This window comes from Pongo pygmaeus, chromosome 10 (genome assembly GCF_028885625.2).
Source record: "Pongo pygmaeus isolate AG05252 chromosome 10, NHGRI_mPonPyg2-v2.0_pri, whole genome shotgun sequence".
NCBI lineage: Eukaryota > Metazoa > Chordata > Mammalia > Primates > Hominidae > Pongo > Pongo pygmaeus.
Window position 1 is genome coordinate 8,521,557 of NC_072383.2, and position 249,442 is coordinate 8,770,998.

A 249,442-nucleotide genomic window follows, 5' to 3' on the forward strand; every position below is an offset into this window, starting at 1 on the left:
ATCTGCCTCATGATGCAAAGTGGAGGGTTTGACTTCCGGGAGGACAAAGTCATTTTCTCCTCTGAGAAAGCCTCCTACATAGTTGCCTTGTGATTTTCTAGGAATAAGAGGGCAGGGAGTGAGGCCTCATGAGTCTGGGCTTTCAGCTGAGGTCGAGAGAGAAGACAGGGATGGTAACCAGAAAATTTAGAGTGGATGTAGTAACCTCCAGAACTCATTGCTGTCAACTCAACCTGGGCATCATGACAAGCAGAGAAGTGGATTCTTTAATAACAATAATAAAAAAATTCAACCCCCCCACCCCCAAATACCAGATATTTAGATTATTTTGGATAATATTTTTACACCACTGACTAAAATTCTTTCCAACAAAATATGAGGTCTATTATATGTGCCACATTTGTAAGGACATAGTTATCTCAAGTATAGAAATGATGTGGAAAGAAAGGGGAGTGAGACAGAGTAAGGAAAATTTATTCCATTTTCCAGTATTAGAGCCTAACACAATCATTATCTCAAGATTATGAGGTATTTTCTCTGGAAATTTTTTAACTTTCTCTTGAAATTTTTGTTGGAAATTTTTTCTAGAAAATTTTGTTTCTCAGTCTGTCAATGTCCAGATATCTCAATAATGAAGATATTAATACCCACATTCACAGCATTGTTATTTTTTTGTTAACCATTACTCAAAATTATATTTGTCCAAGACCTTCAGAAAACGTTATGCCTGGCTCAGGAGAAAGCACATGACGTTGATAGTTAATATCTAATACACCAACAGACCACAAATTTTAAGCTTCCAACATTTTTACTTGAATTATGCTCATGTATTTTCTAGAGCTTTGAAAGAACACGGTAACAAATAATAGACAACAGCTTAGTCCCTTCCCCTCACTTAGAGATCTTAGCAGAGGAAGTACAAATGAAAAAAAACACATCTTCCTGTGTCACTAGAGTTACAAGTGAAGAGGGACAACATGGTAAATTTTGGAAGGTTCATGAATTTTGAAGTCAGACTTTCTGCATCCAGGCTATGCCATCTAATTTGTTTTTCTCATTAATCCTCTCTTTCTTCACCTACAAAAATAATGATAAAACATTTTTCATGACCTTAGTAAAGTGAACAAGATTAAAATAACCAAAGTACATATACAACCACGTCAAGAACGTCCTGATAGGGTGCACTGGGAAGAGCACACAATCTCTGGCATCCTTCCCAGTGGCGCTTGAGCTGAATCTATTGATGAGAAAACCTCAAACAAACCCATATTGAGGGGCATTCTGCAAAATAACTGATGAGCACCTTTCAAAAGTGTCAGAGTCACAAAGACAAGGAAGAGCTAAGGAACCATCACAGGTTGGAAGAGACGAAGGAGACAGGACAACTAAATCCAAAGTGCAATCCTGGATTGGATCCTGAAGCTGAGAAATGATGACAAAATTGGTGACATTCAAAAAAAGTTCTATATTTACTAGGAGTATCATACAAAGGATAATTCCTTCATTTATTTTATTATTATGTACAATATGTAAAATATTATTTTATTATTATATACGATATTAACATAAGGGAAAACTGCATAAAAGGCAGAAGGGAAGTCTGTGCTATTTTTGCAACTCTTTTATAACTCTAAAGTTATCTTTTTTAAAAAGCTTATTGTGAAGACTTTTAAAATAAAATATTCTGGGAAATCTGCGGTTTGATTTTTAATTTTGCTGCTCTTCATAGGCTCAGTTTGTTACATCAGTGAGCCTGAAAGTCTATTTTGTTTGCAGGAACTTGTCAGAGTTACTTTTTACTTCTTTTTAACTTTTCTAATTTATTCAGCCTCTTGGGCCAGGCAATTATTTGAACTGCCAGAGGTGTTGATCTTGTTGACAATCCAAAAACAGAATACAAATCCATGGCTCAGAACTTTTCTAAAGTATCAGTTTTAATAAGGGCGTTAACCAGCCCCTGGAGGTTTGCATGCTTCCAAACATATTTTTCACCTATTGCCTCGGTACTAATTGAAGGCAGGTGCACAGCCAGAGGCCATTAACTTCTCAAGGACTGTAATTTCTGTTTGAGAGTGAAAGGAGACAAAAGTAATACCAATATTAATGAATGAACTCAAACTTTTTATCATAGCAATAAAAACAATATTGCCTTTAGGAGATGCCAAGTTTGGCATCTGGTCTCAGTGGGGTGTTAGGAGACCTGTTGCTCAGCACAATCAGAAAGCTGCTAAAGTTTGTTAGAGTAGCACCTGCTCCCTGTCACTGTTCTTCTGGTCCACATCTGATGCTTCAACCAAGACCCTCAATCATACCGTGTCCATTTGTTTGCCAGGCACCCTCTAGCACCGCCTCTGGTGGATCACCACAGTTAGCTCACCTTAAGAGATAACTGTTTCTTGTTACTATGTAACATCTGTCCTTCCTACTAACCTAACTCTACCTCCATGACCTCATGAGGCACGATTTTGTTAGAAATTAATGAAGACTTCCTTTTATATTTTCAGCCATTATATTTTAGAGAAGTCTTTCAGACCAAGAGAAGTGGATTAATGGCAGGATTAAATTCACTCTGACAGGTGGGTTGAGGCAACCCCACCCAGAAATTTTTTATTCTGCGGATGTCTACCCCAGGAATGCAAGAATTTGAATGTCATATATTTATAAGGTTGTCATTGATTACCTGAAGATGAGCCTATATTTATAAGGTTGTCATTGATTACCTGAAGATGAGCCTATATTTATAAGGTTGTCATTGATTACCTGAAGATGAGCCTATATTTATAAGGTTGTCATTGATTACCTGAAGATGAGCCTAATGACTTACCTGCTGAGCGGACCTTCCGAAATGTTTTGTTCAGTAAACATAAAGTTAAGTAGATTTTGCATAATTTATAATTACTCAGAAATCCAAGGATTTGATTTTAGTTGTTAATATTGCCCAGATATTCCTAATTTATGTTTTTCAGTACTTAAAAAATAGAGGACCAGATGTTTTAAGATAAATTATCTAATAAGTAACCAAGACACGCAGTTCTGCGGAGAGTTTCTGGACTTTTTAGACCCTTAGAAAACTGAGTGCAATATACTCCAAAGGTTATAATTATAGATAAATAAGAAAACTTTTGTTCATCAGGTTTGAACTCATCACTTTAATAATAATATAAATATAAAATAAAATATAAAATAAATATAAAATAAAAAATAACTGATTTGGCCAGGTGTGATGGCTCACGCCTGTAATCCCAGCACTTTGAGAGGCCGAGGTGGGTGGGTCACCTGAGGTCAGGAGTTCGAGACCAGCCTGGCCAACATGGTGAAACTTCAACTCTACTAAAAATACAAAAATTAGCCAGACATGGTGGTGGGCACCTGTAATCCTGGCTACTTGGGAGACTGAGGCCGGAGAATTGCTTTAAACTGGGAGGCGGAGGTTGCAGTGAGCCGAGATCGCATCATTGCACTGCAGCCTGGGCAACAAGAGTGAAATCCCATCTCAAAAAAAAAAAAGAATAACTAATTTAACCTAATCACACATTTAATTTGTGGTCCAGATATAGCTAGAATCCATAACTCTAGATGGTCAAGTGTGCTTTCCACCGTAGTGTGCTATTTTTTTTTAACCAATAAAATAGTTTTATGAAATGAACTAATCAGAGCCTGAAGCTCAAGACAATGGTCTGAGGTCCTGGAGTCTGAGTCATAGATCAGGAATTTGCTGAGCAAGCAACCTAAATAGTGAGATAAAGAAAATTCAGAAATTAAATTGAGTGAATAGACCAACGCTGATGACTGATAGAGAAAGCTGCCCTGTTTCTTCCCTCAGTGGGTATTTTTGGGGACCATCTGCTACAGCAATGTGGCGGCCCCCATAGAGGCAGAGTAAGTATAACAGGTGCCTCGCCTGAGCAGGCAGGTGCCTGAGCAGGAGGAGTAAGGCCTTCAGCACATCTCCACAGATGGGGACAAGTCCCTGCAAAAACACTTTCTTTGAGCCTAATGACCTACCTGCATCATTAGGCAGCATATGGCATCATCTCCTGCCGCTGAGTCATAGCCGCTTGGGTCCATGGAGTCTGCAGGGCGGTGCAGGAATGTGGCTGGCTACACAAAGAAGGAGTACATTAATGTTGCTGGATTTGGAGATCTATTTATTAAATGCTCACTTGTTTCAGAGTATTTTGTCACTTGATGAGGAAAGACTATTATGACAAATAATGAAAATTATTTATTAGAACTTACTCTGTGATAAGCACTCTTCAAAACACTCTACAGATAGTGGCATACACGGTTGGCCTATGCAAGAACCTTTTCATTTCTATTTCTTCTTTGTTAGCACAGACTCCCTTCTAAGAAAGAGGCTAAAAAGGCCACGTACATCCATTCATAGCCTCCTTTGTATGAATGGCCATGTGACCCAGCACATCGTAAGAATTAGCACTCACACTTAACATTTGTTTGGCACTGTTCTAAGTGCTCTGTCACATATATACATGCATATCAATGTATCAATCTTCATTCATACCAATCTTCATGTATCAATCTTCAATGTAATCCATCTTCAATGTAATCAATCTTCATACCAATTCTTGATGTAGATACTATTATTCCCATTTTATAAGTGAAAAATTAACATATAGTGAGGCTTAAGTAACTTGCCCTGGTCACATAGTCAGTGGTGGAGCCGGGATTCTATTTCAGACAATGCAGCTCTAGAATCCCAGCTTGGAGCTAGCACAATGTTGACGCTCAGAAAGGAGACAAAAGGGGAAGATCTGTTGGTAGGAATTCTGGAAAAGGATTTTCTCTCCGCCCAAAACAGAAAGAGGTAAGGGAAGGCTGCTGTCCTCCTTACTTCCTGGTTTTTAAGACTGAAGCATTGCAGGCGTGACACTTGAGGCCGCAGCATCCTGCAACCATGTGCGTGGCAGTGCTCAGGACACAGGGCGAGGTTACAGTGGAAAGATTTGAAGCACTTGGATTCATTTGACATCAACGAACCACCCATCAAACTCTTAGGCCATCTTATACTAACACAATGTGAGATAAATGTTAACCGCTTTTTAACATTTATTTTTAAAGCCAATTTGGTTAGCTATTCTGTTTTCTGCAGGTAAAATTAGTTAAGAGATAATCTTCTGTTATTTCATTTAATCCAAAACCCAACCTCATAAAAAATGTATTTTTGTTATCCTTGTTTTACAAATAAGGGAGCTGAGGTCGAGAGTTTAATTTATGCAGCTGTTGATTGGCAAAGCCAGGATCCGAATAAAAACAGTCTTTAACCAGCATGCTATGCTGCTTTCTGTCAATGTCTTCATTCAAAGACCACCAGGAACACACCTGTATTTAAACAAGTTGTGTTTATTTCTTTTTGCAGTGAGGGAAAATACATGCCATGGAGGACCTTGTGGTGCTTCATAAGAGGGTGTTAGAAATAATTTATTATAGTATTTGGGCCGATGTTAGGTAGTTTTGGAGAGGGTTTGAGCAAGCAGGGCTTTGTTCTGGATTGGATGCTGTGATGGTTAATATTATGTGTCAACTTGAGTGAATTACATGCCCAGACAGCTGGTAAACATTATTTTTGGTGTGTCTGTGAGGGTGTTTCTGGAGGAGATTACCTTTTCAATCAGTAGACTGAGTGGAGAAGATTACCCTCACCAATGTGGGTGGGCATCATCCAATCTGCTGAGGGCCCAGGTAGAGCAAAAAGGTGGAAAAAGGAGGAATTTACTCTCTCTCTTTCTCCTTGAGCTGGGGCATCCAGCTTCTCCTGGCCTTGGAGCTTTGATTTCTTGGGCCTTTAGACTTGGAGACTTACATTAGCCTTCTTCTACCTCCCAGCCCTGGGGTTCTCAGGCCTTTAGCCTTGGACTGAGAGTACAGCATCAGCTCCCCTTGTTCTTAGGCCTTCAAACACAGGCTGAATCACACCCCTGGCTTTCCTCATTCTTCAGCTTGCTGATGGCAGCTGATGGGACTTTTCAGCCTCCATAATTATGTGAGTCAATTCCCCTAAAAAGTTTCCTTTTCTATATCTCTTTATATTCTATTGACTCTGCTTCTCTGGAGGGCTTTGACTAATGCAGATGCTGACAGGAAATGAGACTAAATCTACCATAGAGTATCTTAATAAATCTTCTCTAGAAGGAAGAAAAACTACAAGAAGTCTGAAGCTTTATTTGGTAAAGAAACAACACTAACCCATAGTAGTCAGAATAGGAAGATGTGTGGTCATTTTGGTGGTTTGAAAAGTGTTTATGCTTTTCTGCTTTTATTGTGTGTTCATGATTGCGAAATAGTCTGTTTTTATCTTGTTCCTTGTCTGAAGTTGGCGTTCTGTGAAATTTTTCTGCTGTACAGAACAAGGTCATGGGCAGGTCCTCTGAGTGTCAGGTTAGCTCCCAGATGTCAAGGGATGCTTTTTTTCTTTCTTGTTTATCCATTTTCAGAAACTGAAGTTTTTTTCCTAAGGTGAGTTTTTTAAATACCATTATAAAATGTTTTAAAATTTTGTTTTGCATTGGTACTTTTAATACATTTAGCAAACATCTTCCTAACAATGATATTCATTTTCATACTTTCTTAATCCGAATATACTGAAAATAATTTGAGATTTCTTAATCACTTAGGGTCATTGTTATAAAAGATGTTTTCTGAACACAGTTTAGAAATACAGTGCAATGGATACTAACATGTATATGATTGCTTTTTCCTTGAGTATTTAATTCCAGACTGAGATAGTTGTATATTTTGATTTCTCACTATTATCGGCCTTCTTTTCACTGATGTCACTTTTTGGTTTTTATATTTTTTTCCCTTCAACCTCTTTAGACCTGCTGTATCTAATCCACTGTGAACATGAAAACTGTAAGGCCAGTTACATCTAAATTTAACATTATGCTTGATTAGAGACCATAGACAAAGTTCATGGAGTTTGTAAGATTAAAAACAGTTATGAAGTTGGAGCATGATACTGTAGGTAATGGATCCACTTTAAGAAATTTCTGTTTGAGACGCAGTGGCTCATGCCTGTAATCCCAGCTCTTTGGGAGGCTGAGGTGGGCAGATCATGAGGTCAGGAGATCGAGATCATCCTGGCTAAAACAGTGAAACCCCTTCTCTACTAAAAATACAAAAAATTAGCCGGGTGTGGTGGTGGGCGCCTGTAGTCCCAGCTACTCAGGAGGCTGAGGCAGGAGAATGGCGTGAACCTGGGAGGCGGAGCTTGCAGTGAGCCAAGATCGCACCACTGCACTCCAGCCTGGGCAACAGAGTGAGACTCCATCTCAAAAAAAAAAAAAAAGGAATTTCTGTTTGAGACCAGGTGCGGTGGCTCACACCTGCAATCCCAGCATTTGGGGAGGCTGAGGCAGGCAGATCACTTGAGATCGAGAGTTCGAGACCAGCCTGCCCAACATGGTGAACCCCATCTCTACTAAAAATACAAAAATTAGCTGGGCCTGGTGGCGCATGCCTGTAATCCCAGCTACCCTGGAGGCTGAGCCATGAGAATCACTTGAACCCAGGAGGCGGAGGTTGCAGTGAGCCGAGATTGTGCCACTGCACTCCAGTCTGGGTGACAGAGCAAGACTCCAACAACAACAACAAAAAAAATATATATATATATGAAAAAATATGTATGTGAAAAAATCCCCTCAAAGTTAGAAGACAGTCTCTCACATGAGCTGATATGTTTCCTTATATTATACAAGAAGAACAATGTAAAGCATTATTTTTAAAAAATTATCATATGTTTTGGTTTCGAAGAAGCTGAGAGCTAAATTTTATAGAAATCTGTACCTTGGCCAGGCACGGTGGCTCACACCTGTAATCCTAGCACTTTGGGATGCCAAGGCGGGTGGATCACCTGAGGTCAGGAGTTCGAGACCAGCCTGGCCAACATGGCGAAACCCCTCTCTACTAAAAATACAAAAATTAGCCAGGTGTGGTAGCGCATGTCTGTAATCCCAGCTACTCAGGAGGCTGAGGAAGGAGAATCGCTTGAACCCGGAAGGTGGAGGTTGCAGTGGGCCAAGATCGCACCGCTGCACTCCAGCCTCCTGCCTGTCTCACTCTGTTGCCCAGGCTGGAGTGCAGTGGCATGATCTCAGCTCACTGCAACCTCCGCCTCCTGGGTTCAAGCGATTCTTGTGCCTCAGCCTACCTAGTAGCTAGGATTACAGGCGTGTGCCACGGCTAATTTTTTTTTTTTTAGTAGAGATGATGTTTCACCATGTTGGTCAGGCTGATCTGGAACTCCTGGCCTCAAGTGATTCTCCCACCTTGGCTTCCCAAAGTGCTGGGATTACAGGCGTGAGCCACCTCACCTGGCCTCATGTCCACTGTTGTTATCAAGCTTATTTCTCCAGTATTCCATCATTCCATAGCTCTATTTTTTACTAATCCACTAGACTCGCTTTCTTCACCTTTATATTGCCAGCCCCTACGTTAATGGCTAATGTAAGACCTACCTGTCTACAGCAATCACTTAATAAATGATGAAAAGGGAATTATTTAGAATTATTAAAAGCAATGTGAGACGGTACAAGGAGCACTGTCTATATGTCAGAAAGCCTAAAAATTTTCATACTTCTGTCACTTCAACACTGTAACCCTGGACAAATACATTAACTTGACTAAGCTTTAATTTCCTCCACTATCAAATCAAGATGATATGTGGCTTAAGGAGAAAGAAACTTGAATGCCAGAAACTCTTATTTCTCTCTGTAGTATTGATGATCTATTAAAGTGGAACAAATTATACCAGCACTTAGTGGCTTACACAAGGCACATTTAATTATCTCACAGTTTCTGTGGATCAGGAGTTTGCAAGTAGGTTACCTTGGTGCTCAGGTCTCTCATTTGGTTTCAGTCAGGCTGTCTGCAGGGGTTTGTTCTTCTGAAGGCTGGGCTCATGTCAGAGGATCTGTTTCCAAGATGGCACACTCACATGGCTGTGGGCAGGAGGATTCAGTTCCTTGCTGTGTAGGCCTCTCCATAGGATACTTGTGTGTCATCACACATCAAGTATTTGCTTAAATATTCATGCAACCTCCTTAGAAGAAGATAGCCATTAAAAAAAAAAAAACAGTAACAATAGCACGTAACATTGGTTTCCTGTGGGAAGGGCCACTCACTGGTTGTCTAGAGACAGTGGAAACAACTTAACCCTGACTATTCTTCTTCAATTTCTTTACGCTTGCTTTTCCTCTACTTGTCTTTAAATGATGATATTCTCTAGAGTGTATCTGTGGCTTTATCTCATAATATACACTTACAATAGGAATTCTCATATATACCTCTGTATTACAACCACCTTTATGTTGACATCTTCTAAATCTGCATGTTTAATTGGGCCTCTCTCCTAAGAAAATTATATTGAATTCCCTAAAAACATCTGCAAGCATGAAGGCAGAAGCAATTCAAACTCAATTTTTAAAAAGTAGATTTTTTTTTTTTTTTGAGAGAGAGAGAGGGAGCCTTGCTCTGTCTCCCAGGCTGGAGTGCAGTAGTGTGATCTCGGCTCACTGCAACCTCCACCTCCCTGGTTCAAGCGATTCTCGGATTACAGGTGGCTCACTCCTGTAATTCCAGCCTCCTAGTAGCTGGGACTACAGGCGTGTACCACCACACCCAGCTAATTTTTGCATTTTTAGTAGAGACAGGGTTTCTCCATGTTGGCCAAGCTGGTCTTGAACTCCTAGTCTCAAGTGATCCACCCGCCTTGGCCTCCCAAAGTGCTGGGATTAAAGGCGAGAGCCACCGCGCCCAGCCTAAAAGGAGATATTCTTGATTTTGTAAAATGACTCCAGTATTTACCCAGTCACTCAAACCAAAGAACAGATGCCTAGAAATCTCACTCTTCTTTTCACATCCTGCCTTTCCTCCACTGTAGGACAGGCAAGAAATGATATCAGGATAAGATAGTAGATATACAGAGAAGGGGATGGAATCCAGAGAGTTATTAGGATGTAAAAGTAGGGAAGATAATGAATCGAACATAGGGGTTGCAGGAGAAGAATGGGATTACAGTTGGCTCACTCCAGTAATTCCAGCACTTTGCGAGGCTGAGGCTAGTGGATCACTTGTGGTCAGGAGTTCGAGACCAGCCTGGCCAACGTCGTGAAACTCCATCTCTAACAAAAATACAAAAAAATTAGTCAGGTGTGGTGATGCATGCCTGTAATACCAGCTACTCGGGAGGCTGAGGCAGAAGAATCGCTTGAGTCCGGGAGGCGGAGGTTGCAGCGAGCCGAGATCGCACCACTGCACTCCAGCCTGGGTGACAAAGCTAGACTCCATCTCAAAAAAAAAAAAAAAAAAGAAAAGAAACTTTAAGAAGTTGTCGGCCATGCACAATGGCTCACTCCCGTAATCCCGGAGGATTGCTTGAATCTAGAAGTTCCAGACCAGCCTTGGAAGGATCACTTGAGCCTGGGAATTTGAGACCACTAGCCTGGACAACATAGTGAGACTCTGTCTACAAAACATTTTTTAAAAATTAGCCAACTGTGGTGGCGTATGCCTGTAGTCTCAGCTACTTGAGATCCTGAGGCAAGAGGATCACTTGAGCCCCAGAGTTTGAGGCTGCAGTGATCCCTGATCATGCCACTGTACTCCAGACTGGATGACAGAACAAACCCTGTCTCAAAATAAATAAATAAATGAATAATAAATAAATAAATACACTTATTCATCTCCATCTCCAGCTACTTGGGGCGGGGATAGTGAGTTGACAAGATAAATAGAGCAGATTTTGTTTGTTTGTTTGAGACAGAGCCTTGCTCTGTCGTCCAGGCTGGAGTCCAGTGGTGCAATCTCAGCTCACTGCAACCTCTGCCTGCTGGGTTCAAGCAATTCTCCTGCTTCAGCCTCCCGAGTAGCTGGGATTACAGGCATGTGCCCAGCTAATTTTTGCATTTTTAGTAAAGACGGAGTTTCACCATATTAGCCAGGCTGGTCTCAAACCCCTAACCTCAAGTGATCCACCTGCCTTGGCCTCCCAAAGTGCTGAGATTACTGCACCTGGCCTAGAGCAGATTTACTATACTGTAGAGTTATAAGAGCCCATTTGGGATTTTGGTTATAAGTTTATGGTGGTCATAGTTTGTATTTTTTTTTTAAGAGATGGATCTCACTCTGTTGCCCAGGGTGGAGTGCAGTGATGCAATCATAGCTTACTGCAGCCTCAACCCCTCAAGGGATCCTCTTGCCTCAGCTCCTAAGTAGATGGGGCCACAGACATGCACCTGGCTAATTTTTTGTTGTTGTTGTTGTCCAGGCTGGGTCTCAAACTCCTATCCTCAAGCAATCCTCCTGTGTTGGCTTCCAAAGTGTTAGGATTACAGGAGTGAGCCTATAGTGGTTATAATTTTATAGACTCTGATCTATTGTGTGACTGTCATTAGTGCTCAGCTGCTCAGGTGCAGGCATGGAGAATACTGATGGTTAGGGCTAACCAGGTTTAGAATTTTGGCAGGTGGAATCAATGTAAAGACTGACAGGAAAGCAGCTTCGGGTAGGAAGGAGTCTCTGAGCCGGATAAGAAGGAAAATGGAGAAAGGTGGGTTGGGAAAAGCCAGAAAGGTAATGAAGCCGCCTTCTTGATAAGGTCATCATATAAGTGGAGTGTGTGTGCTTAAACAAACAAGCTAAAAAATAGTATGTTATTAGAGGCTGGGCATGGTGTCTCACACCTGTAATCCCAACACTTTGGGAGGTTGAGGCAGGCAGATCACGAGGTCAGGAGTTCAAGACCATCCTGGCTAACATGGTGAAACCCCGTCTCTACTAAAAATACAAAAAATTAGCCGGGCACAATGGCACACACCTGTAATCCCAGCTACTCGGGAGGCTGAGGCAGGAGAATCACTTGAACCCAGGAAGCGGAAGTTGCAGTGAGCCAAGATCATGCCACTGCACTCCAGCCTGGGAAACAGAGCAAGACTCCGTCTCAAAAAAAAAAAGTATGTTATTGTCAGACACAGGACGGATTAACTATTTTGAAAGCAAAGTAGTTACAATTGATAACAATGCAAGTGTATGACCAAGGGAGTCCCAGCTGAGGTAGAGGAGAAACACAGAAGTGAGGAGGCCAAGTAACTAAAAGGTAAGCCCCATCATTGGTCTTCTGTTACAGAATTTTTTGTGTGTTCTACATGTTTCTTCTATCAGATGAACTTTAGAATAATTTTGTGGGGTTCCTAAGATCTATTAGAATTTTCAAACTGTCACTAATGGAACTTTAAAAACCAGATAAAAAAGATCATCTTCCCTCTATTCTCCAGGTATGTGTTACTCACATGGGTCCTTTTCTATTGTTTTGTTTTGTGGTTTTTTTGAGAGTCTTGCTGTCGCCCAGGCTGGAGTGCAGTGGTGCGATCACAGTTCACCGTGGCCTCGACCTCCTGGGCTCAAGTGATCCTCCCACCTCAGCCTCCTGAGTAGCTAGGACCACAGGAGTGCACCACCACACCCAGCTAATTAAAAAAAAAATGGTTTTTTAGAGACAGGGTCTCCCCCATGTTGTCCAGAATGTTCTTGAACTCCTGGGCTCAAACAATCTGCCTGCCTCAGCCTCCCAAAGTGCTGGGATTACAGGGGTGAGCCACTGTGCCTGGCACATATGTTCTTTTCTTCTCTGCCAAGTTTCTCAAAAATAATAGTGTATACTCTTTAGTCTATGTCCTTATCTTCTGCTCCTCACTCCTTTGGAAATCCTTTGCTAAGGACACTCATGGGTTCTTTTCTATCATTATCTTCCTTTACCTATTTGTAGCATCCACGTGTTTGACCACACTATTCTTCTTTTCTTTATTTTATTTTATTTTTTGAGATGGAGTTTCACTCCTGTTGCCCAGGCTGGAGTGCAATAGCGCGATCTCAGCTCACTGCAACCTCCGCCTCCTAAGTTAAAAAGATTCTCCTGCCTCAGCCTCCCAAGTAGCTGGGATTACAGGCATGCACCACTATGCCCTGCTAATTTTGTATTTTTAGTAGAGACAGGGTTTCACTATGTTGGCCAGGCTGGTCTTGAATTCCTAACCTCAGGTGATCCGCCTGCCTTGACCTCCCAAAGTGCTGGGATTACAGACATGAGCCACCGCACCTGGCCCACATTATTCTTAAAACTCCTTGACATGCATAACATATATTGTCCTCTATATTGTCTTCTTATTTTTCTTCTCTAGGCTTCTTTTACTCTGTCCAGCCCTAAATAGAGATGTTTTACAAGGTTATCATCTGTTAATAATTCATTCATTCAACAGATAGAGTAAAAACAGTCTTTTCTAGGAACTGAGAATATGGAAGGGAAAAAAAGCAAACCCTATCTTTGCTTTCTTGGTGCTTAAATATTAGTTTACTCATAAATACACTTCCCAGGAGAGTTCATTTATTTTCACAACTTCAACCTATAATCAGGAGTAACAGTCATAATCTATTTAACAACTGATATCATCCAAGCACCAACTAAATCAGAACAGGATATCAACCAAATAGACAACCAGTCTGGTCACACTCTGTTGTACTGGCTGAATATCAGCCCACCCTATAAAACATCAATATTATGAATAATATGATGACATCTCTGAGTGCAGATCGGAGCCACAGGGCTGCTCAGATTCTAGCTCTGTGGCATCCTGCTTGTGTGACCTTGGGCAGTTACTTCACCTGTCTGTGTACCAGTTGTTTTCCTCTACAAAATGAGCATAATAAAGTAACTCATCATCAGGGTTGTTATGAAAATCGAATGAGATAGTACATGTGAAGCATTTAGAACTGCTTGGCATATTATAAGTATTCAATAAATGATCGCTATTATTATTTATTATTCCAGAGCTATGTCTCTAATCCTGACTATCTTTTTCTTCCTGAGCAGCAAAGTTATAGATTGTTTATTTCTCCAAATATACCCTAAGTGCTTATTCCTGCAAGGAACTCTCAGTATAATTAGTGGAGGTAGACTTCTAAACAAACAGGAACAATAAATTTTACATATACTTGATTATATGTACTGAGTCAGATGGCAGAAATAATAAAAACAGAAAACACATATAGGGTCCTCATCATGTACCAGGTACTAAGTGTTCGTATGTGTGAACTCGTATGATCTTAACAGCTGCCCCACCAAGCAAGTACTAGTATTATCCTCACTTTATAAATCAGAAAACCGAGGCACAGAAGGTTCGAGTGATTTGACCAAGGGAACATAGCTACTAAGTTTTAAGCCACTCTGCCTCCAGAGCTTACGTTTCTTGTCACCCACTGTACCGTCTCACCAAAGAGGAAGCAGTCTTTTGTGACAGAGCATTTCTTACAACTTTCTTTACATATCACATCTATTTTTTTTCGGATTTTACAATTCAAAATATCCCCTGGAGGAAACAAGCTGTGGACTCCTATTCTGCCAGTTAATGTAAAGTAATGCATCCTTTCTATACTTGGAATCGACACCCTAGTGGTGACTTGTTTTCTGATTTACTATTTTTAAACATCTGATCCTCCATCATGAAAGATATATTTCTCACTTTAAATTATAAAACGAATTTTCTGGAACAAAATAAGCTCTTTGAGCTTGAACAGTCCTCCTTCCTTGCCTAATTACTAAAGAGAAACAAATACGATAGGAGACAGAGACAGATGAAGTGGAGTCATTTCCTGAATACCTACCTCGTCCCCAGGACTCACGGCAAGTGAACACACAGATGTGCACATCTGTGTACAGACTTGGATGCTGGACTTTGATCTGCCTGTAGAAATTCTATACTTCCTACAGACTATAATAAGAAGAGTGCTACTTCTGTGTCCAGTGTCAAGGATAATCACTTAGCTTTACTGAGACCCTGTACTTGCTGAAAACTGGCATCTTCTGAAACTGGCCAAGGCAGTGTTTCTCAAATTTAGGTTCTTAAATTCTCAGAGTACACTACAACCTTTCATACACTGGTTCATCTGGAATCACTGTTTCATAACTGATAGTTGCCAATGTTCAGGGAAGCCTGAATGACAGCGCTGGCACGGTGTCAAAGAAAGATTCGTGGTAGCTTCATAAAATTAAAACTGTGGGACAGGCCGGGCGCGGTGGCTCACGCCTGTAATCCCAGCACTTTGGGAGGCCGAGATGGGCGGATCACGAGGTCAAGAGATCGAGACCATCCTGGTTAATACGGTGAAACCCCGTCTCTACTAAAAATACAAAAAAATTAGCCGGGTGTGGTGGCAGGCACCTGTAGTCCCAGCTACTCGGGAGGCTGAGGCAGGAGAATGGCGTGAACCTGGGAGGCAGAGCTTGCAGTGAGCCAAGATCATGCCACTGCACTCCAGCCTGGGTGACAGAGTGAGACTCCGTCTCAAAAAAAAAAAAAAGAAAAAAAACTATGGGACAACTGAGGCATCCTGGGATGTAAGATGGAATTTTAAGCTAAAGTTTCCATTGCTGTATAAGTTACTGCCATATTTATTATGTGGTACATATTTATGAAATCTCATCTTTGTGTGAATCAGTGTGACACATCTTACTAGAAATAGTCACTGAAACCTTCTTAGGAAAAAATAAGTGTGGGGGTTTGTAATACAAGTAGATGATCACCACAGGTTCCTTCTAATTTTATTATTTTCTCATTGATTTTTTTCCCCTAAGACTGGTTCAACTTCATAGATCTTTGTTAATGTTTTTGCAAACTTCTGTAATTCATGGATTTCAATGTACTCTATCTCTTTTGGCTTAACTTCATATCCAGATCTCATCTATGGTAAAGGATACATGAAGCCTCTGCAGGATTTCAATTAGAAGGAAAAAGAAACCAAATTTCATGGACCATGACAACTTTAAAACCCCAGGGGCAGATTTGATGTTATTAGCAATCAAAGGTGGTTACTTCTGCTGTGCAGATTTCATGGTCCAAAGATTACAACAGCTTGCTATGCATCAAGCTAGCGAGTCTTTGTGCCTATCTCCCTGATGACGTGTGACTTCAGACAAGTTCCCAAGGTGGCCCCCTCACTACGGTCAACACCTGCTGATCCTGGTAATCACACCTTCCCCAGGCTTCTCAAGCAAAGGGATGGGACAGCTCCTGAGCTGTTGCTAGCCCCAGGATACTTCACTCTTTCTTTTTGGCTCCTTTAAGCTTCAGTTTTGCAAACATTGTTTTATTAAACACCTCTCAAGTTTCCTAGGTAAAGTGTGCCATCTGTTCCTGCCAGGATTCTGACTGTTTTTATGAAATCAACAGGAGGTACATCCTTACTTTCCCCAGATTTTGCAGGCATTGGTAATATTTGGTGATTGTCTTTATGGGCCAGGATGTGGATGCATGAGTTATTATTGTTTACAGAACTAGCAATAAAGCAGACATGAATACCTAAATAGACTAGAAGGTAAGCACATCTCTTGCACACTCAACTACAGTATGCAAGTACCCAGAACCTGTCTTTGGGTCACGTGCCCTTCCCACTGCATCAAGTATTAGACACGGCCAAGAACTCAGAGGAAGGCCAGTACTTCAAGTATCTACTCTTTTTTTCATCTTTACTGGGGCCGGATGCTGGTTTGTGGACTAGAAGAGCCAGGAAGGGCATATCTGAATGGAGAGGGATTGTTGGAGAGGAAATCTAAGGAGTTCATTACTTCCATCACTTTAGGTAGCTTTAAAAAAGAGAGAAAATAGGCCGGGCGGGGTGGCTCACGCCTGTAATCCCAGCACTTTGGAAGGCCGAGAGGGTAGATCACCTGAGGTCAGGAGTTTGAGACCAGCCTGGCCAACGTGGTGAAATCCCACCTCTACTAAAAATATAAAAATTAGCCGGGCATAGTGGCATGTGCCTGTAGTCCCAGCTACTTGGGAGGCTGAGGCAGGAGAACTGCTTGAACCTGGGAGGCGGAGGTGGCAGTGAGCCGAGATAGCACCACTGCACTCCAGCCTGGGCAACAGAATAAGACTCTGTCTCAAAAAAAAAACAACAAAAAAAGCAAATCAGTCAACACATTTGGCTTAGATTGTCTCTTGGTGCTTGATGCTTTCACTTTATGCTACAATTTATCAAGTATACTGAGTATCTTATAAAATTTGGTGGATGGCCGGGTGTGGTGGCTCACGCCTGTAATCCCAGCACTTTGGGAGGCCGAGGCAGGTGGATCACTTGAGGTCAGGAGTTCGAGACCAGCCTGACCAACATGGTAAAACCCCGTCTCTACTAAAAATACAAAAATTAGCCCAGCGTGGTGGCGAGCGCCTGTAATCACAGCTACTCTGCAGGCTGAGGCAGGAGAATTACTTGAACCCAGGAGGCGGAAGTTGCAGTGAGCCGAGATTGCGCCACTGCACTCCAGCCTGGGGAACAAGAGTGAAACTCCGTCTCAAAAAAAAAAAAAAAAAAATTAGTGGATAGTTTGCAGCTCTTGCTGTGCTTGTGACAGAGGTATGAGCCAGTTGCTTAGGATAAAGCCAGAGCTTCTACACCATGGCATATTCTTGGTAGACAAGTGAATTACTCTACGGGATTTCTGAAGGCAAGATTGGTGGACCAATCATATTCTCTGACAGATTAATTACATATATTTTCTCCCAGCTTCTGATTGGCCATTAAGTAGAGGATTTGAACAGTGATTTTTGTAACGATGATATGAAATGAAAGCTTGGGCCCAGGCACAGTGGTTCATGCCTGTAATCCCAGCACTTTGGGAGGCCAAGGCGAAAGGATTGCTTGAGGCCAAGAGTTCAAGACCAGCCTGGGCAACATAGCGAAACCCTGTCTCTAAAGAAAATAATAATAGTAAGAGCTATGCCAGGCGCAGTGGCTCACACCTGTAATCCCAGCACTTTGGGAGGCTGAGGTGGGCAGATCACTTGAGGTCAGGAGTTCAAGACCAGCCTGGCCAACATGGTGAAACCCCATCTCTACTAAAAATACAAAAATTAGCCAGGCATGGTGGCAGACACCTGTAATCCTAGCTACTAGGAAGGCTGAGGCATGAGAATCACTTGAGCCCAGGAGACGGAGGTTTCAGTGAGCAGAGATCGTGCCAATGCACTTTAGCCGGTGCAACAGAGCAAGACTCTGTCTCAAATAATAATAATAATAATAATAAAGAGCCATATAAGAGATTATACAACTGGGTGATATAGTTTGGATATAAGCCCTCCACCCAAATCTCATGTTGAATTGTAATCCCCACTATTGGAGGTGGGGTCTGGTGGGAGGTGATTGGATCATGTGGATGGATTTCTCGTGATGGTTTAACACCATCTCCTTGGTGTTGTCCTCACAATAGGGAGTGACTTCTCATGAGACCTGGCTGTTTAAAACTGTGGCACCTCAGTCTCTTTCTCTTGCTCCTGCTCCCACTATGTGAGACACCTGCTCCCCCTTCACCTTTCACCATGATTGTAACCTTCCTGAGGCCTCCCCAGAAGCAGATGCCTGTGTCATGCTTCCTGTACAGCCTGCAGAACCATAAGCCAATTAAACCTCTTTTCTTTTTAAATTACTCAGGCTCAGGTATTTCTTTCTTTCCTTTCTTTTCTTTCTTTTTTTTTTTTTTGAGACAAGATCTCACTCTGTCACCCAGGCTGGAGTGCAGTGGTGCCATCATGGCTCATTGCAACCTCAACCTCGACCTCCTGGGCTCAGGTGATCCCCCACCTTAGCCTCCCGAGTAGCTGGGACTACAGGTATGCACCGCCACACCTGGCTAACTTTTTGTTGTTTTTTTTATTGAGACATGGTCTCACTACATTGCCCAGGCTGGTCTTGAACTCCTTGGCTCAAGCAGTGTGCCTGCCTCGGCCTCCCCAAGTGCTGGGGTTACAGGTGTGAGCTGCCATGTTTGGCAAGTATTTCTTTAGAGCAATGTAAGATCAGCCTAATAGATCAGGTAAACAGTAGGGATAAAATAAGCTACAGTCTTAAAGTAATAAGGAACATTACACCTTACTGAATATCCAAATCCCTGAGTATGTAAATGTTTGTACAATTTCTTAGTCATATCCGAAGTTACATTTCGATGGAATCATATGCTTCCTATTAATATCCTCAACCCACAGAGTAATCATTTTTGCCAACTTCAGTGAATGTTTACACAGTATATCACTTCAAGGCAGTTTTTTTTTAATAAAGAAACAGAAGTTACTTCCTACATGATGAAAAAATAAATAACAACAGAGCCATGCTGAAATATAGATTCTGGACAGTCAGCTGGGCTTACTCACTAGCTAAGTGATGTTTTCCTTTACACCAGTCTTAAAATAAAGTTCAAGCAGTCCTCTAGGGAAATAATGAAACCAGAAAATGTGGCTAAGCGTGGTGGCTCACGCCTGTAATCCCAGCACTTGGGGAGGCCGAGGTGGGAGGATTGCTTGAGCCCAGGAGTCTGAAATCTGTCTGGGCAACATGGTGAAACCCTGTCTGTGCAAAAAATACAAAAAATGAGCTGGGTGTGGTGGCACGCATCTCTAGTCCCACTTACTCGGGAGGCTGAGCTGGGAGAATCACCTGAGCCTAGGAGATCAAGGTTGCAGTGAGCTATAATTGTACTACTGCACTCCAGCCTGGGCAACAGAGGGAGACCCTATCTCAAATAAAACAAACAAACAACAAAACCCCAGAAAATGTTAAACCTTAGAATGATTAAGAATCTGCTATAGGGATGGGCATGGTGGTTCATACCTGTAGTCCCTACTACTTAGGAGGCTGAGGCAGGAGGATTGCTCAAGACCAGGAGTTTGAGACCAGTCTGGGCAACATAATGATATACCCATCTCTAAAACACAACAAAAAAATTAGCCAAGCACAGTGGCTTCCCCCTTGAGTCCCAACTACTCAGGAGGCTGAGGCAGGAGGATTGCTTGAGCCCAAGAATTCGAGGCTGCAGTGAGGTATGATCACACCACTGCACTCTAGCCTGGGCAATGGAGCAACACTATGTTGCTTAAAAAAAAAAAAAAGAAAGAAAGAAAGAAAGAAAAGAAAAAGACTGCTACATGTATCTGATAAAACAAGGACTATAATCAGGGGTTAAAGGGAATACCCAGTGTAGTGTATAGCCCAGGTGATGGTGAAGGTATCTTTCACCAACTAGACATGCTCATGTCCTTGGGAAAGAGGTGAGTTTAAGACAAAATCACTAGTGATGGATCAAGGTGATGGCAAAACAATTTCAAGACCTACAGGCCTTCGATGGTCCTTCTTTTGGGAGTGTTTTGTATTCTTTGCTGGGATGATTAGTCTGGTGAGTTCACAAGAGAAGTCAGAGGAGAGGTTTAAGAAAAGTTTATTATACTAGATCCTAGAGACATAGAGGCATGGCATAGCATGCAGTGCCACATGGAAAACACCGGGGTGGTCAGGATGCTGAAGACAGGAGCAAGCGAAGGTTTAGGACAGAGCGTTTCTTGCAGTTTTGGGAAAGGGAAGAGGTAAGACAGAGTGGGGTAAGTTTAGGATTGGCTAATTAGATATCTAGTCTCTAGATATCCCGGCACTAGATACCAGGCAACTAGGAACCACGCCTATAATCTAGAGTACACCTAGAGTATACTAGATACGCGGTTCCTGGCATCTAGTGCTGGGATGATTACTGCAGAGAAATAGTGCCTCCTGGGGCTTATGAACCAGATAGAGGAGGTTTGGTTCTCGACTGATTACTCTGTATATTAAAGATGTGCTCCTGGCTGAGACTGCTATCTCTAAGAATTGGCTGGCCCTAGAGAGACAGTCTCCACTTAGCCAGAAAGACTTTTTAACGTGTTAAAACATCATAATTTTTTTTGTTTTTGAGACAGAGTGTCGCTCTGTTGCCCAGGCTGGAGTGCAGTGGCGCAATCCCGGCTTACTGCAACCTCCACCTCCTGGGTTCAAGCAATTCTCCTGCCTCAGCCTCCCGAGTAGCTGGGATTACAGGTGCCTGCCACCACACCCGCCTAATTTTTGTATTTTTAGTAGAGACGGGGTTTCACCATGTTGGCCAGGCTGGTCTCGAACTTCTGACCTCAGGTGATCTGCCTACCTCAGCCTTCCAAAGTGCTGGGATTACAGGCGTGAGCCACCTCACCTGGCTGATATACATAAAATTTTATATGTGTATACACACACACACTACAGAAGGCCCTCCTATGCATCATATCAATTGCCCATATTCATATGCAACATTATTCTTTATTTTTATTTTTTTGAGATGGAATCTCACTCTATTGCCCAGGCTGGAGTGCGGTGGCACGATCTTAGCTCACTGCAACCTCCGCCTCTGTTCAAGAGATTCTCCTGCTTCAGCCTCCTGAGCAGCTGGGACTACATACAGGCTTGTGCCATCAATCCCAGCTACTTTTTCTATTTTTAGTAGAGACAGGGTTTCACTATGTTGGCCAGGCTTGTCTTGAACTCCTGAGTTCAAGTGTTCCAGCCACCTCGGCCTCCCAAAGTGCAGGGATTACAGGCATGAGACACCACACCCAGCCTGCAAAATAAATTTATATATATGGCCAGGCCCTGTGGCTCACACCTGTAATTCTAGCACCTTGGGAGACTGAAGCAGGAGGATCACTTAAGGCCAGGAGTTTGAGACCAACCTGGGCAACACAATGAGACCTCATCTCCAAAAAAAAAAAAAAAAAAAAAAAAAATTAAAAACAAAAAACTAATATATGGCAAAACTGCAATCACTTTTGCACCAAACTAATACTTCCCCTTCAAAAAATTATTTTAGATTAGCCAGGCATGGGGGCATGGGGTTGTAGTCCCAGCAACTTGAGAATTAAGTCAGGAGGCTTCCTTGAGCCCAGGAGTTTAAGGCCGTAGTGTGCTATAAGCTCCAGGAAGCCACCTTTGAACCTTTAAGCTGATTTGAGATGATATCCTCCATGTGCTTTCTATGCATGCTGGTGTCAAATTTTGTGTTTGAAATTGGGTATTGTTGGTTCTCCTTCCTCTAGGAGCATTTTTAAAGGGAAAGGCTGTGTTTCACTAACTCTGCAGCACCAGCACCTACAATGGGGTTCAACAAACAGCAGGTGCTCAAAAGATATGTGATACAGAAATGAATGATCTCCCTCTGCTTGAGGAAGGTATGGCCAATCTAGCCAGTCACAGTCACCAGAAAGTGAGATTAAATTCTGTAGCCTTTGTGCTATAGAGTTCTGTTCCTACCCAAAGCAACAACTTTATCAGAAACTGTAGGGCTGAGCTAAGCCTGAGTAGAGGAAAACCAACATGCACATTTCAGGAATAAACATGGAAATTCAGTGTAGAACAAGAGCTGGGCATGGTGGCTTGTGCCTGTAATCCCAGCACTTTGGCAGGCCAAGGTTGGCGGATTGTTTGAGTTCAGGAGTTCAAGACCAGCCTGGGCAACGTGGTGAAATCCTGTCTCTACAAAAAAATGCAAAAATTAGCTTGGCATGGTGGCTCGTGCCTGTAGTCTCAGCTACTTGGGAGGCTGAGGTGGGAAGCCTTGAGCCCGGGAGGTGGAGATTGCAGTAAGCTGAGATCATGCCATGACACTCCAGCCTGGGTGACAGAGCCAGGTCCTTTCTCAAAAACAAAAGTCTAGAACAACAGAGACTAGAATTAAGGTATTTCCATGAGACTAGAGTTTAGAATACAGACCTAGCAGAGGTCATCAGAGCATAGATAGGACAGAAATAAGGCAAAAGTGTCCTGGGGTGATGGCGAGAAACATAAGCTGGTATTTGGACTTTGAGTTTAAGTGCTGTTAGGTACATGTTTGTGAGTCATACTGGCTTATGGGACCAGGGACAGGAGAGACAGCCAGTTAGGCAAGGAATTACAGCCACTGGGTAAGACCCAGGCTCAGATGCGATATGTTCTTTGAGTACAACTGTTAACAAGGAGCAAAGCTCCAGTCAGTGTAGAAAATGGTGGTCGGCTTTTAATTCACTTTCCTTTTGCAACTTTCATATCTAGTCATTCACTTCTTCAAGTTAATTCTTCATAAACTGTTTTATAGCTGTCATTCTAATTCTCACTACTACCACCTTAGTATCAACATTCTTCATTGTGAAAAGATGAGTAGAGACGATAATATTGACTCTCTTTGGGGAATTTGAGGGGAAAAAAATGCCCAGTAGCCATAGGATTAAGAATATAAAATAGAAAGTGAAGAAAGGGGCAGGTATGATGGGTTGTATGCAAGTTAAAATCTTATAGAAAAGAAACTGAGTAAGTCAGGAATTCAGCTGACAAGGGAGGTGAGCAGAGGGAACCCTTAGAGAGAAAAGGAGATATTCAGAGACAGAGGCCGTGTGGTCCCTGAAAAACAGACAGAAAAAGTAGCCAATCACTACAGCCATCTCAGTTATTCAATCCAACACAAATGCAGGTGTTGCTCTGAGGTATTTTGTAGATATGTCTAAAGTCCATAATCCATTGATTTTACGTATGGAAGATGATTCTAGATCATTGGGTGTGCTTGATTGAATTAGTTGAAAGAAGTTAAGAACAGAACTGAGGCTTCCCTGAAGAAGAAATTCCACCTACAGAATATAGCATTGTTCATGTACTAGAGTTCCATCCTGCCCTTCTTGACAGCCTCCCCTGCAGATTTGAGACTTCCCTTACCATCCCCCATAACCACCTATGCCAATATAGGTCCACCTACAGTCCTCTTTCTCCCGTTTAACCCTGACTGTTAAACTCTTTTCTACAGATTGCTCAACCCTCACAAAATGTTTTGTAAGTCATTGTTGGAACAAGGACTTGAGCGCTTGAGGCCATCCTATCCAGGCTGATCCCATTGCTGTGGAATGTTACAGCACAGGGGTCCTACAGATGTAGCTTTATGATCACTGTCCCAGGCTATTACATGTGGAAGGACAGTTTTTAGACACTCAGAGAACCATGCCATCTCCTCTGCTAGATTTCAATTTTACTGAAATCTTCTTAACTCCTTAAAGCTGTGAAATATTCTATAGGGTAATGAGAAAATGCTGGAGAATATAGAATAATGAAATTTATATTGCTTCCTAAGTTTAAAATAGTATTTCTTTTCTTTAATTTTAATTATTAAAGATATCCATTGCTTCTTTCTCTCATCTACTCTGTCTTCCTGGAGATAACCACAGCTAATAGGTTGGAGTTTCTCTTTAGCCCTTTTGCTAAGCATATGTATATATGTATGTGTATGTTTGAAAAGAAGGCTATATGTGTCGGTATGTGTTATCTATCTACACACCCACATACACATGTTAAAACATAAATGAGATCAAGCTATGCAAATTATTTGTCCAGTTTTTTTTTTTTTTTTTTTTTTTTTTGTGAGACAGGCTGTCACTGTGTTACCCAGGCTGAGTACAGTGGCCCAATCACAGCTCAGCTCATTGCAGCCTCAATTTCTCAGGCTAAGGTAATCCTCCTCCATCAGCCTGAGTAGCTAGGACTACAAGCACATGTCAGCACACCCGGCTACTTTTTTTGTTTTTTTAAGACAGAGTCTCACTCTGTTGCCCAGGCTGGAGGTCTGTGGTGAGATCTTGGCTCACAGCAACCTCCGCCTCTCGGGTTCAAGCCATTCTCATGCCTCAGCCTCCTGAGTAGTTGGGATTATAGGCACCCATCACCAAACCTAGCTAATTTTTGTATTTTTAGTAGAGACAGAGTTTCACCATGTTGGCCAGGCTGTTCTTAAACTCCAGACCTCAAGTGATCCTCCCGCCTCAGCCTCCCAAAGGGCTGATATTACAGGCATGAGTCACTGCATCTGGCTGAATCTGATCTTTTAGATGTTGGCATTTTAAGATGAAAAATTTGGCTGATCCAAAGGTAGCAAGTTACCTCAATTGACTGTTCACAGTTACAGATGAAACTCCTTGTTCTATTCTTTCCCTACCTTCCCACTGCTGCACTTGACTAGTCTTTAAAAAGAAGTCCTTAAAATGGGCCAGGCTTGGTGGCTCACGCCTGTAATCCCAGCACTTTGGGAGGCTGAAGTGGGAGGATCACCTAAGGTCAGGAGTTCGAGACCAGCCTGGCCAACATGGTGAAACCCTCTCTCTACTAAAAATACAAAAATTAGCCAGGCATGCTGGTGGGTGCCTGTAATCCCAGCTACTCGGGAGGCTGAGGCAGGATGATCGCTTGAACCCAGGAGGTGGAGGTTGCAGTGAACCTAGATTGTGCCATTGCACTCCATCCTGGGCATCGAGAGCAAAACTCCGTCTCAAAAAATAAAATAAAATGAACAAAAATGATGAAAGATCTGAGAAAATTTGATTAGATCTGTTAACATCATTGAGATATTTAGGATATTTAAGAAAACTTGTTTTGCCATTTTGTAGGTTTAATTTATTAGATTTACTTGCAAATCTGCCATGTAAAGCATTTAAGCTGGTTAAAAGAGTTTATGTTAATATGCACAATGTAATTTAAAACATTAAAAGTAGTGTAAGCTGGGTGCTGTTGTGCGTGCCTGTAGTTCCTGCTACTGGGGGAGCTGTGGCAGGAGGATCACTTGAGCCTAGTGGTTTGAGTCCAGCCTGGGCAACATAGCAAGACTCCAGGAAAGGAAAGGAAAGGAAAGGAAAGGAAACGAGAGGGGAGGGGAGGGGAGGGGAGGGGAGGGGAGGGGAAGGGAGGGGAAGGGAGGGGAAGGGAAGGGAAGGGAAGGGAAGGGAGAAAGGAGGGAGGGAGGGAAGGAAGGAAGGAAGGAAGGAAGGAAATAGTGTAATCAAATTTGCCAATAGGATTTTTTAGCCAGATGTGGCAGCTCAGGCCCGTAATCCCAGTGTTCTGGGAGGCTGAGGCAAGAGGATCCTTTCAGGCCAGGAGTTTGAGACCAGCTTGGCCAACATAGCAAGTGTCCATCTCTACAAATAATATTTTATTTATTTTATTATTTTTTAATTAATTAATTTTTTTTTCTATATAGAGACGAGGTGTCACTGTGTTGCCCAGGCTGGCCTCAAACTTCTGGGCTCAAGTGATCCTCCCGCCTCGGCCTCCCAAAGTGCTGGGATTATAGGCGTGCACCACAGTGCCTGGCCCTCTACAAATTATTTATTTACTTATTTACTTATTTTGAGACAGGGGCTCGCTCTGTCACTGGGGCTGGAGTGCAGTGGTGCGACCTCGGCTCACTGCAACCTCTGCCTCCTAGGCTCAAGTGCTCCTCCCATCTCAGCCTCCCCAGTAGCTGGCAATACAGATGCGTGCCACCACGCCTGGCTAATTTTTTGTGTTTCTAGTAGAGATGGGGTTTTACCATGTTGCCCAGGCTGGTCTCGAACTCCTGAGCTCAAGCCATCCTCCCGCCTTGGCCTCCCAAAGTGCTGGGATTACAGGCATGAGCCACTACGCCCGGCCTCTACAAATAATATTTTTTAAAAAAGTAGTCGGGAATGGTGGTATATGCTTGTAGTCCCAGCTACTTGAAAGATTGAGGTAGGAGGATTGCTTGACCCTAGGAGTTTGGGACTGCACAGTGAGCTGTGATCATACCATTGCATTCTAGCCTTGGTGATATAATGCCGGATCTGTCCCACAGACACTGGCCGAGCGACGGATGAAAGGAATACTCAGACACAGGTATGCAGTGTAAGAGCCGCTAGGGGACTGCTGGCGGAGTAAGCAGTCTCGAGCAGCTGGAGCTGCTTGCATTTATTTAATACAAACATAATGCGAAAGCCTGGAGCAAACACAATCTACAGGTGATTAACATTATTGTTCCCCCTTACCTAGGGCAGTCACTTGGGGTTGGCCAAAGATGGTTTCTGGGCAACATGGGTAAACAAGCCTATTTAAATAAATTCCCCTATACTTCCTTATACCTATTTCTTGCCCTCTGCCTCAGGGAAAGGGAACAGCTGCCTCCAGCTTATTCTCCCCAGAAGCTTTGCAGAGCCTTCTGACCTTTCAAAAGGCCTGCTTCTTTCCCTATAGCTTCTTCCGTCACTCTGACCTATCCTCCACAACAAAGCAAGATTCAGTCTCAAAAAAAATAATAATTCTGTTTTTAAAAATATAATCTCTATCTTGGGTTGCTCCAATATTAAAGAACAAGTGAAATTGGTTGTCATTTAATGCAAAAAATTAGATTTGTAAGTCATATAACACAATTTTTAAGTTTGAAATAGGACCGGGCATGGTGGCTCACACCTGTAATCCCAGCACTTTGGGAGGCCAAGGCAGGTGGATCACTTGAGGTCAGGAGTTCGAGACCAGCCTAGCCAACATGGCAAAACCCTGTGTCTACCAAAAATACAAAAATTAGCCAGGCGTGGTGGTGCATGCCTGTAATCCCAGCTACTCAGGAGGCAAGAGAATTGCTTGACCAGTGGGGAGGCAGAGGTTGCAGTGAGCCAGGATCATGCCACTGCACTCCAGCCTGAGCAACAGAGCAAGCCTCCATCTCAAAAAAGAAAAAAAAAAAAAAGTTTGAAATAAAGGCTTAAAATTCCAAAATACGATGAATAATGCTTTCTGTGATGAAAAGTTTTTTTTGCTTTTTTTTTGGGTTTTTTTTTTTGTTTTTTTTGAGATGGAATTTCGCTCTTGTTGCCCAGGCTGGAGTGCAGTGGCACGATCTTGGCTCACTACAACCTCCGCCTCCTGGGTTCAAGCGATTTTCCTGCCTCGACCTCCCAAGTAGCTGGGATTACAGGCGCCCGCCACCAAGCGCAGCTAATTTTTGTATTTTTAGTAGAGACACGGTTTCACCATATTGGCCAGGCTGGTCTCGAACTCCTGACCTCAGGTGATGCACCCACCTCGGCCTCCCATAGTGCTGGGATTACAGGTGTGAGCCACTGTGTCTGGCTGCCAACTTTCATTTTAAAACTTCATGTAATATTTTATCCATGTACATGGATTTCCAAAGCTTATTGAAGGCAGAGACTTTTTTTAATTAAAAGTTTTCTTCATATATCTTCATGATGTCACAATGCTATGCACATAGTAGAGTTAATCAGCAAATATTTGGAAGAATAAATAAATAATTAACAAACTTTTCTCATGAAATCTTAAAAATAATTATTGTCGGCTGGGCACGGTGGCTCATGCCTGTAATCCCAGCACTTTAGGAGGCCAAGGTGGGTGGATCACTTGAGATCAGGAGTTTGAGACCAGCCCGGCCAACATGGCTAAACCCCATCTCTATGAAAAATACAAAAAATTAGCCGGTCGTTGTGGTACATGCCTGTAGTTCTAGCTACTCAGGAGGCTGAGGCAGGAGAATCACTTGAACCCAGGAGGCAGAAGTTGCAGTGAGCTGAGAACACACCACTGCACTCCAGCCTGAGCGACAGAGCAAGACTCTGTCTCAAAAAATAATAATAGTAATAATAGTCATTGTCTCTATTACAAAGTAATTCTCAGGAATGTATAAGAAATAGTGAACATTATAGGCTATTGCAATAGACTAAGCAAAAGTTAATGATGGCTTGAACTAAAGTGTGTCAACGGCTTCCAGCCAAAAGGCACCAGGAGCACACCTAGAGTTGAACTAATTGGGTCTATTGCTGCAGTGAGGGGAGAGCACACATCATGGGGAGACATGAGCTATGAGTTGTCTCAGTAAGAGGGTGTTAGAAAGAACGAATAATAGAAGTTGGACTTTGGTGAGTGTATAGAGCACCCTTCATGTAACTAACTCCAGCCGGGTGTAGTGGCTCATGCCTGTAATCCCAGCACTTTGGGAGGCCAAGGCAGGAGGATCACTGGAAGTCAGAAGTTTGAGACCAGCCTGGCCAATATGCAGAAACCCCGTCTCTACTGAAAAAAAAAAAAAAAAAAAATTAGCTGGGTGTGGTGGTGCGTGCCTGTAATCCCAGCTACTCAGGAGGCTGAGGCAGGAGAATCGCTTGAACCCAGAAGCCAGATGTTGCAGTGAGCAGAGATCACGCCATTGCACTCCAACAGAGCGAGACTCCATCTCAAAAAAAAAAAAAAAAAACAAAAAGACGTAACTAACTCCATCTTATTAAAAAAGATGCCATTTTACGTTTCATAGGGCACTTTGCCAATAAGAATAACATGTTTCGTTTAATAAATAAATTTTTTTAAAAGGCTGCATACAACCAGATAAAAACACAAACACACTCTTCCACTATCAGTTCTCACCAAATACTCTATAAATATGAAAAAGATTAGGCCTTCAACAACTCAAAACAGCTATCCTAAGTGACACTTTCTTGCAGTTACTCATGATAAAAACCTGGCATCTGCCACCAAAGGCTCTACCACCTCCCAGTTTTCCTTACATGACCAGCAAACCACCCACCCCAGACCCGGACTCCTTTTATCATCCTTTTATCATCTTCACTCCCACTAAACTAGTTCACGAACCCTTTCTCCTAGCTCTCTCTCTCTTTTTTAATGTTAAATGTTACTTTGTTTATTGTAAAATAGTTAACCTGTAATATTTACATATTAATTTAATATACTATAATAATATATGGTTTACAATATTGACTGACTTATAAAGTGACTTGAGCCCATGTCTCTGCGGCTCTGACTACCAAAGAAACAAAAAGTACTTTAAAAAAACGGCCTCCTTAAGAACTCCATATAATCTATAACTTTTGTGATTAAAACAACATCGATAAAATCCTAACATTGTAAAAACACACAAACATACACAGACTTGGTTATTTCTAACCTTACACCACTCATGACAGTCGGGTGATTTGCAGGGAGGGTCAAATAAAATGAAGATTTGCTCTGGATTTAGATGTTGTTAGGGAATCGGGTCAATTCTGTAATTGGGGATGTGAATAGATATTATCTCAGGAAGGGCAGATTAGAACAAGGATACAGCTGTAATTGGTAAAGACGTAGCAGTCACTTGTCCTGGCCTAGGCCATTTCTGCTTCCCTGCGCTTGGTCCTAACAGAGTAGTCTGGCAGGACACACAGCAATCTCCCTCTCAGTTTAGGAGGGCCATCTCCTAAGAATAGGGCTGGCAGGAAAGGACAATTTAAGATTAAAAAAGAAAAAAGAAAATGTAGCAGTCATTCATTTTTAGCCAAGAGAGGGATGTTTGATATTTTGTGGGTGGCGCAGTGAACTTGTTTGTTTGTTCGTTTTCTGTATTTAGACAAAATTATGAAGAGGCTTTGCTTTCTCTTATTTTATCATAGTCTTAGAGTAACTTTTTCTGAGGTTGGGAGACTGTTATGTCCAATAGGAAAATAATTTGTCTTAGCTGTGAGTATCAAGCCAGCTTTCAACCGTCAGGGGCTGCTTTCTTTTCATCTTTCTCAGGGGATAGTAGAGGAGATAGAGAAACTTAAATTCAAGAGATAGCTAGAAAACAAGATTTATAAAACTAGCCATTGGGGCAGAGGGTGAGGTCAGGGGTAATTTCTAAGTTTCTGGCTTGCAAACAGAAAGGATGGCAGTGCCATTCATGGGGACAGCATCAGCTTTCTATTATTGTCTAATTTAATACTTACCAAAAATAATGATAATATTATTATTATTTTGGGATAGGATCTCACTCTGTCATCCAGGCTAGTGTGCAGTGGTGCGATCTTGGCTCACTGTAACCTCTGCCCCCTGGGCTCAAGCAATCCACCCACCTGAGCCCTCCTGAGTAGCTGGGACTACAAGTGCACGCTACCAAGCCCAGCTAATTTTTGTAATTTTTGTACAGATGAGGTTTTGCTTTGTTGCCCAGGTTGGTCTCAAACTCCTGGGCTCAAGCGGTCCACCCTCCTCAGCCTCCCAAAGTGCTGACATACAGGCAAGAGCCAAAGATACGTGAAATGTTAATATTAATGGGCCCATTTTACAGACAGGAAAGAAATTAAGGCTTTACAGAGATTAAATAGCTAACCCATTGTCACATGGAACCAGAACTCTAATTTAGGTTTGCTTGACTTCGAAGTCATACTGACAGGCCCGGCACGGTGGCTCACTCCTGTAATACCAGCACTTTGGGAGGCCGAGGCAGGCAGATCACTTGAGGCCAAGAGTTTGAGACCAGCCTGGCCAACATTGTGAAACCCTGTCTCTACTAAAAATACAAAAATTAGCCAGGTGTGGTGGCACATACCTGTAATTTAAGCTACTCAGGAGTCTGAGGCACAAGAATCACTTGAGCCCAGGAGGCAGAGGTTGCAGTGAGCCAAGATCATGCCACTGTACTCCAGCCTAGGCGACAGAGTAAGACTCTATCTCAAAAAAAAAAAAGTCATACTGACTTAAAAAAATGTATATAATTCTACTATCTAATTCCAGGCTATTTTCATCACCCTCAAAAGAAAAATCTCATACCCATTAAGTAGACACTCCTCATTTCCCCCTCCCTCTAGTCCATGAAAACCACAGATCTTTCAGTCTCTATGGATTTTCCTATTCTGGACATTTTATATAAGTGGAATCATACAATGAGTGACTTTTTGTGTCTAAATTCTTTCACATAGCACAGTGTTTGCAAGGTTTATCCATGTTGTAGCATGCATCAGCACTTCATTTTTATGGCTGAATAAAATTCCATTGTATAGATATACCACCTTTTGTTTATTTATTCATTAGTTGATAGTGTGTCTACTTTTTGGCCATTATGAATATGCTTTTTTGAACATTCCTGTACAAGTTTTTGTTTGAACACATGTCTCTAATTCTCTTTGATATATACCCAGGAGTAGAGTTGCTCGGTCATATGGTAATTCTATGTTTAACTTTAGAGGAACTGCCACACTGTTTTCCACAACTGCTGCACCATTTTATATTTTCACCAGCCAATGTATGAGGGTTCCAATTTCTACAGTACTCGTTATCGGGTTTTTTTTTTTTGTTTCTTTGTTTATAGCCACCCTAGTGGGTATAAAATAGTATTTCATTGTGGTTTTAATTTGCATGTCCCTAGTGACTAATGATATTGAGCATCTTTTCATGTGCTTATTGGCCATTTGTAAATATTTGAAGAAATGTCTACTTTAAGTCTTTTAAGTGGCCATTTGGCCATTTTTAAATGAGGTTGTCTTTTGTTGTTGAATTATAAGAGTTTTCTTCTCTCTCTCTTTTTTTTTTTTTTTGAGACAGAATCTTGCTCTGTCACCCAGGATAGAGTGCAGTGGTGTGAACATGGCTCACTGTGGCCTTGGCTTGCTGGGCTCAACAGATCATCTGCCTCTGCCTTCCATGTGTCTGGCACCACAGGCTCACAGCACCCTGTCTAGCTAATTTATTTAAATTGTTTGTAGAGATTGGGTCTCACCATGTTTCCCAGGCTAGTCTTGAACTCCTGGGCTCAAGCAATCCTCCCTCCTCAGCCTCCCAAAGTTCTGGGATTACAGACGTTAGCCACCGTGTCCAACCTAAGAGTTCTTTATATGTTCTAGATACTAGACTCTTGAGCAGAAAAAATACACAAACTGTTTTTCCCTCTGTTCTCATACCACAGCAACAATCAACACAGAACACTTCTGTAATCAATGCAAGCTATCTATTCTGCAGCAGGCACAAGCTGGGTATCCTCTAGTTCAATTCAGACACTATCTACCTGGACATAGTTTCAGATCCCACAAGTTGAGGGTTCAGTCCCACAAGATCATCCCCACCCTCCCACCAGTCACAAGTCCAGGCCTCTGGAACTTCTGACCAGTTACTTCAAGTTGGGGTTCCCATGAACTTTGTTGGGTTTGATTAATTCATTAGGACTGCCCACAGAACTCAGGGAAATACTTATGTTTATTGGTTTATTACAAAGGATAATGACACAAATAAACAGCCAGATGAAGAGATACATAGGCCAAGGTCTGGAAGGGTCCTGAGCACAGAAACTTCTATCCCCCCCAAGTTCTGGTATGGCACCCTCCCAGGACACAGATGAGTTTGGATTTTTTTTGTTTTTGTTTTTGTATTTTTCTGTAGACCTGCACTGTAGACATGGGTGAGTTTTTGTTTACCTTCTTGTGTTTAGCTCTCTGAAAGCTCCCTAAACCCTGTCCTCTTGGGCTTTATGGAGACTTCATTGGATAGGCATAACTGAAGCGTGGACAACCATGTAAAACTGTGATTAGAAAAAAGGGTATGATCAAGGCCAGCCACAGTGGCTCACGCCTGTAATCCCAGCACTTTGGGAGGCCGAGGTGGGCAGATCACCCGAGGTCAGGAGTTCGAGACCAGCCTAACCAATTTGGTGAATCCCCGTCTGTACTAAAAATACAAAAATTAGGCAGGCCTGGTGGCAGGCGCTTGTAGTCCCAGCTACTCGGAAGGCTGAGGCAGCAGAATTGCTTGAGCCCAGGAGGTGGAGGTTGTAGTGAGCCGAGACCGCGCCACTGCGCTCCAGCCTGGGCGACAGAGCTAGACTCTGTCTCAAAAAAAAGAAAGAAAAAAAGATATGATCTAATGCTGATAGACTGGGGAAACCCAGCAAGGTGTGTCTGTTCAGATTCTTCTTGGCCTCTCTGTGCAGCATTCCTTCACCCAGGACATGGGTAGGACCCTGTCTGGAATGAGGGTCTCGTGATCTACAATCCAACAAGATAGGTCAGTTTTTTGTTTGTTTATTTTTTGTTTTTGAGACAGCCTCAAGAGTAGCTGGGGCTACAGATGTGTGCTACCTTGCCTGGCTAAGTTTTGTAGAGGTGGGGTCTCACTGTGTTGCCCAGGCTGGTCTTGAACTTCAAGGCTCAGGACACCTGCCCGCCTCGGCCTCCCATAATGCTGGGATTACAGGTGTAAGCCATCATGCCCAGTCAGATTATTTCTTTATAGCCAGTGCTTATATGGAAAGGAGGGGGAATTAGGGTAATATTTTTAGGTTTTTTGACTGGTTTGGGGGAAAGGAGGTGCTGGTTTCTTTGACCACCTTGTGGAAGAGAGATTCTAGCTTGTATGGATGGCCTCAGGGAAGAATGAGGGGCCAGAGACAGGAGGGCTGGAGAAGGTCAGAGAGTTTTGCTTCTGAGGCCTAAATCATCCAACCTTATAACAAATGACTGTAACAATGGTGAGGGGGGTTATAAGCCAGGAACTACGGACAAAAACCAATATATATGTATATCATAATATCACAACCCTTATGAGATATATGATTTGCAAGTGTTTTCTCCCACTTCTGTGGGTTGTCTTTTCACTTTCTTACTAAGTGTCCTTTGATAGACAAAGATTTTTAATTTCGATGAAGTCCAACTTATTTATTTTTGTCTTTGGTTGCTTGTGCTTTTGGTGTCATAATTAAGAAGCTGTTGCCTAATCTAAAGTCATAAAAATTTTTACCTATGTTTCTCTCTAAGGTTTATAATTTAGGCTCTAATATTTAGGTATTTGATGAATTTTTAGTTAATTTTTATATATGGTGTGTAGTAGAGACTCAAATTCATTCCTTTGCACATAATATCCAGTTAGCTCAGCACCATTTGTTGAGAAGATCATTTTTTCTCCATTGAATGGTCCTTACACCCTTGTGAGAAATCAGTTGACTACAGATGTATGGGATAACTTCTGGACTCTCAAGTTTATTCCATCATACTGATTTTTTGTTTTAACTTCATATAAATCACTTTTGTATTATTTTATTTGGTATTTTATCTTCAAAACTTCCAAAATGATTTATCATTTATTTAATTGATTGAAAATGAGCCAGAAGCAAATTTGCTGTCGTAAAAGTTTACTAAAAATCAAGAGAAATGGCTTCATAGCACCATTACTGCAATGTTACGATTACATGCATTGTTATTCGAATCATTTCTAAAGTTATAAATTTATGAAGCTTTGAGAATCCATTTCAATATATCAGAAAAGGAAATCATGTTAATAAAAATATCATTAGACACAAAATAATATAAAATATAAATGAATACATGAAGTAACAATTTTTAACTCTTTTACAAACTTATGTACAATAAGATTAAAATAAGACAGTTGTGCATACAAGTTTTCCTGTGGATCTGTTCATCTTCAATGCAAGGGTTGCTAGGTAATAACTGCACAGGGATATGGTTATTCTGAATATTTTTCTCACTATCAAAGACAGTTGTTAGGGACAAACAGATACCAATAGAGACAAATAGGGATCCTTTATTGGCTCCTTACATTTTGTTGGATAAAGCACAATTTTCTTGCAATGCTTCCCCATCCTTCTCTCCCAAATATTGTTCTCTTTCTCTCTCTCTCTCTCTTTTTTTTTTTTTTTTTTTTCTGAGACAGAGTCTTGCTGTTGTCGCCCAGGCTGGAGTGCAACGGCACGATCTCGGCTCACTGCAACCTCCACCTCCTGGGTTCAAGCGATTCTCCTGCCTCAGCCTCCCAAGTAGCTGGGATTACAGGTGCCTGCTACCATGCCTGGCTAATTTTTGTATTTTTAGTACAGACGGAGTTTTGCCATGTTGGCCAGGCTGGTCTCAAACTCCTGACCACAGGTGATCTGCCTGGCTCGGCCTCCCAAAGTGCTGGGATTACAGGCATTAGCCACCACGCCTGGCCCTCTCTCTCTCTCTTTTTTTTTTTTTTTTTTAAGAGACAGGGTCTTGCTATGTTGCCCAGGCTGGCCTTGAACACCTGTGTTCAAGCCATCCTCCCTCCTCAACCTCCCAAGCAGCTGGAACTATAAGCATGTGCCACGGTTCGCAGCTTTATCATTTTGTTTTGTCACAACTCTCTTATATAGTTAATATACCTTTGGGAGAAGCATCACACACATACAAAAAGTAGCAAACCTTGACCTGATTGGCATTTCTGAGATGAAGAGACCCACGCGAGCCAATAGATTTTCCTCTTCCCAACATTCAAGCAACTTCCTTCCAATTGTTTGCTAATTATGATATGTGAAGTTTGTGGGTGTTTCTAAATTAGGGACTTCCTTAAAAGAGTTTGTGTTTCCAGAAGATTTGCTACTTCAGACATCAACCCATTATTAGGGTGTCTTGTTCACAGTCCTCCTGCCCATTTTAAGATCCTTTATTAAAATAGCTTGAAGGTGACCATGCATGGTCTATACCTCCATCCCCACCCATAACAATCTTCTTTTGTACAAACATAAAAACATGCTTCTGCTGATTAAAACATATAGCACATGATTGGATATTAATGCTTTGGAGAGATGGTTTGGGGTCACAATCACCCAGATACTCTCATTAGGAGGTCCTATAGATCATGGCCTGATGGAAGAGTTTGTGTTACTTGAAAGTAAACATCAAGGGAAAAGAATAGAAAAATCTATCACTAACACCATTGTTAACTCAAATGAATCAAATAATAAAGGATGTTGATATAAAAACATTTGATCCTCTCACCATGCTTTTTAGGATCTACCTTCTGCTCTCATCCTGCCTAAAAGTCATAGAAAAACATTGACACTTTAGGATGCTCCCAGGTCCTGCAGTTCTGTTATTCCCAATAGGGACAATGTTGCATTCAAAACTGCACCAATTGCAGCATGTCCCTGGCCAGGCCTGTGTTCCTTCTCTATTTTCAAGACATAGATCTTTTTAAAGAGTCGTATATAAATATTTTTTTCTCTAAACTCTAAGAAAATGAGAGTTGAAGAAGAAAAACAGAGAAGACTTGAAGGACTTTTTTATCCACTGTCTTCAGCAGAGCTATTTCATCGTGTGTGACATTCCTGGAAGTTGCTATCAAAGTCCCAAAGTACGAAATGCGTCTCGTAAGTCATCAACCTCATACAGGGGCTGTAGAGAAAGAGAGAGGCAAACTGAGTGAATGGCTTCAAAACTGGGTTGGGTGTTGGTGGGGCCGGAGAGGCTTCTAACCTGAGTGGATGGCTTTGTAACATTTTGGAAGAAAGTAAATTGGGAAACAGTTTTTTTGGGTTTTTTTGTTTGTTTGTTTGTTTAAAAAAAAAAGGAGAAAAGAATTCTGACCAGGAAGGAAACGCAACCCTGGGGAGAGACAGAAATTTAAAGATGTGAAACAACAAAAGAAAGAAAAGGGAGGGAAAAGGAACCTTAGCAGAGGGCTCTGAATGGTGAAACAGCAGAAGAAAAGGCTGTGTGGAGGAGAAATAAAGATTTCATCAGATGAAAACTGAGAGTGATTAAACAATAAGAAAATATAAGAAATATACAAAACTCCAAAAAAGATTATAGAGAAAGACAGAAAATTTAAAAAGCAAGGAAGCCCCTTACCAAAAGGATGCGCCGAAGCTGTCTGGAGAGACGAACTGAATTTTCATGCAGCCCTTCCCAGGCTTTGAAAGTTCTTTCATGGTTTTCTACAAAAGTATTCCAGCAGTAAAAATAATCTTAAAAAAAAAAAAAAAAGGAAAGAAAAAAAGGCGGGGATATGGGAGTAGAAGATACTTCAGGTTCCAAATCGAGGGGAAAGACAGCAACCCTGGCCCCATTTTCTCATTTCCTCGGGCCCTTGTCTCTGAGCCATTCACTCTTTTCTCTGCTTCTAATCTTTAATTTCGGCTCCAAAGGTGAACCAGAATCGCCGCCCACTTCTTCCCCTCGAGCTTCCCCACTAACTCATTCATTTTGCATCGCAATCCCGAATGCGGGCTGCTGCACTGCGCCTGCGCGGAAGGCCCTTTCGCACCTTTGAAGGTCATGATGGCTATTTGCACCCCGGCGCGGTGCAGCCGCCGCAGCCCCTCGGGCTCAGCCTTGCGGTCCTCGCAGAAGTAGAGGCGCGCGGTGAAGATCCTCAGACTGAGGTTGGGGTTCCCTCGCAGAAAGTCGGCCACATGTCGGGCACAGTCGTAGCAGGGGCTCCAGGAGGTGAACCAGGTGACGCGGTAGCAGCGGCCAGGGTCTAGGTCCCAGTCCGAGATGTAGCGGAGGAAGAGCAATTCCACGTGGCAGCCGTTCTGGGGAGACAGAGAGGACCACGCTGAAATTCACTGACTTTTATTGCGGCTCTGGTAGCCTTAGTCATTGTCTCCTACAGTGATCTTTGGGGATGCTTGCAGCTATTGTCCTTGTGTTACAGAGAGACTAAGCAACTTGCTCAAAAGAGTACACCAGTAGGTAGAGCTGAACCCTTGGCAGCACGAGTCCTGCAGAGTGAAGGAAAGCTATGGGTTTTTGTGGAATGAGGAAGATGAAGTGCGCTGAGTTGGGAGGAAGCAGCGTCACACTACCTCACCGAAGATTTAATTTGTGTTTATGAAGTTGCTTTTTGCACCCTTTGAGAAGGAAAATGGCTAGAAGTGCCTGTTGATGTAACATTGTGGAAATATACCTGGACCACTAGGTGGAGGCAGGACAGTTTATGAGGACCATTTGGGAGGATCTGAAAAGGGGAAACGGATTTTGGTAAAGCAGACAGATGGGTGTTGTAATAGAAGTAATAGGCACTGCGATGAGAAGTAAATGGAAGTGCTTGATAAAATCAAAGACTTCTGAAATAGAATGTGTCATGTCACCAAATAGGAAGGAGATTGGGATGTACTCAATACAAATGTAGGCAAAGAAAATTGCATGGCAATATAACCATCAAACAATGAGCCAGACGATGACCTTCCACCCCATGGATGCTTCCCTGAGATTCCACCAAGCCCAGATGTCACAGCGTGTTAAGGGAGAGGAGATACTCGTGGGCAGAAGTTTATGTAAACCCATCTGGATTTTGGTGAAGAAGTCTCTTGGAAATGTAATTCTTTCGGGTAGCCGAAAGATCAATTTAATTAATCAATCAGCCGAGGCCTCTCTGAGTTTTCTGGGGATCACCATGTTGAATGTATTCACTGGCCTACAACCCATGTGAGTAGGAGGGAAAAGAAATCATTTGGAAAACAGAATTGAGCCACTGTTAATTTTTTCCCAAATTCTTCTTCCTTAATTTTCAAAAATGCTTAAGACACAATTTGTTTTTCACATTTAAAATTTTTGCTTGAACAAGCTGATAATATTCTCCCATATAAAAATGCTTTTAGCTTAATTAATCTCAAAGGCAATTCAGATGCTGAGGAAAGCGGGTAAACAGTTTGGGAGCAGTTGTTCTTGGCACTGAAGGAAGGAGTGGCATTAGGGTGCCCAGCATTACCGGGGAGGAATTAAATCACATATTTTGGGCCATGTCTAATATGGGTGCATGGACATGGAAAAAGAAAGAAAAAAAGGATTTGAGGAATGTAATAGAGACACGAATGCCAAAAAAGGATGGAAGTAATACCTTCAGCAGGTGGCTCTAAAAGCACTCACAGTTGACCATTAAACTGCTTGCAAAGCCGACTTTAATTGATACCTTATTGCGAAGATGACCAAAGTCCAGTGAAAAGGATGTAGCACTGTCCCGCCTCTTCACTACATAGCACAGGTAGGTCTCATGCCGACCCTTAGCCCAGCGGACATTTTTGAAGTTGTAAAGAAATTTCCTCCGGTTCATCAAGAGGCTGTGGGTGAGAGGAGGGAGAGAAAATGCAAGAGTACAGTTTATTATCTGGTCACTCTGGATTTTCCTTCAGCTTTTTAAAGAGGTCATTACTTGGGCTAAACCAAAGAAAATGCTCTGGCTTCCTCTGCTGGCTGCCTGAGCCCTACTGAGCCCGGCTGAGCCTGGAATCCATCATAAACTCCTTTTCCTGCTTATATTTAAGGCCAATTGAGAGATACTCATCAAGGACCCCAAACCCTTACCCACAAGATGGTCACCTCCTGCCACTGTCTTCTAGATGCTGATGCCTTGGAATTACAATTAAATTTGTTCTTCAACAAGAAAACAAAACAAAAAATAAACTTGTTCCTCAGTCCCATAATTATATTTTCAGATTTCCCCTCCAGTCTTTACCTAAGTGTCCAATTTGTACCTCAAACTCAAAATGATCAAAACAATATTCCTCAACTGCCGCCTGTCCTAAACTGCCTCTCCTCCTGACTTTGCCACTTCAGGTAAGCAGGCTAGCAGCCTGGAACCATCCTTGACTCATTTCTTCTTCCTCAGTTCTCATATTTAATTAATCATCTAAATGTGTTGATTCAAACCCCCCAATATTTCTTGAATTTGTACCTTCCCTGTTTGCTGTTCTCTGCTTTGGTCCAAGCCCTCATCTTCTTCCTCCTTATCTGTTGTGCTGGCCTTTTAACTGGTCTGTCTGCCTCCCGTCCCTCCAAAATAACATTCCCCACACTGTCACCGCCATGATCTCACAAAAACCCACGTGCACCGTGCCATTCCCATGCTGAAGATCCCCTGATGGTTCTCTTCTGCCCGCAGAATAAACTCCAAACTCTTTAACGTGGTGTTTAGGCCACTTTTTACAGTTGGACCTTGATCTAAATTTCTTTTTTTAATTAATTAATTTTTTTTTTTTGAGATATGGTCTCACTTTGTCGCCCAGGCTGAAGTACACTGGCGTGATCTCGGCTTACTGTAGCCTCAACCTCCCAGGCTCAGGCAAATCTTCCAGGCTTAGTGGATCCTCCTGCCTCAGCCTCCTGAGTAGCTGGGATTACAGGTGCCCACCATCATGCCCAGGTAATGTTTGTATTTTTAATAGAGACGGAGTTTCACCATCTTGGCCAGGCTGGCCTTGAACTCCTGACCTCAGGTGTTCTGCCCGCCTCGGCTTCCCAAAGTGCTGGGATTACAGGTGTGAGCCACTGCACTGGCCTATTTTTTAATGTATAAGAGCAATACCGGGCTGGGCACAGTGGCTCACACCTGTTTTTTAATGTATAAGAGCAATACTTGGCCGGGCGCAGTGGCCCACACCTGTAATCCCAGCACTTTGGGAGGCCGAGGCAGGTGGATCCTCTGAGGTCAGGAGTTCGAGACCAGCCTGGCCAACATGGTGAAACCCCATCTCTATTAAAAATACAAACATTAGCCGAGTGTGGTGGTGGGCGCCTATAATCCCATCTACCCGGGAGGCTGAGGCGACAGATTTGCTTGAACCCAGCAGGTGGGGGTTGCAGTGAGCTACGGTCACGCCATTCCACTCCAGCATGGGCAACAAGACCAAAACTCCATCTCAAAAAAAAAAAAAAAAGAAAGAAAGAAAGAGTAATACTTGATCATTGTCAAACTTGAATACTATGGAAAAATAGAAGAGCTCTAAATTTTAAAATATTAAAGATTTTTAAAATCTCGAATATCATAGTGTCTAATAATAATAATTAGATCTAGTGTCTAATGACAATGACTGTTAAGATTCTTGTGTTTATTCCTCTAGTCTTTCTACAGGCACATATTTACATGATTTGGATTATACTGATTGCATGTGTGATTTTGTACTCTGCTGCTTTCTTAACTAGGCAAAATAATCTAAATATCTTGCTATGTTGTTCCCACATAATGACTGATTTCTCCTCCTCTTTGTTTTCTGGCTCCTAGCATAGTGTCTTGTATATCATAAGCACTAACTTGAACAGCATTTGTGGAAATACTCTGGTAACCCAAGTTTCCGTAAAGAAATCAAGAGTCCCCATTGCAGCTGCAAACAGCAAGGCAAGCTGTACAGTGTGGTTGATATGAAAGCACAGGTGATGGCTGGATTTTGTCCCTAGTCTTTTCCAGAAATGCATTTATCCAATTTGTGGAGCTAGTGCTGTCACCTAATGGTGTGGGGCAGAAGTGCAGAGAATTTGCAAAGTAAAGTGCTCAGGAATTTGAATAACGTTTGCTGGCAAGAGAATTGAAACTTTTCTTACTCATTATTTTTTCTTACATTGAGGTATAATTTACATACAGTAAACTTCACCCATTTAAGATGCATAATTCTACGAATATTTTTGGATGTAAACACCCCAAACTGCTACCGCAGTCAGGATACAGAACCTGAATCACCACCCTCACCCCACCAGAGCTTCTTCCTCCCCCTTTGCAGTCTTTCCCTTCCCCACAGGACAACCACTGATTTGCTTTCTTTTTTTCCCCTTTTTGTGGAAAATGGAGTTTCACTGTGTTGCCCAGGCTGGTCTTGAACTCCTGAGTTCTAGCAGTCCTCCCACGTGGCCTCTCAAAGTGCTGGGATTACAGGTGTGAGCCACTGTGCCTGCCCTGATTTGCTTTCTGTAACTATAAGTTACTTTCATTTTCCAGAATTTCATATAGCATACATTATCTCCTCCTTCATGTCTGACTCTTTCATTTAGCGTCAAGACTTTGGGATTCATCCCCAAGTAGCTTCTTCCTTTGTACTACAGGGTGGTATTCCATTGCATGGATATAGCACATTTTGCTTATTTGTTCACTTGTTGATGGATATTTGGATAGTCTCTACTTCGGGGTTTTGTGAATAAAGGTACTATGAACATTCATGTACCAGTCTTTGTGTGGATATACATTGAGAATTGATATTTTAATAATGTAGTGCAGGTGATAGACCCTGACTTTAAAAGTTAAATACCAAAATATCAGCCTAACTAAGTAGATCATCTAGGACAACAGCTTTTTGTAGTTGTTTCCATTTATTTTTAATTTTTCTTATTATTTTTTTTGAGGCAAGGTCTAGTCCTGTCACCCAGGCTGGAGTACAGTGGCGCAAGCACTGCTCAGTGCAGCCTTGACCTCCTGGGATGCAACGATTCTCCTGCCTCAGCCCCCTAGTAGCTGGGACCACAGGCACATGCCACCATGCCCAGCTAATTTTTGTTATAGAAACAGGGTTTTGCCATGTTGCTCAGGCTGGTCTTGAACTCCTGGGCTCAAGCGATCCACCCACCTCAGCCTCCCAAAGTGCTGGGATTACAGGCATGAGCCACCTCACCCGGCTGTCTGTTCCAGTTTAAATGTCTCCCCTCACATACATGAAGCTTATTGGAAAGCACTTTAAACCTTAAGCAGCAAACTAGATTTATTACCAGTATACACATTATATAAGGTAAAAATTAGCCACATTGTTTTAAAATTAAAAATGCATATTTTAATCTAGATGGATACTAGGCCAGATGCAGTGACTCATGACTGTATCCCAACACCTGGGGAGGCCAAGGCAGGAGGATTGCTTGAGCCCAGGAGTTCAAGACTGCAGAAAGCTACGATTGCACCACTGCACTCCAGCCTGGGTAACAGGGTAAGATTGTCTTTTAAAAAATAAAAAACATGAAAAACATAAAATGAATACTAAAAAAGATCCAATAATAATTAGCTTTATTTTAAAAGGATAATAATTTTTATGGTAATTACCACAGTACCAACCACCATTACTATTAAACTATATTAGCATATAATAACCCTTCATATATATAAGCTCAACACATAATAGGTGCTTAATAAGTGCAGAAGAAAAAGAAAAGAAATTCTCTCTTTGAGGCCCAGTGTTAAACAGATTAAGCATCATCTCTTACCAATAAATCCCTTTTATATTTAACTTACCCTCCTGGGCTGTGTAGATGAGAAAGGCAGAGGAATCTACATCTTCTTACATGCACCTTGGTTGGTGGGGTGTGTGTGTGTGTGTGTGTGTGTGTGTGTGTGTGTGGAGAGAGAGAGAGAGCCTTATCATAAGGAAGAAAAAGTGTCCTGGAAGTATAGATAAGAAGGATGTGGCATAGACAAAGGACTTTGGGTGGATTTTTGGGTCCTACTCTACATGAAAATACAATAGGCCTACACTGTTTCTGTCACATGTTACCAGTCAGAGTGAAATGAATTGCGTGAACCTGACCTGCTAGTTAATTTGTTGATCCATTACTTCCCTTCTCTGGTTAGGGGCCTGTTTCCAGCTCCCTGTTCTCGTCATTTCTGTCCTGGGTAGGAAGGACCTTGCCGAGGGAGTGTTTCAAGCCTGCAGGCTGACAGCTGCTCTGGACAGCTGTGCTCCCTGAGGCAGAACCCTAGCTGCATCCCCAGCCGTGCGAACCAGAAACAAGCGGGTTAAAAATAATCCTAACCAAGTCATTTTGCCATCACTAATGAGCTCTACAGATACTGTCCTCCTTAATGATGATATATTTCCCTTTTGTCCTGTTGAATTTCATCTTTTCTCCTTTTCTGTCTTTCTCTGAATTTCAACTGCTGATTTTACCTTTGCTTTGCATTTTACTTTGAACAAGTATTTCCAATGGACCCTTCACAAGGACCTATAGCTCAGACTTGTTTTCAAAATCTCAGTGTAAACTGAGGCGACATTTGACATTGTCTGACCTCAAGAAAATTTTCTGAAGAACATTAAATCCTCCATTAAAAATCTTTATTTTGTATATTGGATGTGATGGCTCATGTCTATAATTCCAGCACTTTAGGAGGCCCAGGCAGGAGGATTGCTTGAGGCCAGGACTTGGAGACCAGCCTGGGCTGGTCTAAGACCCTGTCTCTACAAAAAAACATATTTTTAAAAAATCTTTATTCTGTAATGTAAGTTCTTTATAAAGGAATTAAATTGAGGTAAAGTATAAGGATTAGGTATTATTCTCATACATTCATAGTAATCATAAATGTAGGAACAGAATAAGTTCTATGATAATAGCTTATCAAAAACTGCACATAAAGACATTGTGAGGACCTTAACCAAATTCACACCTAAGAGGTAAGTTAAGCTGTGTCTGAACAAATGGAAAGATTAATTAATAGTAAAAGTGCCATTAACTGCCTAACAATTGGGCCTTTAACATTAAATAACTTGCTTGAATGAATTTTTCTCCTTATAATGGATGCAATCATAGTGACTTTCAAGAAATTAATTTAGAATGTTTGGCATTTCTAAAATTACAAATTTTCTTACTATAGCTAAATTATTTCAGTAACGTCTCCCTAGGAAAGTGTGTCTTCAAGTTGTTTTATTGTTGAATATTTACAAAACTATTACAAAAATTAACACTACCATTTTTAGTACAGTACTGCTATTACCTTTTCATGATTTGAGTCTCTAAAGATTTGCTATGTTAATATTATTGCCATAAATTAGTTTCAACCATGGTACAAATCTCAAGACGAATCAGTACATTGTACACACTACTTCTTTTGCCACATGAAAAAGAGAGAAATCGAGAGAAGTCTGAAACAGAAAGAATTGGGCTGACAGCATTTAAGATCTGAATAGAAGAAAAGGAGACAGATCAAAAAAATATATATGCATATTGATCAAGCTGATCTTATCAGCCAGACAGTTATATGAGAGAAAGGGATAGCTACCAGTCTCATTACTCAGATTTGCTCTGAGAGGAAGGCCAGTGCAATCACCCACGAGGAGACTGCCTCTTTACCTGTCCATAGTGGTGTCCAGAGTGTCTTCTTGGCTCCCTGCAAGTCTCAGGCCAGGAAAATCTTGCTTCAATTAATGACGGTTCTCTGTCTCAGTCTGACAGTGCATTGGCCCTTCACATTCAAATTTGGGCTTGCTCTTTTGGGCTCCTCCCCTGACAGCATCACCCCCACCAGGTACCCCAACGGCCTTGCTCCTGATTTGGATCCAGTGAAGATGGGTGGGTGGGGCTGTCATAGGCAGAGTCACACAGGTTAAACGATTGAGGGCAGCTCTGCTTAATGTTTAGGTTCCTTTAGGGCTGCTGCTCTGAAAGTCCAGTCCATGCTCCATAGCTAGCAAAGATCAGGAGGCAGTAACAGTAGACACTTAAATTATAATCATGATAACACAAAATAAAAGCACAGTGATAATAGTAATATTTATGTAAATACCTTAAAGAGCATTTAAATAGCTTCTTGTGTTATTGTGTTAAAGAGCACTTAGAAAGCCTCTAATTCCCCCATATTCCCACAATGTCTCTGAACCTCAGTACAGACAGACACTAACAGCTCCTACTTTGCAGTTAAGCAAATGAACTCAGTTATATAGAATTTAGAACACAAAAACTTTGCCTCGCAAACCATGGATTTTTTTCTTGCTGATTGCATTACAAGAATTGCTTGAAGACTAGATATTTACACCAAAGAGTGATTTTTGCATGAGCCATCTTTTTTAGAAAAAAAAAAAAAAAAATCCTTAATTTGGAGTCAGAAGCAGCAGCAGTCCCCCAAAATACAAAAATGCTTATTTCACCAGACATCAGTGTCTAATTGGCTGCACTGAATTTGGAAAACAGGCTAAGATCTTCAAATAAAAGACTTTAATTTTGTGCTCTCATAGAACTTGGTCTATTAAAGATTTTATTTCTCTCTCCTACTGTAGCCCATATGCATTCTATTTATTCACTGAGTAGATACTTAATGCCTACTGTTAATGGAAACTATGCCAAGTGCTAGGGATGCAATGGTAAGCAATGCAGCTAGGGTCTCTGCTCTCTTCCTGCCTCAAGGCTTTGATACCATCTAAACCTTGATGATTTTCAGATCAATAGCCCTAGCTTGGACCATGTATTCATCTGTTCTCACACTGCTAGTAAAGACATGCCTGAGACGGGGTAATTTATAAAGGAAAGAGGTTTGATTGACTCACAGTTCCACATGGCTGGGGAGGCCTCACAATCATGGCAGAAGAGCAAGGGACATCTTAGGTGGTGGCAGGCAAGAGAGAGCTCATGCAGGGGAAATCCCTTTATAAAACCATCAGATCTTGTGAGACTTATTCAGTATCATGAGAACAGCATGGGAAAGACCCACCCCCATGGTTCAACTGCCTCCCCCTGGGTCCCTCCCATGACGTGTGGGAATTGTGGGAACTACAATTCAAGATGAGATTTGGGTGGGAACACAGGAAAATCTGTCAGACCGCTTCTTTAAACTTAAGACAAGTGTGTCCAACTTCCCTCTCAGAATCTCCATTTGGATGTCTGAGCACCTCCAGCCTGTCTAAAACAGAACCCCTGTTCTCTGCCTTACCTGCTCTTCTTGCCATCTTTCCCATCTCAATAAACAGCAGTATTCTGTTTTTGCTTGGCAAAAACTGGGCAGAGTGTCTCTCAGCTCCTCTCTTTCTTTTAAATTCCATGCACACTCCATTAGCAAATCCTGTTATCTCTGCTTCCAGAATATATCCACAAACTGACCACTTCTCACTACCTCCAGGTCCAAGCTACCTGGATTATTGCATTTTGCTTCCCAACTGGCCTTCCTGCCTCCCCCTTCTTCGATTACAGTCTGTTCTCCACATAGCAACTAGAGTATTCATTCTGGAACTTTAAGGTCATGTCACTCCCCTGTCATAACCCTCCATGGCTTCCCATTCTCTCAGTATGGGCCAGCAGCCTGAGATGGCCCACAAGCCCCGCTACCATCTGCTTTGCTTCACCCCTCTGGCTGCATCTCCCTCCATTCTCTCCCTTGCTCACGCAAAGAGCGCACACTCCTTCCTCTGCCCTTGAGGTCCCTCTGCTGAAATGTTATTTTTTGTGTATGGCTGTGGCTTACACCATCATATATTTTATGTCCTTATTCAAATACTCTCTGGTATTTGAGATTTGTCCTAGTCACCATATCTAAAATGTCAACAAAATCTCACCATTATGACACTCCCTTGCCTCCATCCCCTAAATTATTTTTCTCTTTAGCACTTATCACTCAAAATACACTCCTAAGTAAACTAAAGACAAGTAAAATAATCTGTTTAAATTATTTTTTAATTAGCCATGAGATTCAAAATAATAATTATAATTATTTCTAATAATTATATAATAATAATTATTATTATTTTGAGGCAGGGTCTCTCTCTGTCAGCCAGACTGGACTACAGTGACATGGACATGGCTCACTGCAGGCCTTGACATCCTGGGCTCAAATGACACTCCTGCCTCTGCCTCCCGAGGAGCTGAGACTACAGGAATGTGCCACCACACCCAGCTCATTTTTGTATTTTTCTTTAGAGACGAGGCCTTTCCATGTTGACCAGGCTGGTGTCAAACTCCTGGGGTCAAGTGATCTGCCCGCATCAGCCTTCCAAAGTGCTGGGATTACAGGCGTGAGCCACTGCGCCTGGCCTTGTCTAAATTATTATTGCTGAAAAAATTCCTCAGGGCACCAGCAAGATAGGAGACAGTAGTTGCCTTTGGCACTCTCAGTTTTATACGACAGTTGGACGAGGAGCAGAATGGAGACTCCAAATCCATCTGCAGCGTCCACTGGAAGGTGCAGGCATTTGAAATCTAATCCCTTTAAGTTATATCCTCAGATGTGAATTGGGCTTTTATCATATTTTCACCCATTTGTCAAGAGAATAACACACAGGTACACACAATTGGGTTGTTTTATTGTTTTAAATAAAAATGGCATATATTTAAGGTGCATAACATGGTGTTTTGATATCTGTAATGAAATGATTGCTACAGTCAAGCTAATTAACTTATCCATCTCCTCATATAGTAACCTTGTATGGGTATGTGTGTGTGGTAACCGCAACTGAAATCTACTGTCTTAGAAAATTTCCAGTATACAATTTTTTTTTTTTTTTTTTTTTTGAGACAGAGTCTCACTCTGTTGCCTAGGCTGGTGTGCAGTGGCACGATCTTGGCTCACTGCAGCCTTGACCTCCTGGGCTCAAACAATCTTCCCACCTCAGCCTCCTGAGTAGCTGGGACCACAGCTGCACGCTACCACACTGGGCTAATTTTTTTTTTGTTTTTTTGTACAGGCAGGATCTCACTATGTTGCTCAGTTGGGTCTTGAACTCCTGGGCTCAAACAATCCTCGTATCTCAGCCAAAGTGCTGTGATTACAGGTGTGAGCCACTGTGCCTGGCCCAATATAATATTTTTTAACTGTAGTCATCATGCTGTACAATAGAGCTCTAGACTTATTAATCCTGTATAACTGCAACTTTGTACAATTTGAGCAACATCTTCCCATTTTCCCTACCTCCCCATGCCTGCTAACCACCATTTTACTTTCTTTCTTTTTTTTTTTTTTTTTTGAGATGGAGTCTCACTCTGTTGCCCAGGCTGGAGTGTAATGATGTGATCTCAGCTCACTGCAACCTCCACCTCCTGGGTTCAAACGATTCTCCTGCCTCAGCCTCCCAGTTAGCTGGAATTCCAAGCATGCGCCACCACACCCGGCTAATTTTTGTATTTTTAGTAGAGACGTGGGTTTCACCATGTTGGCCAGGCTGGTCTCGAACTTCTGACCTCAAGTGATCCACCCACCTCCGCCTCCCAAAGTGCTGAGATTACAGGCGTGAGCCACTGTGGCTGGCTCACCATTTTGTTTTCTGCTTCTATGTATTCAACTTTTTAAGATTCCACATATAAGTGAGATTATGCAGTATTTTTCTTTCTGTGTCTGACTTATTTCACCAAGCATAATGTCCTCCAGATTTATCCATGTTGTTGCAAATGGCAAGATCTCCTTTCTTAAGGCAGAATGATATTCTTATTCTGATATACATATATATACATGCCACATTTTCTTGATCCATTCATCTGTCGACAGACACTTAGGTTGTCTCCATATCTTGGCTATTGTGAATAGCGCAGCAGTGGACATGGGAGTTATCTCTTCAAGGCACTGATTTCGTTTTCTTTGGGTATTTACCCAGAAGCAGGATTGCTCAATATGGTAGTTCTGTATTAAAATTTTTGAGGATCATATAGTAGTTCTAGTTTTAGTTTTTTTTGGAGAAACCTCCATACTGTTCCCTATAATGGCTATGCCAATTTACATTCCCACAAACAGTGTACAAAGGTTCCTTTTGCTCCACATTCTCACCAATACTTGTTTTCTTTTGTCTTTCCGGTAATAGCCATTCTAACAGTTGTGAGGTTATGAGATAGGAAAAAATAAAAATGTAAAATGCAAACCCAATAGTATATAATAGGGGCGAGGCGAGGTGACTCACGCCTGTAATCCCTGCATTTTGGAAGGCCGAGGCAGGCAGATCACCTGAGGTCAGGAGTTCGAGATCAGCCTGGCCAACATGGTGAAACCCCATCTCTACTAAAAAAAAAAAAAAATACAAAAATTAGCCAGGTATGGTGGCAGGCAACTGTAATCCCAGCCACTTGGGAGGCTGAGGCAGGAGAATTGCTTGAACCCGGGAGGCGGAGTTTGCAGTGAGCAGAGATGGAGCCACTACACTCCAGCCTGGGCAACAGAGCGAGACTCCGTGTTTAAAAAAAAAAAAAAAAAAAAAATTATATAATAGGAAATAGGAAAAGCCGACGATTTTTTCTTCCACATTCACACACCATTCAGCACAGCCCTTCTGACACTAGATGTGTGCCAGTCTTTTCCCATACACCAAGCAGTTTTCCAGTGGACATCAACTGGGTGTTCTATAATTTAATTCAATTCTGACACTGTTCACCTGGAGATAGCATCAGACCTCACAGATTGTGGGTAAATCCCACAAGACGGCCCCCACTTCAGATGCCAATCTCAAATTTCAGGTTGTGACCTGTACTTCTGATCAACCAGCTTAGGGGTTCCCACAACCCATGCCTTGGGTTCCATTAATTTGCTAAGTCGGCTTAGCAAACTCGGGGAAACACTTACTTAACTTTTACCAGTTTATTATGCTAATGAAGGATATAATAAAGCATACAGGCCAGGTGTGGTGGCTCATGCCTGTAATCCCAGCACTCCGGAAGGCCAAGGTGGGCAGATCACTTCAGGCCAGGAGTTTGAGACCAGCCTGGCCAGCATGATGAAACTTCCATCTCTACTAAAAAAATACAAGAATTAGTTGGGCATGGTGGCTCACACCTATAGTCCCAGCTACTCAGGATGCTGAAGCATGAGAATCGCTTGAACTCAGGAGGCAGAGGTTGCAGTAGCTGAGATCGCACCACTGCACTCCAGCCTGGGTGACAGAGCGAGATTCTGTCTCAAAAAAAAAAAAAAAAAAAAAAAAAGATACATATGAACAGCCAGATGAAAGTACAAAGGGTAAGAACTGGAGGGGTCTGAGCACAGAAGCTTCTGTCCCCTGGAGTTGGGGTGTGCCACCCTCCTGCTACACAGATATATTTACCAACTCAGAAGTTCTTTGAACTCCATGCTTCAGGGATTTTTATGGAGACTTGATCATGTAGGCACGATTAGTTATTTACTCTATTCCCAGCCCCTCTCTTCTCTCGGGAGAATGGGGAGTGGGGCCAAAAATTCCAAGCTTCTCGTCATGACTTGGTCTTTCTGGGGACTGGCACCCCTCCTAGAGCCTAGCAGGAGTCATCTCATTAGAACAAAACAAACTCCTGTCATCTAGAAATTCCAAGCTATTCAAAAGCTCTGTGTCAGATGCTCTTATCACTCAGGAAATTCTCAGGGCTTTAGGAACTCTGTGCCAGGAACCAGGGGCAGAGACCAAATATATATTATTCTTATTATTTCACAGAGATGATATCTCATCGTGATTTTGATTTGTATTTCCCTCATGATTACTGTGTTAAGCACATTTTCATACACTTGTTGGACAATTGTATGTCTTCTTTTGAGAAATGTCTATTCAGGTCCTTTGTCCATTTTTAATTGGGTTATTTATGTAAGAATAAATATGATTTAAAAGCTGTTCATGGACCAGGCGCCGTGGCTCATGCCTGTAATCTCAGCACTTTGGGAGGCTGAGGTGGGCAGATCACTTGAGGTCAGGAGTTCGAGATCAGCCTGGCCAACATGGTAAAACCTCGTCTCTGCTAAACATACAAAAATTAGCTGGGTGTGGTGGCACGTACCTGTAATCCCAGCTACTCGAGAGGCTGAGGCAGAATTGCTTGAACCCAGGAGGCGGAGGTTGCGGTATGCTGAGATCACACCATTATACTCCAGCCTGGGTGACAAGAGTGAAACTCCATCTCAAAAAAATTTTAAAAAGCTGTTGGAACCCCAGAAACACTGTAAGCCTTGAGAGATGTGGCTGTGATCTGAGTCACATATGGATGCAACATCTGCTTCTCAAGTTATAGACTAACCCACTTCCTTATTTTTCTTGTCCTGTATAGTAATTAGAGAAAATTAAATGACGTCAAGGACAAAAACCTCCTGCCTTGTTAATTAATGACCCTTATCATAGATTAACTTCTCCTTTGTCATCTTGCTTTGCCTAAACCAGATGACAGAAAACATATGACTATTACACCCTCTGCAAAAGACGCTATATGTACCCTTCTCAAAAAGAAACACTGCCTATAATCAATCAAATTGTTATAACTATGCACCAACCTTGTATGAAAAATGTTGTAATTGTGCATAAACTCCTGTGTCTCTGCCTATATAAATGATACTTTAACTTCCCTAGTTCAGAACACTGACTCCATTTCCTTGGAGTTGGTGTTTCTGAATGGACTATCTTCAAACTTTGTTCTTGAATAAACTTTATTTAAATTAGATTCTGATCCTTTTGATTATTTTAGATTGACATTTTTTTTGGTACTAAGTTGTATGAATTCCTTATATATTTTGGATATTAAACCCCTGCCTACCTTTTTTTTTTTCGTTTTTGAAACAGGGTCTCTCTCTGTCGCCCAGGCTGGAGTCCAGTGATGCAATCACAGCTCACTGCAGCCTTGACCTCCCAGGCTCAAGCAATCCTCCTTCCTCAGCCTCCTGAGTAGCTGGGACTACAGACACAAGCCACCATGCCCAGATGATTTTTATACTTTTTTTGTAGGAATAGAGGCCTCACTTTGTTGCCCAGGCTGACCTTAAACTCCTTGGCTGAAGTGATCCTCCTGCCTCAGCTTCCCAAAGTGCTGAGATTATATGGCATTAGCCACTGCACCTGGCCAGACATTAACCCCTTCATCAGACATATGATTGGCAAATATTTTCTTCTAACCTATAGATTGCCTTTTCATTTTGATGTTTGTTTTCTTTGCTGTGCAGAAGCTTTTCAGTTTGATTTAGTCTTACTTTTTATTTATGCTTTTGTTGCCTATTCTTTTGGTGTCATAGCCAAAAACATCATTGCCAAGGCCAATGGCAAGAAGCTGCCCATTCCTACTCCCATTTTCTTTTAATAGTTTTACGGTTTCAGGCCTTATTTAAGTCCTTAATCCATTTTAGTTGATTTTTGTGTATGCTGTAAGATAAGGGTCCAATTTCATTCTTTTGCATGTGGATATCCAGTTTTCCTAACACAATTTATTGAAGAGACTATCCTTTCCCCACTGTGTATTCTTGGTGCCCCTGTTGGAAATTAGTTGACTTGCGGGGTGTGGTGGCTTACGTCTGTATTTCCAACACTTTGGGAGGCTGAGGTGGGTGGATCACTTGAGGTCAGGAGTTCAAGACCAGCTTGGCCAACATGGTGAAACCCCATCTCTACTAAAAATACAAAAATTAGTCAGGTGTGGTGGCTCATGCCTGTAATCCCAGCTACTTGGGAGACTGAGGCAGGAGAATCACTTGAACCTGAGAGGTGGAGGTTGCAGTGAGCTGAGATCATGCCACTGCACTCCAGACCAGGCAACAGAGACTCTGTCTCAAACACATACACACACACACACAAAGAAAATTAGTTGACTTTGTATGCTGGAGTTTATTAGGGAGTTTTCTATTCTCTTAGTCTACATGTCTGTTTTTATGCCAGTACCATACAGTTTTGACTACCATAGTTTTGTGCTATAATTTGAAATCAGAAAGTATGCTGCCTGTAACTTTGTCCTTCTTTCTCAAGATTGATTTGTGTATTCAGGGTCTTTTGTTCCATACAAATTTTAGAATTGTTTATTTCTTTGAAAAATGGAATTTTGATGGGAATTGTGTTTAATCATTTAATCTCTATGTCCCTTTATTTAGTATAAACTTTTTTTTTTTTTTGAAGGAGTGGAGTGCAGGCTGGAGTGCAGTGGCATGATCATGGCTCACTACAGCCTCGATTTCCCAGGCTCAGGTGATCCTCCCACCTCAGCCTCCTGAGTAGCTGGGTATGTGCCACCATGCCCAGTTAATTTTTGTATTTTTTGTAGAGATGGGGTTTTGCCATGTTGCTCAGGCTGGTCTCGAACTCCTGGGCTCATATGATCTGTCTGCCTTGGCCTCCCAAAGTGGTGCGATTATAGGTGTGAGCCACTGTGCCAGACCAATATAGACATTTTAACAATATTAACTCTTCTTATCCATGAACGCAGGATATCTTTCTACTTATTTGTTGTCTTCTTCAACTTCTTTCATCAATGTTTTATAAGTTTCAGTGTATATATCTCTTACTGCCTTGGTTAAGTTTATTCTTAACTATTGTATTCTTTTTGATGCTATCATAAATGAAATTATTTTCTTGATTTCCTTTTCAGGTAGATATTTGTTCTTGTAAATAAATGCAACTACTTTTTGTATGTTGGTTTTTTAATCTGGAAACTTTACTGAATTTATTAGTTCTAATCGTTTTTTGTGTGTGGACTCCTTAGTTTTCTACATACAGAATTATGTCATCTACAAAGAGAAATAATTTTACTTCTTCCTCTCAAATTTGGATGCCTCTTATTTTTCTTGTGTGATTGTTCTTGCTAGCACTTCCAGCACTGTGTTGAACAGAAGTGGCAACAGTGGGCATCCTTGTCTTGTACCAGATCTTAGAGGAAAAGTTTTCAGCTTTTCCTTTAATTTTGATGTCAGCTGTGTGCTTTTCATAAATGGCTGTTATTGTGCTGAGGAATTTCCTTCTATACCTATTTTGATGAGTTTTTTTTTCTGCCATGAATGAGTGTTGAAGTTTGTCAAATGCTTCTGCATCTCTTGACATGATCATGTGGTTTTTAATATGACATAGCACATTGATTGATTTGTATGTGTTAAACCACTCCAAAGGATAAATCCCACTTAGTCATGGTGTAGAATCTTTTTGATGTGTTGTTGAATTTGGTTTGTTACTATTTTATTGAGGATTTTTGTATCTATCACATACGTCTTTTTCCTTTTTTTTCTTTTTTTTTTTTCTTTTTGAAACAGAGTCTTGCTCTGTCACCCAGGCTGGAGTGCAATGGCGGAATCTCAGCTCACTGCAACCTCCGCCTCCTGGGTTCAAGCAATTCTCCTGCCTCAGCCTCCTGAGTAGCTGGGATTACAGGTGCCCACCACCATGCCAGGCCAATTTTTGTATTTTAGTAGAGATGAGGTTTCACCATGTTAGTCAGGCTGTTCTCAAACTCCTGACCTCAGGTGATCTGCCCACTTCGACTTCTCAAAGTGCTAGGATAACAAGGCGTGAGCCACCGCGCCCGGCCTATCACATATTTCTTAATGGCAGCTCCTTTAAACACACACACTCACATCCTTACTGAAACTGAAATTATTTTTTAAAGCCCAATAGTTTCCCTGTCAAGGGCCCTCTTTTTTCCTGCTCAGCCTCTGACTGGGGAGTGATCCCATTCTCTATACAAAAAGTCATTATCCAGCAAGTTCAGCCAACAGCTAGAAAGCAGAAAAGCTGGGACTGAGATTTGAAAGCATCAGCCTTACTCCAAAGCCCATGCAATACTGTCAAGCTGGTAAAATCAATCCTATAGACCTTAATCTATTTGACCATATCAATTTAGAACTCTTCATCAGAGCTACAGAGAACAATCCCCCTGCCACTGCCACATAACTGTATCATTTAGAATTGGTATATGTCAGGCAAACTCAATAAATGGCTTATGCAAGAAAGACTTTGTCTTCCACCCAAAAATGTAGACAGTTGACTTAGCAAGTATTAAATCTAAATCTAATTGAAACATGGACCTGTACTTCTTTGGAGCTCCTTGCTTTATCAAAAGAGGCTCTGTTGGCAGAATTATCTGTGGATATTTGTTTATTCTATTTTATAAAATGTATTTGATATGATGTTGGCAAAACCTAACAAACACAACACAAAATACAGTCTACATTCATGTATAATGTCTCTTTCTGTTTTGAAAATCTTTTCAGTGTATAGACTGCAAAAAAGGTTCTCTCTAACATATATCAATCAGTTTTAGATATTCAGCATTTGAAAATGAAGTTCCTGGAGAGAAACAAATATTCTGTTTGTTTTGATGTTCTACTCCTTTGGGGGCAATTTAAAAAAGTGATTTTATGATGAATTTATAAAGATTACCTTTGAAAGCTGAAATTCATTCATCTGATTAATATTTATTAAAGGCCTATTATGAGACAGCATAAGGGGAACATCAAAGGTGAATACTGGTGTGCATTATAGTTCTTCAAGCAGTTTATAATGTTGTTAAAGGCTTTAAAAATAGACATAATACTTAAAGGCAAGTGTGGTGGCTCATGCCTATAATCCCAGCACTTTGGGAGACCGAGGCAGGCAGATTACCTGAGGTCAGGAGTTTGAGACCAGCCCGGCCAACATGATGAAACCTAGTCTCTACTAAAAACACAAAAATTAGCCAGGTGTGGTAGTGCATGCCTGTAATCACGATTACTCAGGAGGATGAGGCAGCAGAATCCTTTGAACCCGGGAGGCAGAAGTTGCAGTGAGCCGAGAGTGCGCCATGGCACTCCAGCCTGGGTGACAGAGCGAGATTCTGCCAAAAAAAGAAAAAAAAAAAGACAAAATACTTAAATGACTGACGATATTAAAATAAATAGCTATAAAAGACAAATCTAAAAATTACTGAATCATGACATCTCAAAGTTGAAGGAACTTTAGGTTTCTCTAGCCCTATGCTTTTCAAAATGGGACATGCATTTCTGGAGAGATGCTTATTTTTTGAGGGTGCAGCAATCAATGAAGGATAAGTCGAAGCCACAGGATGGATATGCCGTGCTTTCCTGGAACCTAAAGGTTTCCCAAAAATTAGAGGAAAACATTATTTGTATTTAAAAAGTTATTTGGAGAAGAATGTAATATGCACATTAATTTCCTTATACTTATGTCTTTTCCCCCACTTTTTTTTTTTTCTTTTTTTGAGACAGAATCTCACTCTGCCACCCAGGCTGGAGTGCAGTGGTACAATCTTGGCTCACTGCAACCACCATCTCCCAGGCTATCCCACTTCAGCCTTTCAAGTAGCTGGGACCACAGGCACCCGCCACCACACCTGGCTAATTTTTGTATTTTTTGTAAAGATGGGGTTATGCCACATTGTCCAGGCTGGTCTCGAACTCCTGGACTCAAGACATCCGCCTGACTGGGCCTCCCAAAGTGCTCAGGTTACAAATGTGAGCTACTGCACCCGGCCTTTCTTTTCCCCATATTATCTTCTGGTCTCATGAGAAAAGGAAAAGGCCTCAAGACATGGAAGACTTCAACAATTTTTATTTTCCCCTGTCTGCAAAGTAAACCCACATGTGGCAGGCCTACCAGTGTGGTTGCTAATCTAGCATCATGAAACTTTTAAAGATAAAACATGGATTCCAAGTAAGTTGAGTGATTTGCAATTATACCCTCAGATGCTCAGCATTTCTTAGTTTACTCTTCTTTATAGACAGTTTAATGGGGAAAAAACTGAGAAACAATGATTCTCTAATGCTCTGTAAAAAGCATGAATTCTTGCTAAAACTTTCCAAATTGTGGTCTCCTACTTTTTTTTTTTTTTTTTTAATTTTAGACAAGTTCTTGCTTTGTTGCTTTGTTGCCCAGGCTGGAGTGCAGTGGCACAATCTCAGCTCACTGCAGCCTCAACCTCCTGGGCTCAAATGATCCTCCCACCTCAGCCTCCCGAGTAGCTAGGACTACAAGCATGTGCCACCACTCTCGGCTAATTTTTAAATTTTTTATAGTGACAGGATTTCACTATGTTGCCCAGGCTAGTCTTGCACTCCTGGGCTCAGGCAATCCTCCCGCCTCAGCCTCCCAAAATGCTGGGATTACAGGCATGAGCCACTGCAGCTGGCCTCTCTTATGCTCTTGTACAAACCCAGTATAGTTGGCCGTCTACGTCCATGAGTTCTGCAGGCTTGGATTGAAAATAATTGAAAAACAAACAAACAAAATAACAATTAAAAATAATATGAATTTTAAAAACAATATGGTATAGCAACTATTTACATACCATTTACACTGTATTAGGTATTATAAGTAGTCTAGAGATGACTGAAAGTATACGGGAGTATGTGTGTAGGTTATATGCAAATACTATGCCATTTTATATAAAGGACTTGAGCATCCTCGGATTTTGGTATCTGAGGAGGGTCCTGGAACCAATCAATCCCTCGTGGTTCCCAAAGCACAGCTGTACGAGGATATGCATCATCCACTTGGTGGCATGAGTTCAGAGGAAGAAGAAAATCATGGTAGATAGAAGCTATAATAACCAAAATAATTGAAATAATCAAAAGCTTCATGATAGGCAGTGCTTGACTGAGACTTTGATGAATAGATAGGATTTGAACATTTATTTATCATTTGAATAATAAAATGCATAGAAAATATTTGACTATTCATTTATCTTCATTGATGATGGGGCAGAGAATTCTGGGAAGAGAGAATAGTGTAATGAAACCAGCATGGTCTTTGAAGACAGAGAGACTCGGGCCCAATATCTGTCCCTTTTTTTTTTCTTTGAGACGGGGTCTCACCCTGTCACCTAGGCTGGAGTGCACTGGTGCAATCATAGGTCACTGCACACTCCAGCTCCTCAAGCAATCCTCCTACCTCAACCTCCTGAGTAGCTGGGACTACCAACATGTGCCACCACACCCAGCTCATTTTTGTAGTTTTTGTAGAGACAAGGTTTCGCCATGTTTGCCCAAGCTAGTCTCAAACTCCTGGGTTTAATTAATCTGCCTGCCTTGGCCTCCCAAAGTGCTGGGATTACAGGAGTAAGCCACTGCGCCCAGCAGATCTGGCGCTTTCACTTAGGAAATGCATGGCATTGGGAAAGAATTCCTTCCTCACAAAGTCATCCTGATGCTTTTCTTAGCTACTGTGTGTGAATATGAAAGCATGGCATCTGGGATATGTAAAATATGCTTAATAAAATTTCTCATCTCTCCAGGTGACAGGAACACCATAAGCTTGTTGTCCTCACAACCTTGCTGTTCCTGTCGTCTTCTCTCCAGGCGACAGGAACAGCAGGGTTGTGAGGACTTGCTTCTGATATTTTAGCAACAGTTTGAGCTCAGTCTGGTTTGAGTGAAGGCTCATAGTAAAGCTATGATTACATAAAATTGAGATGTTATTCATATTTTACATAATCTTCTTAAGGAAAACTCTAATAAAATCCAGAGTTAACTAATTTACATGTAACTATAAAGTTCTTTATGTTAAGGAAACATGATTTGTCCAGCATAAGAAAATACTTTATTTCTTAGAAAGCAATATTCCTTGTTCACCTTGCTTCTTCTAAGGGAAGAAAAATTATATCTCTTATAATTACAGAATCATTTTCTGTTTGGGGGATTTGGAGTTAGTGAGACTAAAAAACAATTGTGTGGGGTTTCATTCAGCTATTAGTTATTTTCCTTACTAACTACTGTCTCCTCTCACCAACTTCTATTGAAAAACCACAGCAAAACCTGGCTAGTTCATTTTTAACAAAAATAACATGACTTGGAAATTGTGCTGCTGGTGCACATCTGGACCTCACCACTTAATCCTCACCATGAGAAGCACAAGGTGAGGTTTCATTATGGCCACTGTGTGAAGCTAAAATGGGGACTTCCCCTGGGAGTCTCCAGGGTGTACATTCCTGTGTCTGAGGCCAGCGTGCTCCGGCAGAGACTCCCCAGGCCACTATTTTTGGACACCAGCTAGATTGTTCAATATGATACTTTGCTGTTTTTAAAAAGAGCCCAAAAAGGAGTCTGTGTGGGTGAAAGTGTGATTTTTGGAGTGCTTCTACTTCTGCATTCCCCGATTTTTGTTTTTCTCAGTTTACTGCCAGCCATATTATAGAACTTCTCTGGGGTATGAAGAAGTTGAGTGACAGGCCTTTATGCATATACAGGAATTACTCATTCAACTTCTGCTGTGCAGCTGCCCAGGACTCTTCAAGGATGAGAGAACAGTAAACAAGAATGTATCAAAAATCTAGGACTGGGCAAAGGGCTAAAACAAAAGAATTATTTTTAATGGGAAAATGAACTAAGGAACCTTCTCCGATCATGCACATATAAGACATAGAGTAGTGGGAAAAGTTAGGTTTTGTAATCTAGCACGTAGAGATTTGAATTCTGTCTCCACCATTTCCTATCCATCCTCCTGCTCCGTATTTCTTTGAATGTGTTACCTAATGTCACATGTTTCAGTTCTTCCATGTATAAAATGCGATCAAATAATAGTGATAATGGCTAATGTTTATTGTGTACTTACTTTATGGAAGATTCTGTGCTAAGCACATTGCATATAGTATCTCATTTAAATCCAAGAGGTAGGAACTATTATTATTCCTATGTTCAGGCATAAATACTGAGGTGGCTTAGAGGTGAAACAAGTATTTTGCAGGATAGCTAAAGATATCATAGGCCAGGCATGGAGGCTCACGACTGTAATCCCAGCACTTTGGGAAGCTGAGGCTGGTGGATCACTTGAGGTCAGGAGCTTGAGATCAGCCTGGGCTACATAGTGAGATCCTGTCTTGAAAAAAATAATAATAATAACATAAACAAGTGTCTCAGCATGTTGCACAGAAGTTACTCTATAAATAATAACTTTTTATAAAATATTATCTTACAATAACTGCCATATTTAATAATGGTATATTAGAAGACGAGATATTTCAACACCACACATCTACAACCATTTGATCTTTGACAAACCTGAGAAAAACAAGCAATGGGGAAAGGATTCCCTATTTAATAAATGGTGCTGGGAAAACTGGCTAGCCATATGCAGAAAACAGAAAACTGGACCCCTTCCTTACCTCTTATACAAAAATTAACTCAAGATGGATTAAATACTTACATGTAAAACCCAAAACCATAAAAACTCTAGAAGAAAACCTAGGCAATACCATTCAGGACATAGGGATGGGCAAAGACTTCATGACTAAAACACCAAAAGCAATTGCAACAAAAGCCAAAATTGATAAATGGGATCTAATTAAACTAAAGAGCTTCTGCACAGCAAAAGAAACTCATCAGAGTGAACAGGCAACCTACAGAATGGGAGAAAAATTTTGCAATCTAACCATCTGACAAAGATCTAATATCCAGAATCTACAAGGAGCTTAAACAAATTTACAAGAAAAAAACAAACAACCCCAACAAAAAGTAGGCAAAGGATATGAACAGACACTTCTCAAAAGAAGACATTCATGTGGCCAACAAACATATGAAGAAAAGCTCAGCATCACTGGTCATTAGAGAAATCCAAATAAAAACCAAAATGAGATACTATCTCATGCCAGTTAGAATGGTGATTATTAAGTCAGGAAACAACAGATGCTGGCGAGGCTGTGGAGAAATAGGAACACTTTTACACTGTTGGTGGGAGTGTAAATTAGTTGAACCATTGTGGAGGACGGTGTGACAATTCCTCAAGGATCTAGAACCAGAAATACCACTTGACCCAGCAATCCCATTACTGGGTATACACCCAAAGGGTTATAAATCATTCTACTATAAAGACACATGCACATGTATGTTTATTGCAGCACTATTGACAATAGCAAAGACTTGGAACCAACCCAAATGCCCATCAATGATAGACTGGATAAAGAAAATGTGGCACATTTACGCCATGGAATACTATGCAGCCATAAAAAAGAATGAATTCATGTCTTTTGCAGGAACATGGATGAAGCTGGAAGCCATCATTCTCACCAAACACAGGAACAGAAAACCAAACACCACATGTTCTCACTCGTAAGTGGGAGTTGCACAATGAGAACACATGGACACAGGGAGGGGAACGTCACACACTGGGGCCTGTTGGGGGATGAGGGGCAAGGGGACAGAGAGCATTAGGACAAATACCTAATGCATGCAGGGCTTAAAACCTAGAAGACGGGTTGATGGGTGCAGCAAACCACCATGGCACATGTATACCTATGCAACAAACCTGCACGTTCTGCACATATATCCCAGAACTCAAAGTAAAATTAAAAAAAAAAAAAAGAATAACCAAAATTTCGTCTTTCTACTTCAAAGCTTCCCTTAAAAAAACATAGAAGATGAGATATTTCAAAAATATAAGTTGTCACCATCAACAAGTTATCTGCACCCATAGTTCAAAGTTTTCTGATTGGTTATGAAATATGAGTAGATTTATGGTTCCCACATTTTGGTGTGAGTGAATGAGTGCATAAAATTGCAGATTCTACAAATTTTGATTTCATGCGTCCCAGGGCTCTGCCTTTCTGAAAAACATGCCAATAATTCATTCCAAAGCTGGTGGTCAGTTTGGAGCCAAACTTTGATAAATATTGGCCTAGAAGATCTCCAAAGTCTCATCCAGCTCTAAAATGACAATATATATATTTTTAAACTGTCATGGGGTTATGGGGAAAAGGAGGGCACTTTTCAACAAATTGAAACGCCAGGGAAAATTAGAGGTGCTCCAAATCACACGGAACTCTTCACAGGATTTTTTTTCTCTTTGTGGGTAGATACATTCCAAAGACCAAATTCCATATTAGTTGTTTGCTCAGAGATGCAATGTAAAGACTGATATGATTCCAAAGACTAGTAGAATAAATCTTGACCCAATTAGCTCTAAAATGGATGAGGGACAGTTCCTAAGGAAATTATAGCATATTAGAAACAACATGTTATCTGTAGAATAGCCATTCTCATCTCTAAAGATATTTCTTTCTAGAGAGTCTCGAAGTCCTGGAACCATGTTGGTAAATTCTTCCTCCTTTGTTCTCTTTTTCTTTTAGGGTTTGCACGGATGATTGCCTTTCTACTAATCAAATCACAACCCCTCTTGATTTCATTAAAATCAGTGTCCTTAATGAGATTTGAGAAGCAAACGAATTGACATCAGCAGCTCCAAATTCTTTTTTTTTTTTTTTTTTTTTTCAGACAGAGTCTCGCTTTGTTGCCCAGGCTGGAGTGCAGTGGCGCGATCTCGGCTCACTGCACGCCATTCTCCTGCCTCAGCCTCCCGAGTAGCTGGGACTACAGGCACCCGCCACCACGCCCGGCTAATTTTTTCTATTTTTTAGTTGAGACAGGGTTTCACCGTGTTAGCCAGGATCGTCTCGATCTCCTGACCTCGTGATCTGCCTGCCTCCGCCTCCCAAAGTGCTGGGATTACAGGAGTGAGCCACCGCGCCCAGCCAGCAGCTCCAAATTCTTTAGTTCACACTGCAGCCGTTTCCCCCTCCCCACAACCCCTCACCCTTTTTACCCACCCATCACCGATCCACACACTCCCCGCCCCCATCCACACATTGGCTAAAATTACCAATCAATGAGGGCTTTTTCACTTGTTACCAGAGGAGGAAAGGAAGAGTCAACCATCTCAGTATGGTTAGAAAACAACGCTACTAACTCACTTAGTACATGCCAGCACTTTGGGTAATTTATTCAGCCTGCCCCTACCTCCGTGCATTCAGCTTACTTTAGACCTCCATCCATAGGTTCCCTAAAGGAGGTATGGCTACAGCAAAAAATAAGTAAAATCAAAATTCTCCTATTGAGACAATTTTCCTGGATGTGCTCTGTAATTAGTTATTTACGGTCCATGCAAATAATCCTAAAATCTTGATTAAGACAGACTAGAAGGTCACATTGTACATGATTTCATTTATATGGAAGTATTTAATTTATATGAAAATATATCCAGGATAGGTAAATCCCTAGAGGCAGAAAGCAGACTGGTAGTTGCGCAGGGGCTGGAGAGGACACTAGGGAGTGGCTACTTAAGGAATGTGAAGTTTTCTTTTGGGGATAGGAAAAAGTTTTGAAAATAGAGGTGGTAGTTACACAAGTCTGTATGTACTAAACGCCACTCAAGTGTACACTTTAAAATGCTTAATATTGTGTTTTTTCAATTTCACCTCAATTTTTAAAAATCCTGATTGAGAGGAAAAGTCCTCCGCCCAGCCGGCCCCGCTAAAGTGCTCTCCACTGCTGTCCTCTTCAGCTCAACATGGTGGCCTACCGGACGATTGGCATCCTCAGCCGCTTCTGTGACTTCAGGATCCTCTGATCCCAAGGTTATACATGCCGCAATTTTACAGTCTTCTGCTTCGCTGACCAGAACCCACATTAACTATGGAGTCAAAGGGGATGTGGCAGTTATTTGAATTAAATCTCCCAATTCAAAGGTAAATACACTGAATAAAGAGCTGCATTCAGAGTTCACAGAAGTTATGAATGAAGTCTGGGCTACTAATCAAATCACAAGTGCCGTCCTTATCTCATCAAAGCCAGGCTGCTTTATTGCAGGTGCTGATATCAGTATGTTAGCCACTTGCAAGACCCCTCAAGAAGTAACACAGATATCACAAGAAGCACGGAGAACATTTGAGAAACTTGAAAAGGCCACAAAGCCTGTTATAGCTTCCGTCAGTGGATCCTGCCTGGGGGGAAGGCTTCAGCTTGCCATTTCATGCCAATACAGAATAGCAACAAAAGATGGAAAAACAATATTAGGTGCCCCTGAAGTCTTGCTGGGGATCTTACCAGGAGCAGGAGGCACACAAAGGCTGCCCAAAATGGTGGGTGTGCCTGCTGCTTTTGTCATGATGCTGACTAGTAGAAACATTCGTACAGATAGGGCAAAGAAAATGGGACTGGTTGACCAATTGGTAGAACCCCTGGGACCAGGACTAAAACCTGCAGAGGAATGGACAATCGAATACCTAGAAGAAGTTGCAATAACTTTTGCCAAAGGACTAGCTGATAAGAAGATCTCTCCAAAGAGAGTCAAGGGATTGGTGGAAAAATTGACAGTGTACACCATGACTATTCCATTTGTCAGGCAACAGGTATACAAAAAATGGAAGAAAAAGTGCAAAAGGAGACTAACGGCCTTTATCCTGCACCTCTGAAAATAATTGACGTGGTAAAGACTGAAATTGAGTGAGGGAGTGATGCTGGTTATCTCTCTGAATCTCAGAAATTTGGAGACCTTGCCATGACCAGTGAATCAAAGGCCTTGATGGGACTCTACCGTGGTCAGGTCTTGTGCAAGAAGAATCAATTTGGAGCACCACAGAAGGATGCTAAGCGTCTGGCTATTCTTGGTGAAGGGCTGAAGGGAGCAGGCATCACCTAAGTCTCTGTGGATAAGAGGCTAAAGACTATACTTAAAGATGCCACACTCACTAGGCTAGGCCAAAGACAGCAACGAGTGTTCAAAGGATTGAATGATAAAGTGAAGAAGAAAGCTCTAACATCATTTGAAAGGGATTCCATCTTCAGCAACTTGACTGGGTGTGGGGAAAAGAGAGATCAGACTGTTACTGTGTCTATGTAGAAAGAAGTAGACATAAGAGACTCCATTTTGTTCTGTACTAAGAAAAATTCTTCTGCCTTGAGATGCTGTTAATCTGTAACACTACCCCCAACCCTGTGATCGCAGAAACAAGTGCTGTGTTGACTCAAGGTTTAATGGATTTAGGGCTATGCAGGATATGCTTTGTTAAACAAATGCTTGAAGGCAGCATGCTTATTAAAAGTCATCACCACTCCCTAATCTCAAGTACCCAGGGGCACAAAACACTGTGGAAGGCCGCAGGGACCTCTGCCTAGGAAAGCCAGGTATTGTCCAAGGTTTCTCCCCATGTGATAGTCTGAAATATGGCCTTGTGGGAAGGGAAAGACCTGACCATCCCCCAGCCCGACACCCGTAAAGGGTCTGTGCTGAGGAGGATTAGTAAAAGAGGAAGGCCTCTTTGCAGTTGAGATAAGAGGAAGGCATCTGTCTCCTGCTCATCCCTGGGCAATGGAATGTCTTGGTGTAAAACCCGATAGTATATTCCATCTACTGAGATAGGAGAAAACTGCCTTAGGGCTGGAGATGAGACATGCTGGCGTCAATACTGCTCTTTAATGCATTGAGATGTTTATGTATATGCACATCAAAGCACAGCACCTTTTTCTTTACCCTGTTTATGATGCAGAGACATTTGCTCACATGTTTTCTTGCTGACCCTCTCCCCACTATTACCCTATTGTCCTGCCACATCCCCCTCTCCGAGATGGTAGAGATAATGATCAATAAATACTGAGGGAACTCAGAGACCGGTGCAGGCGCCGGTCCCCTGGGCCCACTTTTCTTTCTCTATACTTTGTCTCTGTGTCTCTTTCTTTTCTCAGTCTCTCGTCCCACCTGACGAGAAACACCCACAGGTGTGGAGGGGCAGGCCACCCCTTCAACTGGGCAGCTTGATTAGCAATGTTTTAAAGGTGGACATGGTGATTGAAGCTGTGTTTGAGGACCTTAGTCTTAAGCACAGAGTGCTAAAGGAAGTAGAAGCAGTGATTCCAGATCACTGTGTCTTTGCCAGTAACACATCTGCTTTCCCAATCAGTGAAACTGCTGCTGTCAGCAAAAGACCTGAGAAGGTGATTGGCATGAACTACTTCTCTCCCATGCACAAGATGCAGCTGCTGGAGATGATCACAACCGAGAAAACTTCCAAAGACACCCAGTGCTTCAGCTGTAGCAGTCAGTCTCAAGCAGGGGAAGGTCATCACTGTGGTTAAGGATGGACCTGGCTTCTATACCACCAGGTGTCTTGCACCCATGATGTCTGAAGTCATCCGAATCCTCCAGGAAGGAGTGGACCTGGAGAAGCTGGACTCCCTGACCACAAGCTTCGGCTTTCCTTTGGGTGCTGCCACACTGGTGGATGAAGTTGGCGTGGATGTAGCGAAACATGTGGCGGAAGATCTGCGCAAAGCCCTTGGGGAGCGGTTTGGAGGTGGAAACCCAGAACTGCTGACACAGATGGTGTCCAAGGGCTTCCTAAGTCGCAAGTCTGGGAAGGGCTTTTACATCTATCAGGAGGGTGTGAAGAGTAAGAATTTGAATTCTGACGTGGATAGTATCTTAGTGAGTCTAAAGATGCCTCCTAAGTCTGAAGTCTCCCCAGGTGAAGACATCCAGTTCCGCCTAGTGACAAGATTTGTGAATGAGGCAGTCATGTGTCTGCAAGAGGGGATCTTGGCCATACCTGCAGAGGGAGACATCGCAGCTGTCTTTGGGCTCGGCTTCCCGCCTTGTTTTGGAGGGCCTTTCTGCTTTGTGGATCTGTATGGCGCCCAGAAGATAGTGGACCGGCTCAAGAAGTATGAGGCTGCCTATGGAAAACAGTTCACTCCATGCTAGCTGCTAGCTGACCATGCTAACAGCCCTAACAAGAAGTTCTACCAGTGAGCAGGTCTCATGCTTCGCTCAGTCAGTGCACTAATCCCAGCTGTGGGCAGTGCTGGTTTTCCAACAGAGTGGCGTCTAGACTTATCAGAGTAACCAGAAGGAAGACAAACCCTGGCATTGGGTTTGCTCCCTGATTAAAGTGCCTTCAGCCAAGACCATCTCTCCCTCCTGGTGCAGTCTGACTGTGAATTAGAGTTTGCACTTCCTATTGGAAGGTGGAACCCGCTGTGCTCATTGTATAAGCCCCGAGACCTAGAGTGGCAGCCAAGAGCCATCTGGAGCCATCTCTGCCTGTTCCTCCCAGGAGGCCAGTGTGGCCAGGGGTGGTGAGGGCAATTCTGCACCCAGCCAAACACATAACAGTAAAAACCAAACTCTGTATCAGCATCTCTGCCTCTCTGCCTGGTTGTTCCTTTTTCTACTGTCTTTGTCCTTCTGGTTTAAATGCCTCCTTCGAAAAGCAAGCTGGAAGAAAGCCCTGTGCTTTGGGAGTAAGAATGTTTGTGCAGAATTCTAGGCAGCTCCTTAGGGAGGGACTGTGATGAGAGAAAGTGGGACCTGGTGGGCTCAAAACCACACACACCTGCCTGTGTAGATGCTTTGCCTGGGCTTCTGCTCACCATGGTGTACCAGGATATTAAAGCTCTTTCTCCAGAAGAAAAAAAAAAACAAAAACGGATTAAACTCAGAGACTTCTAGGGACTGAATAGCCAGAAAAAAGAAACAAGCAATGACTGGGCTATTCTCTCTTTAGGGATGTTATTAGTTTGTACAATCAGAAGAGAAAGTCCATAAATAAGGGGTGCAAAGATGACAAGTGCTCTGAGACCGAGGAGAAGAAAGAATAGATATGGGAATGGGAGGAAAGAGCCCAGGATATCAGTGGAAAGTTCACTTGGCCAAAACTAGGCAGCAGATGTGTAGAGGGGAACTAAAGGCGGTGAGCAGATGTATGCTTTCCCTGAACAGGAGGACACATGATAAATTTATAGTATAATTTAAAGCATTACTTTATTTTTTATTATCAAAAATGATAAAAACCTGAAAAGAAAACAAGAAAATGTATGTCATTGTAGGAGGCAAAAGGTGTTATTAAAAGCAGAAAGAAACAACTTGAGCAATAAAGAGGTGACTCTAGGCCAGGTGCGGTGGCTCACACCTGTAATCCCAGCCCTTTGGGAGGCTGAGGCGGGCAGATCATGAGGTCAGGATTTCAAGACCAGCCTGACCAACATGGTGAAACCCCTTCTCTACTAAAAATACAAAAATTAGCTGGGCGTGGTAGTGCACACCTATAATCCCAGCTACTCAGGAGGCTGAGGCAGGAGAATTGCTTGAACCCGGGAGGCAGAGGTTGCAGTGAGCCGTGATTGTGCCATTGCACTCCAGCCTGGGTGACAGAGCATCTCAAAAAAAAAAAAAAAAAAAAAAGTGACTCGAGTATCTTCAAATGCAGAGGCCACGTGTTAGTTAACTTTGCATCCCAGCACTGCCCTGGGCACTTGGTGTTCAAAAGTTGTTTTTTGACTAAAGGATAATGACTCACATTTACATAGGGCCTATGTGCCGGTGCTACTCTAAACCACTTAATTCATTTAATCTCGCGGTAGCCTTAAGGGTTTTGTATCGCTGATCTCTTTTACAGATGAGAAAACTGAGGCATAGAATGGTTTGAATCATAATGGTGGGGTGGAGACTAAAGTAACTCCATCTTGGCTGCGAAAACACCATGTTGACTTCTGATTAACCCCCAGTTCCAGTAATACCTCTAAGATCTCTACTTTATCTACTGTTAAGAACACATATTTACCATAAGTCTAGCCCCTAGATTAAAACAACCTTGACGTTATCATAAACAGGCACTTACTATGCATCCTGCCCTTAAGCAAATTATAGGCTATGATTCGGGTAGCATTCTTGCCTTTCCCTGAGGGGTGGCCTTCAATTGTCCTACACATCCCTTCTGAAGCACGGATACCCTTTCCCTATGGTATGTAAGCCCTGGGTCTGGGTTGGGGTAACAGCAAGGGGATCCACCATCTTGCAGATGCCTGGGACATGGCTTCTGCTTTTAAGTTCTTATTAAATGCTTTTTTTTTGCTGAGAAACTGGGCATGTCTGCCTCTTTATCTGGCCTTTCAGCTCCCTCAGCCTTTGGGGGTAGGTTTGCATAGGCCTCCTCACCGTAGAAGAGATGGAGTCGGGATTTGCACCCATATAGTCTAGCTCCAGTGTGTGCCTGACACATAGGCTATCCTTCCTGAAGGAGTCAGTCAAAGAAATCAGGATAAAGAGAAAGACTGATGAGCCAGTAAACACACTGATTCTCTACGCTTCCGAGAAGAGGAAAAATCAGAACCTCTTTGGCCTTTTCCAGGTTCTTGTTTCTGGTCAGATTCATAGCTAACAGCCATTGGCTGAATCTCCACAGAATTCCTGGGGAATGTATGTGATGTGTGAAAACAAAAGAGACACCTGTGCTCTGCCTCGACTTGTTTGTTTTTTTGTTTGTTTGTTTGCTTGTGAGACAAGGCTCTCACACCTTTTGTTGCCCAGGGTGGCCTTGAACTCCTGGGCTCAAGGAGTCTTCCTGCTTCAGCCTGTGGAGTAGCTGGGATTATAGGCAGGAGCCGCCACACTAAGTATCTCTGCCTCAACTCTGAATAAGAGAGCACTTCACATCCAGTGGACATGAAAGCATTCTGCACCTTGAGGTAAGCAAGAAAACAAATAAGCAGGGCCATAGCCTCTAGTTCTAGTTTCCAAAATAAATAAAATCTTCAAGTCTCCTCCATAAGTTACTGACTCTGTCATGCAAACAACTGCATCTCTGACTTTGCCAATGGCAATCTCTGAAGGTGGGTAATAATCTTTGAGGATATGAGAACCATATACAAAAAAAAAAAAATCGGATAGGTTGTGGTGGCTTATGCCTGTAATCCCAGCACTTTGGGAGGCCGAGGCAGGAGGATCACTTGAGGCCAGGAGTGCGAGATCAGCCTGGCCAAAATAACAAAACCCCAAAATACAAAAACAATTAGCTGGGCGTGGCAGTGCACACCTGTAATCCCAGCTATTCAGGAGGCTGAAGCGTAAGAATCCCTTGAACCTGGGAGGCAGAGGTTGCAGTGAGCCAAGATCACACCACTGCACCCCAGCCTGGGCAACAGAGTAAGACTCTGTCTCAGAAAATTAAAAAATTAAAAAAAAAAAATCCCACCATGAACAGATAAACAGTAAGTCTAGTGACTTTGGGAATCTCATTTGTTTCTCTTTCAGTAGGTTGTATTTTTTATTCCAGTTTTTCTAAGGTGTAGCCTCCCAAACAAACCTTTGGCAAGCAAGTAAACTATTCCTTTGTCTTGGAGTCTTCCTTTTGCAACTGAATTAACTTTTTAGACCTTTTAGAAGTTTTAGAGTTTTAGAGTTCAGGCATGGTTCTGCTGCACCAAAACTGTGTGAACTTGGTCAGGTCTTATGAAACCTTTTTCTCTGTCGGAAAAATATTAATAATAATACTTCTGCTTCCCACCACACGGGGAATATGATGTTTGTTTAAAAAAAAAGCACAGAACACTTTATTAAAAAGTTGTTGTTATTGTTGTTGTTGTTTTAGTCTATTTTCTGTTATTGAGTCTATCACCAACTGAGTAATTTATAAAGAAAAGAAATTTATTTCTCACAGTTCTGGAGGCTGAGAAGTCCAAGAACATGGTGCCATCATCTGATGAGAGTCATCCCATGGTGAAAGGACAGAAAGTGCAAGCAAACTGGTGAGGCAGAGAGAAGAGATCGGGCAAAACTCCCTTTTATTGTAAACCCAGTCTCATGATAACTAACCTACCCCTGCAATAACAGCAGCAGTAATCCATTTATGATGGATTTGCCATCACCTAATCACCTCTTTTCTTTTCTTTTTTTTTTTTGAGATGGAGTCTCGCTCTGTCACCCAGGCTGGAGTGCAGTGGTACGATCTCAGCTCACTGCAACCTCTGCCTCCCAGGTTCAAGCAGTTCTCATGGCTCAGCCTCCTGAGTAGCTGGGATTACAGGCACCTGCCACCACACCTAGCTAATTTTTGTATTTTCAGTAGAGACGGGGTTTCACCACATTGGCTGGAGTTGGCTGGTCTTGAACTCCTTACCTCAAGTGATCTTCCTGCCTCAGCCTCCCAAAGTGTCGGGATTACAGATGTGAGCCACTGCTCCCAGCCCTAATCATTTCTTCTTCTTCTTCTTCTTTTTTTTTTTTTTTTTAAGATAGAGTTTCGCTCTTGTCGCCCAGGGTGGAGTGCAATGGCACAATCGTGACTCACTGCAGCCTCCACCTCCTGTGTTCAAGCAATTCTCCTGCCTCAGCCTCCCAAGTAGCTGGAATATAGGCACCCACCCCTACGCCTGGCTAATTTTTTGTATTTTTAGTAGAGACGGGGTTTCGGCATGTTGGCCAGATTGGTCTCGATCTCCTGACCTCAGGTTATTCCCCCGCCTCGGCCTCCCAAAGTGCTGGGATTACAGCATGCCTGGCCCCTAATCACCTCTTAAAGACCCCACATCAATTAAAACTCAACATGAGTTTGGGAGGGGACAAACATTCAAACCATAACAATAGTGTCCCAGAGTTCCAAAGACCAAATTTGGAATAATTCCACTTTTAAAAAAGTTTTACTTTTAAAAAATTGTTTTACAGACAGGATCTCACTCTGTTACCCAGGCTGTTGTACAGTGATACCACCATAGCTCACTGTAACCTTGGCCTTGTGGGCTCAAGCAATCCTCCTGCCTCAGCATCCCCAGTAGCTGGGACTACAGGGGCAGCTACCATGCCTGGCCAGTATTTTAATTTTTTGTAGAGACAGTCTTGCTATGTTTCTCAGGCTAGTCTTGAACTCCTGCCTTGGTCTCCCAAAGCGTTGGGATTACAGATGTGAGCTACCAAGTCTGGCCAAAAAAAATTTTTTAATTAAATTTAAATTAGGACCAGGAACAGTGGCTCATGCTTGTGATCTCAACACGTTGGGAGGCCGAGGTGGGAGAATCACTTGAGGCTGGGAGTTCAAGACCAGTCTGCGCAACATAGCCAGACCCCCATCTGTATGAGAAAAAAAAAAAAAAAAAAGGTAAATTTAAACACACTTTAAACAGTAGAGAAACTAGTATTTGTGGTATTGCACATTTTTTGCAAGTTTTCTACTCATTGGCTAGCCAGCAAGGTTCATCTCATTTTGTTACAAGGGAAAGAATGGAAAAGCCAACCTACTCAAAAACAGTTTAACAGAAACCAATCAGCTTAAGTAGAAAAAAAAAATCCTATAGTCTTATTATATACTTAATAGTCTTACTAAATCTTTGAACACATAATCTTGTTAATTCACAGAACCACCCTTAAGGCAGGTATGTTGCCACCAATTTACAGCTGAGAAGCTACTTGCTTAGCATCACACCACTAGTGAGTGCCAAGTCTGGACTGGCACTGAAACAAATACCAATTATTTGAAATTAAAATGAACAGGATGATATAAGTGTCACTTTTATTGTACCTAGAACCATGTTGATTTGGGGATCTAGACATCCCATATATCAATGATGTAATAATTTTTTTTTAGTTTCTACATGACAAGAGAGAAATTACTGCTACTACGTCCACCTGATTTTTGTGTTTCTAGTAGAGATGGGGTTTCGCCATGTTGGCCAGGCTGGTTTCAAACTTCTGACCTCAGGTGATCTGCCTGCCTCGGCCTCCCAAAGTGCTGGGATTACAGGTGGGAGCCGCCGCGCCTGGCCTGCTTATTTGTGTTACTACTACTTCATTCCCCTTTCCCCTAAAATCTCATCCATTTTCAAGAATAGATGGATTTATAGAGGTAATTTTATACAAATGGAAGAAATGTTTCTGTGTACAATTCTCATTACCTTTCATTATAACTCCTTGTGTTTGATCATTTGGGACAGAACCACATATTAGGAAATGGTATACAATGATGCAGTTGATACCTTAACACCCATCAGTTTCTTCAATATAATACAGATTACTTTCTATAAAATGAATTTCCTTATACTTGCTCAAAATTTATCTATTCTGGTTTGGTTTGGGGTTTTTGTTTGTTTGTTTGGTGGAGGAGGGAAGACGAGGTGAATCTCCCACAAATTTATGAGATCATCTTGAATCCCTATGGATTGTTACATAAATTTAACCAAACACTCCATAAATCTACACAGTACAGATGTATAGCCAGGTAAGTACCCAGGAGAAAGGAAAAGGGAGAGGAAAGGGAACAATACCAGAGGTAGAGAAAAGAACTGCAAGACCCAAGGGTTAGGAATAAACTAGAACCTTACTCTAAGTGATTGGGCAAGTTGAAAAATAACACCAAATCATTATCAGCTATTAAAAAAAAAATGAGAGTTTGAGGTAAAGTGAAGTTCGATTTGTCAACAGGAAGCTGTGGGCTCTGCACCTCTATTTATATAAACATTTGCTTTTTCCATCTTGGGTTCTGCCCAGAATTTGTCGTCTGACTGCTGCTTCTGGGTCTGCTTGACTGGTTTTTAGAGAAAAAAAGAAAGAAAGAAAGAAAGAAAACAAAACTGTGGCCACCTGTTCCTCTCCTTACCACAGTCTTAACAAGTCACTTTCCCTGATGTTTGGTTGGTGAAAATGCTCAAAGATACAAGGGCTTCCGTTTTTATCAGAGTATTGCTTTATTAAGTAAGGCCTCCCTGAGCTGACAAAACTACAAGGACAGTCCTGTCTCTGCTCCACTGTGCTCCTGATGTCTTTCTGTTTTACCCTAAGTTTCCAGATGCCCCAGGACCCCTTCCCCACTTCTCAAATTCCCTTTGAATTTGGAATTTGACAGTTTCCATCTTTTAGCTTCCTGGCTCCCCCACCCTGGTGTCAGCCTGTTGTCACTCTCTCATCTGGCTATCCCCTGGTCTGGTGCTCTTCCATCTTTGTTCCCACTTCTTTTAGGATTCTTTTCCTTCTTCATTGTGTTACAGCTGCTTCAGTACAAAAGGAAGAGGGATCTTAGAGGTTGTTTGTGCCTTCTCACCAGGTGTAAAGTGGTTAGTTAAACATCTAACTTTGGCCACAAGTACCCTGAAGCAGAGAAGGGAGGAGCTTGTGTCTAGCAATATATACTGCCGTATATGTCATCAAAGTAAGACTCAGAAGTTGGGAAACCAGCTGCGGTTTGCACTCTCTGCCATGAGTCAAAACAATACTGAGTGTGCATAGAACTGTATTTAGTGAGTAGAAGACACATTCGAATTTCCAGAATATGTTCATTTGAGGAGAAAGTAGAATTTTCTTGAATCGTAAGCATGGAATATGGAAAGAGCCTCAGAGTAGAATCAACTCAATTAGAGAAGGGAAAATAAAAGTGAATCTTTATGAATAGGTAGATGAGGCTGCTATCTATTCAGGATGCCAGGAGGGCATTCAATATCTAATGATATTTTTACCAAATTCCTTAATTCTAACATTAAAGATCCATTATTTTGGTTTAAAAAATGGCTTTTCATTGAAAGCCCTTGCTTAGCAAGGTTGTCATTTGGGCTCACCAGGAAAAAAAAACATATTAACACCTTAATGAGTAAAAACTTTCTTGTGAATCTTCTTTTATTTTTTGAGACGGAGTTTCACTGTTGTTGCCCAGGCTGGCGTGCAGTGGCACGATCTTGGCTCATTGCAACCTCCACCTCCCTGATTCAAGTGATTCTCTTGCCTCAGCCTCCCGAGTAGCTGGGATTACAGGCACCTGCCACCATGCCTGGGTAATTTTTTTGTATCTTTCTTAGAGACAGAGTTTTATCATGTTGGCCAGGCTGGTCTCAAACTCCTGACCTCAGGTGATCCACCCGCCTTGGCCTCCCAAAGTGCTGGGATTACAGGCGTGAGCCACCGCCCCCGAACCTGAATCTTCTTCTTCTTCAAAACAAAGACAACGAGTAAAAGGTTTCCAAATTCTTGGAAACAAGATTATCAGGGACCTGAGATGGGATAGGGGTAAACAACAACAACAACTAAGGGAGGTAATGGAATTTCTGCCAGTGGGGAGGGGAGGGAGCTAAGTAGCTGGGACCGAAAACAACCACCTGAAACTTGAGCTGGGACCTTTCTCAGGGGAAAGTCAGAGGGGAAATAAGACTTTATAAGGATGTGGAAAGAAAGCATCGAAAGCAGGTTAGAAATTTGTTTTACATAGTAAGAAGACTTTAAAAGTGTAGAGAACATAAGAACAATGAGAAATGGCAGCATACAGGAATTTGATCATGTAGAAGAGGAGTATAGCATGAAACTTCACCGAGCAAGACCGTCAGACTTGCAGGGCACAGAAAAGAAAAAGGGGACCACATTTGGAGGAGTATAAATACATTTGGAGTGTTGGGGAACTGATGGTAAAGTTATGGAGTGAAGGAAAGAATAGAGGATAGCAGAAGAGAGACATTTGAGCAATATATATCTATATATACATATATATACATATATATATACATATTTTTTTTTGGGACAGTCTTGCACTGTCGCACAGGCTGGAGTACAGTGGCGTGATCTCGGCTCACTGCAACCTCCGCCTCCTAGGTTCAAGCAATTCTCCTGCCTCAGTCTCCCAAGTAGCTGGGATTACAGGCACCCGCCACCATGCCTGGTTAATTTTTGTATTTTTAGTAGAGACGGGGTTTCACCATGTTAGCCAGGCTGGTCTCGAGCTCCTGACCTCAGGTGATCCACCCACCTCAGCCTCCAAAAGTGCTGGGATTACAGGTGTGAGCCACCACGCTCGGCCGATACACATTTTTTAAAGTGGAATCAAAGTTCATAAATTCAGGTCTTTTTTGTAAACATAGAAGAGAAAAATAACCAGAACAAAAGACATTTTATTTTGAGAAATAAATTGGAAAAAAATATTTTCAAATGTTTAATTTGCAGTATACATAATACTGGAATTGAAATGCTGTCTGATGGAAATGTTGCAATGTGGAGTAGGAGGGTGAAGTTCGTGAAGATATTCTTAAAATGAATCTTGGAAACTCTGTGCCTATGAGGTTTCTCTAAAGTGGCTAAAATATGCATTTAATATATCTGTCTAAATGAGTACATTTAATTCTAGAGACTGTAAGGAGTGGAGATTATATGCTTTGGGGCTTTTTGTAGCATTTCTTCTTAATCAGTTGTACAGATCCCATTAAAGTAAATTGTTTCTTAACAGCAAGAATCTGATCATTTAGTTTTCTCAGCAATATAAAAGGAATACAACCTCCATTGTCATATGTAACTTGTTGTCTCCTAGCTCCTATTTGAATTACATTGGCTTTTATAGAAAGTTACTGAGTTATTCAGACAGAAGGATTCATGATATATAATTTGTCATTTGTTATAATGGGATTTTGTTCTATTCCATTGTGGACTGCTATCCTCACCTAGGATAAAGCAGATATAGTTGCTGTGAATCAGACTGTATCTAAACTTCAAGAAATATGAATAATGCATTTAAATCCAGAGAATCATAGAATTAAAGGATATCTTAGAACTAAGAATATATATAATATATATATATATTTCTTAAGATGGACTTTTGCTTTTGTCACCCAGGCCGGAATGCAATGGCGCCATCTCGGCTCACTGCAACCTCCACCTCCCAGGTTCAATTGATTCTCCTGCCTCAGCCTCCCGAGTTGCTGGGATTACAGGCACGTGCCACCACGCCCAGCTAATTTTTGTATTTTTAGTAGAGACAGGGTTTCACCATGTTGGCCAGGCTCGTCTCAAATTTCTGACCTCAAGTGATCCACCCGCCTCAGCTTCCCAAAGTGCTGGGATTACAGGCATGAGCCACTGCGCCCAGCAGTACTAAGATAAATTTAACCTTCTCATTTTAAAGATGAGGAAATTAAACCAGGACCTAATGAAGGAAAATGACTTATCCAAGGCTACGTGGTTACTGCTAGAGCCAGAATAAGAATGTGGGTTGTCTGAATACTGTGTTTCTTTCACTCTTTCATATTAACTATTAGGCAAACTTTCTGTCTGCCTATTAAAATTCAAGTCTGAATGCCCTTCTTAGGCCCCAATCAGGGTATTCCAAAAGCCATGTGCACAATAATTCCACCGTGCGCTTGTTAAGTTGTGGAGATGAACGAAGCAGCAACTCAAGGAAATGTCAGCCAATAGTATGATTTCACATTAAGTTGTCTAATTTGCTTTGTGGTGGTGGGTTAACCCCAGTACTACCCATAAACGAATCAGTAAATGGGACTTATTTTCCAACCTTACTTCCCGACTGGACAACTGCATGAAAAATTGGATAGGGAATTATGAGTCCAAGTTCTATAGCTGACATAGACCTCATGCTTTAGCCCCAGCCTCTGAGCTTAGCAGAAGACATTTTGGGTCCTTATATATTGCTAGTAGGATTGTATAATTCTTGACTGCGTTGCAGAATCTTACAGGACTACAAAAGTTACCATGATGTGTCTTATAAGGAAGACTTGCCAGGCAAATTTTCGGGCAAGCCAGCAAAATAGTTAAAGTAAGAGTAAAGAGGAACATGTGAATGATGGGGATTTGGTCTAGGAAAATATTGTGAGGAAAATAAACGAAGTTCTATGGTTAGCCCAAATAGACAAAGATAGCCTCTTCAACCCTAAGATCTATATCAGACAGATTCAATAGTAAAGATTATTAGCCTAGAGTTTAGTCTCCCTTGAAATTGTACATAGAATGTTTGTATATAAGCCATATAGTCATCATCTATTCACTGTGTCTATCATATTGAGAAGCAGCAAAATTATGCAATAATATAGACTTTGTATTTTAAGTGCTAAAAAACAAGATAAATGTTATCAGTTTGGGTGAAAAATTAGAGAGTAGGGGTAAAAGCTGGACATTGCAAAAGGATTGGTTTAAGAAATACTGTCTAAGGGTTAGCTGTCAATGGTTGGAGAAGAAGGAGATCCTCCTTCCTCTCACCCATATATTTTTTCTTCTTTCCTCTTTTTCAATGATCACAGACCATTGGGTCTCTGCAAATCCACATTTTCACAGGGAGGAAGTCGGAAGTAATTGGAGCGACGGAGTCTCCTAGGGGGCAGACCAGCCATCTGACGGCAAAGTTCATCTAGAAGAGAAGCAGAACATCATGGGAAGAGAATGCAGGAAGATAACAAAGGCTCTTGTTTTAAGGGATAGAGAAGACTTTTCAGTGTGGTGTAGTGAAAAGGTTGGAGAGAAAAAGATCTGGGTTTTAACCAGCTCCGCCACTTACTTAGTTATTTGCCACTTCCTAGAAAGTTTCTTAAATTTTATAAACCTCACTATCCCTTTCTTTAAAATGAGAATTAAAATACCTACCTCAACAGTATATTTCTGAGTATTAAAATGAAATCATGTATGCAAAGTACCTAGCACAGGTGACCAGTAAATGTTAGTTTCCTTTATATATCCAGCTGCCAATTCTTCTAATCATGGATCTATTAAATAGAAAAATGAGGTCCAATCATTCAGTATACATTTACGTGCTTACTATGGGTAAACAGCTAACTTTAGTAAGTCCCTTGAGATACTTGAAAGTGCCTAGAGTCCCAAATACCCATCCTCAATCTCAAGGTGCTTCCCTTGCAGGTGGCTTGCACAAAGCCAATGGGGGCACATAGCAAGTTTCCTTCTGCGAAGTTAACTACAGCTCTTACTCAGGAACTCAGCACAAAGCGGGCTGCTGAGTCAGAAATGGCTTTGTCTGTGGTGTTTTCACCAACCACAGCCATCATTCGGGGCTGGCCATGGGGAAGGTGAGAGTATCTTTGTTTCCACCATGTATGGTCTATAACTACACATTTTGGGCCCTCGTAATTGCCCCTATAACATCTTTCTACCTTCTTCTACCTGAAATGTCACAGTAAGAAATGTACATTGTTCCTGGAATTGGTGAACTATTTATAACATAGCTGATTTCTAAATGTCCCATCTATTTGTTATTTATAGGCCCTATCCAAACCTTACTGTCTCCATTAGTGCATGTGCATGTGTATGTTTTATTTTTAGTTATGAACATGGCTGCGGACTAGCAGAGTCTATTATCTGTAATGGCTGACTTGAAATTTTCCCTAGAACCCCAGTGAATGATCTTTAAAATAGCCAGAGTGTCAGAAAGCTCTCTAAATAGGAGACACTGTGGGGTTACAATCTAGTAGAACAGGGATCTAGGGGTACTTTTCTTAGGGTTATGTTTGTATATCAAGCATACTGCTTTATGTAGATTGTTTATTTGAGATAATTTCCAGCAGGAGCTGATGGAATCTAAAGGGGTAGCCTAAAGCCCTCCTCCAATACCAGACTTTGGATATAGTAATATCATGTCCCTATTTACCCTTCTCATAACTGCTTCTCTCCATTAAACATCCAGACATCATCTTACCTTTCATAGCTTCGTGTTCCTTACAGACAAGACGAGAGCAGATCTCCTTGTTGACGATGTACATACGTCGTAAACTGCAGACGTCCCAATGTCATAGGCAAGGAAGGAGATGGAAGAAAGCCTTGAGAGGAGAACTAACCTGGGTCTGGGATGCCTCTTCAACTCTCATATTCCCCACTTTCCCTATCTGCTCTTCCCCAACTGGATTTCCTTAAGTATTTCAGACTTTTGCCCCCCACTGGAAAATAGGGGACGGAATGGTATTAATTACTCTTCTATTTTTAAAATTTTATTTCAATAGTTTTTGGTGTACAGGTGGTTTTTGGTTGCATGGATAAGTTCTTTAGTGGTGATTTCTGAGATTTTGGTGCACCCGTCACCCAAGCAGTGTACACTGTACTCAATGTGTAGCCTTTATCCCTCATTCCTCTCCAACCCTTTCCCCTGAGTCCCCAAAGTCCATTATATCATTCTTATGATTTTGCCCCCTCATAGCTTAGCTCCCACTTATAAGCGAGAACATACAATATTTGGTTTTTCATTGTTTAGTTACTTCATTTAGAATAACGGCCTCCAGCTCTATCCAAGTTGTTGCAAAGGCTATTGTTTTAGTTATTCTTCTTAGTGACACTTTGCACACTCTACCTAGAGTCAGGCTTAATATTCCTCCACACTATTTTCTACTATTTTAGAGCTGGGCCATTTTCTTCAGTCTCCTTCTATCAGGTAATAAATTGAGCATGCCAGTGTTTCCCTCATGATCCTTCTTCCTCCAGCCCTCACCTTCATTTCCCTTCTAAGTTCTATTACTCTGCCTGTTCTTTGTACACCTCAGCCCAGACTCCAGGTTCTAGTTGGTACATTCAGAAATAGCTAGGAGGGTTGTGCTAAAAACTTTGGCCCCATCAAAGTTTGCAATTCCATAGTGGGTGCTCATTAAATAGTTACCAACACAAAAACACTACCATGGAAGATGCTTTTTGGGCATTCTGGGATCCCTTACCTGGTGAAGCATAACTGATGAATGCATTGTTTAACTGGCCGATGCACAGAGTAGAGCCTTGTGCAAGTAAATTTCTCATCCCAGCACTCTGAAGAAGCCCAATACAAAAAATAAGCAGGTCCGAATAGGAGCAGCATAAACGAAGGATTGAAGGAATTGGGAAGGATAGATAGAGTAGGAAAAAAATACAGAGTAATCTCTGCAGAGAATCATTATAAATTGGGATACATCCTTTCTGCCCACCAAAAACACAGCAAGAGGAAATTGACTAAATGAAGTTTTGGCGCTTCCTTATTTGGAAGTAGAAGTGGATAAAATAATCTCTGAGAGCACTTCTAGGAATAAAGTCTTTCTAGGATTATCCATTATAAAATATAAAATAGGCTGGGCGCGGTGGCTCACGCCTGTAATTCCAGCGCTTTGTGGGGACGAGGTGGGCACATCACCTGAAGTCAGGAATTCGAGACCAGCCTGGCCAACAAGGTAAAACCCCGTCTCTACTAAAAATACAAAAATCAGCCAGGAGTGGTGGCAGGTGCCTGTAATCTCAGCTACTTGGGAGGCTGAGGCGGAAGAATCACTTGAACCTGGAAGGCGGAGGTTGCAGTGAGCCAAGATCACGCCACTGCACTCCAGCCTGGGTGACAGAGTGAGACTCTATCTCAGAAAAATAAAATAAAATAAAATAGTAAAATAAAATAGAAATGCTGATAATCCTATTCTGAAAAAATAAGATTTCTTAGGCAGGTTTCTATTTCTCTGTTCCAGTAGTTTTCAACCCTAGCTATATATCAGAATTATCAGTACATTAGGAAACGCAATTTTAACCATGACCTCTGTGGTAATATGGAGTCCTTGAAGTTAAATTGATTTCACTTCCCAATCCACTAACCACCACATAACGTGCAAGGGTACTTTAGGGAGAGGGCTATTTGGGGACCATGCAACATTTGTTCCATTCTTTCCCCTTGACTTTTATGACAGGTGCTCATTTTTTTAAAAAAAAAGAGTAAGGGAGTGAAGAACACTAATACTCTTTGAGAAATAATTGGAAGTAAACTAGAAGATGTGCCAAATACCCTCCAAAGAACAAGGAGGTAAGGAATCCACAGGAAGAAAAAAGGCTTAAGAAGAAGACATGCAAGCAACAATCATACCTGCAGTGGTATTTTTTTCACTGAGGGAGGCTGAAAGGCAGAAATTTTATTCCATTATTACCAGTTCTAGAAGTTACTACTTCTGTAACTGCCACACTGCCTCACTTAGGACCTGCTTGGAGTGCCCATAAATAGGGAGCAAATGAATTAATAACTCTTAGCAACTTCTAAAACAAAACCCTTATTGAGCTGATTTGCTCCACAAAATTGAAGAGATTAGGAGGTAGGATGGGATTTTTTTCCTTTCTCCTTTCCTTTCTAAAGAGTTGAGAAATTCATTGTATTGTGATTATCTCTGTATTGTTGACAAGAAGCAAATTTAGTAGGAACACAAGGCAAAGAGTTACATGCCCAGAGGAGCTTCTTCCTAGAGCTAAGTAGAGAAAAGATTATTATCCTGTACAAGCTCTTCCTTATAAGGGAAAATTTATTTTCTGTAGGTCATCGTAAATTCTTTTGATAGAAGCTGTTGGGTAAAGAATAATAAGGGTCGGCTGAGCACAATGGCTCACACCTGTAATCCCAGCACTTTGGGAGGCCAAGGCAGGTAGATTATTTGAGGTCAGGAGTTTGAGACCAGCTTGGCCAACGTGGTGAAACCCCCTCTCTACTGAAAATACAAAATTTGGTTGGGTGTAGTGATGTGCGCCTGTAATCCCAGCTACTCAGGAGGCTGAGGCAGGAGAATCACTTGAACCTGGGAGGCAGAGGCTGCAGTGAGCCAAGATCGTACCATTGCACTCCAGCCTAGGTGACAGAGGGAGACTCCATCTCAAAAAAAAATAAAAATAAAAAAAGAATAATGAGGGACTTCCTAACCTAGGGGGAAATTTAACATGGGCCTTATTCACAGAATGAAGAACAAGTCAAGGAGTTAGATGAATAGACTAGTCAGGGGAGTTACTAGGGAAAATGTCACTGGAAGTGTTGCAAATAGAATACTAGGACCTGTGTTATGAGATCTCATCTATCCCATGGTTTCAAGGCAGGTCTATATGCTGATAATTCCCAAACCTGTATTTCCAACCTCATCTCTCTCCTAAACTCCAGACCTATAAATCCAACTGCCTTTTTATGGAAGAGTTCTTGAACATTTCAAAGATCTTTCACATTCAATGTATCTCCAACAGACTTAATTATCTTTCCCTTCACTAATTCTAGTTGTTACTCAGTGAATGAGACCACCATTCACCCAATAGCCACATCTAGAAAACCGGATGTCATGGCTGGGTGTGGTGGCTCATGCCTGTAATCCCAGCACTTTGGGAGGCCAGGGTAGTTGGATCACCTGAGGTCAGGAGCTCAAGACCAGCCTGGCCAACATGTTGAAACCCCATCTTCACTAAAAATACAAAAAAATTAGCCAGGCTTGGTGGTGGGCGCCTGTAATCCCAGCTACTTGGGAGGCTGAAGCAGAACTGCTTGAACCCAGGAGGCGGAGGTTTCAGTGAGCCAAGATCGCGCTATTGCACTCCAGCCTGGGCAACAAGACCAAGACTCCGTGTCAAAAAAAAAAAAAAAAAGAAAAAAGAAAAAGAAAACTGAATGTCTTCTCAATAATCCCCTCTGCCTTATAGCTCACATTTAATTCTCACTATCTCTATCTTGATTCAGGGCAGCATCTTTTATTGGGAACACTGCAACAGTGGCCCTGCTGGTTTTCCCGGTTCCAGGAGATTGATCGTGGTCAAATCAGTTTTCCACACTGCCCTGGGAGTACAGTAGGGGGTTTGGAGGTGGGGTGTGATCCTTCCAATGCACAAATCTAATTATAATCTTACCTTGCATAAACGTCTCTCTGGTTGGTTTTCGTGTCCACCCTACACATTTTGATTTATATTGTTTTCCTCACGTAAAAGCTCTTCTCTCTTCTATTAACTTAGTTCACTTCTACTTGTCTTTCAGGAAGCAGCTTAGTCAAATGTGCCCTCCAGAAAAAACCTTTTCTCACCCCCAGCACTGAACCTAGTCAAGAACTCTTTCTGTGTCTTCCATAGCTTCTCTTGCTTATCCTGATTATCGAATTTTGTGAAACTGAATAAAGTTATCTGTTTATTTGTCTATCTTGTATATTACACAAAAGATGTCTAGTAGAAGAAAATCAGTTTTGTTCACTTTTATATCCTTGGCACCTAGTAGCAAGTTTTCAATAATGTTTTGTTAAAAAATAATCTAGCCGCCTATAATCCCAGTACTTTGGGAGGCCGAGGCAGGTGGATCACCTGAGGTCAAGAGTTCAAGACCTGCCTGGCCAACATGGCGAAACCCCATCTCTACTAAAACTACAAAAAATTAGCCAGGCATGGTGGTAGGTGCCTATAATTCCAGTTACTGGAATTATAGGCTGAGAAAGGAAAATCTCTTGAACCCAGGAGGCGGAGGCTGCAGTGAGCCGAGATCATGCCATTGCACTGCAGCCTGGACGACAAGAGCAAGACTCTGTCTCAAAAAAAAAAAAAAAAAAAAATCAGTCGAAGCATTACTTCTTCTACCCTTTATCCTCCAAAACGTGTTTATACTTTTATCTTGCCTTTACCCATCAAGTCTTGAAACTTCGAGAGAAAGATTAGCACAGTTCCTGTTTGTCAGGTGTTCAACAATGTCATTAATTTGAATTGAACTACTGGAAATATGTGCTCCATAAACTGTCATCCTATCTTTTTAGGATCCTTCAGCAGCTGCACACTATCCAGAATGGGCTCCGGGAAAAGCCTAGAATGGCCCTGATGACATGGGGGTCCCAGATCTGAACTCACCCAAGTCATCTGTGGAAGGTGCAATATCAGCCAAAACAGCCAAAACTGAAAAGGCACAAAACAGCAGGTATGAGGAGGGCTTCAAATTGCAAACACAAGGCAGAGTAAGAAAAGGGAGAATGGAGATACCGTGACAGGTGAAAGACTATGTTTGGCTTTGTGTTTTATGTATAAGGGAATAGAATTAATTGAAATAATTATAAATTTTTTGTAAGACTATTAGTCCTGGGTGGGGTGCAGTGGCTCGCACCTGTAATCTCAGAATTTTGGGAGGCTGAGGCAGTTGGATCACTTGAGGTCAGGAGTTCAAGACCAGCCTGGCCAATATAGTGAAACCCCATCTCTACTAAAAATACAGAAATTAGCGTGGTGGCTGGTGCCTGTAATCCTAGCTACTCAGGAGGCTGAGGCAGGAGAATCACTTGAATGCTGGAGGCAGAGGTTGCTGTGAGCTGAGGTTGTGCCACTGCACTCTAGCCTGGGCTACAGAGCTAGACTCTGTCTCAAAAAAAAAAAAAAAAAAAAAAAATTATCACTGTTACTGAACAACACTCTCACAACCTCAGTATCCAAAGATAAAAGCAGGCCAGACGCGGTGGCTCATGCCTGTAATCGCAGCACTTTGGGAGGCTGAGGCCAGGAGTTCAAGACCAGCTCGGCCAACGTGGTGAAATCCCGTCTCTACTAAAAATACAAAAATTAGCCAGGCATGGTGGCGGGTGCCTATAATCTCAGCTACTCAGGAGGCCAAGGTAGGAGAACTACTTGAACCCTTGAACCCAGGAAGTGGGGGTTGCCATGAGCCGAAATTGTGCCACTGCAGTCCAGCCTGGGCAATAGAGTGAGACTCCCTCTCAAAAAACAAACAACAATAACAAAAAACAAAAGCAAATATAAAAGCACAGAATGAATTCAAGAGCTGGAATAAATATTGTGAATATTAACAAGAACCATGCCATTTTTTTTTAACTGCGGTAAAACTTACCTGTTTCATCTGTAGCGGGATCATTCACCAGATCTGCAAAGACACATAACAAGAAATGAAAAAATGCAGTCAGGAAAAGTAGCTAAGGAAAGCAGGATAAAGGGACGATGATCTCAAAGGAGGCAAGAAAGGCTGAAGTGAAAGCATGTGGACTCGGGCAGATGAGGGACTATCACAGAAAGAAATGGAAGAGAGAATAAGACTGAGCATGCGTACAGAGATGCTGGCATCTAAGGTGACAACAGAGCTCTGCATGAGCTCAGAGCACCCACCAACCCTTCTGAAGTCTTTATTTTTCTTTATATAGACATGACCCTTAATCTATCTATCCCCAATAAAACAGCAAATAAACAAACAAACAAAAAAAGTGTAGCTTACTAGGATCTTCTGTGAATGTTTCTGGAGTCGCTTGAGTCACATAGTCTGAAAAGAAAATTAGAAAACAATTTCTGAGATTCTCTGTCTGCCTGCCACCCTTGCACTTCCAGTAAGTTAAATTGCGAAGCATAGTGCCCAGCGGAGTTGAGTATCCCACAAATGTTTTTCTTTGACTGCTTACAATAATGACAAACGATTGATGACTTCTTTGCAGTACTTACTTAAAATGAAATCGGGTATATCAAAGGCATTGTGATTTTGACATTCATAATTCTTTTTTTTTTTTTTGAGACGGAGTCTCGCTCTGTCGCCCAGGCCGGAGTGCTGTGGCGCGATCTCGGCTCACTGCAAGCTCCGCCTCCCGGGTTCACGCCATTCTCCTGCCTCAGCCTCCCGAGTAGCTGGGACTACAGGCACCCGCCCCCACGTCCGGCTAATTTTTTGTATTTTTAGTAGAGACAGGGTTTCACCGTGTTAGCCGGGATGGTCTTTGATCTCCTGACTTCGTGATCCGCCCGCCTCGGCCTCCCAAAGTGCTGGGATTACAGGCGTGAGTCACCACGCCCGGCCCATAATTCTGATACAATTGGGTATGAATTTGCTGATATGCTTATGAGTGTTCATAAAAGGTAGTATTGATTTTTTTTTTTAAGAGTCTTGCTCTGTCACCCGGGCTGAAGTGAGTGGCCAGTCTCGGCTCACTGCAACCTCCGCCTCCCGGGTTCAAGCGATTTTCGTACCTTAGCTTCCCAAGTAGCTGGGATTACAGGCGCATACCACCATGCCTGGCTAATATGTTTATATATATATATATATTTTTTTGTTTTTGTTTTTGTTTTTGTTTGTTTTAGACAGAATCTCGCTCTGTCGCCCAGGCTGGAATACAGCGGTGCATGATCTCGGCTCACTGCAACCTCCGCCTCCCGGGTTCAAGCAATTCTCTGCCTCAGCCTCCAGAGTAGCTGGGATTACAGGCGCCCGCCACCACGCTCAGCTAATTTTTGTATTTTTAGTAGAGGTGGGGTTTCACAATGTTGGCCAGGCTGGTCTTGAACTCCTGACCTCAGGTGATCTGCCCGCCTGGGCCTCCCAGAGTGCTAGGATTACAGGTGTGAGCCACTGCACCTGGCCTGTTTGCTAAATATTTAAATGTTATTTGCTAAGAGAGTAAATTTCAGGTGCTTTTATTATACACTTACAAAAAAGGAAACTAATGAGAATATGGATATGTTAATTTGCTTGACTGTAGTAACCATTTCACTTTATACACATCTATCAAAATGTCATGTTGGATACTGCAAACACATACAATATAATTTATATGTAAATTTAAAAATAAAAGTAAATGTTAATGCTGTTTTGTTATTTTGCTTTTTAAAGTAGAGACCGTTGGTTTTAGGAAGTGCTATTATTTACAGTTTCCTGTAAATACAAAATTAGCCGGGCGTGATGGTGCATGCCTGTAATCCCAGCTACTCTGGAGGCTGAGGCAGGAGAATCGCTCAGTGAGCTGAGATCACGCCATTGCACTCCAGCCTGGGTGGTAAGAGAGAAACCCTATCTCAAAAAATAAGAATAAAATGATAGTAATAACAATAAAATAAATATTAAGCAAACATTCCATCAGCAATTACCCTTCAATGTAAATAGCTTATAGTCATAATCCATTCCACCCACTAGGGGTCAGCAAATTCACATGTTTGCTTTGACTTTTTTTTTTTTTTTTTTTTTTTTTTTTGAGACGGAGTCTCGCCCTATCACCCAGGCTGGAGTGCAGTGGTGGCATGATCTCGGCTCACTGCAACCTCCGCCTCCCAGGTTCCAGTGATTCTCCTGCCTCAGCCTCCTGAGTAGCTGGGACTACAGGCGTGTGCCACCATGCCTGACTAGTTTTTGTATTTTTAGTAGAGACAGGGTTTCACCATGTTGGCCAGGCTAGTCTTGAGCTCCTGACCTCAGGTGATCCAACCACCTTGGCCTCCCAAAGTGCTGGGATTACAGGCATGAGCCACCATGCCCGGCCTGACTTCTTTTTTTAACTTCAGATTCTATTAATAAATGTCAGATGTAAATCTGATGGGAACAAATATTTTTATAAAGCATATCAGAGTTATGGATAATTATAAAAAAAGGTGAAATACAAATAAAGCATTTCATAGGAATTTCCCTTGCTTACCTTATCCTTTTTTCTAAATTCCAGATAGAAATACATCAGGTTTGGCTGGGCTTCATGGTTCATGCCTGTAATCCCAGCGTTTTGGGAGGCCAAGGCATGCATATCACTTGAGGTCAGGAGTTTGAGACCAGTCTGGCCAACATGGTGAAACCCCATCTCTACTAAAAATACAAAAATTAGCTGGGCATGGGTGGTGCATGCCTGTAGTCCCAATTACTCAGGAGGCTGAGGCAGGAGAATGAATTGAACTCAGGAGGCGGAGGTTGCAGTGAACTGAGATCTTGCCACTGCACTCCAGCCTGGGACAGAGCGAGACTCTGCCAAAAAAAAAAAAAAATTCATCAGGCTTGACAAAAAAGCCTCTTAACCTTTCACACTCATTATGGGCTTTCTTCTTTCAGAACACTTTTTTTTTTTAAGTAGGATGTCATTGATTGGAAGAACAATCTTTAATAAAAGGAATCCAAGTCTGTTCCAGTCCCACAGGATATTTGAAAAACCACTAACCTGAATCATTCCAGAGACTGCAGGAGAGGAGTGGAGCCTCTCCCGGGTGTAGCCCAATCCTTCCTGGTTCCCTTTCTCCAGAGGCCTAGCTACATTCCAGTGCAGCCACTCACAGAAACAGGAGCAAAGCAATGGGAGAACAGAGGGCTTGGGAATGTATCCTAGCTGTCTCTGGGATTTCAGGGCAGAGTACTGCTTTTCTGCATATACCTCAGTTTAACCAACTGTTCCAAGAGCTATCACCATATAAATGCTTTATCTAGTATTCATGAAGTTCTCTCTGAAAAAAAAAATTAACATATTTTCTTTTCCTTTTCTTTTTTTGAGAGACTCTCACTCTGTTGCCCAGGCTACAGTACGGTGGTGCCGTCATAGCTCCTTTGCAGCCTCGAACTCCTGGGCTCAAGCAATCCTTTCACCTCAGTCTTCTGAGTAGCTAGGACAACCAGCAAACCACCACACCTGGCTGTTTTTTTTTGTTTGTTTGTTTTGTTTTTAAGAGATAGGGTCTCAGGCTGGAAGCAGTGGCTCACACCTGTAATCCCAGCACTTTGGGAGGCCAAGGCCTGCAGATCACCTGAGGTCAGGAGTTTGCGACCAGCCTGACTAACATGGTGAAACCCTGTCTCTACTAAATACAAAAAATTAGCCAGTTGTGGTGGCGCATGCCTATAATCCAAGCTACTTAGGAGGCTGAGACAGGAGAATCACTTGTACCTGGGAGACAGAGGTTGCAGTGAGCTGAGATCGCACAATCGTACTACAGCCTGGGTAACAAGAGCGAAACTCTGTCTCAAAAAAAAAAAAGCGTCTCACTATGTTGCCCAGGCTGATCTCAAACTCATGGCCTCAAGTGATCCTCCCACCTCAACCTCCCAAAGTGCTTGGTATTACAAGCATGAGCCACCACACCAGGCAAGACAATTCATCATACCTTATGCTATGTCTGTGAGAAAAGCATCTAAAGTCTTAACACAGGACTAGTTCCTAATCAGCCCAGAAAAATGAATTCCGATTTTCAGTTTTGCTGGTACTAAAATCTTGGGAGGCCTTTCCCCTAGTCTGAAGTCTAGTCACATTCCTGCCCTTTTTTCCTAGATTCAGATTTAGATTCAGAAACTTGGGGATTCAGATATTTTTAGCAACAACAGAAAAAAATTTTTGTATTTTTATCTTCTGTACCAGGACCCACTGCAAGAAAAATATATTATACTGTACCCTGGTATATACATATGGAAAACTAAGAGAAGTTTTATTAAAGTTGTATGAAATAATACTTTACTCTTGCAAACACATGCAATGCATCCTGGTATATTTGTTTTGGTCTATCTTAATTCATTTTAAAAACTAATACCAGTTGTGACCCACTAAATTGATTTCATCATCCCATTAATAGGTTGCCTACTGGAGCGCTCTGTCCTCTAACTCTCCTGGGATGGGAGAATTAAAAGATAAATTATAATTATGTTGAATGCCTTGAGGCAAAATGGAGTTTTCTTCATGAAGTTGAAGGAAGTGGTCCTCTAGGAGTCACAACTTTTGGGATTTTTGTTATAGAGAGTGGTGTGAGCAAAAAATACCTAAAAAGCAGAAAAACCAAAAAATACCTTTTGGGTTTTGCCCAGTTGTGCCACAATTTCACCTAGGACTGACATGACTTCTTTTTTTCTAATTTTTTTTTTTTAGTCAGTTCCACTCTGTTGCCCAGGCTGGAGTGCAATGGCATGATCATGGCTCACTGCAACCTCAGCCTCCTGGGTTCAAGCAATTCTCATGCCTCAGCCTCCTGAGTAGCTAGAACCACAGGCATGCGCCACCATGGCAGGCTAATTTTTTTTTTTCTAGAGATGAGGTCTCCCTATGTTGCCCAGTTTGGTCTCAAACTCCTGGGCTCAAGCGATCCTCCTGCCTCAGCCTCCCAAAGTGCTGAGATTGTGGGTATAAGATGACTTCTTATCCTGTCTTTCATTTTCCCACTGTTACATGAATTAAGGAATGCTTTTTGTAAGGACTAGTAAGCATTTTCTGAGTAAGATAGGAGATGTGTAAAGAAAAATGAAAGCAGAAATGGGCATAGTAGAGGATGTCTTGGGAAGGTGTTTCAGTAGTTTAAAAACACACACACAAGAAGCTTTTATGAATGGGATAATAGGATTGTGGAAACTGGTGAAGTTGATCCTATTTCTCACACTTTGGCAATGCATCTCTCTGTTGTAGGAAATATTCTGTTTTTTTCTTTTTTTTTTTTTTTGGCAGCGATAGATAAGCAGGAAGGATTTTTTAACTCTGTTCATCTAGATTTTCCTGATAAGAACCCCAACAGAGCCCCTATCCAAGGGTTCACCTACCTTCTCGTTGACTATTGACCCCCAGGGGTATCCAGTCTATAGCAAAGAAAGAGAAAAGAGATGTGAGTGACTGCAGCTCTATACCTCATAACCCTTTTATGAGACAAATCAGAAAGTCATGGAGAAATGGTTATACTTTATCTTTGTGACTTATTCCTATATAGCTCAATATAAAATTACTGAGACCATTAGTGCTATGAACAAAACCAATAGGAATAGAAAGACTTCAGAAAGACAAGTTCCTTTACTGCTGTGCATTTGTTTGGTAAAAAAAAAAAAAAAAAAAAAAAAAAGACAAGTTCCTGAGAACAAAGCCCTGCTGCCCTCTTACCCTCATTCCTGGCCAGGAATGAAGTCCAGCTCCACTGAGAGGCCTGGCAGCGCTTCTAGTGTTTCCTGCCCTTCTAGCCCCACGGCTTCCCCGCTAGCTACGCTAGTGAACAAGACAGAAGAATTATTTTTCTCAATCTGTATCGGAAGAAGGAGAAAAAAAACTAGAATAGGACATCTTTACAGCCTAAAGTTCACTTTCTGTGGCCAGTCTTCTAGCCAGATTCTAGGAAATCTGTGAAGATCACTTTTCTCTTGTGTGGCAGTATGGCATATATTTTTTGTGTGCATGTGAATATACCTGCATGTATGATGGTAATAGTGTATGTATTCCCACTGTTCTTCAAGATTTACATTTGGTCCAGTTTCTTTTTTTTTTTTTTTCTTTCTTAATGGAGATGAGGTTAACTCGTCTCACTATGTTGCCCAGGTTGCTTTCAGTGATCCTCCCCACTCAGTCTCCCAAAGTGCTAGGAGTATAGGTGTGAGCCCACCATGCCAAGCCCAGGTCCAGTTTCTTTCTAGGTAGTCCCTCCTCTATGTTTGTGTATGCATTTGTACATCAGCTTCTTTTTTGCTTTGCAATGTGTTTACTCATATGTGATCCTCTTTGGGTGGTTAATATGCATTTGTGCGTATCTTAGTTTCACCTTAGTTTCATAATTCTCGGGAGGCCTTTCCCCTAGTCTGAAGTCTAGTCACATTCCTCACCTTTTTTCCTTAACACAAAATCTGTTCTTTTCTTCAAATAGGAATTCCAGAGCTCAATACCAAGCATCTCTACTGCTATTCCTCTTCAACCTCATTCCATCCCATCTCCTGCCACACACATGCATAGCTGAGGAGCTGAGGGTTTAGGGAGCAAAGAATAAAGGACTCACCAGAGGTGATGATGAATGCAGCAAGAAACAGCAGCACCTTGGGTCCCAAGAGCGACATATCTATAGGGGTGGTGGGCAAAGCAGAGAATGTGATGCTCAGGGGCACATCAGCATTTCAGTGCCAGGGAAAGATGCCTCTGAGGTCCTCATCTCTTTGTCTTCCCAGAACTTTCTTCATTTTCCCCATGACTCAAACCCTTTCTCCCTTTTCTTACCTTTCACCCAACATTCATTTCTCCCTCAAATCTATTCTTTGGTCACTTACCATTATTCTTGCTTTTATTATTCTCTTCTACCAAGTCAGAGGAAATTTTACATTCTACATGGTCCGTACTTGGCCCTACCCTTTGGCCTCTTTCACCCCTGATGTGGAATCTTCCTTTCTCATATGCGTGTCTTTTTCATATCATCTGCTCATCTTGGCGTCTCCTTCATCGGAATTCCACAGTTATTTGGGAGGTCTGCTTTCAAGTCTAAGTTCAGTGACATTCCCCATTGCCCCTCTCCAGCCCTTTCACACACACACAGACATACACACATTCCCTCTGTCTGTTTAGGGTTTTAGGTAATCAAATAACTCACTGTCTATAGTGTTCTGCTCTTTCCACCGAGTCCTTTGGCTGCTGAATGTGTCTCTCTCTTCTTATGCTGTTCCTACTTTGGCTGGCGAATAAGATGAACAGAGCCACTCCCTGGAAAGAACTTCAGATTTGGCCTCTGAAACAATGAGATGAGGGAGAGCAAGAAAGCCAGGCTAGGCGTAGAATGTGTGTTACAATGAGGCTGGAATGAGAAGGGAGATGGGAATTTGCAGTTGCTCACACCCTCATTCCAAATGTTATGACTACACTGGTGAGAGCTCTTGCTGCTCCCTGGAAGTGTTGGCCCCAGCTCATGTATTGCCTTTCTTCCATCAGCCTATTTTCCCTCCTCTCACGATCTGGTCCCAGCTCCCCTTTTTGCCTTGGGTTCCTTCTTACCGAAAAGTTCCATCTCCTCCTTGGTGTGTTTAATGCACATTATAGATGCTGTTTCTCTCTCTCTAGCTATCTTCTTCTTCTTTTTTTTTTTTTTTTTTTTAGACAGAGTTTTGCTCCTGTCACCCAGGCTGGAGTGCAATGATGCAATCTTGGCTCACTGCAACCTCCGCCTCCTGAGTTCAAGCGATTCTCCTGCCTCAGCCTCCCTGTCTTCCATATTTGAATCATTCCTTCATCCCTCTTTCTCACTTTCTTTTTCAATATTCGTCTCTTCAGCACTAACAAATTCCTTTTTATTCCTGTATTTCTTTTTCATCTCTGCCTCTTTCTTGACCTACACATTTAGACTTTTCTTGTTTTCTTTCCCCTTGGAATATCCTATGTATTCTCACACCAAGCAAACACAGATGCCTTATGAGTTTTGTCCAAGAGGAAGGCTGGCTACCTTAGGGTTATAAAAAGTTGAGGAAATTTTCAGAACTCTCCAAATCATTTTCAAATGTAGAGAAGCTCTGTGAAAGGAGTGCCAGCCTTACTTTGTCTTTCGGCTTTCTTTGAGCTTAACTAAGAATCTGGGTTTCTGGGCTCTTAAGGATCAAATACAATCAGATTCCCAAAGAAAATTGAAAGGCAAGGTTATTATGCTTGCCTTATTTTCTACCAATATTTTTCCTTAGATCATATAATGTGTAGATAACATTTTCTCTGATCCAGGAATTTTTTTTTTAAGATAAGGTCTTGCTCTGTCACCCAGGCTGGAGTACAGTGGCATGATCACAGTTCACTGCAGGCTTGACCTGGGCTCAAGTGATCTTCCTGCCTCAGCCTCCTAAGTCGCTGGGACTACAGGTGCATGCCACTATGCCAGGCGAATTTGTATTTATTTTTTTGTAGAGATAGGATTTTGCTATGTTGCTCAGGCTTGATTCAGGAATTTTAAAGGCTTTGTATTTGTTCTTATTCACAGAGACTCTAGTGGTTCAACCATTAAAATATTCCCGCTTTGGATTCAAGAGCAAACTTGAATTACAGAAACTCAAGTCTGAGGAATGGTGGACCTTGTATGCCGTAGAAATATGTAAGTTTCAGGTTACCTGTTAGCTCCCCTTTAGTCTACATTATATATCTCCCTGATGAAATAAATTAGAGAAGAGTACAGGTAGACAGAGAGCAGATAGTATTAATAAATTACAGACTAGAAGAAAATAAAAGGGGATATGATGGAAGGAAAGAAAGAAGGAAAGAAGGAAGGAAGGAAGGAAGGAGTCTAGTTGAGAGGAAGAAAGAGCAGTGGACACAGAAATAAGCAAATCGCACTTTGTAAGCACCTCTGGGACCTCCGAGGGAGCTGTAAGTGCTACATCTCTAAGATACATGGAATCTGGTCAGTCCACAGAACAAGCTGAGTGCTATGCCCAGCTCTTCCTGATCTTCCTGCCCCAGAACTTGCTCTTCTTCCATCTGCTCCACAGTGAGGGGCTGAGACTACAAAACAGATGTGATTCTAGTCTGAGAAGAGTCAGGGGAAGAAAAGGGTGTTGGGAGAAGAAACAAAAAAGCAGATGCAAAGCAAGACATAGCTAAGGCAGGACATAGAATAGAGAGCCTAGAGCAACAATCAAGTTTTCCATGAAGCTCAGACAGATGGAGACACTGAACTCAGGCCAGTCATTTGGCAGGGAGAGCAATGACCTCAATGTGCTGGCCTGGCTAGAGGCTATAGTTTAGGAGAGCCTCCCCAGGCAGTGGGAGGGGGCGTTCTCCTGGGGTTGTAGGAGGTAGTCTGGAGTTGGGGCAGTGAAAATAGGAACAGAATGTTCAGAGCAGGGCGGAAGAATAGAACAGGCAGGGAGTAGCATCCTAGAAGGAAAGGAGAGGTAGTGAGACAGGAACTGGCAGAAGATCAGGACAACCATATAATGTTGGGTTTTAAAGACTTTTGAGAATACAGTTTGGTTCAAGGTTGGTTTCTTTTTTTTTTTTTTTTTTTTTTTTGTGAGATGGAATCTCGCTGTTGCCCAAGCTGGAGTGTGGTGGCATGAACTTGGCTCACTGAAACCTTCGTCTTCTGGGTTCAAGTGATTTTCCTGCCCTAGTAACTGGGATTACAGACACCCACCACCAGGCCCGGCTAATTTTTGTATTTTTAGTAGAGAGGGAGTTTTGCCATGTTGGCCTGGCTGGTCTCGAACTTCTGACCTCAAGTGATTTGCTCCCCTCAGCCTCCCAAAGTGCTGGGATTACAGGTGTGAGACACCACACCTGGCCAAAGTTGGTTAATTTTTTCATGGCAACTGTGGTGGGCCCTTTATTCTACTACAGTTCCCCATTTGTTTTCAGAGCCCAGGTTTGGATCCCCAGGCTTAGAGATCCTCAAATTTGCTTTTCTCAGGGTGATTTGGTCAGCCTCTGTTGCATTGTACATTAATTAATCATTTAATGACATCAAGTCAAAAGCAGCACCAATGGTCAGAAACGAGCAAATGCCATCCAGAGTTACAAGTCCGTAATTTTCTGGGGTTCTTTTTGACTCACTGAGTAGAAATCCATACTTCCATCCCATATAGGCTGGATCTCCTGAGGGTAGACAACACATTCTCCAGCAAAAAGGAAGTCCCTCATGGGACTGACTGGCAGGTGTAGAAGTGACTTAATGAAGGCAATCTATGTTTGAGTTACCCAGGAAAATTTCAGTTTTTATAAAATGTCTGTGAAAGATGGGCAAAGTGCAGAGAAAGAGGAGAGAGACAGAGATGCGAGATGTCAAGCTGGTTTTATTCATCTGTTTATTGGCCTGTAAAGAATACACCCATTAGCTGAAGGCCTCTGGGCAAATGTACAGAAACGTTATTACTACAGTCCCAACCAACTAAATTAAACCCAGGAGCTAAACACACACAAAAAAAATTTCCCATAAAAGGAAGGAAAAGAAAGGGGGAAGGTTATATGAGGCAGGGAGGGCAGGGAGAGGGAGTGCTCTGTGTAGAGGAATGAAGCAATGAAATAGTAACAGCCAAACACAAAAGATGGACTTAGATGCCAAAAGACATATGTTCTTAGAAAACTGAAGCTAGGGAACACTTGTTTGTCCATCAAAATCCAGCCTAGATTTCGCCTTCTGCCAGAAACCTTTCCTGGTCCCCTCTGCCTCTGAAGAGTTAATCGTTCCTTCTATTAAACCAACACTTTGTTTATTTGTATAATTATATAATCCACTTTATTAAACTCTTTTACATAACTTTAATCCCTATTAGGCTGAGTGTTTCTTTTTCTTATTTTTTTACTTTTTATAGAAATGGGGTCTCACTATGTTGCCCGGGCTGGTATCAAACTCCTGGGCTCAAGTCATCCCGCTGCCTTAGCCTCTCAAAGTGCTGGAATTATAAGCGTGAGCCACTGCCCCTAGCCTAGGCTGAGTGTTTCTTGATGGCAGAGGCTGTCTTACTCCTCTTTAGGTGACATAATGGTTAGCACATTAAAACTCAAAATTTGCAGCCTGGGCAACATGGCAAGACCTTGTCTCTACAACATGGCAAGACCTGTCTCTTTTTTTTTTGAGACAGAGTCTCGCTCTGTCGCCCAGGCTGGAGTGCAGTGGCACGATCTCGGCTCACTGCAAGCTCCACCTCCCAGGCTGACGCTATTCTTCTGTCTCAGCCTCCTGAGTAGCTGGGACTACAGGTGCCCACCACTATGCCTGGCTAATTTTTGTATTTTTAGTAGAGACGGGGTTTCATCGTGTTAGCCAGGATGGTCTCGATCTCCTGACCTCGTGATCCGCCCACCTTGGCCTCCCAAAGTGCTGGGATTCAGGCATGAGCCACCGCGCCCGGCCTTTTTTTTTTTTTTTTTTTTTTTTTGAGACAGAGTTTCACTCTGTCACCCAGGCCAGAGTGCAATGGCACAATCTCAGCTCACTGCAACCTCTGCCTCCCGAGTTCAAGCGATTCTCCTGCCTCAGCCTCCCAAGTAGCTGAGATTACAGGCAACTGCCACCACACCCAGCTAATTTTTGTATTTTTTAGTAGAGACAGGGTTTCACCACGTTGGCCAGGCTGGTCTCAAACTCCTGACCTCAGGTGATCCACCGACCTCTGCCTCCTGAAGTGTTGGGATTACAGGCATGAGCTACCACACCTGGCCAAAAAATTGTTTTTAATTAGTCAGGCATGGTGGCATATGCCTGTGGTCCCAGCTACTTAGGAGGCTAAGGCGGGAGGATCACTTGAACCCAGGAGGTCTAGGCTGCAGTGAGCTATGACTGTGCCACTACACTCCAGCCTGGGTAACACAGTGAGACCCTGTCTCAAAAAAAAAACATTATCTAAATTTGGTCAACTGGATTGAATTGAGATGAAGACTTGAAATAGTAACTTCCTATTTCTGAAATATTAACATTCAAAAACTTAGTCAAATGCAAGGGGGTAGAGGATAACGTTTTAGGGAAGTAAGCAGTTTGACAGTATACGTGGAGTTCAGCAAGCGGAACAAGCAATCAATGTATTGAAGTGATATGGGGGCAATAGAGCAAAAAGGAATAGGCTCCCCCAAAGCAGAAAAATTGGGCAACAGCTAGTCTTAAAATAAAGGAATTTTAGCAGTAAGACTGTAAAAGTTATTTCATGTAAAATATATATAATTTATATCTACAATAATTAGTGCTTCTGTCTCATCATTTTGCTTTGTGTAAATTTTCTGATGGCACTGGTAGTCGGTCTTACACTGTTACAGTCATACTTTCTTGACCACACAGATGTAAAATGTTTGATCCAGGTTTAAGATTCTGCTCAAGTTCCTGAACCCACAACCAAAAAGATATAAATAACTCTGATAAAACTGGCTATAGACAAACAAAACAGGACAAGTTCTAAAAATTCATTCATTCATCCATCTTCTCATTCTACCTGCCAAAATAAAAAAAAAGAGAGAGAGAAACTCTGGAATTTGCAAATATGGTTTAAAACAGGAAAGTTCAATGTATATAGTTATTAATAATAAATCATATAATTAGTAATTTAAGCACATCTATATAATAAATATATAGTTTTATAAATTATACATATTAATACTAGGCAGCCTGTAAGAGAGTCCCAGTGATCCCCGTCTCCTGTTTTGTTTTGTTTTTGAGATGGAGTCTCTTTCTGTTGCCCAGGCTGGAGTGCAGTGGTGCGATCTTGGTTCACTCCCAACCTCCACCTCCCAGGTTCAAGCAATTCTCATGCCTCAGCCTCCCGAGTAGCTGGGATTACAGGTGCCAGCCACCACACCACGCTAGTTTTTGTATTTTTAGTAGAGACGGCATTTCACCATGTTGGCCAGGCTGGTCTTGAACTCCTGAGCTCAAGTGATCCGCCCGTGTTAGCCTCCCAAAGTGCTAGGATTATGGGCGTGAGCCACTGTGCCTGGCCTCCCACCTCCTGTTCTTCATCCCCTGTGTGATCCTCCCGTTTTGAGTGTGATCTTAGGTACTACTAGCAAATAGAACATAGCAGAGGTGATAGGGTGTAACTTCCTAGATTATGTAACAGGAAGACTCTGGCTTCTATTTTTGGTGCTCCCTCTTGCTCTCCTGCTTTCTTCTTTGCTCTGAACAAAGCCAGCTGCCATGCTGTGAGCTGCTTTATTGAGATGCCCATGTGGCAAGGCACTGATGTCTGTAGCCAAAAGCCAGCAACCCAAGGCCTGCCAAAAGCCACGTGCATGAACTTGGAAGTGGATCTTCTCTCAGTTGGGCCCTGAGATGATGACAGCACCAGCTAACACCTCGATGACAGCCTTGTGAGATACCCTGAGCCAGAGGTACCTAGCTAAGTCGTGTTTGGATTACTAATCAACAGAAACGTTGGGAAAATAAATGTTTTTTGTTTTAAGTTGTTGAATTTTGGGCTAGATAGATAACTAATATGTTGTATAACTACAATGCAGGATTATTTTTGTCTATAATATAAATTTTATATATATATATATATATGTAACTATATATAGTATATGCCTTAGTCCATTTGTGTTGCTGTAAAGGAATACCCAAGGCTGGGTAAGTTATAAAGAAAAGAGGTTTATTTGGCTCATGATTCTGCAGGCTGTGCAAGAAGCGTGGTGCCAGCATCTGTTTCTGGTGAGGGACACAGGTTTCGTCTACTCATGGATGAAGGGAAAGGGGAGCTGGTGTGTGCACATATCACATGGCAAGAGAGGAAGGAAGCAAGAGAGAGAGGAGGGAGGAGCCAGGCTCTTTTTAACAACCAGCTCTCACAAGAACTAATAGAGTGAGAACTCACTAATTACTATGGGGAGAACACCAAGCCATTTATGAGGGATCTGACCCCATTATCCAAGCACCTCCCACTAGGCCTACCTCCAACATTGGGGGTCAAGTTTCAACATGAGATTTGGAGGGGCCAAACCATATCCAAACCATAGCAGTATATAATAATTATACGATATAGTATCAATACAGTTATATTAAGATGAAATACTATAAATTACCTCATATATTAAATATTATGTAAATTAGTAATAATAGCTAATATTTATGGAGCATTTATCATGTGTTAGGCTATGGTAGCTAAAAAGTAAGTACAGTATGATTATGCTACATAAATTATATACCTCCTTCGGAAAATAATACATTCATAGGAAAGCAGAGAGAAAAGAAAGGAAGGAAATGAAAAGAAAAAAAGAAGAGATAAGGGAGAAGGGACAGGAGAGAAGGAAGAGACATGGAGAGTAAGAAGGAATCAAGACCTCCATGATTCAATTACCTCCCCCGGGTCCCTCCTACAACATGTGGGAATTCACCCACGTTGAGATTTAGGTGGGGACACAGCCAAACCATCTCATTCTGTCCCTGATCTCTCCAAATCTCATGTCCTCACATTTCAGAACCAATCATGCCTTCCCAAGAGTCCCCCAAAGTCAACTGATATCAGCATTAACCCCAAAGTCCATAGTCCAAAGTCTCATCCAAGACAAGGCAAGTCCCTTCCACCTATGAGCCTGTAAAATCAAAAGCAAGCTAGTTACTTCCTAGATACAATGGGGGTACAGGTATTGGGTAAATACAGCTGTTTCAGGTGGGAGAAATTGGCCAAGACAAAGGGGTTACAGGGCCCATACAAGTCCAAAATCCAGTGGAGCAGTCAAATTTTAAAGCTCCAAAATGATCTCTTTGACTCCAGGTCTCTCATCCAGGCCACACTGATACAAGAGGGGGATTCCCATGGCCTTGGGCAGCTCTGCCCCTGTGGCTTTGCAGAGTACAGTCTCCCTCCCAGCTGCTTTCACAGGCTGGCGTTGAGTGTCTGCAGCTTTTCCAGGCACGAGGTGCAAGCTGCTGGTGGATCTACCATTCTGGGGTCTGGAGGGCCATGGCCCTCTTCTCACAGCTCCACTAGGCAGTGCCTCAGTAAGGACTTTGGGGGCTCCAACCACACATTTCCCTTCTGCACTGCCCTAGCAGAGGTTCTGCATGAGGGCCCCACCCCTGCAGCAAACTTTTGCTTGGGCATCCAGGCATTTCCTTACAGCTTCTGAAATCTAGACAAAGGTTCCCAAACCTCAATTCTTGACTTCTGTCCAACTGCAGGCCCAATATCACATGGAAGCTGCCAAGGCTTGGGGCTTCCACCCTCTGAAGCCACAGCCCAAGCTGTATGTTGGCCCCTTTCAGCCACGGCTGGAGTGGGTGAGACGCAGGTCACCAAGTCACTAGGCTGCACACAGCACAGAGACCCTGGACCCAGCTCATGAAACCACTATTTCCTCCTGGGTCTCTGGGTCTGTAATGGGAGGGACTGCCATGAAGGTCTCTGACATGGCCTGGAGACGTTTTCCCCATGGTCTTGGGGATTATAGGCTCCTTGCTACTTACGCAAGTTTCTGCAGCTGGCTTGAATTTCTCCCCAGAAAACAGTTTTTTCTTTTCTTTCTTCTTTTTTTTTTTAATATGGAATTTCGCTCTTGTTGCCCAGGCTGGAGTGCAATGACACGATCTCAGCTCACTGCAAATTCTGCCTCCCAGGTTCAAGCAATTCTCCTGCCTCAGCCTCCCGAGTAGCTGGGATTACAGGCATGTGCCACCACCCCAGATAATTTTGTATTTTTTAGTAGAGACAGGGTTTCTCCATGTTGGTCAGGCTGTTCTTGAACTCCCAACCTCAGGTGATCTGCCCGCCTTGGCCTTCCAGTGTGCTGGGATTACAGGCGTGAGCCACCGTACCCAGCCGGGTTTTTCTTTTCTATTGCATAGTCAGGCTGCAAATTTTCCAAACTTTTATGCTCTGCTTTCCTTATAAAACTGAATTCTGGCTGGGCGTGGTGGCTCACACCTGTAATCCCAGCAGTTTGGGAGGCCCAGGTGGGTGGATCACAAGGTCAGGAGTTCAAGACCAGCCTGGCCAAGATGGTGAAACTCCATCTCTACTAAAAAAATACAAAAATTAGCCAGGTGTGGTGGTGGGCGCCTGTAATCCCAGCTACTCGGGAGGCTGAGATGGAGAATTGCTTGAACCCGGGAAGCAGAGGTTGCAGTGAGCTGAGATTGCGCCATTGCACTCCAGCCTGGGTGACAGAGTGAGACTCCATCTCAAAACAAAACAAAACAAAACAAAACAAAACAAAGCCTGAATGCCTTTAATAGCATCCAAGTCACCTCTTGAATGCTTTGCTGTTTAGAAATTTCTTCCACTAGATGCCCTAAATTATCTCTCTCAAGTTTAAATTTCCACAAATCTCTAGGGCAGGGGCAAAATGCCACCAGTCTGTTTGCTAAAACATAACAAGAGTTACCTTTGCTCCAGTTCCCAACAAGTTCCTCATCTCCATCTGAGACCACCCAGCCTGGATTTTATTGTCCATATTGCTGTCAGCATTTTGGGCAAAGTCATTCAACAAGTCTCTAGGAAGTTCCAAACTTTCCCACATTTTTCTGTCTTCTTCTGAACCCTTCAAACTGTTCTAGTCTCTGCCTGTTACCCAGTTCCAAAGTTGCTTCCACATTTTTGGGGGTCTTTTCAGCAATACCCCACTCTGTTGGTACCAGTTTACTGTATTAGTCCATTTTCATGCTGTTGATAAAGACATATCCAAGATTGGGAAGAAAAAGAGGTTTAATTGAACTTACAGTTTCACATGGCTGGGGAGGCCTTAGAATCGGGAGGAGAAAGGCACTTCTTACATGGCAGCAGCAAGAAAGAATGAGGAAGAAGCAAAAGTGGAAACCCCTGATAAACCCATCAGATCTCATGAGACTTAATCACTACCACGAGAATAGCATGGGAGAGATGAGATGACCCCCCATGATACAATTACCTCCCCCTGAGTCCCTCCCATGACACATGGGAATTCTGGAAGATGCAATTGAAGGTGAGATTTGGGTGGGGACACAGCCAAACCATATCAGTTCTCATGAGATCTGGTTGTTTGGAAGTGTGTGCTACCTCCCCGCCTCCCCATGCTCCTGCTTTCACCATGTGAATGGCCTGCCCCTGCTTTGCCTTCCGTCATGAGTAAAAGCTTCCTGAGGTCTCACCAGAAGCAGATGCCGCTGTGCTTCCTGTATAGCCTGTGGAATCATAAGCCAATTAAACCTCTTTTGTCTATAAATTACCCAGTCTTGGAGTCAAGTGGTGCCATCTTGACTCACTGCAACCTCCACCTCCCGGGTTCAAGAGATTTTCATGCCTCAGCCTCCTGAGTAGCTGGGATTACAGGTGCCTGCCACCATGCCCAGCTAATTTTTGTATTTTTAGTAGAGACACGGTTTCACCACTTTAGCCAGGCTAGTCTTGAACTCCTGACCTCAGGTGATCCGCCTGCCTTGGCCTCCCAAAGTGCTGGGATTACAGGCCTGAGCCACCATGCCTGGCCTCTGACCAGGTATTTCTTTAGACTAATGCAAGAACAGCCTAATACAGTGACAGAGCTATGCTGAGAGCAGTGACAGGTAGAGGTACAGTGCTGGTCTTTTAGATACTCCTTACTGACAAGTTTTCATGAATCATTCATACCTTTCCATTTGAAGAGCATTCTCCTCAACTCCCTGAATGGTGCTATTTAACAAACTACACCAAAACTTAGTGACTAAAAACAACAATAATGATTATTTTTCTTGATTTTTTGTGTTGATCAGGCAGGAATTCTGCTTTACATAGTGTTGGCTGGGCTGTGGGAATGGCTGAATGGCTAGTTGGTGTTAGCTGCCAGTGGGAATCCCAAATAGGGTTGTTGGCAGAAGCCTCAGTTATCTTCCATGTAGTATCTCCACCAACTCAACTCCCTTGAGTTTCTTTTTTTTTTTGAGATGGAGTCTTGCTCTGTCACTCAGGCTGGAGTGCAGTGGTACAATCTTGGCTCACTGCAACCTCTGCCTCCCAGGTTCAAGAAATTCTTCTACCTCAGCCTCCCCAGTAGCTAGGACTACAGGTGCGTGCCACCACGCCTGGCTAATGTTTGTATTTTTTAGTAGAGATGGGGTTTCACCATGTTGGCCAGGCTAGTCTCAAATTCCTGACCTCAGGTGATCCGCCCGCTTTGGCCTCCCAAAGTGCTGGGATTACAGGAGTGAGCCACCGCACCCGGCCTCACTTCGCCTTCTGACAACACAATCATGGGTTGAGAGAGTGTGTGAAGAAACATCACATCTCCTAAGGCTCAGTCTCAGAAGTCCCCACCATGTTCTGTTGGTTCAAATAAGCCACAGGGTCATTTCCAATTTAAGGGAAAGAGAAATAAACTCCGCCTTTTACTGGGAAGAGCAGCAAAAAACAAACACGCAGTCATCTTTAGTCCTCCACAGCATCTCTGAAGTTAAGCCTCATCGTTTCAACAGACTAGGGTTAAGTGTCAGATAGTCAACATTTACATTTTGCCCTTTCCCTGAAGCCTAACTCACCTCTTCTCACAATTCTTTTTTTTTTCCTTTTTTTTTTTTTGAGACAGAGTCTCGCTCCGTTGCCCAGGCTGGAGTGCAGTGGCCTGATCTCGGCTCACTGCAAGCTCCACCTCCCGGGTTCATGCCATTCTCCTGCCTCAGCCTCCCGAGTAGCTGGGACTACAAGCGCCCACCACCATGCCTGGCTAATTTTTTTGTATTTTTAGTAGAGATGGGGTTTCACCGTGTTCGCCAGGATGGTCTCGATCTCCTGACCTCGTGATCTGCCCGCCTAGGCCTCCCAAAGTGCTGGGATTACAGGCGTGAGCCACCGCGCCCGGCCCCTTTTTTTTCCTTTTTTAGGGGACCAGGGGTCCAGCGTCTCGCCCTGTTGCCTAGGCTGGAGTGCAGTGGCAATATCTCAGCTCACTGCAACCTCTGCCTCTCAGATTCAAGCGATTCTCCTGCCTGAGCCTCCCAAGTAGCTGGGATTAGAGGCATGTGACACCATGCCGAACTAATTTTTGTGTTTTTAGTAAAGATGGGGTTTCACCATGTTGGCCAGGCTGGTCTCAAACTCCTGACCTCAAGTGATCTGCCCACCTCAGCCTTTCAAAGTACTAGAATTACAGTCATGAGCCACTGTGTCTAGCCTTTTGTCACGATTCTTCTTTTTTTTGTTTGAGAGGGAGTCTGGCTCTGTCTCCCAGGCTGGAGTGCAATGGCGCGATCTTGGCTCACTGCAACCTCCACCTCCCAGGTTCAAGCAATTCTCCTGCCTCAGCCTCCCAAGTAGCTGGGATTACAGGTGCCTGCCCCAACACCCAGCTAATTTTTGTATTTTAGTAGAGACAGGGTTTCACCATGTTGGCCAGGCTGGTCTCGAACTCCCAACCTCAGGTGATCCACCCACCTCGGCCTCAAAATGCTGGGATTACAGGCGTGAGCCACCTCACCTGGCCCTTTTCTCACAATTCTAAGAAAAGCTGTCACACAAGAACCTCTTTGTTGCTGAATAATACAGACACATTTCAGTCTTATTTTCTTATTTTCTGAAACATTAGTCATTGCTGACCAGTCCCTACTTTTGAAATGTCTCCTCCTCTTGACATCTATGATATCACAGTCCTTGTTCTCCTCTTAACACCTCTCTACTGTTCTTTTACATTTCTTCTTTCTTCTTCTTCTGTTTACTCTTAAGTGCTGGTTTTCAAGGTTCTGGCCCGGCCACCTCTCTTTTTACTGTACTTTCTCCCTCTCCTTAATCCACTCCCAAGTCTTCATTTACCATCTATTGGTTTATTCTCCCAGACCTATACTTCAGTCTAACCTCTATCTATCACCTAAAATAATCAAAAGGGTCAGGATATAATTTCAAAACAGTTTATTCAGGTGCAAAGAGTGGAAACATCAACTCCAAAAGAAGGAGGTCAGCTTTGTGAAGTCAGGAAGTTAAGGGTTCATTTATATAGACAGAGGAGCCTTTAGCAGGATTACAACTTTTTTTAGACAAGGTTGGCACATAGTTATAGCAAACATTGGTTATAAAAGTGTTTCTTTTTGGGAGAGTACATACAGTTGTTTTCTTGTTTTTCTTTTTCTTTTCTTTTTTTAACGGAAGTGTAATAGTCATGGGTTTTCTGTCATCTGGTCTAAGCAAGGCAGAATAACAAAGAAAAAGTTAATCTGTAACAAAGGTCATTAATTAAGAAGGCAGGAGGTTTTTGTCCCTGACGTCGTTAAATTTTCTGTAGTCATTGTACAGGACAAGAAAAATGAGAAAATGAGTTAATCTATAATCTGAGAAACATGTTATAGCCATATGTGACTCAGATCAGTCTCATCTCTGTCAAGGTTTAAATGTTTTGTTGGGTTCCAACAGCTTTTCTTTTTGAGGCAGGGTCTCACTTTGTCACCCAGGCTGGAGTGCAGTAGCATGATCTCGGCTCATTGCTGCCTCGATCTCCTGGGCTCAAGCGATCCTCCCACCTCAGCTCTCCCAGTAGCTGGGACTACAAGCGTATACCACCACACTCAGCTAATTTTTTTTATTTGTTTGTAGAGACAGGTTTTCACCATGTTGCCTGGGCTGGTCTCGAACTCCTGAGCTTGAGTGATCCCCTAGCCTTGGCCTCCCAAAGTACTAGGATTACAGGAGTGAGCCACTGTGCTCAGCCCTCAACAGCTTTTTTTTTTTTTTTTTTTTTGAGACAGTCTTGATCTGTTGCCCAGGCTGGAGTGCAGTAGCATAATCTCGGCTCACTGCAATCTCTGCCTCCCGGGTTCAAGTGATTCTCCTGCCTCAGCCTCCCAAGTAGCTAGGATTACGGGTGTGCACCACCACACCTGACTAATTTTTGTATTTTTAGTAGAGACGGAGTTTCACCATGTTTGCCAGGCTGGTCTTGAACTCCTGGCCTCAAGTGGTCCACCCGCCTCGGCTTCCCAAATGCTGGGATTAGAGGTGTGAGCGACCACATGCAGCCCAACAGCTTTTAAATTATATTTATTTTTACATATCTATGTCCTCAACTCTAAGTCTGAATATGCAATAGCACATCATTGTTTGAACATCCCATAGGCACCTTGAGTCAGACAGGCTTTAATTACAGAAAGCCGACTCAGGAAGGGGAAAAGCTAAAGAAACACTCTACTCTGAGCCCCCAGGAGTGACTACCAAGGGACTCTATTGCTTCTCCACCATCTAGGGGCCACCTTCCAAAATTGGAATGTCACCACTCGGGCATGAGAGCCACCCTGGCCGTGCTATAGTCCACACCAAGAAATCAGATGCTCACTCCTTGCTGCTCTTCTCACTGAGCTTCGTTTTTAATTCAAGTCTCATTCCAGGGTATACAGTCACTGGAATCTAAATCACATTCAAACTCTAGCTGTAGGAGAGTCTCTTGAATATGTAGTTTTTCATTTTCCACCACCTGTAGTACAGGAAAAGCTCAAGGAAAAAGTGGGGATAAATGTTGAGCAAGCTAAATCCCTAATAGCTCAACATGTCTGGGACAGAATTGTCATCTTCCTGCACAGTGCACCCCCACCCTCAGCTAAACTGGTGCCATGATCTACTAAGTTACACAGTTGAAATATGTGTGAATCATCCTCATTTTCCTCAATTTCTCTCTTTGCCTAACTTGAGTCCCAGCACATACCCCACACCCTTTATCCCATACACCACACCCTTTATCACTAAAATCCCATTAAGCCTACCTCCTTAATATCGTTCAAATCCATTCACCCTCTATTCTTTCCACACAGCTTCAGCTCTGTTCAGTCATTACTCTAACAGAGTCCTAAGTGACCCTCCAGTTCCCATCCATGCTTCCCCATCTTTATGATACAAAGCAGCCAGAGTAATCTCTTTAGCACTAATCTGATTAAGTCATTCCCAGGTTTAAAAACTATAAAGACTCTTCATTATCCTTAGGATGTGGACGAAAGTCCTTAGCACGACATACACAGCTATTCATAATATTTTTATGTTGTGTCATCAGTGCTCCAACCCACCCACCCCAGAATCTTTGCCCTTTTTTTTTTTTTCCTTTTTTGAGGCAGGGTCTCACTCTTACCCAAGCTGGAGTGCAGTGGCACAATCTCGGCTCACTGGAACCTCCACCTCCTGGGCTCAGGTGATCCTCCCACCTCAGCTTCCCAAGTAACTGGGACTACAGGCCTGCACCACCATGCCTGGCTAATTTATTTTTATTATTTATTTATTTATTTATTTTTGTAGAGACAGGGTCTTGCCATGTTTCCCAGGCTGGTCTCAACAATCAGCTCACCTTAGCCTCCCAAAGTGCTGGGATTATAGGCGTAAACCACCATGCTCACACACCCAGCCTTGCCCCTTGTTTTTTAGCCATACTGAATTACTTGCAGTTCTTCAAAAGCTCAGAAGTCTTTCTTATTTTTCTTTTTTTAAATTAAATATATATATTTTTAATTTAAAAATAGAGACAGGGTCCCACTATGTTACCCAGGCTGGTCTCGAACTCTTGGACTCAAGTGATCCTCACACCTCGCCTCCCAAAGTACTAGGATTACAAGCGTGAGCCACCACGCCTGGCTGGTCTTTCTTTTTTTCTTTTCTTTTTTTTTTGAGATGGATTTTCACTCTCGTTGCCCAGGCTGGAGTGCAATGGTGAGATCTTGGCTCACCGCATCCTCCGCCTCCCGGGTTCAAGTGATTCTCCTGCCTCAGCCTCCCGAGTAGCTGGGATTACAGGCATGCACCACCACGCTCTGCTAATTTTGTTTTTAATAGAGACGGGGTTTCTCCATGTTGGTCAGGCTGGTCTCGAACTCCCGACCTCAGGCGATCCGCCTGTCTCGGCCTCCCAAAGTGCTGGGATTACAGGCATGAGCCACTGCGCCCAGTGGTCTTTCTTATGTCTAAGACATTGGCAAATAATTTCAGTCTTTGAAAGAATGCTCTGCAGACAAGATCCTGCCAGAGGCCCTAACTTCTGGAATGCGGGGCTGTGTTCAGGAGAGACTGTTCAAGTTCTGTCTTGCATTTCCCTCATTTTGGTCACTGAGAAATGGCATGGATTCCAGCTGGTGCAGGGGATGTAAAGGAAAATTAAGCTCATTTTTCAGGATGATCTGACATCAGATTTTTACCTATTTAGCAGATTCTGCATTCTTTATGTCACTGAAGCTGATTCAGTAGCCAGAAAATAACTACATAAAGAGGCTTGGTCAGGTTAGGAATTCCAGTAATCTTCAAGGGGTTGTATTAGTTGAAAAAACTCATATGAGTGAACAATACTTTCCAGCCATACAGAAGTTCACTGTGCTTGACCTTGGGATGGCCAGTCAGATGGAAGCATCCTGCCTCACCATCCGGTGAGTTGAAGAGCAAATCAAAGAGCTCTGGAAAAATCCTTTCTCAGGAAGAAAGGGGCTCTGTTTTCTGAGCCATTTATTCTTTGTTTTTGTTTTTGTTTTGAGATGGAGTCTCACTTTGTCAAACAGGCTGGAGTGCAGTGATGGCATGATCTTGGCTCACTGCAACCTCCACCTCTCTCGGTTCAAGTGATTCTCCTGCCTCAGCCTCCTGAGTAGCTGGGATTACAGGCACCCGCCACCACCACCATGCCTGACTAATTTTTGTATTTTTAGTAGAGATGAGGTTTCACCATTTTGGCCAGGCTAGTCTTGAACTCCTGACTTCAAGTAATCCGACCGCGTGGGCCTCCCAAAGTGCTGGGATTACAGGCATGAGCTACTGCGCCCAGCCCATTCCTTCTTTGAAATGTGCAGCAGATTCCAGGAGTTGGAAAAGTTAAAGCCTTCCTTTTGCTTCAGAAGTTTCCAAGTACCCAGGAACTGAGTAATGATTTCACCCGAGAACTCAAGCAGCTTTTTGGACAAGAGGTAGCACAGCAAATCCTTGCCTTCTTCACACAGTCAAAGTGATGCACAGCCTCATATCTACTATGTATTCTCCTTTAGACCACGAACAATAAGGTCTTGTATTCATATTTAAAAACCAAGAAAAATATTTCTTCTCACAGCAACTAGTGGAAGATGAGGTGAGGCCTGAGTGGAGCCTGCGAGTCATCCTGCTGTCACAGGTATGTGAAGCAGAGCAACTCCATCTTGAACAGGAGCTGGGTAAATGAGGTTGAAACCTACTGGTCTACATTCCCAGATGGTTAAGGCATTGTAAGTCACAGGATGAGACAGGAGGTCAGCACAAAATACAGGTCGTAAAGACCTTGCTGATAAAACAGGTTGCAGTAAAGAAGCCAGCCAAAACCTACCAAAACCAAAATGAACATGAGAGTGACCTCTGGTAGTCCTCACTGCTACACTCCCACCAACGCCATGACAGTTTACAAATGCCATAGCAACATCAGGAAGTTACCGTACATGTCAAAAAAGGGAAGGCATAAATAAGCCACGCCTTATTTTTTTTTTTTTTGAGACAGTCTCACTCTGATGCCCATGCTGGAGTACAGTGGCGCGATCTCGGCTCACTGCAAGCTCCGCCTCCTGGGTTCACGGCGTTCTCCTGCCTCAGCCTCCCAAGTAGCTGGGACTACAGGCTCCCGCCACCATGCCCGGCTAATTTTTTTTTGTATTTTTAGTAGAGACGGGGTTTCACCGTGTTAGCCAGGATGGTCTCGATCTCCTGACCTCGTGATCCGCCCGCCTCGGCCTCCCAAAGTGCTGGGATTACAGGCGTGAGCCACCGCACCCAGCCAGCCACCCCTTATTTAGCACAGCATCAAGAAATAACCATAAAATTGGGCAACCAGTCACCCTCGGGGCCGCTCTGTCTTTGGAGTAGCCATTCTTTTATTCCTTTACTTTCTTGATAAACTTGCTTTTGCTTTGCACTGTGGACTCACCCTGAATTCTTTCTTGCGCAAGATCCAAAAACCCTCTCTGGGGGTTTGGATCGGGACCCCTTTCCTGTAACACCGCTATACTGTCTGGGTTCAGGCATTGAAGTTATTGGACTGCAGAGGGCACTGCCTCATTCAGTTAAGATGAAAAACGTCGCTAGAGATCTTCCTGAGACAGCTAGGGACTCTCATTCCCAGCAAAATGCCAATTAGGGCAGATTTTAATGTGTGACCTTGACCTTCATCTATTATGGAAAGGTCTTCTAAAAAGTTTTGTGTGCTAGATCTAAAAGATCCATCTAAAGGAAACAAACTTACAATGAAGCATTGTATATTACAAGCCCCTTGTTCCTGGGGTCAGATCTGCTGTTCTTCAGGTCTGGTCTTTTTTTTTTTTTTTTTTTTGGGACAGGGTCTCACTTTGTCACCCAGGCAGAAGTACAGTGGCACAATCTTGGGCTCAAATGATCCTCCCACCTCAGCCTCCCAAGTAGCTGGGACTATAGGTCGATACCACCACACCCAGGTAATTTTTGTAGAGATGGGGTTTCACCATAGCATATGGACACCATTCTTAGGCTGGTCTCAAATTCCTGAGCTCAAGCGACCCACCCTCCTTGGCCTCCCAAAGTACTAGGATTACAGACATGAGCCACTGTGTCTGGCAGGTCTGGTCTTCATATACCAGTGCTTTGAGGGCTGCTGCCAATGTAAACAAACAATTGTACAAAAATATATATATATGTTGAATAAGTGTGGTATAATGAGAAATACATTTGGTCTTTGGGCCTGGTTCCTGTCACAGAGATCTTAAAATCCTTGGAATTTCCTGAGTGATAAGAGTGTCTTTTGTTATTCACAACAAGCCTCTGATCTTGCATAACCATCAGTCACACCTGAACTTGTGCTACGTTAATGCATGACGTAAGGTGTGGCTCCTATCCGGATGAAACTGCTCACGTAAAGACCAAGGGATAAGAGGACTGGAACTATCAGCCCCACCCACTGACCTTCGGGAAGCAGGCAGGAGAGGGGGCTGGAAATAAAGCTCTATAAAAACTCATGAACGGTGGGTCTTGATGAGCTTCCGGGTTTATGGATTGGTGGGCTGCCTCCACTTGCTAGGAGGGTGGTGCACTCTAACTCGGAGACAGAAGCCCCTGTGCTCAGGACTCTTGCAGACCTCTTTACCTGGCTGTTCATCTTCCATAATCAACTGGTAAGTAATATGTTTTCCTGAATTCTGTGAGCCATTCTAGCAAATGATGGAACTCAAGGAGGAGGTCATGGGAACCCCCAAATTTATAGCTGGTCAGTCGGAAGTACCGGGACTTTCAACTGGCATCTGGGTGGGAGCGGTCTTGTGGGACTCAGCTCTAAACTTGTGGGATCTGACATTGACTGCGGGCAGATAGTGTGAGTATTGAGTTGGATTGTAGGACACCCAGCTGGTGTTGGAGAATCGGTCAGTGTGGGGAAAAAAGCTCGCACATCTGGTGTCAAAAGTGTTCTGTGTGAGAGTTAGAGAAACAAGTGTATTTCTTAGAATACATGCATTAAAAAACACATAAAGTTAAAGGAATCAGAATTCTTCAAAGTGGAGGGAAGAGAGCCTGTAGTTCCTAAATCGGGACACAAGAGGGCAACAAATAACCTCCAGAGCCTTGTCGAGTGTAAACCAAGGGGTTTACACTTCCAGTTGATTGCTAATACAGTTCATGTAGCAAGAGTATTGAACTATGCCTGACAGGATGAAAGGCTCCTAATGACTAAGACCTGTACTTCATTTATAGTCGGTTTCCTTCTCAATGCCAGGCACTGCGTTGAGTACTGATATTTTAAAATAATGAACCAGTCAAGGAGTCAAGAATTTAGTGGGAAATGGCCGGGCGCGGTGGCTCACGCCTGTAATCCCAGCACTTTGGGAGGCCGAGGCGGGCGGATCACGAGGTCAGGAGATCGAGACCATCCTGGCTAACACGGTGAAACCCTAACTCTACTAAAAATACCAAAAATTAGCCTGGCGTGGTGGCGGGAGCCTGTAGTCCCAGCTACTCGGGAGGCTGAGGCAGGAGAATGGCGTGAACCCGGGAGGCGGAGGTTGCAGTGAGCCGAGATCACGCCACTGCACTCCAGCCTGGGCGACAGAGCGAGACTCCGTCTCAAAAAAAAAAAAAAGAATTTAGTGGGAAAGAGAAACAAGTGATTCTTATTTTTTTATTTCCCCAAAATATAAAGAAACAAAGGGTCAAACCCATTTCCATTAGTAATACTAGGTGCTTACGATGGTGGAGAAAGGCCAGGCGCGGTTGCTCAAGCCTGTAATCCCAACACTTTGGGAGGCCGAGGCGGGCGGATCACCTGAGGTCGGGAGTTGGACACCAGCCTGACCAACATGAGGTGAAACCCCTTCTCTACTGAAAATACCAAATTAGCTGGGCGTAGTGGTGCATGCCTGCAGGAGAATCGCTTGAACCCAGGAGGCAGAGGTTGCGGTGAGCCGAGATCTCATCATTGCACTGCAGCCTGGGCAATAAGAGCGAAACTCCGTCTCAAAAAACAAACAAAAAACCAAAGATGGTGGAGAAAGACCGGGCGAGGCGCCTGTAATCCTAGCACTTTGAGAGGCCGAGTCAGCCTGGGCAACATGGCAAAACATGCCACACCTTAAACCCGTTTTTCCTTTTACGTAGACTTGATTTTTAAAGAAGTTTTAGGTTCACAGCAAAGTTGAAAGGCAGGTAGAGTTCCCATGTATTCCTCGCCTTCACCCACGTGTCCTCCTCTAGCATCAACATCACTGACCCAGGGTGGTACATTTGTTAAAAATGATGAACCAACATTGACACATCATCACTCAGAGTCCAACACCACCCCCAGCTAATTTTGTATTTTTAGTAGAAACGAGGTTTCTCAGACCGGGCGCGGTGGCTCACGCCTGTAATCCCAGCACTTTAGGAGGCCAAGGCGGGCAGATCACGAGGTCAGGAGATCGAGACCATCCTGGTTAACACAGTGAAACCCTGTCTCTACTAAAAATACAAAAAATTAGCCGGGCGTGGTGGCGGGAGCCTGTAGTCCCAGCTACTCGGGAGGCTGAGGCAGGAGAACGGCGTGAACCCGGGAGGCGGAGCTTGCAGTGAGCCGAGATCGCGCCACTGCACTCCGGCCTGGGGGAGGGAGCGAGATTCCACCTCAAAAAATAAATTAATTAATTAATTAAAAAAAAAGAAACGAGGTTTCTCCATGTTGGTCAGGCTGGTGTCTTACTCTGACCTCAGGTGATCCGCCGGCCTCAGCCTCCCAAAGTGCTGGGATTATAGGCTTGAGCTACCGCGCCCGGCCTGCAACTGCTGATCTTTTTAACATCTCCATAGTTTTGTGTTTTTCCAGAATGTCGTATAGTTAGAATCATACAGTACGTGGACTTTTCAGATTTGACTTCTTCCATTTAGTAATATGCTCTTAAGGTTCCTTTATGTCTTTTGGAGGCCTTATAGGTCATTTCTTTTTATTGCTGATTAATATCCCATTGTCTGAATATACCACAGTTTATTTATTCCTTCATCTACTGAAGGACGTCTTGATTGCCCACAAGTTTTGGCAATTGTGAATAAAGCTGCTATAAACATTCATGTGCAGGTTTTTGTGTGGGCTCTAAGTTTCCTCTCCTATGGATGAATACCAAGGAGTATGATTGCTGGATCATATGGTAAGAGTATGTTTAGTTTTGTAAGAAACCACCAATCTGTCTTCCAAAGTGGCTGTCCCATTTTATATTCTACCAGCAATGAATGAGAGTTTCTGTTGCTTCACAGCCTCCCCAGCATTTGGTGGTGTCCGTGTTCTGAATTTTGGCCAATCTAATAGGGGCATGGTGGTATCTTATGTTTTAATTTTTATGCCCCCAATAACATAATGTGCAGCACCTTTCCATATGCCCGTTTGCCATCTGTATATCTTTGATGTGGTTTCTGTTCAGATATTTTGCCCATTTTAAAAATTTAGGTTAAATTGTTGTTTTTAAGTGTTCTTGTATTATTTTGAATAATATGCCTTTTCCAGAAGTGTCTTTTGAAAATATTTGTTCCCAGTCTGGCTTGTCTTCTCATTCTCTTGACATTCTCTTTAGCAAAGTAGATGCTTGTGATTTTGGGGTTTTTTTTGTTTGTTTGTTTGAGACAGAGTCTCGCTCATGCCGCCCAGGCTAGAGTGTGGTGGCATGATCTCAGCTCACTGCAACCTCCACCTCTCAGGTTCAAACAATTCTCCTGCCTCACCCTCCCGAGTAACTGTGACTACAGGCACACACCACCACACCCAGCTAATTTTTGTATTTTTAGTAGAGCTGGGCTTTCACTATGTTGGCCAGGGTGATCTGGAATTCCTGAGCTCCAGTGATCCACCCACCCCCGCCTCCCAAAGTGTTGGGATTACAGGCGTGAGCCATCACGCCCGGCCTAAATTTACTCCTATGTTATCTTTTAGGAGTGGTATCTTTTGCATTTTGCATATACGTCTGTGATCCATTTTGAGTAAATTTTTGTGAAGTGTGTAAGGTCTGTGTCTATTGTCTAGATTCTTTTTTTTTTTCATGTAAATGTCCAATTGTTCCAACACTTTTTTTTTTTTGAGACAGAGTCTCACCCTGTCGCCCAGGCTGGAGGGCAGTGGCACAATCTCGGCTCACTGCAACCTCCCAGGTTCAAGTCTCCTGGGTTCAAGTGATTCTCTCGCCTTGGTCTCCTAAGTAGCTGGGACTACACGTGCATGCCACCATGCCCAGCTAATTTTTTTTGTATATTTTGTAGAGACGGGGTTTCACCACGTTGTCTAGGCTAGTCTTGAACTCCTGAGCTCAGGCAGTCTGCTCACCTCGGCCTTCCAAAGTGGTGGGATTACAGGCGTGACCAACCACACCCAGCCTGTGTTTTTTATTTCAAATTACACTTGCTCATCACTGATATATAGGAAAGCAATTAATTTTTGTATATAAACCTTTTATCCTGCAATTGTGCTAGAATTGCTTATTAGTTTCAGGAGCTTTTTTGTAAATTCTTAGATTTTTTATATAGGCAATCATGTCATCTGCGAACAAAGTTTTATTTCTTCCTTCTCAATCTGTACACGTTTTATTTCCTTTTCATGTCTTGTTGCACTAGCTAGAACTTTCAGTATTGAAAAGTGATAAAAGAAAACATGCTTGCCTTGCTCCTTTATCTTAGTGGGAAAGCTTCAACTTTCTCACCAACATGATGTTAGCTGTAGTTTCTTTGTAGATGTTCTTTAAGCAGTTGAGGAAGTTCCTCTTTATTTTCAGGCTTCGGAGAGTTTTTATTTTTATCCCATACTTCATTTCAAAATTCTGAGAGTTTTTTTTTGTTGTTGTTGTTTTGTTTTGTTTGATCATGAATGGGTGTTGGATTTTGTCAAATGCTCTTTCAGCATCTATTGGTATGATCATGTGATATTTCTTTAGTCTGTTGATGCGATGGATTGCATTAATTTATTTTTCAAATATTGAGTCTGCCTTGGTTGTGGTATATCATTCTTTTTATTAAATTGTTGCATTCAGTTTGCTAATATTTTGAGGATTTTTACATCTATATTTATGACAGATATTTTAATATCCATAGGATTTGCAGTGATGCCTGCTCTTTCATTTCTTACTTTTTTTTTTTTTTGAGACGGGGTCTCACTCTGTCGCCCCGGCTGGAGTGCAGTGGTGCCACCTCGGCTCACTGCAAGCTCCGCCTCCCGGGTTCAGGCCATTCTCCTACCTCAGCCTCCCGAGTAGCTGGGACTACAGGCGCCCGCCACCTCGCCCGGCTAATTTTTTGTATTTTTAGTAGAGACGGGGTTTCACTGAGTTAGCCAGGATGGTCTCGATCTCCTGACCTCATGATCCACCCGCCTCGGCCTCCCAAAGTGCTGGGATTACAGGCGTGAGCCACCGCGCCCAGCCGTCTTACTTTTTTTTTTTTTTTGAGATGCAATCTCGCGCCCAGGCTGGAGTGCAGTGACGAAATCTCGGCTCACTGCAACCTCCGCCTTCCGGTTCAAGTGATTCTCTTGCCTCAGCTTCCCAAGTAGCTGGGACTACAGGTGTGTGCCACCACGCCCAGCTATTTTTTATTCTTTGTTGAGACAGAGTCTCGCTCTGTCTCCCAGGCTGGAGTGTAGTGGGGCAATCTCGGCTCACTGCAACCTCCACCTCCCAGGTTCCAGCGATTCTCCTGCCTCAGCCTCCCGAGTAGCTGGGACTACAAGCGCCCACCACCATGCCCGGCTAATTTTTGTATTTTTAATAGAGATAGGGTTTCACCATATTGGCCTGGATGGTCTCGAACTCTTGACCTTGTGATCCGCCCACCTCGGTCTTCCAAAGTGCTGGGATTACAGGCATGAGCCACCACGCTCGGACTAATTTTTGTGTTTTCAGTAGAGACAGGGTTTCACCATGTTGGCTAGGCTGCTCTCGAACTCCTGACCTCAGCTGATCCACTGATCCACCCACCTTGCCCTCCCATAGTGCTGGGATTACATTACAGGTGTGAGCCACCGAGCCCTCTCCCCCTTCCCTCCCCTCCCCTCCTCTCCTCTCCTCTCCTACTCCTCTCCTTTCCTTTCCTTTTTGGAGACGGAGTCTCACTCTGTCACCCAGGGTGGAGTGCAGTAGCCCGATCTCTGCAACCTTCGCCTTCCAGGCTCAAGCGATTCTCCCACCTCCGCCTCCTCACCACAGAGGCGTGACACCATGACCAGCTATTTTGTTTTTTCTTTTCTTTTCTTTTCAATTCAGGGTTTTCTTTTGTTTTGTTTTTGAGACGGAGTCTCGCTCTGTCGCCCAGGTTGGAGTGCAGTTGCGCGATCTCGGCTCACTGCAAGCTCCGCCTCCCGGATTCATGCCATTCTCCTGCCTCAGCCTCGCAAGTAGCTGGGACTACGGGAGCCCTCGCCACCACGCCCGGCTAATTTTTTTTTGTATTTTTAGTAGAGACGGGGTTTCACCGCGTTAGCCAGGACGGTGTCGATCTCCTGACCTCGTGATCCGCCCGCCTAGGCCTCCCAAAGTGCTGGGATTACAGGTGTGAGCCACCACACCCGGCCTCCATTGACTTTTAAAAAGTTAATGCTATATAGACAGCTGCATATATATAGATGCAGTGTTCAATCCTATGCAGATTTGGAGAGGGCTCCACAGAGGAATTATGGAGAAATCAGCGGTTATGAACTTTAGTGCATCAGAATCATCAATGTATAACAAAATGAAGAATCTTCAGCCCTTTCTCTAAGGATTTCAATTTGGTGTGTCTGTGGTGGGGTAAGAATACGTACTTGGCAACCACCTTCAAGTGATTCTGATTCAGATGATCTCACTAAATCCAGGCTTTCTTACTTTATACCAGTATTTCTCAAATTTGAGAATGTACTTGAATCCCCTGAGGGCATGATTGCCAGATAAACACAGGATGATCCATTTACTGTGAATTTCAGATAAACAAAATATAATTTTTTTAGTATGTGTCTCAGATACTGTAATATTTGGGCAAATAATGTAAGTAAAATTCAAATGTGTCTCCTCTCTAAGCATCATGAGTACTTTCAAATTAGGAGTTTAAATCTCCCTTGTGGCAGATATTTGTGATGATGATTTGTCTTTTTAGGACATTTCAAAATGTACAACCTCATCAAAGGATTTTCCTCTTCATTACTGTTTCTCCTGTTAACTTATTCTTAATATCTCCATCCTCCTTCTGTGGTCACTTCCGAAACAAAAAGCTCCAGAGAAATGTTACAACTTATTTTTCATACTTTTTCCTCTTTTCTTTGTTTCTCCTTTTATTTTCACACTTCTTGCTCCATTTCCTCTCTCCGCCTCTGCTCTCTCATCTGTCCTTTGTAAGTCCCCAAGTTGCCCTGGACAAAATGAAATTTCTACCAGGGCTCCCCTCCTTCCTTTCTTCCTTTCTGTTTTCTTCTCTTTTTCCCTTCCTTTCTGCTTTCTCCCTAAGCCATCCATGTCAAAATTAAAATCTGTAGGAACAAATTAGGGAGTCAGGGTACTGCGGACCAGCCTACATTATTGTGTTCCAGAAGGAGATTCTGTTCTGACAGTCCTTTTGCTAGAGCAAGTTCCAAGTCAGGAAGAAAAAAAAAAAAAAAAAAAAAAAAGCAGGGGACCGGGACGAGCTTCAAGAAACAATTGCTTTGCCTGAGGATCTGTTGGCAGAGTGATGGATGGCACTGCAGTTAGGACTTGGAGAACTGCAGGAAAAGGAGAGGAGTCATTGCCAGGCAGCATGAGGGGAGGAGGTGTCTAGAAGAAACAGCCATTCAGGAAGAGCTTATGAAAGGGGTGGAGAATGCACTGCCTGTGTATGCTGCAAGACCTTTCTGCAGACATTGTGTCTTTGTGAGCTGACTGCAGAATCCATGTGCATGTGAAATGTATGAGAATGTATGTGTCGCTTATTTCAGATCCTGGATGAACCTGTGTGAATTGCTGACTGCAAGAATCGGGAGTGGATTGTTGAAAAGATCTTGCAGCCAGAGTGCTTGTTTGTGGTTGTGTGGTATGTGTGGCTTTTTGCCAAATGCACTGTTCTGATTCCAGCTCTGAAAGTTTAGTGGAAGTCTGGCAGATTAAGCCAAGACACAACAAAGTCAGAATTTAGAAGAAAATATGGGGGCAACATGAGAGGGAAACAGAAGCTGTTACAATAAGAGACAAGAAAAGGGAGATTAAGGGAAAGGGGAATGAGAAAACAGAAGATAAATAATAGAAATTATTTTCTTAGAAAGGAAAATTTTAAAGAAGAGCGGAAAGAAAAACAACACATTCTTTTAGATATAGGCGCTGTATACTTTTAGTTCTCCTGGTACTCCAGTGACATACTTCTTAGTCTCCCTAATTTCTTTCTGGATGGTTTATCTTGAAATAATGTATATTACAGGTATATTTTGGTTATACCAGAGGATATTTAAACCTTAACAATTATCCAGAAATAAGCATTACCGTTTTTATATAATTTAAAAAAACTTGTTGTTAAAGGAGGGCTGTTGAGCATAATGAAAGTTTTGATCCAGGGATTAATTGAACAGGATTAGAGAATTTTGTGTTTGTGATTAAAACAATGTGTGAAGTGCATGACATATTTCTTTCTCTTTTTTTTTTTTTTCTGAGGTGGAGTCTTGCTCTGTTGCCCAGGCTGGAGTGCAGTGGCACGATCTCGGCTCACTGCAGCCTCGGCCTCTTGGGTTCAAGAGATTCTCCTGTCTCAGCCTCCCAAGTAGCTGGGATTACACGTGCCCGACACCACACCCAACTAATTTTTTCTATTTTTAGTAGAGACAGGGTTTCGCCATGTTGGCCAGACTGGTCTCGAACTCCTGACCTCAGCTGATCTGCCTGCCTCAGCCTCCGAAGTACTGGGATTATAGGCGTGAGCCACTGCACCCGGCCCTGCATGACATATTTCAAAACAGGGATAATAAGATACACCTTATCTCCACATTCTAAAGATCTATTGTTATTACTTTATTAGCAAAATTTAACAGGGGCTACCTATACCTGGAATAAGATATTTAACTCAGTCATGAGATTTTCTTCCAGATTTGGTAAACACAAGGACAGCATAACTTTTAGACTGAATGTGGGCTGAAAAGAGACATCCTCCTTGGGAGCAGCCTAGTTTTGCTTTGTTGCCAAAACATTGTAACTATATATTTTGACTTCAAATTGCAACCATTACAATCTCTCTTTCTCAGCATTTTGCTCAATTAATATTTTAAACCAAAATAATTAATAGAAATTATATTTCTAACACTACTTTTGCTCCATTCATTAATCTGTCTTGTTTCATTCAGCTATATTTTCCTCCTGTACTTTCTACTCTTTTTTCCATCTGCCTCTCTCCTTTGTTATTTCTTCCTCTCTGTCATGTTTCCCTGGATTTGATTAAAGTCTCCTTCACTTTTTCCTCACCTTTCTCTATTTTGTTGAAATCACTCCTTTTCAGGTTTGTCTTTCTCCCCATTCCTTTCTCCGGTGTCTTTGTCTCCAGCAGAGGGGGTCTGGTGGTGATGCAGAGGTGGGGAATGAGGCCTGGGAGAATGCAGGCTGGGTATAGTAGGTAGGAGAAAATGGGGCTTCAGCTGTTTCTGCAATTAGCCTACAAAAGGCTGACTTAAAACCTGCCTCTGTAAATCCCCCCTCTTCTGCGCCCTCAAAGGGTCTCTCTACCTCCCCACCTTAAATTCCACCTCCCCCATCCCCATTTCTCTAGTGACATCACTCCTTACCAGCTGTGACTGTCAGGGACTCTGACCTACTTTTGGCCACTCTATTAGGCAATAAGCCATGTTTTCTCCACTAAACTCAGGATTTTCTGCTAAACCCTCTTTGTCCCAGCATGTCAGTGGGTCCCTTTTTAAACCTCAAAACATTTTACAGTTACCTACAATACAGTCATTTTTTCATGCCTGAAGTTCAAGAAAAAGCATAATTGATAAAAAGCTTCTATGACTGTAGAAAATCCATTTATGACTTAAATGGAGTTATACTTTATCAAAACACAATCCATACATATTTGAAGAATCATGTATGTGTTAGTAACAATTTTTTGTTGAATCTTTAGAGGTGATGCTCAGTTAATGGATTCTTAGGTCCTTTGTGGCAAATTATTATAATGTATGTACCATTATTTTTCACATATTAGTAAATGCTACTGAAGCATGAACCCAAACAGCAGGCATTGATATCTAAGTAAAACTTTACTAAGAAGTGGGGGGAAACTGCAGACAATCCTTTTTATAGTCTTCGGAGGGATTACAAAAAGTGTTTGACAAAGCAGTTAAGAGCATGTACTTTGCTACTTGGATTCAAATCTTGGCTCTGCTATTTTGCTAGCTGAGTGACTTTGGACAAGTTACTTAACCTCACTGTGTCTCCGTTTGCTCATCTGTAAAAAGAAGATACTCCAGGCCAGGGGCAGTGGCTCACGCCTGTAATCTTAACACTTTGGAAGGCCAACGCAGGTGGATCATGAGGTCAAGAGATGGAGACCATCCCGGCCAACATGGTGAAACCCCCTCTCTACTAAAAATACAAAAATTAGCTGGGTGTGGTGGTGCATGCCTGTAATCCTGGCTACTTGGGAGGCTGAGGCAGGAGAATCACTTGAACCCAGGAGGCAGAGGTTGCAGTGAGCCAAGATTGCACCATTCTACTCCAGCCTGGCGACAGAGCAAGAGTCCGTCTCAAAAAACAAAACAAAACAAAAAAAGAAGATAATCCAAACCCAGTAGGGTTAGAACACTCTGTGTTCTAAGATACGATAGATTTATTATGAGACTGGGGACAGTGATGTAACTATGTGTTTCAAGTATTTCTATGGTGTGATCCTCATGCCTAAGTCTACATTTACCATTTATTAAGCAAGTATCTAAGTTGTCTGTCCCGGTTACCCAGAAAAGTTCTGGGAAACAATAAGACAGATGGGAACCTATATGAGTGCAGTAGCATGATCATGCTTCACTGCAGCCTAGAACTCCTGGGCTCAAGCAATCCTCCTGCCTCAATCTTCCAAGCAGCTGGGACTATAGGCATGTGCCACCACACTTGGCCAAATTTTTTTTTAAAAAGTTTTTGGTTTTTGTAGGGGTTGGGCGCAGTGGCTCACGACTGTAATCCCAGCACTTTGGGAGGTCAAGGCAGGCAGATCAACTGAGGTCAGGAGTTCAAGACCAGCCTGGGCAACATGGTGAGACCCCCATCTCTACTAAAAATACAAAAATGTGCCAGGTGCGGTGGTGCATGCCTATAATCCCAGCTACTCCGGAGGGTGAGGCACCAGAATTGTTTGAACCCAGGAGGCAAAGGTTGGAGTAGAGATGGAGCCACTGCCCTCCCGCCTGGGTGACAGTGAGACTATCTCAAAAAGACAAACGAACAAACAAAAAAGAAAAGAATTAGGAAATAGGACAGGTTAATAATTTAGATTGAATAGAAATAAACTGATGTTTCTTTGAACCTAGGATAACCACATGAACTTAGACTACTGAACAGGGCTTCCCAGTCTAATTCTTTCATTGTACAAAAAACAGCAAGGCAGATCAGGACAATTATGGTGGTGCCAGGCCGTTAGGATGCTTCCAGACTTCATTCATTCGTTTAATCTGTAAATGTTTACTAATCATTCAAGGTGTTGCCGGTGACATAGATGTGTGACAGATGCACACAGCCCCTATGTGGTTTGCATATTGTCATTTCTCTGGTTGGATTCTATGGATGCATTATCTACAAATTCAGTCATGTTTCCCTGCACCAAGAGAGGGTTTTTTTTTTCTTTAATACTTGATGCTTCCTCTATTCTTTAAATGAGAACACATCTAATGTGCCTTTCCATATTTTCTTATTTCATTTTTTCTTCTTTCATTCTTCCCAGGTTGTTATACTTCTAAGATCCTCCCAAAGACAGGGAAATCAGGACTAGGAAATTGCTGCCAACGATTTAATTTCATTGCCTCATTTTCTCTTCAGTCAGAGAGGACTAACAATATTTGCTCAACCTTAGAATGTTGCTTGAGGCTACAATGAGTTTATAAATGTTGAGGGCTTTAAATAAAGAGCATTTTACAAATGGTTATTTTGGTCTCTAAGACACTGTGCTCAAACTTTCATGTGTCTAAAGATCATTTAGTATGCTTATTCCAAATGCAGATAAATTGCTGATTTTAGATGCTTTGAGTTGCTCAAGAAATGCAGGTACACAGGCTGATTCAGGTCAGCGGCAGAGGTCAAGGAATCTGCATTTTAAACAAGCATTCCAGGTAATTTCTATGTGGTAGAGGAAAAAAAAATCTTAACCAGATACAATTAAAGAAGTAGGGGAAACCTATATCATGTTTCTTGCCAAGACTGTCTTTTCTTTCCACCCATTCTTTCTCTTCTGTGATTCAGCCAATGTATGGTCTTTCCTCCCTTTGTGTCTGGCATCTGCATTTTCTTAGCATAGAGAGAAAGCTCAGTTTAATGTGCTGAGATGGAGCAGGGAAAAGGAGGCGGGATGTGGGTGGAGAAAGGCTAGATCAGTGTTTAGCTATTCTACTGCAAAGACTGTTGTCAGGCTGGTTCTAGCCGGCTGGCTCCAGGAGAGGAAGCAGTGGGGAGAGCTAGATTTACTGCAGCTGCCGCTACCGTTCCTTATTTGCTAGTCAAGGTTCTGACATTAGACACCAACCACCTTTTCTCCAACCACATGAATTTTGCAGTAATAACGTTAGATAATCCACAAAGAACACTATTTTAGGTACTGATGATAACCATCTCAAAGATTAAATTCTTGTTTACAATTCTTTTTACTAGTTAGAGGCCTCTAGTTTTGATCAAATCCCCGCTAGTTTCCTTGTCTTCAAACCCAGGGGGAAATGATTTGCAACAGATTTTGCTTGACCTGCAATAGACAATTTATTGTTATTTCATTTGTAAATTATGTTTTTCTGGCTGATGTAGACATACTGTGTACTCAAGTAGAATCAGAGACATGGGATTGACTGGACCTGGGTGACTCTGTTAGGGGAGATTTTGTTTTCATTAAACCCTGACTTTTATAGGCCTTCCCCCAGTACCTTCATATTATCCCATCAAAAACTTTAAAATGCTTTGTACTGCAATTTGTTTTCTTTTTCTTTCTTTTTTTTTTTTTTTTTTTTGAGACGGAGTCTCATTCTGTCGCCTAGACTGGAGTGCAGTGGCACTATCTCAGCTCACTGCAACATCCGCCTCCCAGGTTCAAGTGATTCTCCTGCCTCAGCCTCCTGAGTAGGTGGGATTACAGGTGCCCACCACCACGCCCAGCTAATTTTTGTATTTTTAATAGAGATGGGGTTTCACCATGTTGGACCAGGCTGGTCTTGAACTCCCGACCTCAGGTGATCCACCCACCTCAGCCTCCCAAAATGCTGGGATTACACATATGAGACACCACACCCGGCCTGTACTGCAAATTTAGTTGTCATATTCTAATCAGCTAATCTGACTAGCTGAAATGGCTAGATAACAGGTGTATTTCAGCACAACCAAATGGTATAGTTAATTCTAACATCTCTGTTGTGTAAACTTGGGTCTTTACCCTGGCTGTGTATTAAAATCCCCTGGAGGGCTCTGAAGAAATATCGGTGCCTGGACGCCAAAGCAGATTTCATCAGTTTTTGGGAGCTCTCCTGTTGATTCTATTTATTTTTTAAAAATAGAGACAGGGGCCAGGTGAGATGGCTCATGCCTATAATCCCAGCACTTTGGGAGGCTCAGGTGGGCGGATCACTTGAGGTCAGGAGTTCGAGGCCAGCCTGGCCAACATGGTGAAACCCCAAGTTTCTACTAAAAATACAAAAATTAGCTGGGCGACTGTAATTCCAGCTAATCAGGAGGCTGAGGCAGGAGAATCACTTGAACCCGGGAGGTGGAGGTTGCAGTGAGCTAAGATCTCGCCACTGCACTCCAGCCAGGGCGACAGAGCCAGACTCCGTCTCAAAAACAAAACAAAACAAAAAACAATAAAAATAGAGACAGGCTCTTCCTGTGTTGCCCAGGCTGGTCTTGGACTCGTGTATTCAAGCGATCCTCTTGTCTCAGCCTCCCAAAGTGTGTTGGGATTACGGGTGTGAGCCATCACACTGAACCTCCTGTTGATTTTTTTTTTTTTTTTTTTTTTTTTTGAGATGGAGTACCCATCTGTTGCCCAGGCTGGAGTGCGGTGGCCCAATGTTGGCTTGCTGCAACCTCCACCCACAGGTTCAAATGATTCTCTTGCTTCAGCCTCCCCAGTAGCTGGGATTATAGGCACCTGCCACCACGCCCGGCTAATTTTTGTATTTTTAGTAGAGACAGAGTTTCACCATGTGGGCCAGGCTGGTCTCGAACTCCTGACCTCAGGTGATCCACCTGCCTCGGCCTCCCAAAGTGCTGGGATTACAGGCATGAGCCACCCTGCCCGGTCCCTCCTGTTGATTCTCATGTGTCTAGGAATAAGCGCAAAAATCTGGAAGTGTTTTGGTGCAGGCAAAGGATAAACCCTAACTTCATCTCAAAGACATTACTCACCCATAGAGTTTGTCTCACACTTATAGGGATATGCAGTAAATATGTATAACTATTTGTATGATTATCATACATATCTAAACATTGTATAATTTCTCTTTGCTATTTGACTGTTTTGGTATCAATTAGCCTTGAATAATAATAGCTAACATTCATTGAGACTTGCTATGTTATGCATTATGTTTGAGTTACCTCATTCATCCTTCTATCTTAATAAAGTGGTGCTAATATGATCTTCATTTTCCTGATGAGAAAACTGAGGTTTATGGAAGTTAAGCAACAATCTCATGCTGCTAGTAAATACAGCTAGAATTTCAAATCAGATTGATCTGACTCCAGACATGCTAGGTTACTTATAGTATGTCTTCCCAGGAGATTCAGTTGACCCCCCCCCCCCACACACACACCTCCGAACTTCCTGAAAAATATTAATTCACTGGTTAAAAATGAGTGGTGCATGATTATGCCAAGAAAAACTACTTAAAATATTTTTGAGCAGGTGTTGCTACCCAAAGGAGATGTGAGTCCATAGCCGCCTAAACATATCAACCATGAATGCTCAAAGATTATGACTGAATCTATGTACAGCCTTTCTGAACCTTGGGTTTCCAATATGGAAATGGTGTAAATAATTTTTGCCCCTTTATTACTTCATACAAAAAGTATGATGTATGAATTTGATCATTACTCACATAAACATTATCTTAACAATATCATGATAATGGTAATCTGTTTAAGCCTTATCATTGGCTTTGTTTTTTTAAATACCCTCCTGAGCTTTGTTTTACTCCCTATTAGCTTAAGTCAAAAGCAACGTTGTTATATACATGAGAGCATCTTAGAATGTGTATGGCACATAATAGCAATAAATTGAATAACAACTTTTTTTTTTTTTTTTTTTTTGAGACAGAGTTTTGCTCTTGTTGCCCAGGCTGGAGTGCAATGGCACGATCTCGGCCTGAAACCTCCACCTCCCAGGTTCAAGCGATTCTCCTGCCTCAGCCTCCTGAGTAGCTGGGATTACAGGCATGCGCTATCACCCCTGGCTAATTTTTTATTTTTAGTAGAGACAAGGTTTCTCTATGTTGGTCAGGCTGGTCTCAAAACTCCCAACCTCAGGTGATTTGCCTGCCTCAGCCTCCCAAAGTGCTGGGATTACAGGCGTGAGCCACCGCGCCCGGCCCTGAATAACAACTTTTAAGGGCAAGTGGCAAATGAGTTAATAGTCATACTTCCTATCCAGTTTCACCAGTACAACCCACTTTTTCTGGGGACGCACAGTTACCACGAATTGGATTCCTTAAGAGTGGGACTGAAGGAATAGGTTAATTAAATATTATTATCGATCCTCTGTACAATTTTTTCCCTGTGTCAATTTCACTATGTTTATTTTGTCAGATTTTCAGTGTTAGTATCTCTGTGCTCAAGCTTCCCTTGATCACAAAATGCTTCTCTTGGTCTTTGAGTTGAATATACTTTATGTCCCAGGGGGCTGAATATCAGCGTGGAAGTAAATAGCAACATTTTAGTTCTGTAGACCTTATCCCCTTTGTTTTCAAGATAGTGTATCTATCTTATAGGGCGTTTGTTCCTCTAAATTTTGTAAAACTAGACGCCTATCCTAGGTTACTCTCACTGATGTAACATTATAATAGCACTAAACACTTTGAATAGCACTTGATCTGTGTCAGGTGTTAAATATTATATACTTATTAACTCATTTACTCCTTATGACAACTCCATGAGGTAGGTAACTATTTTTATCCTCACTTTTACAGCTCTCAGCCGATAAAGATACAGAGAGGTTAAGTTACTGCAGAGGATCACATAGGTAGTGGAACCATAAATCCAATCCGGGCAGTCCGGATCCAGAAGTTACCACCCTGGGTTATGCCACATCTGGTGGCTCTGGTGACTGAAGTTATTTGGAAGTGAATCTTCCATGTAAACCTGGGAGGTCGTCTGTGGCCCCCCCTTTTTTTTTCCTTAAGAAAAAGTAATAGCGTAGTTGAACATTCATATTCTTAGCCTCCTTTGGGCTATACTTTTATTTTTTATACATAGTTTTAGAATTTACAAAATGCTCTTAAAATATCTCATTTCATTCTCACAACGACTCCGGACTGTACTCTTTTATCTTTTCACAACAAAGGCTCAGAGGAAGCGTAGCAACTAACTTGTCCAAGGTTTACGCTGGTTTCTAGGGGGCAGAGCTGGCGCTATCCACCCCGCCTGTATCTCCAAACCCGCTTCAGCCAGGAAATTTATCATGTGGTTTTAAATTTGCCTCTCAATATACAGAGGTATTGTCTTTACTCCAGTCACGGATAAACACCTTCTAGGTATGAATGATCTTTGTCTCCATATCTTTGCCTACGGGAGGGAGGAACCACCGTAAGCGGGGACTCCGGGCGGCGGCCGGCGGAAGGGCTGGGCGGGAGGCGTCGGGATGCCGGCAGGACCCTGCGCCCGAGGGGGTCGGGAGCTAGTGTCGGGGTTCCAGACGCAGATGGATGGGGCCTGAGCAGGGAATGTGAGGGCGGGGAGGGCGTACAACGGAAGGGACTAATCTCGCGGTTTCGAGTTGGGAGCAAACCTCGCCCCCCACCCCCCCATCCGTTTCCCTTTCTCAGTGAAGGCGGTTTGGGGGCGGGTGGGGAGGCGCGTCCTCGGAGCGCCCTCGCGCTCCCTTTTCGCTCCCCGCGCGCGATCCATCGCTTCTCTTCCCCCCGAGGCCAGCGATGGCTCGGGTGCGGGCGCGGAGCTGGGAGGGCGGCTCTCGACGCAGGTGTCAGATCCGCTCGGCAGTGCTCGGCGCGCTGGCCCGGCCCCCAGCTCCTCCGGCCGCCGCCCCCCGCCCGCCGCCGCGCCGCCGCGCCGCCGCGCCAGGAGGGCGGGGCCGGGGCGCGCGCCGGTCCTCTGCAAGCGGGCGGGCGGCGCTCGGTCTGAGGGAGCGGGGCGGTCTCCGCCGGCGTCGCGCGCGCTGTGTGTGAGCGGGGTCGCGCGCGCGCGCGGCAGGCGAGTGAGGGAACGAGGAGCGGCCGGGTGTGAGTGTGTGGGAGTGAGAGTGTGTGGGAGTGGGGTGAGGGAGAGGCTGACGGGACGCGAGGCTGTGAGAAACTGGGCGAGTGTGCGAGGACGCCCGGCCAGCCTGCGGGAGCCGCGGTCGGCGGAGGAGAAAGGAGGCGGCTCCCGGTATCCCGACCCCCTCCCCCTCCTCTCCTTCCCCCACTTCCAGCCGCCCGGCGGCCCGCGCTTCCTCGAAGGCCCCAGCCCGGCTCAGTCGGCCGAGAGCGAGGGAGGAGCCCCCCTAACCAGGTGAGCGGTACGACCGCTGTTGCCCCCGGGTGTAGAGCAGTGAGGCGAAGGCGCGCCCTCCCGAGTGGGCGAGTTCAGCGGAATGGCTCCCCCGAGTAGCGGGGGCTGGGCCGGGGAGGGGACCGGGCCGAGCGCGCCCGGAGTCCGGGGCTAGTTGAAGCCGGTGGTCGCCGCTCCGCGGAGTCGGTGGGGAGCGAGGTGGGGCCCGGCCTTCGCGCGTGTGCCGGGAGGCGCCGGCCCGTGGCGTGTGCGTGAGACCGGGCGAGCCGTGTCGAGGGGGCGGCGACCTCGGGCGTGTAAGGAGTATGGTTCCCCCCCGGCGAGGGGGTGTGGTAACCCCGGGAACGCCGGCTAGAGTCGGACCCGCGGGCTGCTGACCTGTCCTCGGGATGGCGGCGACACCCCGCCTCCCCCCCCCGCCCCTCATTCCCACAAATTCTATGGAGCGACCGCGGGAGGAGGATCATGTGGTGCGGTCCCGCAGCTACTGTATTCGATTCCACGTTTTCCTCCTTACGTGTAGATTTTAGAGAGTGTGACAGTCATTCCACCTTTTCCTTTGACAGCCCTCTGAATGAGAAGGGGATGACCAAATAATTGCTTGTCTAGTTTTGATTCTTGAAAAATTTGAGCATGATGTAAATATTACACTACTTGCCCCTCACCCCCCCCCAAAAAAAAACCCAACACCAGAGTGGTAATAATTTCAATCTCCCCTTATTAATATGTCCTTATCTCTGATCACACATTTGTTATTCCACTGTTTTATCCCATTTGTATTTGCGAATAGCGATGGGGTGGTAATTCTGTTCTGTGAGTGGGGTTATTACATTAACCATGCTCACTGCAACTGCTATGTAAATTCTTTCAGTATGCTGTCATTTTCCCATTAGTTATATATATTGTTACCACATCTTTGTGGAGTTAGGTTCAACTCTAAATCGGTATAGAAAGTATATGGGCAGCCTACTATGCAGATTTTTTTTTTTGTGGTCTTGATATGTTCAGTATATTTATGGGTGCTCTTAATTATTAACTATAACTATTTAAATTTAAATGTTTTTAAATCTCATTTTTGTTACTTTCACAATATTGGGTAGCTTAAAGGTCATTTCTTCTATTTTAAAAAATGATTTCTTAAAAGCAATTATGAGAATACTTTTAAGATATTCATTTGGAATAAAACACTCTCTGAAATTCCAGTCTCGGAGATTTAACATTTATTTCCTAAATTTTAGTATGTAAACCTCTAATTTTAAAAATAATCATAGTTAAATTTCTTTTCCAATGGTTACTGTTTTATTTGGTTAGTGTGTCAAAGGGGAGGAGGCCTATTTTGTCTTGAGGTAATCAATTCTATTTTATTCCTTTCTAGGTTAGTGCTGTTAATTTCCTTCTTTCATGTCATTGATTTAGTTGTTAGTTTGGCAACATGGCTGTTGATGTTTTTTATCTTTCTCTGTCTCCCTTTTTTCTCTCTTGTCTTCTCTTACCCCTACCAGGTGCTGGAGTCCGCTTGTCAGGGAGGGGGGCAGTCTGTGATTCTGAGAACAGAGCCAAGAAGGGGAACAGCAAATTCAGTCACATAGAATCCTCCACTCAGTCAAGAGCCACTTTTCTCTTCCTGCCTTGCCCCCCGCAGGGGGTAAGGAACTGAGCGTTTAACCTTTAGCCCATTGGCTACCAGCTAAAATTCTACTTATTTTAGTTTCTAGTGGATAGCTTTCTTATTTTGCCCGTGTTTCCTTAGAATCCCTATTTAATATACTTTTGTCAGTAGTAGCATCTAGGAGTAGCAGGGAGAGTGACAATAAATTAGCCCCTTCTTTTTTCCCTTCTCATTCAGGCCCCTTTTCCTCTCCAGAGGGAAATTACCAGTAAACTCTTCTAAATCCTCCACCCCTTCTCAGTCATACTGTGAAGAAACACACACTAAAGTGGACATTATTTGACCAGTGAACACGAACCCAGCTTCAGGCATTGGTTTGTTGTGGCACATGGAGAAACGTCTCTTTTAAAATGTCTCCCAATTACCCTTTTCACAATTTGTATCCACCTAGGATTTGCTGCTGGGGTAAGTCACTAGATTTATTTCTCAAATCTCCCCTCTCTATGAGCTGAAAGACTGACCAACCATGAACACTGGTAGGAGATGGTGAAAGGGGACAGAGCAGAGCCAATTGTTCCACACTTTGGGAAGCAGGAGTAGCTTTTATCATCTTACTCTGGGGAGCAGGCATAGAGACATAAACTGAGTGAAAATGGGTGGAGGAAGAACTTCTATACCCACGAACAACATGTGAAGAGAGAGAACCAAACATAAAGTAAGGAGGGTGAGTTTTATTGTATGTTGCTTGCTGACAACTGTTTTGGGGGCGCTTCAGTGATATACATTCATAGAAAGACTTTGTTTTATGGCAGATTAGTTTACAAAGAGTATTCTGCAAGTGGGATTAAGTCACAAGCAAATGAGAAAAGAGCCTCTAGAAATTGTAATTATGTGTCCTGGCACAGTGGCTCACACCTGTAATCCCAGCGCTTTGGGAGGCTGAGGCAAGCGGATCACTTGAGGTCAGGAGTTCGAAACCAGCCTGGCCAACATGGTGAAACCCCGTCTCTGTGAAAAATATAAAAATTGGCTGGGCCTGGTGACGCACACATGTAGTCACAGCTACTCAGGAGGCTGAGGCACAAGAATCTCAGGAGGCTGCTGAGGCACTTGAACCTGGGAGGTGGAGGTTGCGGTGAGCCGAGATTTTACCACTGCACTCCAGCCTGGGCAACAGAGCAAGACTGTCTCAAAAAAAAAAAAAAAAAAAGAAAAAAGAAATTGTAATATTTTATTAGAATCTGAGGGAGGAGGAGACTGCGATAGTGAAAAAAGTATTATTTTTAAATGTTAGCTGTGCTGATATGTGCAGTTGTTTCAAGAGAGGTTGAGTAGGGAGATTACATACAGATGTTGGAAATTGTCTCTTAATTGTCTCTTGGAATTTTCTGCTTGTCATATGAGGGATTGTTAAGAAATAAGATAGTACCTCCAAAAGTATCTACATAATACATTTTAGATTTATATGCCATATGTATCTGTGTACATGTTAGGTTTGTAGAAAAGTACTGACTTTCTGGCTTCATGATAACTAATGCCATGGTGTTATTTTTAATGTTTTCTTTTTCAGTGTTTTTTTTTTCCCCCTCAAAATTGGCTTGGAGGACAAAAGCCACAGAGCTAGCCAGCTCTACTCCCCTAGAGGCTGGTCTGCATGGAACCCATCTGTTTATATCTTTTTTCTTCTTTCTGAAATTTTGTTTTTGTTTTTTCTTCTAACTTTGTTAACAAAGCTAATTATTTCTGGATCAGTTATATGATCGTTATGGGAAGTAAGCACAGGCCTGATCTCTTTTTTTTTTTTTTTTTTTTAAGAGAGCCCGAAAACATTAATTAGGAATTTTGGATAGCTACATTTAGATTTTACAGGGGCCGGGTGCGGTGGCTCACACCTGTAATCCCAGCACTTTGGGAGGCTGAGGCAGGCGGATCACTTGAGGTCAGGAGTTTGAGACCCGCCTGGCCAAAATGGCAAAACCCCGTCTCTACTAAAAATACAAAAATTAGCCAGGTGTGGTGGTGTGCGCCTGTAATCTCAGGTACTCGGGGGGCTGAGGCAGGAGAATTGCATGAACCCTGGAGGCAGAGGCTGCAGTGAGCTTAGATTATACCACTGCACTCAAGTCTGGGTCAAAGAGCAAGACTCCATCTCAATTAAAAAAAAAAAAAAAAAGATCTTATGGGGACACCCATTTGCCTGGTATTTAATATTAAAATAGCTATGATTTTTTGATATTCTTTTACAACTTGATATAGCAGATTATTAAAATATGTTCTATTCCATAACTTCTCAGTGTTACATGTCAGGTTATACATTTCCCACTGGGGATAACATCAGGGAATAAAATGGTTGTGGGTTCTTTCTTCATGGAGTTTACAGACTAATTTTGGTAATCTCTGTATTTTTTATCTGTCTATCAGTTATCCGAGCAGTATCTGAAGGAGTCTACTGGATTCTTAGGAAATGCGTACTAATTTGTGAATTGATGAGCTGGCAAAACAAAAATCTCTTTAAACATTTACATGCCTGATTAATTTTACTACCTTTTATTTCAAAAGTGTCTGTATATCAAGTTGTGACAAAAAAGATTCAAACTTGTTCCTTTCTTAAATGCTTTTATTCTGTATTCAGCTTCTTAACGTTTTTTTTCCTTCTGATACTAGCTTTTGGCTTCATGTTCCTATAAATTTAGAAATAAGGTCTCTAAAATGGGATACAGAATTGCTGTATAAGATCAGACCATTTCTTACTACTGTGCTTTCCAATTTTGAGGAGTATTTGAATTTTTCATACTTTATCAGAAAACTGCATTTTGAAAAGTCAGGCAGGTTTGCCCAAATAGCAACCTTGGAATTCTTCCCTGAGGCTTTGGAGTTCTCAGTTGTTAGTTTACTCCTTTGACATGTGATTTAGTTAGCCATATCTGTAAAGCCTTGGGCTTTAGAGTAAATGAATAGCTTTCTAACTCCTTGTTCAAAGTAATATCTGGGAAGAAAATTTAGACAGAAGGCCAGACATTTGTCATGTTAAATATGAAACTTTGGGACTTTGAACTGTACTGTGCATTAAACCTAGGAACTGTTTTCTGTGCCATGTTCCAGAAATAATTTGATGTAAGTTTCTTTTATTAAGTGAAATCATTAAAAATGTTTGGAGGCTGGGCATGGTGGCTCACACCTGTAATCCCAACACTTTGTGGGGCCAAGATGGGTGGATCACCTAAAGCCAGGAGTTCGAGACCAGCCTGGCCAACATGGCGAAAACCCATGTCTACTAAAAATACAAAAGTTAGCCAGGTGTAGTGGCACGTGCCTGTAATTTCAGCTACTCGGGAGGCTGAGGCAGGAGAATTGCTTGAACCCAGGAGGCAGAGGTTGCAGTGAGCCAAGATCGCGCCACTGCACTCCAGCCTGGGCAGCAGAGTGAGACTCCCTCTCAAACAAAAAAAAGAGAGAGAGAAAGAGAAATGTTGTTTGGATTCCAGAAAAACTTTTTTTTTTTTTTGAAGGCAGAGTTTTGCTTTGTCACCCAGGCTGAAGTACGGTAGTATGTGATCATAGCTCACTGCAGCCTTGAACTTCTACGCTCAAGCGAACCCCCTGCCTCAGCCTCTTTAGTAGCTGACACCATAGGCCTGTGCCAACATACCTGGCTAATTTTTTTTTTTTTTTTTACTTTTTGTAGAGATGAGACCCCACTGTGTTGCCCAGGCTAGTCTTGAACTCCTGTCTTCCTACCTCAGCCTCCTGAAGTGTTTATTTTTTGTAGAGTTAAGGTCCCACTGTGTTGTCCAGGCTGGTCTCAAACTCCTGGCCTCAAGCAATACTTTTGCTTCAGACTCCCAAAGTACTAGGATTACAGGTGTGAGTCACTGTGCCTGGCCCCTACCACTTTCTAATTGTGACTTTAAACAAGTTATCTAACCTTTCTGCTAGAACAGCGTCACTGCCAAATGAAGACCATAACACACTGCAGAGGGATGGTTGTGAGGATTAAATGATAAAAATAAACCATCTCATATTGTGTTTGGTACATATAATTACTCAGTATGTGAATTTATTTTCTTTATCCAAATTAGCTTTGATGGTTCTGATTTTTTTGTAGAAAAAAAGCATAGAGAAATAGAAAATCTTAATTCCAGTCTTGGGTCTACTATTGTGATATCTTGGGCTGGTCTTTCTTTAAATTGGGATAATAGAAGCCTGTGTTCGTCACATTATTATATACAGATTAAGTGACAAAATATATGTAGAAAGTGTTTTATGTGTCGGACGTGGTGGCTCAACGCCTGTAATCCCAACACTAGGAGGCTGAGGCAGGCGGATCATTTGAGGTCAGGAGTTTGACACCAGCCTGAGCAACATGATGAAACCCCGTCTCTACCAAAAAATGGAAAAATTAGCCGGGTGTGGCGGTGTGTGCCTGTGGTCCCAGCTATTCAGGAGGCTGAGGTGGGAGAATCACTTGAACCCAGGAGGCAGAGGTTGCAGTGAGCTGAGATCACACCATTGCACTCCAACCTGGGTGACAGAGTGAGACCTTGTCTCAAAAAAAAAAAAAAAAAAAAATTGATTTGGTAAGGAAAATGGCATTTTATAAACTCAGATCACCTAAACATGCTTATTTGTTGAACATGTTTTCTATCATGACTTAACCTGTAGAAAGAGAAATTGTCTTTGTAACAAATAGAATTGTTTAAACATAGACTTTAATAATTCATCTTATAGCACTGGCAGACCCTAGTTTTTAAAAATACACCTTAATTATATACTATGATAATGGCTTGGGTACAAATGTTAACACGTCTGTTAAGTTTTCCCTGACTGCTAAAGTCATTCTTCCAGAGGATGTGTTACTTAACGAATGCATTAACACTTGAGCCGTGGCTCATGCCTGTAATCCCAGCTATCCGGGAGGCTGAGGCAGGAGAATTCTGCTTGAAGCCAGGAGTTTGAGACCAGCCTGGGCAACATAGTGAGAACCTGCCTCTAAAAGAAGAGGAAAAAATTAGCTGGGTGTGGTGGTACATACCTGTAGTCTCAGCTACTTGGGAGGCTGAGGTGGGAGGATTATTTGAGCCCAAGATTGAAGGCTGCAGGCCTGGAGCAGAGCAAGACCTCACCTCTAAAACAAACACACACACACACCACATACCCCCCCCCCCCAAACTAAAACCATTTGAGCTCAGACTTTACTAAATAGGTAAGTGTTTGGGGTATATATTCCAAGCAACAGGAAGCATGAAAGAATATAATGTGTTTAGAAAATTGGAAGTGACAGAGGGCAGAAGATTTATTTGGAGGCTTTTATAGTCCAAGTGTCATAAGTTGAATATACTGGAGATAAGAGTAAAGTGGGCCAGGCATGGTGGCTCATACCTGTAATCCTAGCACTTTGGGAGGCCAAGGCAGGAGGATCACTTGAGGTCAGGAGTTCGAGACCAGCCTGACCAACATGGTGAAACCCCATCTCTACTAAAAATACAAAAATTAGCCGGGTGTGCTAGCCGGGTGTGGTGGCACACGCCTGTAGTCCCAGCTACTCGGGAGGCTGAGGCAAGAGAATAGCTTGAACTAGGGAGGCGGAGGTTGCAGTGAGCCAAGATCACGTCACTGTACTCCAGCCTGGGTGACAGATTGAGACTCCATCTCAAAAAAAAAAAAAAAAAAAAGTAAAACACCGGTGATATTAATATTTAGAAGTTAGAATTAGCTTTGTGTAAACAGTGAAAGAAGGATGGAGATAAAAATTGATGCCCAGTTGTCTGAATCGAGTGCCTTAATAAGGATAGGTATATCAGTCAGGGTTCTCCAGGGAAATAGACTCAATAAGATATGTATATATATATTTTTAATTGCATATGTATTTTAAGCAGTTGGCTCATGATTGCGGAGTTGCTGAGTTCAAAATCTGTAGAGTAAGCAGCAGTCTGTAAACTCAGACAGGACTTGATGTTGCAGTCTTGGGTCTGAAATTTTTGGGCAGACCAGTAGACTGTCAACTCAGGTAGCATTTCTGTGAGTCTGTCTGTAAGTCTTGAGTCTTGAGGAAGAGTTCCTCCTCAGTTTTTACTTTTTAGCAAGACCTTCAACTGATTGGATGAAGCCCCTCCACATCATGGAGGATAATTTCCTTTACTTAAGGTAAACTGATTAGATGTTAATCACATATAGAAAATACCTTCAGCAATGTAGAGACTGTTGTTTGCCCAAATAGCTTGGAACCATTGCCTCACCAGGTTGATGTAAAATTTAGTGATCACAATGGGGAATATAGGTGCTGAAACATATCTGTGAATAAAAATACATTCTTTGTTTTGTTTTTTGTTTTTGAGGCGGAGTTTTGCGCTTGTCATCCAGGCTGGAGTGCAATGGTGCGATCTCAGCTCACTGCAACCTCCGCCTTCTGGGTTCAAGTGACTCCCCTTCCTCAGCCTCCCAAGTAGCTGGGATTACAGGCGCCCACCACCATGCCTAGCTAATTTTTGTATTTTTAATAGAGACAGGGTTTCACCAGGTTGGTCAGGCTGGTCTTGAACTCCTGACCTTGGGTGATCCACCTGCCTCGGCCTCCCAAAGTGCTGGAATTACAGGCGTGAGCCACCACGCCTGGCCTTTTTTTTGAGACTGAGTTTCGCTCTTGTCACCCGGGCTGGAGTGCAATGGCACAATCTTGGTTCACTGCAACCTCTGCCTCCCGGGTTCAAGCGATTCTCCTGGCTCAGCCTCCTGAGTAGCTGGGACCATAGGTGTGCACCACTACGTCCGGCTAATTTTTTTGTATTTTTAATAGAGACAGGGTTTCACCATTTTGGACAGGCTAGTCTCAAACTCCTGACCTCAGGTGATCCCGCCCACTCAGCTCTGCAAAGTGCTGGGATTACCGGTGTGAACCACTGTGCGTGTCCTTTTTTTGTTTTAAAAAACATGCTCAACTGAGGCAACAGTGGGTGGCATTTAGTTAGGGATGCCCAGTAGGCTCATTGAAATGGATTCTGAAATTTAGTTGAGAAAGAAATATCTAGTGGGTCAGTGGTTTGGAAGGAATAAAGTTGAAACCTGGATTCGGATGACATTTCTAGAAAGTGGAAAGCAGAGTTTAAGAATGAAACTCGGGGGATCGTGTGCAGGAGAGATGTCGGGAGGAAAGTCACAGAAAAAGAGACTTGATAGCATACCTAAAATTTAATGAGAGAGCGTGGAAAAAACAACATTCAGTGTGCTTTTTCCTGTTCTTTCAGCAACACCAGTCAACACAGACAGAAGATCCACTGATGGAGATTTCTCCTCACCAACAGTCATTTCTGCAGTGAACACCAACTAGGTGTCCTCTAATTAATTTCTGACACTGTCTCCCACGGGTTAAGTGCTCAGTCCCCAAAACGACCCCGTACCATGCCCCTCACCAGTACAGGCCTCTGGACTTCAGCCAGAAGGCTGACTGGCTTTAAGTTGGAGTTCCCACCAACCCTGTCTTTGGGTTTGATTAATTTGCTAGAGCAGTTTACATAACTCAGGGAAACATGTTTACGTGTATGTTATAAAGGATACAGATGAAAAGGTGCATAGGGCAAAGTATGGAAAAGGGGCACGGAGCTTCTTTGCCCTTCCCGGGTGCGTCACCCTCCAGGATCTGCTACGTGTTCAGCTATCTGGAAGCATTTTGAGCCCAATCCTTTTGGGTTTTTTTGGAGACTTCATTACATAGGCATGATTGATTAAACCACTGGCCACTGGTGATCAACTTGACTGTTAGCCCGTCTCCCCTCTCCAGAGGTTAGGGGATGAGACTGAAGGTTCCAACCCTCTAATCATGCCTTGGTCTTTCTGGTGACCAGCCCCCATACTAAAGCTGCCTAGGGGCTGCCAGCCATCAATCAATTATTAGCACACAGAAAGACATCATTTTGGAGATTCTTACGATTTTAGGAGTTGTATGCCAGGAAACAGGGTTGAAGACCAAGTATATATTTTGTAATATCACACTTTTAAGAGACACAAATTTGTTATTTTTCTCCACAAACCTGATTCAACTCCTGTGATTCCTATCCAGGGGTGGATAGTGTTGAAAACAAGTCTTTAGTATTATTATTTTTTATCCTATGTACAGTCTTTCCCGAAGCAAGTCTGTATTAACTGACAAATGGAATAAATGCTATTAAAATTCTATTGTATGTTACAATAGAATTCTATACAGATTCCATTGTGTGTTACAAGAGTTCTATACAGATTCCATTGTGTGTTACAATAGAGTTCTATACAGATTCTATTGTGTGTTACAATAGAGTTCTATACATATTCTATTTTATATTAGTGTATTTTTTCCCTTTAGCTTTATTTTTCTTCAGTAGTTGGAATTTTGAGCTCATATGTTAATGGATTTTCTTAGAGGTACCTTAATATCTTCAGATGGTAGATTGTGATTTTTTGCTTTTTCTATACTAGAATAAATACCTTTGGGAAGGGTCCTCACAAGAAAGATGAGAGGGAGAGAAATGATTTCATTTTAACTTTTTTCTTTTATTCTGTGATGTAATAGAAATCTTTTTATGCTCTCATTTGTCCTCTGTACAGAATAGGTTGACACATCCTTTTGGAAGCTCTAAATATTTGTAATGTATTTTGAGATTTTGACTCTAAACATTGAACTTTTCCTTTGTTTATTAAGGAAATTTGATCCAATAAGAAACAACACTAAGTTTTAGATCCCAGGATATTGACTTGAAAAAACTTTTAAAGTAGAAAAATTATTCCTTGGGTTGGTCTAATAAGGGAACTAAAAGTTGGGAGAAACAAAGTGGTACTTAGTAAACTATTACCTTAGAAAAAATTTAGGAAATCTTAAGCAGTGAAACAAATGTCTGTTTATTTCCTATTTCAGAAGATGAATGAAGCACTTTAAGATTCCCATATACTCAGTTTTGCCTGAGTATTCCAAGATGCAGTGCTGGTTTTTATTGGTATGCTGATCCAGAAGTTTGTGTGGGAAAACTCTCAAAAATAAACTCTCTTGGTAGAATTTCTCTTTATTTCCAAAAAGGTACTTTTGTCAGTAGTATTTATTCAGCATCTGATATTTATACATTGTTTTTCTTGATACACTGGAGGAAATAAAGAGAGGATGGGATTGGTTGACCTGAGCTTACATTCTAAGAGAGGAAATACTATACGGTACTCATCTATACTATATGTGGACATTTGCAAGTGCTGCATTTATGTTTCGCTACTGGAGAATATTTTCTTACAGTTACCTTATTGGGTAACCAAGTTTACTCCTTTAAGCTACTAGGAAAAAAGTTTACTGTTTTATTTTATAGAGGACTCTACTGTCTTTTAAAATAGTGAATATTGTCTGAATTTTAAGATTCCGGATCATTAGCAGGACTGTCATTTTATTGGTGCACTTTTGAGCTCCTGTACTATTTAGATTTACTGGAATCCTTTTGACTTGTCAGCATTTTTGTTTTTTCCTGTTTTTCTTTTTTCTTTATGTTAGCAGATGGGAAAAATAGAAAAGTAGATGTTTTGAAATTCTGTTAAGAGGAAACAGCTGTGCCCGAGGCTAGGCGAGAACCATTGAGGGGCAGAAGTAGGCAGGCATGCCTGGAGCCTCTACCTTTGGGATTGAAGTCTTCACCCAACACTTCTGGCATCTCAGATGTGAATCCAGTTGGAGCACCCCTAAGAAGGCGAGCAGCTGTTGCTGCAGCAGCCCTTGGGGAGGCCCCATCGCTTGGGTACCGAGGAAGGCTAGCCGCATGTCCTCCTGTGGGAATGGCAGTGTACCACTGGACAGGTTTCACTTTCCCTGGTTTCACTTTCTGTGGTTTCAGTTACGCCCTGACACAGTACAATAGGATATTTTGAGAGTGGGAGAGACACCACATTCATATCACTTTTATCATAGTATATTGTTATAATTCTTCTATTTTATTGCTAATCTCTTACTGTGCCTAATATGCAAATTATCATAGGTATGTATCTTTAGGAAAAAACATAGTATATGTATGTGGTACAGTACTATCTGCAGTTTCAGGCATCCACTGGGGGTCTTGGAATTATCCCCTGTGGATATGGAGGGACTACTGTACCTGGTAATCAGAGGTTTAATGTAGAAAAATGTGTTTTTTGTTTTGTTTTGTTTTGTTTTGAGATGGAGTCTTGCTCTGTTTCCCAGGCTGGAGTCCAGTGGCATGATCTGGGCTCACTGCAGCTTCGACCTCCCAGATTCAAGTGATTGTCCTGCCTCAGCCACCTGAGTGGCTGGGATTACAAGCATGCACCAACACACCTGGCTATTTTATTTTATTTTATTTTGTATTTTTAGTAGAGATGGAGTCTTAATCATGTCAGCCAGGCTGGTCTTGAACTCCTGACCTCAAGTGATCTGCCCACCTCAGCCTCCCAAAACGAGCTACTGCTCCCCGCCAGTTTTGTTTCTCTTTCCTTCTTTCTTTCTTTCTTTTTTTTTTTTTTTTTTGATGGAGTTTCGCTCTATCACCCAGGCTGGAGTGCAGTGGTGCGGTCTCCACTCACTACAACCTCCACCTCCTGGGTTCAAGCAATTATCCTGCCTCAGCCTCCCTAGTAGCTGGGATTACAGGCATGTACTACCACACCTGGCTCATTTTTGTATTTTTAGTAGAGACAGGGTTTCGCCATATTGGCCAGGCTGGTCTCAAACTCCTGACCAAGTGATCCGCCCACCTCGGCCTCCCAAAGTTCTGGGATTATAGGCAGGAGCCATCATGCTTGGCCTAGAAAAACATGTTGACTGAAAGTTTTGTGGCTCTTCAGAGGGGAATATTATTTTCTGATTTCAGAATCATTGGAAACACTGTTGTAGCCCATGTAATTTCTGACTACTGATGTATAGCAGCAGAACATTTCTGCTTCCCAATTGCTAGTGACTATAACATTCCATCCTGACTGCTATTGGGGCAGCAACTGCCACACTCAGGCAAAAACCCACCGTGCAATGAAATTAATCATTGATTGGCAAGGCATGGTGGCTCACAGCCGTAACCCCAGCACTTTGGGAGGCCAAAGTGGGAGGATTGGTTGAGGCCAGGAGTTTGAGATCAGTCTGGACAACATAGTGAGACCACATCTTTACCAAAAAAAAAAAAAAAAATTAGAGACCGGGCCTGTTGGCTCACACCTGTAATTCCATCATTTTGGGCAACATGGCAAAACCCCATATCTACTAAAAAGAGAAAAGTACAAAAATTAGCTGGGCATGGTGGTGGGCATCTGTAATCCCAGCTACTCGGGAGGCTGAGGCAGGAGAACCGCTTGAACCCAGGAGACAGAAGTTGCAGTGAGCCAAGGTTGCGCCACTGCACTCAAGCCTGGGTGGCAGAGCAAGACTCCATCTCAAGGAAAAAAAAAAATTAGCCTGATGTGATTTGCTCCTGTCGTCTCAGCTGCTTGGGAGGCAGAGGAGACAGTTGGATCACTTAGGCCCAGGAATTTGAGGCTGCAATGGGCTATGATTGCACCACTGCACTCCAGCCTGGGTGACTGAAACCATGTCTCAGAAAGAAAAAAAAAATCGTCTGCAAATGGATGAGTTTCAAGAGCCAAGTGTCAGGCCAAGGCACGGACATAGCTTCAGAGTGTTGGAAGTCAGTGACAGAGTCTTTTAATCACTGCTGATTACAAACATTTTAAGGGCATTTTTACAATTCCTTCATCAAGGGAAGCTGGGGATATTCTACATCAGGTATTCTGGCGTGACTTTTTCTTTTGTGGAGCTTTGCTTTCTGAGACCTTCCCAAGTGGCCTCGAAGGCCCTGTGTGGCTATAACCTTTTTCTAATGAGTGTAGTATCTCTTTGGGTACAACGTCTGGTCAGGGACACACTGTGGCCTTCCCTGTGATTGTCCACAGGGAAGAGACTGAAATGCAACCCATAAAAAAAGTCGTTCCATCAGGTTGAATTGACAGTGCAGGTTTGCACTGTACGTTTCCCATACTGTGGTTAAAATGGAAATCTCTTTTCAAGAACAGTTTCATAGCAGAAAAAGTTTATCAGAAACATTCTGTTTAAGGAGGAGGGAGGATAAGGTTTACTGCCTGTAATATGCATGGAATATCCTCCTGTAGAGAAGCCATAGTGTTTATATATTTTTCATTTTAATGAGCCTGGTTCTTATCTTTTTTTGTGTGTGTGAGACGGAATTTCACTCTTGTTGCCCAGGCTGGAGTGCAATAGTGTGATCTTGGCTCACTGCAACCTTTCTGCCTTCCGGAAGAAATTAGCTGGGTATGGTGGCACATGCTACTTGGGAGGCTGAGGCAGGATAATCACTTGAACCTGGGAAGCGGAGGTTCCAGCAAGCCGAGATCACACCATTGCCCTCCACCCTGGGTGACAAGAGTGAAACTCCATCTCAAAATAAATAAATAAATAAATAAATAAAAATAAAAAGTTATTAAATATTCAGAACTGCTAACCCTAGAGCATCCGACATTAAGTTAGCATAGTTCCTTCCTAGCATGTGTGTAAGCTGAGTTACTACCATAATCCAGTTTAGATACCCTGCTTGTTTAACAGAGACTTAGGCCTTTGAGGCAGTGGATTGTGGGGTAGTAGGTGGGTCAAGAGAGGTAGGTGGTCAAGTGTGGCAGACATGGCATTTCAAGGTGCTTGGGAATGTGTGCTGTTGGCTCTGGTGATGCCCCTGCCCAGCAGTGCTCTGCTTTCAAACCGTGTGCACTGTGGAGCAGGCCCTTCTTGCTGGTACCTAGGTGGGTGGACCATGTCCAGCTGCCACTATTCAGGAAGCTGCTGGTCTGTACAGCCTTTCCTTCCTGCAGTCTTTGCCCAGGACCTTTCCTTTTGTGTTAGGTGTGCCATGTTATCTGGAATAATACTTGAATGATACTTGACATTTTGTTTTTTTGTAAACATTAACAAACTTTTTGTTGCTTGTTCTGAAACTTGTAACTTTTTTGCTTCTCAGGAAGGTGATTTTTAATGTTGCATTGTTCATGATACAAACTCAGAGAAGCAACACCATCTGGAAAAAAAGTCCTTTTTTGCATTTTAGTAAACAAGCTGCATTTATTTTTTAAAATTCTATTTATAGAAGGAATACAAACATTGAGTAAGAGCATGCTGTCCTCTGACTGAAATAAATGAAATTTAGTGAATAGACCTGGACATTTATTTTGGTTATTGAGAGCCCTTTTGCTCATTCTCCAGTGTTTATTTTCACTAAAGCTACTGTGTAAATGACTTCATCATTGAAGCTTACCTAGTAAGATAAGTGCTACTACCTATTTTTTTTTCTACATACGTATAACAAAACCAGGGAAGAAAATTGAATATAAAGTTAACCACAGATACAAAAATATACTTAAGTGGGGTTTCTAGTGATGGGAAAGATGGAAATGTATTGATGATTGGCATTTCATTTCATATCAAGAACAGAATGTTGAGGGAGGAGATAAAACAAAAAGTCAGTGATCAGATTAAAGTATATTCCTAGACAATATGTAATATTGGGAAGGGTATTTAAACTTTCTGCTAAGTGACCAGCTGCAGTTATTAAGTTGCAGTGCCAGTTTCCCCAAGGAAAAATGGAGAAATCGTATTTCTGAAGAGGTGGTCAGTTTCCATATTACTAGTGTATAAAAATTTTAGTTTGAATGAAAGGGAAACAAATAATATCTCTACACTTGTTTTTTCCTGTTTATATAATTAGTATATAATCACGGCATTTATTTGTATGAAATCCAGAAATCAAGTAGATTTCTTGATTTACCTTTTATATATATTTTCTCTTCCATCTAGGTAGACGTTACATCCAAGAGGAAATAATCCAGGCAAGGAAGCACAAGCTGATCAAGATGTGTAGTTCTGTGGCTGCGAAGTTGTGGTTTTTGACAGATCGTCGCATCAGGGAAGACTATCCTCAAAAAGAGATTTTACGAGCATTGAAGGCCAAATGTTGTGAGGAGGAACTGGACTTTAGAGCTGTGGTGATGGATGAGGTGGTGCTGACAATCGAGCAAGGAAACCTGGGTAAGTCTATATACTAAGTGATCTTTTGGATTTTTACCTAGAATATGATGAATCTGCATGTTTTAGGAATAATTAGGACAGAGGAATTCTTAGCCTTGTCGTTACTAAGTATCTTCTAATTATAAGGTCTAATATATTTTATGGAAGTAATATAAACACTAATATTTATTAACTTTATTAGGAAACAATTGTGAGGGAAATTAAAGGTGACCTTCAAAACAGATAAACAATAAAACAAAGTAGGCGCATGTCTGTAGTTCCAGAGGCTAAGGTGGGAGGATCACTTGAACCCATAAGTTCGAGTCCAGCCTGGGCAACATTGTAAGACAACAGTTTCTTAAAAATAAAAGTAAAGATGATTCTCAAGTTCCTTTCATTTTTACTGTCTTCTATTTTTAAAATACCTTGTTTATAAGGTGCTCCTAAGGAAATTTGTATCTTTGGAGGTTCTTTGATTAGTACTTGATTAATAAATTAGATCCATGTGATTCCTTTTTATAAAACACTTTATACATGTAATATAAACTAACACGGTTTTATAGGTAAAAGTGTCTTAATGATTTAACTCAATTGGTGATAAATATTTCTAGTATTTTTAATATTTCGTATTTGTTTTAGGATTGGAGGGGAAGATATCCTAGAAAAGTATAGAAATTCTTTAGTATTTTCAGAAAACTAAATTTTTGCTTTTGAAAGTTTTGTGGCTTACTATAGCTAAATTGGTAGTTTCTGTCAGGGAGCATTATATGGTGTCATATAAATGGACTTTTTGACTGGCTTTCAGAAAATACTTCATAATTTAATGATAGTATAAATACATTTTAGATCACTTTCTTCCTTTGTGACTAGAATTATACTGAAGCCCCATGATTTAATTTCCTCATTAATGAAATGGAGAAAGACAGTTATTGTGAGAATTAAGGCTACGCAAAGTACAATAAAATCTTACCTTTATCTGCCATGGTAGGATAATTTCATTCACAGGCTAACAGAGCCAGAATCTTGTCTAAATTTAAAAATGTTACCATGGGTTGAATATCACAGTAAGTATAATCTCTTAGTAAGCATCACTTTTATTTTCAATCCTCTTGTAACATTTATTTCATCCACAGTACTTTTGATCAGTTATTGTTGCCAGAAATGTTTCTTTGTTGTTTCGCTTAAATGGATAAGTGCTCTTGTTCTTTTTTTTTTTTGAGACAGGGTCTTTGTCACCAGGCTGGAGTGCAGTGGCGCGATCTCAGCTCACTGCAACCTCTGCCTCCCAGGTTCAAGTAAATTCTCCTGCCTCAGCCTCCTGAGTAGCTGGGATTGCAGATGTGCACCACCACGCCCGACTAATTTTTGTATTTTTAGTGGAGACGGGTTTCACCATGTTGGCCAGGCTGGTCTCCAACTCTGAACTCAAGTGATCCGCCCGCCTCGGCCTCCAAAAGTGCTGAGATTACAGGCATGAGGCACCATGCCCACCTACTCTTGTTCTCTTGAATGTAGTTACTGCCTTTATCAGGATGATGCTCACTATTTTATTTTCAATGTAATTCTCTTTTCAGTGTATATTGCCTGGGTCCAATACCTAGTTATTTAGATTCAGGAAATCTGGGATAAGTCTATTTCATTCTTTCATTAAGTATTATTTGAGCATTTACTATGTGCTGGATAGTGGTATGGTATACAAAATAAAATAAAGTCCTCATATATTCTAAAGGATGAGGTCAACATTAGTCAATCACACAAATAAATGTAAAGTTATTATAACTGGTAAGTTATGAATGAAAAATATGAATGTCACTTTGCACCCCTCTCACATCTGTGACTGAGATCCTTGATCAAATCAAGGTAAATCTCTAAAACTCAATATTTGTGACATGCTTGTTCAACTTACACAGCTTTTTCAGTGTAAGTGTGTATGTACAGTTATTATTGAAATTGGAGTCAGAAACTCAGACACTTATTGTATTGGGAGCCGTGTTCTTGAAGTCTGCATGAGAAGAGATATGCCAGTGTAAAATGTTAGTTCACTCAACACCGCTCCTACAAGGCTTCTGGTAGTTGGAAAACCAAAGGTTACAGCCATAGTTCCTTATGAAATCTAGTGGCTACTAAGTAATAACACAAAATTTGGGAGGTAGAAATGGGCATCTCTATATTTTAAAAGTGTGTAGGTTGAAAAGGATCTAGGGTTGAAAACCATTGCTCTTGATATTTTTCCCAGTTACCTAGTGAACATTTTCACTTTATTCTCAAGTGGCATTTCTGTGCCATTCTATCACAGTGGAACTTGCTTTTTTCCATCAAAGCTGTCTTGTTAGTTCAGCTTCTCTGTCTCTGTTTGTAATACCACCTTTCTTCCATTAACCTAGCCTTACCATTAACGTGTCTTTTTTTTTTTTTTTTTAATTCGCAAGAGCCAGTATGCTACAAAATTTTGTTGCTTTTTCCTTCTAAGCCATAACTGTTCTATCTTCTCACTATTCTGGGTCAGGCTATCATGGCTTCATTTTTTTTTTTTTTTTTTTTTTTTAGACTAAGAGTGAAGTTTTAATTAATAGGTAAAATAAAGAGAAAGGAGATCAGCTCTCCTGTGAGAGAGAGGGGCACCTGAGTGGGGCTTCCCATGGCTTCAAATTTTAATGACTTTAGTTAGCCCTCTAGCTTTTTCTTTCTGTCTTTTCCTTCCTTTTTTTTTTTTTTTTTTTTACTTTGAGATGGGGTCTTGTTCTGTCACGTTGGCTGGAGTACAGTGGTGCGATCTTAGCTCACTGCAGCCTCAACTTGCCAGGCTCAAGCGATCTTCCCACCTCAGTAGCTCTTTCTTTTTCAAAATTGTCTTTTCCTCTCTAGCATTTTCACATCTTCATTAAACACAACTTTTATCATCTTAATATTCTTTTAAAAATCTTCAGAAGCTTACTTTTCCCCTGTAGTGTTAAATCCAATTTTAAAATTTTTCAGACTTTTTATTGATGCATCTCCTATATATTCAGGCATTTCTAGGAGCGTTTTTATTTTTATTTTATTTTTTTTAACATTTTTCATGTATTATTTAACTCTCATATCTTATGAGGGAGGTGACATTACCATTATGCAGATGAGGAAACATGCTCTTTCACAGAATTAAGTGGAGAAACTTAAACAAATTGGAATAAGGGAAATGTTCTAAAGTTGTGGCTATTTTGCATAATACAGTGAAAATACTAAAAACCACAGTTCTGTACTTTAAATGGATGAATTTTACAATATGTGAATTATATCTCAATAAAGCTGTTAAAAAAATGTTACACATCATTTACACATTATCTGTGCAGTGTTTTCACAGTCAGGTTAAAGAGAGGGTATAGTTGTAAATGAGTAGAAGGCATAGAAGTTCTTTTGCTTTTCCTTTTTTTTTTTTCCCTCATTGCCTCTCCCTTTGTGTCAGTGTATGTAAAACTGCTCTCTTGAACTTCTCTTACAAATCTGTTCTAGCTCCAATATTAGTCTTTTCTATTAATGGTGTCCTATTCCTAGCCTAAGCTTGAGGAAATCATGGAGTCAACTTTCTTCTTCATTCTCCCTTACTTCAGATATAATGTTGTAAAAGGCTTGTCTGTTTTGTTTGTAGTATATCTGACATAATGTCTGTTCTTACTACCGCTAATGAAATCAAAGTTGCCTGAACTATTACAGTAACCTCTAAATTTGTTTCCACTTTAAACTCATCTTCTAACGTACTGTAGTCAAATTAATCTCTCAGAATTACGGCTCTAGTTATATTTGCCTTTCCCAAATCCCCTTTATGTTTTTATTGCCTAATCCTCCAAGTTTTTTTTGTTGTTGTTGAGTATCTTCATCGGTTAAAAACTTTTGAAACATTCACCCCAATATATGCCTATTTTAAAATAATGAATAATGTACTGTACTGTTGCCTGTTGTAGCACTGTCCTTGGGCTAGCAGAATTGTATTTTCCTTGTTCATCTCTTTTACTGACAGTGTGGCCTTGGATTTTCAGCCTCTGTGCCTCAAATTAAAACCATCCCCCGGTAGCAAGTGTGCTGATTTTTCACAACTGTCCCACTGTAGTCAAACTACTGTGCCAGCTATTCCATTTCCTCTATGGAAATGGAATCAGACCTAGGTAAAAAAGGCCGTAGATTTCCATTGTTGATACCCAGAGTTCTAGCAGGTTTTCGTTGTTTTTGTTTTAAATGTGTCTCAATTTGTCTGTCTTTGATTAATTACCAGAGCTCTGAAATAGAATTGACAAAAATATTTCCAGTTTTATACTTGTTCTTTGGGGTGAATGTTTGTTGACCTCTTTTTAAAAATATAACTTCGGCTGGGCACAGTGGCTTATGCCTGTAATCCCAGCACTTTGGGAGGCTGAGGCCAGCAGATCACGAGGTCAGGAGATCAAGGCCATCCTGGCCAACATGGTGAAACCCGTCTCTACTAAAAATACAAAAATTAGCTGGGCCTGGTGGTGTGCGCCTGTAGTCCCAGCTACTCAGGAGGCTGAGTCAGGAGAATCGATTGAACCCGGGAGGTAGAGGTTGCAGTGAGCCGAGATAGCACCATTACACTGTAGTCTGGCAACAAAGCGAGACTCCGTGTCTCTCTCTCTCTCTCTCTCTCTCTATATATATATATATGGTATGTGTGTGTGTGTATATATATAATTTTTAGAGCAATTTTAGGTTTACAGCAAAATTAGGCAGAAAGTACAGGGATCTCCTATGTATTCTCTGCCCATATACATGGATATCTTTGCCCCATTTTGAACATCCCTTACCAGAAGAACACGTTTGTTGAACTTGATGAACTTACATTGACACATCATCACCCAAAGTCCATGGTTTACATTACTGCTTATTCTTGGGTGTTCTATAGTCTGTGGCTTTGGGCAAATGCATAATTACATGTATCCACCACTGTGGTATCATACAGAATAGTTTCCCTGCACTAAAAATCCTGTGCTCTGACTGTTCCTTCCTTTCTCTTTCTCCCTCCTGTTCATCCTCCTCCCTCCCTTCCTCTCACCCATCTCTTGACAACCACTGACCCTCTGACTGTCTCCACAGTTTTGCCTTTTCTAGAATGTTATAGTTGGCACTGTGCAATATGTAGTGTTTTCCTATTAGGCTCTTTCACATAGTAATATGAATTTAAGGTTTTTCCATGTCTTTTCCTGGCTTGAGAGCTCATTTCTTTTATTGCATGATTATATTTCATTGCTTTTATATACTGTAGTTGATTCATTCAACTGCTAAAAGACACCTTGCTTCTAATTCTAAGCCCTGGGATTATAAATTAAGCTGGGTTTTTTTGTTTTGTTTTGTTTTTGAGATGGAGTTTTGTTCTTGTCACCCAGGCTAGAGTGCAATGGTGCGATCTTGGCTCACTGCAACCTCCACCTTCCGGGTTCAAGCGATTCTCTTGCCTCAGCCTCCCAAGTAGCTGAGATTACAGGCGCCCACCACTACGCCCAGCTGATTTTTGTATTTTTAGTAGAGATGGGGTTTCACCATGTTGGCCAGGCTGGACTCGACCTCCTGACCTGGTGATCCGCCCACCTAGGCCTCCCAAAGTGCTAGGATTACAAGCATGAGTCACCATGCCCAGCCTAAGCTGTGGGTTTTTTGTCTTCCTATTTAATAATTATCGAGGATCTACTTAGTAATGTGGGAGATTCAAAATAACTATTACAGGTGCTTAGATGCTTATCAGCAAAAAGATACATAGAAAACCAAAGTAAAAATACAAAATTACATTCATGAAATGCCTGTTTCATAAAGGACAATGTACAAGGTTGTGGATACAAGGATGGAAAAGACAAAATTGTCAATTCCTGAGGATCTTGTTCTGATAAAGGAGACTGACAAGGAGTCTGGCCTCAAGGTAGGGCCTGGTTGTGAGTAGAGCTAGATCATGAGCTCTTTTCATATTTGGGTTACTTGGGAGTGAGTGTAGGTGTGCACCAAGGATGGTAAAGAATGAAGCCTTCATTCAAAGCAAGATTGCTACTGAGACTTGGTGACAAGTTTGGTATAGCTAGACGATGGAACTTTCAATGCCAGGATAGAGTCTGGATTTGAGCCAGTAATGAAGACATTTTTCAGTTATGAGTAGAGTATAGAACATTAAGACATTGAGGGCATATATTTTGACACCACAAAATCCATATTAAAACACATTCATTAGGTGAATATGAGAAGTCATATCATCAGTAACATTCTTAGTTTCTTTTGATGGGTGAAAGGCCTAATTAAAAGGTACAAAACTGGATTCATACTTTTGAGTTCAATCTTTGACGCTTAGTGGTCAACTAATATTTGAGAAACTATTATGTGCCAGATACTTTCCAGCGTGTAATAGTAAATAAAGGGTCTCTGCTCACATGGAGCTCAGGAGTCTAGTAGAATTAAGGACTATAAACTATACTAAGCAGCTGAGGATGCATTTTCATTCCCATTGAGGGTAAAGTATCATTATCCCTCGTGTGTGTGTGTGTGTGTGCGCGTGTGTGTGAAGGAGTTTGGCTCTTGTCACCCAGGCCAGAGTGCAGGGGCGCGATCTCGCTCACTGCAACTTCTGTCTCTCGGGTTCAAGCGATTCTCCTGCCTCAGCCTCCCGAGTAGCTGGGATTACAGGCGCCTGCCACCACGCTCAGCTAATTTTTGCATTTTTGGTAGAGACGGGGTTTCACCTTGTTGGCCAGGCTGGTCTGGAACTCCTGACCTCAAATGATCTGCCCCCCTTGGCTTCCCAAAGTGCTGGGATTATAGGCGTGAGCCACCGCGCCCGGCCTACCCTTGTTTTAAATAAGAGATAAGAAGCTTGCCTATGGCCTTGCAGCGAGACATAAAGCGAGACCCCTTTGAATATTATGTTACGCTGCCTCAGAGTCTACTGGGACAGATTTAATACCCTGGAACCAGGTAATTTTTAAAAGGCTATTTAAAAACAAAAATGTTAACCAATGACTCTTCCAGAAGTGCTAGGATATGGTTTAAAAAGGAGAATGTTAATAGGTAATGTCTGCCTTTTGAGAGTTTAATTATAATGTGTTTTGGTGAAGATCTTTTTATAGGCACACCTTGGAGATACTGCAGATTTGGTTTCAGACCACCACAATCAAGCAAATATCACAATAAAGCGAGTAACACAAACTTTTGGTTGATGGCTACTGACTAGTCAGGGTGGTGGTTGCTGAAGGTGGCTGTGGCATTTTCTTGAAATAAGAAAACAATGAAATTTGCCCCATTGACATTAAAAATTTTCTCTGTAGCATGTGATGCTATTTTACAACATTTTACCCACCAAATTTCTTTCAAAATTGGAGTCAGTCCTCTTAAACCCTGCTGCTGCTTTGTCAACTCAATTTATGTAATATTCTAAATCTTTGTTGTCATTTCAACAATGTTCATAGCCTCTTCACAGGAATAGATTCCATCTCCGTTCGAATTACCATTTGGTCATCCGTAAGAAGCAACTCATCTGTTCAACAATCTCTCATGAGACTGCAGCAGTTTAATCCCGTCTCAGGCTACACTCTCAATTATAGTTCTCTTGCCGTCTCCACCACATTTGCTGTTATTTCCTTCACTGAAGTCTTGAACCCCTCATAGTCATCCATGAGGGTGAGAATCAGCTTCTTCCACATTCCTATCAATGGTGATATTTTGACTTTCTTTCATGAATTATGAGTGTTTTTTTTTTTTTGAGATGGAGTCTTACTCTGGCACCCACGCTGGAGTGCAGTGGCACAATCTTGGCTCACTGCAACCTCTGCCACCCGGGTTCAAGCGATTCTCCTGCCTCAGTCTTCCGAGTAGCTGGGACTACAGGTGTGTGCCACTACGCCTGGCTGATTTTTATATTTTTAGTAGAGACGGGGTTTTGCCATGTTGGCCAGGTTGGTCTCAAACTCCTGACCTCAGGTGATCCACCCACCTCGGCCTCCCAAAGTGCTGAGATTACAGGTGTGAGCCACCGCGCCTGGCCTATGAGTGCTCTTAATGGCATCTAGAATGATGAATGCCTTTCAGAACTTTCTCAGTTTACTTGCCGAGGTCTTTCAGAGCAATCACTGTGGCAGCTATAGCCTTATGAAATGTATGTCTTAAATTATAAGATTTGAAAGTAGAAATTACTCCTCTTTGTCAGCTGTCTTACAGAGCTAAAAAAAAAAAATTACTTCTTGATCCATGGGCTGCAGAATCCATGTTGTGTTAGCAGCTATGAAAATAATGTTAATCTTTTTATACATCTTCATCAGAGCTCTTGGGTGACCAGGTGCATCATCAGTGAGTAGTAATATTTTGAAAGGAATATTTTTTTTCTGAGTAGTAGGTCTCAACAGTGGGCTAAAGGTATTTGGTAAACCATACTGCAAGCAGATGTGCTGTCATTCAGGTTTTGCTGTTCCACTTAGCACAGGCAGAGTCCATTTAGCATGACTTTTAAGAACCCTAGGATTTTTGGAATGCTAAATGAGCATTGGTTTTAACTTATAGTCACCAGCTGCCTTAGCTCCTAACAAGAGAATTAGCCTGTCCCTTGAAACTTTAAAGCCAGTTATGGACTTCTCTGTAGCTGCTATCAAAGTCCTAGAGGGCATCTTCTTCCAACAAAAGGCTGTTTTGTCTACATTGAAAATCCGTTGTATAGCGCAGCCACCTTCATCAATTATCTTAGCTAGATCGGGATAACTTGCTGAAGCTTTCACATAAGCAGCTGCTGCTTTACCTTGCACTTTGCACTGTGTTATGGAGATGGCTTCTGTTCCTAAACCCCATGAACCAACCTCTGTTAAATTCAAACTTTTCTTCACCTCCCTCAGCCTTCAAAGAATTGTAGAGTTAGGGTCTTACTCTAGATAAGGCTTTGGCTTAAGGGAATGTTGTGGCTGGTTAGATCTTTTATCCAGACCACTAAAACTTTCTCCGTATCACCAATAAGGCTGCTTTGCTTTCTTATCATTCATGTGTTCACTGGAGTAGCACTTTTAATTTCCTTCAAGCACTTTTCCTTTGCATATACAACTTGTCTAACTTTGGCACAAGAGGCCTACTTTCTGGCCTGTCTCACCTTTTAAAATACCTTCTTCACTAAGCTTAATCTTTTAATTTAAAGTGAGAGATGTGTGACTCTTTTTTGCCCTTGAACACTTAGAGCTACTGTAGGGTTATTAACTGGCCTAATTTCAATATTGTTGTCACAGGGAATAAGGAGGCCCAAGGAGAGGGAGAGAGATGGGGAAGCCAGTTGGTGGAGCAGTGAGAACATATACATTTATTCAGTTTGCCATCTATGTGGTTGCCGTTAGTGTTGCCCATTCATAATAGTAACATCAAAGATCACTATAACAGATATAATTAAAATGGAAGTTTGAAATACTGTGAAAATTATCAAAATGTGACACAAAGACACAAAGTGACCACTTGCTGTTGCAAAAATGACACTGATTGACTTGCTTGACACAGGGTCGCCACAAATCTTCATTTGTAAAAGCAAAATAACTGCAAAAGGCAATAAGTTGAAGCACAATAAAATGAGGCATGCTTGTATATTTAATCTATTTGGAGTTTGCTGGGCTTCATGGATCTAGATGTTTATTTCTCTCTAGATTAGGGAACTTAAAAAAAAATAAACGATTGTCCCTTTGTCTTTCTCTACTCCTTCTGGGAATATCCATAATGCATATTATGGTTCACTTGACACTGGCCTATAATTCTCACAGGTTTTCTTCAGTTCTTTTTTTTTTTTTTTTTGAGACAGAGTCTTTCTCTGTCGTTCAGGCTGGAGTACGGTGGTGCAGTCCTGGCTCACTGCAACCTCTTGCCTCCTGGGCTCAAGCAGTCTTTCCACCTCAGCCTGCCAAGTAGCTAGGACTACAGGCACTCGCCACCATCCCTGGCGAAGTTTTGTTTTTTGTTTTGTTTTTGTGGAGTTGGGGTTTTGTCATGTTGCCTAGCCTGGGCTTAAGCAATCTGCCAACCTCAGCCCCCAAAATGCTAGGTTTGTAAAGGTGTGAGCCACCACACCTGGCCATTCTTCAGTTGTTTTCATTCTTTTTTGTTTCTATTTCACTGACTTGGTAATTTCTAATGATCAGTTTTCAAGTTCGCTCCCTAGGGAAGATTTTCAATTCAGTCATTTGTTTTCTCTAGCTGTAAAGTTCGTTTGATTTTTAAAGATGATTCTCTTTGGGGGGAGGGATAGCATTAGGAGATATACCTAATGCTAAATGACGAGTTTTAATGGGTGCAGCACACCAGCATGGCACATGTATACATATGTAACTAACCTGCACATTGTGCACATGTACACTTATACTTTAGTACATGTATACTAAATGTATACATGTACTTTAGTACATGTATACTAAAACTTTATAATAATAATAATAAAAAAAGAGGATGATTCTCTTTGTTGAACATCTCATTTGGTTCATTGATTTTTTTTTTTCTTCCTGATCTTGTTTATTTGTGTATCTGTATTCTCTTATAGCTCACTGAATTTCTTTAATAAGATTATTTTGAATTCTTTGTCAGGTACTTTGTAAATCTCCATTTCCTTAGGATCATTTACTTTTGCAGTATGTTATTATTTGATGGTGTCCTTTTTTCTGATTTATTTTTTTTTTCCTGATCCTGAGGCCAAGTGTTTGTGTTTGTGTATTTGTTGATGTGCACGCTTATTCCAGTCCAGTGGCTTTAGCAGAGAAAGCCTTTGAATAGTCAGCTCATGCAGAGATTTCTGTATGGTGTGGTCTCTGAGTGGTTTGGACTGCCACTTGGGTCTGCAGCACTAGGCCTGGAGTCTGGCTTCATAAATGCTTCACTCAGACCCTGAGCCTGAGTCTGCAGGGACTGGCCAGGTGTTGGGATAGGCTTGGCATCTGGGTCTACAATTGCTGACCTGACACTGGGATAGGGCTGGAGGCTGGATCTGCAGGTCCTGGCCTGGAAACTTAAGTCCTCAGTTACCAGCGTGGGATATGGTGCTGTGGGGGACTGCCTGTCACTGGGTTTTACTGATACAGGGCTGGTGTTGGGATCTAAGGCACATCTGTTACTTGCTTCATTCTCTTGCTTAGGGTTAGTGGAGGGGTGATGTAGGTAATGTGACAGTGTCCTTCTTACCCTCTTTAATGCATTTGTCTTATTTCCGTGCTACACCCAGGTACTATAATTTCTCAGTTGATTCTTTAGCTCTGATAAATGTATTTTTGTGCATTGGTAGTTGTTTAAACTGTTGTTTCTGTGAGATGACAAACACTGGACCATCTTATTTCACCAGCTTGCTAACATCCAGAAGAAAATTACTTGTTGCACACAGACGTCAGACATTCCAGGTCCTGATGGAGGCAGGCTTCTCATTCAGGTGAAGACTTTTCTGAAAACTCCATGTGCAGACTGTGTGCTAGTTACAATTTTCTCTTACAGGAAGGCAAAGGATGCTCTACTTTCTTTTTTTTTTTTTTTTGAGATGGAGTCTTGCTCTGTTGCCCATGCCGGAGTGCAGTGGTGCGATCTCGGCTCACTGCAACCTCCACCTCCCCATTTGCAGCGATTCTCCTGACAGCCTCCTGGGTAGCTGGGATTACAGGTGAACGCCACCACGCCCGGCTAATTTTTGTGTTTTTAGTAGAGATGAGATTTTGCCGTGTTGGCTAGGCTAGTCTCACCTGAGGTCAGGATTCTCTATTTTCAAGTCATCCTAGAGTTGTATCTGCCCAAAGTCTGCCCCTGGCCCCTTTGCATATGTTCTCAGCCTGCGAGGCACACCAGCCCTGGCAGAGGCCACAAGGGGGCAGGTAGGAGCCAAGGGGAGCCCTGCTCTGGAGTGGCTGCTGGGTAGGGCTTTAGCGCCATATAAAGCTGGTTTAACCATCTATATGCAGGTATGTGTGGGCATAAATTTTCAACTCCTTTTGGTACACACCAAGTAGCACAGTTTTCCTGGACCATATGGTAAGAGTATGTTTACTTTTGTAATAAACTGCTACACTGTCTTCCAAGGTGGTTGTACTGTTTTGGTTCGTTTGTTTTTTGAGACAAGGCCTCACTGTGTCACCCAGGCTGGAGTGCAGTGGTACGATCTTGGTTCACTGCAACCTCCGCCTCCCAGGTTCGAGCGATTCTCCTGTCTCAGCCTCCCAAATAGCTGGGACTACAGGCATGTGCCATCATGCCCAGCTAATTTTTGTATTTTTAGTAGAGACAGGATTTCATCATGTTGGCCTGGTTGGCCTCGAACTTTTGGCCTGAAGTGATGTGCCCACCTCAGCATCCCATGGTGCTGGGATTACAGGTGTGAGCCACTGCGCCCGGCCCAGGTTGTACTGTTTTGCATTCCCACCAGCAATGAATGAGAGTTCCTGTTGTTCCACATCCTCTTCATTGTTTCGTGTTGTCAGGGTTCTGGATTTTGGCCAGTAAGATGTAGTGGTATCTCTCACTGTTAAAATGTGCAGTTCCGTGAAGACATGACATGAAGCACTTTTTCGTATACTTATTTGCCATCTGTATATCTTCTTTGGTGTGGTGTCCAGGTCTTCTGCTCGTTTTTTTAATTGGGTGATTTATTTTCTTATTGTTGAATTCTAAGAGCCCTTTGTATATTTTACATAACAATCTTTTGTCAGTTATATTATTTGCACATATTTTCTGCTAGACTATAGCTTGTCTGAAAATAATACAGCTATTTTTCTACACTTTTTTTTGGTTAGTGCTAGCATGGTATATCTTTCTCTATCCATTTGCTTTTTTATTTTTAATTTTTAAACTTTTAATTCTTTTATTTTTTACCCACAGTAGTTTACTGGGCCATTTTATTCTTTTTTTCATTTTATTTACTGTTAAAATGTATGTTTGTCTATATTTACAGTAAATTTCTTATAGATGGCACGTAGTTGGGTCTTGTTTTTTGATCCACTTTGACAATCTCTGTATTTTAATTGGAATATTTAAACCATTGACGTTTACAGTGCTGTTGATATGGTTGAATTAGCATATCATGTTTGTTACTGTTTTCTCTTTGTTACCCCGTTTTTCTTATTTTTGTCTTCCATTCTTTTTTTGCCCTTTGTCATTTTAATTGAGCATTTTAATTCTGTTTAGCATTTCATTTATGTAGCTTTTTAAAGTGGTTACCCTAGAATTTGCAATATACATTTACAACTCATCTAAGTCCACTTTTAAATACTCACCTCGTGGGTAGTGCAAAATATTGCTAATTCCTCCCACCAGTCCCCGAGATCATTGCTGTTATTCATTTCTTTTAACTGTTATATGTAACTGTATGTGTGTGCCTGCACACGCACACAGACACACACACACACACACACACAGAGTGATTATACATGCAATCAAATAAAGTTGACAGTTTGGTTTTTTGTTGTTGTTGTTGTTTTTGAGAGAGACAGAGTCTCGCTCTGTTGCCCAGGCTGGAGTGCAGTGACAACAGTCTTGGCTCACTGCAACCTCTGCCTCCCAGGTTTATGCAATTCTCCTGCCTCAGCTTCTCAAGTACCTGGGACTACAGGCATGTGCCACCATGTCCAGCTAATTTTTGTATTTCTTTAGTAGAAATGGGGTTTCACTATATGTTGATCAGGCTGATCTTGAACTCAACCTCAGGTAATCCACCCCCCTCGGCCTCCCAGAGTGCTGGGATTACAGGCATGAGCCACTGCACTCAGCCAAAGTTGGCACTTTGTATCCGTGGGTTTTACATCTGTGAATTTCACATTCACAGATTCCGCCAAATGCAGATCAAACATCTAGTATTTTTGGCCAGACGTCGTTGGCTCATGCCAGCACTTTGGCAGGCTGAGGCGGGCGGATCAGTTGAGGTCAGGAGTTCAAGACCAGCCTGGCCAACATGGTGAAACCCTGTCTCTACTAAAAATATAAAAATTAGCCAGGCATAGTGGCAGGTGCCTGTAATCCCAGCTACTCGGGAGACTGAGGCAGGAGAGAACCGCTTGAACCCCAGGGACGGAGGTTGCAGTGAGCCAAGACCGTGCCACTGCATTCCAGTCTGGGCAACGGACTGAGACATTGTCTCAAAAAAAAAAAAAAAATCTAGTATTTTTGAACGCATGATGAAATATATTTGTCTATCTATACATGCATACATTCGTGGAATGCAAAACCCACAGTTAGGGCCAACTTTTGGTATCCATAGGTTCTGCATTGCCAACTAGGGGAACTTGAGCTTGTTGTGTGTGTTTTGGTATCTGTGGGAGATCCTGGAACTAGTTCTTTCTTACAGTTCCCATATCTCTCCTTACGTTATCCATCAGTTTTTACTTGTTGTCTACTATTTTTGTGGAAGTCCTTAGCCTATGAATCACAGTCTTTTAAAATCCTACCACTCCTGCTACATCTGTCTCTGGTTAGTTTAGTTTTTTACTCTGGTTTAGTTTCTTCAGACTGTGTTTTTGCCTTTTCAGATAACTTGTATTTTTTGGTTGAAAGGTGGGAATTGTGTAAAAGGAACTGGAGTAAACAGGCCTTTAGTGGTATAGTGGTAAGGTGTGGGGGGAGGTAAAGCATCCTATGATTAGGTCTCTGCCTTTTGATGAGCCTTTGCTACTGGACTACAAACATAGCTAGTGTATCCCAATTATTTTTATTTCCCTTTAGGTGGAACATAATGTCCAGAGGGGGCTGGAGTTTTGTATTTTTCTCCCCCTAGGTAGGTTAGATTTTAGTAAAATCCCAGCAAGTTAGTAGCTTAGTCTTCTAAGCTTACCGGAAACTGGAAGTCCTACTTAGGCTTTTTTTATTTTTTGAGACAGAGTTTCACTCTGTTTCCCAGGTTAGAGTGCAGTGGCATGATCTTGGCTCACTGCAACCTCCACATCCCAGGCTCAAGCAGTTTCCCACCTCAGGCTCCCTAGTAGTGTGCCACCATGCTCTGCTAATTGTGTGTGTGTGTTTTTGTTTGTTTGTTTTTTAAGAGATGGTGTTTGCCATTTTGCCCAGGCTAGTCTTGAACTTTAGGCTCAAATGTTCCACCTGCCTCTGAAGCAGAATATTTCCCTGACCGCTTTGCAGGTGGGAACTGGAGTGCGTGGGCTCCAGCAGGGGTGAACTCCACTCACTTACTGCTCCACCCCTCATGGGAGGGGGAGCACAGGTAAGCGGGTGCAGGAGCTGGCGCAAGTGCTTTTGGGTGCTGGCAAGAGCGAACTTCATACTGGCGCCGCCACAGTGTGTAGGGGAGGGTACCCACAACCTCTGAAGCCCCAAAGGAAGTGTTACAGTGCCCTTTTAGCTTTGCCATCCACAGACAGCTTAAGTGTTAACAGCTCAGTGGAGGGTCAGTGTGACAGCCTTTTGCACCCACACTCTTGGCACCCAAGTTCTTGTCCAGTGTTGAGGAGGAATCAGGTCGCATAAATGAATTGAAGGTGGTAAATGTAGGGTATTTTGTTGCAGATGAAAGTGGCTCTCGGTGGGAAGCGGAGCTGAAAAGGGGATGGAGCAGGAAGGTAATCTTCCCCTGGAGTCCAGCCAGAGATGGCTGGACTCTTCTCCGAAGCTGCACTCTCGAGCTGTCCCTCTGAAGTCAGGCTGCTTCTCTCTCATGTCTAACCGTAGTCTCTGATGTCCAGCTGCTTCTCCTCTCTATGCTGGCTGAGCCTGGGGTTTTTGTGGGCACAAGATGGAGAGTGGGGAGGGGCAGGCCATGGGTGGTTTTGGAAAAGGCAGCATTCGAGCAGGAAAACAGGGATGTAAATTCTTACTTTGGGCCATGGTACCAAGCTTTTTGGCTTGAGGGTCGGGCCCTCACCAGGGATCTGCCCTCTTTTGCCCGGAATTTCCCTGCCTCCTGTCCCTATGACCTCAGCCTCCCAAATTACTAGAATTACAGGCGTGAGCCACCATACCTGACCTAATAGTCCATTTTATGTGTTTGCTAAGTTTTGTTTTATCCATTTTGCATTCCCATCAAGAGTGTACAAGGGTTTCAGTTTTCCACATCTTTGTCACCTTCTGTTTTATAATAGCCATCCTAATGGGTTATGCCATTGTGGTTTTGATTTGTGTTTCCCTAATGATTAGTGATTTTTAGCATCTTTTCATGGACCTATTGGCTATTTGTATATCTTTGGAGAAATACGTGTATTCAAGTCCTTGGGATAATACTGACACAAGAGTTTAAGAAATTGTCAAGCCTTTTCTGAGCATGTGTTTTGACTGGCCTTGGCTGCTTTTGTTCTTTGTGTGTATGTTACTGGGTCTCTCACTCTGTCACCCAGGCTGGAGTACAAAGTTGCAGTCATAGCTCACTGCAGCCTCCAACCCCTAGGCTCAAGTGATTCTCCCACCTCAGCCTCCCAGGTAGCTGAGACTGCAGGCATGCATCACCACATCCGGCTAATTATTTTATTTTATTTTTCGGTAGAGACAGGTCTTGCTGTCTTGCCCAAGCTGGTTTTGAATTCCTGGGCTCAGGCAGTCCTGCCTCAGCCTCCCAAAGTGCTGGAATTACAGGCATGAGCCACAGTGCCCAGCCACCCTGGCTGCTTTTAGATGTCTTAATTTCTCAAATCGTCTCACTCCAGCTTGGTCACAGGGCCTAAGATGGTCCATTGCATGTCTCCAGCTATAATAGCTTGCCCCAGGCATCTGCTGGACTCTAGCTGGCTTGCAGCTTTTCCAACCTGAGAACCTAGTTAGGTGAAACAGACCAGACCTTAGACAGATCTGAATATTGCTAATGAGATCTGCCCTACACCCTCCAATTTTAGGTAGGGAATTGGGCTGCCTGAAGTCTTCTAGATCAAGACAACTTTGCATTGTGGAAAGGGTAGGGCAAGGGTGAATAAAATACCACCTTTTCTACCATTTTCAATGCAGCTGTTTCTTTTTTTTTAAATTTTCTTTGAGAACGGAGTCTTGCTGTGTCGCCCAGGCTGGAGTGCAGTGGCGTGATCTCGGCCCACTGCAACCTCCTCCTCCCCCATTCCAGAGATTCTCCTGTCTCAGCCTTTAGCTGGGATTACAGGCATATGCCTTCACGCCTGGCTAATTTTTGTATTTTTAGTAGAGATGGGGTTTTGCCATGTTGGCCAGGCTGGTCTTGAACTCCTGACCTCAAGTGATCTGCCCACTTCGGCCTCCCAAAGTGCTGAGATTACAGGTGTGAGCCACCGTGCCCGGCCTCAATGCAGCTTTCTTGATTGGGCATTTGCTTGGTGCTGTAGACCTTTCACTGTTTCTCTTTTTCTTTTTTCTTTTTTCTTTGTGACGGAGTTTCACTCTTGTCGCTCAGGCTGGAGTGCAGTGGCGCAATCTCAGCTCACTGCAACCTCTTGATTCCCGGGTTCAAGTGATTCTCCTGCCTCAGCCTCTTGAGTAGGTGGGATTATAGGTGCCCGCCACCACACCCAGCTAATTTTTTTGTATTTTTAGTAGAAAGAGGGTTTCACCACGTTGGCCAGGCTGGTCTCGAACTCCTGACCTCAGGTGATCCACCCACATCGGCCTCCCAAAGTGCTGGGATTACAGGTGTGAGCCACTGCGCTGGGCCTCCTTTCACTGTTTTTCAGAGGTTCAGTAAGATTATTTTAGCCAGTTTCTGGTTTTTTTTTGTTTTTTTTTTAATGTTAGGCAAGGAGGGGATGATGAGGGCTTGGAATTTCCTATTCCACCACTTTGCTGACATCCTTTAGTGGTTCTTTAAGCTCTGGTCAGCAATTGGTAAACAATCTTTGCTGTGTACCTGGAAATGTCTTTATTTGCTTTATTCTTCAATGATAGTTTCATTGGGTTTTAAATTGTGGAGAGTCAGTTACTTTGTACTCCAGTGTTTTGAAGATGTTTTTATTTCGGCATCTTATATATGTAGAATAGTCTTCTGTCATTTATAGTTAATCTGATATTCCTCTTGGATACCTGCGTATTTTTTTTAAACTTTTTTAGCTTTTACAATATCTCAAGCGAGGATATATATTTTATCCTTTTGAGGATCTTGAGCATACTTATTTTAAAGTCATTTCAGATTGCTTTATCATGTTTGTTTCATCAGGATAGAATTCATTTCTTGATTACTAAGTTTATTGCCTGTTTTTCTTACTTTTTTCATGTGCCTTAACATTTTACTTTGCAGGCTTATTTTAGAGTATGAAGTTACTCTCCTTCCTTTTCCCCTGCCCAAGTTTGTTTGTTGCCGAATAGTAACTTTGGTTGCTTCTGCTTGGTGTCTTGGGTCCCTTGGACTAGAACTAGAACTTTTATTGTGGACTGAAGCTTGAGACCCTGTTGGTATTGGAGATTTTTGTAGATTTAATGACCAAATCAGCACATAAATGGGCACAGGTCTGTATAATGTGAGGCTGTTTTCTCTTGCCACTCTAGCCTTTAGCTTTTACTTAGCAGGTGATTCCTACTTGCCCTTTGTTTCTGCCATTGATCAAGACTTTAGTTGCCTATCTCATTTGGAGCACTTTTGATCCTAAGGAATCAAATTACTGGACTCTTCTGCCCTTTGTAATAGATGGAGCCCAACACATCTAGGTCCATTAACTGAAGTCACATTCACGCTTTCCTATTCCATTTCTGTTTATGGAGATAGTAATCTTGTGTTTTAACATGGCTGAGTATTTAAAAAATTAAAAACTGTGTATACTGCATTGTGTATTTTTGGGGTGGTGTTACCTCTTCTTTTATATATATATATATATATATACACACACACTCTCTTTAATTTTTTATGCAAAAGAATCATACACATTGTTCTGAATATTATTTTTCCCTGACTTAATATTTTAGAGGTTTTAGTATGTCAGCCCAGCCAAAATTCTTTATTCTTCAATTTTTAGTTGAGGTATAATTCATACAGTATACTGCATAGGTCTTCTTATTGGTGGACATTTATATTGTTTCCAGTTTGCAACTTTGAATAAGTCAGCTATAAACAAATCTTTTTGATGATGTTTATTGTTGTTTTTCTTAGGAATATACCTAATATTTAGTATGGCTGTATACTATTCAGTTGTATAGAATTGTGATTTAGAAATACCCGTAGACGTTTTGTTTGAAACAACTGGGCAGGAGGTTGCTCTTGGCAGCTAATGGATAGAGGCTAAGGATGCTGCTAAATATCTCATAATGCATAGTGCAGCCCCCAGCAACAAAGAATTATTCTATTCAGAAATATCAGTTCTTGAATTTATATTATACATATTTTATTTAGAAAACAAATGCTTCTTGTTAAAGCAAAAAAAAAAAAAAAAAGACTCACATTTTAAAACCTTTGCTCAGATCATTGCCACATCTTAACTCAGGATCTACTATTATTTTAAAGTTACAAGATGAGATCCATCGTGTAGTATCTGTTTACTACCATAGCCATGAATAGATATGGAGGAGGAGAATGTTCTATTATTTAGTAACCTGAATATAAGGAAAAACATGAAATTGCTTTAAGTCTGAATAAGTGAGAAACTAGAATAAGTTGAGATTTTAAATTCATGTGAAGAAAAGAGTTTGTTAATTAAAATTGATTCAGGCTGGGCATGGTGGCTCACACCTATAATCCCAGCACTTTGGGAGGCTAAGGCAGGAAGATCATGTGAGGCCAGGAGTTCAAGACCAGCCTGGGCAACATAGCAAGACCTTGTCACTACAAAAAATAAAATAAAAATGAGAAATTAGCTGGACGTGGTGGTGCACACCTGTAGTCCTAGCTACTCGGAGAGGCTGAGGTAGGAGGATTGATTGAGCACAGGAATTTGAGGCTGAAGTGAGCTATGACCACTGCACTCTAGCGTGGGTGACACAGTGAGACCCTGTCTCTGGATAGATGATAGATTGATTGATTTATCGATTGATTTAGGTAGATTGTATGACTACTTACTGAGTGTCTACTATATATTGACCCTTTGAAAGGTACAGTGTTTGAGTAGGATACTGTCCTCACCCCATCAAGTGCTTGTAGGTCTACTAGAGGACAATAAAATAGTGTTAGTGGTTATAATAGATGTACAAATAAGGTATTTGGAGAACACAGAGGAATTACCTGGTAAGGCAGAGGAATGGTGAAGTTTCGTGGAAAAGTTACATTTTACCTAGGCCTTATGGTACCAAAGTAGACTTAAGGCAAAGAAAGGAGCCTAAATCTGAGATATGGGAGAAGGAGGGAGAACTTGGAGAAAGGATAACTTGACCTAATTATTGCCAAATTCAGAAATATAAGGGTTTGAACTAGGGGAGCAGTTCAAAGCTGTTCATGGGAGACAGTAATCTTGTATTTTAACATGGCTGGAAATAGAATGAGCTAGTTTACCTGAAAGGTATTTTGAAAGTAAATATATTGGTTCTGGTGACCTATTGACGCTCAGAAAGTTTAATTTATGTTCTTGTGAGCAGGAAGTTAGTGCCTACTACCCTCACCTTAATACTTTTATTATGTATGCATAAGAATCTTTGTCTCATAGATGAAAAATATTTTATTAAATCATATAGTATTTAATGACATCTAAGGAATCAAGCTATATTTGGACTGAATGTGAGTTCATTTAGTGGTACTCATGGGTGTAAAAATCCTTGATTTTGTTTTTGTTGGTGGCCATTGGATTTACGTGTTGTCATTTTACTTGCCCATAGTATTGTGTAGCTTCTCAAAGTTTATTTTAGTTGTTTCTTTTTATTAACTAATTCAACACAGGAACTAGGAAGGGGTTAACTTGTATTCCAAATTATTTTATAAAAATAGATATATTTATTTATTTAAAATAAAAAGCATCTTCCAGATGGAGAAAGTAATAAACGCCAAGAGGCAAACTGAATTCTATCTTCGATGTTCCAGTTAGCCATTGGTTAAAACCTTTGGAGTTCTTTGTAGTCCTTTCATGAGACTTGATGTCAGCTAAGCAAATAATACATTAAGGATCAGAAATTCACTTCCGGGGAAAATGAGGAGAATTGAGGTAGTTTTCTCGCTTCTGTCATCTTCTGGATTATATTTCTTAAATTTCATCTAATAGGCAATAAGAAAAACTGTCCTTATATGGGTACAGAAAGTTTGTAGGTCAAATCAAAAATTTTGTTTTCCTTGGTCAGAGAGCTGCAGAATATTTGGTAATGATGTCAGCTGTGGGGTATTGCTGCCTACTTATCAGGCAGCAATATTTATCAAGCAGGCTAAATTTTGTTTTTTCTTTTTTACACGGAGCCTTGCTTTGTTGCCCAGGCTGGAATGCATTGCCACAATCTCGGCCCATTGCATCCTCCACCTCCTGGGTTCAAGTGATTCTCCTGCCTCAGCTTCTAAAGTAGCTGGAACTACAGGCGCACACCACCATGCCCAGCTAATTTTTGTATTTTTAGTAGAGACGGGGCTTTGCCATGTTGGCCAGGCTGGTCTCGAACTCCTGACCTTAGGTGATCTGCCAGCCTCAGCTTCCCAAAGTTCTGGGAATATAGGCGTGAGCCACTGTGCTCAGCCTAAATTTTTTTTTTTTTTTTTTTAATGTAAATACCAAGGGATTAAGCTTTAAAACAGAGGGAAGTATTGCTAAGTAGATGAGATACATAATTCGCTTTGGGGCAAAAATTTTAAAACTTTATTCATTGAACTTTTGCCTGTTTTTGTTTAATGACATATTTATGGGAATGGTTATTGATTTTAGACTTTCTTTGTTTTGTTTGTTTTTTAAGACATAGTTTTGCTCTTATTGCCCAGGCTGGAGTGCAATGGCGGGATCTTGGCTCACTGCAACCTCCGCCTCCCAGGTTCAAGCAGTTCTCCTGCCTCAGCCTCCTGAGTAGCTGGGATTACAGGCATGCACCACCACGCCCGGCTAATTTTGTATTTTTAATAGAGACGGGGTTTCTCCATGTTAGGCTGGTCACAAACCCCAGACCTCAGGTGATCTGCCAGCCTTAGCCTCGCAAAGTGCTGGGATTACAGGTGTGAGCCACTGCCCTGGCCTAATTTTAGACTTTTTATTGTCTGTATTAATCTCTTCAGTGCAGCAAGTTAACCAATTTTGTTACAACTGAAAGATTTCTTCCTCACATGGTAGTGTATTCCAGTTTTGGAGTGGAAAACCATTGTTAGTTCTTTCTATTTTAGTTTTAAGGATGAGCCTAATTTTAGAAAGCTACAAGTTTGGTGTGTGCTTGAAAATTGTTTTCTTTTTATAAGGTGCTATTTAGGGATGCTGGGTAATTTCTTTCTCCAAGCAGTTAAAATAAAGTCTACTAGCTTTGTCTTTCTTTTAAAAACTTTTTATTTTGAAATAGTTTGAAATTTGTAGAGGCATTGCAAAAATAATACCAATAGCTCCTATATACTGTTTATTCAGTTTTCACCCATTGTTAATATTTGGCCACATTTGCTTTGCCACTCCATGTAGTTTGTTTGTTTTCTGAGCTATTTAGATCAAGGTACCCCAAATTCTTAAGCATGTATTTCCTTTCTTTTTTTTTTTTTTCTTTTTTTCTTTTTGACAGGTCTTGCTCTGTGTCCCAGGCTGGAGTGCAGTGGTGTGATCACAGCTCACTGCAGCCTTGACCTCCCTGGGTAGGACTATAGGTGTGTGTCATGACGCCCAACTAATTTTTGTTTGTTTTTTGTGGAGATGAGGTCTTTCATTATGTTACCCAGGCTGGTCTTGAACTCCTGGGCTCAAGCAATCCCAACTGCCTCAGCCTTGGGCAAAGTGCTGAGATTATAGATGTGAGCCACCTCACCCAGCCAGTTTCAGGAATTTTAGTACTGCTATTACTTTCTTTTTTGAGACGGAGTTTCGCTCTTGTTGCCCAGGCTGGAATGCGATGGCACGATCTCCGCTCACTGCAGTGTCTGCCTCCCGCGTTCAGGCAGTTCTCCTGCCTCAGCCTCTCAAGTAGCTGGGATTACGGGCATGTGCCACCAAGCCTGGCTAATTTTTTGTATTTTTAGTAGAGACGGGGTTTCACCATGTTGGCCAGGCTGGTCTCGAGCTCCTAACCTCAGGTGATCCTCCCGCCTTGGCCTCCCAAGGTGCTGGGGTTACAGGCGTGAGCCACTGTGCCCAGCCTTATTAATTAGTATTAACTAATATATAGTTCATACTCAAAAATAGCTATATCATTTTAGCATTTTTTTGTCCTTTATCCAGGATTTCTTCAAGATCACACATTGTATTTGTCACGTGTCTTTAGTTTCCTTTAATCGTGACTTTTTTTTTTTTTTTTTGGCCTGTGTCTTTTTTGACATTGACATTTTTGTAGAGTACAAGTGAGCTTTTCTGCAGAATGTCCCTCAGTTTGGATTTGTCTGATATATACTAAGGATTAGAGTCAGGTTATGCATTTTTGGTAAGAATATCACATAAGTGAAATGCCGTACTTCATAATTCTTTACATCAGGAGGCATATACCCATTTTTCTCAACATTTGATTACTTGGTTAAGGTCTTCTAAGTTTCGTTACTATATAGATATAGTGGTTTTCTTTATTAATAATATGTGGGGAGATTGAGACTGTAAATATCCTATTTTTATATCAGACTTTGAATAGTTTTAGCCTCCATTGATGAATCTTGCCTGAATCTATTATATTATGATGTTGTTACAAAATGGATTTTTCCCCCCCTCATCTCTATTATTCATTAGTTGGTATTGTACTGTAAGGAAGGATTTTCTCTCTCTCTTTTTTTGGAGACGAGTTTCACTCTTGTTGCCCAGGCTGGAGTGCAGTGGCGTGATCTTGGCTCACCATAAGCTCCACCTCACAGCTTCAAGCGATTCTCTTGCCTCAGCCTTCTGAGTAGCTGGGATTACAGGCTTGCACCACCACTCCCGGCTAATTTTGTATTTTTAGTAGAGACGGAGTTTTTCCATGTTGGTCAGACTGGTCTCGAACTCGTGACCTCAGGTGATCCGCCTGCCTCGGCCTCCCAAAGTGCTAGGATTACAGGTGTGAGCCACTGCGCCTGGCCCATGAATTTTCTCTATTATCTTCTGGATTTATGGTCTCATTCAAAAAATTATAATCCATTACTGTCACTATTCATTTTGCTTAAATTGTCAGGGTTAGGGACAGTGGGAGCCTCAACCTACCTGGCCTTAGGTGATCCCAAGCCGAGCCTCTTGAGTAGCTGGAACTACAGGCATGTACCACTGTGCCCAGCTAAGTTTTGTACTTTTTTGTAGAGACAGAGTTTTGCTATGTTGCCTAGCCTACCTTGGAACTCCTGAGGTTCAAGCAGTCTGCCTGCCTCAACTTCCTGGAGTTCTGGGATTACAGGGATGAACCACCACACCGTGCAATTAATGGTTTTTGAATGTACATCCTAAGTGTTTCTGCTGGAGAATGCAAAGCTTAAAATAGCATTCTTCATAAAAAGTTGATCTAGTAATAATGAGCTGTTTCTTAGAACTCATTTTGAAAATGCAGTAACCAAGGCCTGAAGTAATGACCTATCTGAAGTCCATTAAAATGTCTTCTTTCCTGGACAGTATTTGTATGGTCATCCGTGATGTTTTCTTCTTGACTATTCATTATTTCATAAGACTTATAAATCTTTTTGTCTGATTACACACACACACACACACACACACACACACCACGATTGCAAAAACCTATTAGTCTAAATAAGAAAAGGAGAGTAGAGAGTAAAGTTGTAGTTTTCTTATTGAGAATTACAGTGTTCATGGGGAATGGGTGGGAGGAGTGATACCCCCTGCCCCCCAGCCAAGCTAATTGGTGAGGGAAGCTCCAAGAGATTTCATTTATATAGATGGAAGATGTTACAAAAAGTGACTGGCATGTTACTTCTCAACTGGATAGTTTCTGAGTTAGTAGTTTTGTTGGAATAGTCCATTCCATCAGAACATTTAAGAGATCTTGGTAGTGTGTGTGTGGTAAGACAGGCAGGGACAGTTCCTTCTCTGTGAATTAGAGATCTGCCACACAGCTTTGTCACATTTGAGGTTAACACTTAGGATTCTAGTATTGCTGGTGAGCTAGAAAAATGCCTTCTCATTCCACCATTCTGAAAGTCTTGCTTCTAGAAAAGACTTTTTTAAATTGATGACCTTAGTTTGGGCTGCTATAACAAATTACCGTAGACTGGATAGCTTAAACAACAGAAATTGTTTCTGTTGTTCTGAAGAACAGTGTTCTGGAGGCTGGAAAGTTCGATATCAAGGTACTGGCAGATTTGTTTCTGATGAGGGCCCACTTCCTGGTTTGCAGATGGCCGTCTTGCTGTGTCCTTACATGGTGGAGAAGAGAGAGAGCACGTGCACAAGAAAGCATGTGTGCAAGCTCTCATCTCTTCGTTTCTTTTTTAAAATTAATTTATTTATTTTTCTTATAGAGATGAGTTCTCACTATGTTGCCCAGGCTGGTGTTGAACTCCTGGACTCAAGTGATCATCCCACCTTGGCCTCCTAAAGTGCTGGGATTACAGGTGTGTACCGCCATACAGGGCCATCTTTTTTCTTTTTTGAGACAGGGCCTGTCACCCAGGCTGGTGCGCAATGATGCAATCACAGCTCAGCTTGAACCTCGTAGGTGCAAGCTATCCTACTGCTTCAGCCTCCTGAGTAGCAGTAGCTGGGGTTATAGGCATATGCCATCATGCTGGACTGATTTTTAAAAATTTCTTTGTAGAGACGAGGTCACACCATGTTGCTCAGGATGATCTTGAACTCCTTGGGCTCAAGCAACCCTCCTGCCTCGGCCTTCCAAAGTGGAATTACAGGTGTGAGCCACCACACCTGGCTTCTTGTCTCTGCTTATAAAGGCACTAATCCCATTGATGAGAGCTCTACCTCCTTGTGTCATCACATTGAGGGTTAGGATTTCAACACTTAACATTTTGGGGGACACAAACATTGAAATGATGACTGATGTATTTATATTTTCTCATTTTTTCCCAGACAGGGTCCGCTCTGTCACCCAGGCTGGGGTGTGGTGGCATAATCTCAGCTCACAGCAACCTCCACCTCTTGGGTTCAAGCAGTTCTGCCTTAGCCTCCCCAGTAGCTGGGATTACAGACGCCCACCACTGCGCTCGGCTAATTTTTATATTTTTAGTAGAGGCAGGGTTTCACCATGTTGGCCAGGCTGGTCTCGGACTCCTGACCTCAAGTGGTCTGCCTGCCTCGTCCTCCCAAAGTGCTGGGATTATAGGTGTGAGCTACCACACCTGGCCATATTTGTATTTTCTAGTTTCTGAATTCTTTGATATGGTAAATAATAATACCAACATGGTGAATAACAACACATTCTATTTTCTGTCCCCTCTTTTAGAATACTTTTTTCCCCGACGGTCATTATAGACTTATTTTTTACAGTGTTTTTTATTTCAGTAGTTTTTGGAGAACAGGTGGTGTTTGGTTACATGGGTACATTCTTTAGTGGTGGTTTCTCAGATAGGTGCACTCGTCATCCAAGCAGTGTACACTGTACCCAGTGTGTAGTCTTTTATCCCTCACCCCCTTCCACCCTTCCCCGAGTCCCCAAAGTCCATTATATCATTCTTGTGCCTTTGTGTCCTCATAGCTTATCCCCACTTATAAGTGAGAACATATGATGTTTGACTTTTCTTTCCTGAATTACTTCACTTAAAATAATGGTCTCCAACTCCAGGAAGATGCTTTATTCTTGATATTAATATTTTAAAGAGCATATGTCTCCTTTTGCTGTTTTCTCTACAATTGACATGCTCTTAGAGAATTCTCATGGTTGTTTGACCTAACAGTGATAACTGAGCTACTCTTAAGAATAGGAGAACCGGACTGGACGTGTTAGCTCATGCCCATGATCCCAGCACTTTGAGAGGCTGAGGTGGGCGGATCACTTGAGGTCAGGAGTTCAAGACCAGCTTGGCCAACATGGTGAAACCCCATCCCCTCTAAAAAATACAAAAATTAGCCGGGCGCAGTGGCTCATGCCTGTAATCCCAGCATTTTGGGAGACCAAGGTGGGCAAATCATGAGGTCAGGAGTTTGACACCAGCCTGGCTGATATGGTGAAACCCCAGCTCTACTAAAAATACAAAAATTAGCTGGGCGTGGTAGTGTGTGCTCTAGTCCCAGCTACTTGGGAGGCTGGAGCAGAAGAATCGCTTGAACCCGGGAGGCGGAGGTTGCAGTGAGCCGAGAATGAGCCACTGCACTCCAGCCTGGGCGACACAGTGAGACTCTCAAAAAAAATTTTAAAAATAAAAAAATTAGCTAGGTGTGGTGGTGTATGTCCATGGTCTTGGCAACTTGGGAGGCTGAGGCAGGAGATTCACTTGAGCCTAGGTTGCAGTGAGCCGAGCCCGGCTGGAGAGCCGTTTAATAACATTTGTTACACATTTAACATAAAAATCATTAATCATCTATAGTTTTAACCTAAAAAGTAGAAGGGAAAGCATGTGGATTTGGATGCTTTTTGTTTCACTATTCTGTGGTTTCTACTGCCATCCTAGAGAATGACACTGTCCCTTTCTGCGCCATCTAGAGAGGGGAGGGGTCCATGTGGCCTTCTCATTGTAACTTAAAGGGAAGTTTTCACGGTGTCTGGAACTTTTATGTCCTACAAAGAGCACGTGGAGGAGGAGGATGTCCCCAAGTTCCTTGCAGCAGGAACCCACTTAGGTGACACCATCCTTCACTTTCAGATGGAATATGTATCTATAAAAGAAAAAGTGATGGCATCTGCATCATCAATTTGAAGAGGACCTGGGAGAAGCTTCTACTGGCAGCTCCTTTCGTTGTTGCCATTGAAAACTGTATTGATGTCAGTGTCATATCCTCTAGGAATGCTGGCTGGCAGGCTGTGCTGAAGTTTGCTACCGCCACTGGAGCCACTCCTGTTGCTGGCTGCTTAACTCTTGGAACCTTCACTAACCAAGTCCAGGCAGCCTTCCAGGAGCTGTGCCTTCTGATGGTTATTGATCCCAAGGCTGACCACCAGCCTTTCACAGAGAGATCTTAGTTAACCTGCCGACCATTACTCTGTGTAACAGATTCTCTGCACTGTGTGGACATTGGCATCCCATGCAGCAACAAGGGAGCTCTCTCAGTGGGTCCAATGTGGTGGATGTTGGGCCTGGGAAGTCTTGCAAACACATGGCACCACCTCCTGTGAACACCCATGGTAGATTATGCCTGGTCTCTACTTCTGCAGAGATTCTGAAGAGATTGAAAAAGAAGAGCAGGCTGGGCACGGTGGCTCAGGCCTGGAATCCCAGTACTTTGGGAGGCCGAGGTGGGTGGATCACCTGAAGTCAGGAGTTGGAGACCAGCCTGGCCAACATGGGGAAACCCTGTCTCTACTAAAAATACAAAAATTATCCGGGTGTGGTGATGCTTGCCTATAATCCCAGCTACTTGGGAGGCTGAGGCAAGACAATTGTTTGCACCTGGAAGGCAGAGGTTACAGTGAGCTGAGATTGCGCCACCACACTCCAGCCTGGGTGACAGAGCAAGAATCTGTCTCAAAAAAAAAAAAAAAAAAAAAAATTCCAGAGGTCCTAAAAAATCATCTGGAACACTTGAGGATGGAATGAAAGTAAATATCAGTAAGGAAGGAGGCTGTCATTTGTCTGTTCCTTGATTCCTGAGAAGAAAACCACTAGTACTTACTATTATTAGGAGTATAGCCAAACTGTCCACTAGTACTTACTATTATTAAGAGTATAGCCAAACTCTGCTTTCAAAAAACAGAAGTTTATGGTAGGTCATATGAGGAGTTCCCCCACTTAATTATGGGGAGGGAGGGATTGTTACCATTCAGATCAGAGCATAATCAGCCCTTAACTGTGTCACTCTGCTTTGACAACAGCAGCAACCTTTTAATACACACAATACCTTTTATGTCCTAATCAACAGGAACAAAGATTGCTTCCCCACCCCATTGCTGTTCGAGGGTTAACTTATTAACCTTATTGTTACGTTAGCACTTTATTATACACTTGATCCGAAACTTATATCTAAAATATTTGTACCGAAATCTTAATTTCAGTATTAAGTCAACAAGCTAGATGAAAAATTTTGTAAGTTGGAGTTTAAGATGTTTATTTAAAAAAAATATGTTACAGGAAATGGGGTTGAAAGCAAAGCACATTCAGTTGGAATACATGTTTTTACAATGAGTAGTGGAATCGTGGGTAAAGTTCTTCGAACAATTATGTGCATTTGTTTACTAAATAACATGGGTCTAAGGGAAGAAACCATTCCTTTTATATCCATTTATAAGCTCTACGTCAAAGGCATGAGTGATATTTGGTGAGTGCCCAAGAGATCAGTAGCTCATAAGGCAGAGTCCTAAGACATGCCACTTTGCCTTTTTGGCTCACATTCATCTTTCCAGCCTTGGATCACTTCTGCTTTCCTAGAATAACATCAGGTATTTGTTACAGGAGGCATTGATTTCTTTCCATCCTCACTAATACCCCCATAGTACACTGTGCAGATCCAACTCTACTTTGGGTAGAGCACTCCCATTTTCCGGTGGCAACAGATAGGCTGTTTATACTGGAGAGTGGAACAGTTTTTTGCTTTCTTTATCCCATTTTTAAAAAGGAGCAAAAGCTATTTCCAGGTTAGCATAATGACAAGGTAATAATGGTTGAATTTTTTCTTGACAATTTACATTGTCTTTCTTCCTGATGACTCAAGCTTTTCTCAAAACTTAATCTTCTTGTTTTGTTTCTTTCATTTAATGGTTTTGATTGTTCTCTCCTGATTTTCTTATTTTTTTATAATACTATTTAATAATTGTAGATTTTGCTAGTTTTTTAAACATTTATTTATTTATTTTGAGACGGAGTCTCGCTCTGTTGCTTAGGCTGCAGTGCAGTGGCACAGTCTCTGCTCACTTCAACCTCTGCCTCCTACGTTCAAGTGTACCTCCTGCCTCAGCTTCCCAAGTAGCTAGGATTACAGGTGTGTGCCACCATGCCTAATTTTTGCATTTTTTAAAGATAATTCTTTCTTTTTTTATTATTGTACTTTAAGTTCTAGGGTACATGTGTACAACGTGCAGGTTTGTTACATAGGGATACGTGTGCCATGTTGGTTTGCTGCACCCATCAACTGGTCACTTACATTAGGTATTTCTCCTAATGCTATCCCTCCCCCAGTCCTTCACCTACCAACGGGCCCCGGTGTGTGACGTTCCCCGCCCTGTGTCTGTGTGTTTTCATTGTTCAGCTCCCACCTGTGAGTGAGGACATGCAGCGTTTGGTTTTCTGTCCTTGTGAAATTTTTGTATTTTTAGTAGAGATGGGTTTTGCCATGTTGGCCAACTGGTCTTGAACTCCTGACCTCAAGTGATTTGCCCACCTCAGCTTCCTAAAGTGCCAGGATTACAGGCGTGAGCCGCTGTGGCTGGCCTTGCTGGTTTTTTTTTTTTTTTTTACTGATTTTTTTCCTTTAAGTTTTACTTTCTTCTCCTGGCTCTTATTGAGGTCCTAGGTGTCCCTTTTTTACTTTCATATTTTCAACTTATATATTCCTATTTTTTTTTAGCTGTTCTCAGGCTGATTCCCATAAATGAATTTTTTTTTTTGAGATGGTGTTTTACTCTTGTTGCCCAGGCTGGAATGCAATAGCAGGATCTTGGCTCACCGCAACCTCCGCCTCCCTGGTACAAGCAGTTCTTCCACCTCAGCCTCCCAAGTAGCTGGGATTTTATGCATGAGCCACCACGCCTGGCTAATTTTGCATTTTTAGTAGAGACGGGGTTTCTCCATGTTGGTCAGGCTGGTCTTGAACTCCTGACCTCATGTAATCTGCCCTCCTCAGCCTCCCAAAGTGCTGGGATTACAGGCGTGAGCTACTGCGCCCAGCCCCTTTTTTTTTTTTTTAAACACACAATTTCACTCTGTCGCCGAAGCTGGAGTGCAGTGGCTCGATCTCAGCTCACTGCAACCTCTGCCTCCTAGGTACAAGTGATTCTCCTGCCTCAGCCTCTCGAGTAGCTGGGATTACAGGCACCTGCCACCATGCCTGGCTAATTGTTCTATTTTTAGTGCAGACAGGGTTTCACCATGTTGGCCAGACTGGTTTCGAACTCCTGACCTCAGGTGATCCACCCACCTTGGCTTCCTAAAGTGCTGGGATTACAGGCATAAGCCACTGAGCCTGACCCCATAAATTAATATTTAAACATAAATATACAGTTTTCACTCCACCAATATGACTGTATACATATATGTATAGTTCCAGTCTACATTTCAAGTACAGTAATTCTTTAAAATCCTTATGTCATTACCAAAGTCTTTCCTATCTAGATCCAAATCCAACATCTTCTGCCCCAAACCAGCTTCCCTTCTTAACATTCCCATTCTCTATATCCTTATCTCAAAATTTTTCATCCTCAAACTGGCGCCGAGGTTTTTTTCAATTTTTAGAATGCTCTTTAGATTTGCTTATCTAGGCAAGTCACTGCTAAAGCCTAAGAAATGATATCAAGGGCCGGGAGCTCATGCCTGTAATCCCAGCACTTTGGGAGGCTGAGGTGTGCAGATCACCTGAGGTCAGGAATTTGAGACCAGCCTGGCCAACATGGTGAAACCCCATCTCTAGAAAATACAAAAAAGTAGCCTGGCATGGTGGTGCATGCCTGTGGTCCCAGCTACTTAGGAGGCTGAGGCAGGAGAATTGCTTGAACCCAGGAGGCAGAGGTTGCAGTGAGCCAAGATAGTGCCACTGCACTCCAGCCTGGGCGACAGAGTGAGACTCTGTCTCAAAAAAAAAAAAAAAAAAAAAAAAAAAAGATACCAAGATGCTTGTAGCAAATGATTGTGAGGAGAATGGTGTTAGCCACAGGCAAACCTCACATCTGCTGATGACCACATACCTACCCATGGGTGCTCCTGGAGAATAATTTCTACTTTTTTCACCTTCAAAAAAAACTTTTTTTTTCCCTTTTAGGGTCAGGGTCTTTGTCATCCGGGTTGATCTTAGGTCACTGCAGTCTTAAACTCCTGGGCTCAAATTATCCTCCTACCTCAGTCTTCTGAGTAACTAGGGCTACAGACACACACAACCACACCTGGCTAATTTTTTAAGTTTTTTTTGTAGAGATGTGGATCTCGTGGTGCCTAGGCTAGTTTCGAATTCCTGATCTCAAGCAATCCTCTTCCCTCTGTCTCCCAAAGTGCTGGGATTACAGAGTAAGCCACCAGGCCTGGCCAAAATTTTTTATAATTGTCATCTTGGTGGTGGATTCTCAAGATGGAATTCTGCTGGCAGAGGAGTATATGGAAAATGCTTCTAATCCCTACTGTACATACAGGGAAAGAATTGAAAGATGGGATGGCATGGACTATCAGCAGGCAATATCCAGCACAGACTGTCAGTTCTCCTAATCAGAACAGATATAAATTCTTTAGTTCAGAACATATGACTTTGCATATTCGACACTTTACCTGACCAACCATATCTTTTACTGTACATCAGTACCATCAATACAAATCGCAGAGAGACACACACATATTGTTAACATTTTTACCCCGTGATTTGTGCTCTGCCTTACATTTGAATTGTCCTTTCTCTCTTTTTTTTTAAACACACACACCCCCGGCTCATGGTTTGTGCCTTAATTTTGCTATTAGTTCTACCTCCCTGATTTTTCTTCCATCAGAACTACTACCGTGTTTAAAAGTTAATACCATAAAAATTAATATAGTGTCTGTCTCCCACTAGAAAGCTTCTTGAGAGCAAGGACCTTATTTATCAATCTATTTTGACCATATAGAAAAGAATCTGATACATAGTACTTAATATTTATTGGATGAATGAATATCAATTATTAGTAAGGAATTGATCATATGGTGTACTTATAAAATGTAATTCCATTCAGCCCACCTAAAGTAATAAAGCTATATATACTCTGATACAGAAAGATGTCTCTGGTACAATTTTTTTTTTTTTTGAGACAGAGTATCACTCTATTGTCCAGGCTGGCGTGCAGTGGCACAATCTCAGCTCACCGCAACCTCCACCTCCCGGGTTCAAGCGATTCTTCAGCCTTAGCCTCCTGAGTAGCTGAGATTACAGGCATGCACCACCACACCTGGCTAATTTTTGTGTTTTTAGTAGAGATGGGGTTTCACCATGTTGGCCAGGCTGGTCTCAAACTCCCAACCTCAGGTGATTTGCCCGCCTCTGCCTCCCAAAGTGCCGGGATTACAGGTGTGAGCCACCACTCCCAGGCAATAATTTTAAGTGATTATATATCTATATATGTTTCTGTATACTTAGATGACAGTAGGGAAAATACATACTAATAACCTTAAGTACCTAGAATGTTGTATGGAAGGTGAATATGTTCTGTATTTTTGTGTTTGAATGTTTTGAACAAGTATAGTAGTCTTCCCTAGCCACAGTTTGCTTCCCATGGTTTTGCATTCTGCAGTTTTCAGTTACCCATGGTACAGTACAATAAGATTTTGAGAGAAAGGGACCATATTTACATAACTCTTATTACAGTAATTGTTATAATTGTCCAGTTTTACTAGTTATTATTTCTTACTGTGCCTAATTTATAAATTAAACTTTATCACAGGAATTGTGTATAGGAAAAAACACAGTATATATAGTTCTTACAGTTTAGGCTTTCCACAGTTCCAAGCATCCATTGAGGGTCTTGAAACATCCCCCACAGACAAGGTGGGATTACTCGTGTGTGTGTGTGTGTGTGTGTGTGTATGCATATATATATACATACACACACAAAATTTATATACATACACACTATATATATTTTATATATATATAATTTTTTTAAAAATGAAAATAGGGTTTAAGAAGAAACTCTGGGCGGCTGTGGTGGCTCATGCCTGTAAGCATTTTGGGAGGCCGAGGCAGGCAGATCACGAGGTCAGAAGTTCAAGACCATCCTAGCCAACATGGTAAAACTCCATCTCTACTAAAAGTACAAAACAATTAGCCAGGCACGGTGGCGGACACCTGTAGTCCCAGCCACTTGGGAGGCTGAGGCAGGAGAATTGCTTGAACCCAGGAAGCAGAGGTTGCAGTTAGCTGAGACCATGCCGCTGCACTCCAGCCTGGGTGACAGTGAGACTTTGTCTCAAAAAAAGAAGCAATTCATATAAATACCTTGTTTGTGTATTGTTTGGGGTCTCCCTAAATAGAATGGTATTGGCTAAATGTTCAAGAAACATTTATTTTAAAAAATTATTTTCTTTTTTCATTATAGAGGCATATGTTCTCACTTTTTAAAAAACATACAAAACATAATATAGATTGAGAATTACATAGGGCACAATATTAAACTTTTCTCTTCAACCTTTTTCCTGTCTTGCCACCCAGTCGTGTTCAGAGGAAGCCAGTTAAATCGTTAAACCACTTAGATTTTTTTTTTGAGTCTCTCTGTGTCACCAGGCCTGGAGTGCAGTGGCACGATCTCGGGTCGCTGCAGCCTCCACCTCCCGGGTTCAAGTGATTCTCCTGTCTCAGCCTCCCAAGTACCTGGGATTAGAGGCGCCTGCCACCACACCCAGTTAGTTTTTGTATTTTTAGTAGAGTTGGGGTTTCACCATGTTGGCCACGATGGCCTTGATCTCTTGACCTCGTGATCCACCCACCTTGGCATCCCAAAGTGTTGGGATTACGGCATGAGCCACTGCACCTGGCCCACTTAGGTATTTTTTATGGGTATGCACAAATAAAACTTTTTCTCAGATTTGCCCTTTAAAATAAAAACTCAGCATTATGTATCTGGGCATTTGTTCATCTCTGAACATATATGTTTATGACATTCTTTTTAATGGCTGTGATAATTCATTGTAGTGATGTGTACTATAATTTCTTTAATCAGAGATTTTTCTAATTAAATTTTCTTTTTTCTTAGGAGTATCTCTATCCCAATTTAATATTAACAAAATAGTACATTTCATTTTGTGATCCAAACTTCGGCATATTACTATACCTCTATTTTGTTGTATATTTCCCTCTAATGGTTTTGGCCTTGTATTTATATATTTCAGGTCTGCGGATCAATGGAGAGCTAATCACTGCCTACCCACAAGTGGTGGTAGTCAGAGTACCAACCCCTTGGGTGCAAAGTGATAGTGACATCACTGTTTTGCGCCATCTAGAGAAGATGGGATGTCGGTTAATGAACCGACCTCAAGCCATCCTGAACTGCGTTAATAAGTTCTGGACATTTCAAGAGTTGGCTGGCCATGGTGTTCCTCTGCCGGATACTTTCTCTTATGGTGAGCCTACTAAAGAGCATACATAGCCTAAATATTAACCACTGATAGTTTAATAGGATAAATTTACAGACATGAAAGAACATCTTATAGAAGTGACTTTCAGTTTTAACACACTGGACAGGATAATTACGAATTATATCTTAAGATTTGTTTCATATTATGGGGGAAAATAGGGTTAGAAAACTTTTTCTGTAAAGGGCAAGATTATAAGTATTTTAGGTTTTACAAGCCATAAGTTCTCTGGTAACTCTCCATAATGCTGTTGTAGCATGAAAGCTGCTATAGACAATGCTTAAACAAATGAGTAGCTTTGTTCGGATGAAACTTTATTATTATAAAAACAGCCAATAGGTCTAATTTGACCCGCAGGCCTTAGTTTGCCAACCTCTGTGGTAAAAGATAATTCTAATTTTATGACATTAGTTTTTCATTTTCTTCATTACCATTTTGATAACTCAAATATTTTAATCTTTTTAAAGAAAGTAACACTTTAGTAGGTGTAGCAATGCTTTCCAACTTCTGGTAAAAGGATTTTTTTTAAAAAGATCAATCTGTGGTAAATTAATACTCTTGTAAAATATAATAAAATGATCACAGCAGTGCCAGATTGCTATAAAAGCTTCTGCTGCCTACCCTTTTTGTATTTATCTGACCACATAACAGTAGTGAACAAGTCCTATACAGGCACAGGTTACAGGACCACATTCTGAGTAGCACTGCTTTAAACAATATTTTGCTAATGTATTTCCTGCCTTTAATTCTCTTGTTTGGAAAAGATCAAACTTAAATCAGTGCAGAGTTTTCCATAAAGGTATTTCTCCAAATAAATATCCAGTAGAGTGCTTGGAGATTTCATGAGGCTTTACAAAGGAACTCTTGTCCTCTCCTTATTGTTAATATTTTAAAAAAAGGAACTCTTCCCCCCAACCCCCACCAAGCCTGTATGGCATGTGTGGATGCAGTTTCTGTTTTTAGCAATTGCATAAGGAGAGACAGAATTAATATAAGTTGAGAATTCTGTGTTTTTAGTGCTTTGGGGATATTAATAGTTTATAACATGACTGTACAATTTTGATTTTATGAGAATGGAAAGAAGGAAAAAAAGATTAACCAGATTAACAAGTATTACCTTTGTTCTATGGATGAAGGATTAAAATTTGGTGACCAAGTCATAATTTTGCAACGCTACGAATTTCTCATATTTCACTTGTTTAATGGACTTTCTCCTGTCTCAGCTTTTCTCTCTCATCATGCTGATTTTTGTAGCTACAATCTGTTTTTGCTCTAATCATGTTATTGTATCATTTGTTTTTGGGCAATAAAAAGAATAAGAAAGGAGACAACCCAGGATGCTGAGTTACCCCAGTGTAGAAAAAACTCTGATTAATGATGGAGATAAGAAAATTGGTGTGTGTGTGTTTGTTGATAATAAAAAGAGTGTGTCAGTGTGTGCAGCATCTCTTCAACCTTGGATAGATCTTAACCAGCTCATTCTTCAGTTCCTTAATCCAAGCAGGGAATTGAATATATTAAAGTAAATCTTGGGGCTTCTGTTATTTGTGTGGGAGAATAATAAGGATAAAAACATGAGAAATGGCATAGAATTAGTAAACTCTTTAGCTGAAAGATACTTAAGTTAGATATCAGAATATGTATAGATTAAGGAAACTATTATTTGTTTTAAACTGATAATCAGTTATATTTTCAACTTACACATACTTTCTCCAAGAAAAAAAGATAGCCATCAGGCTCTTACCTTCAACTTCCTTGTGCTGTTGGTTGTCTTTAGTGTTGATAAAATCGATCACAAAATACTTCTGCTGCTGTTTGTCTTAAATTTTTTTATTGCTCAAACCAGGTGGCCATGAAAATTTTGCTAAAATGATTGATGAAGCTGAAGTACTGGAGTTCCCAATGGTAGTAAAGAATACGCGGGGTCATAGAGGTGTGTATGAGTTGTTGGTAAGGTATATAGTTTTGAAACTATTCTGGCTTATTAATATGAGTGACTTTGAAGAATAGTTAGAGGGAAATTGTTAGATGCATGATACCTCAGACTTACAGAAGGCTACTATGAGTTGTTCAGTTTGGCTAAAAGCTATTTTTTTAGTGGTTACCTAGAGATTTTAACATACATAGACTGAGTCTCAAGTTAATGTCTGTATCTTCCTCAATAATATAAAGACCGCCCGTAATCCCAGCACTTTGGGAGGCTAGGGCAGGCGGATCGCCTGAGGTCAGGAGTTCAAGACCAGCTGGCCAATGTGGTGAAACCTCGCCCCTACTAAAAATATAAAAATTAGCCAGATGTGGTGGCATACGCCTGTAATCCCAGCTACTCGGGAGGCTGAGGGAGGAGAATTGCTTGAACCCGGGAGGCAGAGGTTGCAGTGAGCCGAGATCACGCCACTGCACTCCAACCTGGGCGATAGAGCCAGACTGTGTCTAAAAAAAAGGCAAAGAAACAATAAGACCTTAGATCACTAACTCCAGTCATCGCCCTATAAAGATATATAGTTTGAAGACTTAAATGCATAAGGTAAAACTGTAACACTTTATAAGATGGCATATGAAAATATCTTAATGACTTTGGATTAAGGTCGTTTTTTTTGTTGTTGTTGTTTTGTTTTTTTTTTGAGATGGAGTTTTGCTCTTGTTGCCCAGGCTGGAATGCAGTGGCGTGATCTCAGCTCACTGCAACCTCTGTCTCCCAGATTTCAAGCAATTTTCCTGCCTCAGCCTCCCAAGTAGCTGGGATTACAGGCATCTGCCACCATGCCCAGCTACTTTGTTTTTTATATTTTTAGTAGAGACGGGGTTTCACCATGTTGGCCAGGCTGATCTCGAACTCCTGACCTCTGGTGATCCACCCGCCTCGGCCTCCCCAAGTGTTGGTATTACAGGCGTGAGCCACTGCGCCCAGCCTGAGGTAGAATTTTAAGGCATAAAATGATACATCAGTCAGTACAGTGACATATTTTGTGTTTTGGCAGGGATGGCTGGATCAGAGTTCAACTGGAACTGTTGACTGGATTCTTTGTATTTGGCTTCTCCAATAGAGCAGCCAAGAGTCTCAGGCCTCCTACAGTGGATGCTAAAGTGAACAAAGAATCTGTATGACCTTTTATGGTCTACCCTCATAAGTCATAATAGAATTACTTCTGCTATGTTCTCTTGTTTGGAGCAATCACAAGCCCTCCTAGATTCAGCCAGAAGTGACATAGATTCAGTATCCCTCCTTTCCCCTCCCCACCATGGTAGGAATTTAGAACCATATATCAAAAACAGCCACTTCCATTGGCATAAAAATAGACAAATAGAGCAGTGGAACAGGCTAGAGAATTCAGAAATAAATTGAGGTAACATACTGCTATATTACTATATCCTAATATCATATATTAATATATTGTATAATATATCACACATGTTTTAATTCAGAGATAAAAAGTTTTGCTAGTGAATAAGGTTTCATTATTGGCTAACCTGGAGAAGTACAAATCTAGACCCCTGCCTCACAGCATATATCAAAATAAATTTTAGTTTGTCATGAAAGAGTTTGGGGAGTGGTAAAAGGAGATTGTTTACCTTGTCTTTATATATTTTTGTATTATTTCACTGTTAAAACAGTTCTAACAAGGAAAACTTAAAAAAAAAAGTGTAACTGGTTCTGAAATAGCAGATTGTGGTACAAGAAGATTCAGATAATAGGTATCGTCTGCCCACAATTGATGACTTAACATGTATTTTTATTCTTTTCAATCAGGTAAAGCTGTTTTCTTGGCTCGAGATAAGCACCATTTGGCTGATCTAAGCCATCTTATTCGCCATGAAGCACCATACCTGTTCCAGAAGTATGTTAAAGAGTCTCATGGACGGGATGTACGTGTCATTGTCGTGGGAGGCCGTGTGGTTGGCACCATGTTACGTTGTTCAACAGATGGGAGAATGCAAAGCAACTGCTCATTAGGTAAAAATAATGCAATTATCTTTCTAGTATATAAAGTAACATTTATAATTGTCCAGTGAGTATTCATATGTGTGTAACTCTAGACCCTCTTAATAAGTTGAAAAATGTATTTCCTTTTACATGTAAATATGATTTTTACACATGCCATCAATGTAATTAAACTCTTGAGTTATTTTTCTTGTAATATAATTCTATTTCACTGAATCATATTAAATCTGTCTTCACCCATTGTCAGTTTGTAACCCAATTTACACATGTATTGGTTATCTGACAAAAGTTAGAGATTCCCTCTTTGGTGATGTACTTATTTTGTATATAATGGGAGTTCCTATAAGATGTCATAACCCATTTTACCCATTGGTCCAAACAAGATTGCTGATTTTGATTTTCTTAAATATGTATTTTCTGAGATCTCTTATTGTTCAGGTACATCAGAACTTAGGCTTTGGGTTTTTATCCTCCTCTTCTCTGTTTATATCACTTTCTTAGTAATCTTGTACAGCTCTTGACTTTAAATACCATTTGTATGTTTATTATTTCCAAATTTCTATCTCCAATTTAGGCTTTTTTCCCTGCTCCAACTCCAGGTTTATATAAGGAATTGCTTACTCAGTATCTCCAAAACTGAACTCCTTACAATGTGTTCTACCTGTAGTTATCTCCTTCTCATTTTATTCTTATGTATGTGTATATGTATGTATGTATGAGTGAGTGAATGATGGGGTCTTGCCTGTCTCCCAGGCTGGAGTGCAGTGGTCCAATCTCAGCTCACTGCAACCTCCACCTCACGAGTTCAAGCGATTCCCCTGCCTCAGCCTCCTGAGTAGCTGGGACTACAGGCACCTGCCACCATGCCCAGCTAATTTTTTTATTTTTAGTAAAGACGGAGTTTCACCATGTTGGCCAGGCTGGTCTCAAACCTCTGACCTAGGTGATATGCTTGCCTCGGCCTCCCAGAATGCTGGGATTACAGGCATGAGCCACTACACCTAGCGCCGGGCTAATTTTTTACATTTTTTTTTTTTGTAGAGATAGGATCTCCCTATGTTGCTTAGGCTGGTTTCAAACTCCTGGGCTCAAGTAATCCTCCTGAGTTGGCCTTCTAAACCTGTGGGATTATAGATGAGAGCCACCACATCCAGCCTCTCTCTATTGCTTAATGACAGCTCTGTTTTTCTGATTTAGACCCAAATCCTTAGAGGCATCCTGGTCCCTCTCTTCTCTTATACCTCATATTCAAATTGTCAGGAACCCTTTGAAATCTCTACTCAGAATGTTTCCAAATCTGACCATTTTTTACCATCTCCACTCCTAATACCATCTTCTCTTATTTGGATTACCTATAGTAGCCCCTTAAGGGGTCTTCTTGCTTCTACCTTTCCCTCCTTATCTCTTCCTAACACCGCAGTGGTATGACGGATGCTTTTACATTGCAAGTCAAATCAGCCTTTGCTCAAAATCCTCCAATAGGGCCGGGCACAATGGCTCACACTGGTAATCCCAACACTTTGGGAGGCTGAGGCAGGAAGATCATCCTGAGCTCAAGGTTCAAAACCAGCCTGTCTCTACAAAATATAAAAATAAATTAGCTGGGGCCAAGCTTGGTGGCCCAAACCTGTAATTCCAGCACTTTCTTAGGCCAAGGTGGATGGATCACTTGAGGCCAGGAGTTCAAGACTAGCCTGGCTAACATGGTGAAACCCCATCTCTACTAAAAATATAAAGTTGGCCAGGTGCAGTGGCACATTCCTGTTTAGTCCCAGCTACTCAGGAGGCCGAGGCATGAGAATATCTTGAACCAGGAGGCAGAGGTTGCAGTGAGTCAAGATTGCACCACTGCACTCCAGCCTGGGCGACAGAGTGAGACTGTCTCAAAAAAAAAAAAAATTAGCTGGGCATCGTGGCATGCACCTGTGGTCCCAGCTGCTCAGGGAAGCTAAGGCAGAAAGACTACTTGAGCCTGGGCGGTCGAGGCTGCAGTGAACCATGATCATACCACTGGACTCCAGCCTGTCTCAAAAACAAAAATAAAAAAAATTCCTCCAATAGCTCACCAGTTTTCATTCCCAGAAAAATTTTAAGTTCTTGCCCTGGCTACCAGGCCCCAGGTGATGTCATTCCTACTTATCTTTCTGAGATCTATGATCACATGGATGAATCTCAAAAACGTGATGTTCATTTCAAAAGGCAAGTCAAAGAAGAGAATACATGTATTGCATTTATATAAAATTTAAATATATGCAAAACTAAACAATGCAGTGTTGGGACTACAACATTTAGTAAAACTAAAGAAAAGGCAATATATTGATAAGCATGAAATTCAATATGGTGGCTTATTCAGAATACATGATAGAGTAAGAACACAGTGAAGATTTGAAAGATATTGGTTATATTAATTTTACTTTCTACTTTTTTTTTTCTGATGGAGTCTTGCTCTGCCACCCAGGCTGAAGTACAGTGGTGTGATCTCAGCTCACTGCAACCTCTGCCTCCCAGGTTCAAGCAATTCTCGTGCCTCAGCCTCCTGAGTAGCTGGGACTACAGGTGTGCACCCCCATGCTGGGCTAATTTTTGTATTTTTAGTAGAGTTGGAGTTTCACCATGTTGGCCAGGCTGGTCTTGAACTCCTGGCCTCAAGTGATCAGCCTCCCAAATTGCTGGGAGCCACCAGGTGTGAGCCACCGTGCCCAGCCTACTTTCTATTCTTGAAAAATGACTTCTGCCTCCTTGAATTAGCTCTTCATGTCTCATTTTAATTTTTCATTATCACACGTCCTGCTGACTAGCTGGAAGAGAGCTAAATGGCATCTTTTCTTTTATGGGTCACTTTTCCCTTACTTCGTTGAGATTTAATTAATAGTTACTCTTCATAGTTCAGGCAAAAGGAACTTTAGAAAGTAACTTAGTTTTATATTAAGAAGTATATTTTTTTCATTAAGTTTGTTTTGAGGTCGGGTGCTGTGGCTCAGTCCTGTAATCCCCCACCCAACACTTTGGGATGCCAAGGCAAGAGAATGGCTTGAGCCCTGAGGTTTGAGACTAGCCTGAACAATGTAGAGAGACCCCATCTCTACAAAAAATAAATTAATTAAATAAGCCAGACGTGGTGATTCACACCTCTGGTCCCAGCTGCTTGGGAGGCTGCATTCTGGCCTGGGTGACACAGCAAGACCCTGTCTCAAAAAAAAAAAAAAAAAAGGTTGTTTTGAGATCAGTGAGGCCTACAAAAAGGTATAAAGGATTCCTTTGCACCCCTTAACCAGCTTTAGAAATAAGTTGTCAATATAGTTATCTGTTTACTCTCTCTGATCATTTTCTTCTCTCTTCCCCACATCCTGAACTTGGTATTTATCTTTCCTATAATGTACTTTTAGTTCTTCTGTCTGTATTCCTAAACTAGTTGTTATTTTGTGTTATAAAACTTCATCCTTAGATACATCGTCAAGAGTGTTTCTGGGTTAGCCCATTCACCCAGAAGTGGGATTTCTGTGTTGTAGTGTATTACAGTAACTTCATCTCTACTAGATATTGCCAAATAATTCTCCAAAGTGAGTATTCTACCTTAGAATTTCTCCTCATTGAATACTGTTTCTTATAGTGCCACCTTCTTGCCAGCCTGTAAGGTCGGTAGACATTAAACCTGCCAAAATAATGTGAACTTATGTCATGTCTTTTTTCCTTTTTCTGGAAAACAGGTCTCACTATATTGCCCAGGCAGGTCTCGAACTCCTGGGCTCAAGCTATCCTCCCGCCTCTTGCCTCCCTGAGAGCTGGGATTACAGGCGTGAGCCACCACGCCCGGCCTGTCATGTCATTATTTTAATTTATCTCTCACTGTTGAGGTTATGCATGTGTTTGCTTTTTTTAGTGCATATTCTGGTATCTCATCTATGAATTGCCTGTTCAGGTCCTTTGTGTCCTTTTTTAATCAAGATTTTTTTTTCCTTTTTTGTATTGATCTGCAGGCTCTTTTTCTTTTTTTCCTTTATAAAAATATCTTATTTTTTATCGAGATGAGGTCTCGCTAGTTACCCAGGCTAGTCTTGAACTCATGGCCTCAAGTGATCCTCCCATTTCAGCCTCCCAGAGTCCAGTGATTATAGGTGTGAGCCACTGCACCTGGCCAGATTTATCTAATCTGGCTTCAAATTCTTTTGTCAGTTATATGAATGTAAGTACAGTATTTTCATCCCAGTCTGTGGCATTTCTTCTTTTTTTTGATTATAGATTTTGATGGACAAAAATTGTCACTTTTAATGTCAAGCATATTCATCTATTTCTTTATATTCTCTACTGTTTTTAAATTGAAGAAATTCTTCTCCACCCTTTGGTCATGTTCAGTTCTTGAATAGTCTTCTAAAAGATTTTCCGTGTTTAGGACTTTAATCTACCTGAAATTGATTTTGCTGTTCAGCATGATGAAAGAGATCCTGTTTTCTTTTTTCAAAATGAATAACTGGTTGTCTGAACACTACTTATTGAATAGTCTGTTTATTACTACTTTGTAATGTGTTTAATTTCCATATGTGCATTGGTCTATTGCAAGGTCCCTTAGTCTATTGTATCGTGCTTTTTATGTATGAATACCAGTCTTTATTCTTTTGGTACTATGGGTAGATATCTGATAGAGCAAGAGCCTCTCTACCTTGTTTGCCAGAATTGAATTGCAATTTGTGTTCAGTGTTTTACTATTGTGAGCTATAATACTATAAACACCCTTGTGAATATGCTTTGCTTTATATACTGGTGCTTTTGTCTTGGTAAGTCTCATCAAGGTTGGAATTGATGGAACAAAATACATATTTAAAAAAATGTATGGCTAGGCACAGTGTTTCACACCGTAATCCCAGCACTTTGGGAGGCTGAGGTGGGAGGATCACTTGAGGTCAGGAGTTTGAGACCAAAGGACAACATGGTGAAACCCCGTCTCTACTAAAAATACAAAAATTAGCTGGGCATGGTGTCGGGCACCTGTAGTCCCAGCTACTCAGGAGGCTGAGACAGGAGAATCACTTGAACCTGGGAGGTGGAGGTTGCAGTGAGCCAAGGTCATGCCACTGCACTTCAGCCTGGGCAACAGAGCAAGACTCCATCTCTAAATAATCAATCAGATTACTTTTTAAAAAGCCCATAACTTTTTGCATTTCAACTTGGCAATTTTTTTTTCCAATCAGATGAGAATTAATTGCTATCTTATGGCTATTTTAATTTGTATTTTTCTCACCATGAATGATGAGAATCTTTTCATAGTTTATTTGGTCATTTGTATTTACTTGTGTATGTATTGCTCTTCATTATATTTGCTTACTTTTAAATTGGGCAGTTTTGTCTTTTGCATAGCATTTCTGACCAATGACTACTAAATGCCAATATGTCCACCCCAGATCTCAAACAAGCAGAAATGCCACCATACAATTTCCAGATTCTCCCCAGTTGAGAACCACTGCTTTAGAACCTCCAGTATAGTGTTAAGCAATAAGGATTGCAGTGATTTCTGTCTAGTTTCTGATTTCCACTGAAATAGGTTTAGTGTTTTGCTATTTAGGATATTATATTTAAGGAGATTGATTCTATTAGAGTGTTTAGGAGGGATGATTGTCAGATTTTATCCTGTGCCATCTTGGCATCTTTATTTATTTTTATTATACTTTACATTCTAGGGTACGTGTGCACAACGTGCAGGTTTGTTACATATGCATACATGTGCCATGTTGGTGTGCTGCACCCATTAACTTGTCATTTACATTAGGTATATCTCCTAATGCTATCCCTCCCCCTTCCCCTACCCCACGACAGGCCCTGGTGTGTGATGATCCCCTTCCTGTGTCCAAATGTTCTCATTGTTCAATTTCCACCTATGAGTGAGAACATGTGGTGTTTGGTTTTTGTCCTTGGAATAGTTTGCTGAGAATGATGGTTTCCAGCTTCATCCATGTCCCTACAAAGGACATGAACTCATCCTTTTTTATGGCTACATAGTATTCCATGGTGTATATGTGCCACATTTTCTTAATCCAGTCTATCATTGATGGACATTTGGGTTGGTTCCAAGTCTTTGCTATTGTGAATAGTGCCACAATAAACATACGTGTGCATGTGTCTTCATAGCAGCAGCATTTATAATCCTTTGGGTACATACCCAGTAATGGGATGGCTGGGTCAAATGGTATTTCTAGTTCTAGATCCCTGAGGAATCGCCACACTGTCTTCCACAATGATTGAACTACTTTACAGTCTCACCAACAGTGTAAAAGCGTTCCTGTTTCTCCACATCCTCTCCAGCATCTGTTGTTTCCTGACTTTTTAATGATCACCATTCTAACTGGTGTGAGATGGTATCTCATTGTGGTTATTGATTTGCATTTCTCTGATGGCCAGTGATGATGAGCATTTTTTCATGTGTCTGTTGGCTGCATAAATGACTTCTTTTGAGAAGTGTCTGTTCATAGCCTTCACCCACTTTTTGATGGGGTTGTTTTTTCTTGTAAATTTGTTTGAGTTCTTTGTAGATTCTGGATGTTAGCCCTTTGTCAGATGAGTAGATTGCAAAAATTTTCTCCCATTCTGTATGTTGCCTGTTCACTCTGATGGTAGTTTCTTTTGCTGTGCCATCTGGGCATCTTTAATTTAGGACCAGAAAGGTTCACAGCTCAGTTTTATTTAGCTATCCTAATAAAGATCCTTAAGACCTTTAATTTCTTGATGTGATGGATTATGTTGATACATTTTAGATTAAAAATAATTTTTCTGGTTGGGTGCAGTGGCTCATGCCTGTAATCCCAGCACTTTGAGAGGCCAAGGTGGGCCTTGAGCTCGGGAGTTCGAGAGCAGTCTGGGCAACATGGCTAAACTCTGTCTCTACAAAAAATACAAAAATTAGCTTGGCATGCTGGCACATGCCTATAAACCCAGTTAACTCAGGTGGTTGAGATGAGAGGGTGAGGGGGAGATCGCAAAAAAAAAAAAAAAAAAAAAAGAATTTTTTTTTTTTCTTAATTGCCCTTTGCATTTTAAAAATAAACCACCTTTGGATAGCTTACTGTTCTTTCAAAAATTACCGAATTTGTTTTTTTCATATTGTATTTAGATTTTTTTTTTGTTTCAGTTGCAAGATTTAATAGAGTGAAAACAGAGCTCCCATAAAATGGGAGGGGACCCAAAGGGGGTTGTCACTACCTGCTCAAATGCCTGGGGTTTATATACCGATCATTGCCCCTCCCCCTGTGCTCTTAGGCGATATGTGATTTGACTATTTCTTTACCTCCTGCTTTAGCCTAATTTGTATTTTAGTGAGCCCTCTTTACTACCCGATTGGTCGGGTGTGAGCTGAGTTACAAGTCCTGCGTTTAAAGGTGAGTGCAGTCACCTTTCCCAGCTAGGCTTAGGAATTCTTAGTCAGCCTAGGAAATCCAGCTAGTCCTGTCTCTCAGTCCCTCCTCTCAACAGGAAAACCCAAGTGCTGTTGGGGAGGTCGGCTGACGACCGCTTTTAACTGCTTCCTGCTGAATTGGGGTATGGTAGGGGTCGTGCAGAGATTTCCTCGGGAGGGGTGCCTTCGATGTCATTAACATTGGAGCATGGGCTAGCAGGCCGGTCCAGGGGTCTGCGGTAGATCTTAGTCATGGACTGCATCTGGGGCCCCATTTGAAGAACCATTTGTAGTTTTATAGCTTTGATTCTAGAAGAGCAAACTTAACAAGGAGGTTAAAGATACAGGAATTGAAATGTATGACCTGAAGTGCAGGGGCATATGGGTGTGGGCGGTGAAAGTGGGGTTTCCTTTAGAAAAACTACGATGGGGCGTCAATATTTCTGGGAAGCTGCATTCTCCATAGAAGCTCTTGGTAAGGGGAGCTACTGGTAGTACAGCGGCAAGGAGGAGGTGCAGTGAGAGTGAAAGGTTTGGTGAAGGGTTTTAAGTAATTTCCATTGGTTAGCTGCAGGCAAAAGTATTTTTCCTTCTTTGGTGGCTAGCCATCCTGAGAGGAGGAAACTGTCCTCGTGAGGTTCCCCATTCTATTTCTTCTTCTGAGTACTGGGGCTTGGTTTCCCGGAGTGGATTACCCCATGCTAGGGTCCTTCTATAAGCATTTCTAATGGAGGGTCCTGCCTTGCGGCTCTTTTGGCTTCAATATCCGCTTGGTGGTTCCCTTCTACTTCCCTTTCCTTTTCTTTCTGATGACCCCGGCAGTGTAAGACTGCCACCTCTTTAGGTTTCTGTACAGCCAGGAATAATCTAATGGCTTCCTGATGTTTGATAGGTGTTCCTTGGAAGTTAGGAATTCCCTTTCTCTCCATATTGCTGCGCGGGCATGGAGGACTAGGTAAGCATATTAGAGTCTGTATATGTATTTACCCTTTTTCCTTCTAATTCTAGTGCCCGAGTGAGGTCTGTTAGTTCTGCCAGCTGAGCACTAGTTGCTGGAGTGAGGGGGTTACTTTCAAGTATTCCATTATCACTGAGCACTGCATACCCTGCTTTTCGAAGTCCTTTTTCTACAAAGGAACTTCCATCAGTATTCAAGTTGAGGTCAGGATCAGTCAAGGGAACCTCTAGAAGGTCCCCTTAAGCGGCATAGGTGTGAGCAATCACCTGTTGACAGTTATATTCTGTCTTTTTTTTTTATTGTCTGGAAGAAATGTGGCTGGATTAAGAGTTGCACAAGTGTGCAGTTGCAGCACTGGCTCTTTAACAGAGACTGATATTTAAGCAAACGGTTGTCTGAGAGCCACAAGTCTCTTTTAGCAGTGAGTATGCTGTTTACATTATGAGATGTCCACACAGTAAGATCTCTTCCCTGTATTATTTTAACTGCTTCAGATCCTAAGACTGCTACTGCTGCCACTACCCATAAACAATGAGGCCAACCCTTTGCCACTACATCAATTTCCTTACTCAGGTATGCCACAGGTTGCAAGCTGGTCCCTAGGACCTGTGTAAGGACTCCTAGAGCTATTCCTGTTTTTTTCTGTGACATATAAAGAAAAGTCTTGGCCTGTTGGCAAGCTTTACACTGGGGCTTGGGTTAGGGCCTTCTTTAGGGCCTGGAAAGCCGCTTTTGCTTTAGGCGTACATCTGACTAAATGGGTATTGGCTTTCCGAGTTTCCTTAATTAGTGTATATAATGGCCTGGCTATTTTGCCATACCTGGGAATCCATATTCAGCAGAAGCCTGTTACACCAAGGAACGCTTTTAGTTGCTTTAGGGTTTTGGGATGAGGATAAGCCAGTATAGGCTGGATACGTTCCTCGCTGAGGGCCTTGCTGCTTTTGGATAATTTTAGCCCTAAGTATTTAACCTGCTGTGAGCAAAGCTGAGCCTTTGGTTTGGAAACCTTGTAGCCACAAGTGGCGAGGAAGTTTAAAAGTGCTTGGGTGGCTTGATGACGCAAGGTTTCTGAACGGGCGACTAAAAGTAAATTATCCACGAACCGAAGGACAAGAGTGTCCAGGTATGAGATCCGGCTCAAGTCTTGGGCTAATGCCTGGCCAAATAGATGGGGGCTATCCCTGAATCCTTGAGGTAAAACAGTCCAGGTTAGTTGAGACGTTGGGTTCGAAGGATCTTCAAAGGCAAACAAGAATTGACAGGATGTACGGGGATGCAGAAAAAGGCATCCTTAAGGTCCAGAACTGTAAACCACTCTGCTTCCTCTGGCATTTAGGAAAGCAGAGTATAAGGGTTAGGTACATCTGGGTATAGAGGGACAACAGCCTCATTGATAATCCTGAGATCTTGCACTAACCTTCGCTGTCCGTTGGGTTTCTGTACTGCTAAAATTGGAGTATTGTAGGGGCTACTGCATGATTTTACTAGGCCTTGGGCTTTAGCTCCTTAACAATCTTTTGGGGTCCTTGTTGGGCCTCGGGTCTAAGGGGGTACTGCCTTTGGCAGGGAAAGGAGGCGGAATCCTTTAGCTTGAATGGGACAGGCATTCTTCGCTTGTCCATATTGTCCTTCTGTTGCCCAGACTTCAGGATTAATTCCTTCCTCAAGTAGGGGACAATAAACGGGTGTTCCTTTTCCTATATTAAAGTGTATAATGATCCCTGCTTTTGCTAGAATGTCTCTCCCTAACAAGGGAGTGGGGCTTTCAGGGATAATTAGAAAAGCATGTGAAAAGAGTAAAGTTCTCCAGTCACAACTTAGTGACTGGCTGTCCTAGGACCCCTCGGATAGTGACAAATCTGGAGGACAGTTGTCCGGGACAGGAGAGTAAGACTGAGAAGGCTGCGCCAGTATCCAGGAGACAGTTAACCTCCTGGCCCTCAATGGTTAAGCATACCCGGGGCTCTGTGAGGGTGATGGCATGGGCTGGCACTTGCCCCGGGCAACCTCAGTCCTGCTGCTGGATCATCTGGTTAGTGGCTTCTGACTCAGAGGACCTTCGTCCCTGGGGCAGTGGGCCTTCCAGTGATTCCCTTGACATAAGGGGCATGGACGAGGGGACAGCTTATTTCTATTTGGACAATCTTTTTTAAAGTGTCCTTGTAGACCACACTGGAAGCAAGCCCTATTAGGCATTGGATTTGCCCAGCCTTTCTGTTCCAGAGCCTCCAAAGTCCACTTGCCTGAGGGCCATGACTAAAGCAGTGGCCTTTTTCTTATCTCGTTTGTTCCATTCCGCCTGCTCCTCCTGATTTCTATTATAAAAAACCGAGGTTGCCAAGTTCAATAGGGTTTCTAAGTTTTGCTCAGGGCCTAAGGCAGACTTTTGAAGTTTTTTCCTAATGTCTGCAGCTGACTGAGTGATAAACTTATCATTTAAGATTAGTTGGCCTTTAATAGCCAGGTGACAGGGAGGTATGCTTCCTCGGTGCCTCCCTTAGTCTCTCCAGAAAGGCAGTAGGATTTTCTTCCTTTCCCTGTGTTATAGCGGACATCATTGAATAATTTATAGGCTTTTTCCTAGTTTTCCTTAGTCCTTCTAGCACGCAAGTTAGCAAATGTTTGTGGCACCAATCTCCATGTTCTGATTCTGCGTCCCAATGAGGGTCTACACTGGGAACTGCCTGCTGGCCTTGGGGAATTGTTCTTTCCTCTGTTGTCATCCTATCATTGACCTGACTGAGATACCAGAGATCGCCAAACTCTCGGGCTGCAGTTATGGCGGCAATTCTCTCATTTGGTGTTAGTGTCTGATTTAGCAGTAACATTATATCTCTCCATGTCAGATCAAAGGATTGTCCTAACCCTTGTAAAACACCAATATAGCCATCAGGGTTATCTGAGAATTTGCCCCGGTCTATTTTAATTTGCTTCAAGTCTGAGAGAGAAAAAGGTACATGCACTCTGACTGGGCGGAATTCTCCTCCTCCCACTGCTTGGAGGGTGTATAATCGGGAAATATTGGCACTCTTTGGTTCATTGTTTACCCCTTTGTCTATCTCCTTTTGGGTCCTTATTAGTTGGGGAAGAAGCTGGGAGGACGCCGGGATAGGGAGGTAGACTCTGAGGGCTTCCTGTAGGGCATAAATCACACTTTCTACATAATTGTGAGTTGTTTCTTAATGAAAAGAAAGTTTATACATATGGCACTTCACTCCATTTGCCTTTTTCTTCCTACAAAAGAGGTCTAGCTGTAAGATGTTATAATTTATACTTCAGTCGGGAGGCCAGGTTTCTCCCCCTTGATGAGGATATCGTGGCCAGGCAGTACTGCAGAAGAATGTCATTTCTTTCTTAGCGTTTGAGGGTCAAATTGGTCCCAATTCTCCAAAGTACATCTTAGGAGATGTACTTTGCCTTGGGGGGAACGTTTCCCATCTGAAAAAAAGAACATAGGGATGCCAGCACCCCGAGTCATGTTCCAGTGAGCATTAGTCCTAGAGCGTCCTCTATGGTCTTAATGCTTATTCCTTTCCAGGGTGTGTAACCACCCATGGACCTCTGCTTATCGGATTAGTTACGCTCACTGATGTAGCAGTCCTGCACCTGTTTTCCCACCTTTCTTGACCACAAAGAAAGGGGTCCAGGCTGCTGGATTCTAGTGGTCCTTTACCAGCGTGCCCAACATTGCCTTTGCACTCAGAGGTGAGTTCTAGAGCTGGGCTGGGTTCCTGAGTATTTCATAACAGCCCAGCTGCCCATCAACATGCATTCCCATAAACAACAGTTCTTGGGCAAATTCATTTCAGAGAGGGTGTAGGTAACCTTTTGAGTCAGGATTGAGATAGAGTCTTTTTGATTCTGTAAGAACTTTAAGGTTTGGCTGAGTGCAAACAGCTCACAGGTTTGAGCAGACCAATTATTAGGCAATTTTCCTAACTCTGCTTCCACAAGATTCTCCCTATCAATTACTGAATACCCACTGTGTTTTTTTCTCAGTCACCTGGGAGGAACCGTCTATCTCCTGTCCTGAAGGGAGTTCCTCCTAGGTCTGGTCGGACCTTTGTGTGGCAATTAAGATTTAAATCCCCTGTTAGGAAATCTGCTAGGTTAAGGGAATTTTCAGTGGTTAATGTTAAATCACCTTTTTCTAACAGAATAGCTGCATACGTTAAGATTTGAGTTAGTAAGCTACCTTTTTGCTTTTTTGACTTAGGATAATTCTGAACTGGTGAGGTGCTCACAATAAGGTTTCCTCTAAAGGTTATTTTTCTGCTTTTAGCAATGCAGTTGCTGCTACTGACTGAATGCATTTGGCCCATCCACGGGTTACTGAGTGAAAGATTTTTGATAGGAAGGCTACGGGGTTGTCAGTGGTCTCTGTTTTCGGGCTACACCCTTGTTTACCCTGACAACAAGGTAGTATTGGAGTGTTATAGGATCACAGAGAAGACCTTCCATTATCAATTGTAGGTTTTAAATTTACCCTGGCTTTTAAAGGAATAGGGTACACTGTTTTTCCTTTACTACTTCTTTCTCTTTCTTTCTCTCTTTGGCCCCCTCTTTGTCTGTCTTTCTCTCCCGTGTCTCTCTTTCTCTTTTCTCCTAGCCCTTTACAAACTTGGGGCCCTGGCAAGGGTGGTGGGGAACAGGTCGCACATAACTGCCCATGTCGAGAGCTGTATGCCTAAATTGGGAGGGACACCGGAGACAAGACTCTGGCTTCTTAGCCTAGGGGCCTAAGATGCAGTGTAGAGCTTCCTTAGATCCCTTTGGAAATACAACTTGCTAGAGGAAATGAAAGTCGGAATCATTAGTACCTAGGAGGCAGGGATCAGAGGAAGTAGATTCAGAGGTAAGGAGACTTTTGGGCTACACTCTCAAGAAAGTCGTGGTTGGGACCCAGAAGCTATGGGTCAGAAGGAAAGGTAGGGGTGTATGCATGGGTGACTGTTGAGTAGAGACTTCTGTCTGCACCATGATCTCAACCGGCTAATGCCAGGAGTTCGGGATGATAGCTTCCTGTCTCTAGTTGGCCGTCAGCTTCCCCAGGAAAATTGAAAGCAGAAGCTGGTTCCAGGCAGACCAATGCTCCCAACCCAGAAGGGTTGGAGGTTGTTAGAAAGCTCTTTCCCAGACAACCTCACACCTGAGTCTTAAGTCTGGCGGCCATGCTAATTATTTTTAACTGGCTGACAGGTGCCTGGTATTTTCCTCCAATTCTAAGGAAGGATAGGACAGAAGAGCAAGCCAAAGTGGTTCAATATTATTCACCACTTTGGAGGTCCCTTCGTGGTCATCAAAATGTTACTGGGGGGTCCTTGTGCCTAGAGCTCCCAAGATGGCGGCAGGGCCGCTCCCAAGATGGCGGCAAGCCTCTTGTTCTCTGACCTGGGGTTCTTGGCCTCACGGATTCCAAGGAATGGCATCTTGGGCCATGCAGTGAGCATTATAGCTCTATTAGAAGCCATGGGTCATGGAAGAGAACTGTGGAACCCAGCGACTACTGTTCAGCTCGATTAGGAAGAACTCAGGCACTTAGCCATGCAGGAACAATGGCAAGCCTTTAGCCTGATCAGGAGCAGCAATGGGCGCCTCGCTGGATCAGGAGCACAGTGGACACCCTGCTGGATCCAGAGGGGTGGAAGTCAACGGTGGGTCTGGGACAGCAGCAAACAGCAGTGATGGACGGCGAGCAAAAGCTCAGTTCGAGCCGTAACAAAATGGACCACAAGTGTTTGCAGTTGCAAGATTTAATAGAGTGAAAACAGAGCTCCCATACAAAGGGAGGGGACCCAAAGGGGGTTGCCCTAGAATGTTTTCATCTGTTTTTATAAGATTGGCCAATATTACTATTTTTAAAAAACTTTATCACATTTGGTATTAAGGTTATGCTGGCTTTATTTAATGTATTGGGAAGTTTTCAGTCTTTTCCTAGGGCATTCTATGTTGTTAAAGTAACATTGGAATAAAGGATAGCTAAATAAAACTGAGCTGTGAACCTTTCTCATCCTAGTTCCTTTTGCAGTAATAGCTTTTATCACTTTCTGAAACCCTTCTGTAATAATTGCCCTGTTAAAGTTTGCCACTTCTGGGGTGGTTTTGGAAATTTATCATTTGCTTGGAAAATGATACATTTCTTTTAGGTTTCCAATTTTTTGCCAAAGAGTTTTGTGAGATATTTGCATATGCTGCTTTTAATCTCTGCTTTGTGTGTGATTCTCTTTATTGTCATTCTTATTCTTATCAAAATAGCTTTTTTATTTTTAAAAAATTCTATCTTTCTGTTGTATTCATTTTACTTGTTGTTTTCATTATATCTCTCTTCCTAGTTTCTTTGGCTAGAACACTTAGTTTCTTGTTTCAAAATGAAGGCAATTCATGTTAAACATCTTCCTCTGGAGAATTTTCACAGTGTTGGAAGGTATTAATACAAAGCATTTTTCTCTTTTATTTACAGATGGTTCTCATTTTCCTTTGTGATTTCTTTGATCCAAGGGATCAATTTTGCAACCTCAAAATAGTTAATATTCTTTTGGCTACCTTTATCATTACCCTATTACCTTCTGATTTTCTTGACTTACTAATATTGTCAGAGAATGTGGCCTGCAACATTTTTTTTTAATTTGATTAAGTTTTTTTTTGTTGCGTGACCAGCATGATTAATATTTGTATTTAACAAAGGAAAAAATGTATATATGGATATATACTCTGGTCAGGAGAAATCAAGCTGTGAAGTAAGTTTATTTTGCCTATGTTTTCTATAAGCAGTATATAGCTAAGTTGTTTTTTATTCAAATCGGACTAGTTTCCATCTTTTAATGGAAGATTTGGTCCATTTTTTGTGTAATTACTAATATACTTCATTTTATTTCTCCCATCTTATTTTGTGTTTATTATTTAACTCAAATTGTTCCTTATTCTTTTTCTTTTCTAATTTTTGCTGGTTAGTAAGGTACCATTTTATTTTCACTCCTGCCACCAAACCCAGTTAATTTTGGAGATCAACCAGGGTTTTGCGTTCCATTAATGGTTACCTTCTATTTTCTTATGCTCATAATCAGACAGATTCTCTACAGTTACTTGAGAAGATAATTTTCCTTGATACTTTATTTACTACTTCACTGTACCATCATAGTAATAATGAAGTCTTTGGAATACCTTTACTTTCCCCTGGTGTTCTTTGTTCCCTCTCCCCTTCAATGGGAATATTAGAACAATTTTATTTCCTTCCTACTCTTTCCACTTGATTGATTCATTTATTGAGTAAATAGTTTCAAGTACCTCCGAAGCGTTAAGTACTGTTGTAGCAATAATTTTTTTTTTTTTGAGATGGAATTTTGCTCTTGTTGCCCAGGCTGGAGTGCAATGGCACGATCTCAGCTCACTGCAACCCCCGCTTCCTGGGTTAAAGCCATTCTCCTATCTTGGCCTCCCACATACAGGCATCTGCCACCACACCCAGCTAATTTTTGTATTTTTAGTAGATACGGGGTTTCACCATGTTGGCCAGCCTGGTCTCTAACTCCTGACCTCAGGTGATCTGCTCGCCTCGGCCTCCCATAGTGCTGGGATTACAGGCATGAGCCACTGCGCCTGGCCTATTGTAGCAGTATTTTGTATATAGTAGTGAACAAAACAGACAAAAATCCCTAGTCTCATTGACCTTACGTTCCAGTTTTGCTGAAATCATCTAATAGTTTTAGTTCATCTGTTTGGAATTTGTTTTACTGTATGTCTCTTCTGTTTCATGAACCCTTATGTAGCACTTTATCCATTCCCAGGCAGTCTGTCTTTATCCACTTAAAATGAATTATACCTATATTGCAAAGTACTCACCATGGTTTACTCCTCATATTCATCTTCCCATATCTTGAGATCTCTGTTAGCCATTTACTAGTATGTTAGTATCATTTCTTGATTATTTTTCCTGGTGGGCTATCAGAATCGTAGATACCCTCACATATTCTGTTAATACAAAAAATACACTCAAAGTGCTTTTTCTATTCTGTCATTCAACAACAATTCACACAGAACACTTATTTGACCACGTGTGGGGGATTTCTCTATCTATTTGGAGATACCATCAGATCTGACAGGTTGAGGGCTCAGTTACCAAGAGTCACCAAGAATATCCCCAATTCCCCACCTCACCCCCTTCAGACACCAGTTGTAAGTCCAGGCCTACAGAACTTCTGACCAACTGGCTTCAAGTTGGGATTCCCGTGACTTTCTGCTTAGGTTTGATTAATTTGCTACAGCAGCTCACAGAGCTCAAGGAACATTTACATTGTGTTTACTTGTATATTATAAAGGATATTTCAAAGGATACAGGTGAAGACATGCATAGGGCAAGGTGTGGGAGAAAGGATATGGAGCTTCCATGCCCTTCCAGGGCTTGCCACCCTTCAGGAACCTCTGCGTGTCCAGCTATCCAGAAGCTTTCTGAACCTTGCCCTTTTTGATATCCAATTGGATAGACATAATTGATAACCATGTAAAAATGTAATTGGACCAAAAGGCTATGATCTAACACTAGTAGACTGAGTAGGGAAACCCAGCAAGGCCTGTACATTCAGATTCTTCTTGGCCTCTCTGTGCCGCATTCCTTCCTCCAGGGTATGGGGCAGGACCTCATCTGGAATGAGGTCTTATGACCCACAATCAGAAAGGCTGTGAAAGATTAGAGTCCTGCTGTGGGGTGGGTGAAAGGAGGACAGGGGAAGGTTAGATTCTATTTTCTAAGGAAAGTGCCCCAACATTATAAGAAAAGACTATAACAAGGGCTGTTGGAGTTATATGCCAGGAACTGTGGACAAAAACCAATATATAATTTAGATCAGAATATCACACGTCTTTCTTTCTCCCTGAAAGAAGAATACTTTGTCTGAGATATAATTCTTATATTTTAAGAATCTAGCTTCAATTCTACTGCCTTGAAGATTTTATTGTTGCAGTTTAATGTCCAAATCTACTCTCATTTTTTTCCTTTGTGGGTAATTTATTCTTTGTAAATTTTTTTAGTGGCGCTCAAATTTTATTGGGATTTTGTAGATATATTTGTGTCTTTTCTTATCAGTTCAACCTGGATTTTAGCTGTTTTAGTCAGCAGACTAAATTTTTTCCTTACACAGTTTTCTGGAAAATGTCTTCATTAATTATTGCCTCCCCATCTGTTTCTGTCTTTCTGAGGAGTATTTTTCTGATTCAGTTCTCCAGTTTTATGTTTTGTTTTATTTTTGTTTTTGTTTTTGAGATGGAGTCTTATTCTGTCGCCCAGGCTGGAGTGCAGTGGCACGATCTTGGCTCACGGCAACTTCCGCCTCCTGGGTTCAAGCGATTCTTGGGCCTCAGCTTCCTGAGTAGCTGGGACTATAGGCGCGTGCCACCACACCGGGCTAATTTTTGTATTTTTAGTAGAAACGAGGTTTCACCATGTTGGCCAGGCTGGTCGTGAACTCCTGACCTCAAGTGATCCACCTCAGCCTCCCAAAGTGTTGGGATTACAGGCATGAGCCATCACGGCTGGCCCAAATTTTTTATCTTTGTGATTTCACCTCACATTTTTAGCTATGCTTTGCATATTACTTGATTTTCTAAGTCAACTCTCAAGCGACCGTACTGAGTTTCTCTATTGGATTTTTTAGTTGAGTAATCATGTTTTTGTTTTAACTTCAGAAAATCTTTTTGTGCTGAACTTGAATCTGCTTAAAGAGCTCTTATTTCTTTCATTAAAGTCATAGGTGGATTATTATTGTTTTCTTCTTACATCAGGGCTTACTCAGCTTGGGTTATCTATAGTATTCTACATGGCCTCAGTCTTACAAGTGCTGTGAAGCAGAATCATTTAACTCACGGGCCACTCTTCTACGGAGGTACCTAAAAAGAAGCCTTTGGTTTCCTTGACTTCTTTATTCCTACAGCCTCAGTGGTAGGGAGGATCCACCTCACCTGTCCAGCTACTTCTGGCCTTTTTGGGGTCAAACACTACGGGTAAACTCACATAATGTCATCCTCACTCCTATGGATACACAGAGCTCTTGGAACCAAGCTCTTCTTAAAGTTCTTTACTTTCCTGTCCTTAGTTCAGAGCTTCGTGAAGCTGATCTCCAAGTGAGAAAATCAAGTTCCACTACCTTTCTCTTCCTTCCTTTTGGCAAGGCCAAAGACTTCACTTATATCCAGCCAGCTACCTTATAACCCAGAAGCCTTTTGGTTTAGGAATGACAGCTAGATTGAAGTGGGGGCTATAGAGGAAGAGAACTGTGTTCAGGTCACCACCTTCCCAGATTTCACCCCATGCTCGGTTCTGTTATGCATTTTTATTATTTTTATAAATCAAAAACCAATAATACTTTTGCCATCTATAAAGTGGTCTAATTGTGTTTATGCTGAACTTCCTTATACTTGGTTTATATTATTGCAAGTAAGATAGACTTGGAAAAAATATTGACAACTTACGAAATCGTCAATTCCTGGGAGACTGGATAGGGAGAGGATTCCTAATTAAGGAAATCTAGACTTAGAAGTCCTAATTTTACACTAGAATAACACCTTTGTTTTCACTATTAATTTAGAAGAAAGGCTTAGCCTTGGAGGCAAACTTTAATTTTATATCAAAAGTTTATGATTTTGTTAATTTCCTGTCTTGTTTCTCTTGCCAGGTGGTGTGGGGATGATGTGCTCATTGAGTGAACAAGGGAAGCAGCTAGCTATCCAGGTGTCTAATATCCTGGGGATGGATGTGTGTGGCATTGACCTGTTGATGAAAGATGACGGCTCCTTCTGCGTCTGTGAGGCCAATGCAAATGTAGGTTTCATCGCCTTTGATAAGGCTTGTAATCTAGATGTAGCTGGTATCATAGCAGACTATGCTGCCTCCCTTCTACCCTCTGGCCGGCTCACCCGGCGTATGTCCCTGCTCTCCGTGGTGTCCACTGCCAGTGAGACTAGTGAGCCGGAGCTGGGTCCCCCAGCCAGCACTGCTGTTGACAACATGAGTGCAAGTTCCAGCTCTGTTGACAGCGACCCTGAAAGCACGGAGCGAGAGCTGCTCACCAAGCTCCCAGGGGGCCTGTTCAACATGAACCAGCTGCTAGCCAATGAAATCAAACTACTGGTGGACTGACTCCACTGGTAATTAACCAACAAAACCCTTGTAAAACTTTCTTTCTTTTTTCTTTTCTATTTTTAAAACCAACTTGCAATGCTGTTCATGGAGGATGCTCAGGAAGATGAGAGAAAATTAGTAGGATTAGTTGGAGAGAGTGGGAGATAGATGAGACCTCTGCTAGTAAGATGTTACTTTCATTTACAAATCCTACAAATAGAGAGGCAGAATAGGTGGGGTGTAGAAAAATGTCAGGCTCTCATAGTTACCCTTTTAAATTGCTATGAAATTTGTATGCTCATAGGCCATGAGGAACAACTACTTTTTTTTTTCATGGTCCCTTGCTTTTGTTTTTGTACCAAAAAAATGGTTTTGCTACAAATATCCTAGTAGCATAACTTCACATTGTGTTGGAAGATTTGTCATCGGTGAGGAAAACATCTGCTTAAATTACAGGAATTTTTGTATTATACAGCTCTGAAAATTCTGCCATTTCCTTATTAACTAGCAGCTTTAGTTTGTAGTTCATGAAATCTTGAGGGGCTCTTTTACTGGGATTTCTTATTTTTTTGTTTTTTCCCCCTTAATTTGGTGGGAGGGTCAAATTGAATATAACCCAATAAAGGCTTCTTAATGACAAAATTGGCATGTTTGCATGATGAAATGGAAATGAACAGTATTGCAATGTCCGGTATACAAAATAACATTTATTCAATGTAGATAAAATTACACTAGTTTAAAATATGTGCATTGACTTGTATTTGTTAGTGTTTTAGTCTTTTTTGAAAGATGTGCTCTGTTAATGTTGCTTTTTTTTTTTTTTAATACATGCTAGTCTAACATTTCCTGCTCTATGCCTGCATCTTTAACAATGGCCAAAGTGAAGAAAATGCTACCTTTTTTGTTAACAAGACACTGACTTGAAACATGTACATTTAGAGCCTTTTATTTTTTCCCTTTTTGTTTTGGTGGTTGGGCATTTAAATAAGGACAAGGAAAAATATTTTTGGGGGCAAATCAAGAGCCTGTGAGTTCTAAGTATAAAGCTGAAGTGATTTCGAATGCCAGCATTATATATTTGCATTTTTCACATTTTACGAGGGAGTATATATGTATGTGTGTGCACGCATGCATGTGTATGTGTTTTGCTTTTTGTTTACATCAACTAATCAAAAAGGATAATTTAGAAAATGGAGCATGATGGGAAACAGAGTTTTTAACTTTAAAAAACAGATGAGTTGTTTTCATAAGTAGACTCCACTGGGGTAGAGGTATTCACCTTAAAACATAGGGTGAATAGATGCTTTTTTAGGCCTTTTTGTGTGTATGTACGTTGTTTGTTTTTTTCCTTTTGTTTCTAGCCTGTTCAGTGTACAGTTTATTCAAGGCTACATGCTTTTCTTTAATGCTTCTGGCTATGCATCTTCTCTTTTTACATATAGGATTTGGGATTGGGGGTGGGTTGGATGTTTTTGTTTGGGGACTTATTTAGTAGTATTGAGTCTCTTATAGCCCTACTCTTAAGCCTTCAATACTGTCCACTCTTTATATTGCTTTACTTGCAGAATTTATAAAAGCCCCCAAACTGCATATAATATGAGCCTTTAAAACATGGGTAAAACTAATCCTATTGATGGGTTTGGATGGTATGTTAAGAAATGGAGATGCTGCAGAGCCCAACGTAATTTTTTAAACAGCAAGTTTTCCATCTCCCTACAAATCCTCTGAAGCTTTTACCCAAGCCCTTTCTTGCCTCTCCAGTGCTATTTTCCTTCAGATGGACCTTAAACATAATTTCTTGGACACTACTAGAGAGACTTCGAGGCAATAATAAAAGATCAGTATTAACCAGCTATAACAGAGGTTTGATCATGCTTACTTGTACAGTTTTTCCCCCGTTTTAAAAAGGAATGTAATAAAATTTGTTTTTTCCATAGAATTAAATAATATTAAAATTGAGTGAAAGGTTGATTGTTGATGAATAGAATAGTACCTCTCATCTGTGCAGTGTCTCATTTCACCTCAGAGAAAAGGATACATAAGAGAAGTTTTTTTCTTAGGATATTCTAATCGCATTTAAAAGAACTTATCTTGTACAGGGTAAATGGGGGACTCACATACATATATTAGTACCTCTGACTCATTAACAGAAAGAAATACTTGGTACTTCTTTCGCTGAATGACCATACTGTGGAGGATGCATACTATTTGGTATAGAGAAATAAATGAGGAAGAAAGAACTGCTTAATTAAATTATCATTCATATGTTCATGTAGAGACCATCTGGTTGTCATGCGTATTATGACACATACACTTTGAATAGTTATATATCACAAATATGTAGATTAATACATTTAAAAACAACCTCTATTCAATGAAAAGTTCATGTTTGTGTTGGTGGGGTAAGGCATCAGGAAAAATGTAGTTAGTCTTTTATACCAAATTAACCAACTATATTATAGGAAATATGTGAAATTAGTTCATTAGCTTTATTCACTATTATGCATTCACATGATATTAAAACGTACACTCACATGTTAGAATGAAAAGAGCAGTAGTTATCTTAGATTTTAAAAACATGGATATCTTCTTGAATTCCTTCAAGATTAAGGTAAAGAATAAGAGCAAATCATTCTGGAAGTACCCTAAGGAAACAGCAGCAGATATTTAGGTTAAATTTATTTTCATAATTGTTTAATAACTTTTGTATAATCTTCATTGCTATTATGAGAGATAAAATGTATATATCAAATATGTGTAATGATAAAATCTGAATTGTAAAATTTTTGTATATTGTTAAAATTGTAATTCTAAATTGTATTTCAAAAATAATTATTTCTGATATTGTTTTTATGTCACCTATGATGAAAACTGGACTTTATATATCTAAACATATAAGTATGAACTATTCTATTTAAAATTTTTAATAGTTTTTTTCTTTTTTGGTGCCTATAATTGATTGGTCATTTCTGCTGGCTTTTCTCCAATGAACATTGAAATCTTTCTGTATATGTTATCAATAAGAAAACTACCCTGGAACAGTAGAAAAACCCAACAAGAGACTTGGCATTCATCAAGCACATTATATCAGACTTTGAGAAGATATCGAAGGCATTGACTTTGAAAATCATCTCTTTTTCTCAAGAAGAAAGCAATGGAGAAGCAAATTTGCTTCATTCAGTGAATCCCCAGTTTGGGGCTTGTGGGGCTTAGAGACATTGTGAAATCAAATCTTGTGTTATACTTTTCTTCTGGCTCACTTTTTTTGAGAAGGTTTATGGGCTATTTGGCTGGTGAGACACGATCCCCTCCTAAGAAAATGTAGGTGCTCAGACAGGTAACCACTGCTGCTACTGTTTTTATTTGTTTGTTTGTTCAATTTTATTTAAGATTTGTTTTTGTTGTACTAGGATTTTTTAAAATGTAATATATTGCAGGATTTATAACCAGGTTCACTGACTGCTTGCTTGCTTTCTTTTTTTTTTTTTTTCTTCTTAAAAACACAAAACAAAGTTTCATTTAAAATACATTTAGATGGCACCTTTGGAGCTTGGATTTTGGAATGTTTCAGTAGTGGACAGAAATCTGCTGTTGGAATCTTCTAGTCTTCCAGGTTTAATTTGAAATGTTTTTAGTTTTGTTTTGGATTTTTGTGTGGTATTTTATTTCCTTTATACCAATGCCATTTTGCCATGCTGTTTTGGGGTGGCTGCCTAACTCTAGTGAAAATTCTTTCTATATTAACGAAAGTTTGGCCTTTGAAGATCCGTAATGTTTTGCATTTTTTACGTTGTTTTTAAAGAAATATTCTAACTGCTTGCACTGTTACTGTTCTTTACCAGCCTTTTCAGGAGCCAAAAAAACAAATACAAACAAACAAAAAAATACCCAGAGAAAAAACTTTCCTTCTTCCCCCTTCCTGATGATGAGTGAGAAGTATTGAGAACTTTCGGGGTCAGTGCCCTTCTAAACTCCCCTTCCCCCAATAATGCAGCTGTATAATGAATGGTAAATGCACCGGTTTGGATTCAGGCACAGCCCCAGTCTGCCTGCAGGTAATTTAACTCTTTCTCCTTTCTTTCCATCACTAGGCTTTCTTTTTTTTAAAACTTCCTTTCTTTACGTACTTTAAAAAGTAACCATGGGTTTGTCATAATTCTCACTTAAAAATAATGCATAAATGTATCTAGCAAATAATATGATTAAAGAAGAGTTTTTGGGGGTAAAGTTTGACTTGGTTACGATATACTCAAGACTTTCTTGGGAATTTTGTTTAGCCATTTAGATGACTCCATTTCTTGCATATATGTCTATAATTATTTCAGAGTGTGAATTTTTTGGCTTTGTTTTTGTTTTGGGTTTGTTTGTTTCTTCCATTGTGCTACTCTGGCTTAAGCTTTTTCAGGGGTTGGTGTTCCGAATACACAGTGAGCTCACAGTATAAAGACATCAATTAGGAGTTGACAGGTATGGAAAACTAGAGTTTTGAAAGGTAAAATTAGGTTCTAGGTTATATATATGGTAAAAACTCAACATAGCATTCATTTTACCTTAGTGCTTCTCTCTGTGACATTATAAAAGTGAAAGGGAATAATAAGACGAAGATAATACAAAAAAATTTAGTTCTTTTAGGAGCAATGTGATTTCAGAACTAATCGTTTTGGCATTTCTAAGATACTAGTTCTAACAAGGAGATGTGAGCAGTTTGAGATTATCAGAAAATCATGGTTTAAACCTTCAAAAATTACAGGTTTGAACAGATAGGAGGACATTTCTGAAGCACAAGATGGCTAAGCACGTTAACCAAGGACATCAAATGTCAGGGATAGGACCACAACTCATCCATTTTAATAGCCTTTCTGTTAGGTAATAAACCAAACTATCCTCTCCTCTGTCTTTACCCCAGTCTACCTACCCGTTCTTCCTTTCTCCTATACTTCCTAAAGTTTTAGCTCTGAGCTTTTATTATTTTGGGATATTGTCATCTTTCTAATAGGTAGAATTTTAGTGAAAGTAATCAGGACCTTTTCAAGATATACTTCTGCATAATTTCATCCTGTGGCTTTGGACGTACTATCCAAAGAGGCTGTACGTCCAGCAAGTCACTAGTTGGTGAATAGGAAGTCTTGGCTTGTAATGCCATTTCTTGTAGCTGAAGGAAGACATGTGATAAGTGATTAACCTGTTCTGTGCTTCAGTTGACTCTTATAAGGACAGTCATTCCCTTTTAAGCATCTTAAGACAAAAATATTTATCTGTTGAATTGGAATTTACTAACAGAGGGATCCCAGCTGCACTCATGCAAGAATTTGTGATGTATACTTAAAAAAAAAAAAAAGGCTCATTCAGGAGAGCCTTGTACTCAGCAAGAGTGGCTAACATTAGAGCATACAGACTATGTGATTGTTTAAGGCATGGAGAGTTAAACAACCTCCGGTCAGCTGCCTGTTTGAATACCAGTGACTTGTTAAGAATGATCTTGCTTTTAGATTTTACCATATTCAAACTTAGTAGGTGAGCCTTATATAGCATATATACCTGGCTGCTATTGTGGGGTTTGGGAACATGAGGGGTGGGGTGAACTGTTGTTGTTTTAGGTTTCAGTCAGACAGACATCCCTGTGCCTCAGTTCCCAGAAGCACAGCAGGCCTCTAGGAGCATCCGTGGGAACGGCGCAGTCCTGACATCACCAACTCTCCTGCTCAGGCTCATCCCATATACAGAGGTCAAAGGGTGGGGTTTGAGATTGGGGGAAGGAATGAGAAAGTAGAAGTGATGTCACTTCAGTGCCACTGTTGACTAGTCTTTGGTGCTTATGTCAGTGTTTATTTCCTGATTTTTTAAAGTTGGCAAAACTACATATTTTTATCTTGATGAAGGCAGTGGGAGGGTGGAACAAAAACAAGCCATTACTGCTATTTCTAGTTCATTACTGGAGACTGTCCCTTAATAGCTAATGTAGAATAAATTTGAAACATAGACCTAGATGACAAAAAGAATGGGAATAGAAATGAATCTCAGGATTTGAACAAACAGAAGATGTTTATGCTGTGTTAATCCCCAGTTCTACAACTGCTATTACATTTGTCATTCTGTCTCCCCTTTTCCCTAATTCTTTTATGTATGTATACAGTTTGAGGAAATGTGCATCTATGGTCAGTCCTTTTTAAAAGACTTAATGAATTTATTACTCTTTTGCAAAAAATATACCCACTGCTTATATGGGCATACAAATGCTACCCTATTTTAAATGTAGGTGGCGTATGTGTTCGTGTTTTAATGTATTCAGAGCCATTGGGCAATAAGCAGTCCCGAACATTGAAAACTCAAGCAGGTAAAGCACCTAACACCCTTAGTTTCTAGAATTACTTTAAAAAGCTTTTATATTGCTGCATCTTCCACAGTTCTTTGGGTAGTCTCTGAACTTAAAATTTGTAGGAGTTGTAGACTACCTACTTAAATTTTTAAGTTATGGTATTTGTTCATAGATTGTAGGGGTAGGTAAAGAAGAAAACAGATAAGAAAATGGCTTCTTGAGGTGGCAGCTGCTGAGTGGCTAAATCTTACCACTTTCTTTCTACTTTTTTTGGAAATTTTCCCAGCTTAGCATGAACATTGATCATACAGTGTTTGATTTTCTGTGATTCAGATTTTTGTTTTTTATTTTTGGAGGGAAGGTCTTGGAGAAACATTAAAAAGTTGGTGTATATGCAAAAATACGAAATGTTAAACAAAGGAATTTTTTCTTATTTAATCTGAATGATAAGCAAGAACTTTTTCTATATACCCTTCTGCTGCAGCAGACAACTAAACTGGTAGGTGGCAGCAGAGGAAGGAATTCTTCAGATTGATGGCTACTGACTTAAAGTCTGCATAGGAGAAGAGATAGAGCATGACATACCAAGTGAAGCAAGGGGGACAAAAATGGAAACAGGACTAAGATTCTTGCATTTTGACTCTAAATGGTAAGTTATCTTTAACTAAGAATGTGTTTTTAGTCTGATAGCAATGTTATATAAATTATATGATTTGGTACTATGGCATGTAATCATAAATGCCTGTAGGTCCTTGCCTTACGTTGAATTTGACCTTACTGGTAAACTGTCATTCTTTACTTTGAATAATAACTAATAGTATGTAAAATTACGATTTTCTCCTCAGTATGTTGGTATATGTGACCTTTAATTATGGCAAAATTATGCTGACAGTAAATCTGAATTTTTTAATTTGCAAGATAAAATATGCATTGTTAATCATTTTATACAAATAAAAGGTTCTGGCCACGCACCATGGCTCACGCCTGTAATCCTAACACTTTGGGAGACTGAGGTGAGTGGATCACCTGAGGTCAGGAGTTCAAAACTAGCCTGGCAAACATGGAGAAACCCCATCTCTACTAAAAATACAAAAATAAGCTGGACGTGGTGGCGGGCACTTGTAATCCCAGCTACTCGGGAAGCTGAGGCAGGAGAATCGCTTGAAACCCAGGAGGCAGAGGTTGCAGTGAGTGGAGATCATGTCGCTGCACTCCAGCCTGGGCGACAAGAACAAAACTCCATCTCAAATAAATGAAAACTAAAAGATTCTTCCCTTTTTAGTGGGAGCTTTGGGAGATAACAAAAAAGTATAATTGGAAAAAAATTACTGGGGGTGGCGTGATCTCTTCCAGCTGGCTGTCTCTAGGTCAAGACCCATTTCTTTGTCACTGTGCCGTGTTCCACTCTGCCATCAGTTCCACCCTGCCTGTTCACCTTTCTCTCTTGCTTATCTGGCTGGGCTTTGCCTCTGTTCCTCTATCTCTCCCTGTCTTTGTGCCTCTCCCTTATCCAAGTCTGTTTGTAAGCTGCTTTCTCTCACATTCAGTCCTGAATTTTAATTATCCGATGTTGCCATTTTCCATCTCTGCCTGCCTGTTTTTCCTAAGAGAGTGTGCATGTCTGTCTTTCTCTTCCTCCCTCTCTCCCCACTTTGCATTCTTTATTAGAATTTGACTAGACTGAATAGAAATTAAATCATACTTTGAAGTTCTCTAGAATTAAAGAATGTAAATTTCAATTAAATTTGTAAGATGCAGACCTGTTTATTCACCCAACTACTTATTTATTTTAACTGTAGTATCTGTTGTTTCTGGCAACCAAGCTGTGTATGATCAGTTGGACAGAAATGAAAGGCATATGGTTCTTATCTTATTTCAGCTTTTTTTTTTTACTTGAGACAGGGTCTCACTCTTTCTCTACTATACTTGAGCCTGGGTGACAGAACAGTAATTTTGATTACTATATAAAAATGTTAATGCTTTAGAACTGAAAGTGATAAACTTGAGTTTTAATCTGAATCAAAAATTGTTTTTTTCTGTAATTTATTAAGTTAGCCTGGAACACGAGAGCATTTAACTTGAATTTTGTTTGTCTAGGCATATTGGCACAATTTTGTTTTTTTTTTTTTGTTCTACAAGAAATTTCGTTAGATTTTTTCTTTTGGTACGATTTTTCTGACTAAAATGCAGCATAATTGTCTTTATTATAGGATTGCTAAGGAGTAATCTTTGGTTTTACACACACACACACACACACACATATATATATATATATATATATTTTTTTTTTTGAGACAGAGTCTTGCTCTGTCGCCCAGGCTGGAGTGCAGTGGCGTGATTACGGCTCACTGCAACCTCCGCCTCCTGGGTTCCAGCAGTTCTCCTGCCTCAGCCTCCTGAGTAGCTGGGATTACAGGCACGTGCCATCACGCCCGGTTAATTTTTGTATTCTTACTAGAGACAGGGTTTCACCATGTTGGTCAGGCTGGTCTTGAACTCCTAACCTCGTGATCTGCCTGCCTCGGCCTCCCAAAGTGCTGGGATTACAGGTGTGAGCCACCGCACCCGGCACAATTATATTTTTAAAGTTAGGAATATTCAGTGTCTGAAATGGGGTTGTTTTGTTTTTTTTGTAAAATATGTTATTTCTATAGTGCAGTTTAAGTTAATTCCTGGGAGGCTGGGCACTGTGGCCGTCATCTGTAATCCCAGCATTTTGGGAGGCCAAGATGGGAGAATCACTTGAGGCCAGCCTAGGTAACAAAGCAAGACCCTGTCTCTAGACAAAAAAAAAAAAAAAAAAAAAAAACCAAAAAACTTTGGGAAAATGTACTTAACTAAATAAGCTGTCTAAAATAAGTCACAAAACTTGCAGATTAGAAAAGGAAAAACATTTTGGCTGTTTTGGTGTCAGCATCTTAATTAAGTAGAAAATATTATGGACCTATAAATTGAACTTATGACTATTCACTCACTAGAGAGAACAATTTCCAGGGAGTTAGAATAGTTTTTTCTGAAGGAGAGTCAAATAAATTTGGGAAATAAGGTTGCTCTTGTAAAACAGTAATAGATGTAGCTTTTATTTTTTAATGATAAGAACATTAAATGTCTTCTAAGTCAGAATCAGAGTATATCTTTGTTAACTGAGCTCACCAAGACAAAGAATAATAACAACACAAAACTGTGGTTTTTGGTAGTCTAATCAATTTAGAATGTTTTCTTGTCATGTTAGTTGATTTTCTGTCTTTATTTGTATTTTTTCTCATCTTGGTTATAGAGACTTTTAAAATCCATGATTTAAATAAGTTGTGTTTTTCCCCCCTAGGTTCTTTTGAAGTAACCAGTGATCTTTTTTGCTTACCCTCATCAACAGAATGGATGAAGATAGATTTGACTGCTTTTTCAAGTGGAGAATATGAATATACAGAACAAGAAAGCAGTAACTCCAACCTGTTTGATTCCGTCTATTTTCTAAATAAAGACACAATGCACTGAAAATAACATAGCATGCAGTGTGACTTGTTCTTTATATCAGTTCACTTTGGTCCAGATATCTAGACTTGATTTCTAGCTCCACATGTCATTCCCTTTTTTCTACTCTTTGCCTTTTGCTCTTGAGTCCTTTGGTTCTTAACAGACTGATTTCTATGATACCTTCTAAAATGATTACTCCTTTTGGCACATAGGTGAGCACTATTCAATGGATTTTCCCCTGTCCTTTTTATCACACTTTTATCTGTCCATGCTGAATAGTTGTTGCTGTACTTTTTAATCTCTGAAGAAATGCAGACTTTTAAAAAATTTCACCCTGAACATCAGAGTGGTACTTACGCCTATATGGTACAGCCTACTGTACACCTAGGCTATATGGTATAGCCTTTTGCTTGTAAGCTACAAGCCTGTACAGCATGTGACTACTGTAGACAATTGCAACGCAATGGCAACTATCTTATTAAAACTTAATGGCTGGACACGGTAGCTCATGCCTGCAATCCCAACACTTTGGGAGGCTGAGGTGGGCAGATCACTTGAGGTCAGGAGTTCAAGACCAGCCTGGCCTGGAAACCCTGTCTCTACTAAGAATACAAGAAATTAGTGGGGCATGGTGGGAGGCTCCTGTAACTCCAGCTACTTGGGAAGCTGAGGCAGAATCCCTTGAGCCTGGGAGGCAGAGGTTGCAGTGAGCCAAGAACACACCACTGCACTCCAGCCTGGGTGACAGAGCAAGACTCCGTCACAAAAAAAAAAAAAAAAAAAAAGCATGGTGCTGGGCATGGTTGGCCTACGCCTGTAATCCAGCACTCTGGGAGGCCCAGGTGGGCAGATCACTTGGGGTCAAGAGTTCGAGACCAACCTGACCAACATGGTGAAACCCCATCTCTGTTAAAAATTTTATATATACAAAAATTAGCCAGGCATGGTGGTGCATAATCCCAGCTACTCAGGAGTCTGAGGCAGGAGAATCACTTGAAAAACCTTAGCTGGGCACGATGCCTTACGCCTGTGATGCCAACACTGGTAGGCTGAGGTGGGTGGCTCACTTGAGCCCAGGAGTTCAAGACCAGTCTGGGCAACATGGTAAAATCCAGTGTCTACAAAAAATGAGCCCAGCATGGTGGTACACACTTGTCCCAGCTACTCAGGAGGCTGAGGTGGCAGGATCACCTGAGCCCAGGAGATCGAGGCTGCAGTAAGCCATGATCATGCCATTGCACTCCAGCTTGGGTAACAGAGTAAGACCCTGTCTCAAAAAAAAAAAAAAAAATTATCATCATTTAACAAGTTTATTGTTAAAGCATGCATGGTAGTGTCACCTTGGATCCTCCAAAAGGCAGACACCAAGGTGGAGTCAGATAATGCTAGAGCTGTATTGAGGGAAATGCCTGTGAGGGATACAAGGGAGAGGGACCAGTAGGCAGGGAAGGCCTTCAGAATGCAATGTGCATGTGACAGAAGAGAAGAGAACTCAAACCGCAGCTGCTGTGAGAGTCTGCCAGCCTGATGAGGAATCTCAGAGCAGTAGTCCCGGATTGGGCAGAGATGGCCTGACTACCAGTCCGGAGCAGCCTGGGGAGAACACATGGTTTTCATGTGAGTGCTGCAACAGATCAGGAGGACTGGCAGCTGGTCGCTGTCAGATTTGTTCTTGCATGCAGTTTTCTTGAGAACTGAGTGGCACAATTCCACTCCTTAACACTGCACAGATCCACTTTACACCTTTGGGTAGCCCCTCCACAGTTCCATGAGCTTCTGATGTAAACTCCACATTGCATAGCATCTTTTCCTGCCACTGACACCCTCTTATACTATAAAGTTTGTCAGATCATGTGGTCCAATTTGCAGGGCTGCTTGCATCATAGCCTGAATCTTAATTTTCAACAGCCCTTTCTTGCTCCAAGGCCCTACTCAAGCCTAACTTTTTTTTCATGTCATTTACTATATGGGTTGGAGTAGTCTTTCTAGGTGGAATGTCTTGCTTTCTGAACCTAGAGAACCCCAGAGTTACAGTGCTTGCTTCCTTGTAGCAGGTGATGCAAAATGTATTAATGTCGTCTTTTTACTTTGTAGAGTATTCCAGCATGCCCATGAACCCTGGTCTCCCAGAACCCTTAAAGGAATGGCAGATCCTGGCCGGGCGTGGTGGCTCACGCCTGTAATCCCAGCACTTTGGGAGGCCAAGGCGGGTGGATCATGAGGTCAGGAGTTCGAGACCAGCCTGGCCAAGATGGCAAAACCCCGTCTCTACTAAAAATACAAAAATTAGCCAGGCATGGTGGCACACGCCTGTAGTCCCAGCTACTCGGGAGGCTGAGGCAGGAGAATTGCTTGAACCCGGGAGATGGAGGTAGCAGTGAGCCAAGATCATACCACTGCACTCCAGCGTGGGTGACAAAAGCAAAACTCCATCTTAAAAAAAAAAGGAATGGCAGATCCCCAAATCCATGTAGAGTTTCTCTCTCACCTGGAACACATAGCAAGGCTTCCGGTGTGCTAGCTACCTTGCATTCATTTTGCTTATTTAGCATGATGTCATTGATGTAATGTTCTATGGAATGCCCAGATGGCCCACGTATTAGGCCATTCTTGCACGGCCATAAAGAAATACCTGAGACTGGATAATTTACAAGAAAAGAGATTTAATTGGCTCATGTTCCTACAGGAAGCATAGCAGCAGCTGCTTCTGGGGAGGCCTCAGGAAGCTTCCATTTCATGGCGGAAGCCAAAGGGGGAGCAGGTAGATGACATGGTGAAAGCAGGAGCAAATGGGGGGAGACGCCACACACATGACCAGATCTCCAAAGAACTCACTGTCATGAAGATAGCAGCAAGCGACGCAGGATCTGCGCCTACGGCCTAAACACCTCCCCCGAGGCCTCACCTTTAGCATTGGGGATGACAGTTCAACATGAGATTTGGGCAGAGACAAATATGCAAATTATATCATTCCACCCCAGCCCCTCCTAAATCTCGTCCTCACATTACAAAGTACAATTATGCCTTCCCAACAGTCCCCGCAAAGTCTCAACTCATTCCAGCATTCATTCAAAAGTTCCAAGTTTTAAATCCAAATTCTTATGTGGAAATGAGTTCCTTCTACCTATGAGCCTGTAAAACCAAAACAAGTTATTTACTTTGAAGATACAATGCGGGTATGGGTATTGGGTAAACATTTTTGTTCCAAGTGGGAGAAATAGGCCAAAAGAAGGGTTACGGAGCCCATGCAAGTTCAAAACCTAGCAGGGCAGTCATTAAATCTTAGACTCCATATTCCATATCCAGGGCACACTGCTGCCAGGGATGGACTCCCAAGGCCTTGGGCAGCTCTGCCCCTGTGTCTTTGCAGGGCTCACCCCTCTCAGGTGCTCTCACAGGTTGTTGAGTGCCTGTGGCCTTTTCAGGCTCAGGGTGCAAGCTGCAGGTGCATCTACCATTCTTGGGTCTAGAGGATGGTGGCCCTCTTCTCACAGCTCCACAAGGCAATGCCCAGAAGGGACTCCATGTGGGGCCTCCAATCCCACATTTCCCCTCCGCACTACCCTAGTAGAGGTTCTTTATGTGGGCTCCACTGCTGCAGCAGGTTTCTGCCTGAACACCCAGGCTTTTCCATACATCCTCTGAAATCTAAGCAGAGGCTGCCAAGAACCCACCACTCTTGCACTCTTTGTACTTGCAGGCTTAACACCATGTGGAAGCCATTTACAACTTTATTATCCAAAGTGGTAGCTTAAGCTGTACTTGGGCCCCTTTGAACCCTGGCTGGAGCTGGAGCTTCCGAGATGTAGGGAGCAGTGTCCCAAGGGTGTGCAGGGCAGTGGAGCTCTGGGCCTGGCCCATGAAATCATTCTTCCCTCCTAGGTCTCAGGGCCTGCAATAGGAGGGGCTGCTGCATAGGTCTCTGAAATGTATTCAAGGCCTTTTTTCATTGTCTTGACTGTTAGTGAGAGGTGACAGCGTGCTGGCAGTCCTCACAGCCCTCGCTCACTCTTGGCGCCTCCTCTGCCTAGGCTCCCACTTTGGCGGCACTTGAGGAGCCCTTCAGCCCACCACTGCACTGTGGGAGCCCCTTTCTGGGCTGGCCAAGGCCGGAGTCGGCTCCCTCAGCTTGCAGGGAGGTGTGGAGGGAGAGGCGCGAGCGGGAACCGGGGCTGCCAGCGCCCTTGCGGGCCAGCTGGAGTTTCGGGTGGGCGTGGGCTTGGTGGGCCCCGCACTCGGAACAGCCGGCCGGCCCTGCTGGCCCAGGCAATGAGGGGCTTAGCATCCGGGCCAGCAGCTGCGGAGGGTGTACTAGGTCCCCCAGCAGTGCCAGCTCACCAGCACTGCGCTCGATTTCTTGTTGGGCCTTAGCTGCCTTCCCATGGGGCAGGGCTCGGGACCTGCAGCCTGCCATGCCTGAGCCTCCCACCCCCTGCGTGGGCTCCTGTGCCGCTGGAGCCTCCTTGACGAGTGCCACCCCGTGCTCCACGGCGCCCAGTCCCATCGACCACCCAAGGCCTGAGGAGTGCAGGTGCAGGGCGCAGGACTGGCAGGCAGCTCCACCTGCAGCCCTGGTGCGGGATCCACTGGGTGAAGCCAGCTGGGCTCCTGAGTCTGGTGGGGCTTTGGAGAACCTCTATGTCCAAGCTCAGGGATTGTAAATACACCAATCGGCACTCTGTATTTAGCTCAAGGTTTGTAAACACACCAATCAGCACCCTGTGTCTAGCTCAGGGTTTGTGAGTGCACCAATCGACACTCTGTAGCTGCTCTGGTGGGGCCTTGGAGAACCTTTGTGTCGATACTCTGTATCTAACTAATCTGATGGGGACGTGGAGAACTTTGCATCTAGCTCAGGGATTGTAAATGCACCAATCAGCGCTCTGTCAAAACACACCACTCGGCTCTACCAATCAGCAGGATGTGGGTGGGGCCAGATAAGAGAATAAAAGCAGGGTGCCTGAGCCAGCAGTGGCCACCTGCTCGGGTGCCCTTCCACACTGTGGAAGCTTTGTTCTTTTGCTGTTTGCAATAAATCTTGCTACTGCTCACTCTTTGGGTCCACGCTGCTTTTATGAGCTGTAACACTCACCGTGAAGGTCTGCAGCTTCACTCCTGAAACCAGTGAGACCACAAGCCCACCGGGAGGAAGGAACAACTCCAGATGCGCCACCTTAAGAGCTGTAACATTCACCGCGAAGGTCTGTAGCTTCACTCCTGAAGCCAGCGAGACCACGAGCCCACCAGGAGGAATGAACAACTCCAGACGCGCCGCCTTAAGAGCTTTAACACTCACCGCTAAGGTCTGCAGCTTCACTCCTGAAGCCAGCGAGCCCACGAGCCCACCGGGAGGAACGAACAACTCCAGACGTGCCGCCTTAAGAGCTGTAACACTCACCGCCAAGGTCTGCAGCTTCACTCCTGAGCCAACGAGACCACGAACCCACCAGAAGGAAGAAACTCCGAACACATCAGAAGGAACAAACTCCAGACGCGCCACCTTAAGAGCTGTAACACTCACCGCGAGGGTCCCCGGCTTCATTCTTGAAGTCAGTGAGACCAAGAACCCACCAATTCCAGACACATTTTGGCGACCCAGATGGGACTTTTGCCTATCGCCAAGCGGTGAGACAATCGCCGAGCGGCAAGACCATCACCTATTGCCAAGCAGTGAGTACCATCGGACCCCTTTCACTTGCTATTCTGTCCTATCTTTCCTTAGAATTCGAGGGCTAAATACTGGGCACCTGTTGGCCAGTTAAAAGCGACTAGCGCAGCCGCCGGACTGAAGACACGGGTGTCAGGCTTTCTGGGAAAGGGCTCTCTAACAACCTCTGACTCTTCAGAGTTGGGACCATTGGTTTGCCTAGAACCAGTTTCTGCTTTTCCTGTACTTCTGGGCTGAGCCGAGGGTCAACAAAGAGGAAAGCCATGCAGCTACGGGATCCCAACAACAAGTTGGTTGACCCTGCGGCCATGAGCGGAACTCTCAAAGGCATGTCGCCCAAGCGAGACTCGCCCATCTATCCTATCTATCCTGACCCTTGCCCCCTGGGTCCTAATGCCTGCCAGACAAACTTCCTCTCGCCTCTCTTCTCTGAGGTTAGTCCCATTTCTTAAAATTGCTACCTGTCTCTGGTGCTTTTCTAGTTTCTCCTATAAGAATGATTTCTAGTATAAACTCCAGGACTCTGTTACGTTCTTTAGGCACCTGGGCTCACCAATCAGAAAGACACAATTTTTGCCCAAAGCCCTGTCGTAGTGGGGACTACCTGGAATTTTAGGATCCCTCCTCAGACTAGCAGGCCTAACAAAAGCTATTCCTGAAGCTAGGATATGGGGAGCCTCAGAAATTGTATCCTTCCTATTCATATAAGTGAGGACAAAAGGTGTCACTCTTCCAACCCTGAAGATCCCTTCCCTCCCTCAGGGTATGGCCCTTCACTTCATTTTTGGGGTATAACATCTTTATAGGAAAGGGGTAAGGTCCCAATACTAACAGGAGAATGCTTAGGACTCTAACAGGTTTTTGAGAATGTGTCGGTAAGGGCCACTAAATCCGATTTTTCTTGGTCGGTCCTCCTTGTGGTCTAGGAGGACAGGCAAGGGTGCAGGTTTTCGAGAATGTGTCGGTAAGGACCACTAAATCTGACCTTTCTCGGTCCTCCATGTGGCCTGGGAGGAAAACTAGTGTTTCTGCTGCTGCATCGGTAAGCGCAACTATTCCGATCAGCAGGGTCCAGGGACTGTTGCAGGTTCTTGGGCAGGGGGAGAAACAAAACAAACCAAAACTGCGGGAGGTTTTGTCTTTCAGATGGGAAACACTCAGGCATCAACAGGCTCACCCTTGAAATGCATCCTAAGCCATTGGGACCAATTTGACCCACAAACCCTGAAAAAGAGGTGGCTCATTTTTTTCTGCACTACGGCTTGGCCTTGATATTCTCTCTCTGATGGGGAAAAATGGCCACCTGAGGGAAGTACAGATTATAGTACTGTCCTGCAGCTTGACCTTTTCTGTAAGAGGGAAGGCAAATGGAGTGAAATACCTTATGTCCAAGCTTTCTTTTCATTGAGGGAGAATACACAACTATGCAAAGCTTACAATTTACATCCTACAGGAGGACCTCTCAGCTTACTCCCATTATCCTAGCCTCCCTATAGCTCCCCTTTTTATTAATGATAATCCTCCTCTAATCTCCCCTGCCCAGAAGGAAATAAGCAAAGAAATCTCCAAAGGTCCACAAAAGCCCCTGGGCTATCGGGTTTGTCCCCTTCAAGCTGTAGGGGGAGGGGAATTTGGCCCAACCCGGGTACATGTCCCCTTCTCCCTCTCTGATTTAAAGCAGATCAAGGCAGACCTGGGGAAGTTTTCAGATGATCCTGATAGGTACATAGATGTCCTACAGAGTCTAGGGCAAACCTTTGACCTCACTTGGAGAGATGTCATGCTACTGTTAGATCAAACCCTGGCCTTTAATGAAAAGAATGCGGCTGTAGCTGCAGCCCGAGAGTTTGGAGATACCTGGTATCTTAGTCAAGTAAATGATAGGATGACAGCTGAAGAAAGGGACACATTCCCTACCGGTCAACAAGCCATCCCCAGTATGGATCCCCACTGGGACCTTGACTCAGATCATGGGGACTGGAGTCATAAACATCTGTTGACCTGTGTTCTAGAAGGACTAAGGAGAATTAGAAAAAGCCCATGAATTATTCAGTGATATCCACCATAACTCAGGGAAAGGAAGAAAATCCTCCTGCCTTCCTTGATCAGCTATGAGAGGCCTTAAGAAAATATACTCTCCTGTCACCCAAATCACTTGAGGGTCAATTGATTCTGAAAGATAAGTTTATTACCCAATCAGCTGCAGATATCAGGAGAAAGCTCCCAAAGCAAGCCCTGGGCCCTGAACAAAATCTAGAGACATTATTAAACCTGGCAACCTCGGTGTTCTATAATAGGGACCAAGAGGAACAGGCCCAGAAGGAAAAGTGAGATCAGAGCAAGGCCACAGCCTTAGTCATGGCCCTCAGACAAACAAACCTTGGTGGTTCAGAGAGGACAGAAAATGAAGCAGGCCAATCACCTGGTAAGGCTTGTTATCAGTGTGGTTTACTAGGACACTTTAAAAAAGATTGTCCAATAAGAAACAAGCTGCCCCCTCATTCATGTCCACTATGCCGAGGCAATCACTGGAAGGTGCACTGCCCCAGAGGATGAAGATTCCCTGGGTCAGAAGCCCCCAACCAGATGATCCAACAACAGGATTGAGGGTGCCCGGGGCAAGCGCCAGCTCATGTCATCACTCTCACTGAGCCCCGGGTATATTTAACTATTGAGGGCCAGGAAATTGACTTCCTCCTGGACACTGGTGTGGCTTTCTCAGTGTTAATCTCCTGTCCTGGACGACTGTCCTCAAGGTCCGTTACCATCCGAGGAATCCTGGGACAGCCTGTAACCAGGTATTTCTCCCACCTCCTCAGTTGTAACTGGGAGACTTTGCTCTTTTCACATGGCTTTCTTGTTATGCCTGAAAGTCCCACACCCTTATTAGGGAGGGATATATTAGCCAAGGCTGGAGCTATTATCTACATGAATATAGGGAACAAGTTACCCATTTGTTGTGCCCTACTTGAGGAGGGAATCAACTCTGAAGTCTGGGCATTAGAAGGACAATTTGGAAGGGCAAAAAAATGCCTGCCCAGTCCAAATCAAGTTAAAAGATCCCACCACTTTTCCTTATCAAAGGCAATATCACTTAAGGCCTGAAGCTCATAAAGGATTACAGAATATTGTTAAACATTTGAAAGCTCAAGGCTTAGTAAGGAAATGCAGCAGTCCCTGCAACACCCGAATTCTAGGAGTACAAAAACCGAACGGTCAGTGGAGACTAGTGCAAGATCTTAGACTCATTAATGAGGCAGTAATTCCACTATATCCAGTTGTGCCCAACCCCTATACCCTGCTCTCTCAAATACCAGAGGAAGCAGAATGGTTCATGGTTCTGGACCTCAAGGATGCCTTCTTCTGTATTCCCCTGCACTCTGATTCCCAGTTCCTCTTTGCTTTTGAGGATCCCACAGACCACACGTCCCAACTTATTTGGACAGTCTTGCCTCAAGGGTTTAGGGATAGCCCTCATCTGTTTGGTCAGGCACTGGCCCAAGATCTAGGCCACTTCTCAAGTCCAGGCACTCTGGTCCTTCAATATGTGGATGATTTACTTTTGGCTACCAGTTCAGAAGCCTCATGCCAGTAGGCTACTCTAGACCTCTTGAACTTTCTAGCTAATCAAGGGTACAAGGTGTCTAGGTCGAAGGCCCAGCTTTGCCTACAGCAGGTCAAATATCTAGGCCTAATCTTAGCCAGAGGGACCAGGGCCCTCAGCAAGAAACAAATACAGCCTATACTGGCTTATCCTCACTCTAAGACATTAAAACAGTTGAGGGGGTTCCTTGGAATTATCAGCTTTTGCCAACTATGGATCCCCGGCTACAGCGAGATAGCCAGGCCCCTCTATACTCCAATCAAGGAAACCCAGAGGGCAAATACTCATCTAGTAGAATGGGAACCAGAGGCAGAAACAGCCTTCAAAACCTTAAAGCAGGCCTAGTACAAGCTCCAGCTTTAAGCCTTCCCACAGGACAGAACTTCTCTTTATACATCACAGAGAGAGCTGGGATAGCTCTTGGAGTCCTTACTCAGACTTGTGGGACAACCCCACAACCAGTGGCATACCTAAGTAAGGAAATTGATGTAGTAGCAAAAGGCTAGCCTCACTGTTTAAGGGTAGTTGCAGCAGTGGCTGTCTTAGCATCAGAGGCTATCAAAATAATACAAGGAAAGCATCTAACTGTCTGGACTACTCATGATGTAAATGGCATACTAGGTGCCAGAGGAAGTTTATGGCTATCAGACAACCGCCTACTTACATACCAGGCACTACTTCTTGAGGGGACCAGTGCTTCATACATGCATGTGCGTGGCCCTCAACCCTGCCACTTTTCTCCCAGAGGATGGGGAACCAATCGAGCATGACTGCCAACAAATTATAGCCCAGACTTATGCCACCCGAGATGATCTCTTAGAAGTCCCCTTAACTAATCCTGACCTTAACCTATATACCAATGGAAGTTCAGTTGTGGAGAATGGGACATGAAGGGCATTTTACGCCATAGTTAGTGATGTAAGCAAGTATGCTTATCTAATCCTACATGCCCATGTTACAATATGGAAAGAGGGAGTTCCTAACCTCTGGGGAAAACCCCATTAAATACCACAAGGAAATTATAGAGTTATTGCACGCAACGCAAAAACACAAAGAGGTGGGAATCTTACACTGACGAAGCCATCAAAATGGGAAGGAGAGGGGAGAACAGCAGCATAAGCAGCTGGCAGAGGCAGCAGAAAGGAAGGAAGAGACAGGAAGTCAAAGAGACAGAGAGGAAGAAACAAAAAGGAGTCAGAGTGAAAGAGAGACAGAAAGATAGAAAGTCGAGGAGAGAAAGAGAGATGGAAGTAGTAAAGAAAAAACAGTGTACCCTATTCCTTTAAAAGCCAGGGTAAATGTCTATCTACCCAGCCAAGGCATATTCTATTTATGTGGATCTTCAACCCATATCTGCCTCTCAGACAGTTTGCAAGAAATAACAAAATCTATCCTTACTTTACAATCCCAAATAGACTCTTTGGCAGCAGTGACTCTCCAAAACCACCGAGGCCTAGACCTCCTCACTGCCAAGAAAGGAGGACTCTGCACCTTCTTAGGGGAAGAGTGTTGTTTTACACTAACCAGGGATAGTACGAGATGCCGCCCAGCGAGATGCCACCCAGCGTTTACAGGAAAAGGCTTCTGAAATCAGACAATGCCTTTCAAATACTTATACCAACCTCTGGAGTTGGGCAACATAGCTTCTCCCCTTTCTAGGTCCCATGGCAGCCATCTTGCTGTTACTCGCCTTTAGGCCCTGTATTTTTAACCTTCTTGTCAAATTTGTTTCCTCTAGAATCGAGGCCATCAAGCTACAGATGGTCTTACAAACGGAACCCCAAATGAGTTCAACTAACAACTTCTACCGAGGACCCCTGGACTGACCCGCTGGCACTTCCCCTGGCCTAGAGAGTTCCCCTCCAAAGGACACTACAACTGCAGGGCCCCTTCTTCACCCCTATCCAGCAGGAAGTAGCTAGAGCAGTCATCAGCCAAATTCCCAACAGCAGTCGGGGTGTAGAGGTGACAGTGTGCTGTCAGTCCTCACAGCCCTCGCTCACTCTCAGCACCTCCTCTGCCTGGGCTCCCACTTTGGTGGCACTTGAGGAGCCCTTCAGCCCACTGCTGCACTGTAGGAGCCCCTTTCTGGGCTGGCCAAGGCCAGAGCCGACTCCCTCAGCTTGCAGGGAGGTGTGGAGGGAGAGGCACGAGCGGGAACCGGGGATGCCCACAGCGTTTGCAGGCCAGCTGGAGTTCTGGGTGGCATGGGCTTGGTGGGCCCCACACTTGGAGCAGCGCTGGCCCCGGGCAATGATGGGCTTAGCACCCGGGCCAGAAACTGCGGAGGGTGTACTAGGTCCCCCAGCAGTGCCAGCCCACCGGTGCTGCACTCGATTTCTCACTGGGCCTTAGCTGCCTTCCTGTGGGGCAGGGCTCAGAACCTGCAGCCCACCATGCCTGAGCCTCCCACCCCCTGCGTGGGCTCCTGTGCAGCCCGAGCCTCCTCAACGAGCACCACCCCCTGCTCCACGGCGCCCAGTCCCATTGACCACCCAAGGGCTGAGGAGTGCAGGTGCATGGAGCGGGACTGGCAGGCAGCTCTACCTGCAGCCCCGGTGCGGGATCCACTGGGTGAAGCCAGCTGGGCTCCTGAGTCTGGTGGGGCCTTGGAGAACCTTTATGTCTAGCTCAGGGATTGTAAATACACCAATTGGCACTCTGTATCTAGCTCAAGGTTTGTAAACACACCAATCAGCACCCTGTGTCTAGCTCAGGTTTTGTGAGTGCACCAATCGATACTCTGTATCTAACTGCTCTGGTGGGGCCTTGGAGAACCTTTGTGTCGATATTCTGTATCTAACTAATCTGATGGGGACCTGGAGAACCTTTGTATCTAGCTCAGGGATTATAAACGCACCAATCAGCACCCTGTCAAAACAGACCACTTGGCTCTACCAATCAGCAGGATGTGGGTGGGGCCAGATAAGAGAATAAAAGCAGGGTGCCTGAGCCAGCAGTGGCAACCCGCTCAGGTCCCCTTCCACACAGTGGAAGCTTTGTTCTTATGCTGTTTGCAATAAATCTTGCTCTGCTCACTCTTTGGGTCCACGCTGCTTTTATGAGCTGTAACACTCACTGCAAAGGTCTGCAGCTTCACTCCTGAGCTAGAGAGACCACGAGCCCACCAGAAGGAAGAAACTCCAAACACATTCGAACATCAAAAGGAACAATCTCCAGATGTGCCACCTTAAGAGGTGTAACACTCACCGCGAGGGTCCGCGGCTTCATTCTTGAAGTCAGTGAGACCAAGAACCAACCAATTCCGGACACATTAGCACTAGCTCCTTTATTTTTTTTTTTTTTCCTTTTTTGAGACAGAGTCTCGCTCTTTTGCCCAGGCCGGAGTGCAGTGGTGTGATCTCAGCTCACTGCAAGCTCCGCCTCCCAGGTTCACGCCATTCTCCTGCCTCAGCCTCCCGAGTAGCTGGGACTACAGGTGCCCGCCACCGCACCCAGCTAATTTTTTGTATTTTTAGTAGAGACAGGGTTTCATTGTGTTAGCCAGGATGGTCTTGATCTCCTGACCTCGTGATCCACCAGCCTCGGCCTCCCAAAATCCTGGGATTACAGGCGCGAGCCACCGCGCCCAGCCTCGCTCCTTTTTAGTTATGCAAATATCTCTAGCAAGTGGTTGCTCCACAGCCTGCTTGGATTCCTCTTTTGAGAAAGCTTTTTCTTTCTTTGCCACATGGGCAGGCTACAAAATTTCCAAACTTTTATGTTCTGCTTCCCTTTAAAATATAAGCTCCAACTTTCTTCCTCATTTCCATCTGAGACTCAGCAGCTTGGATCTCGCTGTCCATATCACTATCAGCATTTTTATCACAATGATTTAACCAGTCTCTAAGAAGTTTTAGACCTTCCCTCATCTTCTTGTCTTTTTCTGAGCTTTCCAAACTCTTTCAGCCTCTGCCTGTTACATAGTTCCAAAATGACTTCCACATTTTCAGGTATCTTTATAGTAATTCCCCACCCCGGTGCTAATTTTGTCTAAGATTGCTATACAGAAATAGCTGAGACTGGGTAATTTATAAGAAAAGAGGTTTAATTGGCTCATGGTTCTACAGGCTGTGCAGGAAGCATACCAGCATCTGCTTCTGGGGAGGCCTCAGGAAACTTCCAGTCATGGCAGAAGGCAAAGGGGAAGCAGGCACATCACATGGTGAAAGCAGGAACAAGGTCACGGGGCAGGTGCCACACACTTTTAAATGACTAGATCTCGAGAGAACTCAAAAGACAGTACCAAGCTATGAGGGATCTGCCCCCATGATCCAAACACCTCTGGCCAAGGCCCCCATATTCAGCACTGGGGATTACAATTCAACATGAGATTTGGGTGGGGACAAATATCCAAACTATAACAGCCTATAATTCACATTTTATCATCAAAGGAGCAAACATTATCCTTGAGGCAAAACTAAGTAAATATTTTCTGTCCCACATGGATGTGAACTATTTCTAGTCTTTTCCCTGATAGAGGTAGGGTGAAAAAATGTATGTACTAAATCAGTGGCTGTGTATTATGTACCTCAGACTTAGTACTCCTACTGTGTTCAGTCTTTGAGTGGGAGTAAACCAGAAAGTGGCCTCAGTGTGAGAACTGAGGTGGATTCAAAAATGGCAGCTGGCTGGGCATGGTGGCTCACACCTGTAATCCTAGCAATTTGAGGGCCCAAGGCAGGAAGATACTTGAGTTCAGGAGTTTGAAACCAGACTGACCAACATGGTGAAACCCTGTCTTTACTAAAAATACAAAAAATTAGCCGGGCGTGGCCGGGTGCAGTGGCTCATGCCAGTAATCCCAGCACTTTGGGAGGCTGATGCAGGCAGATCACCTGAGGTCAGGAGTTCAAGACCAGCCTGGCCAACACAGTGAAACCCCATCTCTACTAAAAATACAAAAATTAGCTGGGCATGGTGGCTCGCCCCTGTAGTCCCAGCTACTCGGGAGGCTGAGGCAGGAGAATCACTTGAACCTGAGAGACGGAGGTTGTAATGAGCCAAGATTGCACCACTGCACTCTAGCTTGGGCTACAGAGCAAGACTCTGTCTCAAAAAAAAAAAAAGAAAAAAAGAAAAAATTAGCCAAACATGGTGGTTCATGCTTGTAACCCCAGCTACTCAGGAGGCTGAAGCAGGAGAATTGCTTGAACCTGGCAGGCAGAGGTTGCAGTGAGCTGAGATTGTACCACTGCACTTCAACCTGGGCAGCAGAGTGAGACTCCATCCCCACTCCACCCACAAAAAAAAACAGCAGCTGGAGGCTGGCCAGGGAACTATGTTTCTCATGGAGGCCTGCCTGCCTGCCTTCCTGCCTGCCTTCCTTCCTTCTTTCCTTCCGTCTTTCTCTTTCTTTGACATGAATTAAAAAATAATTTTCATTATGTTTGCATTAACATTGTTTTACTCTGGCAAGAACACTTAACATGAGTTCTACTCAACGGAGTTTTAAGTGCACGATGCAGTATTGTCATCTACAGGCACAGTATTGTACAGCAGAGCTCTAGAATTCATCTTGCATAATTGAAATGTTATATCCATTGATTAGCAACTTCCCATTTCCTGCAACCACCATTCTACTCTCTGTTTCTATAAGTTTGACTATTTTAGATACCTCATATAAGTGGAGTCATGGAGTATTTATCCTTCTGGGACTGGCTTATTCTCTTAGCATAATGTCCTCAAGTTCATTATGTTGTTGCATATTGCAGAATTTCCTTTTTTAAAGCTGAATAATATTCCACGTGGTATATACTACATTTTTTAAATCCATTCATTGGTCAATAGACTTTAGGTTGTTTCCAGTCCTTGGCTAAGAATAGTGCTGCAAATGAACATGGAATCACAGATATCCAAGTTCCTGATTTCAAGTTTTGTGTTTTTTTTTTTTTTTTTTTTTTGATAAATACCCAGAAGTAGTATTGCTGAATCATATAGTTGTATTTTTGGAGAAACTTCCATGCTGTTTTCCATAACAGCTGCACCATTTTACAGCAGGTTTTCTTAAGGGAGGTCTGGGTGGCATACCTCTATGGCTGTCAAAGCTCACAATGTACAAATAGTTCTCAAGAGGAGGATAAATGAAGGTAAAATCCACGGACACCCCTTCCGTTCTGGTGACCTTACTCCCTAGAGAAATCATTGTTAATATTTACTTGCATATACTTCCAAAATTTGTATATCCATTTATAAGCATTTCTTAACCCAGTGGGATCATGATATAAGCAGTGTTCCCTAACTTAACATTACATCTTGCCTATCTTGCCATACAAGCATGTATACTGCTGTCTCAATTTTTTAAACAGCAACATAAAATTTTATTATTTATTTCTACCATAATGTATTTCCTTGGCTTAGTTAAATGAAATAACTCAGTATTCTTCCAATAAATTCTCACTCCCCCCTCTCCCGTCACCATTTTTTGAGACAGGGTCTCACTCTGTCACCCAGGCTAGAGTGCAATGATGTGATCAAAGCTCACTGCAGCCTCGACCTCCTGGGCTCAAGAGATTCTCCTGCTTCACCATCCTGAGTAGCTGGGACTACAGGCATGCACCACCACACCTGGCTAATTTTGAAAATTTTATTTTTATAGAGGTAGGGTCTTGCTATGTTGCCCAGACTGATCTCAAACTCCTGGCCTCAAGCAATCCTCCCACCTTGGTCTCCCAAAGTACTGGGATTACAGATGTGAGCCACTATGCCTGACTGATTTTTCTCCTTTGCTTACATTTGTTACTTGCAGCCACAAAATTCTAATACAAGAAAAGAGAATAGGAGACAGGGACAGTGGCATGTTTCTGTAGCCCCGGCTATTTGCGAGGCTGAGGCGGGAGGGTCACTTGAGTTCAGGAGTTTGAGGCTAGCCTGTGCAACACAGCCATACTGCCCAAGGTAATTTAAAGATTCAATGCCATCCTCATCAAGCTACCAATGACTTTCTTCACAGAATTGGAAAAAACTACTTTAAAGTTCATATGGAACCAAAAAAGAGCCCACATCGCCAAGACAATCCTAAGCCAAAAGAACAAAGCTGGAGGCATCACGCTACCTGACTTCAAACTATACTACAAAGCTACAGTAACCAAACCAGCATGGTACTGGTACCAAAACAGAGATATAGATCAATGGAACAGAATAGAGCCCTCGGAAATAATACCACACATCTACAACCATCTGATCTTTGACAAACCTGACAAAAACAAGAAATGGGGAAAGGATTCCCTATTTAATAAATGGTGCTGTGAAAACTGGCTAGCCATATGTAGAAAGCTGAAACTGGATCCTTTCCTTACACCTTGTACAAAAATTAATTCAAGATGGATTAAAGACTTAAATGTTAGCCCTAAAACCATAAAAACCCTAGAAGAAAACCTAGGCAATACATGCAGGCCACAGGCATAGGCAAGGACTTCTTGACTAAAACACCAAAAACAATGGCAACAAAAGCCAAAATTAACCAATGGGATCTAATTAAACTAAAGAGCTTCTGCACAGGAAAAGAAACTACCATCAGAGTGAACAGGCAACCTACAGAATGGGAGAAAATTTTTACAATCTACCCATCTGACAAAGGGCTAATATCCAGAATCTACAAAGAACTTAAACAAATTTACAAGAAAAAATCAAACAACCCCATCAAATAGTGGGTGAAGGATATGAACAGACACTTCTCAAAGGAAGACATTTATGCAGCCAACAGACACATGAAAAAATGCTCATCATTACTGGCCATCAGAGAAATGCAAATCAAAACCACAATGAGATACCATCTCACAGCAGTTAGTATGGTGATCATTAAAAAATCAGGAAACAACAGGTGCTGGAGAGGATGTGGAGAAATAGGAACACTTTTACACCGTTGGTGGGACCGTAAACTAGTTCAAACCACTGTGGAAGACAGTGTGGTGATCCCTCAAGGATCTAGAACTAGAAATACCATTTGACCCAGCCATCCCATTACTGGGCATGTACCCAAAGGACTATAAATCATGCTGCTATAAAGACACACACACACACATATGTTTATTGTGACACTATTTACAATAGCAAAGACTTGGAACCAATCCAAATGTCCATTAATGATAGACTGGATTAAGAAAATGTGGCACATATACACCATGGAATACTATGCAGCCATAAAAAATGATGAGTTCATGTCCTTTGTAGGGACACAGATGAAGCTGGAAACCATCATTCTGAGCAAATTATCGCAAGGACAGAAAACCAAACACCACATGTTCTCATTCATAGGTGGGAATTGAACAATGAGAACACTTGGACACAGGGTGGGGAACATCACACACCGGGGCCTGCCATGGGGTTGGGGAGGGGGGAGGGATAGCATTAGGAGATATAATACCTAATGTAAATGACGAGTTAACGGGTACAGCACACCAACATGGCACATGTATGTATATGTAACAAACCTGCATGTTGTGCACATGTGCCCTAGAACTGAAAGTATAATAATAATAAAAGAAAATTTGGCACATATACACCGTGGAATACTACACAGCCATGAAAAAAGATGAGTTCATGTCCTTTTCAGGGACATGGATGAAGCTGGAAACCATCATTCTAAACAAACTATCACAAGGACAGAAAACCAAACACCACATGTTCTCACTCATAGGTGGGAACTGAACAATAAGAACACTTGGACACAGGGCGGGGAATATCACACACCAGGGCCTGTCAAGGGGTGGTTGGCTGGGGGAGCGATAGCATTAGGAGAAATGCCTAATGTAAATGATGAGTTGATGGGTGCAGCAAACCAACATGGCACATGTATACCTATGTAACAAATCCACACATTGTGCACATGCACCCTAGAACTTAAAGTATAATATAATAAAATAAATAAATAAAATAATAATAATGCCTTGCTTTCACAAACCAGTAGAAGTTACGGATTGATCTGAGTGACACTAGATCTAGTGAAGGATAGTTGCACCATTGTAGGGATGTAGTGGGATTAAAGAATTGCCAAATCTAACATCTAGGGAGTATAATGTATCAAAAAGAAAAGTCATTTGTACCAGTTCAATAAAAATCAATTGAATATTTGAACACACACTTGGAGATTGTAATCCAAATCCATTTTTGGTATAATTAGAATATGAGATCATAACGAAAGCATGAAGTCTGCCAATACAATATTTCCAAAGCAATTTTTATTTCGTTATATTCCCCACTTTATACCTAATTCTACAGGAAAACCTATTCAAGTGAAAATACACGCCAAGATCAGCCAGTCAAAAACAATATGTATTTATTGGGCACAGATCATAAGTATTTCATAAATATTTATATATTCAGTGTATGTGTAAGCAGAGGAATTCTAGATCACCTTATATAAAGCATCTCTGCCAGAGAGCATGAAATATAATGCTCCTAGTCTGGGTTGAACAGAACTAACTCTTGATAACATAAACATATTATATTATCCCCAGAGCAGATTTCCCAGTTAAGGGGGTTTGCCATGAAGTCAAGCAATAAGTAAGACCCATCAAGTCTATTATTTGCACAATAGTCTTTAATAACCCTAGGCCCTGGAGCACTTTGGGTCCAGGGATGGCAAGACCAGCAAGAAGATCACCACTGACTGTGGACAATTCTAATTAAAGTTTGACTTTTTAAAATCTTAACCACCGGAGCATTCCTTCTGCAGCTCTGGAGAGCACCCTCCACATTTGCTCGCAGTATCCTAGAATCTTTGTGCTCTCGCTGCAGTTCCCTTTGGGTTCCATGTGTTCCTTATTCCCATCCATGCCTAGCTGGATTGCTGCTGAGACCAGCTCGGTCGTGGAGACCCTAACCCGATGGTGCTAGAGAAATTAAAGACACACACACAGAAATACAGAGTGTGGAGTGGGAAATACGGGATCTCACAGCCTTCAGAGCTGAGAGCCCAGAACAGAGATTTACCCACATATTTACTGACAGCAAGCAAGTCATAAGATTTACTAAAAGTATTCCTTATGGGAAATGAAGGGATGGGCCGAAATAAAGCGATGGGCCTGGCTAGTTATCTGCAGCATTAACATGTCCTTAAGGCACAGATCTCTCATGCTATTGTTTGTGATTTAAGAACACCTTAGGCCAGGCGTGGTGGCTCAAGCCTGTAATCCCAGCATTCTGGGAGGCCAAGGCGGGTGGATCACGAGGTCAGGAGATCAAGACCATCCTGGCTAACACAGTGAAACCCCGTCTCTACTAAAAATTACAAAAAATTAGCCGGGTGTAGTGGTGGGTGCCTGTAGTCCCAGCTACTCAGGAGGCTGAGGCAGAAGAATGGCGTGAACCTGGGAGGTGGAGCTTACAATGAGCTGAGATCGCGCCACTGCACTCCAGCCTGGGCAACAAAGCGAGACTCCCTCTCGGGGAAAAACAAAACAAAACAAAAAAACCTTAAACAGCTTTCCACCCTGGGTGGGCCAGGTGTTCCAATTTGCCCAGGTAAACTGATGAGCTTCCAGCATGGGCGTCAAGGCCATCAACGAGCATGTCATGATGCTGCAGAGATTTTGTTTATGGCCAGTTTTGGGGCCATTTTATGGCCAGATTTTGGGGCCTGTTCCCAACAGATTGCAGTTAAGTTTCTGATTATGAAATAAAAACTAAATAATAAAACAAAAAAATAAATTCAGGAAAGAATATTTGTAGAATATAGCAAAACCTAAATAAAGGAGCACAGGACTTAGATCAGACCTACAACAATAATATATTATGTCAGTATCAAGTGATGCTGTTTCCTATGCTTTCATATACATTTTCAAGTAGCCTTCAAAAGAACCCTACATTATATGAAATTAGTATTTTTGGTGTTTTCAGAAGAGCACAAGTTATTTATTTGTCTTGCTAAAAAAGTACAGAGCTGCATAGCAGAACATGTGTCCATGTACCCTGATTTCTAGAGAAGAAAAAGAACATTTTGCTGAAAAAGCCACTGTGGCCCGGGCACGGTGGCTCACGCCTGTAATCCCAGCACTTTGGGAGGCCAAGGAGAGCGGATCACGAGGTCAGGAGATCGAGACCATCCTGGGTAACACAGTGAAACCCCATCTCTACTAAAAAATAAAAAATAAAAAAATTAGCTGGGTGTGGTGGCAGGTGCCTGTAATCCCAGCTACTCGGGAGGCTGAGGCAGGAGAATGGCATGAACCCAGGAGGCGAAGCTTGCAGTGAGCCGAGATCATGCCACTGCACTCCAGCCTGGGCGACAGAGTGAGACTCCATCTCAAAAAAAAAAAAAAAAAGCCACTGTGATCCAAGTGGGAGGATCACTTGAACCCAGGAATTCAAGGCTGCAGTGAGCTATGATTGTGCCACTGGGTATTCCAGTCTGGGCAACAGAGTGAGACTTCATGTGTTAAAAAAATTTTTTTTAAGTTATAGAGTTGGATGGTGGTTGCGGTTGTACAACAATGTGAATATACTTAATGCTACTGAACTGTATACTTAAAAATGGTTAAGGTGATACATTTTATGTATATTTTACCACAATTAAAAAACTAATATAATAAGATTGCAACAGAACTCTACCATTAGTTTGTTAGGTACACATTTTACTACATCTTTATCAAAATTAAAAATCTTAATATATATATATTTTAAATTATGGTGTTATATAGCAAGTTTTCAATGAATCCTAGTAGGAATAGTATTTTCCAAGTACACATCTAAACTGAAATTCTTCTGTTCGACATGTTTGCCCTTTGAAATCATGTTTTTGGAGTATTTCAAGCTAAATTTAATATCAGTTCCTGCTTCTCATAGTTCAATTCGCTTGATCCCTATCTTTTTTTTTTTTTTTCTTGAGACGGAGTCTTGCTCTGTCGCTCAGACTACAGTGCAGTGACACCATCTCGGCTCACTGCAATCTCTGCCTCCCAGGTTCAAGTGATTCTCCTGCCTCAGCCTCCTGAGTAGCTGGGATTACAGGCGCCCGCACCGTGCCCAGCTAATTTTTGTATTTTTTAGTAGAGGCGGGGTTTCACCATCTTGGCCAGGCTGGTCTCAAACTCCTGACCTCGTGATCAGTGGCTCACACCTGTAATCCTAGCTCTTTGGAAAGCCGAGGCAGACAGATCACCTGAGGTCGGGTGTTCGAGACCAGCCTGACCAATATGAAGAAACCCCGTCTCTACTAAAAATACAAAATTAGCCAGGCATGGTGGTGTGCGCCTGTAATCCCAGCTACACAGGAAGCTGAGGCTGGAAAATCGCTTGAACCCAGGAGGCAGAGGTTGCAGTGAGCTGAGATTGTACCATTGTAATCCCAGGTACTTGAGAGGCTGAGGCAGGAGAATCGCTTGAACCTGGGAGGCGGAGGTTGTAGTGAGCTGAGATCTTGCCATTGCACTCCAGCCTGGGGAACAGGGCTAGACTCTGTCTCAAGAAAAAAAAATAAAGAAAGAAAGAAAGAAAGAAAATATTTGTCTAGTAAATCTAACATCTTATTACCACAGGAAAAAGATAGTGATTGGTGCTATTATGTAGTTTTATCTAATATCTAGCTTTGAAAAATTTATTTCCCACTTATTCTTTTAAGGCAGTCAAAAAAATGTATTGAATGCTTACCATGTGCCAGATATTGCTGAATTTTAAGGAAACCTTTTGTTCCTTTCTCCCATCAACCCTTTCATAGATTTCTTTTTCTGGCTGGGTGCGGTGGCTCACGCCTGTAATCCCAGCACTTTGGGAGGCCCAGGCGGGCAGATCACAAGGTCAGGAGATCAAGACCATCCTGGCTAACACAGTGAAACTCCGTCTCTACTAAAAAATACAAAAAATTAGCCGGGCGTGGTGGCGGGCACCTGTAGTCCCAGCTACTCGGGAGGCTGAGGCAGGAGAATGGTGTGAACCCAGGAGGCGGAGCTTGCAGTGAGCCGAGATCGCGCCACTGCACTCCAGCCTGGGCGACACAGCGAGACTCTGTCTCATTAAAAAGAAAAAAAAGATTTCTTTTTCTGAAACAATTTATACTTTATAGGGAGCACTTCCATCTGTTCTACTACTTCTCCTCCTCTCTCCCATCCCCCAAAATAGTACCATCTAATTCAGAAAAATCAGAAAAATGGCTTAGTATAGACAAGGCAGTGTCTCATAGACGAAATGATACAGCTAGGACTCAGGGAGAAGGACCCTGTCCTTCAAAGAAGAAAGAGATTTTTGTTTCTTTGAAAGACTTAAAGTTAGAAGAGTAAGAAGGATTTAAAGTTAGAAGAGTAAGGATAAAAGCATAAGAAACATCTGGATGAAAGAGGTTCCCTGAAACTTCTCAGTTACTTGCTTATTTACATGCCATTAAACTTTTTCTGACAACTGTAACCCAGCTTATAGTCTTCTAAAATGAGTCATATTTATCATCAGTAGCACACATTAGGGACTCAGTCATATGTTATTCAGTAGCATTTCTTTAGTATTTTGTTACTGGACTTTTCTTATGTGAATATCTTACGTTCTGAAATGTTTCCCTTGAAGTCAAAGAAAACACCTTCAGATATGGTTCCTATAGTGTCTAACATGCTGAAGGTTTGCATAGTCAGGTTTCTTCAGATAAAAAAACAAGCAAACTATATACTTATATACAAACTATATACATATATGTGTGTATAATATAATATGTATATAGTATTATATATATTACATATAAGTATTATATATGTATATATATACAAACTGTCAGGCCTCTGAGCCCAAGCTAAGCCATCATATCCCCTGTGGCCTGCACGTACACATCCAGATGGCCGGTTCCTGCCTTAACTGATGACATTCCACCACAAAAGAAGTGAAAATGGCCTGTTCCTGCCTTAACTGATGACATTGTCTTGTGAAATTCCTTCTCCTGGCTCATCCTGGCTCAAAAGCTCCCCACTGAGCACCTTGTGACCCCCACTTTGCCCACCAGAGAACAACCCCCCTTTGACTATAATTTTCCTTTATCTACCCGAATCCTATAAAACGGCCCCACCCCATCTCCCTTCGCTGACTCTCTTTTCGGACTCAGCCCACCTGCACCCATGTGATTAAAAGCTTTATTGCTCACACAAAGCCTGTTTGGTGGTCTCTTCACACGGACGCACATGAAATTTGGTGCTGTGACTCAGATGGGGGGACCTCCCTTAGGAGATCAATCCCCTGTCCTCCTGCTCTTTGCTCGGTGAGAAAGATCCACCTACGACCTCAGGTCCTCAGACCAAGCAGCCCAAGGAACATCTCACCAATTTTAAATTGAGTGAGCGGCCTCTTTTTACTCTTTTCTCCAACCTCTCTCACTGTCCCTCAACCACTTTCTCCTTTCCACTCTTCAATCTCTCCCTTCTCTTAATTTCAATTCCTTTCATTTTCTGGTAGAGACAAAGGAGACATGTTTTATCCATGGACCCAAAACTCTGGCGCTGGTCACGGACTAGGGAAGGCAGCCTTCCCTTGGTGTTTAATCATCGCAGGGATGCCTGATTATTCACCCAGGTTTCAGAGGTGTCAGACCACGCAGGGATGCCTGCCTTGGTCCTTCACCCTTAGCGGCAAGTCCCGCTTTTCTGGGGAAGGGGCAAGTACCCCAACCCCATCTCTCCGTGTCTCTACCCCTTCTCCACCTTTCTGGGGGGGCAAGAAACCCCCAACCCCTTCTCCTTCACTCTTAGTGGCAAGTCCTGCTTTTCTAGAGGAGAGGCAAGTACCCCAACCTCGTATCTCTGTGCCCCAATCCCTTATTTCCATGCCCCAACCTCTTATATCTCTGTGCCCCAATCCCTTATTTCCATGCCCCAACCTCTTATATCTCTGTGCCCCAATCCCTTATTTCCGTGCCCCAACCTCTTATATCTCTGTGCCCCAATCCCTTATTTCCGTGCCCCAACCTCTTATATCTCTGTGCCCCAATCCCTTATTTCCGTGCCCCAACCTCTTATATCTCTGCACCCCAATCCCTTATTTCCCCACCCTGATCTCTTATCTCTGCACCCCAATCCCTTATTTCCATGCCCTGACCTCTTATCTCTGCACCCTGACCCCTTATTTCTGCGCCCCGACCTCTTATCTCTGCGCCCCATCCCTTATTTCCACACCCAAACCTCTTACCTCTGTGCCCCCAACCCCTTATATCCATACCCCAACCCCTTTCCCACTTTTCTGGAACATAAGAACCCCCAAACCCCTTCCCTCCGTGTCTGTACTCTCTCTTTTCTCTAGGCTTGCTTCCTTCACTATGGGCAACCTTCCACCCTCCACTCCTCCCTCTTTTCTCCCTTGCTCTGTGTTCTCAAAACCTTCAAACCTCTTCAACTCACACCTGACCTCAAACCTAAATGCCTTATTTTCTTCTGCAATGCCACTTGACCCCAATACAAACTCGACAGTAGTTCCAAACAGCCAGAAAATGGCACTTTCAATTTTTCCATCCTGCAAGATCTAAATAATTCTTGTCGTAAAATGGGCAAACGGTCTGAGGAGCCTGATGTCCAGGCATTCTTTTACACATCAGTCCCTCCCTAGTCTCTGTGCCCAGTGCAACTCGTCCCAAATCCTCCTTCTTTCCCTCCCGCCTGTCCCCTCAGTACCAACCCCAAGTGTCGCTGAGTCTTTCTAATCTTCCTTTTCTACAGACCCATCTGACCTCTCCCCTCCTTGCCAGGCTGAGCTAGGTCCCAATTCTTCCTCAGCCTCTGCTCCTCCACCCTATAATCCTTTTATTACCTCCCCTCCTCACACCCAGTCCGGCTTACAGTTTTGTTCCATGACTAGCCCTCCCCCTCCTGCCCAGCAATTTACTCTTAAAAAGGTGGCTGGAGCTAAAGGCATAGTCAAGGTTAATGCTCCTTTTTCTTTATCCCAAATCAGATAGTGTTTAGGCTCTTTTTCATCAAATATAAAAATCCAGCCCAGTTCATGACTCGTTTGGCAGCAACCCTGAGACGCTTTACAGCCCTAGACCCTAAAATGTCAAAAGGCTGTCCTATTCTCAAAATACATTTTATTACCCAATCTGCCCCTGACATGAAATAAAACTCCAAAAATTAAATTCCGGCCCTCAAACCCCACAACAGGATTTAATTAACCTTGCCTTCAAGGTGTACAATAATAGAAAAAAGTTGCAATTCCTTGCCTCCACTGTGAGACAAACCCCAGCCACATCTCCAGCACACAAGAACTTCCAAACGCCTGAACCTCAGCTTCCAGGCATTCCTCCAGAACCTCCTCCCCCAGGAGCTTGTACAAGTGCCAGAAATCTGACCACCAGGCCAAGGAATGCCTGCAGCCCAGGATTCCTCCTAAGCCATGTCCCATCTGTGTGGGACCCCACTGGAAATCGGACTGTTCAACTCACCTGGCAGCCACTCCCAGAGTCCCTGGAACTCTGGCCCAAGGCTCTCTGACTGACTCCTTCTCAGCTTAGCAGCTGAAGACTGATGCTGTCTGATCACCTTGGAAGCTCCGTAGACCATCACGGATGCTGAGCTTTGGGTAACTCTCACAGTGGAAGTTAAGTCCATCCCCTTAGTCAATATGGAGGCTACCCACTCCACGTTAGCTTCTTTTCAAGGGCCTGTTTCCCTTGCCTCCATAACTGTTGTGGGTATTGATGGCCAGGCTTCTAAACCCCTGAAAACTCCCCTAGTCTGGTGCCAGCTTGGACAACACTCTTTTCTGCACTCTTTTTCAGTCATCCCCACCTGCCCAGTTCCCTTATTAGGCTGAGATATTTTAACCAAATTATCTGCTTCCCTGACTATTCCTGGACTACAGCCGCATCTCATTGCTGCCCTTCTCCCCAACCTGAAGCCTCCTTTGCATCTTCCTCTCGTATCCCCCTGCCTTAACCCACAAATATGGGACATCTCTACTCCTTCCCTGGCAACCGATCACATGCCCGTTACCATCCCATTAAAACCTAATCACCCTTACCCCACTCAACACCAATATCCCATCCCACAGCATGCCTTAAAAGGATTAAAGCCTGTTATCACTCACCTGCTACAGCATGGGCTTCTAAAACCTATAAACTCTCCATACAATTCCCCCATTTTACCTGTCCAAAAACCAGACAAGTCTTACAGATTAGTTCAGGATCTGTGCCTTATCAACCCAATTGTTTTGCCTATCCCTCCTGTGGTGCCTAACCTGTACACTCTTTTGTCCTCAATACCTTCCTCCACAACTCACTACTCCATGCTCGATCTTAAAGATGCTTTTTTCACTATTCCCCTGCACTCCTCGTCCCAGCATCTCTTTGCTTTCACTTAGACTGACCCTGACACCCATTAGGCTCAGCAAATTACCTGGGCTGTACTGCTGCAAGGCTTCACAGACAGCCCCCATTACTTCAGTCAAGCCCAAATTTCTTCCTTATCTGTTACCTATCTTGGCATAATTCTCATAAAAACACACGTGCTCTCCCTGCTGATTGTGTCCCATTAATCTCCCAAACCTCAATCCCTTACAAAACAACAACTCCTTTCCTTCCTAGGCATGGTTAGTGCGGTCAGAATTCTTACACAAGAGCCAGCACCACACCCTGTAGCCTTTCTGTCCAAACAACTTGACCTTACTGTTTTAGCCTAGCCCTCATGTCTGCGTGCAGCGGCTGCCACTGCTTTAATACTTTTAGAGGCCCTCAAAATCACAAACTATGCTCAACTCACTCTCTACAGCTCTCATAATTTCCAAAATCTATTTTCTTATTCACACCTGCCACATATACTTTCTGCTCCCCGGCTCCTTCAGCTGTACCCACTCTTTGTTAAGTCTCCACAATTACCATTGTTCCTGCCCTGGACTTCAATCCGGCCTCCCACATTATTCCAGATACCACACCTGACCCTCATGACTGCATCTCTCTGATCCTCCTGACATTCACCCCATTTCCCCATATTTCCTTCTTTCCTGTTCCTCACCCTGATCACGCTTGATTTATTGATGGCAGTTCCACCAGGCCTAATCACCACACACCGGCAAAGGCAGGCTATGCTATAGTACAAGCCACTAGCCCGCCTCTTAGAACCTCTCATTTCCTTTCCATCGTGGAAATCTATCCTCAAAGAAATAACTTCTCAGTGTTCCATCTGCTATTCTACTACTCATGGATTATTCAGGCCCCCTCCCTTACCTACACATCAAGCTCAAGGATTTGCCCCCACCCAGGACTGGCAAATTAGCTTTACTCAACATGCCCTGAGTAAGATAACTAAAATACCTCTTGGTCTAGGTAGACACTTTCACTGGATAGGTAGAGTCCTTTCCTACAGGGTCTGAGAAGGCCACCACAGTCATTTCTTCCCTTCTGTCAGACATAATTCCTCAGTTTAGACTTCCCACCTCTATACAGTCTGATAACAGACCAGCCTTTATTAGTCAAATCAGCCAAGCATTTTTTCAGGCTCTTAGTATCCAGTGACAGACTAATGGTCTATTAAAAACACACCTCACCAAGCTCAGCCACCAACTTAAAAAGGACTGGACAATACTTTCACCACTTTTGCTTCTCAGAATTCAGGCTACAAGATACAGCCCATTTAAGCTCCTGTATAGACACTCCTTTTTATTAGGCCCCAGTCTCATTCCAGACACCAGACCAACTTAGACTGTGCCCCCAAAAACTTGTCATCCCTACTATCTTCTGTCTAGTCATACTCCTATTCACCATTCTCGACTACTCATACATGCCCTGCTCTTGTTTACACTGCCAGTTTACACTGTTTCTCCAAGCCATCACAGCTGATATCTCCTGGTACTATCCCCAAACCGCCACTCTTAACTCTTAAAGTAAATAAATAATCTTTGCTGGCAAGGCTATGCTGAAGTTTCTTAGGCACTCTCTAATTAGATGTCCTAGGTCCTCCCAATTCTTAGTCCTTTAATACCTGTTTTCCTCCTCTTATTCCGTTTAGTTTTTCAATTCATACAAAACTGTATCCAGGCCATCACCAATAATTCTAAATGACAAATGTTTCTTCTAACAACCCCACAATATCACCCCTTACCACAAAATCATCCTTCAGCTTAATCACTCCCACTTTAGGTTCCCAAGCCGTCCCTAATCCCGCTTGAAGCAGCCCTGAGAAACATCACCCATTCTCTCTCCATACCATCCCCCCAAATTTTCACCATCCCAACACTTTACCACTATTTCATTTTATTTTTCTTATTAATATAAGAAGACAGGAATGTCAGGCGTCTGAGCCCAAGCTAAGCCATCATATCCCCTGTGGCCTGCACGTACACATCCAGATGGCCGGTTGCTGCCTTAACTGATGACATTCCACCACAAAAGAAGTGAAAATGGCCTGTTCCTGCCTTAACTGATGACATTGTCTTGTGAAATTCCTTCTCCTGGCTCATCCTGGCTCAAAAGCTCCCCTACTGAGCACCTTGTGACCCCCACTTTGCCCGCCAGAGAACAACTCCCCTTTGACTGTAATTTTCCTTTATCTACCCAAATCCTATAAAACGGCCCCACCCCTATCTCCCTTCGCTGACTCTCTTTTCGGACTCAGCCCACCTGCCCCCAGGCAATTAAAAGCTTTATTGCTCACACAAAGCCTGTTTGGTGGTCTCTTCACATGGACTCGCATGAAACAAACTATATACATATATGTATATAGTTTGTATATATGTATATAGTTTGCTTATTTTTTTTGAGATGGAGTTTTGCTCTTGTTGCCCAGGCTGGAGTGTAGTGGCACGATCTCGGCTCACTGCAACCTCTGCCTCCCAGGTTCAAGAGATTCTCCTGCCTCAGCCTCCCTAGTAGCTGAGATTACAGGCTTGTGCTACCACGCCTGGCTAATTTTGTATTTTTTTTAGTAGAGACGGGGTTTCTCCATGTTGGTCAGGCTGGTCTCAAACTCCCGACCTCAGGTGATCCACCCACCTCGGCCTCCCAAAGTGCTGAGATTACAGGTGTGAGCTACCACACCTGGCTTGTTTATATATATTATTTTTAAAATCTCTCAGGGTGTGGGGCAGGCCCTGACCCACATCCTGAGGATTTATAATTGGCTCACATGATTGTGGAGGCTGGCAAGACCAATATCTCCAGGGCAGGCTGGACCCTATTTCCAAATTAAGTCACACGCAGAGATCCTAGGAGTTAGGACTTCAGCATATAAATTTTGAGGGGGATACAATTTATCCCATAACAGTGTTCAATAAATATTTGTTGAAGAAAAAGGTTTTCCCCCTAGGTATAATCTGAGCCTGTGATCTCCGTGTTTCTTTTTTCCCTCTTTGAACTTTCAGTTTTCTGTCATTTCTGACTTTAGGAAGCCAAATATTGGCTCATTTGCTGTCTAAGCATGGGTGGGGTTGGGTGGCACCCTTATTTTCCCTGATGCATTCATATGCAAGCTTTGGTACATTGCATATTCACTTGAATAAATTTGAAAAAGGAATAGAGTGAAACCTGTAATTAGTAAGAAGGAGGGAGGAGACAGTGGCAAGCAAGGAGTGGCCCCAGCTTCTGCTTGTTCTTTCTTTTCTTTTCCTTAATGTTGTGTCTTGGTTTGATTAGCCCCATGCTCTCTGGAGGTAGAACCTCAAATGAACAGTCCTGGGTGGAACAGAAACAGGCCCTTCTCTTCTGGCCTCCCTTGCAGTGAGGAGAGCAGAAAACTGACTTGCTGAAAATAGCATCCCTTAGCAGATAGGACTAAGCTGTCTCCTGGGAGGTTACCAAGTAAAGTGGGCTAATAGCTTTTTGGAAACCCCTTCATGGAAAAGCAAAATAGTCAAAGAAGATGTTCACAGACCTAAGACCAAAGACTACCTGTGAAAAATAGAAATAATCTGGAAATGCGAAAATAATATCCTTGAGCAGAATGGTGTGAAACAAAATATAAAATACACAGAAATGAGTGAGGAAGGCTGGGATAATATAAAGAAAGGATTCCAAATACACCAGAATGAAAACATTTTCTTTAGCTGTACTGATTGGCAATTATCATCACTAATTTTTTGGCAGGAATAAATTGGAAATTTATGTCAGTACCCTTGGATAATAATTTAAAAATATATATTATAGGCTGGGTGTGGTGTCTCACACCTGTAATCCCAGCACTTTGGGAGTCCGAGGTGGATAGATTACCTGATGTCAGGAATTCGAGACCAGCCTGGCCAACATGGTGAAAGCCTGTCTCTACTAAAAATACAAAAAAATTAGCCAGGGGTGGTGGTGGGGGGGCACCTGTAATCCCAGCTACTTGGGAGGCTGAGGCAGGAGAATCGCTTGAACCCAGGAGGTGGAGGTTGTGGTGAGCTGAGATCAGGCCATTGCACTCCAGCCTGAGCAACAAGAGTGAAACTCTGTCTCAAAAAACAAACAAACAAAAACTATATATATGTGTATATATATATAATAGTTATGCCTAATATGTAGCATAAGATGATAAGATAATATATAATTGATGTAATTCTTACTCCAGAAATACTTTTATTATTTACAATAAACGTCCAAGTGTAAGAAGCCTTCGAGGTAACATATTATGGTGTCTATCTAAGCTAAAAGTCTCAAGTCAGGATTCTGATACCCAGAACAAATCCAAGCACGCTAACCCCTTTACAGAATAGCCTTCCACACGGCTCCGTTTCACCCATATGCACCCCATGAGATGTCAACAGTAGGGTTTTATGCAGCCTAACTTTGGGAGATTATTAAACCCTGGACATTTCCCCCCACCAAATTCCAGACAGGTTATCAGACTGATAGCTGCATTTAAATAGATTTTAAAATGGATCAGAAGAGATAAAAATCACTGTGGGCCGGTTTGACTGATGGAAGTGGTAAAAGGGAGTAAGCAGCTCTGGCTGGAGGGGCACTCACCACCTACGGAGGAGTGGGTGTTCATGGACCTGGACGATTGCTGTTAACAGGAAGAGTGATGGGAACCAAGGAAAACAAGACTGCAGTGGCTCATGCCAGTCATCCCAACACTTTGGGAGGCCATGGTGAAACCCTGTCTCTACTAAAAATACAAAAATTACCCAGGTGTGGTGGTGTGCACCTGTAATCCCTGCTACTCAGGAGGCTGAGGCAGGAGAATCTCTTGAACCTGGGAGGTGGAGGTTGCAGTGAGCCGAGATCATACCACCGTACTCCAGCGTGGGTGACAGAGTGAGATCCTGTCTCAAAAAAAAAAAAAGTCTATGGAGTTTATGTAGAGTGGTAGAGTGACCCAAAACTCAATTGAATATACTGGTTTTCCCTGTGTCCAAATCAAACAGAGCCTCCAGAGACCATCACAAGTTTTACAACCTAACCGAGAGGCTTGGTGTGTGCATGTATGTGTGTGCCTAGTGTGTGTGAATTAGGGGAAACATGGAGAAATTCTTTATAATTCTTGAATCTGTTGTTTGATGTCTTTCATTATTTTTGGAAAATTCTCATTTATTATCTCTTCAAACATGTCTTCTGCTTGTTCTTTCTTGCTTCTCTTTCTAAGATTCTGATAATATGTATGCTAAGCCATTTGATATTGTTTTATAGCACTTGAATTATCTTCAAGTGCTATAAAAATTCAAATTATTTGAAAAGAATTCAAATGCTTTTCACTCTTTTTTCTTGTTGTGTTTGTTTGGGTAATTCCTATTGACCTAACTTCAAGACAATTGATTATTTCCTCAGCTATATTCATATTGTCAAGGTTATTAATGACCCTGAAGAAGGAGCTGCTCATCTCTGATACTGCATTTTCTTTTTTTTTTTTAGACAGGATTTTGTTCTGATATAGACACAAAATCTCCTCACTATGTTACCTAGGCTGGTCTCTCACACTCCTGGGCTCAAGTAATCTTCTTGCCTTGGCCTCCCAAAGTGCTGGGATTACAGGCTTCAGCCACTGTTCCTGGCCTGATATTGCATATCTTATTTTTAAAACTTCTATAAAGTCTATCATGTTTAATATTTCAGGAAGTCGATCACTTCCACCTTTCTTTTGAAATCCACCCCTGACACCGTCTCCTCATGTCTGTTGTCTTTTGTTTTTTTTTCATGAGATCCTTTGACATATTAATACTCCTGGGCATTTTAAAGTCTCTCTTAGTTAGAACATGGAGGGCAGCTCTGAGCCTGGTTCCGTTGATTACTTTGTATCTTCACAGGGTGTTGTTGTCATCTTCTTCTTTTGATACAACTTATAATTTTTCATTGATTGCCAAACATCTTGTGTAGAACAGGAGAAATTTAGATAACAGTATTTGTGACTAGAAATGGACACACCTCTTCTCAGGTAGTTAGCTTGGTGGATTGAGTTAATCTGGTTAAAAGGTGAACTGGATTCAGGTTTTGTAATTGCTAAGTTTACTTTTGGTACATCATAGGCTTCAAATTCCTTTTGTGATACCTTATGCTTAGGGTGGCATCTGAAGTGCTGGCTGTTTCTCAATGTTTGTGCCCCACCCTCAGCTCTCATCTCCTCTGGGCACCACAGAGGTCATCTCTCTGCATGTTCATGCCCTCTGCCAGTGGCGGACTGCTTAGTTACTTGGTGCTCTTGCTTGGGTAATGGTGAGGGGACAGGGTGCTTCTCTGTTGCCGTCTTCATCTTCTATCTTAGGTAGGTTTATATGCCTGGGCCCTGGGGGATGAGTATTTCTGCCCTACTCCTTATGCAGGGACTGCCAAACCCTGCTTTGAATTTGTGGCGGGTCTTGGGTGGGAAAGGTTTTTTTGTGCTCCTCCTTCAGTTTCAGGAGACCTCTAAAAGTATTAGCTTAGAACTCTGGGCTCACAATTGCTCCTTGTCCCTCCCTCGGACTAGGGTCCTCCCTGCTCTTCCCTTGGTAACACCTGTGCCCTGGGAGCAACAGCATTTGCCACCTCCTCCCCAGGGTCTTAAGGCTTTCGAGAGGAGCATGGGCAGCTGGGGCCTTTTCTGCAATGATAGCAAATACGGTCCTTGATGCCCATAGTACTGAGGGGGCTCTTTTTAGTCTCCCACTTGGTCCCCAATATTTCCTGTGAACACCTGGTAGAGGTCGTGGAAAGGAGACTGTGGGTAAGTAAAGCCCTCCCTTGCTTCTGTGACACCCAGTGGCTCTTTATAGTCACTCTAGTCTGCACCAGGCCTCTAGCAATTTATGAAAAATGTAGCTGCTTTCTTCTTGCACGTCTGTGTGGTGACTCAAATACCTCCCATGCTCTGGCACTGATAAGACACTCCACCCATCTGCTCTCTGCTCATGAGGAATTGTATCTCCTTGAATTTCAGGCTACTTAGCTTACCTGCAACCTCAGTTCAGCTGTTTTGTTTTCTTTTGTTTTGTTTTGTGATGGAGTCTCGCTCTGTTGCCCAGGCTGGAGTGCAGTGGCATGATCTCGGCTCACTGCAACCTCCATCTCCTGGGTTCAAGCAATTCTCCTGCCTCAGCCTCCTGAGTAGCTTGAATTACAGGCATGCACCACCACCACCATGCCCAGCTAATTTTTTTGTATTTTTAGTAAAGACAGGGTTTCACCACATTGGCCAGGCTGGTCTCGAACTCCTGACCTTGTGATCTGCCTGCCTCAGCCTCCCAAAGTGCTGGGATTACAGGCGTGAGCCACCACCCCCGGCCCAGCTCAGCATTTAGGTTCAACTTTTGGTTTAAGAAAAGTGATTTTGCAGTTTGTCTGGCTTTTTCATATTGTCAGAGAGGGAGCAATGTATTTTCCAGCTTATTTTTATTTTTTATTCTTAGAGACAGGGTCTTGCTCTGTTGCCCAGGCTGGAGTGCAGTGGCACAATCATGGCTCACTGCAGACTTGAAGTCCTGGGCTCTAGTGATCTTCCTGCCTGAGCCTCCCAAGTAGCTGGGCATGTGACACCACAGCTGGCTAATTTTTAATTTTTTTTTTTTTGTAGAGACAGGATCTTGCTATATTGCCCAGGCTTGTCTTGAACTCCTGGCCTCAAGCAATCCTCCCCCCTTGTCCTCCCAAAGAATTGCGATCCCTGGTTTGAACCACCATGCCACACTCTTTCTAGCATTTTATATTGCAAGTTAAAGTGGAACTTGCCACACATCATTTTGTATCACTTTCCCCAACCCCTTTGTTTTCTTTTCTTTTTTTTTTTTTTGAGACGGAGTTTTGCTCTTGTTGCCCAGGCTGGAGCGCAATGGTATGCTCTCAACTCACTGCAGCCTCCACCTCCCCAGTTCAAGTGATTTTCCTGCCTCAGCGTCCTGAGTAGCTGGGATTATAGGTGGCCACCACCACGCCTAGCTACTTTTTATATTTTTGGTAGAGACAGTGTTTTGCCGTGTTGACTAGGCTGGTCTTGAGCTCCTTTGGATCGGCCTCCCAAAGTGCTGGTATTACAGGTATGAGCCACCGCACTAGCCCCAACCCCTTTCAATTAGTATTGCAAATAATTCCCCTTATCATGAAAACATTATTTTTAATGGCTGCAGAGTATTGCTTTATATTAACATGACAGTTTATTCAACCAAACTCATTATGGGTCATTGTAATAGACTTAATGTTTTAGGTTTGCAGCTCTTTACACCAACACATTTCCTACTGTAGTGATTTCTTTGAACAATTTCCCCTCCCCAACTCCCTGTGGTTCTAAAGGGGTGGCCAATCACAGTACCCCATCACCCTGGCCTCTACGTGGGAGAATGACCCAGGCCCTGCCTATCATACCCTCCTGACTACAGTGACTGACTCAGAGGTGAGCCAGTGAGAAAGCGAGGAACACAGTCCTTCTTCAGGAATTTCTATAACATAGGTGAAAAATTTTGTCAGTTGGGGTCATGGAGCTGAATGAATATGGTTTGAGGGCTCCCAGCTGTCATCCTCCCTACAACTTCAAGAAGAGCTTGTGTGCAGTAGGAGAAAATGAACCAACTGGAGACAAGTACACAAGAGAGAAGGACTGGGAGGAGTCGGCCCTGGCTGCACCAAGTCTCTACTCCTAGGCTGTAAAGTTTTTCAAGTTGCTCTGGTTCCATAAGCTCATTCTTCCTGTTGGATCCATTCCAGTTACCAAAAGCACTTTTTTGTTTAAGCTGGTTTGATATAGGATGATCCTTGCTAATTTATTTTATTATTTTATTTTATTTTATGAGACAAGTTCTCACTGTTGCCCAGGCTGGAGTGCAGTGGTGCTATCATGGCTCATTGCAGCCTTGAACCCCTGGGCTCAAGCAAATCCTACCATCTCAGCCTCCAGAGAAGCTGGGACTACAGGCATGCACCACCACACCCAGCTAATTTTAAAGAAATGTTTTATACAGACTGAAACTGCCCTTGCAAAATCATAACAGGAAATTATGACAGTGAAAGAAGTCAGACCTAACCAACTCCATCTTGTTTCTAACCCTTAAGCTGTCCTTGTTTATTCCTGGGCATAGGCTGAAGTAACTTTGGGAAGGAATTCAGTTCATGGTTTGACTCTGAAACAAAATTGATTAACAGCCCTTTCCCAAAAAGACCCCCTTCTTGCCCGGGGTCCAGTCTGCCTTTGCAGGACTAACAAATTAGCTACAAGATTCGAAATTACAGTTTAGGGTCATGCAGCCTCTGGCTCCAAGAGTCTGAACCTCCCCAAATTGCTCCTGGGGATAACATCACTGTTGTGAAATCTAAGATCAGTAATTGAGTTATTTTGCAGACCCTGCACTCGATGGGATCAGCTGACACCACAAAGACCAGTAATCTGGCCCAACCAGTTCTGCCATCTCACCCAGGAACAGAAGACATTAAGAAAATCTAACTTCAACCCTCTATGATTCCATCTCCAACCTGAGCAATCAGCACTCCCCACTTCCCAAGCCCCTACCCACCAAATTATCTTTAAAAACTCTGATCCACGAATGCTCAAGGATTTAAGTAACAATAAAACTCTGGTCTTCCGCACAGCTGGCTCTGCGTGAATTACTCTTTTGCCATTGCAGTTCCCCTGTCTTGATAAGTCGGCTCTGTCTAGGCAGCGGGCAAGGTGGATCCATTGGGTGGTTACAAAATGGGGTCTCACTATGTTGCCCAGGCTGGTCTCAAACTCTTGGGCTCAAGCAATCCTCCAGCTTCCGACTCCCAAAAGCTGGGATTATAGGCATGAGCCACTGCACTTAGACTAATTTATATTTTAGGTGACTTCTAAGTATTATCATCATAAAGAACACTGTGGGCTGGGCATGGTGGCTCATACGTGAAATCCCAGCACTTTGGGAGGCTGAGGTGGTCCGTGGAGCTCAGGAGTTCGAGACTAGTCTGGGCAACATGGTGAAACCCTGTCTCTATTAAAAATACAAAAAAATTAGCCAGGAGTGTTGGTGCCCACCTGTGGTCCCAGCTACTCAGGAGGCGGAGGTGGGAGGATCACTTGAGCCCAGGAGGTCAAGGCTGCAGTGGGCTGAGATTGTGCCACTGCACTCCAGCCTGGGTGACAAAGTGAGACTCTATCTCAAAAAAATAAAAAATAAAGAAAAGAAAAAAAAGAACAGTGTGAAAAAACTCAGTGTTACATTTGTGCATGCATGCATGCTGTCCTTTTTTTCCTCATTAAGAAACATTTCCAGAGTAGGAGTTGCTGAGTGAAAGAATATGCAAATCTTAGAGGCTTTTGTGTGTATTACAAAATTGCCATGAGAAAGTTATCCACATTCTATTTTCTCTAGGACTTATGTGTCCCTATTTCCATACAGTCGCAACAATACTATTATTATTATTATTATTTTTTTTTTTATTATTATTATTATTTTTTGAGACATAGTCTCATTGTGTCACCCAGCCTGGAGTGCAGTGG

At 42.4% G+C, this 249,442-nt stretch overlaps 3 protein-coding genes, 1 non-coding gene and 2 pseudogenes across 19 annotated transcripts; 4 read left to right on the forward strand and 2 right to left on the reverse strand.

The window, feature by feature from the left end:
- The first annotated feature begins 29,794 nt into the window (after positions 1-29,794).
- On the forward strand, positions 29,795-29,926 carry LOC129011079 (small Cajal body-specific RNA 11). Its single transcript, XR_008493207.1, has one exon. It is a non-coding gene; the product is annotated as a small Cajal body-specific RNA 11 (non-coding RNA).
- A 5,473-nt stretch (positions 29,927-35,399) lies between these two features.
- Positions 35,400-46,845, reverse strand: AICDA (activation induced cytidine deaminase). Of its 5 annotated transcripts, none has more exons than XM_054445041.1 (6): positions 46,588-46,845; positions 45,015-45,348; positions 39,115-39,262; positions 37,465-37,735; positions 37,050-37,165; positions 35,400-36,593 (listed from the first exon to the last, which is right to left on the reverse strand). In XM_054445041.1, the coding sequence occupies exons 2-6, from the start codon at positions 45,020-45,022 to the stop codon at positions 36,540-36,542; spliced, it is 597 nt and encodes a 198-aa protein (XP_054301016.1). In that variant the 5' UTR covers positions 45,023-45,348; positions 46,588-46,845; the 3' UTR covers positions 35,400-36,539. The 5 variants fall into 5 exon arrangements, with proteins under 5 accessions (XP_054301016.1, XP_054301017.1, XP_054301015.1 ...); XM_054445042.2 differs by lacking the exon at positions 46,588-46,845 and adding an exon at positions 46,205-46,244 and having other exon boundaries at positions 37,050-37,135; XM_054445040.2 differs by lacking the exon at positions 46,588-46,845 and adding an exon at positions 46,205-46,241.
- Positions 46,846-63,598: 16,753 nt separating this feature from the next.
- On the forward strand, positions 63,599-66,835 carry LOC129010278 (trifunctional enzyme subunit alpha, mitochondrial-like; annotated as a pseudogene).
- An 8,862-nt stretch (positions 66,836-75,697) lies between these two features.
- Positions 75,698-92,557, reverse strand: MFAP5 (microfibril associated protein 5). Its single transcript, XM_054445105.2, has 10 exons — positions 92,357-92,557; positions 91,775-91,834; positions 90,564-90,599; positions 85,533-85,577; positions 85,155-85,187; positions 84,170-84,214; positions 81,414-81,443; positions 80,257-80,344; positions 79,254-79,327; positions 75,698-77,957 (listed from the first exon to the last, which is right to left on the reverse strand). The coding sequence occupies exons 2-10, from the start codon at positions 91,830-91,832 to the stop codon at positions 77,845-77,847; spliced, it is 522 nt and encodes a 173-aa protein (XP_054301080.1). The 5' UTR covers positions 91,833-91,834; positions 92,357-92,557; the 3' UTR covers positions 75,698-77,844.
- A 15,507-nt stretch (positions 92,558-108,064) lies between these two features.
- On the forward strand, positions 108,065-109,057 carry LOC129009914 (Fanconi anemia core complex-associated protein 24-like; annotated as a pseudogene).
- Positions 109,058-111,063: 2,006 nt separating this feature from the next.
- On the forward strand, positions 111,064-212,460 carry RIMKLB (ribosomal modification protein rimK like family member B). 12 transcript variants are annotated; one of them, XM_063672390.1, is made up of 9 exons: positions 127,890-128,413; positions 143,828-144,054; positions 179,006-179,236; positions 181,095-181,181; positions 183,000-183,203; positions 202,198-206,698; positions 208,900-208,977; positions 209,444-209,608; positions 212,285-212,460. In XM_063672390.1, the coding sequence occupies exons 2-6, from the start codon at positions 143,880-143,882 to the stop codon at positions 202,659-202,661; spliced, it is 1,161 nt and encodes a 386-aa protein (XP_063528460.1). In that variant the 5' UTR covers positions 127,890-128,413; positions 143,828-143,879; the 3' UTR covers positions 202,662-206,698; positions 208,900-208,977; positions 209,444-209,608; positions 212,285-212,460. The 12 variants fall into 12 exon arrangements, with proteins under 12 accessions (XP_054298268.1, XP_063528466.1, XP_063528460.1 ...); XM_063672394.1 differs by having other exon boundaries at positions 209,447-209,608; XM_063672395.1 differs by having other exon boundaries at positions 202,198-205,980; positions 206,486-206,698; positions 208,900-209,608.
- Positions 212,461-249,442: the final 36,982 nt, after the last annotated feature.

What these genes read in the sequence shown, in the direction of transcription:
- AICDA (XM_054445041.1), bottom strand. An exon ending in TTGGTCATCTTCGCAATAAG is followed by an intron (nt 37,736 to 39,114) that starts GTATCAATTAAA and finishes CTGTCTCCCCAG; the next exon opens with AACGGCTGCCACGTGGAATT. An exon ending in AGCCATCATGACCTTCAAAG is followed by an intron (nt 37,166 to 37,464) that starts GTGCGAAAGGGC and finishes TTTTTTTTTAAG; the next exon opens with ATTATTTTTACTGCTGGAAT.
- MFAP5 (XM_054445105.2), bottom strand. Translation starts at nt 91,832, where the DNA reads ATGTCGCTCTTGGGACCCAAGGTGCTGCTGTTTCTTGCTGCATTCATC. An exon ending in GGTCAATAGTCAACGAGAAG is followed by an intron (nt 85,578 to 90,563) that starts GTAGGTGAACCC and finishes TTTTCTTTTCAG; the next exon opens with ACTATGTGACTCAAGCGACT. An exon ending in TGAAAAAAATACCACTGCAG is followed by an intron (nt 80,345 to 81,413) that starts GTATGATTGTTG and finishes GGGCTTCTTCAG; the next exon opens with AGTGCTGGGATGAGAAATTT.
- RIMKLB (XM_054442293.2), top strand. Translation starts at nt 143,880, where the DNA reads ATGTGTAGTTCTGTGGCTGCGAAGTTGTGGTTTTTGACAGATCGTCGC. An exon ending in AATCGAGCAAGGAAACCTGG is followed by an intron (nt 144,055 to 179,005) that starts GTAAGTCTATAT and finishes TATATATTTCAG; the next exon opens with GTCTGCGGATCAATGGAGAG. An exon ending in GCAAAGCAACTGCTCATTAG is followed by an intron (nt 183,204 to 202,197) that starts GTAAAAATAATG and finishes TTCTCTTGCCAG; the next exon opens with GTGGTGTGGGGATGATGTGC.